The sequence below is a fragment of the Leiobunum rupestre genome, chromosome 11 (genome assembly GCF_980474605.1).
Source record: "Leiobunum rupestre chromosome 11, qqLeiRupe1.1.hap1, whole genome shotgun sequence".
NCBI lineage: Eukaryota > Metazoa > Arthropoda > Arachnida > Opiliones > Sclerosomatidae > Leiobunum > Leiobunum rupestre.
Window position 1 is genome coordinate 37,715,606 of NC_143394.1, and position 269,927 is coordinate 37,985,532.

The 269,927-nt window shown below is 36.8% G+C and overlaps 7 protein-coding genes and 32 non-coding genes across 45 annotated transcripts; 35 read left to right on the forward strand and 4 right to left on the reverse strand.

Moving 5' to 3' along the window:
* The first annotated feature begins 504 nt into the window (after positions 1–504).
* TRNAP-AGG (transfer RNA proline (anticodon AGG)) lies at positions 505–579 on the forward strand. The gene has a single exon. It is a non-coding gene; the product is annotated as a tRNA-Pro (tRNA).
* A 213-nt stretch (positions 580–792) lies between these two features.
* TRNAP-AGG (transfer RNA proline (anticodon AGG)) lies at positions 793–867 on the forward strand. The gene has a single exon. It is a non-coding gene; the product is annotated as a tRNA-Pro (tRNA).
* Positions 868–1,224: 357 nt separating this feature from the next.
* On the forward strand, positions 1,225–1,296 carry TRNAP-AGG (transfer RNA proline (anticodon AGG)). The gene has a single exon. It is a non-coding gene; the product is annotated as a tRNA-Pro (tRNA).
* A 216-nt stretch (positions 1,297–1,512) lies between these two features.
* Positions 1,513–1,584, forward strand: TRNAP-AGG (transfer RNA proline (anticodon AGG)). Its single transcript has one exon. It is a non-coding gene; the product is annotated as a tRNA-Pro (tRNA).
* Positions 1,585–1,944: 360 nt separating this feature from the next.
* Positions 1,945–2,016, forward strand: TRNAP-AGG (transfer RNA proline (anticodon AGG)). The gene has a single exon. It is a non-coding gene; the product is annotated as a tRNA-Pro (tRNA).
* A 72-nt stretch (positions 2,017–2,088) lies between these two features.
* On the forward strand, positions 2,089–2,163 carry TRNAP-AGG (transfer RNA proline (anticodon AGG)). Its single transcript has one exon. It is a non-coding gene; the product is annotated as a tRNA-Pro (tRNA).
* Positions 2,164–2,520: 357 nt separating this feature from the next.
* Positions 2,521–2,592, forward strand: TRNAP-AGG (transfer RNA proline (anticodon AGG)). Its single transcript has one exon. It is a non-coding gene; the product is annotated as a tRNA-Pro (tRNA).
* Positions 2,593–2,952: 360 nt separating this feature from the next.
* TRNAP-AGG (transfer RNA proline (anticodon AGG)) lies at positions 2,953–3,024 on the forward strand. The gene has a single exon. It is a non-coding gene; the product is annotated as a tRNA-Pro (tRNA).
* Positions 3,025–3,096: 72 nt separating this feature from the next.
* TRNAP-AGG (transfer RNA proline (anticodon AGG)) lies at positions 3,097–3,168 on the forward strand. The gene has a single exon. It is a non-coding gene; the product is annotated as a tRNA-Pro (tRNA).
* A 216-nt stretch (positions 3,169–3,384) lies between these two features.
* TRNAP-AGG (transfer RNA proline (anticodon AGG)) lies at positions 3,385–3,456 on the forward strand. The gene has a single exon. It is a non-coding gene; the product is annotated as a tRNA-Pro (tRNA).
* Positions 3,457–3,816: 360 nt separating this feature from the next.
* On the forward strand, positions 3,817–3,888 carry TRNAP-AGG (transfer RNA proline (anticodon AGG)). The gene has a single exon. It is a non-coding gene; the product is annotated as a tRNA-Pro (tRNA).
* A 216-nt stretch (positions 3,889–4,104) lies between these two features.
* TRNAP-AGG (transfer RNA proline (anticodon AGG)) lies at positions 4,105–4,176 on the forward strand. Its single transcript has one exon. It is a non-coding gene; the product is annotated as a tRNA-Pro (tRNA).
* A 72-nt stretch (positions 4,177–4,248) lies between these two features.
* On the forward strand, positions 4,249–4,320 carry TRNAP-AGG (transfer RNA proline (anticodon AGG)). The gene has a single exon. It is a non-coding gene; the product is annotated as a tRNA-Pro (tRNA).
* A 72-nt stretch (positions 4,321–4,392) lies between these two features.
* TRNAP-AGG (transfer RNA proline (anticodon AGG)) lies at positions 4,393–4,464 on the forward strand. The gene has a single exon. It is a non-coding gene; the product is annotated as a tRNA-Pro (tRNA).
* A 216-nt stretch (positions 4,465–4,680) lies between these two features.
* Positions 4,681–4,755, forward strand: TRNAP-AGG (transfer RNA proline (anticodon AGG)). The gene has a single exon. It is a non-coding gene; the product is annotated as a tRNA-Pro (tRNA).
* A 933-nt stretch (positions 4,756–5,688) lies between these two features.
* Positions 5,689–5,763, forward strand: TRNAP-AGG (transfer RNA proline (anticodon AGG)). Its single transcript has one exon. It is a non-coding gene; the product is annotated as a tRNA-Pro (tRNA).
* A 213-nt stretch (positions 5,764–5,976) lies between these two features.
* On the forward strand, positions 5,977–6,051 carry TRNAP-AGG (transfer RNA proline (anticodon AGG)). The gene has a single exon. It is a non-coding gene; the product is annotated as a tRNA-Pro (tRNA).
* A 357-nt stretch (positions 6,052–6,408) lies between these two features.
* TRNAP-AGG (transfer RNA proline (anticodon AGG)) lies at positions 6,409–6,480 on the forward strand. Its single transcript has one exon. It is a non-coding gene; the product is annotated as a tRNA-Pro (tRNA).
* A 216-nt stretch (positions 6,481–6,696) lies between these two features.
* TRNAP-AGG (transfer RNA proline (anticodon AGG)) lies at positions 6,697–6,768 on the forward strand. The gene has a single exon. It is a non-coding gene; the product is annotated as a tRNA-Pro (tRNA).
* A 72-nt stretch (positions 6,769–6,840) lies between these two features.
* On the forward strand, positions 6,841–6,912 carry TRNAP-AGG (transfer RNA proline (anticodon AGG)). Its single transcript has one exon. It is a non-coding gene; the product is annotated as a tRNA-Pro (tRNA).
* A 360-nt stretch (positions 6,913–7,272) lies between these two features.
* TRNAP-AGG (transfer RNA proline (anticodon AGG)) lies at positions 7,273–7,344 on the forward strand. Its single transcript has one exon. It is a non-coding gene; the product is annotated as a tRNA-Pro (tRNA).
* A 216-nt stretch (positions 7,345–7,560) lies between these two features.
* TRNAP-AGG (transfer RNA proline (anticodon AGG)) lies at positions 7,561–7,632 on the forward strand. Its single transcript has one exon. It is a non-coding gene; the product is annotated as a tRNA-Pro (tRNA).
* A 216-nt stretch (positions 7,633–7,848) lies between these two features.
* On the forward strand, positions 7,849–7,920 carry TRNAP-AGG (transfer RNA proline (anticodon AGG)). The gene has a single exon. It is a non-coding gene; the product is annotated as a tRNA-Pro (tRNA).
* Positions 7,921–7,992: 72 nt separating this feature from the next.
* TRNAP-AGG (transfer RNA proline (anticodon AGG)) lies at positions 7,993–8,064 on the forward strand. The gene has a single exon. It is a non-coding gene; the product is annotated as a tRNA-Pro (tRNA).
* A 1,489-nt stretch (positions 8,065–9,553) lies between these two features.
* On the forward strand, positions 9,554–9,625 carry TRNAP-AGG (transfer RNA proline (anticodon AGG)). Its single transcript has one exon. It is a non-coding gene; the product is annotated as a tRNA-Pro (tRNA).
* A 216-nt stretch (positions 9,626–9,841) lies between these two features.
* TRNAP-AGG (transfer RNA proline (anticodon AGG)) lies at positions 9,842–9,913 on the forward strand. The gene has a single exon. It is a non-coding gene; the product is annotated as a tRNA-Pro (tRNA).
* Positions 9,914–10,129: 216 nt separating this feature from the next.
* On the forward strand, positions 10,130–10,201 carry TRNAP-AGG (transfer RNA proline (anticodon AGG)). The gene has a single exon. It is a non-coding gene; the product is annotated as a tRNA-Pro (tRNA).
* Positions 10,202–10,417: 216 nt separating this feature from the next.
* On the forward strand, positions 10,418–10,489 carry TRNAP-AGG (transfer RNA proline (anticodon AGG)). The gene has a single exon. It is a non-coding gene; the product is annotated as a tRNA-Pro (tRNA).
* A 216-nt stretch (positions 10,490–10,705) lies between these two features.
* Positions 10,706–10,777, forward strand: TRNAP-AGG (transfer RNA proline (anticodon AGG)). Its single transcript has one exon. It is a non-coding gene; the product is annotated as a tRNA-Pro (tRNA).
* Positions 10,778–10,993: 216 nt separating this feature from the next.
* Positions 10,994–11,065, forward strand: TRNAP-AGG (transfer RNA proline (anticodon AGG)). Its single transcript has one exon. It is a non-coding gene; the product is annotated as a tRNA-Pro (tRNA).
* Positions 11,066–11,281: 216 nt separating this feature from the next.
* Positions 11,282–11,353, forward strand: TRNAP-AGG (transfer RNA proline (anticodon AGG)). The gene has a single exon. It is a non-coding gene; the product is annotated as a tRNA-Pro (tRNA).
* Positions 11,354–11,569: 216 nt separating this feature from the next.
* TRNAP-AGG (transfer RNA proline (anticodon AGG)) lies at positions 11,570–11,641 on the forward strand. The gene has a single exon. It is a non-coding gene; the product is annotated as a tRNA-Pro (tRNA).
* Positions 11,642–37,061: 25,420 nt separating this feature from the next.
* Positions 37,062–89,302, forward strand: LOC149922513 (alpha-1,3-mannosyl-glycoprotein 2-beta-N-acetylglucosaminyltransferase-like). Of its 3 annotated transcripts, none has more exons than XM_090162571.1 (12): positions 37,062–37,217; positions 38,644–38,769; positions 69,585–69,696; positions 72,415–72,544; positions 74,665–74,773; positions 76,932–77,070; positions 82,479–82,613; positions 83,421–83,511; positions 83,573–83,677; positions 86,348–86,438; positions 86,504–86,674; positions 88,054–89,302. In XM_090162571.1, exons 2-12 carry the CDS (start codon positions 38,674–38,676, stop codon positions 88,165–88,167), a joined length of 1,293 nt encoding a protein of 430 aa, XP_090018697.1. In that variant the 5' UTR covers positions 37,062–37,217; positions 38,644–38,673; the 3' UTR covers positions 88,168–89,302. The 3 variants fall into 3 exon arrangements, with proteins under 3 accessions (XP_090018697.1, XP_090018695.1, XP_090018696.1); XM_090162569.1 differs by having other exon boundaries at positions 72,403–72,544; positions 88,054–89,301; XM_090162570.1 differs by lacking the exon at positions 37,062–37,217 and adding an exon at positions 38,191–38,408 and having other exon boundaries at positions 72,403–72,544; positions 88,054–89,301.
* A 7,473-nt stretch (positions 89,303–96,775) lies between these two features.
* Positions 96,776–194,278, forward strand: LOC149922514 (colorectal mutant cancer protein). 2 transcript variants are annotated; one of them, XM_090162740.1, is made up of 13 exons: positions 96,776–97,197; positions 97,261–97,702; positions 182,664–182,777; positions 184,415–184,557; positions 184,630–184,739; positions 185,446–185,564; positions 186,071–186,520; positions 187,867–188,260; positions 188,985–189,177; positions 189,902–190,139; positions 190,700–191,085; positions 192,201–192,303; positions 192,631–194,278. In XM_090162740.1, exons 1-13 carry the CDS (start codon positions 97,079–97,081, stop codon positions 192,715–192,717), a joined length of 2,898 nt encoding a protein of 965 aa, XP_090018866.1. In that variant the 5' UTR covers positions 96,776–97,078; the 3' UTR covers positions 192,718–194,278. The 2 variants fall into 2 exon arrangements, with proteins under 2 accessions (XP_090018866.1, XP_090018867.1); XM_090162741.1 differs by lacking the exons at positions 96,776–97,197; positions 97,261–97,702 and adding an exon at positions 103,072–103,403.
* Positions 194,279–194,940: 662 nt separating this feature from the next.
* On the reverse strand, positions 194,941–196,436 carry LOC149922515 (uncharacterized). 2 transcript variants are annotated; one of them, XM_090163033.1, is made up of 2 exons: positions 196,239–196,436; positions 194,941–195,528 (listed from the first exon to the last, which is right to left on the reverse strand). In XM_090163033.1, exons 1-2 carry the CDS (start codon positions 196,339–196,341, stop codon positions 195,422–195,424), a joined length of 210 nt encoding a protein of 69 aa, XP_090019159.1. In that variant the 5' UTR covers positions 196,342–196,436; the 3' UTR covers positions 194,941–195,421. The 2 variants fall into 2 exon arrangements, with proteins under 2 accessions (XP_090019159.1, XP_090019160.1); XM_090163034.1 differs by lacking the exon at positions 196,239–196,436 and adding an exon at positions 195,648–196,118.
* Positions 196,437–201,390: 4,954 nt separating this feature from the next.
* LOC149922516 (membrane progestin receptor gamma-like) lies at positions 201,391–210,231 on the reverse strand. The gene is made up of 2 exons (XM_090163262.1): positions 209,741–210,231; positions 201,391–208,494 (listed from the first exon to the last, which is right to left on the reverse strand). The coding sequence occupies exons 1-2, from the start codon at positions 209,776–209,778 to the stop codon at positions 207,465–207,467; spliced, it is 1,068 nt and encodes a 355-aa protein (XP_090019388.1). The 5' UTR covers positions 209,779–210,231; the 3' UTR covers positions 201,391–207,464.
* A 9,105-nt stretch (positions 210,232–219,336) lies between these two features.
* On the forward strand, positions 219,337–230,949 carry LOC149922517 (uncharacterized). 2 transcript variants are annotated; one of them, XM_090163741.1, is made up of 11 exons: positions 219,337–219,517; positions 219,953–220,033; positions 220,171–220,243; positions 221,546–221,613; positions 221,679–221,765; positions 221,912–222,055; positions 222,137–222,273; positions 222,332–228,240; positions 228,308–228,437; positions 229,275–229,310; positions 230,363–230,949. In XM_090163741.1, exons 1-11 carry the CDS (start codon positions 219,473–219,475, stop codon positions 230,658–230,660), a joined length of 7,008 nt encoding a protein of 2,335 aa, XP_090019867.1. In that variant the 5' UTR covers positions 219,337–219,472; the 3' UTR covers positions 230,661–230,949. The 2 variants fall into 2 exon arrangements, with proteins under 2 accessions (XP_090019867.1, XP_090019868.1); XM_090163742.1 differs by lacking the exons at positions 219,337–219,517; positions 219,953–220,033; positions 220,171–220,243 and adding an exon at positions 220,682–221,213.
* On the reverse strand, positions 230,819–232,517 carry LOC149922518 (ankyrin repeat and SOCS box protein 1-like). Of its 2 annotated transcripts, XM_090163743.1 has the most exons (6): positions 232,387–232,516; positions 232,061–232,304; positions 231,769–231,989; positions 231,523–231,713; positions 231,281–231,438; positions 230,819–231,217 (listed from the first exon to the last, which is right to left on the reverse strand). In XM_090163743.1, exons 2-6 carry the CDS (start codon positions 232,290–232,292, stop codon positions 231,036–231,038), a joined length of 984 nt encoding a protein of 327 aa, XP_090019869.1. In that variant the 5' UTR covers positions 232,293–232,304; positions 232,387–232,516; the 3' UTR covers positions 230,819–231,035. The 2 variants fall into 2 exon arrangements, with proteins under 2 accessions (XP_090019869.1, XP_090019870.1); XM_090163744.1 differs by lacking the exon at positions 230,819–231,217 and having other exon boundaries at positions 231,284–231,421; positions 232,387–232,517.
* A 15,751-nt stretch (positions 232,518–248,268) lies between these two features.
* LOC149922519 (speckle-type POZ protein-like) lies at positions 248,269–249,651 on the reverse strand. Its single transcript, XM_090163564.1, has 2 exons — positions 249,579–249,651; positions 248,269–249,493 (listed from the first exon to the last, which is right to left on the reverse strand). Exon 2 carries the CDS (start codon positions 249,357–249,359, stop codon positions 248,406–248,408), a length of 954 nt encoding a protein of 317 aa, XP_090019690.1. The 5' UTR covers positions 249,360–249,493; positions 249,579–249,651; the 3' UTR covers positions 248,269–248,405.
* Positions 249,652–269,927: the final 20,276 nt, after the last annotated feature.

Consider the following 269,927-nt stretch of genomic DNA (forward strand, 5'->3'; position numbering starts at 1 on the left):
TCTTTGACGTTCGCAACATTTTCCCAAATATGTGGTGGTATAGTAAAAAGATGAGAAGAAAGGAAATGTCGTGGTCCGTTGGTCTAGGGGTATGATTCTCGCTTAGGGTGTTAGAGGTCCCGGGTTAAAATCCCGAACGGACCCTCATTGACGTTCGCAACATTTTCCCAAATATGTGGTGGTATAATAAAAAGGTGAGAAGAAAGGAACTGTCGTGGTCCGTTGGTCTAGGGGTATGGTTCTCGCTTAGGGTGCGAGAGGTCCCGGGTTCAAATCCGCGACGGACCCTCATTGACGTTCGTAACATTTTCCCAAATATGTGGTGGTATAGTAAAAAGACGAGAAGTAAGGAACTGTCGTGGTCCGTTGGTCTAGGGGTGTGATTCTCGCTTAGGGTGCGAGAGGTCCCGGGTTCAAATCCCAGACGGCTCCTTATTGACGTTCGCAACATTTTCCCAAATATGTGGTGGTATAGTAAAAAGATGAGAAGAAAGGAAATGTCGTGGTCCGTTGGTCTAGGGGTATGATTCTCGCTTAGGGTGTGAGAGGTCCCGGGTTCAAATCCCGGACGGACACTCATTGACCTTCGCAACATTTTCCAAAATATGTGGTGGTATAGTAAAAAGATGAAAAGAAAGGAACTGTCGTGGTCCGTTGGTCTAGGAAAATGATTCTCGCTTAGGGTTCGAGAGGTCCCGGGATCAAATCCCGGACGGACCCTCATTGACGTTCGCAACGTTTTCCCAAATATGTGGTGGTATAGTAAAAAGATGAGAAGAAAGGAACTGTCGTGGTCCGTTGGTCTAGGGGTATGGTTCTCGCTTAGGGTGCGAGAGGTCCCGGGTTCAAATCCCGGACGGACACTCATTGACGTTCGCAACATTTTCCAAAATATGTGGTGGTATAGTAAAAAGATGAGAAGAAAGGAACTGTCGTGGTCCGTTGGTCTAGGAAAATGATTCTCGCTTAGGGTTCGAGAGGTCCCGGGATCAAATCCCGGACGGACCCTCATTGACGTTCGCAACATTTTCCCAAATATGTGGTGGTATAATAAAAAGGTGATAAGAAAGGAACTGTCGTGGTCCGTTGGTCTAGGGGTGTGATTCTCGCTTAGGGTGCGAGAGGTACCGGGTTCAAATCCCAGGCGGACCCTCATTGACGTTCGTAACATTTTCCCAAATATGTGGTGGTATAGTAAAAAGATGAGAAGAAAGAAACTGCTGTGATCCGTTGGTCTAGGGGTATGATTCTCGCTTAGGGTGCGAGAGGTCCCGGGTTCAAATCCCGGACGGATCCTTATTGACGTTCGCAACATTTTCCCAAATATGTGGTGGTATAGTAAAAAGACGAGAAGTAAGGAACTGTCGTGGTCCGTTGCTCTATGGGTATGATTCTCGCTTAGGGTGCGAGAGGTTTCTGGTTCAAATCCCGGACGGACCCTCTTTGACGTTCGCAACATTTTCCCAAATATGTGGTGGTATAGTAAAAAGATGAGAAGAAAGGAAATGTCGTGGTCCGTTGGTCTAGGGGTATGATTCTCGCTTAGGGTGCGAGAGGTTCCGGGTTCAAATCCCGGACGGACCCTCATTGACGTTCGCAACATTTTCCAAAATATGTGGTGGTATAGTAAAAAGATGAGAAGAAAGGAACTGTCGTGGTCCGTTGGTTTAGGAAAATGATTCTCGCTTAGGGTTCGAGAGGTCCCGGGTTCAAATCCTGGACGGACCCTCATTGACGTTCGCAACATTTTCCAAAATATGTGGTGGTATAGTAAAAAGTTGAGAAGAAAGGAACTGTCGTGGTCCGTTGGTCTAGGAAAATGATTCTCGCTTAGGGTTCGAGAGGTCCCGGGATCAAATCCCGGACGGACCCTCATTGACGTTCGCAACATTTTCCAAAATATGTGGTGGTATAGTAAAAAGATGAGAAGAAAGGAACTGTCGTGTTCCGTTGGTCTAGGGGTATGATTCTCGCTTAGGGTGTGAGAGGTCCCGGGTTCAAATCCCGGACGGACCCTCATTGACGTTCGCAACGTTTTCCCAAATATGTGGTGGTATAGTAAAAAGATGAGAAGAAAGGAACTGTCGTGGTCCGTTGGTCTAGGGGTATGGTTCTCGCTTAGGGTGCGAGAGGTCCCGGGTTCAAATCCCGGACGGACACTCATTGACGTTCGCAACATTTTCCAAAATATGTGGTGGTATAGTAAAAAGATGAGAAGAAAGGAACTGTCGTGGTCCGTTGGTCTAGGAAAATGATTCTCGCTTAGGGTGCGAGAGGTCCCGGGTTCAAATCCCGGACGGACCCTCATTGACGTTCGCAACGTTTTCCCAAATATGTGGTGGTATAGTAAAAAGATGAGAAGAAAGGAACTGCCGTGATCCGTTGGTCTAGGGGTATGATTCTCGCTTAGGGTGTTAGAGGTCCCGGGTTAAAATCCCGAACAGACCCTCATTGACGTTCGTAACATTTTCCCAAATATGTAGTGGTATAATAAAAAGATGAGAAGAAAGGAAATGTCGTGGTCCGTTGGTTTAGGGGTATGATTCTCGCTTAGGGTGCGAGAGGTTCCGGGTTCAAATCCCGGACGGACCCTCATTGACGTTCGCAACATTTTCCAAAATATGTGGTGGTATAGTAAAAAGATGAGAAGAAAGGAACTGTCGTGGTCCGTTGGTCTAGGAAAATGATTCTCGCTTAGGGTTCGAGAGGTCCCGGGATCAAATCCCGGACGGACCCTCATTGACGTTCGCAACGTTTTCCCAAATATGTGGTGGTATAATAAAAAGATGAGAAGAAAGGAACTGCCGTGATCCGTTGGTCTAGGCGTATGATTCTCGCTTAGGGTGCGAGAGGTTTCTGGTTCAAATCCCGGACGGACCCTCTTTGACGTTCGCAACATTTTCCCAAATATGTGGTGGTATAGTAAAAAGATGAGAAGAAAGGAACTGTCGTGTTCCGTTGGTCTAGGGGTATGATTCTCGCTTAGGGTGTGAGAGGTCCCGGGTTCAAATCCCGGACGGACCCTCATTGACGTTCGCAACGTTTTCCCAAATATGTGGTGGTATAATAAAAAGATGAGAAGAAAGGAAATGTCGTGGTCCGTTGGTCTAGGGGTATGATTCTCGCTTAGGGTGCGAGAGGTCCCGGGTTCAAATCCCGGACGGACCCTCATTGACGTTCGCAACGTTTTCCCAAATATGTGGTGGTATAGTAAAAAGATGAGAAGAAAGGAACTGCCGTGATCCGTTGGTCTAGGGGTATGATTCTCGCTTAGGGTGTTAGAGGTCCCGGGTTAAAATCCCGAACAGACCCTCATTGACGTTCGTAACATTTTCCCAAATATGTAGTGGTATAATAAAAAGATGAGAAGAAAGGAAATGTCGTGGTCCGTTGGTTTAGGGGTATGATTCTCGCTTAGGGTGCGAGAGGTTCCGGGTTCAAATCCCGGACGGACCCTCATTGACGTTCGCAACATTTTCCAAAATATGTGGTGGTATAGTAAAAAGATGAGAAGAAAGGAACTGTCGTGGTCCGTTGGTCTAGGAAAATGATTCTCGCTTAGGGTTCGAGAGGTCCCGGGATCAAATCCCGGACGGACCCTCATTGACGTTCGCAACGTTTTCCCAAATATGTGGTGGTATAATAAAAAGATGAGAAGAAAGGAACTGCCGTGATCCGTTGGTCTAGGCGTATGATTCTCGCTTAGGGTGTGAGAGGTCCCGGGTTCAAATCTCGGACGGACCCTCATTGACGTTCGCAACGTTTTCCCAAATATGTGGTGGTATAATAAAAAGATGAGAAGAAAGGAAATGTCGTGGTCCGTTGGTCTAGGGGTATGATTCTCGCTTAGGGTGCGAGAGGTCCCGGGTTCAAATCCCGGACGGACCCTCATTGACGTTCGCAACGTTTTCCCAAATATGTGGTGGTATAGTAAAAAGATGAGAAGAAAGGAACTGCCGTGATCCGTTGGTCTAGGGGTATGATTCTCGCTTAGGGTGTTAGAGGTCCCGGGTTAAAATCCCGAACAGACCCTCATTGACGTTCGTAACATTTTCCCAAATATGTAGTGGTATAATAAAAAGGTGAGAAGAAAGGAACTGTCGTGGTCCTTTGGTCTAGGGGTATGATTCTCGCTTAGGGTGCGAGAGGTCCCGGGTTCAAATCCCGGACGGACCCTCATTGACGTTCGCAACATTTTCCCAAATATGTGGTGGTATAGTAAAAAGACGAGAACTAAGGAACTGTCGTGGTCCGTTGCTCTAGGGGTATGATACTCGCTTAGGGTGCGAGAGGTCCCGGGTTCAAATCCCGGACGGACCCTCATTGACGTTCGCAACATTTTCCCAAATATGTGGTGGTATAGTAAAAAGATGAGAAGAAAGGAAATGTCGTGGTCCGTTGATCTAGGGGTATGATTTTCGCTTAGGGTGCGAGAGGTCCCGGGATCAAATCCCGGACGGACCCTCATTGACGTTCGCAACATTTTCCCAAATATGTGGTGGTATAATAAAAAGGTGAGAAGAAAGGAACTGTCGTGGTCCGTTGCTCTATGGGTATGATTCTCGCTTAGGGTGCGAGAGGTTTCTGGTTCAAATCCCGGACGGACCCTCTTTGACGTTCGCAACATTTTCCCAAATATGTGGTGGTATAGTAAAAAGATGAGAAGAAAGGAAATGTCGTGGTCCGTTGGTCTAGGGGTATGATTCTCGCTTAGGGTGCGAGAGGTCCCGGGTTCAAATCCCGGACGGACACTCATTGACGTTCGCAACATTTTCCAAAATATGTGGTGGTATAGTAAAAAGATGAAAAGAAAGGAACTGTCGTGGTCCGTTGGTCTAGGAAAATGATCCTCGCTTAGGGTGTGAGAGGTCCCGGGTTCAAATCCCGGACGGACCCTCATTGACGTTCGCAACGTTTTCCCAAATATGTGGTGGTATAGTAAAAAGATGAGAAGAAAGGAACTGTCGTAGTCCGTTGGTCTAGGGGTGTGATTCTCGCTTAGGGTGCGAGAGGTCCCGGGTTCAAATCCCGGACGTATCCTTTTTGACGTTCGCAACATTTTCCCAAATATGTGGTGGTATAGTAAAAAGACGAGAAGTAAGGAACTGTCGTGGTCCGTTGCTCTATGGGTATGATTCTCGCTTAGGGTGCGAGAGTTTTCTGGTTCAAATCCCGGACGGACCCTCTTTGACGTTCGCAACATTTTCCCAAATATGTGGTGGTATAGTAAAAAGATGAGAAGAAAGGAAATGTCGTGGTCCGTTGGTCTAGGGGTATGATTCTCGCTTAGGGTGTTAGAGGTCCCGGGTTAAAATCCCGAACGGACCCTCATTGACGTTCGCAACATTTTCCCAAATATGTGGTGGTATAATAAAAAGGTGAGAAGAAAGGAACTGTCGTGGTCCGTTGGTCTAGGGGTATGGTTCTCGCTTAGGGTGCGAGAGGTCCCGGGTTCAAATCCGCGACGGACCCTCATTGACGTTCGTAACATTTTCCCAAATATGTGGTGGTATAGTAAAAAGACGAGAAGTAAGGAACTGTCGTGGTCCGTTGGTCTAGGGGTGTGATTCTCGCTTAGGGTGCGAGAGGTCCCGGGTTCAAATCCCAGACGGCTCCTTATTGACGTTCGCAACATTTTCCCAAATATGTGGTGGTATAGTAAAAAGATGAGAAGAAAGGAAATGTCGTGGTCCGTTGGTCTAGGGGTATGATTCTCGCTTAGGGTGTGAGAGGTCCCGGGTTCAAATCCCGGACGGACACTCATTGACCTTCGCAACATTTTCCAAAATATGTGGTGGTATAGTAAAAAGATGAAAAGAAAGGAACTGTCGTGGTCCGTTGGTCTAGGAAAATGATTCTCGCTTAGGGTTCGAGAGGTCCCGGGATCAAATCCCGGACGGACCCTCATTGACGTTCGCAACGTTTTCCCAAATATGTGGTGGTATAGTAAAAAGATGAGAAGAAAGGAACTGTCGTGGTCCGTTGGTCTAGGGGTATGGTTCTCGCTTAGGGTGCGAGAGGTCCCGGGTTCAAATCCCGGACGGACACTCATTGACGTTCGCAACATTTTCCAAAATATGTGGTGGTATAGTAAAAAGATGAGAAGAAAGGAACTGTCGTGGTCCGTTGGTCTAGGAAAATGATTCTCGCTTAGGGTTCGAGAGGTCCCGGGATCAAATCCCGGACGGACCCTCATTGACGTTCGCAACATTTTCCCAAATATGTGGTGGTATAATAAAAAGGTGATAAGAAAGGAACTGTCGTGGTCCGTTGGTCTAGGGGTGTGATTCTCGCTTAGGGTGCGAGAGGTACCGGGTTCAAATCCCAGGCGGACCCTCATTGACGTTCGTAACATTTTCCCAAATATGTGGTGGTATAGTAAAAAGATGAGAAGAAAGAAACTGCTGTGATCCGTTGGTCTAGGGGTATGATTCTCGCTTAGGGTGCGAGAGGTCCCGGGTTCAAATCCCGGACGGATCCTTATTGACGTTCGCAACATTTTCCCAAATATGTGGTGGTATAGTAAAAAGACGAGAAGTAAGGAACTGTCGTGGTCCGTTGCTCTATGGGTATGATTCTCGCTTAGGGTGCGAGAGGTTTCTGGTTCAAATCCCGGACGGACCCTCTTTGACGTTCGCAACATTTTCCCAAATATGTGGTGGTATAGTAAAAAGATGAGAAGAAAGGAAATGTCGTGGTCCGTTGGTCTAGGGGTATGATTCTCGCTTAGGGTGCGAGAGGTTCCGGGTTCAAATCCCGGACGGACCCTCTTTGACGTTCGCAACATTTTCCCAAATATGTGGTGGTATAGTAAAAAGATGAGAAGAAAGGAAATGTCGTGGTCCGTTGGTCTAGGGGTATGATTCTCGCTTAGGGTGCGAGAGGTTCCGGGTTCAAATCCCGGACGGACCCTCATTGACGTTCGCAACATTTTCCAAAATATGTGGTGGTATAGTAAAAAGATGAGAAGAAAGGAACTGTCGTGGTCCGTTGGTTTAGGAAAATGATTCTCGCTTAGGGTTCGAGAGGTCCCGGGTTCAAATCCCGGACGGACCCTCATTGACGTTCGCAACATTTTCCAAAATATGTGGTGGTATAGTAAAAAGTTGAGAAGAAAGGAACTGTCGTGGTCCGTTGGTCTAGGAAAATGATTCTCGCTTAGGGTTCGAGAGGTCCCGGGATCAAATCCCGGACGGACCCTCATTGACGTTCGCAACATTTTCCAAAATATGTGGTGGTATAGTAAAAAGATGAGAAGAAAGGAACTGTCGTGTTCCGTTGGTCTAGGGGTATGATTCTCGCTTAGGGTGTGAGAGGTCCCGGGTTCAAATCCCGGACGGACCCTCATTGACGTTCGCAACGTTTTCCCAAATATGTGGTGGTATAATAAAAAGATGAGAAGAAAGGAACTGCCGTGATCCGTTGGTCTAGGCGTATGATTCTCGCTTAGGGTGCGAGAGGTCCCGGGTTCAAATCCCAGACGGCTCCTTATTGACGTTCGCAACATTTTCCCAAATATGTGGTGGTATAGTAAAAAGATGAGAAGAAAGGAAATGTCGTGGTCCGTTGGTCTAGGGGTATGATTCTCGCTTAGGGTGCGAGAGGTCCCGGGTTCAAATCCCGGACGGACCCTCATTGACGTTCGCAACGTTTTCCCAAATATGTGGTGGTATAGTAAAAAGATGAGAAGAAAGGAACTGCCGTGATCCGTTGGTCTAGGGGTATGATTCTCGCTTAGGGTGTTAGAGGTCCCGGGTTAAAATCCCGAACAGACCCTCATTGACGTTCGTAACATTTTCCCAAATATGTAGTGGTATAATAAAAAGGTGAGAAGAAAGGAACTGTCGTGGTCCGTTGGTCTAGGGGTATGATTCTCGCTTAGGGTGCGAGAGGTCCCGGGTTCAAATCCCGGACGGACCCTCATTGACGTTCGCAACATTTTCCCAAATATGTGGTGGTATAGTAAAAAGACGAGAACTAAGGAACTGTCGTGGTCCGTTGCTCTAGGGGTATGATACTCGCTTAGGGTGCGAGAGGTCCCGGGTTCAAATCCCGGACGGACCCTCATTGACGTTCGCAACATTTTCCCAAATATGTGGTGGTATAGTAAAAAGATGAGAAGAAAGGAAATGTCGTGGTCCGTTGGTCTAGGGGTATGATACTCGCTTAGGGTGCGAGAGGTCCCTCATTGACGTTCGCAACATTTTCCAAAATATGTGGTGGTATAGTAAAAAGATGAGAAGAAAGGAACTGTCGTGGTCCGTTGGTCTAGGAAAATGATTCTCGCTTAGGGTTCGAGAGGTCCCGGGTTCAAATACCGGACGGACACTCATTGACGTTCGCAACATTTTCCAAAATATGTGGTGGTATAGTAAAAAGATGAAAAGAAAGGAACTGTCGTGGTCCGTTGGTCTAGGAAAATGATCCTCGCTTAGGGTTTGAGAGGTCCCGGGTTCAAATCCCGGACGGACCCTCATTGACGTTCGCAACGTTTTCCCAAATATGTGGTGGTATAGTAAAAAGATGAGAAGAAAGGAACTGTCGTAGTCCGTTGGTCTAGGGGTGTGATTCTCGCTTAGGGTGCGAGAGGTCCCGGGTTCAAATCCCGGACGGATCCTTTTTGACGTTCGCAACATTTTCCCAAATATGTGGTGGTATAGTAAAAAGACGAGAAGTAAGGAACTGTCGTGGTCCGTTGCTCTATGGGTATGATTCTCGCTTAGGGTGCGAGAGTTTTCTGGTTCAAATCCCGGACGGACCCTCTTTGACGTTCGCAACATTTTCCCAAATATGTGGTGGTATAGTAAAAAGATGAGAAGAAAGGAAATGTCGTGGTCCGTTGGTCTAGGGGTATGATTCTCGCTTAGGGTGTTAGAGGTCCCGGGTTAAAATCCCGAACGGACCCTCATTGACGTTCGCAACATTTTCCCAAATATGTGGTGGTATAATAAAAAGGTGAGAAGAAAGGAACTGTCGTGGTCCGTTGGTCTAGGGGTATGGTTCTCGCTTAGGGTGCGAGAGGTCCCGGGTTCAAATCCGCGACGGACCCTCATTGACGTTCGTAACATTTTCCCAAATATGTGGTGGTATAGTAAAAAGACGAGAAGTAAGGAACTGTCGTGGTCCGTTGCTCTAGGGGTATGATTCTCGCTTAGTGTGTTAGAGATCCTGGGTTAAAATCCCGAACGGACCCTCATTGACGTTCGCAACATTTTCCCAAATATGTGGTGGTATAATAATAAGGTGAGAAGAAAGGAACTGTCGTAGTCCGTTGGTCTAGGGGTATGGTTCTCGCTTAGGGTTCGAGAGGTCCCGGGTTCAAATCCCGGACGGATCCTTTTTGACGTTCGCAACATTTTCCCAAATATGTGGTGGTATAGTAAAAAGACGAGAAGTAAGGAACTGTCGTGGTCCGTTGCTCTATGGGTATGATTCTCGAATAGGGTGCGAGAGTTTTCTGGTTCAAATCCCGGACGGACCCTCTTTGACGTTCGCAACATTTTCCCAAATATGTGGTGGTATAGTAAAAAGATGAGAAGAAAGGAAATGTCGTGGTCCGTTGGTCTAGGGGTATGATTCTCGCTTAGGGTGCGAGAGGTTCCGGGTTCAAATCCCGGACGGACCCTCATTGACGTTCGCAACATTTTCCAAAATATGTGGTGGTATAGTAAAAAGATGAGAAGAAAGGAACTGTCGTGGTCCGTTGGTTTAGGAAAATGATTCTCGCTTAGGGTTCGAGAGGTCCCGGGTTCAAATCCCGGACGGACCCTCATTGACGTTCGCAACATTTTCCCAAATATGTGGTGGTATAGTAAAAAGATGAGAAGAAAGGAAATGTCGTGGTCCGTTGGTTTAGGGGTATGATTCTCGCTTAGGGTGCGAGAGGTTCCGGGTTTAAATCCCGGACGGACCCTCATTGACGTTCGCAACATTTTCCAAAATATGTGGTGGTATAGTAAAAAGATGAGAAGAAAGGAACTGTCGTGGTCCGTTGGTCTAGGAAAATGATTCTCGCTTAGGGTTCGAGAGGTCCCGGGATCAAATCCCGGACGGACCCTCATTGACGTTCGCAACATTTTCCAAAATATGTGGTGGTATAGTAAAAAGATGAGAAGAAAGGAACTGTCGTGTTCCGTTGGTCTAGGGGTATGATTCTCGCTTAGGGTGTGAGAGGTCCCGGGTTCAAATCCCGGACGGACCCTCATTGACGTTCGCAACGTTTTCCCAAATATGTGGTGGTATAATAAAAAGATGAGAAGAAAGGAACTGCCGTGATCCGTTGGTCTAGGCGTATGATTCTCGCTTAGGGTGCGAGAGGTCCCGGGTTCAAATCCCAGACGGCTCCTTATTGACGTTCGCAACATTTTCCCAAATATGTGGTGGTATAGTAAAAAGATGAGAAGAAAGGAAATGTCGTGGTCCGTTGGTCTAGGGGTATGATTCTCGCTTAGGGTGCGAGAGGTCCCGGGTTCAAATCCCGGACGGACCCTCATTGACGTTCGCAACGTTTTCCCAAATATGTGGTGGTATAGTAAAAAGATGAGAAGAAAGGAACTGCCGTGATCCGTTGGTCTAGGGGTATGATTCTCGCTTAGGGTGTTAGAGGTCCCGGGTTAAAATCCCGAACAGACCCTCATTGACGTTCGCAACATTTTCCCAAATATGTGGTGGTATAATAAAAAGGTGAGAAGAAAGGAACTGTCGTGGTCCGTTGGTTTAGGGGTATGATTCTCGCTTAGGGTGCGAGAGGTTCCGGGTTTAAATCCCGGACGGACCCTCATTGACGTTCGCAACATTTTCCAAAATATGTGGTGGTATAGTAAAAAGATGAGAAGAAAGGAACTGTCGTGGTCCGTTGGTCTAGGAAAATGATTCTCGCTTAGGGTTCGAGAGGTCCCGGGATCAAATCCCGGACGGACCCTCATTGACGTTCGCAACATTTTCCAAAATATGTGGTGGTATAGTAAAAAGATGAGAAGAAAGGAACTGTCGTGTTCCGTTGGTCTAGGGGTATGATTCTCGCTTAGGGTGTGAGAGGTCCCGGGTTCAAATCCCGGACGGACCCTCATTGACGTTCGCAACGTTTTCCCAAATATGTGGTGGTATAATAAAAAGATGAGAAGAAAGGAACTGCCGTGATCCGTTGGTCTAGGCGTATGATTCTCGCTTAGGGTGCGAGAGGTCCCGGGTTCAAATCCCAGACGGCTCCTTATTGACGTTCGCAACATTTTCCCAAATATGTGGTGGTATAGTAAAAAGATGAGAAGAAAGGAAATGTCGTGGTCCGTTGGTCTAGGGGTATGATTCTCGCTTAGGGTGCGAGAGGTCCCGGGTTCAAATCCCGGACGGACCCTCATTGACGTTCGCAACGTTTTCCCAAATATGTGGTGGTATAGTAAAAAGATGAGAAGAAAGGAACTGCCGTGATCCGTTGGTCTAGGGGTATGATTCTCGCTTAGGGTGTTAGAGGTCCCGGGTTAAAATCCCGAACAGACCCTCATTGACGTTCGCAACATTTTCCCAAATATGTGGTGGTATAATAAAAAGGTGAGAAGATAGGAACTGTCGTGGTCCGTTGGTCTAGGGGTATGATTCTCGCTTAGGGTTCGAGAGGTCCCGGGTTCAAATCCCGGACGGACCCTCATTGACGTTCGCAACATTTTCCCAAATATGGGTGGTATAGTAAAAAGACGAGAACTAAGGAACTGTCGTGGTCCGTTGCTCAAGGGGTATAATTCTCGCTTAGGGTGCGAGAGGTCCCGGGTTCAAATCCCGAACGGACCCTCATTGACGTTCGCAACATTTTCCAAAATATGTGGTGGTATAGTAAAAAGATGAAAAGAAAGGAACTGTCGTGGTCCGTTGGTCTAGGAAAATGATTCTCGCTTAGGGTTCGAGAGGTCCCGGGTTCAAATCCCGGACGGACCCTCATTGACGTTCGCAACATTTTCCCAAATATTTGGTGGTATAGTAAAAAGATGAGAAGTAAGGAACTGTTGTGGTCCGTTGCTCTAGGGGTATGATTCTCGCTTAGGGTGCGAGAGGTCCTGGGTTCAAATCCACGTTGTCAGATTTTTCAGAAACTGTAGTGGTATAGAAATAAATTGATTAAATTGATGGTTTTCGCCTAGGGTGTGAGTGGTCCCATTTTCAAATCTCGGACGAATCCACAGGATTTTAAATTAATCGATTTTACCCAATTTTATCGATTTTTATCAAATTTTAACGAATTTTCCAAATTGTTTTTTCAAAATTTAAATTTTTTGCCTTTACGATGCTATTTTACGTAGATTAAGTTTAAATTTGAGAAGTGAGAAACATTTTTGATTGCCATGGAAAAACGGAAGGCCTTTAAGGTCCAAATCGGGGAGAAACACCTGTTATGTCTCCGTTGTTAGTCTTCAGTTATATTAGTACTTGTGTAGTTCTCAATTTTCCAGTTTTAATAACATTACCGCTAACTATCGGTTTCAAAAATGTAGCACTGAATAAGGCAGCGCGTTCTTAAAAAAACTATTGAAGTTGGCTGTACTTGTGTTATTTGAAAATATCTTTATATTATTGAAATGGAAAAATTGGCCACGAGATTCTGGTACAACATTAACTATTCATTCGATACCGCGATACATTTAAATTTGTGTTTAGGAGATTTAAGCCACGTCATTGTGAACAAGATGAATTAATATTGTAGCTATTGGTACGCGTTTTCTATTCAAGCGTTGGTACCTTTTTGATTACCTATAACATTTTACCCTCTTATACACTCGCTTTTGCGCGACAAATTCAAGAGATTCGATATTCGTGCAAATCCCGTACACTCTAGAGAAAAATAATTTGAGAAATCTTGAAATCAGTTTCAAAATCCTGAAATCTTGTAGAAAGTTAGTTTCATTTTATTACTTAAAATTCTTATACATCTACTTGGCTAAAGCTATTTAATTTTCGTTAAAATAGACCTATGATGAGTGAACTCACAAATAAAATCTTTAACATTTAAAAGGAATATAACCCGAACGGAATATGCGAATAATAGTCCTTTTTTTCGCCTACGTAAAATCCCCGCGGTGTGTTCAGTACGCGAAGTATTAAAGTGAAATATTAATAATTATCTCAATTAAGTATCGCGGCGTTAGATTTACAATCACTACAACGAAAAACGTTCATTGAAACGCGTACTAAACAAACTTTTCATTATTAAACTTATAATTCTTACGTTACCAACGATAGCACAGTTTTTAAGTCACTTTTGATATACTAACATATTACTTGAAATTGTTTTAAATAATTGCAATTCATATGCCTTGTTTTATGATACTCTGAAACCGGTATAAGGGTTTTTGGTGCATATTTCCTAAAATAACTTCGTATAAAACGCATTAACATGTCGCTAGATGACTTGGGCCTAATGTGGTGCCTTGGGTATAAGCAGAGCCTAGCTGATTAATGATATCCCCCAAATAAAACAGAAAAGTATATACAGCCTATAACAATCATATTAACCTAAAGTAGTCCAAATTTTACACGAGTTTACCCCATTTTATTTATTTTAAGCTATTATTGTCTAATTGGATCTCATTTAATGCAAAATGTTTTAAATTTTGATCAAATTTGATTAAATCTTTAATTTAATTAATTACATCAAATTTGAAATATATTATCAATTTTAGAAAATTTTCAAGTCGCATCATGTTTTTTATTTTTAGCCAGTTTGGTTTATTTTCATACTTTTTGATCAAATTGAACAAAATTAGTGAAAACCTTTACTCAAATTTTACTAAATATATCAAGTTTAATCAATTTTTGTTTAATTGGATCTACTTGGATCCAAAAAATTAAGTTTTGATCAAAGTTGGTCAAATTTAAGACATTGTATCAATTTTGAAAAAAATACTTTAAAACAAAGATATTAAGACAATTTTAGATATAATTTGCCCTAAAAAGTTTAAGGGGCTGTTCACAAATTACGTAACGCAGAAAAACCACTTTTTGGACTCCCCCCCCCCCAAATGGAAAGACCCCTCTTCTTAAATTACGTAACAAATATCGAACCCCCCCCCCCTTAAATGATTATAGTACGTAACAACTAATATGCTGGTAATAAAGTACTATAAGATCAGGTACTAAAATTTGTTGTTTGTAATTTACATTTGAAATTACAACTGTATTTTTATGTAAACCAATGAAAATGCTTATGTTTTTAATAATTACGACTGTTTCTGAAAGTGATGAAAATTTTATTCTACGATATTAAAAATAAGATGTGTTACGTAACAATTCGTAACGCTTGCCAAAACCCCCCTCCCCCCTACCACGTTACGTAATTTGTGAACAGCCCCTAAATTGTTGTTCATTTTGTTTATCTTTTTGTTTATCTTTTTGTTATTTGGTCAAGTTGATATAATTGACTAAATTTAATAAAATTGAAGTTTAATAAAATATATTTTTCGATATAATGTACCAATATTTCACAATTAATAAAGACTAATTAATTTTTATAGAAATTTAATGATTTTTATCACAATCCCTGCTTTTGATCAAAAAAATTATTTTATTTTTAAAATTTTTTCAGATATTTTGAAAATTTTAGTCAACTTCGTACATTTTCTCTAAATTTTTAAATTTTTGCTCATTTTGATCATTTTTTTCTAATTTGATCAAAATTAATCAAATTTTATCGAATATTTTTTCTAGACATTACACCGATTTCACAAAGTAAACCAAGTTTAATAAATTTTATAAAAAATTTTCATTTTTAATCGAAATTAATTATTTTGATAAAAATTGGTGAAATGTATTCAAATTTGTTAGTTTTGATAAAAATTCACACATTTAGAGATATTGTGTCATTTTTTGCAATTTTATTCATTATCGTTCATTTTCACCAATATTGATTACATCGCTCAAAACTAATCAAATTTTGATCAATTTCGAACTTTTTAATTATGTTTTATTTAATTTTTTGTTTTTAGCATTTTCAAAATTTTAAATTTTTTTACCCTTAAAATCTATCAGATTCCTATGTTTTTTCCATAGAAAAAATTCCATTTTGGGTTGTCAAAAACATTTTTGGTTGCCATGGCAAAGCGGTTGTCTATGAAGACATTTCCCTTTGGGGTTTTTGAAGTTACATGAAGGTCTACCAAACACCCGAGTTTGAACAAAATAGGTGTGTTACACCTCGGGTCGTCTCCTTGTGAGTACAGGAAATGGTTCATACTGAACAGTATGATCCTAAATTTAGTTTAAGCACGCGTTTATGCTGCCAGTTATTAAAAATATCATTGCTTTGGCGAACTTGTTTAGAATAGAACTAAGTCAAAAATTACGCTGTTTTGAGAAATATTACAATTTTTAATTACTCGCTATTTCAAATCAAAATTACAGTTCAAAGTATATTGTACGTTTTTAAATATTATTCGGACAACATTAGCCACTAGCATAGAATTTTCGCGTAAAATAATTTAGAACTCTCTATTCATAGATAGTATTGTCTATCAGATTAGACAGCCTCTCTTTCGCCATTGATCCGCGGAGATGTGATTCTTGATATAGACTTGGATAGATGGCGTTACCATCCCAACGTCGGTAAAATAATTGTCGAGTAAATAACCTCACGTGTAGGCATTCGTAATCTGGAAGTGCACCAGAATGTATTAATCTTAAGCCGGTGTATAATCAATTAAATATTAAAGTCTATTATGTTCATCATATCGTGTAATAGAGATAGAGCAATTCTATTCTTTTTAACGAACTAAAACTTCTTTCCAAAGTTGTATTGGCAACGGGTATACGTACAACGAACTTGAAGTATTTTGCGAGATCAGGTATTATGTAATTACCGTTTAAATATTTGCGATTTCAGGTCTGAGGCTAGAATTCCCATGAACTAATCAATATTTTCTGAAAGTATTTATTTCATTTCACGTGTAAATTTGTCTATTAGCTCGGAGTAGTTTGACCTAATTCTTTCTACTAAAGTTTCGCTTCATTTGATCGGCTCACGATGGTGCCGCGAACAACGCCGTTCATTAACATGTGGTTAGAATTAGTTTTATTAGAGTTGTAAGTCTTTTTTCCTGGAAAAAAAAGGTTACCATTCCAAGATTAGCCTAATAATGTTCGCTAATTTAAATTTCGCAGCATTTTCGCCTCAATTGGTCGAATCCCAAAGTAAAACCATAAGTGTATAATATAGTTACATAAGTGTGACACTTCATATTCTTCACATTAAAAAGTTTTACTAAGAGTGCTTCACAAGACAGACTGCATTACGGGCTTCGTTGTCGTTTTGCGTCCGCTTGCTAACGCGTCACACGTAGCCTTTGACTAGGGCGAGATTTTCTTCTTGATTATGACGTCACTCCGTTACTAGCTCTCAGTAAAATATTCCCCAAAGTGACTAACTTATGGAATAATATTATAGACTTCTGGTAAAACTAAACCTCTAGACTAGTCTAGAATAAAAACTCTTGTTGTTTTTCTGAATTGCGGAAAATTTTCCGGATTTAATTGAAAATTTAATCAGTTATGACGCATCTTCTAATGTTATACATAACTCTTTGAAAGGGTTTTGATTTTACTCTTGAAATGGGTGTATTAACACCTTTAAAGGTGTGATTTCACGCTTACAAGGTGCAAAATGACTCTTTAAAGGTGTGTTTTTACACGGTTATTTGAAATATTTTGTGTCACAAACAAAGAATGTTTAAAAAGTGTTTAAATACTGTGGAAAAGGAGTTTCAACTCTCATTTTTTACACCATATTTTTAAGAAATATATCTCGAAGGTGTTAATACGGGGTTTGATAGCTCCAAAAAGTGGGTAATAATCAAATTTCGACTCATGAAAAAGTGTACAAATAGTGTTAAAACGGTTTGAAAAAACATCCCAATTTCTTAGAGTGTAGGTCCCAAATCGACCATCCCACCAGATATGTCTTTAACCAGCGATGACAATTAAAGAATAACAACATGGCGACGATAATATGTCCATTCGGCCCATTTGACAGAAAAATCGGGAAATGACTGGAGAAATATTTCATTAGAACCCAAGAAGAAGGCAATGCTTCCGATTGTCATTGAAGCTCAAACCTACGCAACTCTACGGAACGTCGTCGTTGAAATATTCAATTCTAGAGTTAGAAGACCGGAACAAACGATAGCGTCGTAGTGCAATAAAAATGGTGGCGACTAAGAACTGTTGTTATCGTGGCTGTCGAAATGACTCTAGAAGTTTGGATACAAGTGTTGTGAAAGGTGCACATTTTTACCCATTTCCTAAGAAAGAGACCAAATTAGAAAAATGTAAAAAATGGCATAGAGCTATTTTTAGAGTTAATTTAACTCACTTGGATCAGCATCATAATGTTTGTAATTGTATTAATTGAATCCCTTGAGGCCATTTTTAAGAATAGCACCTTTTGTTTTTTTTTTGGTTTTTGTTTATTTTTTTAGGTGTATTATTTGTCAAGGATTACAGTAATGTAAAAAGTTTTCACCACAATTTAGTATTTAGAAAGATATGATAAATATAAAATTGTTACTTGCCATCAATTTTTACCTCGTAAAATACGATATATTTCGAGAATTTTTTAAGTGTTGGGTGAGGTAGAACTGATGACGAATTAGATTTAACTTAAAAATTCCCTTTCTTCACTAGTGTTGCTATTGCAATTTTTTATAGCAGCACTTTTTGTAGTAAACCATTTTAATTAAAAACTCACTACCTATAGGCACGTGGCAGAACCACAGTTGTCTCTTCACTGTGGGAAAGTTTCAAATTCCCAAATATTATGACGTCACGCAGTCTCATTAGTGTACGAGCTTCTCTCTACCGTCGAGTTTACGTCACCCCCTTTCTAAATATCTCTCCCCTTCCTTCTTTCTTTATCACGACTTACTTCGAGACCGTCTCGTTTGCGGCTGCAAGATGCCACCTAGGAGCAACAAACACAAGGAGAACTCAGCTAGCCTTTAAACACGCTAACGAAGGGTTGTGTACGAATTTCATTGGACGAGCGTCACGAGAATTTACGATGAACGTTTTACGGGCGGGGGGAAAGACAATTTCCGAATTTCCCCCTTCCGACGGCAGCATGCGCTAAAGCGTCCAGCCAATGAAAAACGTACGCAAGAAAATCCACGACTTTTGACGGGTTGCGTTCTCCTTGTGTGGGGTGTTGTGTTTGTTGCTCCTATATGGCACCATCCAGAAGCACTTATTATTCGAAGAAAGCCTTAAGCTGGTTTCACACTCGACGGAAAATTAGCAGCGTAAAGTTGAACGTTAGCGGTATATCTAATAGGAATCAATTATCAGCTCGGCGTTTATTATCGTCTTTCCGGCATATTTTCCGTCAAGTGTGAAACCAGCTTTACTCTCAAAAAGGTCCTGATCATTTCACAGTCAAAGGATCAGCCGTCAAAGAACGTCAACAAACCCAAGGTTTCATAGAAGTCAATGTCATATCTGTTTTCTTGAAGAAAGGGCCTAAATCAAACCTGAAGAAATCTTTATCGTTTCAAAAGGGCACTCGCAATCCAATGTAAAATGGAGGAGTATCGCGTGTTGCGACTAGATATAGTGGCTATACAGAGTAGAATGCGAGAACAATGGCTTCTGTACGGAGATGAAATTTCACACTGAATTTGCTTTCTCGTTTATGTTAGCTCTTGACGACGAAGATTCTATTTTTATCTGGTAAGATCAACGCTCATGCACGGGTGGAATATGACGGATGTCTGGAAACTTATCTCTGTGATCAAGAGTGCAAAAATTTCTCTTAATCACTGTCCATGCATTCAGCTAATGGATAGAAGTCGACATAGACAAAACGACTACAAGCAAAATCGGTACAAAACGTCTTCAACCGATTCTTCTCGCTTTGTAATCAGACGTTCCTTGGTAAAAGCTAAATTGGGCTTCCAAAGGCGTGTGAAATAACAGACAAATTACTTGAGCTGACTAGTTTCGGTGGAAGTTTCCTGAGCCGCCCAAGCAGGATTTTTATTTTTTTTTTACTTTTAAGGGGTGTTAGGAAACATATAAGTAACAGCTGGCACAACGCCAGAAATTGATAGATTAGGCACTGCTTTTCAATTCACTTGAGCACCGAATTTCTAGCTTACTTTCACCATGGGCCAAATAATGATAAATCCAGGACATGACTCTGGTACCTTCGTACGTACTAAATCGGTCGTCCACCAAAAGTAACGGGCAGCCATTTTAGTAGGCGGGGAAACGGTGCAAATAAAAAAAATTGGGAGCAAAATCAAGCAGAAATTTCCGGTTTCCCGAACGCCATCTTGTATTGACTAAGTCGAAATTCGGAAATAAGTGGCGGTTGTAATTCGAAAATCCTGCCATATTGGCCCCTCATTTTTAGATTAATGTTAACGATTCTAGGAAAGTATATGTTTAATATTATATAATTATACATATTATACTAATTATGAACCTAGTACGTAAAAAAAGGACTTACATTAATAACCACACGTAGATATGATAACTGTGAATAAATATTCCAGGATATTTACTGCGACGACCACGTGTTTTATTTTTGAAAACTGCCCCTTAAAAATTTGCCCCCAAATTGCGATCGCGCATTTTTCCCAATACGGGGCAATAGTGGTCGGGTGTTAGCGCTGTTGGACGGGTTTTTCGCATAGAGTCATGTCCTGGATTTATCATTATTTGGCCCATGCTTTCACCGTTTCACGCCTTGGTCAGAAGGAAAATCGGTCGAGAAGGGGTTCAAGTTTCGTACAGCAAAGCTACATCCAAGGTGGAATGTAAACCTTCCCCTGGTCTACGCCACTGATTCAGAAATCAGCCCTTTACAAGATGTATATTTTTTCATGGGGTAATTGTAAAATTATTGTACCGAATAATCAAGTCATCGTTTGGCAAAACTGGATCTTTATTACTTTGACCATATGTAACATAATTACTCATAAGTATGCCACTAGCTCTATTTCTTCACTAACGGTTTGTTTCACAGATATTGCGTCATCCGTACCCTACGTAATATTTGACGTAATATTTGATGTCATCGAATCTCAAATGCCGATTAAGCCGTCGTATAATTAGCTCTACGTCTGATAAACCAACGGCCATTATTTTAGTAAACAAACCACTTTGAACAACCAAGGCTTAGGAGCTAAAATGAACTACAATAATTTGAAAATTAATTAAGTTCTCGGAGACTCACGTTCTAAAATAAATTTGCATTGTCAAATAAAAGAAGCAGGTTTATTTAAAAAAATAGTTGAAATTCATTTTGAGCTTTTCTGGCGCATCTACAAGGTTGGAGTCTTTGCAGATTCTTTTGAGCCTAGGCCTAACTCTTCTAGGCTTGGTATGGGTTTTAATAACGCTGGTGGAATATCCCACTTCGACGACTTGTTCCATTTTCGGAAAGCGATCACTTATTGGTCATTTTCCCCAACCTTTTATTTTTCTAAATTACTCATAATTTAACCGGTACGTAGTCTAGATTGTCTTTGATTTAACTGCATCCTCAAAAACCGACCGAGTTTATAAATTTCACTAAAGCTACATTGGACTGACTAAAATTCCGACGCAAAAAATTCCTTCTCAATTTAGAGTTTTTCCATTGGCTGAAATAAATATGTTACTAGCCAATAGCGTGACTCCCAAAATTGCTAGGATGAATAAAAAGGTTAAAATCTAACGTAGTCCACCTTTTTACTGGTTCGTGGTGAAACAAACCATCCATTAGTGAAGATTTTTGAATGGAATAAAGGTACAGTGGCATACTTATGAGTAATTATGTTACATATTTTTTGACTTTTGGAGTCGCACCGTAGTTTACGGCAAACTATACATTACAAACATTGATCAGATAAAAATTATTAAATACTTTCAGAAAATATAAACTCGCCTACTGATGGGCGCGCTCCTTCCATTTAGAAGGTTTGGAGCCAGGGGCCTAGGAACGTTCTAGAAGTTGGAGGGGGCAAAGAGCGAGCGGCAAAGAGAAACGAAAAGTTGTCTGGAGAATGTTTTTGAATTTTTATTGGAGTGTAAATTCTTCGAATGCATTTCTACTTTTTACTACTGTGTAAATTGGCGGGAAAAGACTGAAATTTAAACACAGTTGAGGTTCTACAAGCTTCATATGCTTTCAAAATGATAATTTGAGCCTTTTGAAGATTTCAACTGACCAAAACGTAGGAGGGGCAATAACATTAGTTTCCCCTCCAAGAAAAATTATAGGGAGGGGCATTGCCCCCCCCCCTGCCCCTCCCGGTTCCTACGCCCCTTTTTGGAGCGTTTGGAGACCGAATGAGCGGTAACATTAAAAAAATGAGAGCCGAAGAGAGGAGCTGCCTCTATATTTTGTTATTAATTAATTTTAGATTGATTAAATGAGTGGAAGAGAGTAGTGTCTATCTCGACCAACTATAGACCAGCGAATGGGTTGGCGGAGTGGTTAGCACTTTGGCCTCGCAGCAAGAGGAGCCGGGTTCGATCACAGCTTGTGGCACTGGGTAAAAACAACTCCTTCTGCGTTGAGTTTGCAAGTTCTCTCCCCACTGGTTTAAGGGGTTTTCCCTCGAGCTCTTCGGTTTCCCCTTCCATAAAAACTTGTTGAGGTTAACGGTAATAGTTAGTGTATGGAGCTGTTGGCTTGCGTGGCTTGCAGGGCTTGCCACCACCCTCCTACGCATTGTAACCCGGCCACCTGAATTAATGGCTTCAAAAGTCGCTTGATGACTTAGGCCTAAGGTGGTGCTTTGGGTATTAGCCTAGCTGATTAATTAGAATTCTGGGCTAATAAATCCATGCTTTTACGTTGATTTTTCAGAATATTATATTATTTTAGTAGCTCTAGAATTTATTTTGTTGATTAGATAGGTAATATGATGGAATTAGTTTAGGTTTTTAATGGTTTTTAATAAACTAATTAAGTATTCTACGTTCGTTGATCTATTTCATGAGACAAGCTAAATTTATTATATTTTCTTTGAGCTGAGCGCGAGAGAGCTTGAGCAGTATTCAATTCGAAAATGAGCGAATGAGGGAGCAGTCGATTTCGTTACAAAATTGAAATAAGGAAAGAGATGAGCTATCCGTAGCGGTTATGAGAGAGGGACAAAATCTAAACCGCTCTAGAGAAGAGCGTGAGATACAAATATGTCATGTTAGCGTGAGCTTGTGAGCTGAGATTGAATTTTCAAAAAATGCCCATCACTGCTGGGGAAAATGTATAGCTACTAAAACACAACGTACAACGCAACTGAAACCACAACGTAGAACACAACGTACCAGCCAAAAAAAGTCGAAACCGCAAAACCTAAAACAAACTTCAAATATCGGCAAACCTGCCAAAACAAAACCAACTGCAAACCTAGGAGCAACAAACACAGCACCCCACACAAGGAGAACGCAACCCGTCAAAAGTCTTTGATTTTCTTGTGTACAGTTTTCATTGGTTAGACGCTTTAGCGCCTGCTGTCGTCGGAAGGGGAAAGTTCGGAAATTGTCTTCCCCCTTTCCGTAATACGTTCAGAGTAAAGGTTCGTCCAATGAAATTTGTACACAACACTGCGTTAGCGTGTTTAAAGTCTAGCTGCCGTCTCCTTGTGTTTGTTGCTCCTAGCTGCAAACTAATTAAGGGTTTTCATCTAAACGCCCCTCACCGAACTCAGACGGCATCGCAGATTCGAACACAACCTAGTATTACTTTATGAAATTAAATAACGCGGTACTTCTTCGGAATACTTAAGACTAACCACAGACCACCTAACCCAAGAAGGACTCGCATCAACCTCGAAAAAAGGTGGGATGAAAGAGATGCGGTTTCTTTTTACAGCAAATAAAAAAAGCACCTTAAAATTCTTTATTTTATAAAATCCAGCTTTTACAATATATTTTTTAATGGCGCTCTCTTAAAAAAGTCGCACCGAGACATAAAAAAAATGGAATTTACTACCAGCGATACACGTCCCTCTTAGGGTAGGTGGTCTATGGTAAAAAAAAAGATTTTATATTAAATTTAAAATTAAATTCTTTTTTGTATTTAATAAATTTTTATTTTCCTTTTTTTTAATAATAAAATAGGATAAAAGAAAGGGGGTTTAGGAGGGGAAAGGAAGTATATAAAAACAGAATCAGGGAATCGGCTGGCGTGCTTTTGCCATTTACTACGCTGGGGCGAAATTGTTTGCGAGTTCATTTATTTGTTAGCAGCGGTTCTGCGAAGTGGCTCGCCAACTCACGGGTCACGTAGGGGGGCATATAAAAAAAGAGCCCCGGTGTAGCGCAGTTCGCTTTAAAGGGCCGCAAAAGTAGCGTTTAGGGAAAGGGGTCGAAATCGCGCCAGAATCTAATTCAAAGGGTAACTACCTGTGGCGCTGTCGTCTAACGGCGAAGGTATGGTGCGGTTGGGGCTGATTCCGTCACGTAGGGTTCCCCCGCGCCAGTTCCGCGTTCCCTTTAATTTCTGTTTCTCGGAGACCCGGAAGCCCTACTATGTATGTAAATAGATCTGGGAAAAGATATCTCTATTAAATGCGCCGGAGATCATTTTCTCTTGGTTTCTTTGTAGCACGCCGTGCACGCGATTCCCTTCGCACGAACAGTTTGATATTGTAATTTGTCGCCCTCCGTGACTAAATCACGTATTTCTACAAATTCATTTTTAAAACATTCTCTTTAATACGCGAAGCTTTCGCTACAAAACAATCTTAAATCGATTCGCATGTTTGTAAGTTTTTTATTATCTGGAATTTGAGAATTTCCATTTTAAGGACGAGTGGGGTCATCTATTTTATAGGTACGACCTAGTGTTGTTAATTTTCCGGAAAAATAAAATGCGGAAAAATTTCCAGAAAATTTTAAGCAAATCGGAAAAATAAAAGGATTTTTAATGAATTTAACTTTTTTATCGATATAAAATGTCTAATATCAGTAAACATACTACAAAACAATGAAACATTAATAGGGTTACATTGTTAATCAGTTTAAACTAGTCTAGAGGTTTAGTTTTACTTACAGATTCGAAACAATTAGGCGAAAATACCGCTTCATTTAAATATGCAAACAATGCATTAGACTAATCATGGAATGGAAACTTTTTTTTATTTTTATCGGAAAAATACGGAAAACTTCCGAGCGGGAAATTTTCCACTGAAAATTTTCCGACTTACAACACTACTACTACGACCCAAACTGAATTTTTTCACGTCCAGCTGAGTTAAGATTTTTAAATTTCGGGTTGGACCTATAAATATAGTCGACTCGGCTTTTCATTACTCCTAAGGAAAACATTCTTTCAAAATTATCGTTTTTATATATTCACAAATATTTACGCAAATCAGTGACGTTGCCAGAAATTCAAAAAACTTTTCATAAGGTGGTTGAAAAGGTGAAAACGTATGATAGCGTTTTGACACGCAAACCAACTACTGTTACACGGCTAATGGCAAAATAAACAGTCAGGTTGGCCATATTCGTGAGAACGTATTTAGGCTTGGAGGATGTCATGACGTCGTATCTAAGTTAAGCTCCGCTCAAACAGAAACAATCAATTTTCCTCATTTGAATAACGCCTTCTAGTATCGGTCGTAATGATCGGTGTTTCGAGATAATTCATAATTAGTTCTAGTTAACTCTTAATTTATTTCGTAAAGCTTTAATGAAAGAGGATTTTAACGATTTAATTAATTCACGATGAATAGCAACGCATTATTTAGCTCTGAGCAGACACCGCCGATAAAAGGGCGTCATTTTGAAGATCTATCACGTTCACGTATTTTTGTTTGAGTAGTCAAACTGCCGAAAGCCACCACCGCGGCGCTGACATCAGGCGTTGCTCTGAGCTAACCTACCTCCCTATTCAGTGTACCGTAAATTATTTATTACTCTGAAGTTTTACTTCTTTTTTATAGGGAGTATAAAGTAGGACGTTCGATAGTGGATCTGTTAATGTTATGTTTGTGCCGCTACTAACGCTCTGATTGTTTTTTTTTAAAAGGCAGGAGTTTTATATCTACTACTTTACACCTAGGAGCAACAAACACAAGGAGAACACAGCTAGCCTTTAAACACGCTAACGCAATGTTGTGTACAAATTTCATTGGACGAGCCTTTACGCTGAACGTTTTACGGAAAGGGGGAACACAAGTTCCGAATTTTAAGCTAAAGCGTCTAACCAATGAAAAATATACACAAGCAAATGCACGACTTTGGACGGGTTGCGTTCTCCTTGTGTGGGGTGCTGTGTTTGTTGCTCGTAGTTTTCACAAAATTTAAAGACGATTCCATTAAACAACGTATACTCTGTAAAATTGATAGAGTCTCCTATTGTATTGTAAATTACATTTCTGCCCCCCCCCCAAATAACTACTGCAACTCTCAATTGTCTAATTATTAGATACTCCCTAGAAGAGTAGACAAAGTGCCCAAAGTCGCCACTACGGCGCTGACATCAATCTTTGTTTTAAGCTAACCTAGCTGAGTGTACCGTCCCTTATTTCTTGGTCTAAGCCAAGGTTATATTCCTATTTTTTTAATCTCTCTTAATATACGGCGGGAATGTATAGGGTTAATTTCCTTTGTAAAACGCGGCAGAGAAATATGGTCGTCAAGTATCAAATTGCGCTCGTAAACGGAAGCCGCGTTGAACGACAGAGGGCGCCCTTGGCGGTGCTGGAGTTTTATTAAAATGTTAAAAGTGAAGCAATTTTCCATTTGGGATAAAACTAAAAGCCCCTCTCGGTTTTGAGTCTTCGCGAAGGCCGCTATCGATCGGAGAGCCACGCTAGCAGAGACTCAGAGAGAGGCAGAGCGTGGAAGCCGCTTGTCCCGCGAAACCAGAACGCCGTGTCGTTTTGTAGATGCGAGGTTTTTCACTTTATTCGACTCTAAAACACGGTTTCTCCGCGAGACTGGAGAAAGAGGGAAAAGAGGGAAAAGAGGGAAAAGAGGGAAAAGAGATCGCGTAATCAAATCAGGTCAAACAACGGGATCTCTCGTGATTTTTTCCGATATTGTCAAATATTCTTTCACCCCCGCCTCTTCTCCGATAATAAATGTCTATTCATTGATAAACCCTCTCATCCCAGAATACGCAATAATATGGAATAATGAGACTATAATTATGTTTCCCATAAGTGAGTTAGTTCACTATCTTCAGCGCGTTAAAGTTTTTAGAGTCATTTCTCTAATGACCACACAATTTTGGGTTGACTTCTGCCTATGCCATTAGTCCTAACAGTTAATTGGCGCTCTTTGTCTCAGTGGTTCCCAATATTCATTGGTTAATAATCCTCTAGCAACCCAAAGTAATTTTTCAACCAAAAGACCTTAGTAACCTAATCTTTACATAAACCTTACCTTTACTTAAACCTAACCTTAATCTAACCTAATCACACCTTTACATAAACATAAACCTAACCTACTCTTTACATCAACCTTACCTTTACTTAAACCTAACCTATTCTTTACATAAACCTTACCTTTACTTAAACCTAACCTTAATCTAACCTAACCACACCTTTACATAAACATAAACCTAACCTACTCTTTACATCAACCTTACCTTTACTTAAACCTAACCTATTCTTTACATAAACCTTACCTTTACTTAAACCTAACCTTAGTCTAACCTAAACACACCTTTACATAAATATAAACCTAACCTATTCTTTACATAAACCTTACCTTTACTTAAACCTAACCTTACCTTTACATAAACATAAACCTAACCTATTCTTTACATAAACCTAACCTATTCTTAACCTAAACCTAACCTAATCTAAGTTAAGTTAGAAGAAACCACCTACGGACTGTGCGAAGGATGATAAAATACGCGAAAAAGTAGATTAGTCCATAATTAAAAGGGATAATATAGCTAAATCCTAAACAAATTAGTACGAGTTATTAGTATTTTTTTAATTTCTTCAAATTTGTTTAGGATTTAGCTATATTATCCCTATTAATTATGGACTAATCTACTTTTTCCCGTATTTACTAACCTAACCTAAAACTAACCTCACCTTTACATAATCATAACCTAACCTAACCTTTACTTAAAACGAAACTTAACCTAAGCCTAACCTAACCTTTATACATAAACCTTACCTTTACTTAAAACTAACCTTAACCTAAGCCTAACCTAACCTTTACATAAACCTTACCTTTACTTAAAACTAAACCTAACCTAACCTAGCCTTAACTTAAACCTAACCTAACCTAATCTAACCTTAACAGCACGAAAAACAAGGCCTATTTATATTTTATTCTATAGTTTTCCTCACTGTGTCACTCCACACATACAGGAAGCTATCACGAATTATTAAAGGAAAAGTCCAGGTTGGGTAAAACTTGGGTCTATTTGAAAGATCATGTTTAAATATACTCAAAAATATCAGTCGTAAAATTGTATCTTTTTTTAATGACGAGAAATTAATTTTTAAACGAGCCAAATTTACCGCCAAGCGATCTGCCATTTTTTGTTTCGGGGTGACGTTTTAGGACTTTAATCACGCGCTGTTCGCGCTATAACAGGCTGTTCCCCGCGCGCGCTTGCTCCGCGTGCGGTCTGCGGAGGGAAGGCGAAAGAAAATGGCAGCTCGCTTGGTGGTAAATTTCGCTCGTTTAAAAATTAATTTCTCGTCATTAAAAAAACATACAATTTTACGACTGATATTTTTGAGTTTATTTAAACATGATCTTTCAAATAGACTCAAGTTTTACCCAACCTGGACTTTTCCTTTAAGTGAGCAGAAACGAAATAAATAACGCGACGCAGAAAAAGGGGCTTAAATACGCAATATAAATTCGCTTTTAAAACTAGCGTTTATTTGGACGCATATTTTAAAGGTCGGTTTACACGTGCCATAATTTTTCCTAAACGTTGTTGGTCAAGCTAACGAGGAGACTACCCGAGGTGATAATCACCGATTTGGTTGAAACTAGATGGGTATGTAGACCTTATGGTAACATGAAATTTCACCAAGGGAAAAATTGCAATGGGCATTAGTTTTGCACTGGCAACCGAAAATGTTTTTGACAACACAGTATGTATATTTTCTCATTGAAAATAACATGGGAATCTGAGCACTTCTAAGGGTACCCCCCTGTGAAAAATTTAAAAAAAATTTCAAATTTCAAAACCAAAAAAAATAGATCCAAATTGACAAATAAAATGAATTTTATGATATTTTGATGAATTTTGGTCAATTTGATCAAAATATGTAAAAATTGATCAATTGTTATTTTCAATGGGACAATATACATACTGTGTTGTCAAAAACATTTTCGGTTGCCATGGCAAAACTAATGCCCATTGCAACTTTTCCCTTGGTGAAATTTTATGTTACCATAAGGTCTACATACCCACCTAGTTTCAACCAAATCGGTGATTATCACCTAGTAAGTTTCTCCGCGCGTATGGAGAAAATATTTTTACAACGTGTTGACCACACAAATTTTTTTGTTGGTCAAGTTTTGAAGATTGGTCGGTTTTATAACCGAGAAATACTTAAATCATATACTTTTCGTACACATCCTTTTGATTACACAAAACCAGAAGTAAATGAACTGAAGTTATCGAAATAGCGCTCGGAATCGGAGTTCGTTTTCCTTATGAAAATGATGAGAAAATCGAGTCAAATAAAAGCTAATTTCCATCCCCGTCTTTTAACGCGATAAATTGCACTTGGGAATTGTGGGTATAGCTATTTCTATGTATTAAAAATAGTTAATAAAAACCAAAACGTTTTTTTTTTGCCTCTGAGCGGGCAAAATTTCAAATTCGAGGTCAAAATGCAACTTCATAAGGAAAACGCCTTCAACATGGGGAGTATAGCAGTCTTATAACTTCGGTTCATTTACTTCTGACAAACTTAAATGGTAATATTTATGTTAAATACCTTCATGAATATAAATGGACATATTTTGTAGTAGAAGAGATATTTTTTTGAATAACCACGAGTAAATTTCTTGGCAGGTTAACGCTTGAAATCTCGAAACAGGGTTGCCAGATTCCAAGCGCTGGATTATCGTACCGAGTTTCGATTTGGATCGTACTAGATTAAGAAGGATCGTACGGCTGGAAACAAGTCACTTAAGCCCAAAAAAAAACAGTTAGTTAAACCTATTATGCTATTATCATATGTAACATACTTACTCATACCTTTATTCCATTCAAAAATCTTCACTAACGGTTTGTTTCACCACGAACCAGTAAAAAGGTGGACTACGTTAGATTTTAACCTTTTTTTCATCCTAGTAAATTTGGGAGTCACACTATTGGCTACTAACATATTTATTTAAGCCAATGGAAAACCTCTAAATTGAGAAGGAATTTTTTGCGTCGGAATTTTAGTCCGCCTAATGTAGCTTTATTGAAATTTATAAACTCGCTCAGTTTGTGCGGATGAAGTTAAATTATGAGTAATTTAGAAAAATAAAAGGTTGGGGAAAATGACCAATAAGTGATCGCTTTCCGAAAATGGAACAAGTCGTCGAAGTGCGATATTCCACCAGCGTTATTAAAACCCATATCAAGCCTAGAAGAGTTAGGCCTAGGCTCAAAAGAATCTGCAAAGACTCCAACCTTGTAGATGCGCCAGAAAAGCTCAACCTAAATTTCAACTATTTTTTCCAATAAACCTGCTTCTTTTATTTGACAATGCAAATTTATTTTAGTACGTGAGTCTCCGAGAACTTCATTAATTTGCAAATTAATTACATTAATAGAACTTGACACTATATTGTAGTTCATTTTAGCTCGTAAGCTCTGGTTGTTCAAACCGGTTTGTTTACTAAAATAATGGTCGTCGGTTTATCAGACGTAGAGCTAATTGGGCGACGGCATAATCGGCATTTGAGATTCAATGACGTCAAATATGACATAAAATATTACGTAATATGACGCAATATCTATGAAACAAACCGTTAGTGAAGTAATAGAGCTAGTAGCATACTTATGAGTAATTATGTTACATATGCTATTATGACGTATAATTTAGCTCACTTTTATATACGAAAAAACAGGTGAGTATTTACGATTCGTGGCGACAATGATCACACCCCCACCAACCGCAAGAGCGTGTTTGGAAATAGGAGTCTTTAATCTGGGCGATAACCTTTGCTAAAGATGAGATATTTAAAGATATATAAATGTTTTCGCTCTAAAGAAAACCGTTCTTACAAGGGTCGTACTTTGGGTCGTATTTTCTGGTAAGATCGTATTTTTGCCGTACGATCCAGCCTTCGCCGGTTCAATTATCGTACAAATACGATCTGGATCGTACATCTGGCAGCTCTGGTGCGAAAGCAAATACAACGTGGTTTGTCTTTACCGACACACTTTTGGAACATAACTATAGACTTAGGTTTCACATCTTTTGAATGATGTAAAGATGTACCTCGATGTTAAATATTACGCGAACAACGTCTCAGACTTTACGATAAGGATACCCACTCGCCAAACAGCCCATACCAAATGTAATAGTTTTTATTGCCAACGGCCCTTGGCGCCACCAGCCGTAGAAAGGGAAGAGATGTTTTTTCCCCATACTTTATGACGAAGGTCGTAACAGTTCCGCGAATACGGTTGGCCAATAAAAATTGTATTACAATAGTAATTTATCGTGTAAAAATGCTATTTGCACTGTCCTTGTTTATGAGTTTTGTTTGGTACTCCTTGTAAGTAATCTGAAAAGTATGAAGTTGTATATATCCATTGTACAGCGAATACTTTTTCCTCCAAATATTCGATATAAACCGATCCCACACTCTCATGGCAACTAGCGCGTGGCAGTGGTAAACGTGGCGACATCCCTTGATTCATTGCTGAACAATTAAAGGGGAACGGTCAAGCTTTAACCAGTTCGATAGCCCTATAGGCCATTAAAAACTAAAATTTATGGCAAAAAACGCATAAAAAAATATTGAGTGCTAATGTACACGCAAAAATGTATTTGCTATTACAAAAATAAGCGCTTTGATAGCCTTTGTTATTATTATATTATATATTATTTATCTATTTTGTAAAAGTAACGTTATATTCGTAAACATGACATTTTCCATTCTTTCAACACTAGGTTTTTTTTTTATTTACGACACACTGGTTCTCCAATGATTATATAAATCACAACGTGGTTATGAAATGACACTTTTACTAGTATTTAGAACTGCCCGCCAACGCTTTCAAAAGTAGAAATAACAATTGCAATATTATGGTACGTTATTTTTATTTATTATTTTCGAATGTGTTTCCGTTGTTATTTATCTCCGTCAAACTTACCAAAAGGTAATTTTGGCAAACAAACAGGGTAGGGTTGAGTTTCCTCTTTCGTAACTTACGATTACGTAATCGGTTTTGCGGTAAAAGTAAAACCTTTGATTTTCGAACAGTTTAGAGGGAGCATTTTCGTTGTAAACCGATTTGTTTAAATTTCGCACTTGATTTCTTGTAAGGCGAAAAGCATTCTCTCGTAAGCGACAAGAATAATAAAACAGTGGAATAAATTAGGAGGAAAAAAGAAAAAAAAGGGTATGGGTGCAAAGCGTTTTTAGTAGAGTGGATCTAATACTATATATAGAAAAAATAACCAATTTATCCCCCCCCCCCCCTGTTTTTTCCGTAAGTATATAGGAAGGGCAATTTCCCGGCCTTTTAAAAATGTCGAACGCGTCGCGGAGTGGGCGCCCAAAAAAGGTCGACAGAAAAAGTAGAACGGGAACGCGTATATATAAAAAACGCGCGCGTAAAAGTAGAATTTGGTCGTCGATGGAGCGTCTTCCGCGCAAGATATTCGCTTCGATGATTATAAAAGGTTTTTCTTTTGTCTTCGGAGCGGCGGGCCCTTCTAGCTAGTGGCCGGAAACCGAATTATAGCCCCCCTCCCCCCCGCGGATCAATAAATCGGTAACGGGCCGTGTTACAAAAAAAATCGTCGAACCCGCGTTGGACCGCGCCAGGGTACACTACTCACCTATGGCGCTTTCATCTTCATTTGCGGGATGATAGCCCGGGGAAATCGTAAATATTAAATTAGCAATTACCGTCGTCTATTGAGGGGCCCAACGTTCAATCCGTATCGGCGTTGCGGATCCCCGGTAAAATCTCCGATAAGGCGGTAAACGTCCAAGTGACCACCTTTCGGTCACAGTTTATCGGCCTATTGGAGTTTCCCTTCACACCTTATAATTTTCCCGAGGCATTAAATCAAATTTTGAAAGTAGCTCTCATTTTTTCCGATAGGGGGAGCGGGGCTAATTTGGTTCTTCTCTCACTCAGCGCGTCCGTCGCCAGCTCTTCCGCCTCTACAAAATCGAACAATAGTCATTTTTACGGTGAGTTATTGCCGGTAGAAAATGGATGGCATTGAGGGCAGGAGTAGTGTGAAATGCATGTGGTGGTATTATAGAAAGAACTTATTTGGGTTACTGAGAACGTGCGAGTATACCTTACAGCCCCGTTGGCGTGATAAACTACCTAAACTACTATCTAAAACGGAGGCTCTCCATTTTCCCAATTATATCACGCCTTCTAGTATGAAACAGAAAATAACGCGTGAAAATTCTTTATTTTACGGAATGAATATAAAAAAGGCGTGCGTGAGCTAGCTTCTACAATACATTTTTGTTAGAGTTCTTAAATTACCGTAATTTAGGAAATCAGTAAATTACGCGGTAATTTACCGCGTAATTTACCGCAACACGATAAATTACCGTAATTTTTTTTTAAAGTTTTTTTTTAAATGCCCAAAAATGTTCAATTATCTTCATTTTGAGATGCATTATCAGTATCATCATATTCCTCAGGGTACTCACTATCGTTTTAGTCCTCGTCAGATTCATCGATAGTTAATTGAACCGGCGTAAACAGGGCTAGACATAAGTATTTTTCCTATTAAACGTATCAAACTATTCTAACACGGCCTTCGACTCCTTGGAAATTCGCAACCAAAACGAATCTAGGTGGCGCAGCGGTGCCTAGCTCTTCGAGTTCGTGCGTTACGCCTATGACCTAGTGTTTGCTGGAGTTAAATTACATTATTAAACGATGAAAAAATACACTAAAACGCGAATAACGTTAGGTTTTGAGTTTTGTAATCTTGCGCGACGTATTTTAGGTACATTTTAGCCCGAAAGATCAAAGAAAATTGAGAAACAGTGAAACACGAATACGATGGTAAATTACCCTGGTAATTACTAGGGTAATTACCATTTTCGTAATTTACCTGAGAAAATTGTAAATTACTGTTACCAGGGTAATTTACCGCGTAAATTACCAGGGTAAATTACCGATTCGTATCTCTAATTTTTGTACCTTCACGCTCTTAAAAAAGCCGTATGCCATTTGAGACATAAATTTTTTAAATTACTACCAGTGATACATGGGTAGGTGGTCTGTGATCCAATTCTTTGGAAAAAATTTTCTCAATTATTGGCGACTGTGAGTAGGTGCCCTTATTGCTGATTGGCTCTTCTTAAATGTGGTATTCATATTAAAATATATTAACGTTTGACCATATTCTTGATATGGAAAATAATCAAAATATGGTATAGGTTAAATTACACTTATTTGCAGGTACACTATAGTTTGTCTAAATATTTGACATTGAAACTGATTTCTGGAGCCTTATTATTTTTTATATTCTGTATTTTAATACGCAGTGCCAACAATAGATGGCGGAAGAAGTCCAGGGAAATCGCTTTTCGTTAAGAGATACTACAAGGTGCTTCCACCTAGAAGCACTTTTCGAAGCGTTTTGTCCGTTTTTTTCTTTAATTGATCAAGCTGAATTTTTGCTTTAAGACAAGTGTTCCACAGATGACATCACTGTTTCAATTTGAATTGTAATTTTCAATTTACCCTATACAGGAATCCATACCTCTACTTGGAATACCTATCCTGCCGTATCGCGTATGGTAAGATCACTCTGACGGCTTTGGCCCCGCCAACGAGATAAAAAAATCCCCTCTGCACGCGCACCCCTTTCACGTTGTTGTTTGTTAAGTTAACATAGTGACGTCAAAAAAACCGTCCGCCACATCGAGTCGAAAATCTGTCGCGATAAGCATTCCAAGTAGAGGTATGGATTCCTGCCCTAGGAAGTACTTCTTGTTTCCGTATACGAGTCACCTCGTACGTTCTCAGGATCCTAAATACGTTTCCGATAATAGTCTTATAGAGTAGGATCTGGAGTCGTTCTATCAATTTATCACCGGACACCTTTAGTGACGTGTAGAAACTGCGCTACACTGTCCCCATCTTATTGCGAAAATGGGGCCTCCTAACTGGGCTGAGTGTAGGAGGGGTTTATATTTGTCATTTTCGCAACGACCCCTCTATTGGGTCATACATCAAGCATTAATCAAAGACACTCGCCAAAAGAAGGGAATGTTTCATCGGTGATAGTGGCAGGGTGCTGCAGTATTACCGCTCCACGGATATAGTAGTGGCAAGAGATGACACTGATTGAGGAGCAGTGCCGTTTAACGCGTCATACGTCTACTCTTTCTACTCTGTACTACGCTACTACATTCATAATTGGCGGAATTAGATACGAGTAGGACGTTTTATAACGCCTTTCCCAAACCGTTTTTCGGCTATTAGTTCAGATTGAAACTTACATTCTGTTTCTTGACTTAGAACATTATTTCCATTGTGTTTCTCGGATTAGAACATTATTTCCATTGTGTTTCTCGGATTAGAACATTATTTCCAATGCGATTCTCTGTTTAGAACAATATTTCCATAGTGTTTTTCGGGTTAGAACATTATTTCCATTGTGTTTCTCTGTTTAGAACATTATTACCATTGTGTTTTTCGGCTTAGAACATTATTTCCAGTGAGGTTTTCCGTGTAGAACATTAGTTCCAGAGAGTTTTTCCGTGTAGAACATTAGTTCCAATGAGTTTCTAGGCTTAGAACATTATTACCATTGTGTTTCTTGGCTTAGAACATTATTACCATTGTGTTTCTTGGCTTAGAACATTATTACCATTGTGTTTCTTGGCTTAGAACATTATTACCATTGTGTTTCTTGGCTTAGAACATTATTACCATTGTGTTTCTTGGCTTAGAATGTTATTTCCGTTGTGTTTCTCGGATTAGAACGTTATTTCCAATGAGTTTCTAGGCTTAGAACATTAATTCCATGGTGCTTCTTGGCTTAGAACATTAATTCCATGGTGTTTCTTGGCTTAGAACATTATTACCATTGTGTTTCTTGGCTTAGAACATTATTACCATTGTGTTTCTTGGCTTAGAACATTATTACCATTGTGTTTCTTGGCTTAGAACATTATTACCATTGTGTTTCTTGGCTTAGAATGTTATTTCCGTTGTGTTTCTCGGATTAGAACGTTATTTCCAATGAGTTTCTAGGCTTAGAACATTAATTCCATGGTGCTTCTTGGCTTAGAACATTAATTCCATGGTGTTTCTTGGCTTAGAACATTATTACCATTGTGTTTCTTGGCTTAGAACATTATTACCATTGTGTTTCTTGGCTTAGAACATTATTACCATTGTGTTTCTCGGCTTAGAACATTATTACCATTGTGTTTCTTGGCTTAGAATGTTATTTCCGTTGTGTTTCTCGGATTAGAACGTTATTTCCAATGAGTTTCTAGGCTTAGAACATTAATTCCATGGTGCTTCTTGGCTTAGAACATTAATTCCATGGTGTTTCTTGGCTTAGAACATTATTTCCAATAATTTTATCTGTTTACACACTATTTCAAGAGACTTGTTTGAATTTCTAAAATGTTTTAAAAGTTTGAAACACGATTTCAATTCATTTCTAGTTGTAGAACATTATTTTCAATGCGTGTCTTTGTTTAAAACACTATTTCAAAGCATTTTTTAAATTTATAAAATATTTTAAAAGTTTGAAACACGATTTGAATTTGTTTTTGGTTTTATAACACAATTTCCTAAACGTTTTCAGACTTCTAAATAATTGTTAGGTTTCTCGGTTTGAAACACGATTTCAAAGTGTTTTCAGGTACAAAGCACAATTTGTTACATGATGAAAATATTATCAGATTTTAGTTTTGGTTTATGAAAAACTACTAATCGACAGATTATCTCCATATGTATTGATGTATTTCGATTTAGCACACGACAATTTCTTGAATACTGAGAACCTTTAACTAAGCTAAGGCAGAGCCGTACCTAGCCCAAATGGCGCCGTGGGCAAAAAAAAAAACAAAACAAAATGGCGCCCCCAGAACCTTAGGTAGAAATTTATAATTTTTCAATATCCAATTTAAATTAAAATCTTTGGCGCCCTGGGACACTGCCCCGCTCGCCCTGCTCAAGGGACGGTTCTGAGCTACGGCCATCTTTAAGCGAGAGTTTTAAGAATAGCGAGAGCTCTACTAATGAATAATTCAGCCACGAATCAAGCTAGTCGCCATGACAGCGTGGGATCCGCTTATTGGAGCATCGCGAATATTTTTGTAAATTGGCCAAAGAAAATTTTTAAAACTATTTTTGTTTGCGCGGGATGTCCTCCTTTGATGTGGAGTTTGGAATGCTTGGCTTCCAGCTGTTGATCTTAGAAGTCCGCTCAATTGAAAATAATATTTCAAAGAAACTCATGTTTTATTCACAAAGATCTCCAGTCTAGCAAACCAAATTTCTCCACGGAATAAATAGTCTTTATAGTTCCGTATTTCGCTGTGTTTTTCCTTATTTGTATTTTCGCCGATGACAGCGTCACAATTCAATTTGAAAATTTCGAAACTTTTATCAGAATTATTTGCCTAACAACCTATTTAAATAAACCACCGTTGGACTGAACGATAAAGCGAAGTGGAAACTATCATTTGTTCATACAAGCTTAATGGTAGCGAAAAAACGTGTAAAAGTTTATTTAGGTGATCATTTGAACCCCTTAAAGGCTACGTGCCCGTAAGGTTTATTACCTTGAACAATATTAATATTTTTTCCCTTCACTTCCTCCATTCCCTTTTATAAATATATATAACGTTTCTCGGGTGAACGACTCGTTAACTAGATGGCGCTAGTGAGACGGTTTCTAACGATTGATGAGCGATGGCGTAGCGCTGTTTGCCAAGGGAAGCTAGCGTATCTAGGCGCTCGCTGCTGTCTCGCTTCTGTCGGCGAGAGTGTGTCGTTTGCTACCGCGAGTGTTTTTCGTCGAAATTTACTCCCCTTTCACCTCGTGTTATTCATGTTTATCAGCAAACTGTTAAAGGTACGTTTATTTTGATCGTTCCTTCGTTAACTTGGTTAACCTAAGAAAGGCGAAAATGACTCCAAAATCGTCGTTGTACGTTTAATGAAGCCGTACGTCAGTCGGTTAGTTTTAGGCTAAGCCTTAGCCACTTCGTAGCATTCGCGTTCGGGCTGGGAAAAGTCGGGATTTTGAGGATGCGGGTAGTGCGTTTGTCTACCCGCGGAAATTAGTAATGCTTCAAAAACACCGACCCTTGATTCGTCGAGAAGTGAGAAATATTAAGCCGTAGCTATTTCCCTTACGCTGCCGATCTGTACCGGCTTCCAAAAACCTTGATTATTGAAGATACGCGCTCGGCTGGCTACGTGTAAGCCTATATAAACATTTCTTGCCAGATTCAATGAGGAAGTGACGGTTCTTAGCAGCGCTTTTCTGTCGATAGTAATTATAAAAAATATCATTTTGTTTTACGGATTTCTGTCGCTCGATAAAAGTATAAAACGGGCATGTGTCACTTGACATCGGTTTAAATTTTCAATTAATTTACGCGTTTCGCGCTATGAAACTGTCATTTTGGTGTCGTAGTATTTTTTGTCAACCGCATTTGCGTATAGAACTCTTTGTTTTACTACGACAGTCTCTTAAATCAAGTTATTTAAGTTGAAATTTAAGACCCCTGGTAGAAGAACAATTGTTTTTTTTAGGTAGAGAAAATTATATCTTATTTCGTGTCAAGTAGGCTTTCACTGAATTTAATCTATCGTCCTTATCTCAACGTAGCTAGAACCTTTGTATTGTACTTAACCAAACGTAGGTTTTTAATATTTGTCAGGGAGATAAAAGCAATTAGCCACGCTCATACCACAATTAAAACCAACGAACTAACAAGATCAACACCGGTTAATTTTTGTAAAAAGCCGGTTTCAGTCGCGTTATTAGTTATGACACGAGCCACTAAACATAGCAACGGTTTTAAAATTCATTGGTTATGGATTACTTCTTTTGGGTTATTGCATCTTGTCAGGATAGGTCAGGTGTAATTAGGTTACTATATTAACACGAAGCCTATATAATTTGTATTCCGCTTTAAAAAATAACTATTGAATTAGGAATCGCAGCCTCGTGTAGTGGCGTGTTATAAGGCTAGCTTTTGAAGTGCATCAGGGTACGCGAAGAAGCAAAACTTGATTGGACGATACTACAGCGCTGGTAAAAAGCCCATATTACCATTAATTCGTCGTGTACGTCGTTGTAGCGAAAAATATTATCGCGCTCGTGTGAAGTAATTTAAATAAATTAACATCAAAGTCGTTTCTCAATAGCGATTTTAAACGCTGTATCTTAGAGTTTTAGGCGCTCGTTGGACCGTAACTATTGATTGTTTCCAAAAGACGCCACTTTGTATTTGATAGCAAGCTGCTCAGTTTTATTTGTGTTTTTGCAGATATGACTTGTCCAGTGGGGTGATGTTGCAATGCGTAAAAGGACCTTCGTCCTGATAATCATTTTAGCTTTCTTCTCTTGGGTAGCGTTCACCTACCATTTGTTCCTCCAGAGACCGCAAGGAAAGGTAAAAATACGCAACTTTTTTCATTTAAAATGTATATTTCTATGAAAACGATAAATTATTTCTTGTTTGGTAAAACCGTGTTATTCGACCCGTTTTATAAATGCCTTAAACTAGGCAATTATCACGCGTATCCGTCGTACGTGCCTTCCGATGAATTATTCTGAGGAAACGAAATTTTTCCTTACCCCCGAAATGAAACGTTGGGAAGAGGCGGCACTTTCGGCGTCAAAGGGTCTAATGATCCATTCATCCCGAGTCCCGTCCTCCGTCTCTCTCATTCTGGGAGCGCCAAGACATTGTACCTGCGTAATGGATATAGATAACAGTTTTGTCTAGGGTTACCCATAAATTCCCATCTTTGACTCGACGCGGTTACGCGACAAAGACGAGCTGACTTTACCCCCGTTCCCGCCCTCGATTTCGCTGTTTAGTTACGACTGGTAACCCAAATTTCCTTCGCCTGGCCAATTGGACTGAGAAATGGAGACGAAAGGACGTAGAACTGTTGCCTGAACGCGTACTACGCATAGGGGTTGTACGCGGGCCCGACGAGAGAAGGGGGAGGCCGATACAAATTATCGGGGCCCGTCTAACGTGTAGAATTATGGTTTATCGGGGCCCGTACTAACGTGTAGAATTATGGTTTATCGGGGCCCGTACTAACGTGTAGAATTATGGTTTATCGGGGCCCGTACTAACGTGTAGAATTATGGTTTATCGGGGCCCGTACTAACGTGTAGAATTATGGTTTACCGGGGCCCGTACTAACGTGTAGAATTATGGTTTATCGGGGCCCGTACTAACGTTTACAATTATGGTTTACCGGGGCCCGTACTAACGTTTACAATTATGATTTACCTGGGCCCGTACTAACGTTTACAATTATTGTTTACCGGGGCCCGTACTAACGTTTACAATTATTGTTTACCGGGGCCCGTACTAACGTTTACAATTATTGTTTACCGGGGCCCGTACTAACGTTTACAATTATTGTTTACCGTGGCACGTACTAACGTTTAGAATTATGGTTTACCGTGGCCCGTACTAACGTGTAGAATTATGGTTAACCGGGGCCCGTACTAACGTTTAGAATTATGGTTAACCGAGGCCCGTGCTAACGTTTAGAATTATTGTTTACCGGGGTCCGGGCCCCTCAGAGGTCCTAAATTTATCAAATCCTAGTATCTAACCACCAGTACACGTTCTTCTGTAAGCGATCAATCTCTAGTAATAATTAATTAATTAATAATAATACATTATTATGTAATTAACCATTATTACAATTAACTACATGTATGTTCCAAAGAGGGACCATTGGCCAGAAATTCGCAACTGTAGACCGGTTTCGCCTTTGCATTGGACAGCTTACATAGGACAATATTAATCATTTAGTATATAGGTTTATGTAATAGGAGTTTAAGCAAAGAGCTCTGCAATTGGAACGACTACGTCGACAGTCACGATGTAGTTTCGCATTTTTAATTTGCAGTCGAATATTTATGAAGATATATTTTGTAAATTTATAACCGTACTGTTTAAATAGCTAAATGCTGTAATTTCCTCGCTGAAAAAATCTATAGTCATTAGTTTTCTAGCGTCATGCATGTTAAAAAGGTAGTAGTAGTTTAAACTTAAAAATGCTATTATGCCTTGAATAATTTAGTCGAAATCGATACCAGGAGATAAACAAGGTAAAACAACAGTTCTGAGAATGCTTGCATTTATAGAAAATGGGAATTTAAATATTGTTCAAACACGATTTTTCGTCGTGTACCCGGGTGTATTCTAAAATATGTTAAAAGTACTCGTTTTCGTTATCCTTCGAACTGGGAGTATTTTTAATACGTGTTTTTGACACTAGGATCGCTGTTGATGAACATTAAGGGTGAAAAGTCTGTAGGGGCCCCTATTCCTACCGCCTTACGCGTAATTCGGTCACGTGCGCCTTTAGTAGAAGGTGATTCGTTCAAAGAATATTCTGATAAACAACTCATTGCGTAAACTTGGGGGAATACACCTAACATAGTATGTAGGAGTGCTTAAGATTTGGCTGAGGATGAAACGGGATTTTGAAATTAATTTACTGTACCCCAACAATACTACGACCAATTTACAAAACTTATATCAGGGTTGGCCAAAAACCGGCTTTTTAAAAAACTTAAAAATCCAGTATGGCTAAAACCGGATGTAAACGTTGGCTTAAAACCAGCTTAAACCAGGGCTGGATCTTGCCAACCCTGCATTTTATACACGTTTGAACAGATTTTAATTTTTTTTCTCGACCCTAGAGGGGTTCTCACTAAGAATAAAAATAGATTTCCCATAATTATACCGATTACAGTGATTACCATTATTAAGTTATTTTTCGAATACCGATGATTACCTTTGAATTCTTCTGATTACTATTGTATAGGGACTTGGCAGCATGACGTCACGTCGTACCTTTGGTTTCTGTCCGCCATGCTGGTATTCTTTCTTTTTCAATTGGAAAAAGCATGGGTGACGTATTATATACGTCATGCTGCCAAGTCCCTATTCCGTTGAATAGCCTTGATTTTAGACTGTTATTGGAACAATTGAATACTATTTATTATTTTTTAATAAGTTTGAAAATCAAATGATGATTACCGATTACTGGTGAATATTTTTCTTTGATTTCACTAAAAATAAAGGAAAATTATTACCAATTATAGAATTGAAATAATCGCAGAGTGACCACATTTCCAAGTTTGCCTATTTTTTCCATTAATTTAACATCCTCCTTTTTTTCTATAATTTCATTAAATTTCCTATAACATCCTATATTTTAACTCAAAAGTCTGAAGAAATTACAATAGTTGATATTTTACCCTTTGATATTTAATTTTTTTTCGATAAAGTTATATTTTTAATCAATAATAAAGATGGTATTTTAATTTTTAATTTATGGTACTTACGTTTTATGAATTTTATTTTTTCGCTTATCAACTTTATTTTGAAGGTTATACACTCTTCAAACAATTTTGGCAACGGTTTTCTCTTTTTGTATAATTAATTTTCTCCTATTTTCTCCTTTTTTTATCCCAATTTTTTTTCTATATTTCCTTCTCTCCCCCCCCCCTAATTTCCTTCCTATATTTTACTGATCAATTTCCTATAATTTCTTTAGAAGATTTTCAAACATTATGTGGTCACCCTGTAATCGATTCCCAATTTTAAAAAGTGAATACCATTGATTATAATTTTATTACGTTTGAAAGCCACAAAATTATTACCGATTTCCATGGAAAAAAGCCAATTGAAGTAATCGATTACTCGGATGTTTGTACACCTGATCACTTAAGCGAGTAATTACTAATTCCCCGGTTAAGTTACCAAAACTTGCAGAACGCTTGGATACTTTTTTTTAATCCAGTTCATCCGGGATCATATGACAAATATTTGTCATCAGATATTTTTTTCCCCAAATCAATATTTACCCAGATTTATTTACATTAAACGGGGTCATGTTCGTACGTACACTCGTAAGATGTCGGTGAAAGTTGTATCACCGGTAACGAACTCGTGTTTTCCCCCGATAATTCAATACCTTTTTCAACCTTGAGGGAACCAGTTTAAATCTCCAGAGTATTGCTAAGAGAGGACCCCCCTTCGTTCCTTTCGCCCCCCCCCGACACAAATTTCCCTTAATTCCGATTTTGATGCCCCCTCCCCACTGGTCTTTTTTCCCATCCGAGGATAAGCGATTTAAGTGACTTCGAAAGTATTAAAGCCGGGGGGGGGGGGGGGAATCGATCGAGCGCCTCTCATTTTCCGCCTCCCCTTTTCCAACACACGCTCCAACTTTTGTTTTTCTCGGACTGCTAGTGGATGCTTCGTAAGCGTGCTTGGTTGGCTCGCTAAATTGCTCGAGGGAAAGAGTGTTTCGCGGGGGCAAATCTTTTTATTTAATGCGCGCCCATTTCGAAGAATTCTGATCTGATGTTGGACCGTATTGAACTTGGTCCGTTGTATTTTTCCCATCGATAAATTAAAAAACGATCATTACGTAGATAGATTAAAAGACTGCTTTTACGTGCTTTTGTGGCTGTTTTTTAATGTTACTTTTTACACGATAAATTTATTATTTTATTTGTTCTTACTTATTGAGAAGATACACGACCAGGGCCGTAGCCACGGGGAGGGGGGGGGGCACAAAAAGAAATGTTGCCCCCTCAAATGAAAATTTTATTTGCCCCCACCTGCCCCCTCAATTTAATCCATTCCCCCTCAAAGAATATTCTCTTCCCCTTCATCTTTCTTAGTTTTTTAAACTTCTATTCGTTGAAATTTTCCTTTTGGACCACTTTTCTTTGTCTAAGGTTTAGGTCTTTATTTATGGCAGGGTTCGTACACGACCTGGGAAACCTTGAAAAGTCAAGGAAATTGAAAATGATTCCAAATGGTTAGGGAATAGTCAGGGAATTTAAATATAGTCCAAAAAACTCGGGCAAATAAATTTTTTAAAGATTTATTAAAAATACATAATTATTATTTTTCAAGATCTTTACTTCAAACCATTCATTTATTCTACAAAAATGGTCAGGGAAAATTTGGCAATTTGGTCAGGGAAAACCTGGAAATGTCAGGGAATTTAATTCCGGAAATTTTTGCACGAACCCTGTATAGGTAACTATTTCTTAATAAAATAAAAGTTGTAGAATGGCCTGCTTCAGAAAGCAATTATTTTTTGTTGAAAACCAAAAACTTTCGAAATTAGGTAACGAAAAAAATGTTAAACACTCTAACGCAGTGTTGTGTACAAATTTCATTGGACGAACCTTTACCATGGCAACCAAAAATGTTTTTCCCAAAATCAAGTTTAAACTTTCTCTACGTAAAATAGAATGTTTTGGCAAAAGAATAGGGTAAAATTATAAAAATGGGTAAAATTAATAAAATTTCCGGTTTACAATCCGTGATTTTGCCATGCTAAAAAACCATAGTAATTCTCCTTTCATTGGACGAACCTTTACGCTGAACGTTTTACAATTTCCGAACTTTCCCCTTCTGACGGCAGCAGGCGCTAAAGCGTCTAACCAATGAAAATTGTACGCAAGAAAATGCACGACTTTCGACGGGTTGCGTTCTCCTTGTGTGGGCAGTGCTGTGTTTGTTGCTCCTAGATAGCGCGTTAAAAATCATTCCTAAGTGTAAATACATTATCGCTGCTGTTAACAAATAAATAAACAGGTGAGAAGACTGCTTGACGTTCGCCCCACGCGTTTTCTAGGGCAGGCTTAACCTCTCTGATATCCTGGGGATTTTATTGCGGAAGTAATTTTGTAAACGCAATACCCTTTACTAATTTAAGAGCGACATTGTTAATTCCCTCTTGTTAGGTCATGCATTATTGAAAACCATGAATATTCAATTGTATCATTGCTCTTGGACCCTCATCCCTCTTAAAAGGTGGAGCCATATTTTGATTTAAGTGTTTCTAAAACAAATGAGAGCTAATTCGGAAATTACATTTATACCGGCTAATTTTTTGAAAAAATCATTGATTTAAATCATACAATATCATAAGTTAATTAATTACTAGTAATTAATTAACTTATGACAATATTTAAGGAATAAATAATTGCAAAAATAGGTTCTTAAAAAATTAAAATACATGGAAAATCTGAGCAAACTAAAATATTTAATATTAATCAAATTCAATTAAGATTTCATTTAAATCAAGATTATCTAACTCATAAAAGTAAAGTAAGAAAAGAGATATTAATTGTAAAAAATCTAATTAAATAAAACAAAACCGACGGTATACAGGAAAGCTAGCAATGCCAGATTTAAGTACTGTCTCGATTGAAACGATCGTATACCTCCTTTAGGGGCTGTTCACAAATTACGTAACGCAGAAAAACCACTTTTTGGACTCCCCCCTCCCCCTCGTAACAAAGAGTAACAAATGGAAAGACCCCTCTTCTTAAATTACGTAACAAATATCGAACCCCCCCCCCTTAAATTATTATAGTACGTAACAACTAATATGCTGGTAATAAAGTACTATAAGATCAGGTACTAAATTTTGTTGTTTGTAATTTACATTTGAAATTACAACTGTATTTTTATGTAAACCAATGAAAATGCTTATGTTTTTAATAATTACGACTGTTTCTGAAAGTGATGAAAATTTTATTCTACGATATTAAAAATAAGATGTGTTACGTAACATTTTAGTGAACCCTCCCTCCCCCCCCCACGTAACAATTCGTAACGCTTGCCCAAACCCCCCCTCCCCCCTCTACCACGTTACGTAATTTGTGAACAGCCCCTAGGCAAGCTAAAAACTTGAATTAGGCAATTTTAAGTTGTCCAACAACTTCAGACAAAGCGTACACAGTTTTAAATAGGCGAAACTATAAAGTAAATTTGGTCTTAACCAACTTGTTAAAACGGGAAAACAAAATCACGTGACTACCATTTCACAGCCAACTTCGATTTGGTAACTCATGTTCATAGTTGGCCGTGCGACGACAAAGAAAAAAATTTCCAGATACTGCAGACAGCTAATTAACTTCCACTTTTCTATTACAAAATGTTCTAAATAATAATAATAATAATTATCTATTACAAAATGTTCTAAATAATAATAATAATAATCTATTACAAAATGTTCTAAATAATAATAATAATAATTTGATAATTTCGATGAATTGATCAAAATTTAAACTGCCATTAGCAAAATAAAATGAGTAATAGTTCGTATTTCTTAAGATAGATGGCGCTGCAGTTCTCCACAAAATCACGTGACTACCATATTTTCAGCCCACCTGGACTTTATAGTTTCGCCTATTGTCCAGTAATTTCCGGCAAAATTTGCGTCCACATATTTAAATTGTTCGACAATTTCGGTCAAAATACGTGAATTAGTACGCTAACTAAATAAGTGAAATAATGCTTAACTACACCAATTTAAATAGAGATTATTCGTCGAACTAGTATTATTCATTTTCTAAAACGCGTGAATTAATTATATAATAATATTTTTAAAGCAAGGTTACCTACGCAAAATCACTTATGTTTACGATATTCTTCCTTTTTTATTCGTTCCAAAACGTTTCCTAAAATCTAATATTATCTTGTTCAGACAGGCACACCTAAATGATAAACGACCCAAAATGTTGAGACAATTTTAGCGTTGCTAATAAAAAATAAAACTTAGTCTTCTGCCGCGAGTGAAGCCCGCGAGTGTGTCGGTTTTCCTTCCCCCCTCGTGTCGTGCCGTGGGGGGACTAGACCATAATGCTCGAAGTCACTGTTACCGTCGAACACTACCAAAGGAAGGGAATTTTCGGCGTCCGCCGGAAATATAGTCCGCTAAATAAAGTGTGCTATGTTAAATATTATTAGATAAGAGTTAGGCTAAATTTATTGGCTGTCACTAGTCGAAAACTATTCGCTAGTTTTGGAGTAATTTCAGGGCCCCCAGAGGTCCTATAATTTCTATAAAATCCTATATTTTCAAAAATGTCCTATAACATCCTATATTTTTAGAAAAATCCCCCAAAAGTCCTATAAAATCCTATAATTTTGATATTTTGCCCATTTCAAATCCAGCCACTCGGTTAAATTTCTAGATTTAGCTAAAGGATAAATTCTTATACCAAGTCAATCTAGTCTATACTTTTGTTATTGTTAACATGGTTAGCTAATAGTATATTTTTGTGATAAAATGGTTAAATAGTTTAGTTAAGTGAAAATCAAAGATTTATTTCTCTAAATATAGTTTGTTTTTAAATGCATAAAGTTAGTAAATTAAATAGCATATATAGTCCTATAAAATCCTATAATTTTGGAAAATTATCCTATTTTTCCTATAAAACAATTGAAGATTTTAGTGGGCGCTCTGTATTTTTTAGGAAATAGCGAACAACTTCAAAATACAGTTTGGCTGTTTATTGTATGGAAGAAGTTGGCAGTTTGGGGTAAAACGTGTACTCTTTTCGTTTAGTTTTGGCCTATTAATATGAAGTAAGAAATTGAAAAGACTTGTAAAAAATTAGTATTTTCATAAAAATATTTTCCCACTTCAAAATTGGATTTAAAGTAACACCGTGACCTCAACCACGGTCATTCGTAAAAACATCCGCTTCTTCATTAAAAGATTATGGAAACCCTATTGTTAAAGATTTTACAACGAACTATTGGACCGAAAACGTACAATTTGTAAATTAGCACGAAGATTTTTCTGCGCGAGTTTGAGTGCAAAGTCCGTAAGTTGTAAGATAATATTTGATCCGTGGGATTTAAAAATTGCGCCTTTAAAAAGTGGAAGACGTTTAAGATAGGGTTCGTACGAAACCTGGATATCCTAGATAACCTGTCAGTGATTTAAATAATATCGTAAAAAGTCGGGGCTTTCAATAATATCGTAAAAAGTCAGAGATAAGTCGGGGCTTTCAATAATATCGTAAAAAGTCAGGGATAAGTCGGGGCTTTCAATAATATCGTAAAAAGTCAGGGATAAGTCGGGGCTTTCAATAATATCGTAAAAAGTCAGGGATAAGTCGGGGCTTTCAATAATATCGTAAAAAGTCAGGGATAAGTCGGGACTTTCAATAATATCGTAAAAAGTCAGGGATAAGTTGGGACTTTCAATAATATCGTAAAAAGTCAGGGATAAGTCGGGACTTTCAATAATATCGTAAAAAGTCAGGGATAAGTTGGGACTTTCAATAATATCGTAAAAAGTCAGGGATAAGTCAGTTAGTGATTTAAAAAAAAATAGTTTATTTTTGTACTTTTACCTATGAAAACATGAAATGATTAAAATTAGCAGAAATATTACCAAAAGGTTTACCCCCATTTCGCCCAAAATAGTTCTCCCAATTCCCATTTCTCCCAATTCCCATTTCTCCCAATTCCCATTTCTCCCAATTCCCATTTCTCCCAATTCCCATTTCTCCCAATTCCCATTTCTCCCAATTCCCATTTCTCCCAATTCCCATTTCTCCCAATTCCCATTTCTCCCAATTCCCATTTCTCCCAATTCCCATTTCTCCCAATTCCCATTTCTCCCAATTCCCATTTCTCCCAATTCCCATTTCTCCCAATTCCCATTTCTCCCAATTCCCATTTCTCCCAATTCCCATTTCTCCCAATTCCCATTTCTCCCAATTCCCATTTCTCCCAATTCCCATTTCTCCCAATTCCCATTTCTCCCAATTCCCATTTCTCCCAATTCCCATTTCTCCCAATTCCCATTTCTCCCAATTCCCATTTCTCCCAATTCCCATTTCTCCCAATTCCCATTTCTCCCAATTCCCATTTCTCCCAATTCCCATTTCTCCCAATTCCCATTTCTCCCAATTCCCATTTCTCCCAATTCCCATTTCTCCCAATTCCCATTTCTCCCAATTCCCATTTCTCCCAATTCCCATTTCTCCCAATTCCCATTTCTCCCAATTCCCATTTCTCCCAATTCCCATTTCTCCCAATTCCCATTTCTCCCAATTCCCATTTCTCCCAATTCCCATTTCTCCCAATTCCCATTTCTCCCAATTCCCATTTCTCCCAATTCCCATTTCTCCCAATTCCCATTTCTCCCAATTCCCATTTCTCCCAATTCCCATTTCTCCCAATTCCCATTTCTCCCAATTCCCATTTCTCCCAATTCCCATTTCTCCCAATTCCCATTTCTCCCAATTCCCATTTCTCCCAATTCCCATTTCTCCCAATTCCCATTTCTCCCAATTCCCATTTCTCCCAATTCCCATTTCTCCCAATTCCCATTTCTCCCAATTCCCATTTCTCCCAATTCCCATTTCTCCCAATTCCCATTTCTCCCAATTCCCATTTCTCCCAATTCCCATTTCTCCCAATTCCCATTTCTCCCAATTCCCATTTCTCCCAATTCCCATTTCTCCCAATTCCCATTTCTCCCAATTCCCATTTCTCCCAATTCCCATTTCTCCCAATTCCCATTTCTCCCAATTCCCATTTCTCCCAATTCCCATTTCTCCCAATTCCCATTTCTCCCAATTCCCATTTCTCCCAATTCCCATTTCTCCCAATTCCCATTTCTCCCAATTCCCATTTCTCCCAATTCCCATTTCTCCCAATTCCCATTTCTCCCAATTCCCATTTGTCCCAATTCCCATTTGTCCCAATTCCCATTTGTCCCAATTCCCATTTGTCCCAATTCCCATTTGTCCCAATTCCCATTTGTCCCAATTCCCATTTGTCCCAATTCCCATTTGTCCGAAAATAGTTATCCCAAATCCCATTTGTCCCAAAATTACACTTGGTATAAACATGAATCTAAGTTTTATTTTAATATGCAAGTACATAAAATTTTGCCCATTTCATTTTACATCGAATCCCCATTTTATCGCTTCGAGGAATTCTTCTGGGGTTTTGGATCCTAACCTAATCTAATCTAACCTAACCTAACGCCAAGTCAATTCACATATTCACAAAACGGTAAACTTACTTTGTTTACCGATTCCAAATAATGATTGGGAGAAAGGGGAATCCATATTTTTGGGAATATTGATCGTTGGGAGAATGGGAATCAATTTTTTTGGGAAACTTGATCGTTGGGAAAAATGGGAATACATATTTTTGGGTTAAATGAGCTCCGGTTCGGAGAAATGGAATTGGGACAAATGGGACACCATGTTTTTGGGAGAACTGATAACTTTGGGAGAAGGTAAAATTGGGTTAAGTGGGAACGTACCTTACCAAAAAGGTCAAGGATATTGCTAGAAATTAATCGGGGATAACCTAGATAAGTCAGGGATTTGAAATCCAAAAATTTTGTACGAACCTTGTAAGGCCATCTATTAATCAGATAATGAAGCTATTCTGATATTTATTTATGTTAAATCTCGGCTAAAATTGATTTCGAGTAAAGTTAAAAATAAAATTTTCCAGGGTTGGCATAGAACCAGCCATACCGGTTATAGCCACCTGGTTAAATCCGGATATAGCCACTTGAAAAAAATCCAGATTTTTGTGGCTTTTTTAAAAAAAATTACAATATGAATATTTTAGTAAATTAATAGTTTTTATTTAGAAATTTAGTTTATTTTTTGTTTCATATTTAGAAACCGGTTTACTTTTACCAGTTTTTCGGTAGGTTTAAAGTTCCAAAATCCGCTGCCTCGCTTCTGTCATAAACAAAAACTAGGGGGAATTTCCCGAGGAAATCAAAAGAATTCAGTTATTTTATATAGTTATTTCGCTTTATTTGTTTAGTTTCTCATTTACGACAATAACTGCAGACAATTTCTACTTATATAAGTAAAAGGTACTGTTAATATTTTAGCCGGTTATAACAAAAAAAAACGCGTATAGCCAATTAAAACCACTGGTCTGGATTTTTTTTTAAAAAAGCCGGCTTTTTTCCAACCCTGAATTTTTCACGTTGCTGGTTCCCGATAAAAACTAGACGATACAGAGATATGTAACCTTCATACGACGGCACCTGTCAGGCTGACAGTGATTGTTCAGAAGGGATTTTCAAGGTCGGAGTAATGAAGTTTCAATGCAGGGCAGTATCTCATGGCCGCCCCGAAATCTGTAAAAGCGGATTTAATTTAAAATTTTGGTCTCACAAAAAAGGTCCCCCTATTTGGTTGCCCCCCCTGGGACCTCACTGATTTTAAATTTGTAGATATGAGAACAAAACCTCATGCTGACTCATTTATCAGTTACATTTTTAAACAAACCATTGTATGTAGTGAATTAAAATTTATATTTATAATATTACTATATTTAGAAATATACGCTCTTCACTTAGACTGCGTTGTATAAAAACAATGCACTATTAGGAAATACTAAACCAAAAAAATGTTTTGCTGAAGTTTTCAAAACAATGAAATTATTATTAATTTATTCCTTCAGCGGTTCTTTTTTAAATTTGATGTAATTTTGTCGCAATTTTTTTTTATAAATGGGTTTTTGATTCTAGCGTTTGGGATTCTATATTTTGTTGCCACAAGTCAGGGAAATCAGGGGAAAGTTAGGGTATTTACAAATGGGCCTAAAAATCCAGATGAAAGGTCAGGGAATTTTAAAAGACATCTAAAAAGTCCTTGTAAAAGTCAGGGAATTCAGTTTTATCTTGACCCTTTTTGAAGGTAATTTTACTCTAACTATGACCAATTATCTGATTATTATTTAGTTCCTTAAAGTTTTGCTAATGTGTTTAACATCGCAATAACTTTTATACAAGTTTATTGAAATTTATTAATTTCCTATAAATTGAAAAATAAAGTAAAAAATTGTCTTATTTGAAAAATTCCTGTTGGGGCCTAGGTCATTATTTTTAATTCAAATACTAATATGCAAGAAAATGTTCAGCTCTAAATATTTAATACTATATTTCTTTAAAAAAAAGTGTTATTTCTAATACCTCACCCGTCAATGAATTCATAGATAACAAAATTTGAGAAAAATATCTGTGTGCATGGATCAAGGCTAGATTATTAATCCTTTCTTGGCCACATGCATTACGAAGGTGATTTAGACTATCTAGATAATTGGGTGAAACAGGGTACACGACGAGGAGATTTTCTGTTTGGACGAATTTTAAGTTTCAACCGAAAAACATGGAGATTCAAAAGACAGTCTGCTATTTCTTCACATATTTAGTTCACGAATATTAAGGCAGATGGCGCTATATTTCCTAAGCTCGATGCGTATACTTTTTTACACTGCTGGGAATATCAAACTCAATTTGTGTCGTTACTAGTTCTTTATCCGCCCTGGAATTCCCAGATTCGACATTTATTCGCGCCCGTAGCTGTGGTAACTTTTCTACTATTGACAGTTTTCCCTCCTAAGCTATCAACTCGTATGTTTTCAGCAGCATAAATATGTTCTTGAGAAGACCTTTCCCTTTTTATGTGGCTGCTAAATTGAATATGAGAACTGAATAATTTAACATTTTAATATATAAGTCTAAAAGGCAAAAACATTTTCGGGTTAACGAAACCTGGTTGCAAAGTACGGTCTGTTTGCGGCCAAAAGGGAAGCCCATATTTCTTCGATCGCCCTTAATGGCTTCTGTTCAGGGCTCCCAGCCAGTGGTGGGCATTTTTGAAAATTTTGTGATAACTCTCACTCCACCTCATTCCCGTTTCTAAAATTTTTAACTCAAACTCATCTCCTCTAACCACCGTAAACTAACTTTTTATCTCATCTCCTCTCATCGAATTTCGCTAATTAATCTAACCTCGCGCACACTCCCGCTAGTTTTGTTGAAAAATCTGATCTCATCTCACGCTCTTTTCCGAGGGGTCGGACATTTACCAAAATCCCGTACACTTTGTTAAAATCGCCAAATCTTTTAACTCTCTCTATGGTAAATTAACATCGAAATCCCAAAATCACTTCAAAAAGTAAGGATAAAATCGCCAAAATCTCTACGAAATCCCGAAATCCCGTACAAAATAATGGCAAGTGTCCGACCCCTCGCTCTTTTCCGTTTATGGAAGTCATAAAATATCTCCTTTCAATCTCCTCTCTCTGAAATGCGTACTTTGTGAAACTCCTCTCACACTCCTCTCCTTTTCAATTTTTGCGCATCTCACCTCCTCTCAGATTCTCTCACTGTCTCACAGGGGAAGAACAACGACCATCACTGGCCGGTGGCCAAATTAGATTTACTTTTAACTTCTTTATAGCCTACTAACGTCAGCATATTATGTTATTGTACGTTTGGGCTTTGTTATTGACCAAAGTAACATAATTATTTCCAAGAAGGTCATGTTTTTATATTTCATTTGTTATGGTTTTCTTACATCTAAACTCACCCCCTCTCACCCCCGCAAACTAACTTTTTAGCTGATCTGCTCTCATCGCATTTCACTAAATTAACCTCGCTCACACTACAAATACATTCTTTGAAAAATCTTATTTCCACTCACTCTCCTCACTTCAATTCATAGCTTGGAAACTCATCTCACGCTCCTCTCCATTAGAAGCTTAGATCATCTCACCTCTCAATTGCTCTCGCTGATCTCACGGTGAGAGGAGAGTGCCCATCACTGCTCCCAGCAAGCCTACATTTCCTATAATCCCAAAATATGCCTGTAAAATAATCCTATTTTTATTAGCATATTGGTTACGATCCAACTGAGAAAGTTCTAAAGAGATTACCCACCAACAGTACGGTATTTTTCTCGAAGGCATGTTTGCCCTCTCGAGAATTGAGACCATGGCGGAACAGATTATTTTCGCTAGAGTAAATAAGGTTTTAAAGTTTCCTCTCTGACCGATCTTAAGACACGGTCACACCAAACCTTATAAGTTGCTATCTTGATTGTCAGTTTTGGTCAATGCAATTTAGAGGAACTTTCCTGACCCGCTTTCAAAAGATAAAGTGTGACAGTGAATTTAGTGAATTATGACTCTTTTGAAATATGTCGTCTAAAACTGTTCCATTCTATTTTAACCATATAAAACTCTAAATCGATAATTTTAGTAAATCAAATTTCGTCTAAATCTTTAATTTTAGTAAATCTAAATTCGTCTAAATCGTTAATTTTAGTAAATCTAAATCGGTAATTTTAGTAAATCTAAATTCGTCTAAATCGTTAATTTTAGTAAATCTAAATTCGTCTAAATCGATAATTTTAGTAAATCTAAATTCTTCTAAATCGTTAATTTTAGTAAATCTATATTTTTCTAAATCGTTAATTTTAGTAAATCTAAATTCGTCTAAATCGTAAATTGTTATCTAAATTCGTCTAAATAGTTAATTGTTATCTAAATTCGTCTAAATAGTTAATTGTTATCTAAATTCGTCTAAATAGTTAATTGTTAACAAAATTCGTCTTAATAGTAAACTGTTAACAAAATTCGTCTAAATAGTAAATTTTTATCTAAATTCGTCTAAATAGTAAATTTTTATCTAAATTCGTCTAAATAGTAAATTTTGTTCCTGGTGTAATAATTTATATGATTGTATCCTCTAATTGCTATTGTTGGAGAGTGTTAGCATCTGCTTTGTTGTTAGTCGCTCTCTTTCAGAGGCGTGCGCTTCCGTGGCCACCTGTATCCGTATTAGCCGTTTGGCCACCTTGCACCTAACGCTATCTGGAGAAACTATTTTCTATATTTAATTAGCGACTTCTCTGTCGTCGTTTATGGTTGTATTGACGGGGAAAAATCCACACGCGAAGAAATAACGATACACGTGTCACTATTCTTTGTGTATTGTCGCCAACGTTTGCCGATGAATTGTTGAGAAACACGTCGCCGAGTTCGGGGACCTTTTGTGTCTTTCAATAAGTGTTCTTTCCCAATTGAAGCCACGCTTTTTTCCCCGAAGACAGGTGGGAGGGGGGATTAACTTTTTTCGGGTGGGGGTCGAGATGGGGGTTCAAAGTGGGTAAATGGAACGTCCGTTTTCACTCGTCCCTCTTTCTAATCTTATTGCCGCAAAGTTTATACCGTTTTTGCACACAATCACTGGCGGATTTGTGTGTATTAGTTTCACTATAAGCCTATCATAAGGTCCCCATAAGTAAAGGTCTACATGGTAACGGCGTTGTCCCGGAGAGAAGAAAATTAACGTACGACGATAGGGCAGTAGCGATATCTTGTTTTCAAATTTCTACGTCTAAAATATTCTCTTACTTAATTTTATGACTTTAATATTTCAGTTTGAACAAATTTTATATGTATTTTTAATGAACCTATTTTTACCATTTTATATTCCTCCATTGAAATACATTGTGTGGTTTAAAACTAGTGTTGCTAATTTTCCGCAAAAATAAAATAAGGAAATTTTCCGCAAATCGTAAAAATGAAAAATTGAAACATAAATTACTTTGAAGGGTTTTTAATGTTTTTAATTTTTTATCGATATAAAATGTTTAATATCAGTCAACATACTACAAAACATGAATAGTGTTACACTGTTAATCAGTTTAAACTTGTCTAGATGTTTAGTTTTATTTTCAGATTAGAAAAAATGAGGCGAAAATGCCGCTTTATTTAAATTTGCAAACAATATTAGACTAATCATGGAATGAAAACTTTTTTTTAATTTTTTTTCGGAAAAATACGGAACATTTCCCGGAAAAAGGCCTCTGTCATTTTCCGGAAAATTTTTAAATAAAAAATAATTTAAAAAATAGTGCGAGATGAAATGCACGATATATTTATTTACTAAAACTTGCAGATATATAAATAATTAAATATCCCTTCTGTTTGTAATTATTACATTTTACTTTCTCGAGTGGAGTAAGTTTTCATCCGCGGCTTAGTTGGGAAAATAGCTCAAATTGAGAGGTCTCTGGAGCCTGCTTAGCCAGTGTTTCTTTTCCTACATTAATACTTATCTCGTAAAAGACATATGCGAGTAGTGGTTTTAGGCAATCGAGTCGGTTATCGAGTATCAAATTTTTTTCATCGACTATAAAAAAAATTTTCATCGACTATAAAAAAAATTTTCATCGACTATAAAAAATTTTTTCATCGACTATAAATTTTTTTTTCATCGACTATAAATTTTTTTTCATCGAGTAATCGAGTACTTGATTAAGGGGAAACTTTCTCTTATTAGAGTCGAGTAATTAAAAAAAAACCTCGAGTAATATTTTAACGAGTCGGGTTATTGATTAAGAGCTGGTTTTATCCAAGCAATTATGAAATTAAATGTAAAAGGAGTATAAAGTAACTTTCAATGCTAAAAAATATTCCTTTAATTTAAATGAACCACAGTTTCCACAACTTTGTAGGTTCCGTTTATTGCCCCCCAAAATGTTGTAAAAACCCCTCTTTGAACTTTGAAGCAGCGAGGATAGAAAAAACAAATACTCTACGAGTATTCTCCAATTACCTATTCGAGGTCGAGTTCGAGTACTCGACCTCAAAAAAGGCGATGTTAGAGTACTTGCGCAGCCCTACATCGCGTACTTCTGTTTTAATATACTTATAATTAGCGTCGAGATTCCTAGGAAAAGGGTTAGACCCCTGGTTTATAAAGCCCACAACGAAAGCGGGCAAATCACGTTGAAACTCATTATTCAGTAGGTGAAAGAGCCCGCTTGTTTGATCATTTTTTCTTCTATTATTACTCGCCGGGGAGGGGGGCCTTTCGCCACGCTCCCACGCCTTTCTTCGCCTACCTTTTAATGGCTTTAATATGAGTGAAAAGTAGGCTTGGCTGGCGCTCTTAACGCGGCGCGTGGCGCTCCACACCGCCCTCCACGCCGCCCGTCGCCCATTTCCAGCCCCTCCCCCCGTTTTAACGATCGGGGACCCCAAAATGCTAAATGACTGTTTCCGCCTTCAGCACCAACCACCAAAGAGAAGAGATAACCGAATTGAATGGCCGGTACCGGTAGAATCCTTCCTCTCGACCGACAGAGCCGCCAGTTTTGTAAACTCCCTGCTTTATCTAACGATAAATTAACGTAAATTAGTTTTATTATCATAAACTGTTCGAGAGCTATATATATTTATATAAATAACTCGCTGAAAATGTGTACACCAGATTACCAAAAATTACGCGTAATCACTTAAAAAATTACAGATTACCAAAAATTACGCGTAATCACTTAAAAAATTACAGATTACCAAAAATTACGCGGGGTTACTTATTTCGAGTAATCAAAATAATATTACTAGAGGTAATGAGATTACTGAAGGTTGCTAGAGATTATTATGAGATTACTGAAGGTTGCTAGAGATTATTATGAGATTACTGAAGATTGCTAGAGATTATTATGAGATTACTGAAGATTGCTAGAGATTATTATGAGATTACTGAAGATTGCTAGAGATTATTGAGATTACTGAAGATTGCTAGAGATTATTGAGATTACTGAAGATTGCTAGAGATTATTATGAAATTACTGAAGATTATTATGAGATTACTGAAGATTGCTAGAGAATATTATGAGATTACTGAAGATTGCTAGAGATTATTATGAGATTACTGAAGATTGCTAGAGATTATTATGAGATTACTGAAGATTGCTAGAGATTATTGAGATTACTGAAGATTGCTAGAGATTATTGAGATTACTGAAGATTGCTAGAGATTATTATGAAATTACTGAAGATTATTATGAGATTACTGAAGATTGCTAGAGAATATTATGAGATTACTGAAGATTGCTAGAGATTATTATGAGATTACTGAAGATTGCTAGAGATTATTATGAGATTACTGAAGATTGCTAGAGATTATTATGAGATTACTGAAGATTGCTAGAGATTATTATGAGATTACTGAAGATTGCTAGAGATTATTATGAGATTACTGAAGATTGCTAGAGATTATTATGAGATTACTGAAGATTGCTAGAGATTATTATGAGATTACTGAAGATTGCTAGAGATTATTATGAGATTACTGAAGATTGCTAGAGATTATTATGAGATTACTGAAGATTGCTAGAGATTATTATGAGATTACTGAAGATTGCTAGAGATTATTATGAGATTACTGAAGATTGCTAGAGATTATTATGAGATTACTGAAGATTGCTAGAGATTATTATGAGATTACTGAAGATTGCTAGAGATTATTATGAGATTACTGAAGATTGCTAGAGATTATTATGAGATTACTGAAGATTGCTAGAGATTATTATGAGATTACTGAAGATTGCTAGAGATTATTATGAGATTACTGAAGATTGCTAGAGATTATTATGAGATTACTGAAGATTGCTAGAGATTATTATGAGATTACTGAAGATTGCTAGAGATTATTATGAGATTACTGAAGATTGCTAGAGATTATTATGAGATTACTGAAGATTGCGAGAGATTATTATGAGATTACTGAAGATTGCGAGAGATTATTATGAGATTACTGAAGATTGCGAGAGATTATTATGAGATTACTGAAGATTGCGAGAGATTATTATGAGATTACTGAAGATTGCGAGAGATTATTATGAGATTACTGAAGATTGCTAGATATTATTATGAGATTACTGAAGATTGCTAGAGATTTGATGAGATTACTGAAGATTGCTAGAGATTATTATGAGATTACTGAAGATTGCTAGAGATTATTATGAGATTACTGAAGATTGCTAGAGATTATTATGAGATTACTGAAGATTGCTAGAGATTATTATGAGATTACTGAAGATTGCTAGAGATTATTATGAGATTACTGAAGATTGCTAGAGATTATTATGAGATTGCTGAAGATTGCTAGAGATTATTATGAGATTGCTGAAGATTAATTAATATCTAATTAATATCTGTAATTCCAAAATAATTTCAATTAATATTATTATTTGAAATTATTTTGGAATTTCGGATATTACTTGAGATTGCGCAAATTACCTGGGTTTACCCGAGGGATCCTAACGAATGGTACACCAGAATACTCAAGTTATTTCCCCCTCTTATAGATCTACTTTTCAAGATATTGAAATCCCGCATCCACGCTATATTATGACGGAGCGGAGAGCACCTTTATCTCTCTCTTCGTGACCCTTTTGAGTTTTGCATTAGCCTCCCCAAACTCTCATTTGAAAATTGATGTTACCAAAACCACTTTCCCCATCTTTTATTCTTCTTTAAAGAATGGGTCGGGGTTGAAAGGAGTCCCCGTTTCTATCTGATCAAGAACGCATTTAGGTTCTCTAAGAACGTACCTACCTAATCTACGTTCGATGGCATGCTCTTTCATAATGAGGTATGTCTAAAGGGAGAAGCTACCTGAAATTCAGCCCGTATTTTACAAACTCTTCTACGAACCTTTAAAGGGAATATAACCTGCAAAGCAATCTTTATTTAAGACCCCTTCCATTTTTCAAATTTCCCTGTACAGTGGCGCCAAGTATTTCTAAAGCCAAAGGCAAGAGCGGCCAGAGCTGCAAGCGTTGGTGTTCCACACCAAATACCTGAGGTTATATTCCCTTTAAAGTCCCCCTCAATCAATTGGAATTTTGGAAAATTCTACATATACACAATTCTATAGCGCCATCTAGTATTGATCATAAGTACGCTTTCTTTTATCTTTCAAGCTGCGTAATTACGGAAAAGTTAATATTTCATTGTTAATTTAGTTGCAACTTTAAAAGAATTTCACGATTTCATTAATTGAAGTAAACATAGCAAAATAGTAGATTATCAATTTTATTATTATTAAAACAGTTTAAAGAGGAATTGTCACCAAAACCAAAATTTACGAGGTTTTTTTTACAGAAAAATAGAAAATATATTAATAATTATGTCCCTGAAATTTTATAGTTTTTGGAAAAGTATTTAAAAAGTGACGCTACTTTTCCCGCAAACCTAGATCAAACGGCTTCAAAAATTTCAGAAATCGCGGTTGAACCTACGTGCAGCGCCAAAGGAATGAAGCGGCAAAAATTTGAGAAAGTGCGGCGTGTAAGGCATTTTAAAAACACGATAAACTACAATCTACGAGTATAACTCGGTGGAAAAGCCAAGGAGAATGTCGTAGCAGACGACATTTCCGACCGAAAAACGATAAAACCGGGGAAAAAATATTTCGTTCACGAGATGGCGCTGCAGGTAGGTTCAACCAAACGGTTCTGAGATTCTCGGGTCGGGGGGGATAAAACACGAAATTTGGTTGCTTATAATAAATCAAATACTGGAAATATTAACATTAAATTCTTTGTATAACCATTTTCGGACGTCCTCTATCCATTTAAATGGTTTTTAACCAATTTAGGTTAGTGACAATTCCCCTTTAAAACAAGTCCTCGACAAATGGTGTTTTCTGTTTAAATTTGAATTAGGATTTTCAATCCGATCTTTTAGTTCCAGAGATCTAAATATTTTAAAACGATTCCACAATATGTTACTTTGATATTGTTTCAATAAGCTTTCCTATAAAGTCATTACGCTTGTCGAACTTGTTTTAATGTATCGCTTTCGTCGCGAGACACGTAGGAGTTCATTTCAATTTCGAAGTTTAGATCTTTATAAAAAGGGTGACTCGTCTAATTTTAATTCGTATCTTGTTCAACTTGCTAAAATTTTCCACGCGCTCTTTAATACTTGAGCGTCAAAGGCTTGCGCATTTTTTTTATTTATTGGAGCACGCGCGAAATCGCTCGAGCCCGTTTACGCTAAAATATCAAGACGCGCGTGGACCTTTTTAACAAGTTGAATAAGACATAAATAGAGTTTATGCTAGCGTCTATTGGCTGCTATAGCGAAACGTCACTTCTACGTCACGAGTGACGCGCCCGATACATCTAAACAATAAGACCAAAGTTATTTTATAGAAAGGCCAATTTCAATCGAACCAAACGTCAACTCTTACGTTCTCATTAAACCTAAATAGTTTCCTGATCAAACTATAATGGCTTTCCTTTCCATTATTTCGGAACCGTCGAGGGTAATCGGGAATTCCACTAAATCAAAAAAAGCTTTCCCATCCTAGTCGCTCCGAATTTGGGGGAGTATTTCTCAAAAACCTGTTGGCGGTATTTTTAATTTCCATCGAATTCTTCTTAGCGACTTTTATAGCGTAAATTGTATAAAGACAAAAATTTAACCTCGGTAGCCCGTCGTTCTACTTTTAGTGATATAACTGGTTTACTTTTCAAAACTGAGGAGGTTTAAATCGTGCTATATAATTCCGTTGTTTTTTTTTTTTTGCAAAATTCGCGGTAGTGGATCTTTAAGACGAACGGGGGTGTATTTTACGCGATTGTCCGGTTTTGTAAAAAGTAACAGGAACTGCGTGTTCGTTTTCTCTCAAAAAGAAACAATTATGACGATTGTTGGCTGCCCCAAAAACCGTTCATCGTGAAAATATTTTCGCTAACGTCGAAGTGTTTTTCTCTCTTTTCCGAAGTCACGTTATGATATTTACCGTTTTCTCCAAAGTACGGAAAAGGGGAGATTCGCTGTTTACGGTTTATCCTCTTCGCGGGAGGGAGGGGACGCTGGTCACGGGTAACGAGAAATCGGAAGCCTACTTTCTTCGCTCGAACGGATATATGGCCCTCTGGCTGCGTTTCCTTTAAGCGAATGTGTTCACCGACGGTATTGCCACCCTCGCCTTTTATTCAATTTATGACGCTTTCGCCTTAGATTCGCCCAACGGTTTAGACACTCGCCGATAGTCGCGCGTACGGTCACTTTCACTTTATACCGGATTGTAAGCTACGCTACGAGATGTGTTTCGCGTTTCTCTCCTTTAAGATTTCGTTAAAAGTTCTTGCGTCTCGCAACGGACGTGTTTGTGTCTCCGGAGGCCACGATTTGATTTGAGGAATTTCCCTAAATTTTCTTTACAAAAGAAAATGCGTGAAATGATCACGGATTAACTCGGGAAAGAGGTCTTTAGGGAAAATATGGAAACAATGGTATCCTGACGCTGGTTTTCCTTTCGTCAGTGTGGCTAAAATTTAAAGGATTTCGAGGTCAATATGTCCAAAAATATTGTCCTAACGGTCGTGTAGTGTCGATCGCTCGCTCAGTATCTTATTCTCTTACGATGGATTCTAAATATCGCGAACATGGGTGGCACAAGTCGCGCGTGATCGGCAGGAAATTGCAGTCGAACGTTTACCTAATTTGGTTGGTGACTCTGCTAAGTTTGACTTTGGGAATCGGCGTCCTGGTTCGCAACGGCACCGTCCCGATCGAGCGGGCTCGACTGGTGTCCGGTACTGGCAGGGTCTTAAGCGTTATTGATGTCTTCTCTAGCGCCGATACAGCCACTGAGAAATTTATGGATGGATCTGCCGGTGTACGTAACGTTAGAACTCTTATTTCTGTCAACCCGTCTGCCCCGGCCGTAAAATACGTTTTACGGCACCCGACATTTTTTCCCTCCTTCAGACTTTTTCTACTATTATTATTGCTGTATGGGTCTGTCATAGGGCTTTCAGGAAATACGATACTAAAATATATAATTTACCGATGGAGCATCGATAAATGTACGGAGAATTCCCAAACCCTAACTCGTATAAAGTTAGTTGGTTTTTGTTCCGAGGAGAAATTGTTTAATTTTTAACTCGCGGTTTCTTTTGGGTTACCTTAGGGTCTATTTGCGGGAAACAACGTTGTTGCACCTAGGAACAACGAACACAAGGAGAACGCAGCTAGCCTTTAAACACGCTAACGCAGTATTGTGTACAAATTTCATTGGATGAACCTTTACGCTGAACGTTTTATGGGGGGGGGGGGGGCAATTTCCGAATTTTCCCCTTCCGACAACAATGAAAAATGTACGCAAGAAAATGCACGACTTTTGACGGGTGCGTACTCCTTGTGTGGGGTGCTGTGTTTGTTGCTCCTAGGTTGCATAAACATGGCCGAGCCACTCGGTTCGCTAGCCGAGTTACATCGTGCGAATGGAGAAAATATTTATCCAACTTGTTTGACATATAAACGCTTTTTTTGATCAAACTGTAATACGCGGACGTATTTTATTACCAAGGCTTAGCACTAATATTTAAATTGATTCATTATCATTAATGGGATAAATTATAATATTAAACTAGCCCAAATATATTAATGTTAATTAATACATTTCAAAATTAGCGGATTTAAAGGGAATATAACCTGTAATCTTTATGGAAGACCCCTTCAATTTTTAAAATTTCCCTGTAAAGTATGGCGCCAAACATTTTAAAAGCCAAGGCAAGAGCGGCTAGAGCTGCTACCGTTGGTGTTCCACACTAAAATACAGGTTATAGTCCCTTTAAATCGAAAACCATGCGAAGTACCTACATACTTATTTGACTAGGGAGAAGGTTCTTTCATAGGAGTAACGCCATTAGAGTTAGGTCTTTAAATATCAAAAATCCAACCAGATGGCGGCAACAGTCTGAAAGGTAGAAATTTTACATTATTTAAAAACCGCGCTGAACTTATGTTTATATTTTCTACATAAAATATTGCTTAATATAAGTTTTTTTATATATTCCCGTCAATGTTCAAATTGGCGCCATCTAGTTTAAATAAAGCATTAAAATCTAACCTCTAATGGCTTCGCTCTAAGTGTTTCGTTCCTGGTAAGCAATTTGTGAAAATACTTTGCTTCCTTATTTGCTTTAAATTATAAAAATCAAATGGTAAGAAATCTTCCGAGAAGCATTCCGCAAACCATAAATGCCCATAGACCAGTTAGAAAATTGTTTACAGTGAAATGTTTTTATTTATTCTAGTTTAGAAGGAATTACATACTTAGATTTATTTCTAAGTTCTAACACTATATTAGTTGATTTTATGTATAAACTATCTTTCCGAGTTAAAGTCAAATTCGAAAATAAAAGGAAATTTAAATAAAAATAATCTCCCTCTAATTGCGTTACTTCCGTGGAAGGATTGCCACGCGTAATCAAAGCAATTTCCGAATTTCTCGACTGTGACATCGCGAAACAGCCAATGTTATTAAATTAGTGATTCTGAAATATAATTGTTGGATCTTAAAATTCATTTTGCGCGTGAAAATACGCCACCATGTTAGGGTATAAAAGCAGGTAAATAAGCCTGCTATACCTCATAATGTAAAGGTACTGTTACGCGCTAAAACGTAATTTTGATATCGGGCAATATCGACAAAAAATACGTATAAAAGAGTTATTTATTTTGGAGCGTACTCTTGATATATTAGTAGATTGTGGCTCGTGCAATTTCGCGCGTGCTTTGAAAATGAAAAAAAAAAGCTTACGACAGAAAGTAACCAAATCACGTGACTACAAATCATTTTCGGAATCACCTATTCAATTTTCTGTAAATATATTTTCATTTGTAGGAAATTATACATTTATACACTTGGAATGTATTCGATCGAATATTTGGCACGCCTCTAGATATCTCATTGATGGGTTATTGATATTAGCATAAGTGGATAATAATAATAAGTGGGACAGCGTATAAGTATAATATAACATACCCATAGAAAATGCTCAATGAATGCTCGTTTCAACGATACCGACCACACAGATGGTCCCGAATTGTATTCTTAGTTGATAGTTGCTATTAATACTTGGAATTTAGATGCTCTTTCTATTGGCTCACGTGACTTTGATTTCTACCAATGATATTGTGCCTTGTGAAAGCAGTATTGACAATAATTTTTTTGTTATTGTGGCGGCGGAATTTATCGTATTGTAATTAAAAAATGATTAGTATACTAAAAAATAGTTAGAGCTAATCTAAGACGGCAAGTGAGGAATTTAAAAATTAAACTTCCAAATATGCGCGCGTAGGAATATGAAAAAGTTGCGGAGTGACGTTAGCCCGGTTCCAGAGTGACGTAGATCCGTTTCCGGTTTGGTATTGCGAAATCGCTCTTCGACAAGCTTTCCCCCCTGTCCCGGTATGTATTTTTACGGCACGGGGGTATATAAATCCATTAATCCATGTGAAACCTTTTAAAAAATGAAAAAATTTCAAAATTTCAAAAACGTTAAAAAAAATTTAAATTGATTTTAAAAATTAAATTTAATTTAAATGCAATTAGGTCAATTGGGGGGACCCTTAAAATCTTTCAGATTCCCATGTTATTTTCTATAGAAATAATTCCAAATCATGTTGTCAAAAACGTTTTCGGTTGCCATGGAAAAACGAAAGCCCGTCGCAACTTTTCCCTTGCAGGTTTTTTAAGGTACATGGAGGTGTACACTATACACGAGTTTGAACAAAATTGGTGATTATCACCTCGGGTCGTCTCCTTGTTAGAGTTGTAAGTCGGAATATTTTCCGGAAAATAACCGAGGCCTTTTTTCCGAAAAAAAGTTTTAATTCCATGATTTGTCTAAAATATCGTTTGCAAATTGAAATACAGGCGCATTTTCGTCTCATTTTTCGAATCTAAAACTAAACCTCTAGACTAGTTTAAACTGATTAACAATATAACAGTATTAATGTTTTGTAGTATGTTTACTGTTATTAGACATATTATATCGATAAAAAGTTAAAAACATTAAAAACCCTTAAAAAGATGTTTAATTTTTCTGATTTGCGGAAATTCCGCAATCCGGAAAATTTTCTTTTAATTTTTCCGGAAAATTAACAACACTAGACTATGTTTACTCTTATTAGACATTTTATATCGATAAAAAGTTAAATACCCTTAAAAATTAATTTGTTTAAATTTTTATTTTTCCGGAAAAGTAACAACTCTAGACTCGGTACTTATTGTTATTATCCACTTATGATATTAGCAAAAATATATTCAGGTTAAAAGATAATTGGAAGCACTCTGTGATTCCCGGTAGGAAACCACTCTTCATCGCCTTCCCCCTTTTCACGGGTTAGGGGGGGGGGAGACAATACGCTACGATGGCGGGCTCTCTTTCCCTGTAGGCGGAGAGTTAATTCCGGGGATCATGGAAACAGGGGCTATTCTTGCGGCTACATATTCCCCGACATTAGCTTTGACGAAAAGAAAAGAGGCGCCGAAAATTATGACATCGCGATAAATCAGATTTTAACGTCGTCGTGGGATGTGTCAATTTAGGAACGAGTCGCTGCCTTAAAATACAACTCGGAGCTAAAACTGTAACCTTATCTCGTCTTCTTGAAGCGGCAATTGTCTCCGAATCTTTCTTCCGAAAGGATTTAGCCAACACGGGGGGGGGAAACATTCCAGCCCCTCCGAGCGGAGAGAACGGGCGACTGCGCCATGAATTCTTCTAGTCCTAAGCGCCGTTCTCCGTTGGCGGGAATTATCGAGACTAATGTCCGAGATTGCCCGAGGGGGTCGTCAGTTTCTCCCCCCTTTTTTAAACCCCCGCGTGACTCCGACCATGTACTAATTATAGTATACTACCACTGGTAAATAATCGTGATTGATGTTATGTTCGTATAAACTAAATATCGGAAAATAATTTTTGACTATTGGGGAAAATAAAGTTTGGACTATTGGGGAAAATAAAGTTTGGACTATTGGGGAAAATAAAGTTTGGACTATTGGGGAAAATAAAGTTTGGACTATTGGGGAAAATAAAGTTTGGACTATTGGGGAAAATAAAGTTTGGACTATTGGGGAAAATAAAGTTTGGACTATTGGGGAAAATAAAGTTTGGACTATTGGGGAAAATAAAGTTTGGACTATTGGGGAAAATAAAGTTTGGACTATTGGGGAAAATAAAGTTTGGACTATTGGGGAAAATAAAGTTTGGACTATTGGGGAAAATAAAGTTTGGACTATTGGGGAAAATAAAGTTTGGACTATTGGGGAAAATAAAGTTTGGACTATTGGGGAAAATAAAGTTTGGACTATTGGGGAAAATAAAGTTTGGACTATTGGGGAAAATAAAGTTTGGACTATTGGGGAAAATAAAGTTTGGACTATTGGGGAAAATAAAGTTTGGACTATTGGGGAAAATAAAGTTTGGACTATTGGGGAAAATAAAGTTTGGACTATTGGGGAAAATAAAGTTTGGACTATTGGGGAAAATAAAGTTTGGACTATTGGGGAAAATAAAGTTTGGACTATTGGGGAAAATAAAGTTTGGACTATTGGGGAAAATAAAGTTTGGACTATTGGGGAAAATAAAGTTTGGACTATTGGGGAAAATAAAGTTTGGACTATTGGGGAAAATAAAGTTTGGACTATTGGGGAAAATAAAGTTTGGACTATTGGGGAAAATAAAGTTTGGACTATTGGGGAAAATAAAGTTTGGACTATTGGGGAAAATAAAGTTTGGACTATTGGGGAAAATAAAGTTTGGACTATTGGGGAAAATAAAGTTTGGACTATTGGGGAAAATAAAGTTTGGACTATTGGGGAAAATAAAGTTTGGACTATTGGGGAAAATAAAGTTTGGACTATTGGGGAAAATAAAGTTTGGACTATTGGGGAAAATAAAGTTTGGACTATTGGGGAAAATAAAGTTTGGACTATTGGGGAAAATAAAGTTTGGACTATTGGGGAAAATAAAGTTTGGACTATTGGGGAAAATAAAGTTTGGACTATTGGGGAAAATAAAGTTTGGACTATTGGGGAAAATAAAGTTTGGACTATTGGGGAAAATAAAGTTTGGACTATTGGGGAAAATAAAGTTTGGACTATTGGGGAAAATAAAGTTTGGACTATTGGGGAAAATAAAGTTTGGACTATTGGGGAAAATAAAATTTGGACTATTGGGGAAAATAAAATTTGGACTATTGGGGAAAATAAAATTTGGACTATTGGGGAAAATAAAATTTGGACTATTGGGGAAAATAAAATTTGGACTATTGGGGAAAATAAAATTTGGACTATTGGGGAAAATAAAGTTTGGACTATTGGGGAAAATAAAGTTTGGACTATTGGGGAAAATAAAGTTTGGACTATTGGGGAAAATAAAATTTGGACTATTGGGGAAAATAAAATTTGGACTATTGGGGAAAATAAAATTTGGACTATTGGGGAAAATAAAATTTGGACTATTGGGGAAAATAAAATTTGGACTATTGGGGAAAATAAAATTTGGACTATTGGGGAAAATAAAATTTGGACTATTGGGGAAAATAAAATTTGGACTATTGGGGAAAATAAAATTTGGACTATTGGGGAAAATAAAATTTGGACTATTGGGGAAAATAAAATTTGGACTATTGGGGAAAATAAAATTTGGACTATTGGGGAAAATAAAATTTGGACTATTGGGGAAAATAAAATTTGGACTATTGGGGAAAATAAAATTTGGACTATTGGGGAAAATAAAATTTGGACTATTGGGGAAAATAAAATTTGGACTATTGGGGAAAATAAAATTTGGACTATTGGGGAAAATAAAATTTGGACTATTGGGGAAAATAAAATTTGGACTATTGGGGAAAATAAAATTTGGACTATTGGGGAAAATAAAATTTGGACTATTGGGGAAAATAAAATTTGGACTATTGGGGAAAATAAAATTTGGACTATTGGGGAAAATAAAATTTGGACTATTGGGGAAAATAAAATTTGGACTATTGGGGAAAATAAAATTTGGACTATTGGGGAAAATAAAATTTGGACTATTGGGGAAAATAAAATTTGGAATAGCGGGGAAAATAAAATTTGGAATAGCGGGGAAAATAAAATTTGGAATAGCGGGGAAAATAAAATTTGGAATAGCGGGGAAAATAAAATTTGGAATAGCGGGGAAAATAAAATTTGGAATAGCGGGGAAAATAAAATTTGGACTATTGGGGAAAATAAAATTTGGACTATTGGGGAAAATAAAATTTGGACTATTGGGGAAAATAAAATTTGGACTATTGGGGAAAATAAAATTTGGACTATTGGGGAAAATAAAATTTGGACTATTGGGGAAAATAAAATTTGGACTATTGGGGAAAATAAAATTTGGAATAGCGGGGGAAAATAAAATTTGGAATAGCGGGGGAAAATAAAATTTGGAATAGCGGGGGAAAATAAAATTTGGAATAGCGGGGGAAAATAAAATTTGGAATAGCGGGGGAAAATAAAATTTGGAATAGCGGGGGAAAATAAAATTTGGAATAGCGGGGGAAAATAAAATTTGGAATAGCGGGGGAAAATAAAATTTGGAATAGCGGGGGAAAATAAAATTTGGAATAGCGGGGGAAAATAAAATTTGGAATAGCGGGGGAAAATAAAATTTGGAATAGCGGGGGAAAATAAAATTTGGAATAGCGGGGGAAAATAAAATTTGGAATAGCGGGGGAAAATAAAATTTGGAATAGCGGGGGAAAATAAAATTTGGAATAGCGGGGGAAAATTAATTTTGGAATAGCGGGGGAAAATTAATTTTGGAATAGCGGGGGAAAATTAATTTTGGAATAGCGGGGGAAAATTAATTTTGGAATAGCGGGGGAAAATTAATTTTGGAATAGCGGGGGAAAATTAATTTTGGAATAGCGGGGGAAAATTAATTTTGGAATAGCGGGGGAAAATTAATTTTGGAATAGCGGGGGAAAATTAATTTTGGAATAGCGGGGGAAAATTAATTTTGGAATAGCGGGGGAAAATTAATTTTTGGAATAGCGGGGGAAAATTAATTTTTGGAATAGCGGGGGAAAATTAATTTTTGGAATAGCGGGGGAAAATTAATTTTTGGAATAGCGGGGGAAAATTAATTTTTGGAATAGCGGGGGAAAATTAATTTTTGGAATAGCGGGGGAAAATTAATTTTTGGAATAGCGGGGGAAAATTAATTTTTGGAATAGCGGGGGAAAATTAATTTTTGGAATAGCGGGGGAAAATTAATTTTTGGAATAGCGGGGGAAAATTAATTTTTGGAATAGCGGGGGAAAATTAATTTTTGGAATAGCGGGGGAAAATTAATTTTTGGAATAGCGGGGGAAAATTAATTTTTGGAATAGCGGGGGAAAATTAATTTTTGGAATAGTGGGGAAAATTAATTTTTGGAATAGTGGGGAAAATTAATTTTTGGAATAGTGGGGAAAATTAATTTTTGGAATAGTGGGGAAAATTAATTTTTGGAATAGTGGGGAAAATTAATTTTTGGAATAGTGGGGAAAATTAATTTTTGGAATAGTGGGGAAAATTAATTTTTGGAATAGTGGGGAAAATTAATTTTTGGAATAGTGGGGAAAATTAATTTTTGGAATAGTGGGGAAAATTAATTTTTGGAATAGTGGGGAAAATTAATTTTTGGAATAGTGGGGAAAATTAATTTTTGGAATAGTGGGGAAAATTAATTTTTGGAATAGTGGGGAAAATTAATTTTTGGAATAGTGGGGAAAATTAATTTTTGGAATAGTGGGGAAAATTAATTTTTGGAATAGTGGGGAAAATTAATTATTACTGAGATTTAGTTGGGACAAGATTTGGGGACAATTTCGGCGTGGTCGGTACTCGTCTAATTGAAACTTCCACTTCTCGATCTAATTATCTTAAGTGACTACTTTGTGAAATGTGTAAAGTAAAAATAACCGTAATCTTTTAGGCCCAACGTAGCACGAAGCTGCAGCAGCAGTTGGAATATTTCGAGCACGAACTCCAACAACAGCTGAAAGCCAACCGTGAAATTTTGAAAGAATTGCAGATTTTCCAAGGAAGTGAGTTTTCGCTTGTTCTGTTTTTTCCCTAACATCCGTAATTCCCGTATTTTAATTTTGCTTAAGGGCCTACCAATTTTATATATTCACGCGTGGTTTTTTGATATTTTGGTGTTTCCCGCCCTCTAAGTTTAAATTGTAAAATCTATGTTTCCGTTTACGCTGTAACAATAACGTATTTAGGTTACTAAGAACGTACGAGTCAATCTTCCAGACCCGCTAGCGTGAGGATTGTTGGTAATCATTTAGGGGGTTTTCCTCCGAAAACTTAAACTAAAATGGGTTTTTATTTTACAAAGTAGCAATCATGTATTTATGTTACTGAGAAAGTAGGTCTACCTAAGATATCGAACGGAAACCCTAAATTTTCACAATTGAATCTCGCCATCTAGTTTCGGTCCTAAGAACGTTCTTTTTTAATCTATCGAGAAAACGTGTAAAATTAGTTACGGAAAAGTACGATTTAACTCTAAATTTAATTCTTGCAACTTAAAAGTGGAATTTATCGATTGAATTTAATCAACGTAAAATAAAAAAACAATAGATGCTCAATTATTGTATCAAAAATATTTTAATTCTTTACTGTTTCAATTTGAATTGAGATTTTCAGTCATGCTTAAAACAATCAAATCAGAACCCTCACGTTTTAACATTGCATTACTTAATTTTATAATTTGTTTTTCACCTTTTAGAATATTTCCATTATTTTATTATTATACTAGATTTAAAAACAGTTTTTTTTTTCAAATCAGGTTATTTTAGACTAGCTTGACTTTCCAGGGCTCGTACACGACCTGGAAATGTCAATTTTAAAATCATTCCAAAAGGTCAGTGAAAAGTCAGGGAATTTTAAAATGATTCCAAATGGTCAGGGAAAAGTCGGGGAATTTTAAAATGATTTCAAACGGGTAAGGGAAAAGTCGGGGAATTTTAAAATTATTTCAAAAGGGTCAGTGAAAAGTCAGGGAATTTTAAAATTATTTCAAAAGGGTCAGGGAAAAGTCGGGGAATTTTAAAATTATTTCAAAAGGGTCAGGGAAAAGTCGGGGAATTTTAAAATTATTTCAAAAGGGTCAGGGAAAAGTCAGGGAATTTTAAAATGATTCCAAATGGTCAGGGAAAAGTCGGGGAATTTTAAAATGATTCCAAAAGGTCAGTGAAAAGCCAGGGAATTTTAAAATTATTTCAAAAGGGTCAGTGAAAAGCCAGATAATTTTAAAATGATTTCAAAAGGGTAAGGGAAAAGTCGGGGAATTTTAAAATGATTTCAAAAGGTCAGTGAAAAGCCAGGGAATTTTAAAATTATTTCAAAAGGGTCAGTGAAAAGCCAGAGAATTTTAAAATGATTTCAAAAGGGTCAGGGAAAAGTCGGGGAATTTTAAAATGATTTCAAAAGGGTCAGGGAAAAGTCGGAATTTTAAAATTATTTCAAAAGGGTCAGGGAAAAGTCAGGGAATTTTAAAATTATTTCAAAAGGGTCAGGGAAAAGTCAGGGAATTTTAAAATGATTCCAAATGGTCAGGGAAAAGTCGGGGAATTTTAAAATGATTCCAAAAGGTCAGGGAATTTTAAAATTATTTCAAAAGGGTCAGTGAAAAGCCAGGGAATTTTAAAATTATTTCAAAAGGGTCAGTGAAAAGCCAGAGAATTTTAAAATGATTTCAAAAGGGTAAGGGAAAAGTCGGGGAATTTTAAAATGATTTCAAAAGGTCAGTGAAAAGCCAGGGAATTTTCAAATTATTTCAAAAGGGTCAGTGAAAAGCCAGAGAATTTTAAAATTATTTCAAAAGGGTCAGGGAAAAGTCGGGGAATTTTAAAATTATTTCAAAAGGGTCAGGGAAAAGTCGGGGAATTTTAAAATTATTTCAAAAGGGTCAGGGAAAAGTCAGGGAATTTTAAAATTATTCCAAATGGTCAGGGAAAAGTCGGGGAATTTTAAAATGATTCCAAAAGGTCAGTGAAAAGCCGGGGAATTTTAAAATGATTCCAAAAGGTCAGGGAAAAGTCAGGGAATTTGAAAATGATTCCAAAAGGTCAGGGAATTTTAAAATTATTCCAAAAGGTCAGGGAATTTTAAAATTATTCCAAAAGGTCAGGGAATTTTAAAATTATTCCAAAAGGTCAGGGAAAAATCAGGGAATTGGAAAATGGTCCCAAAAGGTCAGGGAAAAGTCAGGGAATTTGAAAATGGTCCCAAAAAGTAAGGTAATTTTAAAATAACCCCAAAAAATCTGGCAAATAAATTTTGGAAAGACCATATTTTTTCAACCTTTTTACCTCAAACCACTCATTTATTCTACAAAAATGGTCAGGGAAAATTTTAAAATTTGGTCAGGGACAATCTGGAATGGTCAGGGAATTTAATTCCCGAAATTTTGTACGAACCCTGCTTTCGTTCCTTAAACGGGTCGACTGGTACGCTCTCAGTAACCTAAATGTGTTCTTGGCGATATTTGTAATAAGTGTTTTTTGTTGTTACCTACACTAGCACTTCACCATTAAAAGGGAGGATTCAATATATGTATATTAATTTAGACGAGTGGCGTTGGCGGTGTCGGTTGTGTTTAAGAGGAAATTAATTTTTGTCGCTAAACAAGATACGTCTACTGATCACGTGTTCCCTTTTGACGTTACGTTATCATCCGACCGTATAAAAGCACGCTTTCTCTTTTTTGTTTTGTCGCTGGGATTATACTGACACGGTAGGACTTTTGCAAGGTCAGTGGAATCGCAATTTGAAAAATAACAGCGCCGAAGGTGGACCAACGGGTTCCCAGCCCATTATTGGCGTTCTGGTCTTCGCCTGCAACCGGCTGACCATCAAAAGGAATTTAGACCAACTTTTAAAGTAATACTCTACTTATTAAACTATTGTTGCGGATGCTACCCAGACGTAAGATCTCAATTCCGTCATTCGGGCGAACCATTGCAAATTGGCTTTAGACAGGGTTCATACAAACATGGAAATCAGTGAAAACCTGGAAATATTAGCAGGGCCCCCAGTGGTCGTATAATTCCTATAAAATCCTATATTTTCAAAAATGTCCTATAACATCCTATATTTTTAGCAAAATCCCCCAAAAGTCCTATAAAATCCTATAATTTTGATATTTTGCCCATTTCAAATCCAACCAGTCAGTTAAATTGCTAGATTTAGCGATAGGATAAATTCCTATACCAAGTCATTCTAGTCTATACTTTTGTTATTGTTAACATGGTTAGCTAAATGTGATAAAACGGTTTCTATTTTTAAATTGAATATCAAAGATTTATTTCACTAAATATAGATTTAGTTTTTAAATGCATAAAGTTAGAAAATTAAATAGCATATCCTATAATTTTGTAAAAATAGTCCTATAAAGTCCTATATTTTAAGAAATATAATCCTATTTTTCCTATAAAAAAATTGAACATTCTAGTGGGGCCCTGTATTAGTGAAATTTATTTAAAGCAAAGAAGCCGGGGAAATATCAGGGAAAATGTAAATTTTCCTGAAAAATCAGGGAAGTCAGGGAAAATAATTATGAGAACTCCAAATTATGTGTAATTAGTTTTAGTATTACTGAAATTATTACTTAGTATTGAATTCATACGTTCAATCTTGACTATATTATATTAGAAAGTGTAACAGTAATGCTTTTAACATTTTAGAGACCCCTATTGTTTTAAAAAGTACACCTGGAAAATATTCAAAACTACTCTGGAAAACCTGGAAATATCAGGGAAAATGGTTTTTGAAATATTGTATGAACCCTGATTAGAGCTTTGGTTAGGTAACATTTTGCTACTGGATTTTCATTCAGATATTTCAAACGTCGTTCTGATCCTTTTGAGAACTATTAAAGCTCTTTCCAGACAATGCCTATGAAACAGGGCTCGCGTGACGTCATTGAGTTCTTTTCTCGAGCGAGCATCCGTTGACGGTTAAGCAACTTACGAAAGTTTACTAACGCGAACGTCTTCGCCAAATTCATAGATTGTTAATCTATAGGCTGTTAAGTTTGTTTGGTGTAGCAGGGTACACGACGATGAATTGGTGTTGGTCCATTTGATCGAAAAATATGTGATCGACAGTCGATCATTATACGTTGCAATTGATCGAAATTCCATTTGATCGAATCCCATTTGTCATTTGTTTCATAAGATCGAACCTTCAAATGATCGAATACTATTTGATCGAATTCAAAAGTATTTATAGTACCAGTTGGTATGTTTTTATTTTACCGAATGTCAATATGAAGTGCAGAAGGAATAATGATGGAATAATTCATTGCTTAAGTGCAGAAGGAATAATGATGGAATAATTCATTGCTTAAGTGCAGAAGGGATAATGATGGAATAATTCATTACTTTAACTATATTAAGCCACAAAGATGAAGAGATTTTTACTTTATACACTATATGATGGAATTTTTTATGACATCGACGATATCGGCCCGTTGTTTTTGATATATATAAATTAGGTTAGGTTGATGTACGCGCGCCGTAGGCGCGTATGCACCGTTGCCTTTTCGATTTACTCCCAAAAACTAGTAGTTTTACCCTACAGTAGCTTTCGATCAAATTTCGTTCGATCAAATGCCATTCGATCAAATGGAAATTCGATCAAATGGGACCCGTTCGATCATTTGGGAATCGATCAAATAGACTCAAACCGATGAATTTCGTGGTTGGACAATATTAAAGAACTTCTTGGTTTTATTTTAACGATTTAGACTTCAAATAGTTAAGTGTAGGGTATTCTTACTGTGACGGCCAAGTTTCAAAGACGAAATATTAAGCTTAGAAATGTGTAATTTTCTAATGTTGTCTTGTCCAAACAATTATTTAGTCTTCACGCACCCTGATTTACCAAAATAATTTATCAACTTAATACGCTTAAGCGCGATCAAAACGTCCTCGTTTGTAAAGTTTCGTGGTTTACGAAAAGACGGTCTAATTGCCTTTTCTAATCTTTAACCGGCTCAGATATCGTCCTAACCCTGTCCAATTTCCAATTGTGGTTAGCCAGGACTGCAACCATGAACCGACCACAAAAGCTATTAAGTCATACGGGGACCAACTCATCCTTATTCAGGTAATTTTATGGGTTTATGTTACGTTTTTTTTTATTCGGGGCCCCTTTACGTAACTTATCCAAACGTATATACCTAATTTAGGGCTCCTAAAATTAGTCATCCAGATAATAATTTCGGTCGAAGGGGCTGAACTGTCTGAAAAGTTGCCGATACAGACGACTTAATCCGGCCAAATTGCTTTCGGAACGGATGGAAGACTTTTTGAGAAGGCCTATTTTTATGGAATTGGACTATAGTGTATTTCCTTGAAATGTGCATTTTAGGGAGATGCGCGTCTTATTTTCCAGCAGAGTTGATTTAAATCGAGTTACTTTTAAAATAGGAAACCATTGATTTAAATCTAAGAAAATGTAGGAAAATATTTGTAGAAATGACAATACAGAGACAACTAATTTACCAATTTTTATTAAATGTAATTAAGATGATTAATTTAAATTACAGTTAATTATTTCAAATTGTTAACCAATTTACAAAGAAAAAATCTATAAATCGAATTTTTCGATTTAAAAAAATCTACAACCATTCAAATTAAATAATTTTATTTAATTTTCGTCTTTTTCCTTAGGTTATAAGTAAAATTTAATTAACATTTAAAATAATCTTCATTGAATAAATTAATTTTTAAATTGGTTTGCTTTGAATTAGAATTTTTCTCGAATCTTTTATCTTTCATTATTATAATTACAACATTGAATTATTTAAAAAAATTATTTTAAGATATTTAGTTGATTAAAAACGTTTTAAATCAGCCAGCCAGTCATGGGTACTCTCTCAATTTGATTAGGTGCTGTTAATTTTGCACGTCCGTTTTGGGAAACGTATCTCATTATCATAATGACAATTAACTTCGCTCTCCAATTTCTTATAATGCCGAGTTAATTTTAGCCGTGATATCCTAATTTATATGTGGATTATATTAAAAAAAATTAAAATTGCACCGAGATTCTTTGGGCGAATATAGTCGTTATAGTCTATGACGAACTTGTTTTCTGTTTCCATGTTTTCTCTCTAAAATAATGGCGTACAAATGTCCGATGAAACGATAACTAATGAAATTATGTAAAATTTTACGACTCGCTGTATAATGCGCTGTCGTGACTGTTTTTTAGGTTTTACTTAAAATTTTCTAACACCTGTTTCTATCTCGCCTTCCTTTGGTCAGGGACGTATCGTAGATAGACTAGTCGTCGAAGCCACTAGAATTATGTATGCGCCGCCGATGCTATAGCCGTCGGTGGGGTTTTGAAAACGTCTACAAATTCGTTTAAAAATCTGCATTTAACCAAAAAAATAAGATTTTAAGCCGGCTGTAGCGTAGAGGAAACGTGTTGGAGTATAAGACTTAGCTTAAATGTTCGCAGACTTTTTATCCTACGCGTTCTCAACTTGTACTGCACGCGGGCGAAAATTTCAAAATTACAAATTACTGCATTGAGCTAAAATAAAATAGAAAATTTGCCCTATTTTCAAAACTTTCCACATATTTAATAAAAATTTACAGGGTTGGCTGGCTTAAACCTAGACTGGCTTAAGCCAATTAAACCATGGTTTAATTAATTTACAACATTTTACATTTATGTCGCTTCAACATTTAAGACCTTTAAAGCGATATCGTTCGAGAATGTTGCAAATTATTAATTCTTAATAATTAAAAGATAAAAAGAATCTTGACTACTATACTATGCTATAATTATAATATAAAGAATATTACGTTACCGTAATTAATATGAAGACAAGGATAGTGCATTGGATGAACTCCACACTCGCTTTAAATAATTACTAATCTTACCAACATTGCATTTAATAATGATTTGAATTGAGCCCGAATTTTACCAACATTGCACCTAATAATATTTGGAAATAAGTCTTTATTTTACCAACCTTGCACCTAATATTTTGAAATAAGGGTTTATTTTACCAACATTGCACCTAATTATATTTTCAAAAAGTTTTTATTGTACCAACATTGCATTTAATAATGATTTTAATTAAGCCCGAATTTTACCAACATTACACCTAATTATATTATGAAATAAGTCTATTTTACCAACATTGTACCTAAACATATTTTGAAATTTATTTTACCAACTTAACACTAAATAATATTTTGAAATAAGTGTTAATTTTATCAACATTACTGTCTTTTGTACGAATTAGCAACCGGACCAAAGTGACATTCCATTAGTTGGTAAGGAGAAAAAGTTCAAAGGGTACTATAAAATATCCAGGCATTATGGCTGGGCACTCAATCGTACTTTTCACGGGTTCAACTTCGATACAGTCATTATCGTCGAAGGTAATGGACCAAACCCTATCTACGACTGACCATAAGTAACATTATAAGCATAAGTATGACACTCGCGGCGTTTCGGTACATCCTTTCTTCATAAAAAAGCAAAAAAATTAGTAGAAGGAGTAGCGACTCCATAATCCGAAATTTTTTTTGGGTTTTATTCCAATTCGTCAGTCAAATTCAGCCAATATGAAATACTTGGAAAATGTAGGTTGATGTTGATCTGAAATTCGAGAACCTCTAGAACCTAAACTATTGTTTTTAATAACAAATGTTCATTTTGCGTATGTGTTGGTTTTCATTTTGGAAGCTTTTTAAATGTCGCTCAAAGATAAAAGGAATTCTTAGGCGATTACCAGTGTAGCGGTGGAGCCACAGTTTACCCTGAAATTTTAAATCCCCTCCCCCAAATCCTTCTAAAGGGGTCCAATTTTTTTTTAAATATGAGAAACCTTTTGGGAGTGAACTATTAAACTTCTTAAAAATACATAGAAAATTATTAAATTATTACAGAGTATAGAAATCGAAATTTTGAGTATGAATCCCGTTTTGTTGGCTTTAGGAAATTAAAAGACTCCCCAAAATCCTTCTTAGGGGCCCAAAAAATAAAAATTGGCATAAAAATTGGGGGACCCCCTCCTATACTGGACCTACCTAACATAAAAATTGGGGAACCCTCTCCTATACTGGACCTACCTAACCTAAAAATTGGGGGACCCCCTCCTATACTGGACCTACCTAACATAAAAATTGGGGGATCCTCTCCTATACTGGACCTACCTAACATAAAAATTGGGGGACACCCTCCTATACTGGACCTACCTAACATAAAAAGTGGGGGACCCCCTCCTATACTGGACCTACCTAACCTCAAAATTGGGGGACACCCTCCTATACTGGACCTACCTAACCTCAAAATTGGGGAACACCCTCCTATACTGGACCTTCCTAACCTCAAAATTGGGGGACACCCTCCTATACTGGACCTACCTAACATAAAAAGTGGGGGACCCCCTCCTATACTGGACCTACCTAACATAAAAATTGGGGGACTCCCTCCTATACTGGACCTACCTAACATAAAAGGTGGGGGACCCCCTCCTATACTGGACCTACCTAACATAAAAATTGGGGGACCCCCTCCTATACTGGACCTACCTAACATAAAAATTGGGGGACGCCCTCCTATACTGGACCTACCTAACATAAAAATTGGGGAACCCCCTCCTATACTGGACCTACCTAACATAAAAATTGGGGGACACCCTCCTATACTGGACCTACCTAACCTCAAAATGGGGTAACCCTCTCCTATACTGGACCTACCTAACCTACAAATTGGGGGACCCCCTCCTATACTGGACCTACCTAACATAAAAATTGGGGGACCCCCTCCTATACTGAACCTACCTAACATAAAAATTGGGGGACCCTCTCCTATACTGGACCTACCTAACATAAAAATTGGGGGACCCCCTCCTATACTGAACCTACCTAACATAAAAATTGGGGGACCCCCTCCTATACTGGACCTACCTAACATACAAATTGGGGGACCCCCTCCTATACTGGACCTACCTAACCTAAAAATTGGGGGACTCCCTCCTATACTGGACCTACCTAACATAAAAGGTGGGGGACCCCCTCCTATACTGGACCTACCTAACATAAAAATTGGGGGACCCCCTCCTATACTGGACCTACCTAACATAAAAATTGGGGGACGCCCTCCTATACTGGACCTACCTAACATAAAAATTGGGGAACCCCCTCCTATACTGGACCTACCTAACATAAAAATTGGGGAACCCTCTCCTATACTGGACCTACCTAACATAAAAATTGGGGGACCCCCTCCTATACTGGACCTACCTAACATAAAAATTGGGGAACCCTCTCCTATACTGGACCTACCTAACCTAAAAATTGGGGGACCCCCTCCTATACTGGACCTACCTAACATAAAAATTGGGGGACCCCCTCCTATACTGGACCTACCTAACATAAAAATTGGGGAACCCTCTCCTATACTGGACCTACCTAACCTAAAAATTGGGGGACCCCCTCCTATACTGGACCTACCTAACATAAAAATTGGGGAACCCTCTCCTATACTGGACCTACCTAACCTAAAAATTGGGGGACCCCCTCCTATACTGGACCTACCTAACATAAAAATTGGGGGACCCCCTCCTATACTGGACCTACCTAACATAAAAATTGGGGAACCCTCTCCTATACTGGACCTACCTAACCTAAAAATTGGGGGACCCCCTCCTATACTGGACCTACCTAACATAAAAATTGGGGGACCCCCTCCTATACTGGACCTACCTAACATAAAAATTGGGGAACCCTCTCCTATACTGGACCTACCTAACCTAAAAATTGGGGGACCCCCTCCTATACTGGACCTACCTAACATAAAAATTGGGGGACCCCCTCCTATACTGGACCTACCTAACATAAAAATTGGGGAACCCTCTCCTATACTGGACCTACCTAACCTAAAAATTGGGGGACGCCCTCCTATACTGGACCTATTTAACATAAAAATTGGGGGACCCCCTCCTATACTGGACCTACCTAACATAAAAATTGGGGGACCCCCTCCTATACTGGACCTACCTAACATAAAAATTGGGGAACCCTCTCCTATACTGGACCTACCTAACCTAAAAATTGGGGGACCCCCTCCTATACTGTACCTACCTAACATAAAAATTGGGGGACCCCCTCCTATACTGGACCTACCTAACATAAAAATTGGGGAACCCTCTCCTATACTGGACCTACCTAACCTAAAAATTGGGGGACCCCCTCCTATACTGGACCTACCTAACATAAAAATTGGGGGACCCCCTCCTATACTGGACCTACCTAACATAAAAATTGGGGAACCCTCTCCTATACTGGACCTACCTAACCTAAAAATTGGGGGACCCCCTCCTATACTGGACCTACCTAACATAAAAATTGGGGGACCCCCTCCTATACTGGACCTACCTAACATAAAAATTGGGGGACCCCCTCCTATACTGGACCTACCTAACATAAAAATTGGGGAACCCTCTCCTATACTGGACCTACCTAACCTAAAAATTGGGGGACCCCCTCCTATACTGGACCTACCTAACATAAAAATTGGGGGACCCCCTCCTATACTGGACCTACCTAACATAAAAATTGGGGAACCCTCTCCTATACTGGACCTACCTAACCTAAAAATTGGGGGACCCCCTCCTATACTGGACCTACCTAACATAAAAATTGGGGGACCCCCTCCTATACTGGACCTACCTAACATAAAAATTGGGGGACCCCCTCCTATACTGGACCTACCTAACATAAAAATTGGGGAACCCTCTCCTATACTGGACCTACCTAACCTAAAAATTGGGGGACCCCCTCCTATACTGGACCTACCTAACCTAAAAATTGGGGGACCCCCTCCTATACTGGACCTACCTAACATAAAAATTGGGGAACCCTCTCCTATACTGGACCTACCTAACCTAAAAATTGGGGGACCCCCTCCTATACTGGACCTACCTAACATAAAAATTGGGGGACCCCCTCCTATACTGGACCTACCTAACATAAAAATTGGGGAACCCTCTCCTATACTGGACCTACCTAACCTAAAAATTGGGGGACGCCCTCCTATACTGGACCTATTTAACATAAAAATTGGGGGACCCCCTCCTATACTGGACCTACCTAACATAAAAATTGGGGGACCCCCTCCTATACTGGACCTACCTAACATAAAAATTGGGGAACCCTCTCCTATACTGGACCTACCTAACCTAAAAATTGGGGGACCCCCTCCTATACTGGACCTACCTAACATAAAAATTGGGGGACCCCCTCCTATACTGGACCTACCTAACATAAAAATTGGGGAACCCTCTCCTATACTGGACCTACCTAACCTAAAAATTGGGGGACCCCCTCCTATACTGGACCTACCTAACATAAAAATTGGGGGACCCCCTCCTATACTGGACCTACCTAACATAAAAATTGGGGAACCCTCTCCTATACTGGACCTACCTAACCTAAAAATTGGGGGACGCCCTCCTATACTGGACCTATTTAACATAAAAATTGGGGGACCCCCTCCTATACTGGACCTACCTAACATAAAAATTGGGGGACCCCCTCCTATACTGGACCTACCTAACATAAAAATTGGGGAACCCTCTCCTATACTGGACCTACCTAACCTAAAAATTGGGGGACCCCCTCCTATACTGGACCTACCTAACATAAAAATTGGGGGACCCTTTCCTATACTGGACCTACCTAACCTAAAAATTGGGGGACCCCCTCCTATACTGAACCTACCTAACATAAAAATTGGGGGACCCCCTCCTATACTGGACCTACCTAACATAAAAATTGGGGACCCTATCCTATACTGGACCTACCTAACCTAAAAATTGGGGGACCCCCTCCTATACTGGACCTACCTAACATAAAAATTGGGGGACCCTCTCCTATACTGGACCTACCTAACATAAAAATTGGGGAACACCCTCCTATACTGGACCTTCCTAACCTCAAAATTGGGGGACACCCTCCTATACTGGACCTACCTAACCTCAAAATTGGGGGACACCCTCCTATACTGGACCTACCTAACCTCAAAATTGGGGAACACCCTCCTATACTGGACCTTCCTAACCTCAAAATTGGGGGACACCCTCCTATACTGGACCTACCTAACCTCAAAATTGGTGGACCCCCTCCTATACTGGACCTACCTAACATAAAAATTGGGGGACCCCCTCCTATACTGGACCTACCTAACATAAAAATTGGGGGACCCTCTCCTATACTGGAGCTACCTAACATAAAAATTGGGGAACACCCTCCTATACTGGACCTTCCTAACCTCAAAATTGGGGGACACCCTCCTATACTGGACCTACCTAACCTACAAATTGGGGGACCCCCTAATATACTGAACCTACCTAACCTAAAAATTTGGGGACCCCCTCCTATACCGGACCTACGTAACATAAAAATTGGGGGACCCTCTCCTATACTGGACCTTCCTAACCTCAAAATTGGGGGACACCCTCCTATACTGGACCTACCTAACCTACAAATTGGGGGACCCCCTCCTATACTGGACCTACCTAACATAAAAATTGGGGGACACCCTCCTATATTGGACCTACCTACATCCTCGGAATTGTAGTTCCCGAAGTCACTACCGGGTGGCGCTATTTCAGTAATTGTATGACATCACTCTAAAAAAAGTCATACTTATTGTTATAATGTTACTTATGAACTGACTGACATAATTTGTCTTTAACGCCTTTTTTCAGTCGCTTGTCAGTCTCTTTGTTTACATCCTTATCTGATAACGTTTAAATTAAATCTAAGTTCCTCTTTTGCAGATGATTTAGATATAGCACCAGATTTTTTTGAGTATTTTTTAGCAGTTCACCCAATTTTAAAATCTGATCCGACGCTGTGGTGCGTCTCGGCGTGGAATGATAATGGGAAACAAAATTTAGTTGCCGATGATTCTGGTACGTATCGACGCGATTACGATATCATAAGTCTATAATTTGTGTCATTAGTGCGCCAGTTAGTCGAAATAATTGCGTATGGAGATGCGTAATTCTCACGGAAGTTTGATATACTATTACCATAAGTCTATAATGTTGTTCCATAAGTTTGTCACTTTGAGGAAAATGTTACTGATAGCTACATGTAGTAACGAAGTGACGTCATCACAAGAAGAAAACCTCGACCTAGCGAGGCGCTGTCAAAGGCTACGTGTGACGCGTTAGCAAGCGGACGCAAAACGGCGACGAAGCCCGTAATGCAGTGTTTTGTGAATAGCTCTCAGTAAAACTTTTGCGTGTGAAGAAATGGAAGTGTCACACTTATGTAACAATATTATACACTTATGCTACTACTAATAACTTGGTGTAATTGACGTCATTGCCGCGTAGGGAGAGGCGTACTTTTCACGGAAAATATATAATATACTTCTGCTGATAACTTTGTGTTGCGTGACGTGTAATTGACTTAATAAAAATACCATTAGCAGCGTAGCGAGATGCATACTTCGCACGGAAAAAATATAATATACTTCTACTAAAAGCTTTGTGTAGAGTGACGTGGAAATGACGTCATACCCAAAAAAATAAAACTCTACTCCTGTCCACCGCAGAAATATGGTCATTCTAAAAATGGCCCTCAGTAAAAGTTTTACTCGCGGAAAACACTAGCTGACACACTTATGTGAAATTTAATTATAAACTTATGCACTATATAATAATTTCGTTGCGTTTTTCCTTTAAAATGTAATTGGTTTTTCTTTTGTTCAGAACTACTATATCGATCTGATTTTTTTCCTGGTTTGGGTTGGATGTTAACTAGAGATCTATGGCTTGAATTGCAAACAAAGTGGCCAAAGGCGTAAGTTTACGGAGAAATCTGCCAACGTTTCTTTTGTAATTTACAATTTCGATAATTACAGTTTCTGGGACGATTGGATACGACAGCCAGCTCAAAGACGAGAAAGGGCTTGCATTCGCCCCGAAATATCTCGTACAAAAACTTTCGGGAAAGTGGGAGTTAGCAAGTAAGATGCATTTTGTCGTTGAAGTGTAGTTTATCGCGTATTGCACGCGACTTCTTGTTTCATTCTGTGTTGAAAAAAAAAACGTTAGACTGCAAAACGTTAAAATAGACCCTTTTAAAAATTCTGCGCTGAGTGCTTTTTTCCTTTTAGAGTATGAATAGTGCCTGAATGTATGTGGATTTGACCAGTTCACTCGCTTATCTGCAAACTTAGTTGATGGCTAAATAAGTTTATAATATATTTTTTTTAAATATTAACTTAACGTAGGTCACTTTAGATTTATCAAGAACCCATAGAAGTAACTAAGAACAGGGTAAATATACTTCTCTAACTCTGAGAATTGACTGGTGCCCTCTAGTGAGGAAAATAAAATCTATAAATTATAATTTATTATTTATTGCTACTATCATTATTTTTCTAATTAAAAATTATTATACTTCAGTCAGAGAACTTAATTTAAAAAATTATCTTCCCATTTTGGAATTTTCAATTAGTGAGAAAAAATATCCAACTTTTGCATTGTCCAGATGGCGCCATTTTTTGAGAAGTATAACATCATGGCGGCAGGGGACAATGTTATCGTACATAGTTCTTAGTTACTTCTACGCGACGTTCTTGGTTACAAACAAAACTAATGCCTGGTAGTTGAGAAAAAAGTAACCAAAAAGGATCGAACAGAAGCCGAGTTTTTCAAATTTAAAATTAGTCGGAGCTTCAAGTCCTACTGAAGTAGCGCTACATAGTCTTTGTAAAATGTTTGACCGGCATAGCTGTTAATTTATAGAAGGGTCTTTTAAAAGACACAGGAATATGTTTCATCAGCTACTGACCCTCGAGTATATTTAAAAGTGAAACCAAGAAAAATTTAAACCATTGATGAAACTTATTCGTTAGTTAGTTTCCCAAAAATCCACCTAGCAGGCATAATCGGCCGCTATCTTTGAAAATGGCGTCCAACAATATTCGTAGCTTGTTAGTGGGTAAGGCATGTGTTCGTTGCCATGGTAACGCGTATAGGTCGGCCATGACATTAAAACGCCCATGGTGGTCACGTGATTATTTCGCAGAATCTTGTTTTGCCTCGTGATCTGTGACGTGCAATTAATGTTATGGTGGCTGTTTCAAGGCGGGGCTTAGTTATGACGTATGCGTACGTCGCTATGTGCATGGACTAATTAACAACAGGGACGGCCCAGATCTATAACATTTCCCTATAAAGACCCCAAAAAAAGTGTTAACGCGTTCAGCAGCGTTGCCAGGCAAATATTTTTTATCCTGGTGATTCAAACGTCATAAACAGGAAACAGATTGTTAACGGTTTTAGCGGTTGTGGAGAGACATCTGGTATGAACACTGGCGTTTTCTCAGAGTAGGCGGTGAATATCTTGTGGGACCTAGGAATATGAAAACTCCGTACCCCGTGGGACTTATAAAAAAAGACTACAGTTGAGACCAGGGCTGGATTAAAAATATTGGGGGCCCTGTGTAAAGTATAAATTTGGGGTTTCTAAAAATATTCACCTTGTTTTCTAACTCTATTAACGCCAATGGAAAAAACATATCGAAGGTGAGGGACCCCTGTGCCATGGAACACTTCAGAGTGGCCATACGTCAAGGAATTTAAATATGGGCCCAAAAAGTCTGGGAATTTTAAGAATTTTTAAAAATTCACTTTTTGAAGGTAATAGATCTAAGACAAATTCTTAATTCTATGATTATAATTATTCTCCTTGAACGTTTGGCTCATTTTTTCAACATTGCAATAACCTATTTACTGAAGTATAAGTCCATTAAATTTATATAAAAGTAAAATTTTATATAAAATTTTTTGCCTTAAAAAGTCAGGGAAAATCTCTTAAAATGGTCAGGGAATCAGTGTTGCCAGATAGTGGGAAATTTCCCATATTGTGGGAATTTTTGGGGTCCATTTTGGCTATGTGGGAAAAAAGTTATTTTTTTCAAAAACGTTGATTTTGTGGGAATTTTCATGTCTGCGGGTATTTATCCGATGTTTTTCTTTAATTTCACTATCAATAGAAAGCCCGAAATTATCTAGAGCAGTGTATTTTCGTGAATCTTGGTTTTTATAAATAATATAAAGGAGATGCCTCCTAAAACTACAATCAATCAATGCATAGGCCTAACAACCAAAATATTTAAACATTGTAATTTCAATAAAATTTATTTTTAAAAAGTTAATTTTTCACAAATTTAGAAAATTATGGCATGTTTTCTGTTGAATATTCGTTGCGGGCGGGGCTAAATAGGGGCGGGGGAATTTGTGGGAAATTTACTACCCGGCCATGGGAATTTAAACTTTCAAACATTGGCAACACTGCAGGGAATTTGAATCTCAATCTTGTGGCCACCCTGCACTTGTCACATGCCTTAATGACCCTGGTTATGTCCACATAGTTGAATACATTCTTGCGCGGACGCAGATTCTTTTACGCGCGTATTTCATGGGAGTCGCCATTACCGTGCTACACGGGAGAAAACCGGTTTTGGGGGAAAGAACTTTCCACGGGAGAGCTACGTGCAGTACGTCTATGGCAGCTACCTGTGGAGCAAATCGTGGGAGGGTCCTTGATGGGGGAAAGACGCGCGTAAAAGAGTGTATACAAATTTGTCAAAAAACGTAGATTTTATATATATTTTAACATTTTTCAGTGGGCTATTTTATGAGAAGCATTTAAAATTCATCAAATTAAATGACAAATTTGTGCCTTTTTTGAAGAAAGATCTAAGCTATCTTAAAAAGGTATAATATTAATTTTTTTTTAAATAAGTATTCATCGATTTAATTCTTTTTGAACTTTTTACCAGGACAATTACGACGTTGCTTTTGTAAAAGAAGTTTATGGCACACCTTTAGTAACGTTACAACAAATACTAAAAGGATCAATTGATCATTCAAAGCCCGTTCATCTTACGTATGACTCGAAGGAATCTTTCAAAAAAACTGCCAAAGCTTTAGGACTAATGGATGATCTCAAGGTAGTACTGTTTTTTCGATAATTAGTGCTAGCCCATATCACAATTGAAATCGATTCCAATTTTACCGATATGACAAATACCGATACCGATTTTTATCGATAATCAATTACAATTAACTGAAGAAAAAAACACCGTATTTATAGATAATATCATGAATATATTCATTTCCACCATGAATATCAAAATGTCATTATACCCTTTCTACCATTTGGGACTAGAATGGGCGGTGCCTTTCCGCGTTTTAGGTATTCACTTAAGCGAATCAGGAGACTCGATCTTCGAAATGTTTCCTGGATTGCTCATTTAGTATTTGAACCGTCTACTTGTAATTCTTAGAAAATTACCTCTACTACTAGAAAATCATTTTATAATCATAAAGTATGTGCTTTTAATATTATTACCTATTTTTGTTTAATCGAAAAGACTGACGTAAAAATTTACAAAACTGAAATTCGGTCTAAGCCTTGGCAATGAAACTAGCCAAGATTCAAAACTTTGCCCATAAAAAATGTTTGAATGACGGCGCGTGACCAACGTCATAATAACGAAGCCCCTCCTATCCTACCCACTGAGGCCAAACTACCTAATGCAAATTATGCAGTTATATATTCATGGTTGAAATTTATACATTTACGCTAATATCCATGTCAAAGTTCAAGAATATTTTCTAGCATAAGTTTTTACATGATCGTGGAACAGTCGAGTGAAATCGGTATCGATAATTATTACGATTAATGTAGTAAAATCATGGAATAGGTAGCCGATACCATAAGTGTAATTTATATTTTACTGAGAAGTATGCAGATTGCAGAATGACTTTACAATAAAGATAATCGCACATGGCGATGTGCGGTCAAAGGCTTAAGACGAGAAACGGCGAGTTAGCCCGCTATGTCGTCTGTGTTGTCGTCTCGGTTTAAACTTTTGCATCGAAGAAAAACCACTGTCATATCATAAGTTTATCTACGGTACGGGGGTATACAAATCCATTAGTCTATGTCATACCATAAGTGTATAATATTGTTACAGAAGTGTGACACTTCCTATTCTTCAGATGCATAAGTTTTACTGAGAGCTATTCACGAGACAGACTGCATTAAGGGCTTCGTCGCTGTTTTGGGTCCGCTTGCTCCCGCGTAACACGTAGCCTTTGACAGCTCCTCGCTAGGGGGAGATTTGCTTGTGGTGACCTCACTCCATTATTAGGTCTCAGTTAAATATTCCCCAAAGTGACAAACTTATGAACAATATTATAGACTTATGGTAATACTTATGGAAAAAAATCTTATAGACTTGTGCACATACTGATTTGTACCAATCGCTATTAAATATTGAAGTAAATTATTTAATTGAATTAAAATTTTCATTGATAATTTCAGTCTGGAGTGCCAAGAACAGGCTATAGAGGCGTGATAGCTTTCATTCATAAAGGGAGACGAGTCTATTTCGCCCCACCCGCAGATTGGAAAGGTTACGATCCAACGTGGAGTTAACCCAGTTTGGAATGAACATTTTTTATTAGGATTATATAAATGGTGCAATAGGTTTCGAAATACGCTCATCTTTATTTTGAAGATTTCGCATTTCTTTAAAATATATCATAACTTTAATATAATTTCACTAACTTAATAATTGGCAAAACAAAATCATATGTAGCACCCTCATTTCTCACCACTTACTATTATTTTATATACGTTTCCCTGACATTCTACAATGCACGAGGATAATAATATTGAGATTAAATTGTATAGCATTTTTTGATTGGTCAAATGAGTCTGGCTTTTGTACTTAAATTGCGAATTGGCTCAAAGAAAGTCTTGCTTGTTCCTCTTGTAAGGAGACCAAAATCTTGACTTTTAAAACGTTTTTGGTCAAAAATTGCGGAACCGACAGCATCCGCCTATGAAAAAAATTGAGATATATATAAATATATATAAAAAAGTATTACACATTTGTGATATAATAGAACCTATGGAGTTTTCCATGAAAAGTGCGCAAGTTGCTCGGTGGTCACAACATGAAATGTTTAAAAAGATAAAAAACATAATCTTGTTATTTGGATATTAAAAATCTTCGCAATTGATAAAAGTTACAAGATCTGCAACAAAATTTGACGTGCCATATTATACGGGAGCTCGTTAAAAGTGTGAATACGTGAGTGAAAACGTAAGTTTCAAGATACCCAAATAGTTCCGTGCTCATAAAATAATGTGCTTTTTTAAAGAAGCAATAGTCGGGGAAAAGTGTTGTTGTAAAGAAGGTACCAATAAAAAATTCAAATTTAGGTTAAGTAAAATTTAGTTCTATATATTTTTGTGAAAAAGAATTTAGAAATTTTTATTTTTCAAATTACTTCTTCAACTTGAAGAAAAAAATTGTCTTGAAACTGTTTATTTATATCACTTCTCGTAGTTTTATTTATGGTGTCTTACAATTTTTGTTAGCATTCAAACGTTCAACCTTATAAAGCTTTTTATGTAGTTCAGTGCCTTCCAAACACCAAAAGAAATTTTAAAAACACAAGCACATTTTATGGGTATTTGGATGCAAAAGGGTATTTTTGGGACTTTAATAAGAAGGAAAAAATTGTATGAATAACTAAATGGTTATTGTAAATATTGAAGTGTTATTAAATTTATTTAAAATTAAAAAGGGTTTGTTTCCAATAATTTATATCCCAAGTAAAATTATATAGTTCACATTAAAACCACATTGGAACATTTTTTTTAAATAAATTTTACATTAGTTATTTTATAAAGGGTGGCAAAGACCAACAAATAAGAGATGGTACAGTCAATAACGATAAATACTAGCTTATAGCAACACCAGCGCTGTGGTGGCGGAATTGGATACTTGTGTACTCTAACAAAACAACGAGGTAAATCTTTAACTGCTGACTGCTGATCAAACCTCTGCCGCCAGAAGACGCGCAACGCGTTGCCATTTTAAAGCGTCAAAACAGGGTTTATAGAAAATAATGGTACACCATCGTCACTCAAATTTCCCTATGTAAAATAAGGGTAAGCTTTCCCGCAAGGCCGACGGTTAGTAAGATGATCGCCATCGTGTGTTCAGAATTGTAAGTAAAGTTATAGCCTCCTGCACGCGCTTGCTTCAAACGAGTTGGGTTTCCGTTGTTACCAGTGGCGGATACATACGAAGGGCGAGCGCCAACCCCTTGGCGCGGGCGGCCCAGCTCCAAGCATGTGACTTGATGATTTGTTATTACACCCATAGCCACTGGTTGTTACGCAACGCGTTTGGAGTTTTTTAATGTTCAGGGTTAGCTTCTCTTTTCGAAAACCTATTGGTGGATCTTAAAATTAATTTTGCACGTGGAGATACACCGCCATGTTAGGGTATAAAAGTAGTTAAATAAGCCTGATATACTTCATGATGTAAAGGTACTGTCACGTACAAAAACGTAATTTTGAAATCGGTCATAAGACGCTTCAATAAATCATCCCATGAAATCGCCAAGAAGTAATATTTCCGAGAGCCAGGACCTGCAAGTCGCTGTTTATATAGTGCTTGTTAAAATAATGGAAATTTTTTATCTTTACGGCAGCAACAATCGTTCCCCATGGCATACCGTTTTAAGCAGGTAGCTTTTTTTGACATATTAAGGCTTGGTAAAACCGCGACGTTCTTTTTACAAGTGAAAAGTTTCCATTATTTCCACAAGCACAATATAAACAATACCTTGCTGGTCCTGGCTCTCGGAAATAATACTTCTTGGCGATTTCCTGGGAGGATGATTTATTTAAGCGGTGCCTCCGAAATACATAAAAATACACAAAATTTATGTATTTCTTAGGCACCGATTTAAGCGCCTATTACGTTACGTTTTCTGTCGCCTGAAATACAAAATGCCGGGTCTTAAATTGTACAACCAGGGTTGTCAAAACCACTTCAACTTCAACTAATACAAGGCTTAAAGGAGGCCAGCAACTTCAGCAAGATCGTTCCCGCTTTTTTTTTAATATTTTTGTTGTTACCGATGCCAGCGCCTTATAGTAGGTACTCTAAACTCTGCCTATTGTTCGATGATGGAGCTGGTGAATCATTCTATTCTATAAACCTTTGTCAAATTATTTCCAATTATTACACTCAATTCTCTATAGAGTAATATCGGCGTGACGTCACTAATACTTTTAAATTTAATCTTTTCATCTAGATTTAATCTTTTAATCTCGAATTAATCTTTTAATCTCGAATTAATCTTTTAATCTCGATTTAATCGTGATTTAATCTTAATTGTGATTTAACCATCTCTAACGCGATTTAATCATCTTAATCGTGATTTAATCATCTTTATCGCGATTTAATCCATTTACTCATCTTAATCACAAACTTGATTTTATCGTGATTAATCCATTTACTCATCTTAATCACAAACTTGATTTTATCGTGATTTAATCCATTTACTCATCTTAATCACTAACTTGATTTTATAGTGATTTAATCCATTTACTCATCTTAATTACTAACTCGATTTTATCGTGATTTAATCCATTTACTCATCTTAATCACTAACTCGATTTTATCGTGATTTAATCCATTTACTCATCTTAATCACTAACTCGATTTTATCGTGATTTAATCCATTTACTCATCTTAATCACTAACTCGATTTTATCGTGATTTAATCCATTTACTCATCTTAATCACAAACTTGATTTTATCGTGATTTAATCCATTTACTCATCTTAATCACAAACTTGATTTTATCGTGATTTAATCCATTTACTCATCTTAATCACTAACTCGATTTTATCGTGATTTAATCCATTTACTCATCTTAATCACTAACTCGATTTTATCGTGATTTAATCCATTTACTCATCTTAACCACTAACTCGATTTTATCGTGATTTAATCCATTTACTCATCTTAATCACTAACTCGATTTTATCGTGATTTAATCCATTTACTCATCTTAATCACAAACTCGATTTTATCGTGATTTAATCCATTTACTCATCTTAATCACAAACTTGATTTTATCGTGATTTAATCCATTTACTCATCTTAATCACTAACTCGATTTTATCGTGATTTAATCCATTTACTCATCTTAATCACTAACTCGATTTTATCGTGATTTAATCCATTTACTCATCTTAACCACTAACTCGATTTTATCGTGATTTAATCCATTTACTCATCTTAACCACTAACTCGATTTTATCGTGATTTAATCCATTTACTCATCTTAATCACTAACTCGATTTTATCGTGATTTAATCCATTTACTCATCTTAATCACTAACTCGATTTTATCGTGATTTAATCTATTTACTCATCTTAATCACTAACTCGATTTTATCGTGATTTAATCCATTTACTCATCTTAATCACTAACTCGATTTTATCGTGATTTAATCCATTTACTCATCTTAATCACTAACTCGATTTTATCGTGATTTAATCCATTTACTCATCTTAATCACTAACTCGATTTTATCGTGATTTAATCCATTTACTCATCTTAATCACTAACTCGATTTTATCGTGATTTAATCCATTTACTCATCTTAATCACTAACTCGATTTTATCGTGATTTAATCCATTTACTCATCTTAATCACTAACTCGATTTTATCGTGATTTAATCCATTTACTCATCTTAATCACTAACTCGATTTTATCGTGATTTAATCCATTTACTCATCTTAATCACTAACTCGATTTTATCGTGATTTAATCCATTTACTCATCTTAATCACAAACTTGATTTTATCGTGATTTAATCCATTTACTCATCTTAATCACAAACTTGATTTTATCGTGATTTAATCCATTTACTCATCTTAATCACTAACTCGATTTTATCGTGATTTAATCCATTTACTCATCTTAATCACTAACTCGATTTTATCGTGATTTAATCCATTTACTCATCTTAATCACTAACTCGATTTTATCGTGATTTAATCCATTTACTCATCTTAATCACTAACTCGATTTTATCGTGATTTAATCCATTTACTCATCTTAATCACTAACTCGATTTTATCGTGATTTAATCCATTTACTCATCTTAATCACTAACTCGATTTTATCGTGATTTAATCCATTTACTCATCTTAATCACTAACTCGATTTTATCGTGATTTAATCCATTTACTCATCTTAACCACTAACTCGATTTTATCGTGATTTAATCCATTTACTCATCTTAACCACTAACTCGATTTTATCGTGATTTAATCCATTTACTCATCTTAATCACTAACTCGATTTTATCGTGATTTAATCCATTTACTCATCTTAATCACTAACTCGATTTTATCGTGATTTAATCTATTTACTCATCTTAATCACTAACTCGATTTTATCGTGATTTAATCCATTTACTCATCTTAATCACTAACTCGATTTTATCGTGATTTAATCCATTTACTCATCTTAATCACTAACTCGATTTTATCGTGATTTAATCCATTTACTCATCTTAATCACTAACTCGATTTTATCGTGATTTAATCCATTTACTCATCTTAATCACTAACTCGATTTTATCGTGATTTAATCCATTTACTCATCTTAATCACTAACTCGATTTTATCGTGATTTAATCCATTTACTCATCTTAATCACTAACTCGATTTTATCGTGATTTAATCCATTTACTCATCTTAATCACTAACTCGATTTTATCGTGATTTAATCCATTTACTCATCTTAATCACTAACTCGATTTTATCGTGATTTAATCCATTTACTCATCTTAATCACTAACTCGATTTTATCGTGATTTAATCCATTTACTCATCTTAATCACTAACTCGATTTTATCGTGATTTAATCCATTTACTCATCTTAATCACTAACTCGATTTTATCGTGATTTAATCCATTTACTCATCTTAATCACTAACTCGATTTTATCGTGATTTAATCCATTTACTCATCTTAATCACTAACTCGATTTTATCGTGATTTAATCCATTTACTCATCTTAATCACTAACTCGATTTTATCGTGATTTAATCCATTTACTCATCTTAATCACAAACTTGATTTTATCGTGATTTAATCCATTTACTCATCTTAATCACAAACTTGATTTTATCGTGATTTAATCCATTTACTCATCTTAATCACAAACTTGATTTTATCGTGATTTAATCCATTTACTCATCTTAATCACTAACTCGATTTTATCGTGATTTAATCCATTTACTCATCTTAATCACTAACTCGATTTTATCGTGATTTAATCCATTTACTCATCTTAATCACTAACTCGATTTTATCGTGATTTAATCCATTTACTCATCTTAATCACAAACTTGATTTTATCGTGATTTAATCCATTTACTCATCTTAATCACAAACTTGATTTTATCGTGATTTAATCCATTTACTCATCTTAATCACAAACTTGATTTTATCGTGATTTAATCCATTTACTCATCTTAATCACTAACTCGATTTTATCGTGATTTAATCCATTTACTCATCTTAATCACTAACTCGATTTTATCGTGATTTAATCCATTTACTCATCTTAACCACTAACTCGATTTTATCGTGATTTAATCCATTTACTCATCTTAATCACTAACTCGATTTTATCGTGATTTAATCCATTTACTCATCTTAATCACAAACTCGATTTTATCGTGATTTAATCCATTTACTCATCTTAATCACAAACTTGATTTTATCGTGATTTAATCCATTTACTCATCTTAATCACTAACTCGATTTTATCGTGATTTAATCCATTTACTCATCTTAATCACTAACTCGATTTTATCGTGATTTAATCCATTTACTCATCTTAACCACTAACTCGATTTTATCGTGATTTAATCCATTTACTCATCTTAACCACTAACTCGATTTTATCGTGATTTAATCCATTTACTCATCTTAATCACTAACTCGATTTTATCGTGATTTAATCCATTTACTCATCTTAATCACTAACTCGATTTTATCGTGATTTAATCTATTTACTCATCTTAATCACTAACTCGATTTTATCGTGATTTAATCCATTTACTCATCTTAATCACTAACTCGATTTTATCGTGATTTAATCCATTTACTCATCTTAATCACTAACTCGATTTTATCGTGATTTAATCCATTTACTCATCTTAATCACTAACTCGATTTTATCGTGATTTAATCCATTTACTCATCTTAATCACTAACTCGATTTTATCGTGATTTAATCCATTTACTCATCTTAATCACTAACTCGATTTTATCGTGATTTAATCCATTTACTCATCTTAATCACTAACTCGATTTTATCGTGATTTAATCCATTTACTCATCTTAATCACTAACTCGATTTTATCGTGATTTAATCCATTTACTCATCTTAATCACTAACTCGATTTTATCGTGATTTAATCCATTTACTCATCTTAATCACTAACTCGATTTTATCGTGATTTAATCCATTTACTCATCTTAATCACTAACTCGATTTTATCGTGATTTAATCCATTTACTCATCTTAATCACTAACTCGATTTTATCGTGATTTAATCCATTTACTCATCTTAATCACTAACTCGATTTTATCGTGATTTAATCCATTTACTCATCTTAATCACTAACTCGATTTTATCGTGATTTAATCCATTTACTCATCTTAATCACTAACTCGATTTTATCGTGATTTAATCCATTTACTCATCTTAATCACAAACTTGATTTTATCGTGATTTAATCCATTTACTCATCTTAATCACAAACTTGATTTTATCGTGATTTAATCCATTTACTCATCTTAATCACAAACTTGATTTTATCGTGATTTAATCCATTTACTCATCTTAATCACTAACTCGATTTTATCGTGATTTAATCCATTTACTCATCTTAATCACTAACTCGATTTTATCGTGATTTAATCCATTTACTCATCTTAATCACTAACTCGATTTTATCGTGATTTAATCCATTTACTCATCTTAATCACTAACTCGATTTTATCGTGATTTAATCCATTTACTCATCTTAATCACTAACTCGATTTTATCGTGATTTAATCCATTTACTCATCTTAATCACTAACTCGATTTTATCGTGATTTAATCCATTTACTCATCTTAATCACTAACTCGATTTTATCGTGATTTAATCCATTTACTCATCTTAATCACTAACTCGATTTTATCGTGATTTAATCCATTTACTCATCTTAATCACTAACTCGATTTTATCGTGATTTAATCCATTTACTCATCTTAATCACTAACTCGATTTTATCGTGATTTAATCCATTTACTCATCTTAATCACTAACTCGATTTTATCGTGATTTAATCCATTTACTCATCTTAATCACAAACTTGATTTTATCGTGATTTAATCCATTTACTCATCTTAATCACAAACTTGATTTTATCGTGATTTAATCCATTTACTCATCTTAATCACAAACTTGATTTTATCGTGATTTAATCCATTTACTCATCTTAATCACTAACTTGATTTTATCGTGATTTAATCCATTTACTCATCTTAATCACTAACTCGATTTTATCGTGATTTAATCCATTTACTCATCTTAATCACTAACTCGATTTTATCGTGATTTAATCCATTTACTCATCGTAATCGATCAAGAGTACAAACTTAATAATCAAAGTAAAATGCCCCTCGCCAGACCCGGACTGGCCCGGGCGGCAGATCAGGGCCAACTCAAATTGGAAAAATTTGACATTTATGGGAAATGGGACCACTAACACGATCGTATAACCATGGTTTAACCAAGGAACCTAACCAGTGGGGCCAACTACTAGAATGCCCTGCCTCGCCATTACCCAATGGACTACATGTCATATCATCCCGGGGGGGTCAAAATAAGAAAACAGAGCATCCCAAGGTTTATAAAAACTTCCTCTTGAAACGAAAATGTTGTTAGTTTTTGTTTATTGGTAGTCTCCTGGTACAATATTTTACACCTAGATGACGATACTATTCCACTAAAGAAATGAGTTATAAGAAGACTTACCGCTAGATGGGGATAAGGTTCCCTTACAAACATTTTAGTGCCCACCGGCGTAGTGTAAATTACAATGAAAATGGCGATTTTTGTTTGTAGAGTGCTGTCGCGCGTTTACGTATTTGTACTATGTTAAATTAATTCCAGTTAGTAATTGATCTACCAAAATGTAAGGAAATTATTTAGCTTCGGTGTCATGTAAATGATATTAGTCCAGCTTTGTTATAACATGATTATTAGCTTACTTATAATATAACTATGTTTTGACAACCAGTAAGCCTTAGCAATGTAGTTGAATGCTTGTCAGTGGTCGTGAGTACTACAGTGTAAATGGAACTTTTTAAGAACCTTCCTGTAGAGTTAAGACTTTAAAAATCAACGTGTCTCAACTACTAAATGGCAATGAAGTTTTTGAAATAATTATACAATGGCCAGTGATGCAAATAGCGAATCTACGGGTAGCGATTCAGGTTCAACACCTGAAGAAGAACGTATAAGAAGGCTCTTTCAAACTTGTGATGGGAATGGTGATGGCTATATTGATAGGTAAGAGTGATAGAAACATTTAACTTTTCACGATATTTTCTATAACCCTTTCATTTTTTGTAGTCAAGACTTACTGGCTGTCTGTCGGCAACTTAACTTAGAACATTGTGTGGAAGAAATTATGGTCGAGTTGGGAGCGGACGAACAAGGCCGCATATCATATAGCGAGTTTTTGAGGCGTAGAATGCAACTTATGAATGAAATAAATGCTCTAACGCTTCAAGACCAAGACCCAGACAAGGATGACCTGGAGCAAAGAAGCCTTGACCCTGACATAACCCCTCTTCAAGTATCACCAGCACCAGGAAGTAGTAGTACTGGTGGGAACTGGCCAATGAGTAGTGATACCAGTCAAGGGGCTATATCTGGAAAGCACGAAAGCTGGGAGTTTGACTCTGGTGCAAGGGATCTGAGTCCCGAACCTAATACACTTCAAAAGCTTATTGAAGCTGCGGGAGAATCTGTTCCTGGCACAAGCAGCAACCTCCTAGATCTAGCAAATAAGGTAAGACATTGATTGCTTGATTTTTGTTGTTTTTTAAAAGGTGGGTAATGTGCGCTTAAAGGGGCCTTGCCATATTTAGTTCTAGTTTTCGCATTTGGCTTTTATTTTAATACTTACGCTCATAAAATTAAATTTTTTTAATAAAGGGAAGTTTGGGGCTCCAGCAATTTCTATTTGAGAATTACTCCATAGCTCTTATCTCTAAACGGGTTACACCGGCATTCAAAAAAATTGCACTGAGATTTACCACGTGGTAGCAGATACTACCAATCATATTCTGGAAACAAGGGCTAAATTCAAAAGCTGGTATGTCCCTTTAAAGCAAGGCTAGGTTGAAATAAAAAAGTGAAGAACAGAAAAAAACGCTTCCAGAAGCTGCTTCTAGGTGGAAGCACCTTCCTGTAATTTTTTGTGAAAGTGACTCAACTGCTATCTATTGTTGGCGATGCATACTTAAATATAGAATATCTAAAATAATGAAGAGAGCTGTTATAGAGTTAATTTTAAGATATATTATATTTCCCATAATAAAGAATATGGTGAAATTTTATTGTAATTTATGTTACTAGTACAATTCCAAAGAGCCAATCAGAAACAACGGTACTGGATTTTAGTAGCAATTTTATGGAGCCTTAATTTTCCGGAAATAATTTTTACAATTTTAATTTCAAACGTTAATGGGTTATAAGATATTAAAGCCAACTCATCGAAGCCTAAGGAGCTGGAGTCGCTTAAAATTAGCATTGATTTGTATCCGAGGTCAGGATAATGTTCCAATCTGCAGATATTTCCTAAAGACTAAAATTTTTGGTTTCCAAACAAGCATTCGCTAGGGGTTTTCCAAAATCTTGTGAAGACTCGCCTCCTTCTTCCAAGTTTAAATTATGACGACGCTATGACGTAGGGGAAGTTAGTCTTGACAAGATTGGGGGAACAAATTTTTCATCGCCTGACTTTTGAAATTGATCTATTAACAGCAGTATTTAATATATTCACTTGGGCAAGTGTCGATCTCCTTATATTGTTAGCGGTATTCGTTTAAAATATGTACCTTTGCAAGCTCACATGATGTAGGGCGGGGAAAATCCTACATTACAGTTATTTTCAACAACTGATGCAGATAATAAATAACCTAACAGATAATAATTTCTTCATATTATATATTTATGCTTATCAATTATAGCCAATTTATCAACCATACTATTTCTTCGCGAAGAAAGAATTCCTAGTTTTTAAAAAGATCTTTAATGCTACTGCCATCACGTCACCTCTTATTGTGATAATGTCATATTTGGTGCTACTAACTATTTAGGTATATCAATTTGTGATCTTTGAATAACGATTTTAAATCTGCAGTTAAAAACGCTAAGGGATAATATTGTTAAGAAAGTATTTATACATATATATATATTTTATTAAATATAATTAAATACATTCTAAGCTGAGGTATACATATAAATTATACGAAAAGCTAATCCTTTATTAGAGTTAATTCCATAAGAGTAGAAGTCGATTTGTAAATACCCGAAGTCTTACCAGATGGCGCCAACAATCTGAAAAGACAAAACCGTAGAAATATTAAATTATCTCAAAACCGCAATAAATAGTATTGGTTTCGTGTTTCTTTTTATTCCAATTTTTTTCCAGAGCTGAACTGCGGTTTATAGTTTTTTTTGTATAAAAACTATAGTGTTAGAATTCTTTTGTAATAAATAAGTTAGTTTCTATTCCCTTAATCGACAAAAAATTCGCGCCACCTAGTACAAAATAAAAGCATTAACATCGAATCTCTTAAGGACTTCGATCTTACATTCGTTATTACTTACGACGTTAGAGACAAGGTTGGCAAGAGCAAACAAGACTTGTTTAAACTACCCTGGTTTAAGCCGGATTTAACCACCGAATTAAATCCATGGTTAAAAACACCTTTTTTTTATTAAAAAAATTTGAGAAATTAATTGACGGATTTTGAAATGACGTTTTAGCGCGCGACACTACAGGTACATGTCTTGGGCACACAGCCTTCTTTGCGTGCTTTTTTGACCATAACATGTAGAGGTATTTTCACGCGCAAAATGAATTTTAAAAGCCGTCAATTAGAAATATTGAAAAAACTAAAACTTAACCTTCACTTTTTGTCGCAAGTAGTGAGAGCTAGATATAAGCAATTAGGGGATCTTAAAATTCATTTTGCGCGTGAAAATATGGCGCCATGTTAGGATATAAAAGCGGGTAAATAAGTCTGCTATACCTCACAATGTAAAGGTACTGTCAGTCTGTCACTCGCAAAAACGTAATTTTGAGCAATTTGAGCATTTTTTATTAATGGTTTTAACTGGATTAAGCCAACGGGTACAACCAGTTTTAACCATACTGGATTTTTAAATTTTTAAAAAAGCCGGTTTTTTGCCAACCCGGCGTAGAGAAGTCTCCATTTAACTTTGAACATGTAAAGATGAGTGCAGTATTTTGAGAAACATCATGATGAGTATTAAATATAATTTTTTTTTACTGATCAAATTATTACACTGCGTTAACTCTAAATGAGACCTTCCATTTTTCATTTAATATATATTTTCCTCTCTTAATTAAACTTTGAAGTTTCCAATTGTAACCTTGAACCGTTGAAACTCTCGTACTCAAAAACCAATGTGAGTGAAACCCTGTGTTTTCGTTCTTACAGTTTCATTCCAATTGAAACTAGTCCGTACGTTCCTAATTACAAACCAAACCCTGTACCTTTCCAAGTTAAAATCCACTACTTTCCTTGTTAATAAAACCCTGTACTTTACCAATCGAAAAACCTCTATTTTCCCTGATTAATATAACACTGTACTTTACTAACAAGGAGACATCCCGAAGTGGGTAACCCACCGATTTTGTTCAACCTTCATGTATCCAAAATCCGAAGGGGAATTTATTCAATGGGCAACCGTGTTGCCATGGCAACGAAAATTGTTTTTGACAACCAAGAATGGAAATTTTCCCATTGAAAATAACATGGGATTTTGATCTCAAATTGATCAAAAGTTGATCAATTTTGATGTTTTTTTGTCAATTTTTATCTATTTGTTAAAATTTTTCACAGGGGGGTCCTAGAAATCGGTCAGAATCCCATGTTATTTTCAATGGGAAAATTTAATATTTTGTGTTGTCAAAAACATTTTTCGTTGCCATGGCCAAACGGTTGCCCATTGAATAAATTCCCTTTAGGATTTTTCAAGTTACATGAAGGTCTACCAATCCCCCGAGTTTGAACAAAATCGGTGGGTTACATTTCGGGATGTCTCCTTGTAAGTGAAACCCTCTATTTTCCTTATTAATATAACCCTGTACTACTACTTTACTAACAAGGAGACTACCCTAGGTGGTTATCACCGATTTTGTTGAAACTCGGGGGTTAGGTAGACCTTATGGTAGTATGAAAATTGCCTAAGGGAAAAGTTGCAATGGGCTTTAGTTTTCCCATGGCAACCGAAAATGTTTATGATCTCTCATAACAAAAAAAAATCTCCATTTAAAAAAGCATGGGATTTTCTCGGTTTCACAGGGTACTTACTTACTTAAAAATTTTTAATTTTTTTTATTTTCAAAACGTACCCAAAAAGATTAATTTGACCTATTTTGGGTAAAATTGATCAATGTTTTTGGCTAAAATTGATAAATTTTGGTTAAATTTTAACAAAATTTGGGTAACCTAGAAAATCCCATGCTTTTTTAAATGGAGAGGTCAAAAACATTTTGGGTTGCCATAGGAAAACTAAAGCCCATTGCAACTTTTCCCTTTGCGAATTTTCATACTACCATAAGGTCTACCTAACCCCCGAGTTTCAACAAAATCGGTGATAACCACCTCGGGTAGTCTCCTTGTAAGTGAAACCCTGTATTTTCCTTCTTAGGAAATACATAGAGATTCCAAAGCTCCATTTTACAATCTGTCTCTGACGTCATAGATCTCGCCCCAAGCGACTAGAGTAAAACCGCAAAGGGAACATTCCATTGGCATATTCCCGCGCTTTGTTGTGTTTCGTCTGCTAGTAATTTGAATTCCCGTGTCTTGGTCTGCTATTTTGCCAAAAAATCTAAAAGGAACACGCAAATATTTGCTCCGATCTCGTCTCGTACTCGATCTGTTGAACTGTCGAAACTGGCATATCAGTTTTGGGGCGATCTCGGAGCACCCGAGAGCGCGAAATGGAACACGCGAAACTTGATCGGAGCAGATCCGAGCGTGCAAATGGAACATAAAATGTTGATGAGAACGATCTAGAGTGCTCGAGAACAGTCAAATGGAAAACGCTATTAATAAAACCCTGTAATTCCCGAGCTAAATCCTTTTTATCGCCTTAAAAACTCTTTATTTTCCTAAATTGAACCGCCAGTATGTTGCATCCTAATCCATTCCTTTTTCAAAACCAATCCCTTATTTTCCTTCTTAATAAATACCTATTGCAAACTGAACCGCCCCATTTTTTTTCTTAATAAAACCCCGTAATTACCTAATTGAAACCCTGTACTTCCCCAAATTGAAACCCTGTACTTCCCCAAATTGAAACCCTGTACTTCCCCAAATTGAAACCCTGTACATTCCCAAATTGAAACCCTGTACATTCCCAAATTGAAACCCTGTACATTCCCAAATTGAAACCCTGTACATTCCCAAATTGAAACCCTGTACATTCCCAAATTGAAACCCTGTACATTCCCAAATTGAAATCCTGTACTTTCCCAAATTGAAATCCTGTACTTTCCCAAATTGAAATCCTGTACTTTCCCAAATTGAAATCCTGTACTTTCCCAAATTGAAATCCTGTACTTTCCCAAATTGAAATCCTGTACTTTCCCAAATTGAAATCCTGTACTTTCCCAAATTGAAACCCTGTACTTTCCCAAATTGAAACCCTGTACTTTCCCAAATTGAAACCCTGTACTTTCCCAAATTGAAACCCTGTACTTTCCCAAATTGAAACCCTGTACTTTTCCAAATTGAAATCCAGTACTTTTCCAAATTGAAACCCTGTACTTTCCCAAATTAAAACCCTGTACTTTTCCAAATTGAAATCCAGTACTTTTCCAAATTGAAACCAATTTCCTCGTATATAAACGCTAAACTATACCACATTTTCCTTTCCTAATTCTTCCTTTTAAAAATGAAATCCTGAATTTATTCCTAAACTCTTCCCAAACTTTTAAAAGACTATCGTTGGATCCCGAAGGGAATACTCCAATGATTTGGGCGCGAGTGATATTTCCCGGACGAAACGCGATAATAATACTCCGATAGACTGCGTAGTAGCCGCCTCTAGCACGAATCGCTTTGACTCTCTGTTTAGCGAGAGAGCTCGCTCAGTTTCCCGCGATCCCAGCCAGCGGTCGGATCGGTTGGCGAGAGCTACTCTTCCCTCAAAACTTGCGTTTTTTGCCGCGGTCTTTCCCGAATTGAGATGTCGCCTTCATTCGCGATGATTCACCCAGAAAAATGCCCGTTGGGGAGTATCGAAACTATCTTAGAAACCAAGTGATAGCGCGATTAGTTTTCGCGAATTTCAAATTAAGCGAAATATTGATATAATTCCTTAAGATGGATGGAGTTAAAAATAGGCCGTTGAGAAGTATTTCGAGTAGTTCCCGGTCCAGAACTCTTTCGAATCCCTCTGATTTGGTGATGTCCAATCGAGGCGTGGACGCGCCTGGAAAAGAGGTATTTTTCTCTAGCATGTTTTGTATCCTAATTACGATTAAGTCCACTATTGGAAAATAAAATAGTTGTCAGCCTGTAGTTCGAATAATATCACGCGATATGATTTATTCGCTCTTGTTTCTCGTTCAATTTTGGGTTGATGGAGCGTGTCGTATCCAAGGAGGGCCGGGTTTTGTTTGGGGTGTTGCCAGAATTGGAATCGAAAGGGTGTTGTGTTTTCTCTCTGTCCCCTGCCTTACATCTGGCTTATTCTTAAACGGCCGCCTACTCCCCATTCCTCTTTCATCTTCAGCCTCTTTTTTGGGATGGGGATTTTTTTTTGGCTTCCAAGTAGGGGGCTAACTCAAAATAATAAGGGTAATATGCTTTTGTTTCTTCAGGGTTGCCACAGTTTTTTCTCATTCAAATTCCCTGACTTTCTCCCTAGATTTTTATTGACTTATTTTGTACCCAAAGTTTAGTATTTTTTAACCAATATGTTAGTAAAGATTTCCTATTTGAAAACAAAATTAAATTCCTTGACTTTCTCCCGAGATTTTTATTGACTTATTTTGTACCCAAAGTTTAGTATTTTTTAACCAATATGTTAGTAAAGATTTCCTATTTGAAAACAAAATTAAATTCCTTGACTTTCTCCCGAGATTTTTATTGACTTATTTTGTACCCAAAATTTTGTATTTTATAACCTATATTTTAGTAAAGATTTCCTATTTGCAACCAAAATTAAATTCCCTGACATTTCCCTGATTGTTAGACTAATTTTTAAAATTCCCTCATTTCCCTGACTTTTACCTTATTTGTAGCTTTGTAATTGAAACAATTTACAGTGATTTCAAATAAGATTTTAAATTGTATTATTAAAAAAACATCTTCTTTAAAATAACTTTTTTTTAAATAAGCTTTATTTAAGTTTAAATTTAGTGGAAGACCTAAATCGATATGCAAATTTTAAAAACCAAGTAAAAAGTTCAGGGAATTTTAGGAACACAGTAAAAAGGTCAGGGAAGAGTCACGAATTTTCTAAGATTTTTAATGGAGTAATCTGGTAGCCATGCAAAAAGTATTTATCTTGTCAATTGGTCAGGGCTCGACCAACTTTGATCTCTCGCGCTGCAGCGGCCATCTCATTCGTTGACGTTTCTGTGTTAACCTATGAGCAAAAGATGTGTATGACGTGAGCGCCCCTAGCGGATTATTATTTTTGGAATAGTTTTTACATTGAAGCCAATATAAAAACCGAGCGTGGCGCTGAACTCCTACACGTTATAGTACAGTTTATAGGGGGAAAATCCTTACTCGCGGAATTTCGACGAATGTGTTGGCCGCTGTAGCGCGAACAGCGCGTGATCAAAGTTGGCCGTGGTCAGGGATAAGATGATTTTAGACGGGCAGGGAAAACCTGGAAAAATCATGGAATTTGTGCTTTGGTCCCATTCGACCGAAATCCCATTCGTTCGAAAACGATTTAACATTGAGTCCCAATCGATCGAAAATACCCCAATTGTGCGGTTTACAGCCCAATTTTGCACGTTTATGTTATTTTTTATAGTACATCAAATTTCGTTTTTATGAGACGTTTTTTAAATAGGTTTACTTCTTATATAAATAAGTGTTGATAGTCTTATTGGAGCCAGTTAGCTAAAATGAAGTAAATAGCTCACAAAGGAGGGTTTATAAAAGCGCGCCACCCTAGGGAAGTGAGAAACTAACCTAACCTAACCTAACCTTACCTGTAGCAATTTTGTTTAGGTATAACGTTTTTTGCGTACCCTGCTATATCTCGGGGCAAAAGTAAAAAACAAAACAAAAGGTCCCAATGAACCGAATCCGCCTTTTGGGTTATATTTCGGAAACATATTGAATTCGGTCGAATGGGATTTCGATCGAATGGGAATATACCGAATTTGTAAATGGAAAACCGGCAGGGTTGGCAAGTTTTAAACAAAATGATTAAAACAAGTGTTTAAAACATGTTTAAAACAAATATTTTAAACAAACACCAATTTGTTTTAAACGTTTTAAACTATCTGTTTTAAACATGTTTTTTATAAGGTAAATGTTCATTGTTTTTTTGTAAGATTTTGGTTATTCAATATGAGGGAAAAGGTAGAAAACACCATTTCAAGGCTCTAAGAAAGGTAAATTTTATTGATAACGGGTAGTTTGATTTTAAGATTATCTGAAAAGAGCGACTGAAAGGGCTCGATATGATTTCATAAATTTCCTACCAGTGCAAAAATCCTACGAACGCATTGAATTTTGTCTTTTTGTTTAAATAGAATGTATATAGCTGCCAATATATATCTATTTGGGACACTACCTATGCACGAGATAAAAGAAGGGTTGCTGTTTAGTCGGGTTGTGCCGCGTTTTAAGTAACAAGAAACACGGCCGGTCTGGACAGATCGGGTTAAAACCGACTAGGCGGCACTCCTAGATAAAAATCAAGGGATTTCGGTCCCCTTTCTCGATTTTTTAGAAATTTTATGACGTGATGGAAGTTTTAAGATTATAGAGGTATCGAAGTTCTTATTTTTTAAAACATTGTTTATTTGTGATGATTTATGACTGCAAACGTGCACGTTTCAATAAACTTAAACTAAAAACAATGTGTGGATAACTAGCTATTTTCCCTTTTCTTAGTACTATGCGACCGAAAATTGCAGGATGATAGCTATATTAAAAACCCTACTACAGGTTAGGTAGTATTTGCATGGGGCATCGAAAAAATTAAGGCCGTCAATGGTTGGTCAACAACGCTTAGCGAAATTCTTGGCTCGTTTAAATAAGAGTGTACTCTTTGGTTCTTCTCCCTGTGAGTTTATTTATAATACCATAAATGGCATAATTACCCTAAGTGTGCCAATAGGAGCCTTTCTCACAGAAAATCTTCAATTTGAGCTTGTTCTAAGCAGACCAAAGAAACGTAGGACTCGCGAATTCCGTTCAAGTACCCTATATGGTATTTTTAATGATCGCGCCGCAGACGCCGCTTCGCATACACATTACGTAAATTTCGTCACTGGAAATAATGACGTCACTTTCGTTAAACAAGGTATCATTGAAAAATTAATCTTATTGACACACTTAGGGTAATTATGCCACTTATGATAATACGTTTAATGATATGTAGTATTTCTGTAAATGAGTTTACTCGTGAGTCTGATTCATAAGTATAATGAATAGTTTAAAACGTGTTTTAAACAGTTTTTTATTGTTTATTATGTTTTTTATTGTTTGATTTAAAAACAGTTAAAAACAATGAATCTTGTTTAAAACAATAAAAAACATTGTTTTTGTTCTTTTTGAAAAAAACAAGGATTTTGCCAACCCTGAAAACCGGTGGCAACCCTGTATCTACACATGGAAAACACTCTAGCAGACGCCTGTAGGAGTTACATGAAAGGATTTTTCCGAAACCCACGATCTACAAATATCCACTTATTTCTTTACCCCGACTATATTACCATTCGCAAATGACAGAACTAGAGTAAACTGACGTCCAAGGGCTATCCGAAGTAGTTGCTTTGAAGGCTGTTTATCACTAGGCCAAAAACCCCGCGAGCTTTTCGACACGACGCAAAAAATCTCAGTTAGGCTTAATACACTTTTTTTTGCGTCCTTAAGCCTTCTTCTTTCTTAGGTTCCGGAGCGTCGCTAGAAGGGGCTGTAAATGGTGGGGTTTTTTTTCCTATTTAATGTGTGGGTGAAATGAAATCAGACACCGGAAAAGAGCTGACGATCCGATAAGACCCCCTCCAGGCTGTCCTCCTCCGCACTTCTTTCATCCTCTGAGAAAATTAGCTTTTTCTTCGCGAATAGGATAATTTCGTTTCCAAACTTTTTACTATCTTTCGTGTACCCCGACATCTTGTGACTGGACGCTGGACTAAATATTTTACCCCTGGTCAAAGTATAGCGTACTTTGTACTGATAAATACTGATGTTTCAATGCCATTGCAAGCGAGCAAACGCTTAGTCCCATCCCTCTATCGGGGGAAATAGGCAGGGTTGCCACGGTACCTGGAAAACCTGGAAAAGTCAGAAAATTTTCATATGGGTATAAAAGTCAGAGAATTTTAAAAAATAATCTTAAAATCAGGGAATTTTAAAAAATAATCTTAAAATCAGGGAATTTTATTTCGGTTGCAACAAGGAAACTTTTACTAAAATATAGTTTAAAAATTACAAAATCTTGGCACAAAATAAGTCGGGGAAAATCTCCGAAGATGGTCAGGAAATTTGATTTTGAAAAAAATGTGGCAACCCTGATAGACGTAACCGCGACTACGCCATTGCTAAGGTTTCACCAGAAGCGGTCGTGTTTTAAAATGACGTAAGCAACGCCACCTTACAGCTGTTAACGATATTACCGTTTCGATTAAAAAAAAACGCAAAAAAGAACGGTGTTGCGTTTCAGCAGACGGCCCGTTTTTGCCCTCTTGAATCCCAGACACGTCTATAACTTGGATATAGTTGAATTTATTATGATACATTTATTGGGGCCCGCTAGTATGTATCTAGGGTTGCCACAGGGAAAAGTCAGGGAATTTAAAAATGGGCCTAAAAAGTCAGGTAATTTTAAGTCTGGGAATTATATTTTATCTTGACTTTTTTTTAAGTTAATTTTACTCTAGATCTATGACAAATTCTATGATTATCATTTATTTCCTTGAAAGTTTAGCTTATTTTTTTCAACATTGGCATAACCTTTTTACTGAAATATCAGTCCATTTAAATTTATTATAAAAGTAAAATATAAAATTAAAATTTTTGCCTTAAAAAGTCAGGGAAAATCTCTTAAAATGGTCAGGGAAAACAGGGAATAGTCAGGGAATTTGAATTACAAAATTTTATGGAAACACTGCTATTAATTAAATCAAACCAATCAATCGTAAACGTTGTATTTAAGATTTTATATTTTAAGGATGTAACAGAATTACACCTGCAAAACTATACAGCAAACAAAGGTGTATAAATAGGTGATATTCACAAGTCCTTTAGACAAGATGTCAGCCACGTTTCTAAGGCAGACCGTGAGGAGGCAATGACGTCACGAGAATACTCCCCTATTGATGCATTTAACCCTTTCTGGAGAAAATTTGAGCGTTAGCTATCGCTTCAGGACAAAAAAAAGGTTTCGAGCCTGCTAGCATTCGATAAAATTTATGGAATATTTTCACATAAAGATTGAAAGAAAAAACTAATCAATTTTCGTGCCAGGAAAAATACGCTTCACTGAGCTAATTAGAAAATATTTTTTACATCGAATATTTTCGATTTACCAATTTCCCCTCACCTTGAAATTCGAGCTATCGTCATGAAAAACTGGCGAAGAAATGCGAGCCATTTTTTTGTTCGTACGGTGAATTTTCAGTGAATTTAAATTTGAAATAATTTATACAATTATTGCGTAAAAATCTCAAAATACGAGGTAATCGAAAATTGGTTTTCTGAAAAAAATAAATACCTGAAGAGCTATTGATGATTCCCATTTTTAATTATATATTTTGGTGTTTTAAACGCTTTTCTCATCCGCGGCCTTGCCATAATAGCAGGCACTCATTATTTATGTACCCCCATTAGAAAAGGCGTCAACGATTCTTGAGGGCATGTTACGGAGGCGACCGAACCGGAGCGCTGGAATTTTTGATTTCTAACGGAGTTTCTACACGCGTTAAACCATGGGCTAAATAATACCGCGAACGTATTTAGGACACTGAGAACCTAAGAGTTCTTTCCAGGCTCAAATTGCAAACTGAAACCCTTCTATTTCGAAATTGTGCAATGACGTTTAGTACCGGATTTGTTTGTCTTAGTTCGATTTAATTCTTAATGTAGTCCGTGCAAGTTAAATTGAACGGTTTAATTAATTTAATCAGTCATAAAAAGCAATATAGTTGGTAGATTATCAATTATCATGTCAAGAAAATATTTCTAATGCAATTTAAATTGCAACAGACACTTTTCTCGCTTAAAATATTTTTTTAATTCTGCCACTAAATTAGTCACTATTTTGGAATTTTTACGTTTGAAATATTATTTGTCTTTAAAAAATCTCTTCAAAACTGTTAAAAAAAAACATACTGAAATGAACTCCGTGTGATTTAGCGAAAATAATATATTGTTTAAAAATCCCGCCAGATACGTTGGAAGGAGCTATAGCATTTAACTTCGTCTGCTTGTGTGTTTTCAAGAACCAAAGCATTTTTTAAAGTTGTAAACCTTGGTTTTTCTTTTTTAGTCACTTTTCAGTCACTATTTTTAAAATTGTTAGTCACTTGAATCTCTAAAGTTTGCTTTGTGACTCAGCAACAGGTCTATTTAAATACGTTTTGCTTCAGCAAACGGCTTGACACATTCGTTCTCAGTAACCTAAATACGTTCGTGACAATTCGGGTCCCTTTAGGGGTGTAGGGAAATGTAGGGGGCTGATTTTGTAAAAACAATCAATCAGGGTTCGTACGGAACCTGGATATCCTTGATAACCTGGATAAGTCGTGGATTCTCAAATTGGGGGGAAAAGTCGGGGATAAGTCAGGGTTTCTCCAATTGGAAGAAAAAGTCAGGGATTTAAAGAATAACGTAAAAAGTCAGGGATTTAAAGAATATCGTAAAAAGCCAGGGATTTAAAGAATATCGTAAAAAGTCAGGGATTTAAAGAATATCGTAAAAAGCCAGGGATTTAAAGAATATCGTAAAAAGTCAGGGATTTAAAGAATATCGTAAAAAGTCAGGGATTTAAAGAATATCGTAAAAAGCCAGGGATTTAAAGAATATCGTAAAACGTCAGGGATTTAAAGAATATCGTAAAACGTCAGGGATTTAAAGAATATCGTAAAAAGCCAGGGATTTAAAGAATATCGTAAAAAGCCAGGGATTTAAAGAATATCGTAAAAAGTCAGGGATTTAAAGAATATCGTAAAAAGCCAGGGATTTAAAGAATATCGTAAAAAGTCAGGGATTTAAAGAATATCGTAAAAAGTCAGGGATTTAAAGAATATCGTAAAAAGTCAGGGATTTAAAGAATATCGTAAAAAGCCAGGGATTTAAAGAATATCGTAAAAAGTCAGGGATTTAAAGAATATCGTAAAAAGTCAGGGATTTAAAGAATATCGTAAAAAGTCAGGGATTTAAAGAATATCGTAAAAAGTCAGGGATTTAAAGAATATCGTAAAAAGTCAGGGATTTAAAGAATATCGTAAAAAGTCAGGGATTTAAAGAATATCGTAAAAAGTCAGGGATTTAAAGAATATCGTAAAAAGTCAGGGATTTAAAGAATATCGTAAAAAGCCAGGGATTTAAAGAATATCGTAAAAAGCCAGGGATTTAAAGAATATCGTAAAAAGTCAGGGATTTAAAGAATATCGTAAAAAGCCAGGGATTTAAAGAATATCGTAAAAAGTCAGGGATTTAAAGAATATCGTAAAAAGTCAGGGATTTAAAGAATATCGTAAAAAGCCAGGGATTTAAAGAATATCGTAAAAAGCCAGGGATTTAAAGAATATCGTAAAAAGTCGGGGATTTAAAGAATATCGTAAAAAGTCGGGGGTTTAAAGAATATCATAAAAAGTCAGGGATTTAAAGAATATCGTAAAAAGTCAGGGATAAGTCAGCCTGTCAGGGATTTTATTAGTCAACAAACTTTGCATCGTATGTTCTCTTGGGCGCTCATGTCTGGCACCTTTTCCCGAGAGAGGAGGGATACGCTCTCAGTGTGTTTTTATAAAATATAATTAAGTTTGTGATATTTCAAAAAAAATGTTTCACTTTGTATTTTTACCTATGAAAAATTACCAGTAATATTACCAAAACGGTCAGGGATATTACCAAAACGGTCAGGGATATTACCAAAACGGTCAGGGATATTACCAAAACGGTCAGGGATATTACCAAAACGGTCAGGGATATTACCAAAACGGTCAGGGATATTACCAAAACGGTCAGGGATATTACCAAAACGGTCAGGGATATTACCAAACAATTGTCAGGAATAACCTGGATAAGTCAGGGATTTTAAACAGGATTGCCACGGTACCTGGAAAACCTGGAATTCCTGGAAAAGTCAGGGAATTTCAATATGGGTCTAAGAATCAGGGAAAAGTACGGGAATTTCCAAAATTAGTCTAAAAATCAGGGAAATGTCAGGGAATTTAATTTCGGTTGCAAATAGGAAACCTTTACTAAAATTTAGGGTAAACAAATACAAAATTTAGCCACAAAATAAGTCAGGGAAAATCTCCGGAGATAGTCTGGGAAAACCTGGAAATGTCAGGGAATTTGAATGAGAAAAAACTGTGGCAACCCTGTTAAATCCGAATATTTCGTACGAACCCTGTCAATGGAAAATGCACGGTCTTGTAGTAAGAAGTCCTTTTGGGAAACAAATTAAAAATATTGTAGAATTAATTCCGTACATTGTGGATCCGGTCACCTAATAGCGAAGTGGCTGTAATCGGCCAGGCACCAGCGAAGTGACCGTAAGTATCGGGTGATGGTAGGACCAATTACGAGGGAAAATTCCCCCGAGGTCGCCAATCTTCGTAATCAGCCAGTGTAATTTTAAAAGATTGCCATTAGCCGTAGGGCGACACGCGAGTCCTTGAGAATTATTAGAAGCGCTCGTCTACAGGCCGTTTTCTTTCTTTTTCAAGAGGGCCTCTTTCGATCTACCTTTTTGACGAATGGCGCCGTGCCAGTCCGCTTTCCAACGACCTCCACTGGCTACTCTAGTCCGGGTTAAGGCGGGGGTAAAGTTTAAGGGATCCTTCGCCGTCCATCGACCGTCGGTTGAGTCCGGCGCGGATTGGAGAGAATCTGGTCTCTCTTGGGATAAATGGGAGAGATCTAACATTTCGACAGGTTTGGCGAATATCGTTGGGGGATGCTGGGATTTCTCTACTGTTTCGTATATACTATACGCTTGTAGCGAAAGTAACGTAATAAATAAGTGCGACACCGTATTGACCATTTATACTGGTAAACTCGAAATCTTCTTTGCGTGTTTTAATGTTTTGATCTTGAAACGATAACTTCAAAAATGTTGAATTTTTTTAAATGTGTAGGTTTTGTTGTTAACAAAATAAATAACTTCGTATTAATGGTTTTTAACACAAAATATTGAAATAGCGCCACTCGGTAGCGTCTTCGTGAACTATATTTTCAGGAATTTAATCGCCTCCAATCTTTTGTTTACCATTTGAGATCAAGGCTTGGCTTAATCTAAACGCCTTAAAATAACCGCTTACGGCAGCGAAATACTGAAGAATTATTGAATCGGAATATAAAGTGATTATTACAAACATTCATGTTGAAATTTAAAACTAATTTGAATTTGTCTGACCTATAGGAAAAAAAGAAACCCAACAGAAACTAATAAACGTAATCCGGATTATAGTTTTCGTGAATTAATTATTCTGCTTATAGATCGATTCGTAAATTACTTACAGCTAGGAGCTACAAACGCAGCAACTTCCTAGCGTACAGGGAAACAAAAAATTGGACGGAAGCCTTTCAAGGTTCAGTTTTGATACTTTTAGTTATTCTAGATGGCGCTAATTTCATCTTTATAGCGGGAAATAAATAAATTATTGATCATTTCTCAGAAAAACCAACTTCTAAAAGAGATGTTTTGTGTGAAAACTACCAAAAAATTTTGGTTTTTATATAAATTAAAAATTCAAAGTTTCAAACTGGTGGCGTCATCTAGTAAGACTTCACTTATTTAAAAATCGAACATTTAATGGCGTTACCCCATTTTAATATATGTCTTTTTATAAATGGCGTAAAAATGTGGTAAAAAATACGGATAAGCATCGTACTTAGGCGGTATTATGTTACTTACGGTATCGTTTAGAAGGGTATATATAAATTCGTAGTAGTCGCTGGTAAAATAATGGGTCTGTACGCCACAGTTATGTCGTAGCTATTTGAAATTGCCACCCTCCATGTTGGAAAGCCCCTTCGAGCGCCTGTTGCCGTTGGTCTAGAATTGAGAAATCGTCCCTGTGGCCTCTCACTTTCTTAGAATTGCCAATTTTCTCCAACTCAAAATGGAATTGTTTCGCGAAATTGGAATCTCTATATTTATCTCTTCTTACCGTTGAAGAACTTCGCCTCTCCCGCTGCAGTGGACAGGGTTCTGAAAATTGGGGGGTAGTATTGGTAATCATCTTCCATTTGATTTGGGTACATTTGTTCGAATCTCATTCGTCCGAACGCTGGTACAAATGTCCGAATGATCATTTGTCCGAATGCTGGAAAACAGGATCGTATGTCCGAAAACGTATTTCATTTGCCCGAAAAATTTATCACAACTTTTGTTGGTGATTTAGCCGTTCAATTTATGTTAACTTTACTGGCGAATTTCATTTGTTCGAATAATCGTTTGTCTGTTTTTTCGAACATTAGGAATTGGTTGTTTTTTTTTAATATTGTTAATATAAGAAAATAATAACATTAACGTGAACCTAACCTAACCTAACCTAAAATATATCCACAACATTTGCAATTCCCACTTACTAACAAACAACGATATTTACAATGTAGTTTTTAATTTTTATTCTTGCACAAAAAAAAATCCGGACCAAAAAAACAGCAATAAGAAATACTAATTTAGCGACAGAATTCGGACAAGTGATGCTACCGATTCGGACGAATGAAACAAAGAAGTTGTCCAATTCGAACAATTGAAACATTTGTTATTTCGGCGGTTCCACCGTTCGGACGATTGAAATTCGAACCAATGTACCTACCCCTTCCATTTAGCTAGTAGAAACACCCAAAGTCAATTAACAGCGGTCCTAGTGTCACCTATTTTATACTCCCATCGGTTTTTTTTAAATTTACCAATTTAGGCTAACAAGTTAACATTACCAAAATCGACGTATTTCGACATTTCTAGTAAAATCAAGAACCATATATTTAAACTTTTTGAATAAATATGTGTTAAAACTACAATAAGTGTGAACTGAGTCTTTCTTATAAAAAAACAACCCACTTTTTTAAATGTGGGTTTTATAGTGGGTCGTACCCACCTCGGGTTTTTTTTGGGTACAAGTTTTTTATTTCGAACCCTAATAATAATCATAATAATAATCAGCTAGGCTAATACCCAAGGCACCACCTTAGGCCTAAGTCATCAAGCGACTTTTGAAGCCTTTAATTCATGTGGCCGGGTTACACTGCGTAGGACGGTGGTGGCAAGCCTTGCATGCCACGCTCGAGACTATATCGTAACTCTAAAACAAGTTTAAATAAAATGAATCTACCATTAAAAAACTTTTATATCTGGACCTAATATGTATTTATTCTAGTGTTGATGTTTTTAGCCAATATCGGCCGATACAGATATTAGAAAAATTGTCAGCTATATCGGTGCATCCCTACCAAGTAGAAATAATTATTGATACTACATCAAATTGAGATTCGGGCATTAACGAGCTAGCCCATGTTGTTTATGTAGCTCTACGAACTATTCTAGGACATGTGGTATTTCATTGTCCTCTGGAAACTTGATATATTTGATAGAGAAACATCTTTCAGAAGTACGCACTTCGTGACAACTGACAGTTTAGCCGTAGTATATCGAATGAGGTTGGGATGAGGCTACGATTATGGCCGTCTTCATTTTCTCTCCATTCAGTCAACGTGAATTACGAGAAAAGAAAACAGTGCCACTTCCCTCTAGATGGCGCTTGAGTTTGCCGTGTTTTCTCTTTCCCGCTGGTACTATAGTGGCCGAAAAGCGGCTTACCAGAAGTAGCGCGGATTAAAGAGAGTGAGTGACTGAGTGGGAAAACAAGACGACCGCAAGCGAAATAATACGTGTGCCGAATTGGAAAATGAAATCAAAACTCCCACTAGTTACTCTAATCATACTAGTTAATAGTCCTAAAATGATTTTATTATTCAATATACAAATTTAACTTTAAAATATTATATGACTTTTTAAACTTCAGTATAGCCAGGGTTCGTACACGACCTGGAAAACCTGGAAAGATCGGGGAATTTGAAAATGTTTCCAAAAGATCAGGGAATTTGAAAATGATTCCGAAAGGTCAGGGAGTTTTAAAATGATTCCGAAAGGTCAGGGAAAAGTCAGGGAATTTGAAAATGATTCCGAAAGATCAGGGAAAGTCAGGGAATTTGAAAATGATTCCGAAAGATCAGGGAAAGTCAAGGAATTAAAATGATTCCGAAAGATCATTGAAAGTCAGGGAATTTGAAAATGATTCCGAAAGATCAGGGAAAGTCAGGGAATTTGAAAATGATTCCGTAAGGTCAGGGAAAGTCAGGGAATTTGAAAATGATTCCGTAAGGTCAGGGAAAAGTCAGGGAATTTGAAAATGATTCCGTAAGGTCAGGGAAAAGTCAGGGAATTTGAAAATGATTCCCAAGGGTCAGGGAAAAGTCAAGGAATTTGAAAATGGTCCCAAAAAGTAGGGGAATTTTTAAAGGACCCCAAAGAAATCAGGCAAATAAATTTTTGAAATATGTATTAAAAATACATAATAAATATTTTTTTAAGATTTTACCTCAAACCATTCATTTGTTCTATAAAAATGGTCAGGGACTACCTGGAAATGTCAGGGATTTTAATTACGGAAATTTTGTACGAACCCTGAAAGCGTAATTTTGGTATTATGTTCCCAAACAATCATCAAATCGCGCGTTTTTGTACGTCAAGGTGGTGATCTCGGCATTACCTGTTCTAATAATTATCCTGGACTCACCAAACTATTTTTTTTTGGTATGCCTCATTTGAAATACTAAATATAAATTAATACAACGGTTTCTAAATCTTATCTATGTTAATTAATTATAACTTTGAAATATAACGTGATAGACGGTATTTTCCAAAATTATATAATATAACGCGCGCGGATATACTTAGAAATTCAACCGTAAACCGGCGAAATTCAAAATTCCCGCCGCCGATTTACCGGCAATTCATCCGAGTATCTTTCCGCCAAATGTACTATATATTTGGCCTTTCTTAACCTGCAACTGAGTATAGTAGAAGAATAATAAAAAATTATTTTAAGGTTTCATTGGAGAAAAATATAACCAAGTATAACTTCATTTTTTTTAATTCAGAAACGGAAAATGACCACCTCGATCCGATTAAGAGTCCCCGTACGATATTTTACATTGTAAGTTTAAACCCTAATTGTACCACGTCGTGTTTTCGCGAATTATTATGATGTAGCGCATCTCCAGATGGCTCCACGCGTAAAAAGGGAGATAAGGGTTTGGGAAGGCGAGCGCCGCGGATTAAATCAGTCTGGTAGTTTGAGAAATTCCCCATGCATTGAAAAAGGAACTCCATCTGTCGGGTACTTGATTCAAAATGTTTTAATTATATGACAATAAGGAATCTACAAACTTATTTTGCTATTATGAATTCTATTAATTAAATCGTGAAATTCAGCTTTTATTTAAAACTGTACGAACTAAATTAAGTATTAAATTGAACTTTATCGTAAATAATTACGCTATTTTCTCGAAAGAAAAGAAACGTTCTTACTACGAATACTAGATGGCGCTGTAGGATTTCCCTTTTGATCCAAAGAATCGTTCGAAAAATTCGGTCCGAATTTCGAATTTAGAATTTTAGCCAGCTCGAACTTTATGATGAATCATACCGTTAAATTTAGCTTAAAGGTGCACAAACTTAATTAAGATTTAAATCGAACTTTTCTGTAATTAATTGTACAATATTTGTCGGACATTTTGCAAAATCTCTTACAAAAAAAGTAGATAAAAATCCACAAATTGAAGAATTTCCCTCCCATAGGTTTTATAAGTCAAATCCACAATAAAATAATCCTGGATTAGCTAAAAAATTCCGCTTAGGTAATAAATCATACTACCGGACCTGGAAGGTAGACTGGTAGGTTCTCAGTAACTTAAATAGGTTTTTGGTAATTTTCCTCTCGAGAGAAACTAGCGGCAATGAGTAGTCTTGGCAATGACGTGTATTTTCTCCGCCAGTAAAGATTATAGAATGTTCGGCTTAATTTGTCCAGAATTTGTCTCCGCTAATCGGCAAGCCGACAATCGCGTTTGCCGGAAAAGCAACCTATAATTTGAATTGGCGGCTCCCCTTCACTAGCGCGTGAGTACTTACGTAGAGTGGAATTGGCTAAAAAGCGGCAATTTATATGAGAATAAGTGTGGTCATCAACCATCAGGAGTCGTCATTACAGCTACTCCGGTTCGGCAGGGTCAAAGGACGGTTCGATTCGCAGCTGACTACTTTCGAACTGGACGGTAGACTTATGCCACCAAGTCGGCAAAGAGAGTCTTTAATTCGGTGATGGGCACCGCTTAGCTCGTTTGAGAGGCTTTGGTCATTTTGAGCGGAGTTGAGCGGTAAATTATCATTTGTAAAAAGAGCGCGATGGAAATGAGGAAAGCGCCAATTTCGCCTCTCAAATGAGCGTGGTATGAGAACAGCTCCAATTTCGCCTCTCAAATGAGCGCGATATGAGAAGAGCGCCTTTGTCGCCCCTCAAATGAGCGCGATATGAGAAGAGCGCCTTTGTCGCCTCTCAAATGAGCGTGATAAGAGAAGAGCGGCTTGGTCGCCTGTCAAATGAGCGCGATATGAGAAGAGCGCCTTTGTCAAATGAGCTCGATATGAGAAGAGCGCCTTTGTCAAATGAGCTCGATATGAGAAGAGTGGCTTTTTCGCCTCTCAAATGAGCTCGATATGAGAAGAGCGCCTTTGTCAAATGAGCTCGATATGAGAAGAGCGCCTTTGTCAAATGAGCTCGATATGAGAAGAGCGCCTTTGTCAAATGAGCTCGATATGAGAAGAGTGGCTTTTTCGCCTCTCAAATGAGCTAAAAAAAGAGAAGCATATATTTTCACCGGCCAAACAAACGTTAAAAGAAATGAGTGATAAATTATCCTCTCAAACGAACGGATATCAAGCTCGCGGGCTCACGAGCGGTGCTTGAGCTGAGCAGAAATCTCAACAAAATTCCCATCGTTTCTTTAATTACGGAATCGTGAAGGTGGCGTGTGGGTGTAGGGGTAGGGGCTTACGAGGGCAATCGACGTCGCTAGGGTCGTTTTGTCAGTGCTAAAGTGGTCTCTGGCACCGCACCACCGCCAGGATCGCAGCGAGCGGATTGATGTTTATTTCTGGCATCGGCGTTCTCCAGATGCAATAAAGCTATCAAGCTTCTCCGGTACGCCTTTCTGATGTCCCAAAATACTCCTAAATGGCTTCCGTTAAGAAAGGGAAGGATCGAGGGGGGAGGCAGACTTATAGCTACGTCCATGATTGTCTTGCTCCGTAGGACTCTTCACCAAACACCCCCCCCCCTCCCTCCCTTCTTTCCAACCATCTTTTTTTTTCAGTCGAAGCTCAAATTGTTCTTCCGATAGCCGATAAACCTGCCCCCGCCTGCCATTAAAGAAATACAATTAAGAGAACTCAAGATGTTCCTCGAAAGCATTAAGACCAAAACTTATATCTAAGATAATATTTTGAATAGAAATAATAAAGTTCTCACTTCGCGGTACATTCACTTACTTCTCCTTTGCGGAAAGATATATTAACCGGAAGTACCCAGTCTAAAACCCGTATTTGACGAAGCTCAAGTTACAATTCCTTTCCTGTATTTTCTTTGTCTATATTTTCTCTAAGCTCAGCTAATTTTAATAAACGGCTGAAGTTCCTTAACGTCTTTTATAATCACGCGTAAAACTGCAATGAGCTCTCTTTTGGAAGTTTCTTGAGGGGCCAAACCATTCCTTCAAGAACGTATTAACTTCACTAAGAACGTACGAGTTGACCCGGTTACGGAAGTACTTAAAATCTCAATTCAATTTGAAACAGTAATACCATCTGGCGGGGACTTGTTTTCAAATATTTTTATTGGCACAATTGTTGATAAATTAAATCAAGTTATTGGGTTTTTTTTAAATTCATTGATTTTAATCGCCTTTTATACTTCAATATATTTATGACCACCCTGGTTTAACCACCAAAAAAATCCATGTTTAAAACCACTTCAAAACGGCTACCTTTTACTAAAGCTCTGATTTCATTGGCTTGTACGGATGGCTACTGTTTTGAAATGTAATATTACTTTAATAAATTTATCTAGTCACAAAGTCTGTGATGTTTTAATATTAAATGTAATATTACTATTCAAAAAAGTTACTTTAAAATCATTTGTTATGTCTTCATTAAATTATTCCTATACGTTCCTATAAATTATTCCTATACGTTCCTATAAATTCACTTGAACGTTCCTGTAATTTCCTATATTTATATAAAAATTACCCCTATAATTTCCTGTAAATTCACCTGATCGTTCCTAGAATTTCCAATATTTACCTAAAAATTATAACTATATTTACCTAAACATTATACCTATATTTACCTAAAAATTACTCCTGTAATTTCCTATATTTACCTAAAAATTATACCTATATTTATCTAAAAATTATACCTATATTTATCTAAAAAATATACCTATATTTATCTAAAAATATACCTATATTTATCTAAAAAATATACCTATATTTATCTAAAAAATATGCCTATATTTATCTAAAAAATATGCCTATATTTATCTAAAAAATATGCCTATATTTATCTAAAAAATATGCCTATATTTATCTAAAAAATATGCCTATATTTATCTAAAAAATATACCTATATTTATCTAAAAATTATACCTATATTTATCTAAAAAATATAGTTATATTTATCTAAAAATATACCTATATTTATCTAAAAAATATACCTATATTTATCTAAAAATATACCTATATTTATCTAAAAAATATACCTATATTTATCTAAAAAAAATACCTATATTTATCTAAAAAGTATACCTATATTTATCTAAAAAATATACCTATATTTATCTTAAAAATAATACTATATTTATCTAAAAAATATACCTATATTTATCTAAAAAATATACCTATATTTATCTAAAAAATATGCCTATATTTATCTAAAAAATATGCCTATATTTATCTAAAAAATATACCTATATTTATCTAAAAATTATACCTATATTTATCTAAAAAATATAATTATATTTATCTAAAAAATATACCTATATTTATCTAAAAAATATACCTATATTTACCTAAAAATTATACCTATATTTACCTAAAAATTATACCTATATTTATCTAAAAATTATACATATATTTATCTAAAAATTATACATATATTTACCTAAAAAATATACCTATATTTATCTAAAAATTATACATATATTTACCTAAAAATTATACCTATATTTATCTAAAAATTATACATATATTTACCTAAAAAATATACCTATATTTATCTAAAAATTATACCTATATTTATCTAAAAAATATACATATATTTATCTAAAAAATATGCCTATATTTATCTAAAAAATATGCCTATATTTATCTAAAAAATATACCTATATTTATCTAAAAAATATACCTATATTTATCTAAAAAATATACCTATATTTATCTAAAAAATATACCTATATTTATCTAAAAAATATACCTATATTTATCTAAAAATTATACCTATATTTATCTAAAAATTATACCTATATTTATCTAAAAATTATACCTATATTTACCTAAAAATTATACCTATATTTATCTAAAAAATATACCTATATTTATCTAAAAAATATACCTATATTTATCTAAAAAATATACCTATATTTATCTAAAAATTATACCTATATTTATCTAAAAAATATACCTATATTTATCTAAAAAATATACCTATATTTATCTAAAAAATATACCTATATTTATCTAAAAAATATACCTATATTTATCTAAAAAATATACCTATATTTATCTAAAAAATATACCTATATTTATCTAAAAAATATACCTATATTTATCTAAAAAATACTCCTATAATTTCCTAACAAATTGGAGGGTTTCTTGTGGTCACTCTGCAAAGAGATACCATGCTGATTTGTTTGGTTTTTTTTGGGAAAGGAGCTTATTTTTTTAACATGAGGAGGATTCGGAGCAACCGCAAAATTCGTCTCAATATATTCATTCTATATTTGTAAAAATAAATACGTTATTGAATACGCGTAACCTAAGCATCGAATATCAACCTATTTGATTGTTTCTCCAGGGAATTTCTTGATAATTTAATTTAATTGCGGTGCCTCTGTTAGTACGGTATTGAGAAACAATTTTAGGTGGATCCAATTTATTTTTACTTGCAACCGGGCTCAACTCCTATGTGTCCATCGACGAGAGAGCCGCCGGTGAGACTCTGTTGAGGATGGACGAAGAAGGCTTGTCCGTCTTCTCTCCGGTCGGCCTTTTCCGTCGGGGTTAGTCGGGCGTGAAATTCAACTTTGAACCGCCCGTAAAGAAAATCCGACCTTAAAAGTTTTTTTTTATACGCGGGTGCGGGGTTCGGAGTCGACTGGGAATTGATCCATTCAATCAAATAGATCACGAAGGTTGGGGCTCTTCTAAAATAAATTCGCAGTTTTTTTTTACAAGTGTGACCGTAAGTTTATAATTATTTTCTATAAGTATGTCAGTTAGTCGAAATGATTACAGACGAAGAATCGACGTCATACAGAAAACGATTGGCTCGTCAGTGACGTAACGCGTTGATAAGGGGGTTCCGTGTTAGCCCTCTGTGAAAAAAATATTCATACAGACCTGGAAATATTAGGAAATTAGATTGTCGACGAAAAATTAATTTTTTTTTATAATAATCGGGTAAATTTTTTAGGGTTCTGAAAGTTTGCTACAAATATTTACATCAATAAGTTATCTTAACCTTATTAATGATTTGACCAATTTAGTGTAAATGGAAGTTATGAAATGAGTAAAAATTTTCATACAGACCTGGAAATATCAGGAAATTAAGTTGTCGACGAAAATTAAAATTTTTTGTAATAATCGGGTAAATTTTTTAGGGTTATGAAAGTTTGCTACAAATATTTACATCAATAGGTTTTCTTAACCTTATTAATGATTTGACCAATTTAGTTTAAATTTCAATCATGAAATGAGTAACCCTATACCTCCTTATGAAAAGATTGGTAAGTGTAGGCGACATAATTAGATAAAATATCAGTAGGAAAAACTTAGATATCATATGGAAAATCTGGAAATATGAAAATAGTGTTGCCAATAGTTGTATGAACCCTGGAATCCTCCTCAACCGCTTTGAGCTTTAACCTAGTCTGACACCTTGACGAATTTCTAAATATGCCACTGGCGCCTCTTGCGGGAAAAATACGCAACTTAAATACCAAATTGTCAAGCAATGATCCTATTACGCTCATTATTACGTCGACACAAATAACAGGTATTAGGCCTAATAACGTGTAGTCATTTTAGAATTGGTTTTCAGTAACAATGTAACAGGTGGACAGGGTTCATACAAACCTGGAAAACCTGGAAATATCAGTGAAACAGATTCTTTCCAAAAAAATCAGGGAGATATCAGGGAAATTTTAAATATTTAACCAAAACCTGGATATATCAGGGAAATTCGTTTGAGTCTGGAAGCGCCTCAATAATTATATATAATTTTTTTCGATTAAACGAAAACATACGGTGCTTTAGCACCTGGAAATATCAGGGAAATTTCTAGAGGTCGGGGATGGTTAACTTTTATTCAAAAGATAAAGCTCTCAAAATTATTCGTAAAACGTTTTGATCAAGTAATTTATATTTCTGTATTATCCGATTAATTTTTTGATAAATTTGTAAAATTAATCGGAAAAACGACGTTTTTTTTCGATAAAAAGCTCAAATGTTACGAATAATACATGTTTTTTAATCATTTTCCGAATTATTAACCGGTAAATATCTTTGTTTAAATTTTCCCCCGAAAAAAAATCAATTTAATCATGGATAATGATTAACCGTCCCCGACCTCTAGAAATTTCCAGGAGAAAACCTGGAAATATCAGGGAAATTAATTTTCCATATGTTGTATGAACCCTGGTGGAAAATAATTAATAAGCATACTTACGTGAATCATAATTATAAACACGTGACTTTTAGTAACGTTGGTAATTCTTCGAGAATTCGGTTTTTACTATTTCGCGAAGTTGAATGCAAATTCTCTCGAGAAACTTAATTAGCGCCTTTCATTGGAAAAAATACACGGCAAGTCGTTTGCCATAATTGAAACGGTAAAAAAAGAATTCAGCTGACAAGCTGACGTTTATTTCAAAAGAAAACTGAAGGAGAAAGCGCGTTTTAATTGGAGTGCTTGGAAATTAATTAGACAGCTCGAATATTTGAAACGTGACTTTCGCGACGAAAGTTCTCGGTTTATTGGCTTCGTTAAAATACGAGTGTATTCTTTGAACACGGACGGACAATAAATTGGCAAAATTGCTGTTACGTCTTAAATATAATGTAGTTGGAGCAAAGAAAATATAGAAGAGAAGTAGAAACTGTAACTTTTATTACTCTTTAAAACTACTTCAACAGGGTTGCCACACGTCAGGGAAATCAGGGAAAAGTCGGGGAATTTAAGAATGGACCTAAAAAATCAGGGAATTTAAGAATGGACCTAAAAAGTCAGGGAATTTAAGAATGGACCTAAAAAGTCAGGGAAAAGTCAAGGAATTTAAGAATGGACTTAAAAAGTCAGGGAATTTAAGAATGGACCTAAAAAGTCAGGGAAAAGTCAAGGAATTTAAGAATGGACCTAAAAAGTCAGGGAATTTAAGAATGGACCTAAAAGGTCAGGGAAAAGTCAGGGAATTTAAGAATGGACCTAAAAAGTCGGGGAATTTAAGAATGGACCTAAAAAGTCAGGGAAATGTCAGGGATTTTTTAGAATTTGGAATAACGCGATATTATTGGGTTTTACAACAGGGTTGCCACACGTCAGGGAAATCAGGGAAATGTCAGGGAATTTTAAGAATTGGTAAAAATTCAGGGAAAAGTCAGGTAATTAAATTTTATCTTGTCACTTTTTTAAGGTTATTTTTTAGACCAGATCTATGACAAATTCTATGGTTATCATTTATTTCCTTAAAAGTTTGGCTAATTTTTTCAACATTGCAATAACCTTTTTACTGAAATATAAGTTCATTAAAATTTATTAACTTCTGATAAAAGTCAAATATAAAATAAAAATTTGGCCTTAAAAAGTCAGGGAAAATATCTTAAAATGGTCAGGGAAAACAGGGAATAGTCAGGGAATTTGAATCTCAAAATTTTGTGGCAACCCAAGCTTTTGAAGCTAATGCTAAATTTCCGGAAGTGAGTGGCTCTAACATCTCCGTAGAAGAAATTTGTATTCCTGTTCTCCAAGTGCATTCCCAGCACGATAGTGATTCCAAGTGCATTCCCAGCACGATAGTGATTCCAAGTGCATTCCCAGCACGATAGTGATTCCAAGTGCATTCCCAGCACGATAGTGATTCCAAGTGCATTCCCAGCACGATAGTGATTCCAAGTGCATTCCCAGCACGATAGTGATTCCAAGTGCATTCCCAGCACGATAGTGATTCCAAGTGCATTCCCAGCACGATAGTGATTCCAAGTGCATTCCCATCACGATAGTGATTCCAAGTGCATTCCCAGCACGATAGTGATTCCAAGTGCATTCCCAGCACGATAGTGATTCCAAGTGCATTCCCAGCACGATAGTGATTCCAAGTGCATTCCCAGCACGATAGTGATTCCAAGTGCATTCCCAGCACGATAGTGATTCCAAGTGCATTCCCAGCACGATAGTGATTCCAAGTGCATTCCCAGCACGATAGTGATTCCAAGTGCATTCCCAGCACGATAGTGATTCCAAGTGCATTCCCAGCACGATAGTGATTCCAAGTGCATTCCCAGCACGATAGTGATTCCAAGTGCATTCCCAGCACGATAGTGATTACAAGTGCATTCCCAGCACGATAGTGATTACAAGTGCCTGCGCGTACTAAGTTGCAGTGTTGTCAATGTTTTGGATTTTCTGCAATAAACTTAATTATTATCGGATTCTTTTGATTTTAATTGATTTTGTATATTTTTAAACCTTTTGTGCCTTTTTCTGCAATTCTTGACAAATGGATTAAAGATTTGCTTGCAGCGCTAATGCAATTTAAAACTTATTCTTTAAAAATTATTTTATTTAAAGGGACCCGCGGTATTGTTTGAATTTCGGTTATTTATCGCGCCAGTCTCCAGGATTTGATTGATCGGATGTGTTATCACGTCTCGTGAAATTCGGGTCAAATATTTTAAATGTTTTTGTGGTCCTTGCCGGTGGTCTTTAGCGACCCGATTGTGAATCGAAGTTAAATCGATACTTTTTATCAAATATTTGAACTTAGAATGAAATTAATAGCTATTTCAGGTATTATACATGCGTCACTTAAATAGTTCTTCTTAAAAGTCGTACTTCTTCAGGGTGTCCACTAAAAAACGTAAAATGATAAATAACTGAAAAACGTTTTGATTTGACGAAATTTGACCAATCAGAAGCTTAGAAATTGAAGTTTTGAAGAAAGAATATTAATGCCTTCCGTGACATTTCAATTGAAATGTTAAACAACACTATGAACTCCCTCGCTAAACGAGCTCAAGCATGTATCGTAGCCGACGGTGGCATTATTGAAACGTTGTAAACTATTAAGTTTTTTTGATTTAGTCACATAAAAACTAATTTGATTATTTTATTATCAAACACTGAATTTATTAACCTTCAATTTCTCGGCTTCGGATTTTTCGAATTTGGTCAAATCAAAGTTATTTGAACTAATAATATGGTGAGCAACAATGTTCTAATTGAAACCAAATACGTAAACCCAACGGTTCTCGAGATAGCTTTTGAATGACCTTGAAGACATGGTTCAAGGTCATTCAATTTTACACTAGTAAATGTCCCCTACACGAGGAATGTTCCATAGAAATTTTTTATTTAAAAAAAACACGTTTTTCAGTTATTTATCATTTTTGGTTAGTGTATGTGTGGGGCTCACTCCATTTGGCCAAATTCCTAAACAGCAAAGGAATTTTAGATTTGAAATACGTCAGTTTTAATATCGCGTATGTTAAGGTTATTACTTCGCATTTTTCTTAGCGTTTGTGTGCTTACAACTATACCTGTTACATCACTGCTTATATTGTCAAGTTACATTATTATTATTCGTTGTATTTTGTTACCTCAAACTCTTCCAGTTAATCTTAAAAATTCGGGCATCTTCAGATAGTAGCGTTGTAAGTCAGAAAATGTCCCGCTTGGAAACTTTTCAGAAAACAATAAAAAAAGGTTTAATTCCATGATTAATCTAATATATTGTTTGCAAATTTAAATAAAGCGGCATTTTCGCCTCATTATTTCTAATCTAAAAGTAAAACTAAACCTCTAGACTAGTTTAAACTGATTAACAATGTAACACTATTCATGTTTTTTAGTATGTTTACTGATATTAGACATTTTATATCGATCAAAAGTTAAAAACCTTAAAAAGTTATTTTGTTTCAATTTTCCGGCAATTTCTGGAAATATTTCCGCATTTTATTTTTCCGGAAAATTAACAAGACTAGTTGGACTGGACCCATTTTGGGACGAAGGGATCTTCGAAACATATCTAACGCGAAAAGGTCTAGATAAACTAAACAGATAAACCATTGATTTTATTATTTAGTTTTAAAAGTATGGAATATAGAGATTTGAAATAGTGGTACCAAGAATATATTTATGCACGTTGAACGCCTTTCCCCCTCTCGCGCGGGTGGAAAGACAAAACGTCACCGGCGTTAGATTACCATCGCGTTAGGTGACGTAAATTTTAAGCAGCCAATGAAATACCGGGACTATTCGTTTTATTTTAAGCGGAGGAGCGTACTGGGGGGACCAACGGGTGGATTGAGAGAAAGGCTAAAAACCGTCTCGACATAGCCATTCTCCCTAGGTATAAATAAATACATTCTTGGTGGTACAGAGTGGTTTAAATCAAGGGCCCTAAAATCAGGATCTTTTTTTTAAAATTACATTTACTAGAAATTGGCGATTTCGATCCTCAAATAGGCCCTTCAATAAATCATCCTCCAAGAAATCGCCAAGAAGTAATATTTCTGAGAGTCAGGACCTGCAAGCCACTGTTTATATAGTGCTTGTTAAAATAATGGAAATTGTTCACCTTTACGGCAGAAACAAGTGTTCCCTTTTAAGCAGGTAGCTTTTTTGACATAATAAGGCTTGGTAAAAACACGACGTTCTATTTACAGGTGAAAAGTTTCCATTATTTCCACAAGCACTATATAAACAATACCGTGCGGGTCCTGGCTCTCGGAAATATTACTTCTTGGCGATTTCATTGAAGATGTTTTATTTAAGCGCCTATTGATCTCGTTAATAGTCATTAACCATCTCTACTTCCAACACTTTAATACGGAGATAATTAATTTATTTAATTTAAATTTTAGTTTTTCAATAAACGCTCCATTAATTTTAATGAATGTGAGAAAATGCATTTGGTGATATTCCAGTTGCATCGACTGTTTTTCGAAGGGTACGTAGCCATTTATCATTCCCCCTTTTCCTGTTATTTTAGGGGTGTATTTTTAGTTCCGCTACCTCCAGTTGCGGGCGCTTGGAGTATATACCTAACCACGTATTTTAATAGTGCAGCAGCTGGGAACAGCATCTTCGTTTTAAGACTCGACAGAAATAAGTGACTGCCTCGTTATTCAGTCCGTGCGTTTTCATTGGAATAACGCGATATAATTGGGTTTTACAACAGGGTTGCCACACGTCAGGGAAAATAGGGAAAGTCAAGGAATTTAAAAATGGGCCTAAAAAGTCAGGGAAATGTCAGGGAATTCAATTTTATCTTGGCACTTTTTGAAAGTAATTTAACTCTAGATCTATGACCAATTCTATGATTATCATTTATTTCCTTGAATGTTTGGCTAATTTTTTCAACATTGCAAGAACCTTTTTTACTGAAATATAAGTTCATCTAAATTTATTAACTTCTGATAAAAGTAAAATATAAAAGAAACATTTTGGCCTTAATAAGTCAGGGAAAATCTGTTAAAATGGTCGGGGAAAACAGGGAATAGTCAGGGAATTTGAATCTGAAAATTTTGTGGCAACTCTGTACAAGTATTTACTCGGGGTTCTTATACGGACTTTGCAATATCAGAAAAGTTGGAGAAATATCATTGAAATTCTAATTTTTCGGAAATATTTGGGAAATTATGGAAATGTATGAGGGTTCAAATGATTGCCCTAAAGACTACAAATTTAAATTACCAAGTTTTTATTTTTAGATATTTGACTTTATTACTAATGGCACCAATTTAGTTCAATTATGAAATTGGTGATCTTATGAAAAGATTGGTTAGTTAGCAATGACATTTAGAGTTACATTAGATTATTGTTTGCGTCATAATAAGATAAAACTTAAGTTTTTATTTATTAAAAATATTTATTTATCTTATAAAATTAGGTGCCCTTGCATCTGGAAAATTCAGGCAAATATTAGTGGAAAAACCTTGAAATATCATGGAAGTCGGTTTTCTAATACTTGTACGAACCCTTTTATTAGACTATTTAAATGAGTACAGTTTTTATTCGCTCATAATCGCTTTGATAAATAATGAATCGAAGCAACTAAGAAGAAACATGTTTTTATTAATAACTTTTTTAATTTTGTGAGCGGAGCTTAATCAATTTGTCTAGATGCCATAATTTACTAACATTGTAAGTCATATGAGTTATATTGCAAAGTAATATAATTTTATAATTTTTAGTAATATTTAATTTTGCCGTATTTATAATTAAAAATTATTATAGTAATATTTAATTTTACCGTATTTATAATAAAAAATTATAGTAATATTTAATTTTACCGTATTTATATTTAAAAATTATAGTAGTATTTAATTTTACCGTATTTATATTTAAAAATTATAGTAGTATTTAATTTTACCGTATTTATAATTAAAAATTATAGTAGTATTTAATTTTACCATATTTATAATTAAAAATTATTATAGTAAAATTATAAATTTTTACAATTTGGCATGTATTTAATATATAAATCGTAATATTTAACATAATTATTGTTTAAATAAAGCATTTTTTATTTAAAACTTAAAAGCATTTGAAGTTCCCTGTGACCCTGTCAGTCAACAGATGTTGCCACAAAATGTTTAGTAAGTGGTGCCTGGAAATAGATCTCACCACCACACTGTTTGTTTGTAGTTTCTTCGACCTGTTTTGTATTTAATGCAGTTCAATCAAAGTAAAGACAAAACCCGTAAAAAATACTGCTAGTGTGAACTAAGCTTAAGCTTCCTATTTTTCCAGCACGATCCCCATCTGGAAGTTAATTCGTACAGGGCGTTTCTCTACAATGTGTTAAAATAAAAATGATTAATTTTCTGTTTAAAGGTAAATTGGTAACTTTGGCTATTTCTTTATTTATATTTAGGATCATATATCCTCCAACCAATTCATTACGACTCTTGTTCGTTAGACATTTTAGACTCAAATAACAACCTGGAATTTGGGACAGACGAACCCGAAACACCCTGTATATTTTTTTTAAACATCGGTGGCGTGGGTGGATGGTTTAGCCTTTCCCGGGTAAGTTTATGAAACTTAAACAGAGTATATAGATTTATAACAGTGACATGGCGTGAGATGTACGCCGTCATTACTTGCCGTCTGTTCTCGGCTGGAAATTCTCTCGACCTCCCGCCGACCAAAAAACGCGTTGTTTTCCTTCGCTCGTGCAGAGTCATTATTAATAGCAGCTCCGTGCATTGCAATAATTCCTTCTATACATTCCGAGCTGAATCGGCTAAACCCTTCACGGGTTCGTAATTTTAAAAAAAGGCAACCACAAGGTAGCTAAGATAACCTACGCGAAGATAGTGTATTTCTAAATATACCATTATTTTAAACGCAATGTTTACGTAACTAATGATATATAGCTATTGCATTATATACATGGTTTGTTTAAAAAAATAACCGAAAAATGAGTTAGTTTTCTCAATAATATATTCATATTAAATCCAGGAACTAGGTAACTATCTACCTTTTACAAGATAAATCAGGACAAGCTGGGTGGCGGAGTGGTTAGCACTTTCGCCTCGCAGCAAGAGCAGCCGGGTTCGATCCCAGCTTGTGGCACTGGGTGAATTTTGGAACCACTCTTTCCGCGTAGAGTTTGCCAGTTCTCTCCCCACTGGTTAAAGGGGTTTTCCCCCGAGTTCTTCGGTTTCCCCTTCCATAAAAACTAGTCGTGGTTAACGGTAATTGTAAGTGTAGAAAGATGTTGCCACCACCTTCCTCCACATTGTAACCCGACCACCAAAGGCATTAAATTTCGCTAATGTGGTGCCTTGGGTATTAGCCTAGCAGATAATTATTACTATTATTAAACTTATGCAGGGCCTTGCAGAGACATTTAGGGCCCAAGCCTTATTAGGTCATCGCGGGCCCTTCTTATAGATATTTTCAAAAATGGGGGGGGGGGTATCGTACCCGCACCCCTATGGGTACTTTCAACGGACCCCTGGGATTTGGTCCTCACTGCCCTGCCCCCCTCTGAACGGCCCTGAATGTAGGAAAACGAATGCCTACCCGTATCCACTTCAAAAGAGAGAAAAGTTATCGCTGGGAAATTCGTGAAGGGTTTATTCCGAACCTTGCTGGCTGTTTGATAGTCATTTATTCTCGGCCTACGAGGCCTTAACTCGACTTTCGGACTTCCCTTCGTTCCAAATTACCCTCCGGTCATTTTAAATGGGTTGTCTTATTTAAACCGGCCTCGTCCAAGGTACTATTAATAGCCTCGCTCGAGCTACTCCTAGTTGTTGATTGGCTCTTTGGAAAGGTCGCCTTAACATAAGTTACCAAATTACTTGTTGGCATATTCTTTAAATGAAAAAACGTAATATAGGTTACAGAATACTTACAAGGAGACTACCCGAGGTGTTTATCTCCAATTTTGTTCAAACTCCGGTGGTAAGTATACCTTCGTGTAACTTGAAAATCCCTAAAAGAGTTGACAAGAATGGGCTTTCGTTTTGCCATGGCAACCAAAAATGTTTTTCACAACTTAAAAACTGATTACTCGTATTTAGCCAAATGTACCAGATTTAGCCATGATCTGAATTATGTATCTAATTGATGAACCTTTCTTAATTTGTTGAAAAATATTGTTAGAGGGGACCCTTAAAATCTTCGATTTTCCCATGTTAATTTTCTTAGAGAAAATCAGTTTTTAAGTTGTGAAAAACATTTTTGGTTGCCATGGCAAAACGAAAGCCCATTCTTGTCCACCCTTTTAGGGATTTTCAAGTTACATGAAGGTCAACTTACCACCCGAGTTTGAACCAAATCGGAGATAACCACCTCGGGTAGTCTCCTTGTTAGTACAATATAGATTGCCTAATTATTCCACTATAAAACCGTTTTCTGGTGCTTTCATTATTTTGGGTAGTCGCTATTTTATTATGTATTGCCACCAATAGGTGGCAGATGGAATATTACAATAATTTATTGACCTAGCGAGCGAGACTTAATTTTTTGTGTGATATTTGCGAGTTTTGTCCTGAAAGGATAACTAACGCTAGATCTCTCCAAAACGTTTTAAATTTTAGCAAAGCATCATTTCATATAGCTTTCTTTACTGCATTGTTTTTGCGCTTAAATAAAACATCTTCAATGAAATCGCCAAGAAGTAATATTTTCGAGAGCCAGGACCTGCGAGGCACTGTTTATATAGTTTGTTGAAATAATGGAAACTTTTCACTTGTAAACCGAACGTCGTGTTTTGGTCAAAACAAAAGGAAACACTAGTTGCGTACCGTACAGGCGAAAAGTTTCCATTATTTCAACAAGCACTTTATTAACAGTGACTTATAAGTAATATAACTTCTTGGCGATTTCCGTGAAGATGTTTTATGGAAGCGCCTATTCACTGACAGGCAGGGTTGGCTGATTTAAATCAATTTTTATATAGAATATTTGAAAAAGAAAAAACAAGTCTTTAAAAAAATTAAAACATTTGTTTTAGGTAAAATTATGATACTAAATTATATTAAACTTTGAAATTTTAATTAAAATAAAAAATCCATAATCAACTTGATTTAAATCACGATTTAAATCAATTTTTATATAGAATATTTGAAAAAGAAAAAACAAGTCTTTAAAAAAATTAAAACATTTGTTTTAGGTAAAATTATGATACTAAATTATATTAAACTTTGAAATTTTAATTAAAATAAAAAATCCATAATCAACTTGATTTAAATCACGATTTAAATCAATTTTTATATAGAATATTTGAAAAAGAAAAAACAAGTCTTTAAAAAAATTAAAACATTTGTTTTAGGTAAAATTATGATACTAAATTATATTAAACTTTGAAATTTTAATTAAAATAAAAAATCCATAATCAACTTGATTTAAATCACGATTTAAATCAATTTTTATATAGAATATTTGAAAAAGAAAAAACAAGTCTTTAAAAAAATTAAAACATTTGTTTTAGGTAAAATTATGATACTAAATTATATTAAACTTTGAAATTTTAATTAAAATAAAAAATCCATAATCAACTTGATTTAAATCACGATTTAAATCAATTTTTATATAGAATATTTGAAAAAGAAAAAACAAGTCTTTAAAAAAATTAAAACATTTGTTTTAGGTAAAATTATGATACTAAATTATATTAAACTTTGAAATTTTAATTAAAATAAAAAATCCATAATCAACTTGATTTAAATCACGATTTAAATCAATTTTTATATAGAATATTTGAAAAAGAAAAAACAAGTCTTTAAAAAAATTAAAACATTTGTTTTAGGTAAAATTATGATACTAAATTATATTAAACTTTGAAATTTTAATTAAAATAAAAAATCCATAATCAACTTGATTTAAATCACGATTTAAATCAATTTTTATATAGAATATTTGAAAAAGAAAAAACAAGTCTTTAAAAAAATTAAAACATTTGTTTTAGGTAAAATTATGATACTAAATTATATTAAACTTTGAAATTTTAATTAAAATAAAAAATCCATAATCAACTTGATTTAAATCACGATTTAAATCAATTTTTATATAGAATATTTGAAAAAGAAAAAACAAGTCTTTAAAAAAATTAAAACATTTGTTTTAGGTAAAATTATGATACTAAATTATATTAAACTTTGAAATTTTAATTAAAATAAAAAATCCATAATCAACTTGATTTAAATCACGATTTAAATCAATTTTTATATAGAATATTTGAAAAAGAAAAAACAAGTCTTTAAAAAAATTAAAACATTTGTTTTAGGTAAAATTATGATACTAAATTATATTAAACTTTGAAATTTTAATTAAAATAAAAAATCCATAATCAACTTGATTTAAATCACGATTTAAATCAATTTTTATATAGAATATTTGAAAAAGAAAAAACCTTGCCAATTGCTATAATTTAGGTTTAAATATAATCTTTCGTGTACTTCCTCCCTAATGTTACTTTGGATTCCACCTGTGGGTGGGGATTACCAAGTACCAAAATAGGTTTTAAAAATTAAAAACTTCTATACGATTATTAGCTTAATTTGAGTAAATTCATTATACATACATATATAGATAAGTCTTTAAAAAATTAAAACATTTGTTTTAGGTAAAATTATTATACTAAATTATATTAAAAAATCCATAAAAATCAATAAAAAATCCGATTTAAATGAAAAAAAATTATTTATTTGATTTTTTTTTAATTCGAAAAATTGCCAACCCTTTTAACAGGCATTTTGAAAAACTTTGGTAAAACCTTTGTATAAATTGGCACCTGTAAAATATATTGTTTTGTACAAAATAGGGGGTTTTTGTTTAAAAGTCATTTAATTTTTAAAATTTAAAATAGCCTTCTTTGTAGTTTGGCTAAGATCAAAGTGTAGTAACTTTTTTGTATCAACTGTTAATCATAGCGGGGCACGTTAAAGCGAACTTTAGTTGAAAGGAAGTGAAGCGAATTCGGTCGTTTCCCAGAAATTGAAAATAACGCGAATATAAATTGAGATTCGGTCGACAGGCATCGGAATTTCGCGTTTCTCCAAATTAGTTTTTTCATCCGTTTCTCTTTCTCGATTTCGTTTCTTTCGGGAACTGTTTCATTTTGCATTTTTACCGCCTGAATGTTTTTTTTCCTGTAGAATCCGCCTTAAACTGGCGGAGCATTCGTCATATTTGATATTCTCGATTTGAGTTACGAGCGCGGCTCTTTCCCCATTTGAGGAAAAGAAAGAATGATCAAATTTTTTGTTACTTCCTCTTTCTCCATTCTTTTCCTCGCCGCGTTCTTTGTTCGTCCAAATTTCTTTCTGGAAAATCGATTGCGGAGAAACAGCTTGCTGGATATCTTTATTGAATTTCGGAATATTCACATCCCCCCCCCCTCGCGCTTATATTAGAAATGTATATTTCCCGTCTTTTGGAAAATTCAAATTATCGACGACAACTGGTGAAATATTGCCAGTTCGGAAGAGGTTTCTTAATTATCTAGTGTATCAGTAGTTACAGTGGCCTCTCATTCGGGAAGATGGAAGCTGGGAGCAACAAACACAGCACCCCCCACACAAGCAGAACGCAACCCGTCAAAAAGGCTAGCTGCGCTCTACTTGTGTTAGTTGCTCATAGATGGAAGGGAGTATACAGTTCGATGGTGGAACGATTTTCGAGGGGTCAGACACTTGCCATTATTTTGTACAGGATTTCGTAGCGATTTTATCATTACTTTTTGAAGTGATTTCGGGATTTCAATGTTAATTTACCATAGAGAGAGTTAAAAGATTTTGCGATTATAGACAAAGTGTACGGGATTTTGGTAAATGTCCGACCCATGACGATTTTACTATGTTAATACGATCCGAGGATATTATCGTCTAGTTTTTCCCTGGCACATAGTATAAATGTATTGATTCTTGCACCGTCTTATGCAAAAGCTTGGAAAAACTCATATCTTAGCAAGGTAACTTGTTAATTATCGATAATTATCCGATTGAAAAAATCATGATAATTATCAAATCGAATTTTTTTTTAATATTTTCTTCCGATTTTACTAACAAGGAGACATCCCAAGGTGTTTCTTCCCGATTTGTTTCGAAATCGGAGGCTAAGTAGACCTTCGTGTACCTTGAAAGTTCCTAGAGGGAAAAGCTTCAATGGCCATTCGTTTTGCCATGCCAACCAAAATTGTTTTTCACTACTAAAGTTTAAACTTTCTCTATGTAAAATGTTTTGGCAAAAGAATAGGGTAAAATCAATAAAATTTTGGGTGTACAATCCGTGATTTTGCCACGCTATTTTACGTAGCGAAAGTTTAAACTTGAGTTGTGAAAAGATTTGGTGTTCCCATGACAAACCTTTTCCCTTTAGAGCTTTCAAGGTACATGAAGGTCTACTTAAAGGGAATATAACCTCAGGTTTTAGGTGTGGAACACCAAACTTCGAATATTTCCGCTCCCTCCTATGACTTTAGAAATTTTTGGCGCTGTTTAGTGACTTCCCGCCAAAATTGCTTACATAAAAAGCATAAAAAACATAAAAAACGACTTGAGGTTATATTCCCCAGAGTTTAACCCCAGAGTTTAAAAACAAATCGGGGAGAAACACTTACATAAAAAAAATTTAAAAAATTAAATTTTCAAAACATACCCAAAAAGATGAATTTGACCTATTTTGGGTAAAATTGATCAATTTTTGGTTAAATTTTAACAAAATTTGGATAACCGAGAGAATCCCATGCTTTTTTAAATGGAGAGGTCAAAAACATTTTGGGTTGCCATAGGAAAACTAAAGCCCATTACAACTTTTCCCATTAGCAATTTTCATACTACCATAAGGTCTACCTATCCCCCGAGTTTCAACAAAATCGGTGATAACCACCTCGGTTAGTCTCCTTGTTAGTTATACAGAGTGCAGATTTGGCTGAGTGTGAAATGGTGATTAGAAATTAATCCCCTCGTTTTTCAAAACACTTTTCAGTCATCATTACTATGGAATTACATTTCGTGATGTATTGCGCGAAATACTTTAGGATTTATCAGCAAGGAGGGGCACTGTGCTAAGTCGCTTTATGACGGACGCGTGTGGGCAAATCAGGCTTATCGCTTCACTTAGGGAGACCTTTATGATAGGTATATCCGTAGAAAAGAAAGACATTTTCTTCGCCATAATTACCCGCCTTTGAAAGTAATATGATTCCTCTGGCAGCACGGTATCTGGTGAAATACATTTTTCCTGGCTACGATGGCGAAGTGGACTTAATACTAAACTTAGATTCGTTGAACGATCGGACGAAATGGACAAAATTTAGGCGTTGTCTCTCAATTTCGCGCGTGTAATTACGAGTATGGATCGTTCCTTTTTCATCAGCTACAGGGTGGGCGCGACCATTACCGGATCTATATCGTATCTGTTATAGCTAGACCGGTTAAATATGTCTCCGGGAAAATGGTCTTTATGGATTGACGCCGGAAACATTGAAAAAGCATTAGGAGCCGTTTTTCGTGTCGATGCAAATGATTCGAGTCCGAAGAAACAAAACCGAACGAGGCCCTGGTGGTTACTCGAATCTAAATGACGCGTACCCGCCGACACTGTTAGCCGCTTTTTTTTTGCGGATTTTCACTATTTTTTCATATTATTATTACGCTTGAAAGTTTATACCAACATCGTATTTATCAGGCTTCGTACACGACCTAAAAAACCTGGAAAAGTTGGAGAATTTGAAAATGGTTCCAAAATGTTAGGGAAAAGTAAGGGAATATAAAATGACCCGAAAAAGTCAGGAATTTTTAAAATGGTTCCAAAAAGTCAGTGATTTTAAAAATGATCCCAAAAATCAGGCAAATAAATTTTTGCAAGGTTTTACCTCAAACCATTCATTTATTCTACAAAAATGGTCAAGGAAAATTTGGCAAATTGGTCAGGGAAAACCGGGAAAAGTCAAGGAAATTCATTTTGTAAATTTTTACGAACCCGGTTTATGGTACTGAGAAGGTACGAGTCGGATCCGTTTACGCAAGCTAGAAGTATTATGACTATTATCTAGTACGAACTGAAACCCGCAATTCCAATTGAAACCCTAACGCCATCTGTTATAATATTTTTACTTAAACCAATAATTGTGATTTACCAATTATTTTACCATTTATAATAAAAACTTTAATTGAGTGGTTAAATAATTTACCTTTAATTCCATTTGCACGGACTAAATTCATACTATTAAATCAAACAATAATAATAATTATCAGCTGGGCTAATACGAAAACGTTCACAAGACCGATTGCATTAAAAAAAAATTAAGTGAGATTTCTGTCCAATTCGCGGGACCCCACAACCCGCGTACGCACAATTGTGATATTTGAATTTCGTACCAATTGATACAGGCGTCATCTAACTTCAAAAAGAATTCAGCTCGAGCTCGACGTGTTTCGCTACCTTATTTCCAAAACCAGGTAATTCTAAAAATTCGGTTTGCCTAAAAATTAATTTAAATTAAGGGGTTCGTGTTTCGCTACCTTTTTTTCTTCAAAACTAGGTAACTCGAAACATTCCTGTTAGGTTTATTACGTTAATGTACAAGATGATTAAAAAATTGGTTAAAACATTTAATATTTAAAATTATTTAATACATCGGTGGGGTTGTGTGTTCTTAAATGACCGTGACATCTTGTTTAAAATACGTTTCAAAAGAGCGAAATAGGTACCTTGTTTCATTATTATGACGGTCAGGTCGAGCTCACGATACTTATCGCCGTATTAATCGTTGTTATTTTTTAAAATAAGATAATAGTTTATTGAGAGAAATATTTTGAAAGTGATCACCCCTCGCGTAAAGAGACACTTCCCTCGTCGGTGGTATATTTTTTCACTTCTGATTATAGCGACTATTACTTACGTATGGGTGATAGCAGAGAGCAAAGCTATTCCAGATAAAAGGGGCCCGAATCGTTCGGTAGCCTCGATATCGTAGGACGATTTGACGGTAACAAACTGTACCATCTCCCAGGCCTTATTCCGAAGTGGGCAGTGACGGTGTGCTGGCTCGTCGATATGGAAATGGCGTCGTCGGCCAGAATACCAAATCGCTTCTTTCTCTTATCTTCCGGTCATATCTCTTCTCGTCTTAAAGGTTTTTATTATACATCGGCGAGGCTTAGCAGCCGATAGGAAATCCCCGCTAACACTTTTCCCTTCTTCGCTTTTGGGGATTCCCTTTTATTCGACCGGACAAGCTGACTTTACCTCTTAGCAGAAGTACATTACATCTATCTTACGAGATAAGTATCCCTTCTAGGCTAGAGGTCGGAGTTTGAATAAGAGATTACCCATTTTTTTTTATTCATAACCGCAAATTATACAAAAAATATACGAAAAAACCGATTATTTTTCATGTTAAATCGTTGTTTATTCGTATAAAATGTTCATAAAAAACAATTAACTCAACTTTTTATGGTTAATCGAACTTTTGACGGTTAATTTATTCGTTCCGCCGACCTCTATTCTAGGCCGTTAAAATCAAAATTATTACGCCACAAACCGCGGAAGCACAGACCGCATCATAGTTGAAATTTTAAATCGTGTATTTCTCCGCCAGACGATGCGAAATGTAGAAATTACATCAGTATTAAAATAATTAAATATTGATATTATCAGGAATCCATACCTCTACTTGGAACGCTTATCCTGGCGTATCGCGTATGGTAATATCACTCTGACGGCTTTGGCCCCGCCTACGAGATAAAAAAATCCCCTCTCACGTTGTTGTTAGTTAAAGGCCTAGGTTTTCTTCCGCCTGTGACTTGTCCCCCTTTAAATTAGGCCAACATGTTCAGCGGTTGGCCTACCACCAGGGTATTTGTGCCCCACTAAGTTAATTTAAAGGGGGACAGGCAGAAAAAAACCTAGTTAACATAGTGACGTCAAAAAACGTCAGCCACATCGAGACGAAAATCTGCCGCGATAAGCATTCCAAGTAGAGGTATGGATTCCTGATATTATTTATAAACCACATTTTCCCCATGTGTTAGATTGAGGAATACTGTATAGTGGCGTATTTCACTCCGAACAATTTTTACATTAGCTGTTTATTGAGACGAAAACTTATAGCTAAGTGAATATTATATACTTCTGATCTTAGCAGCTTTTTCGGATAATCTCAAATTCTAAAGAGATTAAACTTATCAATTTACTTCGTCCAAAAATGTATTTATTCATACTTAGGGAGAGTGCCTGTGTTGAGACCATTTTCCGCGTGGCTTCCAATCTCACAGTAAGCTCCTTCCCCCTATGAACAAAATCAAATCAGTCCGGTATCCCATTGGTTCTCTGAAACGTACGTCTTCTGACCTGTGTTGGTCATTTTCCTCAAACAGCCGCTCAGCTCACTCACCGCTCGCACTCGATAGCCTAATATCCGCTCAGGCTCACGAATTTTTGAGCGGTAAAATTGCCGCTCCTCTCTTTTTGCTCTTTTTCGAGCGGTGAAATAAGCTCTTCTCTTTTTTGAGCGTTAAAATAGCGCTCCTCTCTTTTGGCTCTTTTTTGAGCGGTAAAATAAGCGCTTCTCTCTTAGCTCTTTTTTGAGCGGTAAGATACGCACTCCTCTCTTTTCGGTCTTTTTTGAGCGCTGAAATTGTCGCTCCTCTCTTTTCGTTTCGCGCTCTTTTTAAAAAACATTTTTCGGCTCAATTTCGCTCATAATAACAATAGCGCTCACAATGAGAGGAGCGGTGCCCGTCACAGCTTCTAACGCGATTGAAGCACATGCCGGTGAGTTTTCCCTCCCCCCTCTGCCCTCTCGTACCGGGAGAAAATCCTACCACGCTGCCAGCGGATATTCCCGACATAATCATTATCCTGACAGTGTAAATAAATACAATCTGGCTTCAGGCCTTTTCTCGAAAGGCATGTTTTCTCTCGAGAGAATTGAGAGCGCGCCGGAACAGATTACGTCTTAAGATTTTCAAGTTTCCTTTCAGAATTTTACAGTTTCCTCTCTTACCTGTCTTACGGCGTTATAATTCCTGAAATATATGCTCTAAAACTCGTATATTTCGATATTTCAAACACTTTAATATCCTATAAATCCGTAATCAGTTCCTTTAATAATTTTGAGACATGTATTTCTTTTTAGTTTGTTCGAGTAATAAGACTGTACACTTTTTACTCTAACAATTTTAAAGGCCGACTACATAGTTATTCGGTTTACTCTGTTTCTCACTGGTAGTCGGCTGCTTGCATAGCACATGTGTCGTGCAGCGAGCCCGCTTCCAGTGAAAAACAGTAAACCGAATAACTATGTAGTCGGCCTTTAAGTGAAAATATTCGCCTGTGTTTGGTGGTGAGAATGACTCTAAACCGTAAGCTATTGGCCAAGAGCAACTATAGTCGTCTGTATAAAGATCGAGTTTGTAGCCGCTCTGTTTGATTAGTTTATTTGTATAGATTAAAATCTGTACAATTTTGCTTTCCATTTTATTTAGTGTACACTTTGTCTTTCTATTCTATTTAGTGTACACTTGTCTTTCTATTCTATTTAGTGTACACTTTTGTCTTTCTATTTTATTTAGTGTACACTTTGTCTTTCTATTCTATTTAGTGTACACTTGTCTTTCTATTCTATTTAGTGTACACTTTTGTCTTTCTATTCTATTTAGTGTACACTTTTGTCTTTCTATTCTATTTAGTGTACACTTTTGTCTTTCTATTCTATTTAGTGTACATTATTTGTCTTCCTATTCTATTTAGTGTACACTTTTTATCCTTCTATTCTATTTAGTGTAAACTTTTTGTCTTTCTATTCTATTTAGTGTACACTTTTTGTCTTTCTATTCTATTGAGTGGACACTTTTTGTCTTTCTATTCTATTTAGTGGATACTTTTTGTCTTTCTATTCTATTTAGTGGACACTTTTTGTCTTTCTATTCTATTTAGTGGACACTTTTTGTCTTTCTATTCTATTGAGTGTACACTTTTTGTCTTTCTATTCTATTTAGTGGACACTTTTTGTCTTTCTATTCTATTTAGTGGACACTTTTTGTCTTTCTATTCTATTTAGTGGATACTTTTTGTCTTTCTATTCTATTTAGTGGACACTTTTAGTCTTTCTATTCTATTTAGTGGACACTTTTTGTCCCAGAACAGGCGAAAAGTATTTTCTATCGACTTATTATTTTATGGAAATCCAACCAGATCTTCCGCAAAGACAGAAGTAGAGTAAAAAAGACGTCAAGGAAGTACATAAGATCCCAGAACAGGCAAAAAGCCTCCATCTAATGGGACTTTTTATTGGTGACAGAAATAGTCGAATATTTTTGACAAATTTAATTGGTGGGGGGGGGGGGGGGGATACGATAAATTGCTGTTAAGGCGATAATTTAGACAGCGATGGAAAACTCTCCAGTAGTAATGAAATAGTGGGAATTCTGAAAATTCAATATTATCCCCGCGCGAAGGCCTACATGGTGAAAATTCGCGGAAAAGTTCTTTTAATTTTGGTAATAGCGTTGTATATGGGAAGCGGTGATCTCCTGCGTGAGTTATGGGAACCGGGATTGATCGCGACCCCTCGCGGAGAGAGAGAGACCGATGCATGGCGGGATAGCCAACCATCCGGGCGCTTCGGGACGAGGGCGGGCAAGCTTGGCCTTTTAGCCCTCCCCGTACTCCTTTGACTTCGAGCGGCGCCGCGATGTCGCCTCCAGCCGATTTATATATCTCTCGCTTCTTCCTCCCCCCTCCCTCCCTCCTGCTATTTCTCTATTAGGTCTGCACCCACCCCCGCCTTGGCCTTATCCTACCAAGAACGTACGGGTGTGTTTTCCAGGCCCACTATCGTGATCATCTACCACCTAAACCTGAAACTACTACATGAAAGGCAAAGTCAAAAGTAGAGCTCTTATAAAAGAAATTTGAAATAACAATTCTTTGGGGGCTTTTACATTAGACTGATTCAGGACTTAATTTGTTTTTATACCTTTTGATCTTTTTAGGGCATTTCCATTATCAGATTATTATTGTTGTTGTGCCAGATTTAAAACGGTACCACTGGCTTATCTCAAATATTAGTTTTTAAACTCACTAGATGGTTTCTTTTAGCCTGTTCTCGGAGTAAAAGTGTACTCTTTTTAACCTAAATATTTTTATTCGCCTGTTAAGGGGATGAGAATTACACCGCCCCATAATCTATTCTCTTGTTCCGGAGTATTAGGGCTACTCGTTTTACTCTGAAAAGGAGGTGTAAAGGAGTAAATCGGATTTTGTCGTCTGCTAGCCGGAATGTATCTGCTGAAAAGACCACAGACAGCCATTTTGGAAAACAAATTTTACCCCAACTTACACTATTCACCACCACAAAATCGGAGTAAATTGACGTCATAGCGCTACTCTTCTTACCCCACATCGAAATCCCGGAACAACCTTCTAGTATCGATTGTATGAAATAGACAATTCGTTGGTAAATTAGTGTGCCATCCCGCCCTTTTAATTATTACTGATCCATTACTGAGCAAAGTCCTCGGGATTCTAAATACTCTCATCTGCTAAACGATGGCGATAATGTAAATTGCAAAATGTTATCTGCTATGAACAGAATAAGTCTTTTAAAACTACTCCCCGACCTATAGCGTTACAGTTTCATAAATTGTGAATAGTTAGTGGTTTTAGGCAATCGAGTCGGTTATCGAGTATCAATTTTTTCATCGCGTATTCGAGTCCGAGTAATATTGAAGTCGAGTCGAGTAATCGAGTACTTGATTAAAGGGAAACGTTCTCTTATTCGAGTCGAGTAATTAAAAAAAACCTCGTAATATTTTTAACGAGTCGGGTTATTGATTAGCAGCTGGTTTTATTCAAGTAATTATGAAATTAAATTTAAAAGGAGTATAAAGTACCTTTCAATGCTGAAAAATATTCCTTTGATTTAAATGAACCACTGTTTCCACAACTTTGTAGGTACCGTTTATTGGCCCTCAAAAAGTTGTAAAAACCCCTCTTGGAACTTTCAAGCAACGAGGATAGAAAAAACAAATACTCGACGAGTTTAGAGAGCAGCTTATTCGAGTAATCGGTTACCCGAATATACAATTTTTTGGTACTCTGTAATCGACGAGTATTCTCCAATTACTTTTTCGAGATCAAGTTCGAGTAGTCGACCTCAGAAAAGGCTGAGTAGTACTCGCACAGCCCTCTACTTCATAACGTCGTCTTGAGAAGACAATAGAACATTAGACGTTATGACATAGAAAATGGAAGGTTATACCACTTGTGGCCGCTAGGCGCAAATTATTTGGCACCCCTCGAGTATTCCAAATGTGGCTCCTAAAAAATTGATTCGAAAAATAGCCCCTGGACGTAGAGGGAGCGAATCTTGACAAGAAGAGAAGGCAATTTTCGGCCACTGGTTTTTGGGATCGATCTATCGCGGTTTAAAGGCAGGCACTTCTCGCTTGTGTAAAAACGGGCCGACTCCTACGTTCTCAGTACGCCTAAATACTTTCCGGACGCGAGAGCCCGCGCCCTATCCGCTCGATTTTTATACCCGACGTTTTACGAGCGGCCATAAACGCGTGCTATTTACATGTTGAATGTAGGCTCTCTGTCGCGGATTTGATTTTGAGAGGGCTGATTTTATAAGAGAAAACCGTCAAACGGAATTTCAATTGGTTCGCGTAGCGTAGGAGTGCTCCTAGTGTAATTATAAATTGTATCGCTCTCTGTTGATTAAATGAGGGATTTAGACAATTCGGGGTTTGCGCGTTGGGGGGGGGGGGGACGACAACGAAGCGGTATAGCCACGCGCGGATAATTTCCAACACCCCATCTGGTGGCGGGCTTTCTCCTTAATGAGCGAATGATAATCAAGACGCGAGCGACTTCTAGCGAACCGAACTAAACTCATTACTGACGTTGGCCAGTTCCTATTCACCTACGCGAAACGTCTCGCGATTTCGACTTGCTAATTTCAAACTACTCCCTCGCGTATAGACCGATTCGCGAATTTCTTACTGGGAAACAAACATTTAGAGGGAACCCTTTCCGAGGGTCGATTAGATGCCGACCATTTAAACTTTTTCCTGGAAAGGAATAAATTATTGCTCGTTTCTTAGGGGGGACTTTTAAAATAATTTTAAGCGACTTTTTGTTTAAAGATAAAATCTAATGTTCGACTCACACAAAAAAACTAAAGAATTAACATTTTTCTCTGTTTTTAGATCATTTAAAAATTCTACGTTACAAATTGGTGGCGCCTTCTACAGGGTTCGTACAGAACCTGGATAAGTCAGGGATCAGTAAAATGGGGGGAAATGTCAGGGATTTAAATAATTTCGTAGAAAGTCAGGGATAAGTCAGGGATTTTAGTTAGTCAACAAAACCACGCATTAACAAATAATTTTTGACCTAAAATAATTAAAAAAAAATGTCCAAAAACATTTTTCGTTGCCATGGCAAAACCGTTGCCCATTGAATAAATTCCCTTTAGGATTTTTCAAGTTACACGAAGGTCTACCAATCCCCCTAGTTTGAACAAAATCGGTGGGTTACACTTCGGGATGTCTCCTTGTTAGTCGGGGATGAAATTTGTAATTTGTCTAAGATATCTGATCGAGGACGCAGTGCGAACGCATCCCCAATCGTCGTGGGTCTTATTCGCTCTGTAACTCGCATCTGTGGCTATTGTAATTTGTCCCAAAACAACGGCACTAGTTTTATAATAAGGAGAGAGAGAGTTGAGGAATGATGGGAGGCTGCGACAACGCTCTTGTGGAAAGCGCCTTTGCTTATAATAGGACTTTGCGCGCAGAAAGCCTAGGTGTCCCCGCGAAGTCAATTTCGCTCGTATGCAAATTTGACTGTCGGTTTTCCTCCACCCACACCCACACACACTACCCCCACCGTCCATCTCTTTCAGCTATGCTTTCAAAATTACATGCAAATTTCGGGATCTGAACAGCTCCTAAAAGTGACTTCGATGGGCGGCCTCGACTCATTTTGGAGCTAGTTTGAGTATTTGGAGTCAAAAATGAGCCGGTAATTGCATCGATTAAGGCGAGCAAACTTTTTATTAGATATTAAATAAGGCGGTAGGAGTAGATGCTCCTACAGAATGTTCAGGCTTAAAACACTCAATAGCGCTCCAAGTGGTAAATACATGCAATTTGTTAATTCACTTACGAATGTACTACTTTCTACTTCTTTTAATCAGTTAAGTTGAGATTCTAATTCGGGTTGAAAGTGAGCCGAGCTCAGAGATGAGCGTATCTCTCGGAATAACGATGATCAAGTAAAGATATAAAATTTGAGTTTCAGAACAATTCAAGGACGACGTAATGTTATTCGCGCCTGGCCATGGGCTTCAAACTTCGGACTATTTAATTATTCCTACGAAATAGTTGTTTTTTTTTTGCTAACACTTATTTTTCAAAGATTAATTTTTTTTAATAGTATTTGGTATATAGGTCACGAAATGAAATGGGCAAAACCAATTTAGCGCAATTTGAGGCAATTTAACCGATCTAATAGGTATATTATTGAGCCGAACTATAAAGTGAGCGAAAATATGAGATGAGCCAGCATTATTCAGAAATAAAGATGCAATTTAACCGATCTAATAGGTATATTATTGAGCCGAGCTATAAAGTGAGCGAAAATATGAGATGAGCCACCATTATTCAGAAATAAAGATGCAATTTAACCGATCTAATAGGTATATTATTGAGCCAAGCTATAAAGTGAGCAAAAATATGAGATGAGCCAGCATTAATCAGAAAAAACCTATGAGCGAATATGAGAGAACGATATAATCATAAACCGGTCTGAAAATAGATGTGAGCGTTATTTTTTCGAAATTAGCAATGAGCCGCTTATGAGTTGAGAATGATTATTTAAAAATGCCCAACACTGTCTGAAAGATTTATCCCGGGATAACAGCATCCTCCAGCTCGCTCTTTTAATTGAAGAAAACACCCCGCGTCGTATAATTAGTAGGCTAACCTAGTAGGTGTGGTCCTTAATATACTCTACGTGCTGCGTGAAATATGGCTCGGTATTTTTGCACTTCTTTGATAATTACGTTCGGGTATATTAGGATGCGTCGCGAGTAACCAATCAACTGCAGTGCTTCCTGACGCGTTCCGAAAAGACTTCCTAACAATAGTAAACAGCTCGTTGCCTTGTATCGAAGTTTCACCCTGACAGAAATATCTAATAGCATAAGTATATAAAGCTGTAAAACTCGGCAGTAAACCACGCCCGTTTTTATGCGTATCATCAGGGTCACATTCCAAGTGTATATTATAATTTACTGCTACCAGAAAATAGCGCTGGTTTAAGGGGTTTCCCCCGAGCTCTTCGGTTTCCCCTTCCATAAAAATTTGTGTAGGTTAACGGTAATAGTTAGTGTAGTGAGCTGTTGGCTCGTGTGGCATGAAGGGCTTACTACCATCCTCCTACGCATTGTAACCCGGCCACCTGTTTAAAGGCATTATAAGTGCCTTGGGTATTAGCCTAGCTGATTATTAGATTATTATACCGAGGCGCAATTTATCGCGTCAAAAGACGGGGATGGAAATTAGCTTTTATTTGACTCGATTTTCTCATTATTTTCATAAGGAAAACGCCTTCCGATTCTGAGCCCTATTTCGATAACTTCGGTTCATTTACTTCTGCTGCTACTGTAAACATAGTATACATTGTGTTTCAAAAGATTATGCACAAATTTTAAGTAGTTGTAGGGGGCGAGTTGAGAAGTATGCCTGTTTATTTCCCATTATCCAACGATGAATTAAAAGAGCGCCAGAGAGCTTCAAAGTGCGGCCTTCTAGCCCCTGGAAGTAGGCTGCAACAAGCGCAAAACCAAGCGGCTATTATATAGTAACATAAAAATTGAAACTTTAATGGCTTCCTTCTAAATGTTTGCTTCCCTGTAAGCATTTCTTAATCGATCTAGGTCAAAACAAAAGTGACATATTTTGAAGGAAGTCTTTCGTTAAGTCTTAAATTATAATTAAGTTTCACACGCAAAGACCGTGGAATAGCCCGCTTAACACCTCTGTAATGGGAATTCTGTTGAATAAGCCAATCCGACCCTACCACGGTGACAAGCCGCCATCCCTAGATTAATTACGGTACTATTAATCAGCTCGTCTACTAAATAGTGGTATATAGTGTAATTACTGAAATTTGGTCTGCTATGACCGGAATTTACGGTAGTATATTTTTACCAACGCAGGCAGTGAAATAGGCTTAACTCCGTAGGCTTCTTTAATGCCTAGGATTAGCGCCAGAGCGCGCTGTAAAGGAAAGACCTACCGAATTTAAGACTCTTAAGAGGATTAGACACTTTTCATTTCCTCGGATTCCACCCCCTCCCGTGACTCGAATCGGGTTTTGTTCTTTTTTAGGAAGCCACGTTGAAAGTAGAAGCTAATTATAATCACTTTCCCGGTCGCGTGTTTTTATTCGGGGTTAGCCGAAGAGTTCAGGCCGAGGGAACCATCTCTCTCTAGCTACGTTCACACTTACCCCTAAATTCGCTTCGTTTTAGATAACTAGTTTTCAAAACTAGCGTGAGAAATCGCTTCGTGTTGGTTCGGGAAGCAAATCTTCTAAGTCGGTTCTTTTAGAATCGCTTTCAAAACGACAAACCGGGGAAGTTAAATTGCTCGTATTTTCAAAAATAATGGAAATAAAATTCTAAATAATGTCAAATAATATTACTCTATTATAGTAAACATGATTAACTAATTGTTTTGGGATACATTTTAGTATTTTCAAAATTCTAGTCATAATTTGAAATGGCGTTAAGCCTTGGCTATAAGCGAACCGGGGTGAAGCGATTTCGCACGTGTGAACTAAGAATTATCGTAGGCGGTCAAAACTGGCATACCAACCGACCTAAACTGGGTTTTAGGATCTAGTGTGAACGTGGCTTCTGTGTAGTTTCACGGTATACAATCAGCCTTGGTAAAGGATCTCGGGGCAGGATTAAGACCCTCCTTTCCCCGGAGAGGGGGTTCCGACGCGAAATTCTCTGGTATACCGCCTTATAAAGATTTGATAGAGCTAGGGAGCTGGGGTTAACCAAAGCGTGGCGAGCCTGTCTTCACGCGCGCTCTGGGACGGCGATAAAGTCTTAGCTTCGTTACATCGGATGCCCTCTCTCTCTGTTTAGGCCCTTCCCGCCTCTAAATAACCATATTAAGTTTCTCGTTAGGGTCTCGTTGGCTTTATTAAATGGACTCGCTTCGTAACCCTCATCGCAAACCCCCCACTTCCTTCCCCCCTCATCACCACCACGCCCTCTCTTTAGCACTGACAATATTGAGCTGTGGTAATTTAGAACGTATTTAGCTTACTAAGAACGTACGCCAGCAATGATCTACTACCTTAGCTCCTCCCCCAAAACGGAAATCCCTCCCAATTATATCTCGCCGTCTTCTAGCGCTCTGGAGCGTTTTCTTTTAACTTTATGGAAAATTTAAAATTTAACTCTCAATTTAGTTTGCGCAACTTTTAATAAAGCTTAATTTAACGATTTAATTCATAGTATTAGCCTAGCTTATTATTATTATTATTATTATTATTATTATTATTATTATTACAGTTCCAAGGTAGATTCTCAATTAATAATATTTTAAAAGAGGTACCCGACGGATGGCATACTGTTTCCATTTAAAGTTTTAATTTCTAGACCTATTACTCCTCGCTTCTGTAAACTTAAATACCGCCTTGTCATTACGAAGTATTATGTTTAAGCAATAAATTTTATTGTTGCTGTTTTCAATAGGCGATAGCATAAATTGCAAGGTATACTGGGTAAAATTTCATCAAACGGTAGAAACCCTTAAAAAATCACGTGATTATAAAATTGCTTTAAAGTTTACCGTTGAACAGCGACTCCCAGCTTCTTTAAATAAATCTTTAAAAGTGTAACTTTTAAAGAAAGTCATACTTAAAATTTTGTGGTAAGTTATGTTTTTAAATATTTAAACTTTTTTAGTTGAAAAGAAAAACTTTTTGGTTTAACTTAATTTAACGACGACTCGGACATTGGGATTATTATTGTGATAGTGATGTTAAGTCTCTGACTATAATTGTAAAAAATGAAAAAGTCAGGGAATTTTAAAATATTTCCAAAAGGTCAGGGAATTTTAAAATATTTCGAAAAGGTCAGGGAATTGAAATTTTTTCCAAAATTTCAGGGAATTTGAAAATGATTCCGAAATGTCTGGGAAATGTAAGGGAATTTTAATATGGTCCCAAAACGTAAGGGAATTTTAATATGGTCCCAAAACGTAAGGGAATTTTAAAATGGTCCCAAAAAGTAAGGGAATTTTAAAATGGTCCCAAAAAGTAAGGGAATTTTAAAATGGTCCCAAAAAGTAAGGGAATTTTAAAATGGATCCAAAAAGTAAGGGAATTTTAAAATGGTTCCAAAAAGTAAGGGAATTTTAAAATGGTCCCAAAAAGTAAGGGAATTTTAAAATGGTCCCAAAAAGTAAGGGAATTTTAAAATGACACCAAAAAAATCTGGCAAACACAAAATTTTTGAAAGAAAATATTTTTCAAGATTTTTACCTTAAACCATTAATTTATCCTACAAAAATGGTCAGGGAAAAACTGGAAATGTCAGGTAATTTAATTCCGAAAATTTTGAACGAACCCTGTTTATGCTCTAGCCTATTCGAGCGTTAAATCATAGAAATTGCATTGCTTATGGATATTTAAACCGTAGAAACCATAAAAAACTATAACAACGAAAATCCCCCGTATTATTTTCTTTCGCGTCGTGTTTTGGAAAATCAGGCGGATGTTATTGAAAGGAATCAGCCGCGTGGAGACACGAATCCTTGCCTCCAAGATATACGCGATTCTTTTCGCTTTGATGTATTTGTCACTCTTATCTCCGTTATTTCTTATCGGCATTCCAGCTCCCAACGTCTCGATTATATGAGTGCAAAGCTTCCCCCGCGCGCGCCTTCGGTTGCTATAGTTGCTGGAACTCCGAACAATCCGCGCCTCTCAGATCCACCCTCCGCCTATATCGGGCTGATCCATCGCGCTTAAACTCCCCGCTGTTGCTGTTGGTTTCTCGGCGAGTGACAAACAGTGTTCGGCTGATTACTTTGTAGCGAACGGCCTGTACGGACATTTAGGCTGGACCCACCGTGATTGAATCCTTATCCTTCTCTATAGAAATTGATTGAAATCTCGGGGACTGTCCGATTACTCACCGAGTCCTCGCCTTACGACGTCTCATCCTCGCCTCCCCTTTTATATTCATTTTCTCGAGCGAGTTTCGCCTCCTTCCGAGACAAGCTGCTCTAGCTACCATCGCAAAACGAAGTCGTTTTTGTTGCTGATTGGCTCCTTGTAAATATCGTTTTCGCGTAAATTACGGTAGTCTTTAGCTTATAATATATTTATCAGGGTTGGCTGGTTTAAACCATGGTTTAAATCATGGTTTAAACCAAGTGATTTTTTTTAAAAACCAATGGTTTTTTTAATATTTTGGGTTTTTTTAATTAACTAAAAATTATTCCAAAATGTTTGTAAATTTTCTTACCGAAATGATTACATTTCTAAAACATTTACAAGGTGATCAGATTTCCTATATTTTCAATACCTTCCTATTCACCCCTTAGCTTTTCTCATGTAGTATATAACACGTCGTATATAATATCGTCGTGTACCCTTCTTCATCCTATATTTCACTTAATTTTATCTACGGTTTTTCGATAAGAATCCTTATTTTTGCTTATGGTTTTTCCTATATTTTCCTTTAATTCGCTTGAAAATTTCCTATTTTTTCTATAACATTTTTCTGGTCACTCTGCATTTACACAAAATCAAAAATGAAACAAACTGAAACTTAGTTCTTGTGAGACTTGTAAAAAACGAAACTAAAACTTTGTTCTGGTTACGTGAGACTTGTAATAATACTCATATTAATATTTAGTTGATTAGTAATATGTATGCACGGTTAAACAAAAGCGAAAAATAGATTAAAAGTAAAGTAAGGAAGTGTTTAAAAAAACCTGATTTAAACCAAAAAAACCTGGTTTAATAAAAAGAAACGGGTTTTTGGGTTTTTATTAAAAAAACCGGGTTTTTTCCCAACCCTGATATATATCGTGTAATAAAAATGCGCAAAGTCGAATTAATGCAGAGTGTTTCGAAAGTTTATGCAAAAATTTTATGGAGTTGTAGAGGGTGAGTTGAGAAGTATGCCTGTTTGTTTCCCATTTTCCTATATACCGTTCCTTAGATGAGTGAAAAGAGCGCCAGAGAGCTTCAAAGTGTGGCCTATTTGCCCCGGGAAGTATGCTGCAACCAGCGCAAAACCAAGCAGCAGGGACTTTAAATATTGTTTAAGTTTACTTCTTTACGCTGGTTACCTCGATTTGTTTACAAAGTCCTTTTTAACCTATCACGTGAACCCAAACCTTAATGTTCGCGTTTCCCCGCTGCTTAATTATGCAGGGGCTAGTAGGACACACTTTGAAGCGATTTGCCAGCTTTCCTTTTTAACCTATCACGCGAACCCAAACCTTAATGTTCGCGTTTCCCCGCTGCTTAATTATGCAGGGGCTAGTAGGACACACTTTGAAGCGATTTGCCAGCTTTCCAAAAATGTTCAATATCCGAGATTGTCTTAAACCCATCTATAAGCGCTATCGTAACGGGCCGATGAAGTAATTACGCGTAGTGTCTATGGACGACATTTCATCAAATGTAACGACGCGCGCCGTTTTAATCATTTATTTCCAAATCGAAAGTGTCCAGAGCACGTGTTGTCGGATTGTATCATTGGATGTATTCGGGATAGTATGACACTCTAATGCGACGGATCATTAGCGAAATGAACCCGCTTTCATCATTAATAACCATTCGGACGGTATTGATTTTCCATAGAATATCCATGATCCCCCGCTACAACTATTTTTTTTAAACTAATAGAAATAACAGTAGGATAGTAGATACTGTATGGAAAACAGCTTTTCATCAACAGGGCTACCATAACATTTTTACGAGCTTCAATTTCAGACGGGCCCTTACATGGCAGCGTATTTTTACGCGCAAAATGAATTTGAAGATCCCCTAATTGCTTATATCTAGCTCTCATTACTTACGACAAAAAGTGAAGGTTAAGTTTTCGTTTTTTTTTTCAGTATTTCATAATTCCTTTTTCAATTCTTTTTTATAAAAAAATAGTTTTAACCATGGATTTTATTATGTGGTTAAAACGGGCTTAAACCGGAGTGGATTAAACCAGTCTGGCTGGTTCTTGCCAACCCTGACCGTAAGCCTGTTTGTTCATAATCCTTTTAAACTTCGGTTCATTATCGGATAAGCCGAATTTGAATTAGCGTTAGCAGGATAAAAGTCACGAGGACTACTAAATTTTCGGCTTAAGGATTTGCTAATCCTTCTACTTATTTGTCAGTGGTGAAAATAGGTTTTAGTAAAAATGTTCGAATAAGTTACTTACGCTAATACTCCCGCGCCTGGCTCTATTGGAAACTGTTCACGCGGCGAATGGGCCAGATAAATTGGTCTACGGAGAATGTACTTTCTTCGCTCGAAATTGATGGAGATCGAGGGAATTTGGCGCTTCTCTCGCAGCGCGGATCGGCCCCGCAGAGAACGTCTTCCCGCCTAGAATGAACCCGAGGCTTCCCTTTCCCCGCTTTTAATTTGATTTTCTTCCTCACGATGGCGCCAGTTGGCTTACTTAACGCCCCGCTATTAGCAATCTGGGTAATTGGCGTGAAAAATGCCCTATCGCTACCGTTGTGGCGGTAACGCTATAGCTTGCACGCGCTTGAAAACCAGAGGGGTCGGACCTTCAGAAATATCGCCAATGCTCACCGAAATATCCACGCCAAAATCTAAAATACACGAGAAAATCACACAAATCCTGGAGAGACATCCAAAAATCTACATAAAAACTCAAAATCCGTCAATAATCCTTTAAATCCTCGAAAGGCATCCACAAATGCACATATAAAATCCGAATTCCGTGAAAAAATCCACATAAAAATCCGAATTCCGTGAAAAAACCACCTTTTTTCCATAAAAATCCATATTCTGTGAAAAAATCCACATATTACCATAAAAGTCCATATTCTGTGAAAAAATCCACAAATTACCATAAAAATCCAAATTCTGTGAAAAAACCCACAAATTACCATAAAAATCCACAAATTACCATAAAAATCCAAATTCTGTGAAAAAACCCACAAATTACCATAAAAATCCTAATTCTGTGAAAAAATCCACAAATTACCATAAAAATCCAAATTCTGTGAAAAAATCCACAAATTACCATAAAAATCCAAATTCTGTGTAAAAACCCACAAATCCACATAAAAATCTGAATCACGTGAAAAAATTCTGCCAAAAAAATTAAAACTCCACCAAAATAAATCGAAATAAATCCACAAACCCCAGGATAAATGCACAAAAGTCGCAAAATTGTTTCCACAAATTTATAAAATATAATATAATATAAAAATACTATTTGATGTTTGAAAAAACCGGCAAATGCGTATCCAGAAAAAATTGCAAAAAATCCCATTGGATTTGCGTATACCTTTTTCCGAATGCACGACCCCCGCAGAAACCCCAGTAGATTCATTTGATTAGGAGGCAAAGTATTACAAAGGCGAATAATCCTAGATATAAACACCGCGTAAGTTTATTTCGTCCCACCCGCAATGCTTGGAAAACCCTGACGTTTTCTTTAGATTTATACTTACGAAATTTTGGAGTCTGTGTAATGGGCGGATTTTTAACGTTACTCTAAAAGAGTTTGTTCAAAGGCTTAATGCGTTGCCCTCCCCCGTTTGCCATTCTCAAATTAATTCCTTCCCCCTCCTCGAGTTTACGCGTTCATATCTTGGACCGTTAATTAATAATCCTTTCAAAAGGAGACTTTCCTCCCGACTGCTGGTGGCATTTTAGCAGAATTTCGCATTGCACATTTTACGAAACTACAGTTGTTTATCTTCTACGAAACTTTAATTATTCCGAAGTATAAACAAAAGATTTATCTTACGTGACAGACCGTTGCTTTTGTTTTACTTTGGTCCTAAAGAATATCTGTAGGAATTTCATATATTTTTACTAGGAAAAATAGTCCAGCATCTCCGTGGAAGTGTTCGAATATTAATTAATAATTAATTAATTAATTATTAATTAATATCTAATGAATATTTACTCTTTAAAAGTACAAATCCTTTTTACACCTAGAAGGGAACCAATTAAATTGATTTAAAGCTAGTGGCGACTTCAACGAAAACCCCTAGGCTGCAATAAGCCCAAAACTAGTGCTCGGCAATCGATTAATTTTTATCCATGAAAAAAATAAGGTCGGCGATATTTAAATAATATTTATTTAAATAACCAATAGTTGAATAAAAATTGTGAAATGTTTAAATAATCGAAAGTGAATAAACCTATTATTTAAATAAAACAAACAAATTTTTAAATAAATACCACTTTTATTCAAATAAATGCTTGGTTGCGTAAAAAACATAATTTAATAAGTTAAAATGATATTCTTTTTACCAACGTTTTTTAAATAAATCGGAAAATTTGTGGATAATGAATAAACAATTCCGAGCACTACCCAAAACCAAGCAGCAGGGAAATGCGATTTTAGGGATACGATGAAAGCCTACTTCCAGGGACTAGTAGGCCACACTTTAAAGCTCTCTGGCGCTCTTTTAACTCCTCGTAGGAAAATGGGGAAAAAACAGGCATAGTTCTCAACTCACCCCCTACAACTCCTTACAATTTTTCCATACACTTTTAAAAAACCCTGTATAAAATTTTTCAATTAGATAAAAATAGAAATACAATAAAAAAATGAACAATAAATTACCAAATGGTAGGTTTGAATATTTGTAAGTTAGTTTATATTTCCCATTACTGGTTATTTCTTTAATTCACCCACTTATTGATTTTTGGAGAAACCCGTTATCTCTGGAAAATTAGATGCGAATAGACCTCTAATTTTCCGCTCCTTTCTTAAAAGTTAGGACTATATAAAGAAGTTTCGGAAGAGTGGGTGTTTTTTTATCTCTCAAACCCCGCTTTAGTGATAAGGTGTATGAAGAAGGGGTTGGAGATTTCACGCCTCAGAACACGCACTGTGCCCGCTGTTGAAAAGCAATCTTCTTTTGGCGCTTGCCCTATTCAAACAAAGTTAAGAAGGGATGAATACGCGGTTTAAAAGCGGGTTGCGTTCGAGATACAATGTACTCGCGATTTAACGGACTTTGCACACATCAGTGGCGTAACTAAGGACCCGCAGACCCCGTGACCACGGGGGGGCCCCATGACATTTTCACCAAATAGGGGCCCTTTCGTTTTAAGTATTGATTTTTTAATTTAATTAAATTTTTAAATAATAAAAAAATATGCTTTAACTATTGGTAAAAATGTAGATATAATAATAATAATAATAGTAATCAGCTAGGCTAATACCCAAGGCACCACCTTAGGCCTAAGTCATCAAGCGACTTTTGGAGCCTTTGCCTATCTGACACATATCCCCAATATTTTCAGAAAACTTGTAAAAATGGGGAAAATAAAAAAAAATGTTTTTTATAAGGGCCCTTTTGATATCCTGCGAGGGAGCCCAAATTTTGTCGTTACGCCACTGGCACACATGCTCGCGAAGAAAAGTCATCGTGATAATTTACCGTACAGTAATCAAGAGTTTACCGTCCAATCGTTAGTCTTTGGTTACATATTGTCTTTAAACTTGGGGTGTTATGTTAAAGGCCGACTACATAAATCTTCGGTTTACTCTGTCTTTCACTGGAAGTAGGCTGACTGCATGGCACACGTGTATTGCAGTAAGCCTACTTCCAGTGAAAAACAGAGTAAACCGAAGATCTATGTAGTCGGCCTTTAAAGCAGAAGTGGATATTAATATTATGTTATTTGGTATGATGATGGTCAATATAATTGGCCATTTCAGTTAACTTAGAACACCTTAGTGAACAACTCGAGAATTTCACTAAAAGCCGACTACATAGTTATTCGGTTTACTCTGTATTTCACTGGAAGTTGGCTGCTTGCATAGTTAATGTAGGGAGCTGTTGGCTCGATCTCGTGGCATGCAGGGCTTGCCACCACCCTCCTACGCATTATAACCCGGCCACCTGAATTAAGGCTTCAAAAGTCGCATGATGACTTAGGCCTAAGGTGGTGCCCTGGGTATTAGCCTAGCTGATAGCACACGTGTCTTGCAGCGAGTCAGCTTCCAGTAAAAGACAGAATAAACAGAATAACTATGTAGTCGGCCTTTAACTGATGCATTTTTTGACTACTAAGCTTGGTGGTTTAAAATGACTATATAGCGCTAAACGAACTTCTCGTGTTGGCCGCTACGTGGTTTTTTGTACACTGAAAAGGGGAATTACTTCACTGGTATTTTAGTTCGAAACAATAGGCGCTTAAATAAGTCATCCTACAAGGAAATCGCCTAGAAGTAATATTTCCGAGTGCCAGGACCCATATTTCCGAGTGCCAGGACCCGCAATATAATATTTATATAGTGCTTGTTGAAATAATGAAAATTTTTCACGGTAAACAGAACCTCGTGTTTTTGCCAAGCCTTATTATGTCAAAAAAGCTACCTGGTTAAAAGGGAAAGCTTGCTGCTGACGTAAAGGTGAAAAATTTCCATTATTTTAACAAGCACTATATAAACAGATATTGCAGGTCCTGGCTCTCGGAAATATTACTTCTTGGCGATTTCATTGGAGGAGGATTTATTGAAGCGTCTATAGGCGCTAGCATAAATCGTCGCCTCAAAGCAAAATCCAAGTAACTTGAGTTATGTAAATTTGGCTTTGAATAGTGATTTAGTTTATATGATGAATTCTGATACCAACGGTGGGATCCGCTATTTTTATCATAGATATTCGCAAAGATATCAGATTTTTAAATAACTCTTTCTCAAAATAGCCGCCAAAACGTTACGTGGATTTTGCTCTCAGGTGACGCAATTGACCGATTTCAAAATTACGTTGCCTTTACATTGTGAGGTATAGCAGGCTTATTTACCTGCTTTTATACCCTAACATGGCGGCGTATTTTCACCCGCAAAATGAATTTTAAAATCCCCCAATTAATTCAACTTGTAAAACGTCTCACGCGTTCCTTGATATTTTAGCGTAAAAGGCTCGCGCAATTTTTATTTTCTATGGAGCTCGCGCGAAATCGCTCGAGCCCTTTTATACTAAAATATCAAGACGCGCGTGGAACTTCTTAGCAAGTTGAATAAAACATTAATAAAGTGCGTCTGTTATTAATATTATAATACCAATAATCAAAGTTGAATTTTGTAATTACCTTTGTGACAGTTAAAATATAGGACCTGATTCTAATCTAATATTACGTCTCTTTGGTTGTGGTAGAAAAATCAGAGTCAAGCAGACGAATTCGAAACATTTAGTTCAATTTTAAAAATGTAGATGGCGCTATATTATCTGCACTCGAAGCAATTGGTTATCGGTTCATTCGAATTCTTAAGAACAGCACCTATAATCTAAAAATAAATGTCGTCAAATCTAGACGATCACCTGAAAAAAAGACCTTTATCTTTACGCTGAGAGGAAATTTGGTCGAAATCCACGTATTAATTTACATTTAATCGATAAGAGAAAACTCACACGTATTAACTTTGGATTAGTTTTCTTCGCGATAACGCGTTCTTTTCAAATTGAGGTACACGCTTACCCAAAAACGTTTTAAGTCGCGAATGGGGTCGTGCGGAAATCTACTGCGCGCGTTTATAGGTAGATGCTTGATTAGAAACTTCGTTCAAAGTTTTCCGAGGCTTAATTACTTCCTATCACGCGGAATTTGGCGCGGCCATTTTATCGCTTTACGTGTCCGCCATTTTTTCGAGTCCCGTAGAAACGTAAGGACCTCCCCGCCGCGAAAAAAAGGAACCATATTTTATCGCTTCTATTATTTTGGTAAAATATTAAAGAGCGCTCTATAAATCATCGAAACACGCGCTTCAGCGAATCGTGACCGCTTCGGAAAACGGCGGTTACATTATTTGCCGAATTCTTTTATAGATGGCGTTAGTGTACCGCGCGCTTTGAAAAAATCGTTCGTTTCCATTTATTCGCGGTCTGGAGTTGAAATTAAAGCTCGGAAAAGACAATTTGAAGTCCACATCTACGCGAGGGGTTGTAGGCTGAGTAAAAGTTTAATAAAGGGGGTCAAATTAAATTTAACGCGCGGATTTAGCGCGTGGACGCGTCGTTCCCCAACCCACAGAGCTTAATTTTATCCGCGATAGAGGGCGCCCTGGAGAAGAACGACTAAAAATTTGACGACTTTTTTTTATTGGTTTTGAGCGCTCTAGGTTTTCCATCCCGCGAAAAGGTTAATAGTGTCTTGTTTGAGTAACGGTCCGTGACGCGGCTAAAAGGGGGGAGGGGACACTGAACCGGGGTTCAAAGAGGGCTGCTTCGGGTACTCTTCCACCCCCCGGTTCTCCCCAAAATAATCCTCCCACGCTGGGCTTCACCTGCTTGGAACATTTCACGTTTCGTTAGAGGGCCGACGAATGCGCTTTCAGGCGGGCGCATTCTGCTGAGAGAAATGTAAACATCGCCGTGTTCCTCAGTCAATAAAAGTGGACGTAGGCTGTACCCCACTTCTGTCTATAAACGCGCTATTAACTAAAACGGTACATGATTTATCCATCGCGTAAAAGTGGAACTTTCGGATTTGACGAAGCGAACTAAAATATTGAAAGGATTTCGCTTCTTTTTTTTTCATCGGGGCTTTAATTTTAACACCCTTTTTTGTTTGAAAGGATTATCTCGGATCATTGAGTCATGGCTAGAATGTATTCGCCACGTGATTTCCGGTAGAATAACCACGCCCTTCACCTTTCCTCTTGTAATCTTTCCCATTTTTCCCTGTAAAGACACAGGCTCTCTTCGCTAGTAGGCGGGTAATAGTCTTAGTCGATAATTCAAAAACGCCGCCGATCAGTTTAGTAAAATATTTCCGGCGGCGTAATCGTTGGCCATTTTCGATATGGAGATACAAGCCGGAAGGCAGGCAATGCTGCCAGATTTCGATAGATCGAAAACGGCCAACTCTCTCAAATGTTTTCGTTTTCAAAACGAAAATTTTGCGGCGTAGGTATCGACTAAGACCATGGAGGACCTCTCTTCGTCCATGCTAAGACCAAAGATAATCTAGACTACTTATCACGAAAACAGGGCTGCCAGACGTACGATAATTATCTTTGCATGTCGATAATTTCTAGGCAATTTTTGAAGCGTACGATAATTTTTTAATATAGTCAGAAACAAGATAAAATTGTAACTATTAATATTAGTTCCTCACTTTATTTAAAGGAAATTTATTTTATTTTTCATTAATAATAAAATTGACCAAGTTTAACGCCAATATAAACGCTTCAAGAAATCATCCTCCCAAGAAATCGCCAAGAAGTAATATTTCCGAGAGCCAGGACCTGCAAGTCACTGTTTATAAATGTTAAAATAATGGAACATTTTCACCTGTACGGCAGGTCGGCAGCAACAAGCTTTCCCCATGACGTTCATTTTAAACAAGGTAGCTTTTTTGACATATTAAGGCTTAGCAAAAACACGACGTTCTGTTTACAAGTGAAAAGTTTTCATTATTTCCACAAGCACTATATAAACAATACCTTGCTGGTCCTGGCTCTTGGAAATATTACTTCTTGAAGACTTCCTGGGATAAAGATTTATTTAAGCACCTATTCCGTCCAAATATAATTTACAGCAAATGTTTAACAGCACGATAATATTTCGCGGAAATCGATTATTTTGTGGCCTTTAAGGGGGTAATTTCATTTTCAGAATCTGGCAACGCTGAAGGTTGCGTATTCTCGGTTAACCCGAATAAATCCTTGTATGGAGCTTTCTCGTTACGTCATTATACACGCGGCTTCGGGGAGTGTCTGTTAAAAGTGCGTCCCTGCCTTTGAGGGAAAATAAAGAAACGAGAAGATAACGTTGTTTTGCCGGAAAGCTTCCTTAAAGGGAGCTCTTCCTGACAGAATCCGTCCGATTTAAGTGACAGGGAAGGAAGGGGGCTGGAAATGCACTTACCAAAATGTGTCCCGTTCGTCTCACGTTGTCAGTGCGTTGCCGTTCTTCTACCGCCTTCGCAGAACTCGCGCTGATTGAGTTGCCGAATAAAACGCTTTCCTTTGAGAAAATGCCTCTTTTTAACGTTAGGAAACATTCTATTTTTTTACCGAGGAAAACTTTTATCGTTCTCACGTGACACAACGTCACTCATACTTTCTCCCAGGCCGATATTTAAATTAAAATAAAATAATGGCTCTAGTCAAAGATAGGAGCCACAAACCTAGCACCCCACACAAGGAGAACGCAACCCGTCAAAAGTATTGTTTTTTCTCGCGTACAGTTTTCATTGGATAGACGATTTAGCGCCTGCTGCCGTCAGAAGGGGAAAATTCGGAAATTGTCTCCCCCCGCCCGTAAAATGTTCAGCGTAAAGGTTCGTCCAATGAAATCTACACAACACGTCGTTTCAAGGCTAGCTGCGTTCTCCTTGTGTTTGCAGTGGTGTAGTCGGGGCAGGGCGTCGCCCCGGTGCTTTTTTCAAAGGCAGGGCCCCGCCCCGCCTTGGTTTTTCCATTTTTCCTAGGCCGGGCCCTGTCTCTTTTTTTCAACTTGCTAGGGCGCGCCTTGCTTTTATTTCGTATATCATTTTTCTGGAATAAAGGGTGTGTTAATTTATGATAAATTTTGCCCGCAGGAAAATACCATAACAATTTCAAATTATTTGTGGCTCGAGGATCTATTTAGTCAGAGTTTCGCTTTTAGAAAATAGCCGACAGTTTTATACGTATATTAACCTTTACCAATATTTGTCATAACCATTTTATAGACCAGTAATAAAATAATTTGTATATTTCTATAAAGTATTGGGTTCTTTAGTCATAAAATATATATGTATAGTTTAGTTATTTTCTATAGAAATTTTTATTATTAAAATTTATTACTTATAAGATTTCATATAATTTGCCATATAAATTAAATAGAACTATAATACAGTAATCGGTATATTCTTAAAGGCCGACTACATAGTTATTCGGTTTACTCTGTCTTTCACTGGAAGCGGGCTCGCTGCACGACACCTGTGCTATGCAAGCAGCCGACTACCAGTGAGAAACAGAGAATATTGGTCATTTCGCCTTGCAATATTTATAGAATATTGAGGTCTTTTCTATGGACATATTTATGGAGCACCTTGTAAGGAAAGAAAGCTTTAGACATTCTGTAGACTTTTTTTAAGATTTAAAAGAATTTGTTATATAAATTCTATAGAACTATAATAGAATAATCTTTATATTTCTGTAGAAAGTTAGGCCTGTTAGCCTTTAAATTATTTTAAAAAAGTCGCGGTATTTTCTATAGAAATATTTATTTAGCACTTTGTAAAGTATAGAAAAATTTCTAAATTCTACAAACTTCTTTATGATTTCAAAGAATTTGAAATAGAAATTTTATGCAACTATAATGGAATAATCTTAATATATCTATCGAAATTTTAGGTCTGTTAGCCTTTAAATATTTTATAAAAATATTTTGGTCTTTTCTATAGAGATATCTAAAGAGCGCTTTGTAAAGTAATGAGAATTTCCCCCCATTCTATATATTTCTATAAGATTTAGTATAAATTGCGATAAAGGTTATATAGAACTAAACTATAGAATTTTGGGACCGTTAGCCTTTAATGGTATTTTAGAAAAGTCGGGGTCTTTTCTATAGAAATATTTTAGAGCGCTGTATTAGGCATAGAAAACCTTAAAAAGTCTATAGAACTACAGAACATTTATCAGTATGATTGGAGCGACTTTTACTTGAACAGCTGAATATTATCGTCTGCGGGTGAACTGTCGGTGGATCCCGCTATATTTCTCGGTGGCCGATTGAGCTGGATATAGCGCGTCAAAAATGATCGAATATCCGGCGGGCTCTCGGGCTGGACGGCGGCGAGAGGCTTATCCGCAAATCCCGATGGCCGCCGCGTAGAAGCCCGATGGCGTTTCCTCACCACTCGCCACCAAAACCTCTCCGCTTGCCTGTAATTGATTGTCCAGTAATTCCACCGCTGACCAAGCCGCCTCTCTACCTAGGTGCCTCTCGACATCGGACACCATTTTTCAACTCATCATCTTCTTGACCATTTATTTATTACGGCTTAGCTCACTACTAACGATAACTTGGCGCTTGACCATTGGTCATCGTGTTTCTGTTAGCGAAATTATTATTGCCATAAGTAACGTAATAGATAAGTATGATTTTGAAAAGGAGATTTAAGTTAATGGCAGATAATAATAATAATAATCAGCTAGGCTAATACCCAAGGCACCACCTTAGGCCTAAGTCATCAAGCGACTTTTGATGTAGTTTAATTTAATTTAAGTGTAGGACCTCTTTGTAAATCAGCTATGCTGAAAGAAATATCCGAATAAAAGCCTATTATTATTATTATTATTATTATTATTATTATTATTACTTCCAGATTAGTTTTAATAGGGGCGTACCGAAGGGGGTCAAATAGGGGGAAGTAAAACCAACTCTACCCTCATTGTTTTTCGAGGCACCTGGCGAAATGTTTCTTGAAAAATATTTTCCTAAAATATTGTAAAGTTTGAGTTTGTTCGTGATAAATAGGATATAAAACACGTTTTTGTCTCAAATTCGAAAATAACTACTACCTTGAGACCATGGTTGGCTGGCTTAAATCAACTTGATTTTAATCACGATTTAAATCAATTTTTATATAGTATTTTTGAAAAAGTAAAAACCTATAATTTAGGTTTAAATATAATATTTCTTGTACTTCCCCCTTAATGTTACAATGGATTCTACCTGTGGCTGGGAATTCCGCCGAAGTTAAAGTACCAAAATAGGTTTTAAAAAATAAAAACTTCTATATGATTATTAGCTTAAATTTAATACATTCATTATACATATTAGTCTTTAAAAATTAAAACATATTTGTTTTAGGTAAAATTATGATACTAAATTATATAAAACTTTAAAATTTGAATTAAGATCAAATAAATCAATAAAAATCCGATTTAAATAAAAAAATCGAATTATTTGATTTGTTTTTAAAAAATAAAAAAATTGCCAACCGTGCTTGAGACACGGGTGTTCCGATCTCTTTTTATTTTTCAGAGTATTGCATTTTTTAATAGATTGTACCCTTTTAAAACACTTACGACGTTGATTTCTTTGGTATCGTTATCTAGCAGTTCCAAAGACTAGTATCAGATCGTGGAGTGTATGTGATTGATATTGTCTGTAATTAAGAATAAGAAGTGTCATACGTGTTTTGTTATATTACTTCTTAAGATTGAAGATTTTAAACCAAGGCTTTACAGGTTATTTAGCATGATCTACTATTTTACGGTAATCCTTCATTTTCCCAATTGCATCGCGCCATCTAGTATTGGTCATAAGAATTCAGAAAAGGGGAATCATTTGTTAAGAAAAAGTTTGATTTAACTCGTAATTTAATACATGTTGAGCGTAGCTTTTTAATTAATTTAAGCAACCATAATTACAAAAATAGTTGAGCTTAGCTATTTAATTTAAGCAACCCTAATTAGAAAAATAGTTGAGCTTAGCTATTTAATTTAAGCAACCATAATTTGAAAAATAGTTGAGCTTAGCTATTTAATTTAAGCAACCATAATTAGAAAAATAGTTGAGCTTAGCTATTTAATTTAAGCAACCATAATTAGAAAAATAGTTGAGCTTAGCTATTTAATTTAAGCAACCATAATTAGAAAAATAGTTGAGCTTAGCTATTTAATTTAAGCAACCATAATTAGAAAAATAGTTCAGCTTAGCTATTTAATTTAAGCAACCATAATTAGAAAAATAATTGAGCTTAAATATTTAATTAATTTAAGCAACCATAATTAGAAAAATAGTTGAGCTTAAATATTTAATTAATTTAAGCAACCATAATTAGAAAAATAGTTGAGCTTAAATATTTAATGAATTTAAGCAACCATAATTAGAAAAATAGTTGAGCTTAAATATTTAATTAATTTAAGCAACCATAATTAGAAAAAATTAACTTAAATATTTAATTAATTTAAGCAACCATAATTATCAAAATAGTTGAGCTTAGCTATTTAATTTAAGAAACCATAATTAGAAAAATAATTGAGCTTGAATATTTAATTAATTTAAGCAACCATATTTAGACAAATAATTCAGCTTAAATATTTAATTAATTTAAGCAACCATAATTATCAAAATAGTTGAGCTTAACTATTTAATTAAATTAAAAACCATAATTATCCAAACAGTCTGATTTGAGCAGTACTTGCTTCTGTAAACGGGTCGACGCATTCGTTATCAGTACACTCAAGTAGGTTCTTGGTTAGAGTACGGAGACGTGGTTACCTGATTAAAGGCTCTCTTAGTTCGCGGGCGCCCGTCCCTAACGACTCCCTCGCCGATGTTTACTGGTTAATGGCGTCTCTTTTAAGCGGACGGGCCAAATTATTTATGGGCTCGTTTTGTTTTTCAAGTTGCATGCTTTGGTCTTTACCGTTCACTCTGATGTTTAGCGACGAATCTTATGCATTCACCGTCGCGTTTATTTTGTGCCATGTCGGATAATTTGTGAGATCTAGAAATATTTAAAACCGAAGTTTAAATGAAATATTGTATGTATTCTTCGCTCTTAATGGTTACCGCTCTCGCCTCGCAGTAATAGTAGCCGGGTTCGATCCCAGCCTGTAGCACTGGCTGAAAACTCGGAACCACTCTTTCCGCGTTGAGTTCGTCTCCCTGCTGGTTAGAAGAGATTTCCCTCGAGCTCTTCGGTTTCTCCTTTCCATAAAAACTTGTTGAGGTTGTAGTAAGTATAGGGAGGGAGCCGTGGGCTCGCGTGGCATGAAGTGTTTGCATAATAAGTCACTAGTTGACTAAGGCCTGTGTGATTCCTTGGGTATTAGAAAAAAATATTTTATTAACGATCTTAATCAATGGCTTAGCTGATTATTGTTATTATGTATCGCTAATGTTCATTTCTTAAAATTAGTACCTTCGCAAAGATATTTTTTACTTTTATTGCATAGAAGGATACTTATAGTAATCGGTATGTTATATACTTCTGGTAATATCAATTCGAACGATTTTATCACGCTTTCATTTTAAGGCTTCCGATTTGTAGGCGTGAAACTGATCTTTATAACGTGTCTATCTTGTTTGGAAATTGGATACAGTTAAAACTATGAGAGAGAGCCTGACGGGGCTCCGATTCCCTCGAGATTAGAAACTAATTGGTATTACTCAAACAAATACGTTAATAGCTCCACAACTAAGGCTTACAAAGTGAAAGAATCCCAACCCTCTGAAAATATTCCAAAATTCGCTAAAATACCCGCCGTTCATCTTCAATTTTATCCCTTTTGGCAACGAAAAATAAATTTAATTTAAATTAGTCATGGTTTTTGGTCCCGGTGTGCTCCGATAATATTCCGTGTTCTATTCCGAGAGCGGATCCCAAAGAATCGTTGCTTAACTTGCTTGTTCCTTGTTGCTCCGAGATCTGTGATGGAACAAGCATGTTTAAACAAATAGATAGTTCAGATACAAAGTAAATTTATTTGAAAATTAATGCATTTTTATGGAAAAGGAAATAGATTTTAGGATTAATCAGGGTGACCACACTAACTATGTTTTATAATTTTTACTAAATTTTGATTGTCTTCCTATAACTTCCCATAATTTTACAATTTTCCTATATTTTCCTGTTTTTCGATATGTTTTACTAAAGCACTAATTTCATTAGCTTTTACGTCTGGCTGCTGCTTTGAAATTAAAATGTAATATTACTTAAATGCATTTATCTAGTCACAAAGTCTGTGATGTTTTCATATTAAATGTAATATTAATATTCAACCAAAGTTCCCTAAAAATCTTTTGTTTTATCTTTATTAAATTATTTTTATAATTTTTAATAAACTCACCTGAACGTTCCTTTAATTTCCTATATGTACCTAAAAATTACTCCTCTAATTTCCTATATTTACCTAACAATTACTCCTCTATTTTCCTATATTTACCTAATAATTACTCCTGTAATTTCCTATATTTACCTAAATATTACTCCTCTAATTTCCTAAATTTGCCTAAAAATTACTCCTCTAATTTCCTAAATTTACGTAAAAATCTACTCCTCTAATTTCCTAAATTTACCTAAAAATTACTCTTATAATTTCCTTTAAAATGATTGAGCGGAGCGATCGAGCGAAGCGAGTGAGTGGAGCTCTCACTGTGGTGACTTCAATGGGAAAGTTGGCTGTGTGTGTGTGTGTGTGTATGTATGTGTGTGGGTATGTGTGTGTCGCACTTGGGGGAGAAGAGAAAGGGACTCTGAACGAGACGGAGAGGAGAGAGGGAAATTCGCGGTAATGTCCGGAAGAGAGGGGGGGGGACAAGAAAAGAGAGGGGAAGGACAAGGCACTGCCGTTCAGGATATAATTTAAGCGAAAAATAAAGAGTGGACTTATTATAAATTATAAAAAAAAATTCGACTAATAAACTGCTTGTTTTTAAGTTGGTTCAAAAAAATACACTTCTTATTGCTTTTATGCTAATTACGTTTTATTATCAAGACATTATTTACAAACATAGAAAGACTTAAATTACTAATGTTGTAATTGTACTATTTGTACTAATAAACTGTTTGTAGCTTAATAAAATTCGTTTAGTTTTCTTTTGGTATTAATGTTCAATTAACATAAATACGACATTACTAAAGTTATACAACTCTTCGACAACTCCGTAATTCACGATTACCGTAGCGCCCAACACTCCGCTCAAGTCTTTGTCGAGAATGCCGGCTCCGGGTTTTGAGACGTCCTAGTTATAAATTTCCTATTTTCCTATAAAAAATGGAGGGTTTCCTGCGGTCACCCCGGATTAAGTAGGATGTATCGTACAAACTTGGTGTAACGTCTTTATTTAAAATTTAGCCTCGAAATATACGAGCTACAAAAACGTTGGCGTTTCTCATTTAAAATCGCTCTCGCTTGTTCTCTAACGGAGCGAACACGTCACGCTTAAAATCTACTGGATCGCAGCGGGGGTTGAGAACCAAAGAAAAAGCGATATTATTTCCAACTAATGGTGTTTGTCTTTTCGTTGCCATAAAAACTGCTCTCAACAACCCGCTCGGACAAAGTAGCATTTACGCCTAATGGGCTACGCGAAGGCTTTCCAAGCACTTCGGCATCAGTCGAAGCAGCTCAAAGAAACACTCCTGTCAAGCTAGGTGACTAGTTTTAAAACTGTCGTGGAATGATGCGGCGCTATTATTTTAATCTAAAATTAATCTTAAACGGGAACGGCCAAGCTTTTCCAAATATGGCCTTATTTCCGTATCAAAAGATTAACAAGACGTTCAATATACTAACCCGTACCTTTTTTTGTCTTGAAAAAATAGCTTTTGGCCCAAAAAGTTGAATCGAAAAATAACGCCAGGTGTTTGGGTTTGAATTTTCGCCGCCATCTTAGGGGCTGCCGCCAGCGCCCCTAACCCCGTATGAGCGATTTGCGAACTATCCTAACTTTTAAAATCGCGCAATTTAGGCTTAGGTCTCTGATAACTGGAACAAATTTTTCGCGTCTTCAGCAGCGCGCGCTTTTACGTGGTTTTTCTGTCTCACCGACTTTTCACCAGGTGTAGCGGCGGACGCGCGCTTTTCGATTTCCCGAAATTTCTTTATTTTATTAAAAATTAACCACTCAATATTTTTTGATGGGGTTTTCGCCAAAATTTTAGATTTTAATGGGCTATAGGGCTATCTAACTGGTTAAAGCTTGACCGTTCCCCTTTAATTAAGTTTTTCGCCTTGAAGGCCTATCGGCCGAAGTACCGCATATTTTTCCCCAATAGAGACTTGGCACTCCGTAGCTTTGGCCATGGCCGCCATTGTGGTCATATTTTTCTGCCCACGATAAAAACTATTGAAAAAAAACTGTGACGTAGCAAATGCACGCGGAACGATAGTGATATATCCCGGTAGGTACTACTATTATTTATTCAAGCTTTAAGAATCACTTAAAAAAGTTACGTTGGCGCTGAGTGGCTAGTAAATTTGTGCGAACGTATCCAAGGCGTTGACCTTTGACACGTCTGGGCGACCCCCGTTAATCTTATCGTTATGACTTTCATCTTAGGCAAGATAAAGCTTTTATTTTGCCGGCCATATAATACGAACCGTTGGCGCGTGCCTTTCAATTTTTGTCAGTCGGTGTTGGGCGGCGTGGTTGGCTCTTTTACGAGCCAGTTTCCCCGGCGCCGGCCTCCCTCCTCAATTCGATTCTGTTCTTGGCGGAGTCGGTGGCTCTTACTTTACGGCATCGTTCATTTGCCGCGACCCCCGCCTCTCTCCTCCTCAACTCCTAATCCGATCTCCTCCGCGCGGGGAACCCACGCCGGAGTTACGACCCAACCAGACCTCTCTCGCTTAGAGCCTTATATGCCATTCCGGCCAAGTCTTCTCTCGATTCCGTGCCTGGTCGCGTCTATTGTTGACTGTATTTTAGAGGTCGTAAACAAATATAACGTTATCCCGTTTCTTAAAGGGGAATGGACGCGGTGACCAAGCCCCTGGCTAAGACGACAGGGTTGCCACAGCGTTGATTAATTTACAGGGTTTATACAGACCTGGAAAAACTTGGAAATATAAGGGAATTCGTAGTGCCTAGCGGAACGGCGGGGTACAAATACATAACTTTATGTCGACAGAAAAGTCAGGGAAATTCCAATTTTTTTTTAAAAAATCAGGGAAATTTATGAGGGTTCAGATAGTATGTCTTAATAAATACAAAACGACAATATTATAATATTGAACCAATGACAGTTTTTATTTGAGGCTATCTTGAACATGGAAAAATCATTGAATTATGTGTGGGGAAACCTGGATATATCAGGGAAATAGGGTTCCCAATTGATAGCTGTATGAACCCTGAATTAACTAAAGAATGTACCTCAACGCTAAAAAGAGGTTCACTTTTCGATACGAACTGTAATGCGAAATATCAAATTAATAAGAAATATACCATCCCCTTTCCCCCAAAATAATTGCTGGTCGAATATTTTGGTGATTGGGTGATTCGGTTGTTGGTGTTTTACCCCAGGTAAGGGAAGGGCCCGTCCTTTTACCGGGAGATCTTTGTTTTTGTGGGATAGCGAGGAGATCACAGCGCCCCTTTGACCCCTTATTGATATGCCGACGTGTCTAAGACCAGTTGTTTGATAGTCATTTATATTTCTTATACATTATATATATTATAAATTATTTATTGTGTTAAAATATGCTTACATGTATTATACATATTTTTACGTTTATATTTATTCTCAAAATTGAAGAGTTGGAAAATAATACGCGAGATAAATAACGCGAGTTTTTTTTAATAACGCGCGCTCGGACGCGAGCTAAAAAAAAGAAATAGTAACGGTTCGGATTTTGATTTGAAAAGGACTCCATTTTATGATCGGAGCAAAATAATTGATATTTCAACTAATTTTGGACGTTAAAGTCGTGTTTTGTTTAACCTTCGAGCTGTAAACGTGTTGACTTCAAGATAAGGACAGGAACAATCTATATTGGCCAATTCGTTATGCCCAACCATCCAGCGGCTACATTCAACATATTGTACGAGATACCATCGCCACCAACATAAATTCTGTGTTCCGCTGTTCCGAAACGTCAACAACGTCGCTCAGATTCTTCCACGGCTCCAACCGGACTCTGCCACTTCGATAAAGTTTCCGCAGTTCAACTGAACATTTCGGGATGAACTTTGTTAAGTAATGGTTGCAACCTAGATTTTACATTTCGTTAATGCCGCGAGCACTGGCCAGTTGCTTAGTTTGATAATATTTCATTTAGTTTAATTAGTGTTTAGGTAGTTTTAAGTTAGCTTAAATGTTTGGTTAGGATATTGAGTTTAAATTAAATCAATTAGTGTTTGGCAATCTAACAACTGGCTTGATACGTTTAATAACAAATTTCTCCTAGACACCAATTTAATACTGAGGACCCTCGCTAACCCCACCATAACACGTTACGCGAGTAGTCCCGGGCGTATTCAGTCATTATTATTAATTGTAGACGGGTACCTTAGGGGTTCGCTTAAGTCGATTGTCCCTAGGTTGAGATCTCCAACATTCGACACCCGCGCTACAGAACGCCACCTAGAGGAATCCATAGGTGGTTTTCTGCCTCCAACCAAATCATCACCGTGGCTACGAACAAATAGTTTGAAACATACTTTCGCTTGGTCCTGCGTTACTATAGGGATGGAAGATATATTTGTTTGATGTACATTTAGATAAGGAAATTGAAAAAATACGAATTCAGCGTAGGGATCTACAGTTTTATGTACATTTAGTTAAGGAAATTAGTTGGGAAAACCGGGAAATGTGAGGGAATTTTAAGAACTAGTCAAAACGTCCGGGAATAGTCGGGAAATTTAATTTTTGTTGTTGCCGAGGGAAAACATTTATTAAAATGTGGATTAAAAATTTCAAAATTTTACTTTAAAAAAGTCCTTGGAAATGGTCAGGGAAAACCTTTCCAAGTAAGGGAAAAAACTGTGTCAACCTTGGATTAAAAAAACTTACATTTAACAACCAAATATGTTTAAATCCTCAAAAATAAGTTTTCCCGTTGTGGTTTCAATCAGAATTCTTATAAAATCAACCCCATTTTATTTTCATTCTACCCGCAGAGCCACTCGACGGAAGACGCGAGAAACAAACTTAAGTACTAGTTCTTAATGATGAAGCGCGCGTTGCTGGCACGAGCTACTTCACGCGCAATTAAAAAGCTCACATTTATTATTTAGCGTTATTTTATTAGTAGAATAATTTTAAACGTTAGAGTTCTAAACATTGGCTAGTTCATTATCATTATCCGTCACCATTATCATTATCATCAGGCTAAAGGATGAAGGGAAAATTTTTGGGTATAAAAAGCATTGTTCCAGGTTCTAATGGGGTTAAAAGTCGTTTATCATCGACTGCACGCGGGCTGTGGCGTCTTCCATTGAATGTTTTCAAATCTTTTCTTCTTCTGCCTCGAGTTAAAAAAACTGGGGAATGTAGCCAACTATCTCTTTTTTTAACGATAAAACATTTCATTTTTTTGAGAGCCCGTATCTCTGACTCTCCCCCCGCGCCTGTTAGTTCGGCTTTTCAGAATTGCTTACGGTGCAGCCGAACTCGTGTTGAATCCGCTCGGGCGTTTTAGCCTCGGCGCAGCCTTCACCCACGTCTGAGCCTTCGACCGTACGCGCCTGCCATTCCGCTTTTCAACCAGAAATGGGTGAAATTTTCGTATAAATGTCGTTTCAGCCGTTAACTTAATAGAGACGCGAATTCTCCCCTTCAGCGCGATAAGAATGGCGGGGATGGGCACTCTCATTCTCATCTTAGAGCGTCTCTGAGCGTTTGAACTCAAAATGATCCGCGAAATTTTATAAATAAAATCCTGGGGTACGTTCAGTAACGCAAATATGGAAAAATCGGTTTTTATTTGGCAAGTGCTCATCAAGGAAACATCGTCATAGTGACGTAGGAATTTACTGAACGGTGTTATTTCTAGTCAGCGCTGTTTTAAAAGATATCGGCGATAAATGTTACGGGGCCCGAAAATCAGACGAAGCGAAAAATATTATTTTCAATAATTAATGACTTGGTAAATGACGAAATTGTCGACGACAATATTCTTTATTGTTGAAACGATCAGTCTTTTATTAAAAAAAGCGAAAACGGCTAGTGCAGTAGACGAGACATTCCAAATAAATGATAGGACTTTGACCAAACTAGTAGAATTGTTGATTAAAACTACAGTTGTATATCATTCTGGATTTTCAGTCACATATTCTGAATTTTCCTCCGCCAGCTAAACTGTATACAATGACGCGTTTGACGTCAAGACATCAAAAATACCATCTCGGAGAGCAGCCCATCGTGACGTCAAATCAGAAACTCGAAAAATCGTACAGTAACAAAATGTTGGTATCGATTACTCATCAATGTTTTTGATGAGCGTTACTGAACGTACCTCTGGCTTTTACGTTGATTTTTCGTTCTAAATTGTTTTTTGCTGAAATAGGTTCGACAGGTTTTCAATAATTAAACAAAAATTGTTTATGATACGAGCGGAATCTGTTTCTGTTTATTGAGCCGTGTGAGCCTCGATGTGAGCTGTAAACAATTTGGAAATGAATGAATGAGATAAAATGAGACGAGACGGCTTATGAGCTGAGATTGAATTGGAAGAAGATGCCCATCTCTGAAGAAAAAGAGCGGCTTCTTCCTTTATGAGGATGACTTCGTCTTCCTTCTTTTGACGTCGCAACTCTCCGTGTTGTAACGTCTCACTATAGCTTTTATTCGACATCGAACACGCTACGAAAAGGGGTTTTTTATACTTTCCTTTCGCTGTCACATATTTTCGATAAGGGCCGTTGTAACTGACATCTTTCGGGTATTTTTCTCCCTTTTTCTCCCTTTTTCAATCTTTTTCTGACAAATGAAAAGGACTTTATGGGAGGTTCTTTAAAATGTATGTTTAGTAAATATTTTTAAGCCTGACGAAAAAACCTAAAAGACTTAATAATTTTTAAACTCAAGTGGTGTCTACTACTTCTTGAAACGCTTCTACCAAGAACGTTTTTAGGTTTATAGAGAACGAATTAACCCGTTTATTGAAAAAGTAACCCCATCTGTTGGGAACGGGTCTTAAAATATTTTTTCTTCATAATTATTGAAAATTAACCATAATTTTCTTTTATGATGAATTAAAAAATGAAATCGTTTAATTTAGCTCTAATTTAAGTCCAAGTGTATAATATCTAATAAAGTTTACTACCCCATCCAATACTTTTTCAAGAAATGTAATGTTCTTCCTCGGTTACACGTAGAGCTCTGCGTGACAGATAAATTATCTGACAAAATTTCGATTAATCGTAAATATTTTGGTTAACTGTTTATTTATGGATATTATCCATGGATAAACATCGATTTAACATGCAAAAAATAATTTATATTTTCGGATAATTGTAGGTTATGGATAAAAATAAAATAAGTGGTTAATTTTTATCCAAACGCCGAGCTCTAGTTACACGAACTAAATTAATAGTTAAATTTAAACTAATTAAAGACGTTATATCGAAGGATAATAGAAAAAGTTCTTACGACCCATTCTAGATGGCGCTAGACCATTGGGAAAATTGTGGTTATGCCTTTTAGAGCATGGGCTTATTAACCATTAGGCAGAGTGCCTAGGGCGTCATTTTTCTAGGGGCGCCAAAACTCTGTTAAAGCCGCAGGTCGAATTACTTGGCTTACCCCTACTTAGCTGACCAATCCGTTAGACAATGTCAAGGGGCGCCAAATTTTTCTGTGCCTAGAGGCGCCGAAACGGTTAATCCGCCACTGTTTCAGAGAATAACTTTACTAGCAGACGCTGAAAGGTAGTCGCGTACGTTCCCGGTAGCCTAAATACGTTCTTGGCTCTATAATTTCAATGGAAATTCTGAACAGAAAATCAAAGAACATCTTCGGATTTACCTTCAACTCTGACCAGTGGGCGGGGTTCAAGGGAGTTCAAAAAGTAGAGATGTAACGAGTTTGTCCGGATGCTCTGCGGGGAAGAGCCACTTCCGGGCAACTGTATCGATATGGATTCCGAAAACAGTCTGACAATAACATCATAATCTCGGCGGAAAGGAAGTTTGTAGGGGAGGGCGAATGCAGGAAATGAAAAATGCCTTTCCGGTTTCTACCCCACCCGCCATTGATTGTCGTCTGTGACAGACACGGTGCGGCTCCCCTCTCCTTTTGTTCTTTGGCGCCATACAATAGACGAACGCGGGGTTAAACAAAAGACCGTTTTCAGTATAGTCCCCTCTTCCGATAATTTTTGCGGCCGTCAGGGTATTAGCGTTCTCCCGTTGAATTAACCGTCAAACCAGGAACGTATTTAGGCTACTGAGATCGATCCTCTTACATAAGCTGGTCTAATGAATATTTCAATTCACAATAGGCGCTTCAATAAAACACATTAGGTCTTTGTAAAATGGCCAAAACGCGGCGGTGGTTGGTCGTCGACGGCAAAAGATTATAATTTTTTCGTCGAGGAGAAAAAGTTGTCAGACGTAAACGAAATTTTTGCGTCCACTCCCGCCGTTTTTGCATTTTGAAAAAATTGCGTCTATAAAGTGAACGACGAACCTAGTTGATTGTACTTGAGTATGGATTATAGTAGGCTTCTTCAGCTAACGAAAATATTTCCCCAGCGATCGCAATGTGGCTACGGAGGGGCGAGCTGGTATTATTGAAGCGTCTGTTGAAACAGTAACGCCATCCGTCGGGGACTTGTCTTTAAAAGAAAAATTTCTTATCCAACTAATTTGTTATTATTAATTGAATTAAAACTATTTAAATAGTTTAATTAAATTTTAGTAAAGCTTCAAGAGTAAAATCGAATTTTTGCGTCAAGTTATTTCCCGAAAATATAAGATATATAGTAGATTCATGTCACTATGTCATTTTATGGTATTACGCATGACGTAGATAATACGTCACCCATGCTTTTTTCAATAAAAAAAGCATAGCGTGGCGTCATGCTGCCAAAGGCTCTATACCTGCATACGTATGTTTTTATGTAAATAACATAACATAACAGATGTAACTACGACACTTCTTGTTAAAAATATAGAAATAGCGCTACGTGGTATCGACTTCATATACAACTGTAGTTTTAATGAACAATTCTACTAGTTTGGTCAAAGGCCTATCATTTAATTGGAATGTCTCAGCTACTGCAATGGCCGTTTTCGCTGTTTTTTCATCACACGGGGGCGATTTCTGCCTAAAAAGTATTTTTTTTTAAGGTCACAAGGCCTAGCGAAATTTAGAACACTTTCAAAATGAAAATTAATGATTACTTTTGGGTTGAATCAGGGTTGAGTTTATCAACCTCAACCTATATTTTCCGAATATTACTGAATTTTGATTTGGCTGCCTAATTTGAAAAAGATATCCCCCAAGATTACGAAATTTTCTAATGATGGATTTGCTAATCCTTCTACTTGTTTGTCAATTGTGAAGAAAGTTATTTTATTATGTTACTTATGTCCCTTAGGTGTCATAAAATGTTGCAACACGATGTTTATTTAAAGGAAAAGTCCAGGTTGGGTAAAACTTGGGGTCTATTTGAAAGATCATGTTTAAATAAACTCAAAAATATCAGTCGTAAAATTGTATCTATTTTTAATGACGAGAAATTAATTTTTAAACGAGCCAAATTTACCGCCAAGCGATCTACCATTTTTTGTTTCGGGGTGACGTTTTAGGACTTTAATCACGCGCTGTTCGCGCTATAACAGGCTGTTCCCCGCGCGCGCTTGCTCCGCGTGCGGTCTGCGGAGGGAAGGCGAAAGAAAATGGCAGCTCGCTTGGCGGTAAATTTGGCTCGTTTAAAAATTAATTTATCGTCATTAAAAAAAGATACAATTTTACGACTGATATTTTTGAGTTTATTTAAACATGATCTTTCAAATAGACCCAAGTTTTACCCAACCTGGACTTTTCCTTTAAATAACGTTCCAGCATAAATCTATAATATTGTTGCAACACGATGTTTATTTAAATAACGTTCCACCATAAATCTATAATATTGTTGCAACACGATGTTTATTTAAATAACGTTCCAGCATAAATCTATAATATTGTTGCAACACGATGTTTATTTAAATAACGTTCCAGCATAAATCTATAATATTGTTGCAACACGATGTTTATTTAAATAACGTTCCAGCATAAATCTATAATATTGTTGCAACACGATGTTTATTTAAATAACGTTCCAGCATAAATCTATAATATTGTTGCAACACGATGTTTATTTAAATAACGTTCCAGCATAAATCTATAATATTGTTGCAACACGATGTTTATTTAAATAACGTTCCACCATAAATCTATAATATTGTTGCAACACGATGTTTATTTAAATAACGTTCCAGCATAAATCTATAATATTGTTGCATAAGTATGTCTATTTGGGAAATATTTTACTGAGAACTATTAACGGAGTCAAGGGCTACGGAGAAGCTATAGCGAACGGACTCGGAACCCCATCAAAGCCCCCTATATAGTCTGTGTTGGGAATACAGGGTGGAAGCCTCAGCCGTGGTCCAGCCTCGGTACTTCTCCTAGTACACCAGAGTGCTGTGGGTGGAACACTTCTACAGGCGCTGTTCGGCCATTTAATCCGTTATTTATTTATCGGTTAACTAATTTTGGTAAGAACAAAGTTACGCACTTGGTTTCCGCTAGAAATTCTAGCCGGATAATTAAATAACGGATTAAATAGCCGAGGCAGAGCCTGTAGAAGTGTTCCACACGCAGCACTCTGGTGTACTCAGAGAAGTACCGAGGCTGGACCACGGCTGAGGCTTCCACCCTGTATATCTTAGTCCCACTGTCCCTATCTAGTGGTGTGATGGGGTCACTGGAGCCTGTGGGGGGCTCCATACCCGGCTCTCAAGGTCATGTGATCGGGGCGCTGGGTCACTGGAACCTCATGGGTGTTCCACACTCGTCATTCTGTGACCTACTAAGGAGGGTAGTTTGCAGTGGAAGAGGAAGCCACTCTAGTCCTCAGCTGTGCGAGGGTGGGTCTCGGGCAGCCCATGGTGTCGCCTTTTGTTGGGCCGTGATGAGGGCGTTTGTTTGCTATATGTGAGGCGGTCAAAATGGCTGTCTCACTGGCCGAACGTTGTTTCGCAAAGCGCACTTTTGTCCAGGGCTGGTTGTTTTAGGTGGCCGCTGTAGTGCTTAAGGCGGAGCAGCGGGGTACAAATACATATACTTATGTATATCTTAGTAGAAATTGTGACGCTAGGTATTGTCATACTTATGGAAAAAAATATTATAGACTTATGGTACCAGTACGTGCGCGTAATTAGATTCATTGCAATATAGGAACCATTTTCACATCTTCATTCCTGAAATAGTTTTACTGCGAGGGAATTCCAAACTCTTTCATTTCCAAGTCGTCCTCGCGACGCGACGCGAATATTTGAATACTTTGACATTTCTTTTCTTGGTTTTCTACCGAGATATCCGAGAGCAAAATCTAAGCAAGTCGAGATACGTGGTTTTTTAAAGAAATTGGACATAAGAATCTGCACCCGCTGTTTTTTTTAGTTTAGATTAATATATAAATCAGGGAAAAGTCAGGGAATTTAATTTCGGTTGCAAATAGGAAACCTTTACTAAAGTTTAGGGTTAAAAAAAAATTTGACACCAAATAAGTCGGGGAAAATCTCCGGAGATGGTCAGGGAAAACCTAGAAAAATCAGGGAATTTGAATATTGGTCTAAAAGTCAGGGAATTTGAATATTGGTCTAAAAATCAGGGAATTTGAATATTGGTCTAAAAATCAGGGAATTTGAATATTGGTCTAAAAATCAGGGAATTTGAATATGGGTCTAAAAATCAGGAAAAAGTCAGGGAATTTGAAAATGGGTCTAAAAATCAGGAAAAAGTCAGGGAATTTGAAAATGGGTCTAAAAATCGGGGAATTTGAATATGGTTCTAAAAATCAGGGAAAATTCGGGGAATTTGAAAATGGGTCTAAAAATCAGGGAAAGCCAGGGAATTTGAATATGGTTCTAAAAATCAGGGAAAAGTCAGGGAATTTTAATATTGGTCTAAAAATCAGAAAATTCAGGGAATTTGATTAGGGGTCTAAATATCAGGGAAAAGTCAGGGAATTTCGGTTGCAAATAGGAAACCGTTATTAAAATTTATGGTTAAAAATACAAAATTTCATCACCAAAAAGTCGGGGAAAATCTCCGGAGATGGTCAGGGAAAACCTGAAAAAGTCATGGAATTTGAATATAGGATATCCTCAACATAGTAATTATCCCTAAATATAAATAAAAACGGACTTGCCTTCATCCTTTTTTAATGTATTTCCATAATTAGATTAATTTTATTAATTTATTCCACATATACAGCAATTTTTTTAATTATGAAATAAGGGATTTTAGAGTAGCTTGACTATCGCTTTCAGGCAGCGATGGCGTAGTTTTATTCATGGCGGAGTTAAAGGGGGGGGGGGAAGGGATGTCGCGCGCTGAAGAACTTTATCGATCTCGCAAAAGTCCACATAGTGCTAAGGCTATTTTCCCATAGTTTTCTTTTTCTTTGGAACTCGCGAAGAAAAGATTCCCTTCCGTTGAGTTTGTTCCGTCGAGCGAGAGAGGAATCTGATCCTCGGCTGCTCTTCTCGGAGGAGGCCCCTTTGGCGCCGAAACACGCGGGCGGGAAGAGCCGCCGTTGATGGCCACTGGCCCTCCTGCCACCGACGAAATGAGCTTTTCATCCTTCTCCGATTCTCCTGTTGGGATTCGCCGAAGCTTACACTTTTCCGACGATCTCCCTCGAGTCCGCTGTACCCCCAATAATCTTGTTGCCCAAATTGCTGGATAGAATTTTTTCTTTCCACTTCCTATCAAAGTGTATTCCACAAAATAGAGGGCATTCTTATTGGTTAATAAGGGAAGATTCGGACAACCAGGGGATTCTGAAACACATTCCTCCGTCCTTGTGTCTAACGACACCTTGTTTTCTCTTGTAAGTTGCTCGGAAGCCCGCTATTCGTTGCTTTTATTACATACCGATCTGTTCTTATTTGTTCTTGGTCTCTTGCCGGGTTATCGTCTGCTACTCGTAGATGCAATACGACACGCGGCCTACGTCAAAAGAGTAGGAGTTCTATACAAAAATCCGATCCCACTGCCTTGTTTGGCCAGAATATACTATATGAAATCCCTTTCATACCAGACGAAATTGTGCGATGTTCCACTATTTTAGTAGATGAAAGTTTCTTGAATCTAATAATCGTAATAATAATAAAAATCAGCTAGACTAATAATACCCTTAGCATTCATCTAACGACTTTTACTGCCTTTAAATCAGGTGGCCTGGTTATACCGCGTAGGAGTAGTGCTGGGAATTGTTTATCCATTATCCACAATTTTTCCGATTTATTTAAAAAACGTTGGTAAAAAGAATATCATTTTAACTTATTTAATTATGTTTTTTACGCAACCAAGCATTTATTTCAATAAAAGTGCCATTTATTTAAATAATTGTTTGTTTTATTTAAATAATAGGCTTATTCACTTTCGATTATTTAAACATTTTACAATTTTTATTCAACTATTGGTTATTTAAATAAATATTATTTAAATATCGCCGAGCTTATTTTATTCATGGATAAAAATTAATCGAAATCTGAGCACTACGTAGGAGGGTGGTGGCAAGCCCTTCATGCCACGCGAGTAGAGATCGGCGTTTGAATAAGAAATTATCCAATTATTTATTTTTTTCATAACCGCAAATTATCCAAAAAATATACGAAAAAACCGATTATTTTTGCATGTTAAATCGTTGTTTATTCGTATAAAATGTTCATAAAAAACAATTAACCCAACTTTTTATGGTTAATCGAAATTTTGACGGTTAATTTATTCATTCCGCCGACCTCTACGCGCGAGCCAACAGCTCCCTTACAATGAATATGGCCGGGTGGGATCTGTTTATTCTCAAGCTTTCTTTGCAAATAAGTTCGTTCGATTGATCAAAAAATTTATTTCTTCCTGAAATATGTTTTTATTTTGACAACTGCTCAAGCATTATATTTTCTAATGAGTATTAAATTATCATGATAAGAGGCTAACACGACTTAAGTAACGCTGACACGAGCTACCGAGAAAATATTTCGATGTTAGTTTATTCAAAATAGTTCACTCGGGCCTTCGAAAACTACTTCGTACACGACCTGGAAAACCTGGAAAAGTCAGAATTTGAAAATTGTTCGCAAAAGTCGGGAAGGTCATGGGATTTTGAAAAGAGTTCGGAAAATACATTTTTTAAAGATGTGTAAAATATTTGGCAAGATTTTCATTTACTGTTCAAAAATGGTCGGAGAAATTAATTCAGTAAATTTAGTACGGACCCCGTAGACATAGTATTCTTCGAGATAGCTTTTTGCTAGCTAGCGAGCGAGTGCTTTAACCGTCATCACCCGTGTTACCAAACGTACCAGCGATTCATAATTTTTTTTTATATCCTCTGAAACACAAGCTAATTTTAAATGAAAAACCAAACGAAATGATTGTGAACATAGCATTTATGTAGTACCATTCACCCAAATTAAATCTCCATAGTATCCTTTGAATTTCAGTCATTTTTCGTGCTAATCTCCGGAATTTGATTGGACAAGGTCACGTAATATGAAGCTAATGTTATAATTATCCATTGATTCCGTGGAACTTGGCAACATGTTTCAACCCATGAAGATAGCAATATATTTCAAACCAATTAGATAGTGGGTTTTTACTGTTATTCGTGACGGTGTTTTAGTATCATGGACATGCGTGCAATCAGAAGCGTGTAATATATATCCCAATAGGAAAATATGGCTATAAATAAGTAAAAATCTCTATAGACAGTGTCATTTTTACATTTCACATTGTTATTTTTATTATTATTCTGTTTGTATCCAATAATTTTGATCAAATCGTTAAATTACATACATTGTAAAAGGATCAAATATAACATTTCTATTTAAGACTATTTCTATTGGATTCTTTATATATAAGTCAAGGGGTAAGACACTGCGAACTCGGTGTACACTGCCGTACCTTTGACAGTGCTAAATGGAACTCGCGAACTCTTGAAAATATGTACCTTTAACAGTGCTAAATGCACGAACTCGGTGTACAGATTATCTGAGACTGTCTTACCCCTCGATATAAATTCGGATTTCCAATTTGATCAAACATTGTCGTGCGAGCTCAGCCGCTTCGGAAAGGTCGAAATGTATAATCCGTAGAGCAACCCCTTCCCCGGCTTCTTGAAGGACTGTCTGGATGGAAGACTGGCCTCCTTTGTCTTTCCTCTTCAGACACGGAGTCGCCTCGTAATTGGAAGATGGAAGGTCCCCGGCGGTTTGAACAGCCTCCGCCATCCTGTCGTCATATTTTATTGAAATCCACCCATTGTTATTCGCGTCATCCCCGGCTTTAACCATTTATAAAGATTATTTCGCCCTCATTTGATTTTCTACCAAGAACCTATTTAAGTTACTGAGAATGTACGAGTTCACAGAAGCAATTACCACTTAGTTTTGATTGGCAATCGCGATTGAAACAGTAACGCCATCTGTTTTAAAATATTTTTGACACTATAATTAAGAATTTACCAACTATTTTCCTACTTACGAAAATTAGATCGCTATATTCAGCTTTAATTAAAGTTACACGGAACTAATTTAAGGTTTAAATTTTGCTTTTATCGTAACTGATGATAGATGAAACACTTAAGACCGATACTAGAGGGCGCCATATGGCATATGATTGGGGTTCCACGTGTGTAGATTATGGCCAAGAAGATTAACTCAGGGCCCCCAGAGGTCCTATAATTCCTATAAAATCCTATATTTTCAAAAATGTAATATAACATCCTATATGTTTAGTAAAATCCCCCAAAAGTCCTATAAAATCCTATAATTTTCATATTTTGCCCATTTCAAATTCAACCACTCAGTAGTTAAATTGCTATTTTAGCTATAGGATAAATTCCTATACCAAGTCATTCTAGTCTATACTTTTGTTATTGTTAACATGGTTAGCTACTAGTATATTTTTTTGATAAAATGGTTAAATAGTTTATATTTTTAAGTGAAAATCAAAGATTTATTTCACTAAATATAGATTAAGATTTTAAATGCATAAAGTTAGTAAATGAAATATCATATATAGTCCAATAAAATCCTATAATTTTGTAAAAATAGTCCTATAAAGTCCTTTATTTTTAGAAATATAATCCTATTTTTCCTATAAAAAAATTGAAGATTCGAGTGGGGGCCCTGTTAACTGTAACGTTCTCAGTAACCTAAATGGGTTCTGGTTTCTACTTATGATTTTCAATATTAAAGCGTGTAAAATGGAATTATCGCGCGAAGGGAATGGGCGTTGAAACCACCGGCGTTAAGGTTCCATTAAAGCCTCATATTTTTCATTTATTTTATCAGCTTCATTTGGCCGCTTTATCGTCGTTGAAGGGGGAAATTATGGAGCTGACGAACAGATTGCAACACACTTTTCAAGAACGGGATCTCTTAGAAAGACAACTAAACAGATCTCAGGTCAGTCTCGTTTTATCTCCAATCATAAGTGTATAATTACGTTCCATAAGTGTGTCAGTTTGTCAATATAATTACTAGCAGCTAAGTTTGGGAGTGATGTAGAATCTAACAAGGAGACTACCCGAGGTGTTACATACCGATTTTGTTCAAAATCGGGGCATTGGTAGACCTTCATGTAACTTGAAAAATCCTAAAGGGATTTTATTCAATGGGCAACGGTTTTGCCATGGCAACGAAAAAGGTTTGACAACTTAAAATGGAAATTTTCCCATTGAAAATAGCATGGGATTTTGACCGATTCCAAGCCCCCCCCCCCCCCCCCCCACCTGTGAAACATTTTACAAAATTGAAAAAAAAAATTAAAATACCAAAATTATAAAAAAAAATTGATAAAAATTGACGAAAAAAATCAAAATTGGTCACATTTTTATCAATTTTTAAAATTTTTTTCACAGGGAAATCGGTCAAAATCCCATGTTATTTTATGTTGTCAAAAACATTTTTCGTTGCCATGGCAAAACCGTTGCCCATTGAATAAAATCCCTTTAGGATTTTTCAAGTTACATGAAGGTTTACCAATCCCCCGAGTTTGAACAAAATCGGTGGGTTACACCTCGGGTTGTCTCCTTGTAAGTAATACTTGAAGATAATCGCCTCGAGCATCGATAAAAATCCAAGAAAACAGAGATGTGGCAGGGCTTCTGATTTCCTATAATGTTATGAAGTAATAAAATTGCAATATTTTAACGCGAAAGATTTCAAATGTCGAAATAGTTTTAACACCTCCTAGAAGTTAGTTTCTATTCCTGCTCTATATTTTCTTTGGAAAAATATCCAACTTAAAAACAAGTTAACCAGAAATGTGTGGCCTTTCACGCCAAAGATAGGTAACTACTGACACACTTATGCAAATAATTATAAACCTTTGCTTCAATGCTCCAATTGACGGGGTGAAGTGGGTTCCATCGCAGCTTGTGGCACCTAGAACTATGGACACTGTATCTCTAACCGGACGGGAAAAGCTGTAGCTTCCACCATACAAAATCACCTGCCGCCGCCACGGTCTCTCTGTAAAAGGGGGGGAGGTTCAAGAATTTTGAAAGTTTCGGGCTGTCAAGGCCATGTAATTCGTCACGTGGTCGACAAAACGTTCCGTTTGAAATGGGGGTTTACATTCTTTCGAATAACCTTGACGGCCCTGTGAATCGAGTACGGCCGACTATTTCAGCTAATACGAAGTAGGACGCAAGTGGACAGTGAGGGGGTACCTCTTTTAGGCTGCTTTTCCCGTCGGTTAGAGATAGTGTCCATGAACAAACACAGCACCCCACACGAGGAGAACGCAACCCGACAAAAGTCGTGCACTTTCTTGTGTACAGTTTTCATTGTTTAGACGCTTTAGCGCCTGCTGCCGTCGGAAGGGGAATTGTGTTTGTGGCTCCTAGGTGGCACTAGGTTTAGTTTGAAAGTTATCTCTCCCCACCAGTTAAAATGGGTGTTTTCCCCAGTTCAGTAAGGAACTGGGGCATTACGCAAGGAGCTGGTGGATTACGTGTTGTGACACAGTCACATGCGTGGAATTATGGTAGAGCTTATCTAATTATTATTGAGCATGACTGATGAGAGTTATTTTCCAGTTGGATCGTTTGTTGCTGGTCCGCGAACACGAAGAGCGAATCGAGCAACAGGCTCAGCGGTACGAAGAAAGGTTAACCGAACTGCATTCCATCATCGCGGAACTTTCCAAGAAACTCGACATTCAGCGGGCCAACATTATCAAGTACTTGTCTCGCGTCTGTTTTCGCGACGAAAGAACTATCCTTGGCTAAAGCGTTTGTGGTTACTTTTTCAGGGAAGAAGATGAATTTAGTCAACAATCGGGTGAAGAATCTCGTCAGAGCGAAGTACAAAGTCATTGCACTAGCAACGACAACAACCTAGCTGACTCTTGTAGCGAAAAAGGTTCGTTAGTATGCTTTATTTATCAAATGATATCGCGTTGTTGGTCGAGCGAGAAAAGCTACATTTCTACAAAGAATAGTTAATATTTTAGTAATGTATCAATCGAGATACTTTTCTTTGCTGTGTAGTTTTTACTGTAATTAAATGTGATGGGGAACACTTTTCTAATTGGAACCAACTACGTAATTCTTACGGTTATCAAGATAATTTTCGAATGACCAAGACAGGGTTCAAGGTCATTGAAATTTTCGTAGTCGGTTGACCCCCCTGAGCGCTTTATAACACCCTAAATTTTCAAAATCGTAGCTAAAACACATTTTGAGATATTCGCCCCGGTCCATTTTTTAGTTAACATCCTGTATAATGTACTTTTTGAAAAACATAAATAAAATATTGTTTTGTACAGAATAGATGACTTCGTATAAAATATTTTTAAAATTTAATAATAAGGTTTGACGAAGATCAAAGTGTAGCATCTTTTTACATCATGATTTCGTATGAAATATTTTTACCAACTCAGGGTCTCTGTTGTAGAACAAAATATTTTGTTAAATTTAATACTAAGCTTTCTTGGCCGCTTAAAGTATAGTATGTTTTAGTATCATTAAAATTTGATCGATGTATGTGAAGCACAGTCACACGGCCCAATAGTTGTAGAAGTAGATTCAATGAAATCCAAGTTGATGTCTATTAATTTATCCATTAGGTGACTCGAACTGTGAATCAAATCCTGATGTAACTACAAAAGCCGGTGGTCCCCGAGACCACGAAGATTTAAGTAGCGGTCTCGGAGATAACGAAAGTTTCGAGGAACGAGCCATGCAGGTCTGTACTCGTTATACCATAAGATTATAATAGGTTTCACATAAGTGTGTCAGTTCCATACCTTCCACGTGTTAAATTAATACTAATAGCGTAAATTTTTTGATGGACTTGAGAGTAAATCATTAGGTTTATTTGCCTCGTCGTTGTAGCGAGCGTATGCAGGGAACCAATCCTTACATAGCTATCAATAATTATTTCTATCAACTGACACACTTATCACACGTAATTATAAATAAAGGTAGTACCAGTCATGTCTCCTGGTAGTACCAATAATTCATTATGGTACCTAAGAATATGGAACTGAGGAGCTTTCGATTTTTCGTGGCACTCGTTCACACAGACGATCGCCATGTATGTTTACATTTTGTGATTAAAAAGCAGACCAACTTTCGCTACGGAGTTTTTGAGCGTGGTAGCGCCTTATTCTTAGGTACTTGAACTCATTTTTTATAGTACTTATTATCGCGTCTCCTAAATTGAGATATCATAATGGTCGTTTCGTTTAGGTATGCCGGGACACGGAAGAGTATCCGAATTTAACGGAGAACAGGGCCACGTCGTGTCACAGTCTGCAAATTTCTCAGATGCAAGAGGAAGTGGTGTCGCTTCGAGCCGAAACTTCGACCCTTCAAGAGCAGTTGGGTCAACAGGCCACGGAACTGAATCGTCTTCGGATGGCCTTTTCGGGTTGTCGCGAAGAACGGGATCGGTTGCAAAGAAGGGTCAGAGAACTTCAAGTCAAAGTGGCCAGCCTTCAGTCTCAGAGCTCCCAAGGTTCGCAAGCGGGCAGTTCCCCGACCAGGAGCAAAAGTCCTCACATCAATCCCACAACTGGCGAGAGAACGCCGACCTCCAGAGAAGATGTTCCTATTGCCAAAATCGCCGAGAGGGTTCGCTTAAAGAAAATGGATAGCGGAGATAGGCAGATTTTGGGCTCCGAAATCGCTTGTTTAGGGGTAAGAAAATTGACCCATTCGCCAATAGCTTGCAGTGAAACAAACATTCAGTGGGAATTCTTGAGAGGTTCAATTCTATTGCTTTAAGTTATTCGAAGAATGTATTTATTCCTACTTACGTCCAATCTCCATCTTGCTCGAAGAGTAAGGGTAATATCAGTAACGCAAGTCTGGGAAAAGTCGGTTTTTACTTGGATGTTTGCTTGATGAGTGGTTGTCGTCACAGAGGCGTAGTGAGGGGGGGGCATACGCCGCGGGCGCCGACGGTCAGGGGGGCGCCAAAGAGGCGCCTAAAGTATTAAAGCGGATATTGGAAACTTGAAATTTTTTTTAATATAACAATTAAATTAATATTTATTTTATTATTGATAATGATTAGGTTTCGTTTAAAAACAAGGAATTTTATGTCGGAAATTGGGGGGGGCGCAAATTTTGGAGCTTGGCCCTGGGCGCCAAATAACCTCACTACGCCACTGTGTCGTCATAGTGACGTAGGAAGTTACTGAACAGCGTTAAAAGATGGCAGCGATAAATGTTACGGGGCCCGAAATTCAGACGAAACGAAAAATATTATTTTCAATAATTAATGAGTTGGTAAATGACGAAATTGTTGACGACAATATTCTTTATTGTTGAAACGATCAGTCTTTTATTTAAAAAAGCGGAAACGGCTAGTGCAGTAGCCGAGACATTCCAATTAAATGATAGGCCTTTGACCAAACTAATAGAATTGTTCATTAAAACTACAGTTACTGAACGTACCCCAGGAACGTCCCCTTAAAGACAAGCCAATCTGATTGGTTCAATAAAACTGACGTCTTTGGTGACGTTGTTGCTTCCCTCTTTTCGTGTCCGGGGAAGTTTGGCCATGCTGCCAGCGGTTTGCCTCAACATTGTCATTTTCCTTAAGTAGAAATAAATACATTATTGGTTATACTAGGTGGCGCCATTTTGAACATTTCGACGAATAAAATAAACTATTACTAATTTCATGGAAAAAGCCACTTCTAAACACACAACCCGTCAAAAGTCGTGCATTTTCTTGTGTACATTTTTCATTGGTTAGATGCTTTAGTGCCTGATGCCGTCAGAAGTGGAAAATTCGGAAATTGTCTTCCCCCTTTCCGTAAAACGTTCAGCTTAAAGGTTTCGTCCAATGAAATTTGTACACAACACTGCGGTAGCGTGTTTAAAGGCTAGCTGCGTTCTTGTGTTTGTTGCTCCTAAATACACCTAGTCTTCCTAGATGTCAATCTAGTAAGACTGGGCGTATTTAGAAATTGAATCTGTAATGGCGTTATAGAAAGGATCTTTTGTGCATTGTTATATGTATCGAATCTCTGTAGGTAACCAGTTCAAAGGTGGCGGAACATTTGTGCCATAATATGCACGAAGAATCTCACGCCCAAGAGATTTTTCAGACGTTGTTTTCGGCCGGTTCGGCCGTTCCAGAGTCGAAGATACAAGAATTCGAGGTGGAAATGGAGCGTTTGAATAGCAAAATTGAGAACTTGAAGTCGCAGAACGACCTGTTAAATTTGACTTTGGAAGAGAGTAAAAGTCAGTGTGATCGCCTGAGTGTCTTGATTGGCAAATACGAGTCCAACAATACCGCTCTGCAGCTAGCGCTCACCTACAGTGATCAATCTATCGAAACCTTCGAAGTCCTTTTGGCGCTCCTCGAAACTGAACAGGGGCTCATTTTAGCTAATTGCAGAGCCGCCGGTCTCGGTGGTCTTGGTAAGCCTGTCCATAAATATAAAATTATGTATTCCATAAGTATAGAATTATGTATTCCATAAGTGTGTCAGTTTGGCGAAACTTGGACTAATAAACTCTTAGACACGAATCGTAAACATAAACCCTATTTTTTAATATGCATCGCTCGTCAGTGCTCCTACCGAGAGAATCGCGAAAATTTTCCACCCAAATACAAAGGACGTGAGTAAAACGTTCAGATGTCTAGTCAAAGATGGTAATCCCTTTACAATGAGAGCGAATTTTCTGCTAAATCACGGGTGCATATACAAGCGTGTATTACTCCGCTAGACGATGTAAAATGTAAAAATTTTAAATTAAATTATCCGGTGCCTGTTCTACACTTCGGCTTAGATCGCTGAACGCACTCACTATGTTGACGAGGATAAGAGCACTTGTTAGACCTAATGACTTAGTCCGTAGTCCACCAAAAATGTGTGACTAAACGTTGCGAATGTTCCCAATTTCCCTTGGTCCCAAAATCCTCCCACAACGGAAAGTAAAGTTTTCAAGGAATCGCGACCCCGATGACGTAATCCCAAGCCAATCAAATTGGAAACCGTTGCTACGTTTAGAAATGGCTCTTTGAAAAAATGTAAGAAGCGGAAAATAGGGAACTGACACACTTTCGTGACACATAATTAAAATTAACGTTCTCCGAGAATCCATGTATGTTCTGACGATGGTGTCATTTACGTATCCTTAGTGAAAGGCTGTAACGACGAAGATGAAGAAGTGACCGTTTTGTTGAAAAGGGCCCAGGATAATCGTAAAGCCGCCGAGAATGTCGCCAGGCATTGTCTTCAGAAACTGGACAGGACCTACGGCATCGCCTTTCTAGTCCCAGGATGTAATATCAGCCCGTGGGAAGACGTTTCGTCGCATAGTCGCACCACAAGGTATTGTCAAGAATGTAGATTCGCCTTTGCTTACGTAAACTTTCCCCCTTGTAGGCTTATTTGACTGACAATATCCCCTGGAATTATTGACTATTAATGTTAACCGATTGGTCCCCGTGGGCTGTATGGCTTTTCGGCCTAGCCCTTCCCGAACTCTAGGGGAGACAAAAAAAGTTATTTTATTATGAGCGACACATTACTCGAAAGGGGTGGCGTCTATTTCGTTTCTCGAATGAGTGCGGAAAGAGGTGAGCGCCGATTTCGTGGTACTAATGAACTAAATGAGCGATACATGATCTGAGCGGCTCTTAAATGAAAATGCCCATTATATTCCATGTGTAAATTGTTAGAAAAAAAGTACATGGATTTTTCTTTCGAAACGTATTTTGATAAAATCGATGTGAGCCTTTACGTGTTATTGGGATTTAATATTGTCACCAAAACACTGTGCTCAGTGGTCGTTCAAAACCCCCAAAGAAAAAATAATTTTGAAATCTTGTTAGAAATTGACAGTATTGGTAGAGGTATAATAAAATAGGAGTTTTCCATATTTGCTCGGTAAGCTGCTTAGCAGAACTTTCTTTGAGTTAACCATGTTGCACCAAAATTGAAGGAAAGCCCGCGAAAGACTACGTGTTTGAAATGTGTATTAGACGGTGTTAGTGGCCAAAACATTTAATTCGTGGACCCACCTTTAATTTGAAACGAACTCTTTTGTTTGCAGTACAACAAGTTCAACATCCAGTAGTGAAGGTACTGAATTTACGAAAATTGATGAACAGAGGTTACGCGATTATATCGGCCAACTGAAAAGCGACCGGTCATCAGTGAAAACTACGGTAGTCGAACTGGAAAGCGTCCACGTCGATCCTTCTATGAAAGATACGTTTCCTTCCGTTCTTGAGGCCCAAAAACTCGATCTGGAGAACGCTGTTCTTATGCAAGAGTTGATGGCAATGAAGGTACTTTGTGTGATTCTTATCCTTAAAGCGAGTCCCGGCTCTATCTACACAAAACTTACTTTGGGAAGGTGCTTACTTCCAGTGACTCCGAACCCTAGACCATCTATCGGTGGCAATGCGTACTCAAGTATAGAATATCTAAACTAAAAAAGGCACCATTGTAGATTACAATAATTAGACATACTACCATATATAACATAATATATTTTTCAATATATAAATTATGGTCAAAGGTTACTCTTAATTTATTTTAGTTTTAGTAAAGGTGCACAATTTCATTGGCTGCGTATTACGTCATCTAGTTCGTTGACGAAATTACGTCACAAGTTTTATGTGAACATGACATTTCTAAAGAGCATAAGCGATTGTAACTTGAGCAATAGTTCGTTGAAAAAATTACGTCATACGATTTATGTGAACACGATATTAGCAATTAGTTTCCAAGGGTTGTTAAAGTGCCTTGGATGGAGCCGATACTTACTTAAATCATAAGTGTATAATATTTTAGACTTATGCTTAAATGTATTTCAAGTTAAATATTAAATTTGTAACGTACGCAGGAAGATAAAGCGGAACTGAAAGCTCAGGTGTATTTGTTGGAGAAAGAAAAGGCGTCTTTGGAACTTCGATTGAACAGTCGGGAAGCCCAAGAACAAGCTTATCTCGTTCACATTGAACACTTGAAAGCCGAGGTAGAAGAGCACCAACAATTGGCCGACAGACTGAGGGGAGCTCAAGGTCACGGCTCCAATTCGCACGTGTACATGTCCGAAGGAAGTGCTAGTCCCGATAGCGGACACGAATTTGCCGAAGCTGAAAGACGCGAGAAAAAACTCAAGTCGCGGATTCAAGAGCTAGTTTCTACTTTGGAAAAAGTGACCAAGAATTCAGACTTGAGAGCGCAGCAGTCGACAGAGTTTATAAATGACTTGAAAAGGGCTAATAGGTGAGATCATTATAGCAATTAAGCCGATCCCTACTTTTTTTTTATTCAAGCTGATTGAGTTTGAAAAGACTGCGAGCCCAGCGAAGATCTGATTAATCAGGGCGAGAGAAGTGTAACGGCCACGCCAACGGGGGGATACGTGGGGACAGGGGTGGGGACACCCGTGGCGGAAGTATTCGGACCATCCGTTGGGAGATTGGTGGTCGTCTTCACACGGCCATCCACAAACTCTGCCTCCCAGACGCTTGGTAATATAGGAGTACGCCACTACTCCCGGCAACGATCCCACCTTGTCATTTCGACAAGCGCGTGACAGCCGATAATATAGCGCCACCTCTACGTTCATTGCTGAACTATTAATAGGGAAGTTTCAATAGTCGCACCACAATCTAACGGCTCTAAAAATAAAAGTAGGATGTAACTTTTCATAACAAAGAGAAGCCTAATGTCATAAGTCACTGATATCTTTTTGAAGTACTACCATCCTCTCTATCTGGGGCTTATTAGCAAAGCTCTCTGAAATCTAGAAATACTTTTTTCCTTAATGTTGGTTCAGCAATGATTCTGAAAATGGCAGTACAGGGAGTCAACCCTTGGAAATGAAGTCTGCTACGAAAGAATTTACTGTTGGTTAATACCAACCTAAGCTGTAACTGTGTAACATAGACCACGGCCAACTTTGATCACGCGCTGTTCGCGCTACTACGGCCAACACATTCGTCGAAATTCCGCGAGCAAGGATTTTCCCCCTATAAACTGTACTATAATGTGTAGGAGTTCAGCGCCACGCTCGGTGGTTATATTGTCCCCAATGTAAAAACTATACTAAAAATAATAATCCGCTAGGGGCGCTGACGTCATACACATCTTTTGCTCATAGGTTAACACAGGAACGTCAACGAATGAGATGGCCGCTGTAGCGCGAGAGAAATCAAAGTTGGCCGTGCATAGACATATTTTATTTGTAAGACTAATGGATTAACTATTACGCCTTACTCGGAATAATGCAGTTAATGGAAGTTTTTAAATTAAATACACATTTTGTAAAATTAAGTAACCCTATCTTTAAATCGAAAAATAATTTTGTATTAACTAAATCTTGCCCTTTTTTCCAGTGCCTTGGTAACTGCTTTTGAGAAAGCAAAGAAGAAAAACCAAACTAAAGTGAAGAAATTAGAACAGCAAATGGCTCTTATGCTAGAAAGGCACAATGCACAAGTAAATATGACAAATTTAATAGGTCGATACTTGTATGAGAATGGAGAAGATCCTTTCACAGATAAATGCCATTATGGGTTTGATTTTTTAATACACAGTCTTTCTAGATGGCGCTGCAACTCTGAAACATGTTTCTTTCATGAGTTGAATATTTGTAAATAGTTTTACATAAAAACTACCTTAAAATTGTTTTAAAATGTGTGTCATTTAAGAAATGAATAATAATTTATGCATTTCCCACAAAATATAAAAAAAATCAAACCCTCGAAAGGTTTCAATGTAATAAATTTGTTAATCAGTCTGTTAATTTGTATTTGTTTGTTATAGGTTCGAATGTTGAAACAAAGGATTGCGATGCTGGAAGGAGAGGGTCATCAGGCTTGCGGAGGTCCTGGTGGCGAAACGTCTTTATAACAACAGACAAGAGGTTTTGTCTCTTTTCTACTTTCAGTTGGTGTTTGATTGTGGTCCTAGAAACGGTTTTTCCGTCGGATGAAAGTCCTAAACTGAAGCAGCGGGAAAAACATTTAGATGGATGTTATCTCGGTGTCTATCCTGGTAACGAAAGAATTTTTAAATATTCTCCCCATTTCCACTACACCCTTTATTACAAACTCGAAAGAAACTTTCAAAACTTAAACTTTGTTTTTTCGTAAAGAAAATACGCTTTTCATTTAATTTATCCCATTTCTTACAAGCTAAAATTTCTAATAAATTTATATTTTAATTAGAATTCTGAACTCAATAGAGACCTCTAGCAGGTACTTAAATTCGTGAAATCTCACATTTAAAAGTTTGTGAAAAAAAACCTTTAGATACAATATAATTTATATTTTATACAATTTGGATAATATTTTTGCAAACTTATTTATTATTAGATAATTTTATCACAGGGGCTAAAATTAGGATTTTTTAGAACTGCCCAAATAAAATTGAACCCCCAAAACCAAATTTCAATGAGCTAAAAAAAAGCATGGTATTTAGAATTTGTAGCAGACGAATATTTTATCAAAATTATGAAAGAATAAAGGGCTGTAAATAAGTAACTTAGTTCGGCAAAATTGGCCGCGTTTGTTGATATGCACTGGAAAGATCCATCGACCGCGACATCTCCCATATGATAATCAAGTAGCACTGCCCAAATCTGAATTTTAGAACTGCCCACTATTTTTGGCCCTGTTTTATCAGTATATAGCATTGACTGAAAACACTCCATTGAAGGTCTCAATTGAGTCCAGAAACATCAATTCCTTTAAACGAATTATTTTACTATATAATTATAAATTTATAAGATTTTTTTATTAAATAATTCATCTCGTGTTATGTTTTTGCGGTTGAATTATAAAGGCAAAAGCTGAAATTGAAAATCAAAAGGTGGCAGCAGAATCTTCATTGGAAAATACCTTTGGTAATATAAATGGCGTATGTGCTGCCATCTTTTGATTTGTTTATTGGGGGCGAAATGCCTCACTGACCACTGTACCAAAAAAAATGAAGGGCCAAGTAAGTTTTACAGACAATTTTTAATTTTATATATTTAAATTATAATCCAATACTTTTATTTATAAACTTTTTTACGCTTTAATAATGTAAACGACGACATTTTCATTCCTTAACTCGAAAAATAATGCTACAAAGTCTTCCTCCTTTAAAAAAAGTAATCAATTCTTTTGGTTAAGCGTAAGGAATCCAATTTTTGCAACGAAAAATATTTTCTGGAATTTTTCGCTGCTGCATCAGTGGCATTAATACAAATTTTTACAATAATGTCCATTGGGTAGTGGTGTAAAAACATTTCAGATATGCTATAAAATGTACATTTTTACGTTGTAAAGTTAATATCCCTGTTTCAAGGGAAAAATATGACAAAATAAAATTAATATAGCCAAAAAATATATATGTTCCTGTATGGTTTTGTACAAACTTGTTGCTTTGTATAATGAAAAAATTACTTGTAAAGCATTTTTGTCTGGTAAATAAAACACTAACCCATTTCACCCAAATTTCATTGAAGGCCTATTTCAAATAACACCAGAAGTAAATAATGCGAGGGGTCTGACATTTGGCCAAATCCCATACAAAATTTTGAAAAAAAATCCACAAATCCAAGAATTTTGCTCCCATAGACTTTGTATAACAAATCCACAATAAAAATCCAAAATCCTGTACACAAAAGAGGCAAATGTCCGACCCCTCCAAATTGTGTTTCTTGCAAGATGGGTTTTCATCTAGGATATAAAAAGTGCCCAGTGATGAAAAAATTAAGTTACCCAACTTAGGGATATAAAAATAACATTTTTCTTACGGGTTTTGTGAAATCACCATGACGTATTTTGATGGCCACTTTTTTTCCATAACATATTTTGAAAAATAAGCAGGAAATTGTGAAGGTACATGTTATAGGCAAATAATATTAGCAGTCAGGGCCTTGCAGAGACATTTGGGGCCTGGGGCAAATTATGTCATCACGGGGCTTTCTAATTGAAGTTTTCAAGCTGGGGTTCTATTGAAAGGCCCCTAAAATCTATGCTACTGGGCCATTTTTTCGCAGTGCCCCGGGGATTTTGCCCACTGTGCATGGCCCTGTTAGCAGTATAGGAAGATGAACACTTGTTAATACTAATGCAAGTAATATCCTTTTTAAATATAAAGATTTTTATTTCATACCCAGACTTAGATACAAGACTAACATGTACTCAGCCTATTTACTTTTTATAGATTGAAACAATTGAAAATATGGAAGTCTTTTTTGAATTATTGGAATAGAGATTAAATAAATAACTCTGAAAATAAATACTTTCTTTAGAATAAACTTAAGGCTTTAGAAGAATATAAATTTTTAACTTAGCTTTAAAAAAAAATGATACCAGTTGGTAATTTTATCCTCTTTTTCATGGAATGTTATTTTATGATTGCCAATTTTTGGAAGCGTAGAGGTCTTCCTGCATATGTTTAGACATTTTTTGAAGGCTTTCATAAACAGCCAGTCATTCAGGAGTACAGTTTTTGCGCCTTGATATCCATTTTTCCCTTAACCATTCTTTAACTTGGCAGTGATATTTCACAGTTCATTTAATTTCACCATAATTTTTCCCCTGGCCTAAAGCTGAGCGATATGTTATTTCTTCTTTTTCACGTCTTTTCTCTGCATTTTCAATTTCTTCTTTTCTTGTTTCTTGCTTTCCTTCTCTTTCAAAGATTTTATTAACTTCCACGTGAAAAATCCTGAAAATAGTAAAAAAAAATTAAATTAACTCCCGATTCCGCAACATTCTCGTACCATATGGTAGTAAATTTACACCCTCATGTCCCTTTAATTGTATCTTAGAATTAAAACTACTAACCCAGGATACCAATTGGGATTATGACCGCGAGGGAGTAGAGAGGTAAATATCCACCCCCAACATCTTGATTTTCACTTTCCAAAACCGTTTCTTCCATAGTTATTTAAATGCTCAAGAGTTAACTGATCTAATGCGTTAAAAGCGAAACCTTTTATGATACTTTTTTCCAGATTACACTCTTTGCAACATCAGCTATACAGCTGCTTAGGTTCTATCCAAAAAAACTGATAAATCAGCCTTTCAGGATAGCTATCAATGCAACAAAAAACGTGGCAGAAACGGTCTAGTAATAGGGGAGGGGAGAGGTTTGTAGTAGAAGCAGTATGAACTGAGATAAACTTTAACACAGATATGTCGAAAACTGGTCTTATGAGCTCAAGTGGGCCTCAGGGGCAGTGTCTTAATATGGGAATTAAAGTATAATGAATCATGGCCATTTCCGGTTTATAGCTTTAGCAATAAAATTATCGCAAAACCAACAAGTACAAATATATATATATATATATATATATACTAAGAAAAAGGAAATTTAAAAGGCATGCCAAGGCACCTGTCAAAAAGGTAAACAGACCATCTGAAAAACTGCCTTACCGATAAGGCCCACACAAAATATACCAGGAAATATGAAAACCCAGTTGCTGAATGTGTGTTCTAATAATCCCGATTTTTCTTGCCCTCCTGATAAATCGACCATGGTTTTTTTTCAGTATTAATCAGTTAATTTAAAATCTATTGAAATGAACGTAACGTAACGCATTTTCTATCAACTATTTCAATTAATATAACAGTGCCATCTGTAGTCCTACCGAAACGAAAAAATATTCCTAACAAGCTGGTTAAGACATAAATTATGAACACCGTTTGCCAGATGTAAAAATGAAAATTATGATATACGAAGTTACAAACTCCAAAATTATTGAATTCTTGGCCAAATTATTTCTCTATGTAAGCTTGTTTCGAGAATTTGGCGAGTTTTTAAATATTAAAAGTTAATTTTCAAGATCAAATCACCAGAAATTACCTTTGTCGACGTCTATATTTAATTTAAACAAAGTCGACTAAATATCTTTTTGGGCTGAACATGAGTCAAGATTGTAATGGGTTCGAAAATTATTGACAATATGTTACGGTCTGTTAAAATGATTTGAAAAAAGGCGTACTATATGGCACACTGGTGAAATTATTTTACGTTCCAAATTTCTAGCTAGAATTATGGGATTTTAACATAAATATGATACATTTGGCAACGCTGATTATGAATCATATATTCAGTGCTGCCATATCCTGATAATGAAATTATTGTGGTATGACCAGAGAAATATCGATATCAGAAAAAAGATATCTTACGCTTTCATAGTAAATTTTGAATTTTGTCAGAATATTGGTGAAAATCAAAACACGCATTGAACCATTTAATGAAAGCTTCAGCTACGTAGGACAAACTAACTAGTAGTGTAATTATCTTTATTTATCAGAATGTATGGTCTTCATAATCAGAACGATAAATCAAATAAGGCATAATGAAAAAAATTACGAACACAAAAATTATATTAAAGTTACAGGTAGTCGCGACCGAAACGAGTCTAGTCTCTAGGAGGCGCCTATGATCTAGCGTCTGCTACTGACAAATTAAAAAGACATAAAAATGTTTTTTCTTAAATAAATTATCAAAATAGAAGCAAAACGATGCAAAAATTAATATTCAATAATTAAAATGCAAGTATCCTTATTTATAAAGTCCAATTTAAGAATAACGATAACGAAAAAATTGCTTCTGCTTTAGTCGCTAACTATCTAGGTTTCAATGGCAAACCAAAGGGTGTAGCGATAGTTTTCGGTCACGATATAAGTCTGGTTTTCTGCTAAAGTCGAAATTTAACTTATATTAAAGTACTCTCAGGACGTAATTCATCGAAATACCAAAAATAACTTCCTATACAGTACGCCGATGAAATTATTGTACAGCCCAAAATTGGCTAGAAACTATCGACACTTGCTGTTATTAAAGTATGCCTGGCAACACTGAATTAATGTATCTGAAATCAAAAGTCAGGTAAGTCTAGACACCACTATTTGAAAGAAACTAATATGTTGTTTTATAGTTATCGACATTAATAATAATAATATAATAATGGAAATGTACTAAATAAATGGTTAAAAAGATTTAAAAACATAAATAATGAGACAGCCTAAAGCCGTTTTACTAAACTCAAATTTTAAGTTTACCTGGAACTAGGCATGTGCGAGCCTTGATTTTTCGGTATCGAGCCGAGCTTCGAGTATGAAAAATTTCACTTTTCGAGTATCGAGCCGAGCTTTTAAATTTTATCGAGCTTTCGAGCTTTTAGGATTGGCTTAAAAAGTGGTTTCGAGTACTCGAATAATTAGGGTTAGCTCTATCACTAGGTTCTACTATTTCTTCATTAAAAGAATATTTACCGCCAGAGCTTTTACGTTTATTTGAACTTTTGAAGCCATATTTGTAAAGTCTAAATTAATAACTGGCCATACAAGGGAATATAATAAGAAAATAGTGGACTGATGAACCGCCAACAGCTAGGGCACCCTACGTATGGTATAACTTATAGTTTTGGTTTCGTTTTCTACATTTAAAATCAGTGACCAATCAGAAACCACCAGGACTTTTACCAAATGGATTTTTTTTAGTCGCTTTTCCCGCCATTTTTAAAAGCTCTCGAGCAGTGCCTAATCTTGGATTAATAATAGTCCTATTATTAATCCAAGGCCTAATAGTTTCGAGTACTCGAAAGTTAAGCCTAGGCAGTGGCGTAGCTGGGGGGGGGGTGGTCCGCCCTGGGTGCCTGCCGTTTGGGCGTTATTTGGGGGTGACACCCAACCATGCTAGCTACGCCACTGAGCCTAGGCCTCAATTATAGGCTCGAACCTCAAGCTCGAACCCTTTTCGAGCTTTTCACCTAAGGCTTATCGAGGCATCGTAGCCTCTAGGCGATTTTCAATGGGTGCGAATTTCTTGACAATCCGCCGATGATACACCGTATCACGTCTCAAAATGTATTGTGTATTTTATCGATAGTTTTAGCTAGGAGCAACAAACACAAGGAGAACGCAGCCAGCCTTTAAACACGCTAACGAAGGGTTGTGTACGAATTTCATTGGACGAGCTCACGAGCCTTTACGCTGAACGTTTTACGGGGGGGGGGGAGACAATTTCCGAATTTTCCCCTTCCGACGGCAGCAGGCGCTAAAGCGTCTAGCCAATGAAAAATGTACACAAGAAAATCCACGATTTTTGACGGGTTGCGTTCTCCTTGTGTGGGGTGTTGTGTTTGTTGCTCCTAGGTTTTAGTCACTATTGAAAAGCAACGCGAGCCTCTCAACACCATTAATTAACAGTATAGGAATATGAATACTTCTGCTTTACTATATTCATTATACACTGCTTAATTTTGTTTTTATTGTTTATTTATCACTATTAAATTTTTCTAAATACTTTAAAGGATTAGAAGAACATATTTTAAATATTTAGGTCTTAAAAATTGACGCAACCATTTTTATACCTAGCAGTGTTATGTAGCGCCATCTTTTGCTAGTGTAAAATCCTGTCAACCACTTAACCGAGCGCCATCCCTTTGTTGAAGTATACTTAATACTTGGACTTAATTGAACCGACCGCTAATGTATCGTATAGATCGATCCAATTTAAATTGATGTGAATGTGGCCCAACTTATCTAGCGACTTTTATTGCCTTTAATTCAGGTGAACGGGATATGTTCCACAGCCAAAAGTTGATAAGACTTTTGTCCACAGCTGATGTGAAAAGAAACTACACTTTGATCTTAGCCAAAATGACGAAGAAGCTTAATATTAAAAGTTGATACAACGATTTATTCAAAGTCATCTATTTCGTACATTTCAACAGCAGATTCAGAAACTTTGATCTTAACCAAACGATGAAGAAGTTAATTAAATTTACAGAAAATTATCTATTTTGTATAAAACCTAGACATAATGACAGTTTTGTTAGTGATTTTCACGACAATAGAGCCATGTTTAGCAAACAGCGAGTCTAAATCAGTTTATAATTAAATCACTTTCTTAATTTATATAATTATATGAATATATTATTATATTATGAATAATGCAATTATTATTACCCGGGTTTTTCTAAAGTTATAGACTAAAATTTAAATTATGGAACTTTGGAAGGCTTACACTGTATCCTTTTTACTTATCGCGCCATGACAAAACCCGCCAGTTCTCTTAATCTTCTAATAGTCCTCGCTCGTCTAATAATGTAACTGTAAAGCAGGTCCGTATATGGAAGGGGGGGGGGGTGCCAGGTGATGCTCAGCGCCCCCAAATGAATACTCGAGCATCCCAACCCGACCCACCAAAACAAAACCGATTGTCCAACTACCAAAAGACATGATCTAAAATATTTGTATATTAATCAAAAAGGAGAGCTACATCAAAATTTAATTTCAGTAAATATTTAAAACGTTTTTATTAAAGTTTTGAAAAAAATTGTTTTCGCGCTTTTCACTGTACCAAAAGTTGAAATATTTCAATTGTTGAAATACCGAACTAGCCAATCAAAAGTGTTTCGACGGATATTTAGAGGAAAGTGATTGGACAATGGTAAAACGTTCATAGGACTGCAGTTCATGCTTACTATTTCATTGAGGTGTATCCTACTATATCAAAGAAAACTATTAGCTAATCGTCTTAAAGATAAGTGTTTAAAATTCAATGAAAAAAGCGAATCCTTAAATTATATTAAAAAGTAATACCAACTAATATCATATATATCGGTTACCTGTATTTTTAATAAAATATTCTGTTTTATTCTTAATTTAAAAAATAAAAAATAAATTTACTAATTTTAGGAGTGGGAGTTAAAAATGACGATTTTTAGTATAAAAAAAATATGAGCATCCCCGAGTTTTGGCGGCTGGTTACGGGCCTGCTGTAAAGGTACCATAGTTTTGGTATAATTACGTGTTTGGCTTGGCCAAGTTACTTTGTCTTTTGAATTAGTACGCTCTGGTATTTCGTATTTCTTCGCCAAACGAATTTTGGGAATATTTGGGCTTGAGACCAGAAAATCAAGTTTTTTCTACGAAGGATTTCGAAGGTCGCGTCGCACCTGTGGACTTTATATTTTCTAAAATCAAAATAGAACTCGCATAATTTTTGTTCTGTATAACAAATTACAAAATTATATGACGGGAAGTGACGACACCTATATTTATTTCACTACGGTTTCAAGCTTATCAGTCAGACAGTTGATTTCAGGAGATAAATTAATCCTTTTATCGTGACTAATTATCCTCGCTGTTTACATTGTAAAAACGACGGCTAACGAACTCAACCCTAAAACAAATTCTCGCGTAAATGGTGACATCACGATGTATTTTTATATTTGACGTCCTATGACTATTCTACCAAACAATGTACGCGTTAATGGGGAATGACGTGATATACATATAGGACTATCAGACCTTCGTTTCGTTGGGGGTCTGGCGTATATAGACTTGCCAACTCTTTAATGTGACCGCCAGAACATTTCACCCTCTCAACACGGTCGTAAACGCTAGACGGCGTAATATTTTATATATAACACTTACATATAAGCCTAATGATTCGATTCGTTCTACGAATGCTGAGTCAGTTAATATAAGATAATATCAGTTAATAAAAAGTCGCCAAATAAACATTTAATATCTTTTTATTGAACTATTTTCAATCATTTTTCCCTTAACTTTAAACAAATTACGGTTGTATTTCGAACTCGTATACAAAATTTAATTCCATAGATTAATATACATTTATTTCGATAGCGTATACACTTGATTACGAAAATCGTGCGTTATTTAAATTTTTATTTTATCAACATTTTGTTCAAAAATACACAGAAATCGTTTACAGTTCAATATATTTTATAAAACGTTTCGATAAAAAATATCGCGCAAAATATTTCAGTATAGTTTGTTCGGTTTCTGTTTTTATTTAAATTTAAATTTTGTCAGTTTCTATTATAAAAAGCTCGTTTCATATTTGTTTTAAAACGCTGCAAAATATGTCAGACGACAGTCACGACAATTATAAAATAATCAGGTCGATAGTTTATCTTTTTTTTGGAAGTTTATAGAAGTAACATAATACGGTTTTTGCCCAATAAAAATAGAGATTGCAATCGTCTATGTTTGATAATGTATTTTTAGTTTTGTTTTATCGATTGTACCTTTAAATCTAACCGTCTAAAAATATGACATTTTTGGCACAAATATTAATTATAGTTTGAATTATGCGTTATCACATTGAATATAACCACGATCAACAAGCCATTACGATGGAATTTTTTGAGATTAAAGATTTTCTATACATCCAGGGTCATAATTACGATAGGGCGGAAGTGAGCATCATTTTCCTTTCAGAGAATTACGTCACTTTAAACCAAAGGCGGGAAAAGGTAAAGTATTTCCCGCCTTTAAAGTAGTAACGGAACTTCCGCTAGTCAGAATGACGCCAATTTAGCCACGCCCAATCGCCCTATCAACATCTATAACCTAAGCTATACGAACATTTTTAGACATCAAATTTGCACTATTGGGTAAAAATCGAGCATTTATAAAAGGGGTCGTTTTAAACTAAATTGTATGTACTCTTTTTTCTTTGTCACACATTTATATCGGTAATTTTTATACAATTATAAAAGCAATGTTTATCATAGAAATAGCTTTAAATGAAACCTTTTTTTATTGGAAAGCTTAACTTGCCAATATATATATATATATTTTTTGGACGACAAAGGTTCAGTTTCTTGAACCACTGTTTAGCAGCTGCGGTCTAGAGATTATTTTTGAAAATGAGCTATTTATAAACTGCGCGGATAAACTTTCTACCCTCTGATATACAAATAACCGAAGACGCTAGAGATTTTCTGCTACCGATGCATTTACGTGGGGTCAGAAGTAAACAATATAAAGGAAGTATCCACCTTCCTATGCTGCTAATGTTATTCGCTTGAAACGTGTACCATCGCAGGTTGCCACTGCTTTTTCAATATACGTTTCGGAAGAAGAAAAAAAATACATCAAATGTTCACTTTCTCAATATAGTTTTATATAAATAACTTATGGCCGAGAGGTCCGATATTTGCCTACCAAATTTAATAATAATAATAATAATAATAATCAGCTAGGCTAATACCCAAGGCACCACCTTTGACTCTCAAAGTGGTTTTAGAAGTCAGAAACTGATTTTGATATATCAGAGCACAATTTTTAGGTTTATTTCTGGTTATTAAGGCTGATTTCCAAGTTTTGTAACTGATTTCCGCCCAGATTTCGGCCATTTCTAAAATATTTTTTGTCTAGAGTGTACAGAATTTGTTCAAATGTCAGACCCCTCGCTTATTATAATTGTCGTAAATTTTGAACCGTGGATACTTCTCTAAAAAGATCTGTATTATAAACGTCTGGTTTAGTTTAAGTGAATGTGCAAAAGTAGTGTAGACGTTAGCTTGTTGTAACAAACGTCAGCAAAGTACCGTGGAAACCTATTCTTTCCCTACGAAAACGTCGGCTGCTTAACCTCTCTAAATGTAATCATAAAAAAATAAAGACATATTTAATTTTTGGGCTTGCACAACCTCGGTTAGATCTTGAATGCGCGATAGATCCTTCTATAAATTCTTCCGCCAGAATTTTCTGGAACCAGGGATACTCGTAAAGAGAGATAGAGTAGCACTTATCTGGCAAACCTTCAAACTTGTTTCTTGGTTTAATATGGAGATTTTACCTCGTAACCTTAATTTATCGGATAAATCTTTAAACAAACAATTGTGTATAGTGAAATAACGGTATTTCATTGATTTCGTTAATATTCCTTTCATAGTATTGCTATATTTTGAAATATACTCTCTTCGCGTAGGTTACCTTAGCTATATCCAAAAAACTAAACCTAGTGACTGGTCATTGTCAACCAAAATGATCCGATTTATTATGAAATTTTAAAAGTGTAAAACAGTTTTCAAGCACTATTGACTGAAATAGTAGTGTATAGTCTATGTTTAAGGTTTGCCCAGACAACTAGGAATTTATAGAATGGTTTATATAAAGAAATACGTTTACTAATAAATTATTTTACCATGTTTTACAGGTACATAGACATTTTGATCAGATTAGAAATTCTCAGGTTATAAACTTTAATAATTAATGGAATATATTGGTATACGATATAGCGGTATGTAAATTTGGTTTAACATTATTACTGCAAACACGTAAATTTTTCCCCGAACAATAACAAGTGTAAATAATAAAATATTACAATCAACACACTAAATATAAAAACACGTTTTAACATTAAAAAAACACTCGGAAAATCCACATCATTTCGAAAATTCATCACAATTTGTGTTTTTTTTTTACATTAGACTGGAGGTCTATTGAACAGCAAAATTTACAGGCCCAAAAAAAATAATTCGCGCACTGTATAAATATTATATGCCAGGACGAAAAGAAAATTGAGCTGAAACGTCGATAAACTAGGCGTTATGCTTCCTTATGAAATAGGAATTTAATGAATTTAAACATTGTTTCCTTAAAGGGTCACTTAACGCTAAACTGGCCCTGGGAAATATAATAGCGTTAATTGTCACGTTAGATTGTCTAAGCCCGTAGATATTCTAGGCTCTTCGACAGTCGAACGAGTCAGACTGGGTCTTATGGTCGACGAAAAACCTAAAATACGCGTTATCTAATCGTAAGCTGTAATTTTTAACGGACAGAACTCCCTTTATAGAAAAATAAAACCATTTTATCTCTGGTTGCTTCTTTAAGGGGCCCTATATTAATTTTAGTACGTTTTAGTAATAGAGAATATTACCATACGTAACATAGTCCCTCATAAGTGTACCATAAATGTATTTTACATAATGAAACTTTGTTCAAAGGTGTGTAGGTTGTCTGTGTAGGCTATGGAAATTTCAAGGGCCCCGAACCAAAAGGGGCCCATTATTTTTTGGAAAAGCTAGACTTCCGAAAGGCAAAAATGCAATATTTGTAAATTTTGTTTAATTTTCTTTTTCAATATTACTATTTAGTTTTTTTTAAATATTAAAGTTTTTTAAATGAAATATTATTTGAAAATATTTTTATTTTATTAAATATATTTCAATAGTTATTTTTATAAATTAACGTAGCATTTTTGATTTAATGTGGCTCTTACTTTTACCAGCGAGTAGACCTCCCGGTTTTTACACGTCTACGAGCACGTGCTACAGTCTCCAGAGGAATACAGGTTTTTCTAGCGCGCGTGCAAATCGATCGTGCGAAGAATATACTAATAAAGCTGTGCCTTGTGACGTAAGAGCAGCATTTTAACAAGTTAGGCCAGACCACTTTTTATTTTATAAAACCAACTATTGTTCCCAAAATATTTTATTAAACTAAGAATCATCTGTATTGAAAAGTTGGCTTTGACAAGCCAAATTTAATTCGCACCTTTTTTTAACCTTTTTAAATTTATTTTTGATTGGTCCAATAGTCAGATATACGTTTTTTTTTTTATAAATTTAAGCATTTTAAATTGCGAATAGCCTTCTTATTTGTTGTCATTGATGAAGATATTACGCAAAGACGAGCTTTAGGAGTGATTGATTACATTACGTATGATACAACAAAATATTTGTAAGTGCCTACGAAGAAAGTTTTTAATTATCCACGCGTGATAAGCTATTTTCGGCATATAAAATTAACAAAAATATGTATTTACCACTGCGCATTCTTTTTGGTTTAGGTGTACGAGCTTTTGTATTATAAACTAATGATTAGGTGAAGGTATACCCGTAAACAATATTTTTGCCACCATAACGTATTTCGTGTAGATCAAAAATTATTAAATATAAAGTTCCCAGCAGGTTTTTCGTTATTTTACAGATAATTGCTCGGTTCGTGTTGACGTAGAAGTGGTTGATGAAAATAATAATAAGCTTTAACGAAAAGCCTACGTAGCACCGTGCAAACCTAAACGTTGCCTTTCGTAACTACGACTGCTTGATATTGGTGGAATCAGAAGTAAATAAAAATCTTGGTTATCGAGAATTATCCATCTCCCTTAAACTTTGTTTCGCCCAAAAACTGCAAAAGTCAAGTAAGCCGAGATACGTGACTATTGAAAGAAATTCAAAATAAAATTCCTTGAGTGTTTTTAAATATTTTCACTCTATTTTTATCAATTTTCATTATTAGATTATCATTTTTATCATTATTATTATGCTAGATTTCGAACTTAAAACTGGTTTTTTTCAAATAGGGGTTTTTAGACTTGCTTTTGCTTGACTCTTGCTCTAAGGTAGCGAATTGCGAGAGAAGTTTGTGACTATAGGTAGTTATTTTGGGAACATTATCGTGCCATGATAAATAAATAGTATACAATATTCAATATTTAATTATTATAATTGGGTTTACTTAATTCCGATAAATTAAAAAATTACCGAGATTATAAGAGATTAATTAAACATACTGGCTACCAACATAACTAACACGATACAGGGTTAGTTTCTTTACTGCTAATGTCATTCGCTTAAAACAACCACTTTGGCCTAAATGATGAGAGTAATCACCTGTAACCACTCCGTAACCGAGGTAATCGGTTCGTTATCATTCCCTAATCACTCTATAGTCGATCACTGATTAGGTAATCGGTGTACCCAAAAAAATATGAAGTGTTTAGCTCACTCGGTAATGCGAAGTTACTCGTTTAACGTTTATGGTCTAAATGGATTCTTCTCAGGTTTTATATACTTCTGGTTTCACAAAATTATAATTATTTTAAAACCTGTACTTTTTATTAATAAGGGATTCGTTTAATTGCAGATAAGTTGGATTTAGTTTTAGCCAGCAGTGTTACCAAGGGCAGAATCTAGTACCATCTGTGCCACTTCTCAAGGTTTCAAAAAACACGACGCTTTTCAGGAACGTAGTTTTTCGAAATAATTTTGGAATCGCGCTTATCTTGAAAACCCACTTCGAAATATTGCGAACTTTATAGCTTTTCTCTGGAGGGGGGAGGAACTATCGACCCCTTTTCTCCTCTTACGTTCATAATGCCGCAACGAAAAAATCCAAGGGGGAGGAGGGGGGTGCGAAAGACTGGGTCATTCGATTTGGGGAACGCGAACATTATGGAATAAATGGTTATACGTTCTGTTTTGAATATTTCTTGTTACCCGCAGCGCTGCCAGACGTACGATAAATTATCGAACGCGATAATTACCAGCCACATCTTCGCCCATTTATTACGATTGAGCGTAAGATAATGTACGATAATTTTCGAATTTATAGAAAATCTTTTAAAATTGTAACTTTTTTGTTTAGTTAAATATTTTTCATTAAGCCCAACTTGATTATTAAAAGATTTATCATAAATATAACAAATTATTAAGACCATATTTCTACAAAATTTAATTTTATCATCAATTTTTGCTTAATATTTTTTTCGTTAATTTTCAAGCCCCGCGAAATTATAATTCGAATTTTCGGAGCTGGCAACGCTGTTTAGGCGGGCTTTCATATCCCGCGACGAAAGTTCTTACTATTCCAAATATTTGCCTTCTCACTGTTTGGTCTGTTTCAACATCACTTTCTTCTTCATATTCCGTGGGAGGAATGTTTAGAATGTATATATAGTTATACACTTTGATTTCTTTCAAAGATTATAAATATATATATGTTTATGAGACGACAATTACGAAGCTTAATTTGGGCGTGATTCCACGTTAAATGACAAAGCTGCCTTTCTAACTCAGTACGTTAATAAATCGGGTGTTTTCAGTTCGTTTTCTTGGAAGGGTTCGTTCCGCGGTTCAATATCTTCCAGGAGTGCAAACTAAACAGCCCGATTACCAGCATATTGATAAGAAAGACGGCTAACATGGCGTAGACGCACCAAAAACAATGGTCCATGACGGCTCCGGTTTCCATCGACGAGCGGCGAGATTGCATATCGCGCAGCGCCCCGTTCATTTGTTGCTGGGTGGCTAGAATGCCGCTGATGTGCAACAGTTGGTGGCTGTTGCCGACAATGTCGAATTTCCCCGGAGCCAGCCTCTCGGGAAGATGGCTGGCGTAGAAGAGTCCGATGGAAAGGGAAAACGCGAACTGCCTCAGGTAGAACGGCATCGCGGAACCGCTGTCCACCTCGGCCATACAGTAGTAGCGATAAAAGATGGGTACGCTGTCCCAGATCCAGGGTATGACGAAGGCCCCCAAACGAAAGACTTTGATCCACAGCAGGGACTCCATGAAGCGCGACCAGCACGCCAAAAAGGTGCAGATGATGGTGTTTAAGGCGCACACGTACAGGAAAATGTCCCCGTAAGCGGTGTTGATCAGGTCTTCGGGAAAAGCGTAGGCCCGGTAGATGAGGCCCACTCCGAAACTGTAGTAACTGAGCGCGCCGTAGTCGAGAAAGAACCAAACGTCGCGAGCGAAGCAGGACAGGCTGAAGAAAAGGTGCGCCAGGGAACTGACCAACGGGTAGATGCAAATGGTCAACATGTAAGCCGCGTAGGCCCAAGTGTAAGGGTTTGTTAGGACATTGAGCGTCTCGAAGGAATCGTTCAACAACCACACGAAGTAGAAGGTCGGGAGGAAATGTGTCCAAAAATTGAGCGTTTCGTTGGTGGGCACGAAGGCGCTTTGTAGGCACTCTCTCATGGAACTGGCGGGCGAACGGTAGCCGCTGACGATGGCCACTTCCCGCAAGTGCGCCGGCAGCTCGTGGTCGCTCAGCAAAGGCATGTTGTTCATTTCCGCGACAAACCGGTTGCCCGTTACGCTGACTCTTCGCTGAAATTGGCTGCCGGGAAATATCGATAAAACAAAGTTAATTAGTCGGTGAATAAGACTCGTTTTCGGTTCGCCAGTCCCCGAAAAAGCTCCGAAATGTCTTGTTTTCCCCGCGAGTTATTTTTCTGGATATCTAATAGTTTTGTTACTTCTAGGGTAAACTCGCTCCTAACAACTACGAAACGAAACGTTTAAAATACAAACAATACTTTTCTGTAATTGGGAAAACCGTGGGAGACCAAATATCAATTTATCTCCTAATTTTTAAATAAATATTAAAAAGACAATTCGATAGGTATTCAAATTAGGCAAACCGTCTCCCCGTTGCTTAACGCGACGATTCAATCGAGAAACTGCCACTACAGAGTCTTAAAACTAACAAGGAGACTACACGAGGTGGTTACCTCCGATTTGGTTCAAACTCGGGTGGTAAGTAGACCTTTGTGTAACTTGAAAATCCCTAAAAGGGTGGACAAGAATGGGCTTTCGTTTTGCCATGGCAACCAATAATGTTTTTCACAACTTAAAAACTGATTACTCGTATTTACCCAATATATGTATATTTTCTCATATTTACCAAAATTGACGTATATTGGTCCAAATGTACCAGATTTAGCCATGATCTGAATTATGTATCTAATTGATGAACCTTTTTTATTTTTTTGAAAAATATTCAAATGTTAATTTTCATAGAGAAAAACAGTTTTAAGTTGTGAAAAACATTTTTGGTTGCCATGACAAAACGAAAGCCCATTCTTGTCCACCCTTATAGATATTTTCAAGTTACATGAAGGTCTACTTACCACCCGAGTTTGAACCAAATCGGAGATAACCACCTCGGGTAGTCTCCTTCTAAGTTTATATCGGTTTATATAAGAGTTTATAGCGTCAAAATTGTTATAAACTTGCCGTGAAAAACCCTTTTCAAGCGACAATGTGTCTGTGCGACCGTGGCTTCGTATACGAGTTATTTTTTCAACCATTCAACATCGCGCTACTCGGGTATAAACACGTCGAAAGCCAGGCGTGAAAAAGCAACATCCTATCGACAGGTGTTGCTTGCTATAGAAGCGCCGTCGAATGGCGTTGGACAGTAACATTAACCCTTAGTTTCGCGGGCATCTATTTACTGAAATCGTATCCGGATGAGAAAGACGCGTCCTTTTCCCTCGGAACCAAGAAACCGTTCTTCAATTATTGATCGAAATTTAGTAAGGAAAGACGCGATGGGAGCTATTTGGCGAATGGAGACTTACCTGATCGCCGAATGCATATCCCCGACGCTGACGAGCATCCTTGACACTTTCGCTGATCGTACTCCGTGGGAAGCGGAGTTCACTATGGAGAGACGCAAACTGAGAGAGAGAAGTATCTGGAGGAGGGAGAAGCCAGGCCGTGTAGAGGCGCGATCGACCCCTACGCGCTCGTGAATGGAAACTGAGAGAGCTCTTTCTATCTGAACGCGAAAAAAATGGATTGGAGACAACTTTCGGGGAGATAATTTTTTGTTCCACTCGCGGCTACAATTGTCTCCCTATCGAGATGGGGATCGTTCGACGGATGCGGCGGATCACGAGCGGCGCCATTTTAGCGTCTCTTTTCGCAATTCGACCTCTTTTTTTCTCTCACTCAAGCGCGCCGCCAAAGTTTCGGACGCGTCCGCGAGGCGAAGACGCCAGGCTCTCGCGATGTCTGTCAACTAATTCGTCGAACGAGATGACGACGAACAAGCTTCCACGCGACGACTTGTTGATCTTTCGTTACTCGAGTCTAAAAACATCGTATCGTCACAAATTAAGTTTTCCGAATAATTTAAGTATTTATGCCTTTGTATGAATTAGAAATATTCAACAAATTTGTGGCAATCGTTTTAAATATTTAAAAGGGATCATACGGGATTTTCAATCACTTAATAAAGACCCTGAAAATTAAATTATAATAGAAAAAGATCGAGTTACTACATTTTCACCTTGAACTATTCATTTAAAAATATCCAAAGTTGAAGTTATCATAAAAAATAAATTTACCTTTTCTTTCCAAACAAATTATATCCTAACTTCAATAAAATTAATCAAAATTTTCCAAACAAAAATATCGTAACTTTAAAACTAATACGATATTTTTAAACGAAAATATGTTTTAAACAAGTTATGAGAAAATATAATTAATTCTGGGAAAGATTATTTTATATTGGAGAATGTTCGAAACAAAGTTACTATAAATTTAGAGTTACGATGTTTTTAACCTCAGGTAACGATTTTTTGTTTTGTTTTTATACTCCGCAGCAAACGAAGCAGCATCGAGACCTTGGGGCACAGTTAGGGGATATGTATGTTTCCCCTTCTGATTTTTTGAAACCCACCCTACGCTGAATAAATCTTGTTTGATGTATTTCCACCCCTTCGCGCTTGATAATTCCATTATGTTTTAATTTATACGATTTTTTTCCCGTATATATTGTTCCATAATCCAATATTTTAGCCAAATAAACGCAATTTAAATAATTTATATTATATTTATTGTTAACGTTTAGGAATTATCTTTCCCAGAAAATTGCTAAAATTCCTTTTTGAAATTAATTTGAATTTTTCCATAAAGACTGTATTCTTTGTTTAGTACTTTTTAGTAAATTTGGGGGTTCGTGGACCGTGGCGCATTATCGGAGTTTGAAAACCATCTTACTGTAACTTTATTGTAACTGTTTTGAAAAATATTTAATGTAAGACGGGGCGATTAAATTCATAAAAAGCTTATAGGGAAACAAGCATTTAGAAGTTGTCAGAAGTTAATCTTTAATACTTTTGTTTATACTGGATGGCGCCAATTTAGACCTTTGGTGTAAATAGATTTATTTTAAAGAAATCAATTTTTTATGTATAAACAAAAGCGCTTTCGGTACAAATTACCAACAAAAGTTTAATAGGTAAAAATTTGGCTGGCATAAAGCAAATTGCGAAATACTTTTTCTTGATTTTTAAATAATTTAATATTTCTACGTTTCAGAATGCTGACGCCATCTGGTTAGAATTTCGGTATTTTAAAAGTCGACTAATAACAACGTTACCCCTGTGAAACGATCTCTTCACTTCACAAATACCAGGGTGACCACAGCATATTTTAAAACCATTTAAAGGAATTATAGGAAATGTATCAGTGAAATATAGGAAGGAAATTGGGAGGAAAGAATAGGAAAAATTTAATTATACAATTCAGTGATTTCAGTCTCACGTGACACGACGTCATCAATGCTTTTTCGCATAGAGAAAAAATCCCGCATAAAATGGCGGCCATAGCACGGTTTATAGAATCTAGATTCTATAAACCGTGGTCATAGCCAAAGCTACGAGGTGAAATTACTCTATAAGAGAAAACGGTTGTCAAAATTGTTTAAAGGGGGTATAACCTTCAAAATATTGTTGATAACCGATAGAAATAGCCTAGTGCTCGGAATTGTTTATTCATTATCCACAAATTTTCCGATTTATTTAAAAAACGTTGGTAAAAAGAATATCATTTTAACTTATTTAATTATGTTTTTTACGCAACCAAGCATTTATTTGAATAAAAGTGGTATTTATTTAAATAATTGTTTGTTTTATTTAAATAATAGGATTATTCACTTTCGATTATTTAAACATTTTACAATTTTTATTCAACTATTGGTTATTTAACTGACTGCCTCGGCGGATTGGGTAGCCTGCTGTGGGGCGGCGGGCCTCCGTATGAGGGCACGGTGGTCCTATTTCCCGGCCTTTTGGAGCACACCGGGATCTCTGGTGCCAGCTGTGCCGGGTTATGTGGGCCGCTGTGTGCTCGTCGTTCCCCTTCAGGAGCTCTCTCCAAAGGGTTTGACTCTTTACCTACGTAGGGAGGGTGTCGGCTGGAGTTGCTACAGCATCCAATTTTAATCCCACTGCGGTGTGTGAAGTGGGGATTGGTCGTATCATTGCTGCTCCTTCTGCTGGGTTGAGTGGTTTGCGTCAAAGGTGCGACCATCAGTAGTAGGGTACTACTACCCATGCTGTATTTGTCACCTGTCCGGGCTAGGTGGACGCTAGCGTAGGGCACTATGATGATAGGCCTCCGGTGGACGTGGTATGGTCTCTGTTACTAGGTACACCGGGCTATAAATTCTGACACACTGATGATATCTTCGTAGCCGCGGATAATTTGGTTGATCTTCAGAGACTCTTGGATATTTGGGGAGATTTTGCCTAATACATGTAGGTATGGACTCTTGATTAGCAGTGAAAAGTGTAAGGCTGGTCTATTGGCCTGGACGGTCAAATTCCCTCTCTCGAGGGTACACCGATCCAATTTACTACCTCGGAGTTTCGTTTAGCACAAGAAGCGACTATCTGGAGCCTCAACAGTCTTAACTGTGTCCAAAGTCGGGGCGTCTACAAGGTGCGATTAACACAACCCGTATACTATGGAAGTCCGTCGCGGTACCGAGTTTGAGCTAAGCCAATGAAGTAATGTGTCTAACAGAACCTACTATTCGTCAACTGGAGCCATCTCAGTTCTCTGTGGGGAAAGTGGCAGTTGGTGGAATTATTATGACGGCGAAATCAGCCATTAAAGGGGAACCTGCTTGGTCCACCTTTGAAAAGCGGGAAGCTCGAAGTAAGCTGTTATACCTGGGTCGTCTCATTTTTACGCAACCAATGCGACTTGACTCATTCGTTTACCGGTATGTAAGTGCCATGGGACATATGACTTATCGGGCGAAGAGGTTAGAAATATTGGATCGGGCGTAATTTTACGGTCACCCTCGCGGGGAATTAACATCTTTTCGTGAATGAACTAACGTTACGGACAATGCGGTGTGGAAAACGTGTTAACAAAGTGGCGCCGGGAAATGGCCAAACACCATAACCTCTCCAGGCCCATCTCTACCATTGTGCTAGGTAGGGCTAAGCCCTAGAGCGTCGAGCTCCGATAGGGCGCCGTCTGGTTCTTAATATTTATTTTATAATTTATTTGTAATCGGGTTTTTCCGTTTCAAAATACGCGGTAGATTAAACCGAGGCTTAAGACTGGGCAAGATTCACCGCGTTAAAATTTTCACCTACTTTAAACATAGATTGTGAACGAATCAATGGAGGAAACCAGCTTTTAAATAAACCTTGAAACTTATTTCAAGTCATATTTAAAATTCACTGATGACAAAATTCGCGAAAAGTATTAATATCGTTCCGAATTACAACCTACTTTCTAAAATCTCATTTTGATTTTTAGTACGCGGGCTGACAACGCAAACTTTACCTAGACGAGCAGCTGTTCGATTATCTACATGACGCGTTAAAAATATTATTTTTGAATGTTATAAATCGATAAACGATTTTTCAAGACGATTTTATATTACATTTAAGTTTATATAAACGGGAAAAATTGTCATTGGAATATTTCTTATATCATTTGGTAGGTTAATTAACGTTTAATTATCGAAAACTTTACTTTAATTTCAATGGGGCGGGGAAAAAACTTTTAACCAAGTTACGCGCGAGCTCGCCACGAGAGGCGCTGCGTGTCATTTTCTTTTGAAACCGACCAACTTCGATCGCGCTTTAGCGGCCCCGTCAATCGCCTGAATTTAACGTGTATATATTTTCCCACCAGGGTTTCGCTACGACTAAAATTTAACATTAGTCAGATAGGAAAAATCCACAAAAAAAATTAGTTTTAAATAAATTTTAAAAAACATTGAATTTAACCGAATGTATGTTAATATTTAACTAATAGTATAATATTTTTTTAATGATTCTAATTTTTTAACGGTGTTTATAAATTATAAAAGAGTTAAACAGAAACCAAGAACATCCTCTAGATGCTGCAAGCAACATAGTATTATTGTTTAATACTTGAAACACATGTAAATAAATAAATAAAACCAAAAGTGAAAAGAAGATTCACTGTAACTTCAATGTAAATATATTATTTTAACATTTTTTATTAAATAATATTAAGTTAAAATATATTATAAGCGCAATAAATTATAATTTTAGGTTTCAACTAGTTTTAAGCTTTCGTCTTTTTAAACCTAGAATAATATTGTACATTTAGTAAGGGCCGGTTTGTAATTTTATCTGACTGAAATATTTTTCCATAATAAAGGTACAAATCTGAACAGAAATCATCCTCCTTGAAATGCAGGCTGCAGACCATCTATCTTTGACCTATTTAGTTCCAAAGATGTACCTAAGCATCTTTTATCTTCAATTATATTAGTTTTAAAATTCTTACTCTTAAAACTAATTAGATTTACAGAAAATACTACCTAAGAACGGTTATAAACTCGTGAATTTGCTATATATATATATATATATATATATATATATATACTATTAATAAAGATTTGTTATTATTAAAGATTTATAAATTTTAAGAGATTCATTATTTACGCGTCAAAACGCTCTAAACACCTCTACAGCCTTCAAAACTATGTATTCTAATATGGCGCCCTCGCGTAAAAAACGCGTCTCTTTATTTTCATTTAATATTTATAAGGTACTATTTTTTTTAAATTATGAATTATACATAAATATATTGCGAATAGATAGTTTAACTTACTATACCTTGTTTTTTCAAAATAGGAAAGTGGAAAACCGAAGAAAAAACATTTTTCCGCGATTTCGCTTGTATTCCCCGCATTTGGTGATAGTAGGTTTTTGGTCGTACGTAGCGCCCCTATCGGGATTATTCATACACGCAAATTAACATTAGATGCGAGGTGATTGACAGGGCCGCTAAAGCGCGGCACGCGTGATCGAAGTTGGCCGTGAACCGACAAAGCCGTTTTTATTTGTGAGCTAGGCAGGACCATAGAAATCTCATAGGTAACTAGAATGCTGCCGCCTACGGCCGAGCTTGACGCCAGTTCGCCTTGAACCTTCAGCCAATGAGAGGCCGTAGAGTGGTTCCGCCAAGGAGGATAATAATCCTCCTTGGTTCCGTTACTATAGCGGGAGATAGGTGACGTCATTCTCTCCGGTGACATTAAATTCTTGGCAGAACAACTCTTTGAGCTCTGATTGGCTGTTATTTGGCTTCGTCTGCCACGGCGTTTGGGCCATTTGCCAGTTACACGGCAGCATTCTAGTTACCTATGAGATTTCTATGGGCAGGACGTTCCTGCCGCCTGCGTAGATACAAGCTCACAAAAAATATAAGCCTCCATGAACAATAAGAGAATAAAATTGTAAATTTTAGGAGAGGTTCAGGAATAAAAATAATGATTTAGGCCTATAGACCCTTTTCGGTTAATAATATGGCCATAGACATCGGTCCTAGAAATAGGGTATTTGTCATTTGGAAGACTGAATGTATGGTTCAAAGTAATATTTGCACCTTTAAGGCTTTAACTGCTAAGAGCTCTAAACAGTCTTTTCAGTTCGGAGAACTGTTTTTGTCCACCGTCGTCCCACTCGCGGAAGTTTTTGCAGAGAGCCCGGAATGCCCGTCTTTTGGTTATCCGGTGGAGGATATCCCTCATATTTTAGTGGAATTTTCGAAGTTCGCACCGGTTCGAGAAGAATGTTTTTTTTTTGCGCTGAACTGATCAAGTCCAGTGGCGACAAATTGAAACAAGGCGCCTCTCTCCACAGCCCCGAAATATATTTCAGAATAGGTGCGACGCCAGGAGATTTTTAGGTGTAAATTAATAATTTTTCTCAATTTAAGGGCCCCTTGTTTTTCGATTGTGGGCCCCTATATATTGACTTATAGCGATTTCCACTGGGAAGCTCCGAGAGCGACCCGAAATCGATTTCGACGTCACAGCTCGTGTCGAGATTTCCAAGGATAGCGGTCGAGCGAGTTTCCCAGTGAAATAAAACCTCGTTTTAAGAGCAACTCTCGGGGCGAGCATTTTCCAGTGAAATACGCGGTTAAAAATAAAAGGTTTGCAAATATTACGTATAAACCGAAAATAGTCTTTAATTTATTTTAAAATATTTTAATTTAGGACCATAAAATGGACTTGAGGGGACCCTTAAAGTTGATTTGTGGGCCCCTCAGTGATAGACTATAGCCTATTTCGCCTACCCCTAACGCCGCCACTGTTTCAGAAAAAAACATTTGAAAAATTACAACGAAATGGCACCCCTTCAGTGGGCGCCCTTTTGGGACAACGTGACCCAATTGTCCTCGCAATTGTCCCACGTAGTTACGCTACTGATCAAGTCTGATGACTGTGTAGCTTTTCTTCTCGGGTTAGGGCCTGTCACGCCTGTGTACATTGCAGTGACGAACTCTTGGGCGTTGGGGAGGTCTCAGGTTAAAAAGACTGTAGATTTAATTTAATTTGAATGTTTTGGTTGTGGCATGCCGGAGGGGGGTGGAATGTTTAAAGACCTTGTATTATATTTGTGATTAGCTTTTTCTAACTTTTATTATCGTTTCTCTATTGTGTTTTTCTATAATGCGTCTACCTCTGTATGTAAATGCAGGAATCCATAACGCTACTTGGAATGAGTATCTCCCCATATCCCCTGTGGTATTTTGTGGCGGAACATTGTGGGAGGGGCTAAAACGCTTATACCGCCTTAAATGACGTCAAATTCAGTGACAAACAAAGGCTTATAAGCTCCGCCTACTATGTTCCGCCACAACGGCGGGGAATCGAAGCCGTTATTCATTCCAAGTAGCGTTATGGATTCCTGGTAAATGTTATTGACTTTTAATTTTATAGAAGTTTTCTCCTGCGAAATCATCTTGAAATGCTTTCCCTCCTGTTTCAGAAGGGGGTTTCACTCTTATTTTATCACATGAACAATAGGTTAAGATAACAATATTGTAACTTGATTTTTATTGAAAAGAAGACTGGATTAAAAATATCCTAACTTCGATTTTTTTAAAGTTATGCTATTATTTGTTTGCAAGAAGTAGATTAACTTTAAAGTAACGAAGTTATTATATTATTTATTTCTAGAAATAAATTTATTTGAATAGTAACGATATTATATTATTCTAAGCGTAGAAAATCATAAGCACAGCATTTGACGTTCAAAAAAACGAATGTATTATGCTTTCGGACTCAAATTAAGTTTGTTATATTTTGCTTTAAAACCTTATTTAAAAAAAAGTTCAAAATATTAATGATTTCTTAAAAAGCTTCAATATTTCAAGTTTACTTTTCTCAAAATCTTAATTTTTCAAGTTACTATGTTTTTAAACTCAAGTAACGGATGATTATAGTGTATTTTATTTTAATAAAGCTCACATTTTGGTTTTGATTATTGAAAAAAAGTATAATTTTTTAAGCTTTAATAATGCCAAAAGTAAATGTGTCGAGAAAGTCTGAGATGATCGAATATTCCAGTTTCAACTTAGGTTGACACGTTTTTCAATGGCCACAGAATCATTTAAAAACTCGGTCCGTATTTAATGTAGCTCACGATAGCAGAATGACAATTTAGCGTTTTCAAGCCCTATTTTCAAAATTCTGTGGCCCACTTCCCGCCGGAACTCAGAAAAAATTCGCTCCATGGTTTGCGCCTTACCGCAACCACGGCCAACTTCGATCACGCGCTGCCACGCTATATAGCGCGGCAGCGCGTGATCGAAGTTGGCCGTGCCACAAACGATGGAGCCCGATTTTTCTGAGGTCACGTGCCGGAAAAGGGTAAACGCTTCGTAACAAAACCGTCAATGGGAAAGCTCTCAGTATTCGAATCTAGGGTACGAGTTTAAATTATCTTTGGAAGAATCGACTCAAAACTCGCGTCTTTAAAAAATGTTGTTCTTTTGAAGAGGCTTCTGGATGGGTAAGAATTTGTGGCCTATTTAATAGTGACACATTAGCAATTATTATTGTTCTTTGATTACGTTTATTTTGGCAATTCATGTTCTTTCCATAAAATCATTCAGGACCGTCTTTCCTCTCTCCCTGCCAAACATTTCTAACGGAACTTGGATTCAAAAATGAAAATAAATAGGTCTTAATTTCCCGGTATTTACTATTTAGGCATGTTTTTTGGAACCAGAGCCGTGTTCTCTTAGATTCTTCAATTCGTGACCGAAAACTACGCCCCTTTTGTTCACCATTGACACCTAGGTAGCGGCTAAGAGTTTTTCCTCATCGTTGTTCGTAAATTTGACTTTAAAAAAATTATATTTGCATCGTTTGCTTATATTTTGATAAGTTTATTTCCCCCACAAGGAAGGCTTGTAGAAGCTAGTCGGTGTAGTCTAAGCGCAATCTACCAAACAAGAGGGGTTATACTCCCTTTAATGACCGCCACTTCGAGGGGCTGATCACTCCGCGTAATCGAAGTACAGAGCCGTACCTTTGACTGTACTAATGGGATAACGCGTAATCTTTGAATTCGTTGCCTTTGGCAGTGCTAATCTAAGCGTAATCCGGTGTACAGACTTTCTAAGAGTGGTTAGCCCCTCGCACCACTTGCTGCTTGATCATTCCCACGTTCCTCGCAGCAGTTAATGAAGTCCAAAAAAAAACCAGAACGGCGAAAACTAAAATAGAAATTTTAATAGAAACATCATTCTATTCTTGAACCATATGTACGTCGAGGAAATCCCGAAATTAACATTAACTCAATGTTGGAAAAGGTTTATTTTCCAAAGGCAACCTGGCTACCTATGTTTGATAATATCCTGGATGTAAGATAAGGAGAGCCAACTTAGCCTATTTCCAAAACGTTATTGTAAGCACAGCCAAGTTGTTTTATGACTTTTATCCGTAAGATAACAAGATGATGCTTTGAATTTTTCTAATGTTCTATCAATAACTCCGATTTTAACTTATAAAAGTCGTCAGTAAATAAATTAAAAAGAACAAAGAGTACTTTTAAAAACTATTTTCAAAGACCAAATTGGCTCTCCTTACTTTTCCTTCATAATCATTATGATCGTTCTCGGTCCTTGCTCGGATAGCAATACGTGCGGACAGGCTGCCATTTTGTAATTTTTTGGTTAGCATTTCGAAAAAGAAAAACGCCTAAGAGAACTGTTAGTGTTAATGTAAAATGTCGGAAAGATTTTCAAGATTTCACGAATCAAGAGATTACTCGGTTGGTCTTCACTTATTTTTAAATACCGTTTCGAGTTATTGTTTAATAATTAGTTTAGTATTACACTTCAAAATGTATTATATTAAGAGTTATGTCATTGAGGCACACTTCTTACCGTAAGCCTTTGTTCAAAAAAGCCGTAATAGTTAAGCCTTGGGTGGTTCTATTTTTAACTAATTAATTTTTACCAACTAACAATTTCATGGACGGTTCTAAGTGCTAAATTGTGAATTTTGCTTCTAACAAGCAGCAATATTTTTCTAGAATTAAGTTTCAATACATTCATTTCTTATACTATGATTTTACCATTAGCTCAGCCTCCCAGACTTGATTGCAGCATTTTTTGTGGACCAGGGAAGAGGGGGGGTCAATGTTGTTATCAATTTTCACATTCAATATGTTAGACAATTTCAAACGTATGTTTTCCTGTTGTAGGGCAAAAATTTGGATGTTGACAGCTATGACGATGGCTTACTTGAGCTGGAGCAATCCTCCTTGACTCAACCAATTTCTGAGGTAATATACTAGGGACCAGTTAGGCTTAGATTAAGGGTTTAAATGCATACTTTGTGACTTTAGATAACTAAGTTCCCGAGGATTTTGGTTGTTTCTACTCTTTGGGTTCGTTTTGTGTTTTTCATTAAACTAAACAGGATAATCTGGGATATAAGCTGTTACGAAAGCATGGATGGAAGAGTGGACAGGGACTGGGACGTAAAGAACAAGGTAATGTTCATTTTGCAAAATCTATCTGGGTTGAGCTCACGGCTGCTGGACATTCAGACACCATTCCAAATTGTAAATCCGTAGTCTATTCGTTTGTAAGTAAAAAAATCAAGGTACGTATCAAATGTGCCATCATAATTAGTTTGAAACACTAAAAGCGCAATATACACAATAATTTTGCAACTCTAGAAATATTTTTAAACAAAGCCTAGTTGCTTAAATATAAAACTGTCAATATTGGCAAAGACGTGCTAAAGATTTTACAAGTAATGCTAAAGAGTATCTGTAGTTTCAACAATAGAACAGGTAATTTAGACGAGTATTACCAGTTGATTATTTTGAAGCGTAGGCAATAAGTGTGCTAACTAGCACATTCCAGGCTGATCAAAGAAAAATAATCTTTTGTCATGTTGTGAATTATCCAAATTCTATTTCTTGATTAAAGTTTTAAGTACCTGGAATAGAAATTTGTACACTTGTTGGTTACTTGTTGATTTAAAAAAATAATTATATGATTGAAACAAAACAGTAATCAAATACAGGCGAAATACACTACATGGAAACAAATATGCCTTGTTAAAGTCAATACCTGTTTAGGGCTTTCATTTTACCAAACATTTGGTAGACTATTGTATTATTATGCCAAAGCCACAGTCATTTGTGACTTTAACAAGGAATTGATAGTTTAAATGTAAAATTATGAAATTAAAAACACTACATCCGTGGGGTTTTTAAACCAAAAGTATGGTATTGACTTCGTACTCTCTCTGCGCTTTCTTTGATTTCCCTGAAAACCTTGTTGACTGCGAAGTTGGTGCTTACACGCGACAGTTGGTTGATTCGACTTTGACTGACTTGAAGGATGCCGGAAAAGTGGCTGCTTTGGGATTTGTAGAGGGATAATAGATCAATTTCTTTACTCCCTATCTCTACACTTCATCAAGATCTCTCAGTTTTTCGAGTGTACAGTGTAAGCGCTTCTCGATTGACTATAGTTCTAATATCACGCTTTATCGGACAAAACCTGGTTTTTGTAAAATAATACTTAATACTAATTTGGCCTTTTGTTTAAAAAAATGGCCTCACTTGATTGGATACTATTGCGAGGTTTTTTTGCAAATCAGAAATAACTCAATTTAACAGCTAAAGATCTAGACTACTATGTCAAAATACGCGTCATAGTGGGTTAGATTTTTACACGTATAAAATAAAAATCGAGAAACGGATGATAAAATGTTAGCGTTGGTTTTTGTTGTTGGGTTGTTTGTAAGTGTTGGGCTATTTTTTGTTTCTCTTGCATAGGACGCCTGGAGCCGTTAAATTTTTTTGTTAAGGATGATATTATGGGCGTTGGACGGTGGGAAATGGAAGTATGTTTTTTAATTTTAAGTTAGAGGTTGTAGTATATCTTTTTAACCCATATTTGCGACTAAAGATGGATTATGCTGAAGAGACTACTGAAAAGAGAAAAGTTTTGGAAATTGAAAAGGAAGAAACTGAGGAACTGAAGCAAAAATATAAAGTATTTTAAATTTCATAGTTTTTGTTCTTTTTTCATATTATGTACGTAAGTATGGTAGCACCTTGAAATTTTGGAACTTAGAATTTATGTTTACTGGCCCCTTCCATGATTTTTGCGCTTGCATACTTAAAATTTGAAATTTTCAGGCTGTTCAGGAAAAAGAGAAAGCGGTTGAAGATGCTTTGGCTTCTTTGAAAGCAAATTTTTTCTGTGAATTGTGTGATAAACAATATTACAAACATCAGGAATTTGATAATCATATGAACTCTTATGATCATGCCCATAAACAGGTAAAAAATAATGCTGTAACTTATCTACGTTCAAAACCCTCTCCATTTTATTAATTAATGTTTTTTTTTTCATGAGCTTAGCGGCTAAAAGATTTAAAGCAAAGAGAATATGGGCGAAGTGTTGGACATAAGTTGAGGAAAGAAGACAAACGTAGAGAAAAAGAACAAAAAAGATTGAGCGAGCTTGCAGAGTTAAGGGCTCAAATTGCAGAGAGAAGGTAAATCACTTTTTCACGATGTAGGTTTGTTAAGCGTTAAAATATTATCTTTCGCAAGGGGACCATTGGAGATGGGAACAGGTGAAAAGTTCATAAGGGGAGGTGGTTTTCAAGAAATAAACTCTCAGAGCCCCAAGTCGGACCGGAGTTTGGCGTGCAGCGATTCCAATGAAGATATGGATCTGTCAGATTCAGATGAGTCTCTGCCAAAGAATTCTGATTTCTTACTTATGCGTGATATTCCGTTGCCACCCAAGCAGAATATACCTCAGAAATCTGATAGCCAACACAAAGAACCTAACAAACCACCACTACCACCCATAGAAAAACGAGGCGAATCGCTTCTGCCTGGGGAAATTCCTTTACCACCAAGTTTCGTGACACAGTCTCCACCTTCGAAAGCTCCAACACAGAGTGTGCAAGATAGAGATTTATCAAAAGTTAACTTAAACTATGGTCTTGGGCTTTTTCAAGCACCACCTCCTCTACCACCCAATCCTTTTTCAGCACCTCTGCCTCCACCACCACCCCCCTTGCCTCCTCTTCCTCCTGGTGAAGAACAAATATTGGACAAGATGATGACGGAAGTTCCACCACTTCCTCCAAGTGCTTTGATGAGTTTCAGCCATATTTCTCACTTTCAGCCACCACCTCCACCAATTGAACATTTGGACCTTATTTTGAAACCACCACCTCCGCCGCCTGGTGAAAATTTAGGGAAGATTTTAAGAGATCCTCCGCCACCTCCTCCCAGTCGGGAAGATTTTAAACTTTTATTAAAAGCACCGCCTCCACCTCCAAATGAAGAAGCAGTGACAATAAGGGAAAAACCAGAACCTAGCTTAGAGACTATTTCAAAAGGAGCCCCACCGCCTCCTCCCTTGAGTGAGATTGAAAATACTCAAGTCCCGCCCCTTCCAAGTGAAAACTTGGAACTAATCCTAAAGGCGCCTCCTCCTCCACCCCCTATATCAGAGTCCAACACGTTAACTTCTACAATACCACTGTTAAATTTGGAACGACCTCCTCTCCCCTTATTTGAAATGGAACAAGTACCAGAGCAGGAAGACAACATGAATACGATCCTTTTAGAGCAAGCTGTTTTACCAGAACAGAGTAGGCCTCCTGAAACTGTGGTAATTCCAGAACCGAGAGGTTTACCTGAACATACTGTGCTTTTCCGCTTTGATGAAGGACATCCCTCACTCTTTCCCATTGAAGAAATTCCTGAGCAGCAGTCATACCCTATGCCTGAAATGGTAGATCCTTTTTTCTATCAACCTGAACTCATGCCTGATGGTTTTCCTGAGATGCTACCAGACCCTAATTTTGGCTTATTGGGTCCTGAAATGATGATGATGGAACCACACATTTATCCTCACCAATACATGATACCGGGACCTGTAAACCCTTTAACTGGATGTTACGGGTATGGTCCCAGTCAGTTTCAGTATCCAATGTTCTACCCTTTTACGGGGAAAAAGGACAATGAAGAAAACTTACCTTTAAAAGTTCCTTTGAAACCAGCCAAGGATAAAACTGTACTTAGCAAAGATTTAGCTAAAAAAAGACTCAGTGCTTTCAAGAAAACTTTGGCCATGCAGAAAGAAGCTAAGGCTGCGAAAGATAATCCAGAAGCTAAAGCTACAGTGCCAAAAAAACCTACTAAGAGTTCTAAGGAAGTAGCTTCCAAGAGTTCTAAAGAATCTTCGAAAAATTCTAAAGATTATTCAAGGAACTACAAAGATTCTTTATCCAAGGACAAGAAGAAAGATCCATTCTCAAAGTCTCTTCAAAGTCATCACCATCGAAGAGAAAAGGAGAGAAAGACAGAATCTAATAGGCCCTCCAAGTTAGAAGATAAATATAAAGTAGATTTGAAGCACAAAGATGATGTAAAACGTAAGGAAGAACCAAAGCCTCTGGAAGACCATAAAAACCAGGTCGAAGTGAAACGTCTCAATGATTTTGATAGTTTGGAACAATTTTTAAAGTTTGAAGAGGTGAGGAAAAAATTGGAGGCTACTTTACCAGTGGAAGATGTTCCTCTACCAAAATCCAGCGAAAACACCTCATCCTCAAATTTAGAGGAAGAAAGAAACTACCATCTAAAGCCTCCCACGAAGTGTCCTTTGAAACCAAAGTTTGACTTTGTTCGATTTGTCAAATGTGACGTTCTTGACCAAACCCTTGTTGAAAAACAGCGTATTATATCTTCTTTAACCGAAGTATCTAGTGGTATCTCAGACCCAATTAAAAAACACGAAGAGTCGGAAAGCTACAATAGTTTTGTGAAGGTGTCTCTCAGAGCCACTGAAAATGAATTTGGTTCTGTTTCCCAGAGAGCAAAAGAGACAGAATTGTTAAATTTTGAGAAGATAAAACAAAATATGTCTTTGAAAAAACCAGATAGTCCATTACTCAATGATGCTTTACCACTATCTAAATTATATCCAGATCAATCTCCACCTGTAGCTTCAAGAACTGAAAAATTGGATCGAATTGGTGTCCGAGACCATTCTCCGTTCTCAAATGTAATGAGAGACAAATCACCTACAACTACAAGCAGCTGTAATAGTAAAAGGAGGAACTCTAGAAGGGGCAGCCCTCCAGATTCAGAATATTCACTTTACTCGAAACCAGCTGATGTATCAAGGTACGACCGATCTTCAAGGAAAAGGAGCCCACCAAATACAAAGAGAAATGATTATGAAAGTGATCGTAGAAATAAAAGAAATAGGGATTGGGATGAAGATGACAGATATAGGAGAAGCTCTTCAAGAGAAAGATATTCTAATAGATACAAAAGGCAGAGAAGCGCAGAGAAAAGTATTGAAGACTTAAAACTCAAGCCTAAATCTACTTCAAGGAGTGACGAATCAAAGAGGAGCTATAACTCTGATAGGTCGGACAACAGCTTATATTCTGATGAAAAAAGGAAGAAAGTAGACGATGTCAAAACACCCAGCGAGCCAGACAATGACACTATACCATTAGGATTGAAAAACATTTTTAAAAGTGTAGCGTATGCTAAAACTAGCAGAATAGATGAGGACCCTTTGGATGATTCGAAACTGGTTTGTAACCCTGAGAAGGTGATTGACATGGATACGTTTGATGATTCGCGGTTGCATTGTAATCCAGTAAAAAGTAACACTGAATTATCTCTAGAAGAACTTGCATTTTTGGAAGATGGAAAGTTTGAAAGTTCAGCAACTGGTTTAGGTGGTGCTTTTGAAATTTCTTTTGAAAAAGAATCCAACTTTTTACTGAATGAACCTAGTATTTACGAAGAAGCAGTGGAGGAGATAGTGTTACCGCTACCAGTGGTAGAAGAGGAAGAAAATGCAATACCACCAGTGGAAGAGGAAAATCCTGAACCGGAAGTGGAATATCCAAAAAATCAAAGATTAGGAACTTGGGTAGAAATAGCCAATCCTTTAGCTATTAAAGATGAACTTAATTTATCAAAAGAAATGGATGTCACAGAAGATAGTGAAGCTTCTGGTAGTTGTAAGGAAAACAGAAAAGGTGAAAGTAGAGATAAAAGTAGAAAGGTTGAAGGAGAAACAAAACACATGGAACATGTCAATGTTATTAGCAAAGATGGCAAGAAAACAATGAAGTGGCCCACTAATTTATTAAAGAATACAGAAACAAAGCCTTCCTTGGCTTACAGCGAAAGACTGGAGAGATCTAAGTCAAAGAAACATGGGAAACACTCCTCAAGGAAAAGTGATAGATCATCTAAATCACGGCACAAGTCATCTAAGGACAAGAAGTATAAGAGGCCTGGTTCAGCATTGCATTCTGATGACCAAGATCCTCTGGATAGCAAAAAGGTTTTAGAGAAACTGTTACCATCAACTGACACCATTGTGACCAAAGAATTAATATCAAGCACTCTACCTTCATCTGACAGTGCAACCAAAGAATTGACATCAAGCGCGACAGAAGAACCTCTTGAACCAAATTTAACCTTGGGTAAAGAGAAAGAAAGAAAAAGCAGTAAAAAATGGAGTAGACCTGATCTTCTGAAGGATGAATTTGACAATCTACCTCCTGGTATCATCGAGAAGAAAGTTGAAATACACTCTGACAAGCTTTGGGATACTAAAGATAAAGAAAATTCACCTGGACCATCCACAAATATTATACTTGTAGATTCTACACACAAAGAGAAATCCAATCCTATTTCCAGAGAGAAAGATAAAGAATCTGAAAGTGGAGAAGCTAATAAAGGTATTATCACTTCAACTGAATGTGTTATTCCAGTTGCAAAAATTCTAAAAGAAAAAATACAAAAAGAAAAAGCTTCAAGACTGAATGAAGAAAAACATTCAAAACTATCATTGCTGGAAGAAAGTAAACCCATTCAAGAATCTGAAATTGAATCCCAGAAAGAAGATAAAAGGACAACCAAGTTCGTAAATGAAGCTAAACCAAGTGAAAATAATGTACCTCTGAGTGTAACTTCCAGTGAAGTTCAAAAGACTACGAAGAATGTATTAAATTTGGCAATGAATCCAGACATATATTCTACAGCACAAATAGACACAAGAACTGAAACTACGTCGTCCGTTCCAGTTTCAACGGAATATCCCACTTGTAATATATTTTACGGAAATTACATGGTTCCGAATCCAGACATGCAGAAACAGTATTTAATATCTTATCCCGTTTCAACTTACAAATCTCCTGTGGAATTAAGTTACATACCTCAGATGCCATTAGGAACTGTGCATCCTCAATACTCCTCAGTCATCCCTTTACCACCTTTTGAAGAACAGAAAGTAGAATATCACCCTCAAATTCCCAATACTGTCTCTGCACCTGTAATTTCTTGGGATCCAAGCTGCAATGCCAATGCCACCATGCAATATGGAATTCAGCCACAAGTATCTGCTGATATTCACACTGATGCTGTTCCTCCTGCTAGTTCTGACATTTCACTTGTTAAAAAAGAAGATACTGATAGGCTTAAAGAAGATGGGGTTAAAACAAATGCGAAGGCTTTATTGGAAAGAGTTAAGAAGAAAAAATCATCCTCTGGAAGTTCTGGTAGTGGCAGTGAGACTGATACACCGGCATTGCCTATAGTACATCTCCCTACTGCAGGAATTAAACTAAAGAATCCTCCTGAAGGCTATTTTGGGCCCAAGCTGCCACCTGAGCTTGAAAATAAAGCGGTTATTCCCATCATTGGAAAGAGCCCCGCAATCAGCAAGAAATCTAAGAGGGACCAAGAAGAAAAGAAGGAAGAAAAAAGTGGTAAAGTTTACGAAGACCAACCAGAACCATCTGAAATTAGTGAGAATATTTTATCACTTTCGCTCGAAGATTGGAAGGAGATTATATCGAATCAACTTGAAAGAGAAGATCCACCAGTTCCGGGTGAAGAAACGTTAGCTTCCGTGGCTAATTTAGTTAGAGAAACTCTTGGAAAAAAATCCAACACTAGTAACGAAGTTGGTAAAGCTTTGATTCCAGTTTTGTTACAAACTCTTAATTCAGCATTAACGTTAGCATCCACATCTAACAAAAACCAAACAATTAAAGAAAAGCTGTCCGCGGAAAAACAATTGGTTTCATCATCCACCCAAAAAAGAGAAGATTCTGCCAGGAAACAGTTGGATGTATACGATGATAGAGTATCGACATCAGGAATTCCTCAAGATCAGATGGTGCACAGTGCGCGGTACCGTCTACTTAAAGGCACACCAGAGGACCCAACTCAGTCAGAGGAAACTTGTCAAAATAGTGGGGAGGAGAGAACTTTGTGTACGTACCAAGCTGCACCAGAAATTTTATCACCATCAACCAGCGACGAAGCACCCCCTGGTACAAAACCAGTTTTTCTTCCTCTTCCACCACCAAAGGTCGGAATTCTTTTGCCTGGAAATAGAAACTCTGATACAAGTCGGGAGATTTCTTCAAGGCCTAAAAAATCAGTCATGTTTGCCGATGGTATAATAGCTTTTTATCCAAAAAAATACGTCGTTGCCTTGTTCATAATTTGTTTTTGTTTTCACAGGCATCGCTCCTGGTAAAGATATAGTTTTGGCAGACTCACCTCCGCCTCCTCCTCCACCACCGCCTAAAGAACGTCGGAGAGTCAAAGTGAAGCATATTACCAGACCTGTAGTTGAGACTCAACCTCCTTTGTATGTCAATTTGATATTTTTTCTGCCCTTATTGTAGTGGTGACATATCAGAAAAGGTGTTTCTATAAACTAACAGGGGCTTAAGCCACTAGACGGAGCTACATTCACTTTTCATTAGCCTTTCAGTTTTTAAAAGAACCATATCGCGGCCAACGTGATAAATTAACAAATTTCTATTAGCTTAGTAGACTAAAATCCAGCGGTTTTTAAGCTTAATGTATTGGCCGCTATGTAAACTGAAAATGCTAAATTAAAGTGCGCATTTGCATGTCAGGAAAGAAAATAGAACTTGTGTTCAGAGCAAAGACCAAAAATGTATGCGAACCTTATAAATTTTTATCTCTCAGAGGGTACTATATAACCTAGGAGGGGTTTTACTATCACCGTATGTGTGTGTGTGTCTGTCCTGCCAACGCGTTCGCGTTTTCAGGGCAAAGCGTAATCACTGCGTACCCAGTTTCTTAGAATCAGGGAAAAGGTTTTTCCAAAAGTGCCCTCTTTTTGTCATTGGGTGTAGTATAATTTTTTGATCGGCCGGGATTCGAACCCGAGCCCTCCTGCACGACAGGTGAGCGTTCTACCACAGAACCACGGATACAGTTATGCTTCACTGAAAATTAGAGGTATATTTTGGCTTGCCAACTTGTTATTATTTCATTTTATGGAAACACCTAATTAACTGATACTGAAATTTTAGGCTTATCCTGTACAAAATTATTAATAGAGCAAATAATTATTATTTTCATATAATTTTAATAATAGCTCAGTGGATCTACATATTTATTAGATTATTTATCTGTAATGTTAATAATTAAATCAATGTTATATTTTTTGTAGGTCATCATCACCACCTCCACCACCACCGCCACCAAGGTAATAACAATTTTTGTTTATTTTTAGGGCCGTGCGAGTACTTGATCATAATAAGAGTACATGATTTTTTTTGTTCAGGTACCCGAACTCATAACTCAATTAAGAAAATTTACGTACACGGTTACTCAAATAATCTAATAAGCCACCTCGCGGAATCTGTTGGGTTATTATTTTTCCCATCATGTTTGGGTACTCGACTATTCAACGAGTATTTTTGAATTTTGTGTACCCGCCGCAAAAATTTCAACGCAGCACTCCCTGATATTAGGATAGGTTTGTAACTGAAAGATAGGAAAAAGAGAAGGGAGTGAAACAATAATTGAATGGTATGACCTTGAGATTAATTACAGACAAATATTGTTCTGTAGTGGCTGCGCGATTTTGAAATTCCTCGTTCGACTAGTGTTAAGTTTTAGTTTTGGATTAGTGCGTCACTTTAACGCTTAGGCCCGGGGGGGTCTCGACCAAGAAGATGTTTGAAAAAATTTCTGTAAGAGTTAAAATTGATGACGTCACCCAGATGAGCGTCCGTTGATTTTCAATATGATCTCATCTGGCTGACGTCGTCAATTTTACCTATCAACGCAAAAGGTGGAATATTTTGATAAAAAAACCATGTGATCGAGGCAACCTTATAGTTCCCTTTTTTACGAACTTTGGGCTTAGGCTACTTAGGTATCAATTTAGTAGTTTAATGCAGTTAAACAGTCAATTTATCTATGAATTATTAAGTTTTAAATCGTTAATTCGTTAAGAATTATCGTATATCAAGTTTAATACAGTTATGAATATTCAAGTATAATGTTATAAATAATTAAAGAAAACTACCAGAAAAAAACAATCTAGTACCTGAATGTTTTTCTTAACTACTCGATAAGGAATCTTTTGGCTTAATTGAGTACTTGTTTACCAGACTTGATAAAAATACTCACCAACTCGATACTCAAAAAAAATTTGATACTCTGTACCCAACTCGATTGCTTAAAAACCTCTACTCGCATTGCCTTATTTATTTTTCTCCCTTTATTGTAACAAAGTTTTTAAATTTCAAGATCACCACCCCCACCACCACCTCCGCCAAAGAAAGTAGTTGCACCTAGTGGAGCTATTTACACAACGGAACAAAGCGATCAGTTCCCGTTTCAGTTATCTCAACATCAATTGGTACCTCAGTATGGTGCCACTGGATATTATTACCCAGGATATCCAGTGTCTTACACTTCTGCTCCGCTATCGAGTGGTTACGTTTATGCAACTACATCTCAGATGTATGTTGGTGCAGTACCAGCTTACCAATTTCAAGCAGAACCCCCTTCGTCACCTACTTCTACCCCAACAACTAAAACATAAGATAGATGTAGCTTGTTCATTTCTGTATTATAATTTAGCACATTGAACATTGTCACAAATCATCAATGTATTTAGGCTTGATAGTGATGAGCTGTTTTTCAATTGAACTATCAAAATTGTAGCATTATAATGTAATCAATTTAATAACACGGAAAACGTTGGTTTTATAACAATCTTTTAATTCCCTAAATTGTAATTGTAATAATTTTTCCGCCTAAATTGATTGTTTGCTAAAAAAAAACTCTGCTTTTTTTTCACATTTAAGCAAATTAGTCGCAAATTTGGCTTAAGTTATACAACAGACCCGCTTTGTCTACAATTAAAAATAAAAATATTTATACAATAATAATTATAATTTCAAACTTTTTTCTTTTATTATCTATTTGTATAAGAATAGTGAAGTAGTTTTTCAGGATCAGTTATTAGATCGGAATAATGCATGAAATTAATTAAATTTTTGGGTAATCCAAGGAATGGGATGAGCTTCAGTCTTTTTTGTTTACCCAAATGCCATCGAATTTTCAATCTGCATAATGAACTTAAAGATAGCGGATGGCCTAAGAAAATGATGGAAAACGTAAATGAAGTTTCTTTTTAAAAATAAGTCAAAGTTAACCAACCTAATTTTTGCTTAAAAAATACTTTAATTGCACAATCTTGAGGCAGTTCAGTGGCTAGTAATTTATTTTTGTCCTGTTGCCATAGGTTTCCCCCAAATTCCAAAAAGAGTTTGCCAAAATGGATGGAACACCTATGTTTCACTAAGGTATGCGAAAGGCTTAGTGAAAAATCACTACTGGGTTAGTTTGATGCAATAAAAACGAACCAAAACATATTTAGGTCTCAAATAGCAAATAACTACCTTAGCAAGCAGATTACATTGCTTGGAAGTGGTGTTTGGCTTTTTCTGAGATTGCTTAAGGCTCCTCCGAGAAGTAGGCTAGCGTAACATTCAAAATGATGATAAATTGCTGCAGTATGGAGGGGTAGTCCAGGAACAATTCCAAGAAGGCGGTCTTCTAGTTCAGGATCTGCATCGTAACTGAGGAGCAACTGCAAGGAAAAGGGGTTAGTGAAGATGGCTTATGATATTGGTAAAAATTTACACCTTTATTCCTTCGAGAAATCCATCACGGGCTGCAACGTAAAGGGTTGAACACCTATTTCCTATATCACCATTTGCATTTGCTCCTGCTTCCAGTAGTAATTTGGCACAAGCCAAATTTTTCTTTTGAATGGCAATAAATAATGGCGTTTGAGCTTTGAAGTCCACCAAATCAACTAGAGCTCCGTTGTTTAGTAAAAATTCTATGCATTCAGGGAAATTATCTAAAAATGTATGCAAAATCATAAACCTAACCTTGTTAAACACCAAATTTGATGGGTATAAAATATATTACTAGTTGCCGCTAAGCGTAGTGGTGTTGACCCAAAAGGTCTAACACGACGATTGACTTCACGTCGGTAACGTGAAATTAACGTTTGTAATAGCGGTAAATCACCATTATATGCGGCAATATGCAATTTGACATCGCCGTCATTCTCGTCAATAATAAACTGTTCAAGATCAGATATAGGAATTGGTGTAGAATTTGGTCTTCTTCGGGGTCTAATTTGACAAGCCCCGTCCATTTAATTAAAAATCTCGAAATAAAATAATAATGAAATTTAATTGATGACAGAGTTGAGGAACACAACAAGTACCCTTTATAAATTTTGATTATACCTAAATATTTCCTTCCATGAACAATCTTTTCAACTAAACTGATTTAGATATTTTCGACACTCAGCCCTGTCAGTTCATCCATGATCCACCATCGCTTTAAAAAGACTTTAATTCAGGCACGGCCAACTTTGATGACGCGCTGTTCACGTTATAGCGGCTAGCCCATTTGCCGAAATTCCGCGAGCAAGGATTTTCCCGCTTGGTGGTGGTGGTGAACTCCATAGATAGAAAAGAAATAGAGGCACTATAATCAAGGATTGCTATAATTGTATCTGGCGAAGTTGACCGCGAGCAAGGTTAGTAGAAATTCGCTATGGACCGCGAGTGCCGACCCCCTTATCGCCAATGTATTAAGCCATGAGATGGGCAGATGACGTGGCGCCATCGACGCGCGGTGAATTGAAATACATTATGCCTTTTGGAAAATCAATTGTCATTTGATGTAAACAAAGGAAGGATAGATGGCGATGCAAATTCTGCCCATCTCCGCTTTCATACAAGCGTGGGGGGGGGCTTAATTTTCCCGCTCAAAAACAGGGGTGCCTTAACGCGGTAATCTTCCCTCTATTTCTTTTCTATCTCTATGGCGAACTCATAACACTTTTTACCTCTCCGAGGGGACTTTGTACCCTAGGAGGGGTTATACAACCACCGTGTCTGTCTGTGGGTCTGTCTGTCAGGCCTGCGAACGCATTTTCGAAGCAAAGGGTAATCACTGCGTACGCAGTTTCTTAGAATCAGGGAAAAGGTTTTTCCAAAAGCGCCCTCTTTTTGTCATTGGGTGTAGTATAATTTTTTAATCGGCCGGGATTCGAAACCGAGCCCTCTTGAACGACAGCTGAGCGTTCTACCGCAGAACCACGGATACAATTACGCTTCACGGAAAATTAAAAACTCTTCCGAGGAGAGGTATATTTTGGCTTGCCAACTTGTTTTATATTGGCTTCAATGCAAAATGGGTGTTCAAATTGGGAAAAAAGTCGTCTGCTGAATAAATTTTCGTAATTTTTTTATTAAACCAAAGTAAAAAATTTTTTTTGTTACTTAATTAGTTATTATATTTGATATAATTTTTTATGATATTTATATTTACAACTAGCCAAACTAAAATTCATAAACGCTATACGATTGCACAATATTTTAAATAATAATAAACCCCGTAAATGTATGTCAGTGGATGATAGTTAAAAATGAAAATGAGTGTATGAACTCTTAATTTAATTTGTGTACTTTCCGAAAAACTGGTTTGTATGTTAGTTCTTTAAATTTTTTCAAACCTTGCTGAATACACGTAAGTACGAGAGATGTTATCTAGAACAGGCGGAATTATTTAAGTGTTTGCTATTATTGGCATTTGATGTAAATTGTGGTAACACCACAGGAAGGCATTATTACTCATTATTACGCCAAAAAAAAAACACACGCCAAATTAACAATAATTATTAAATCTTTAAAATTTTAAGCTATCCTTACCTGAACGTGGTCATAAATATCTTTCTTTTTTTGTAAACTATCTTATTCTAGATACTTTAAAAACACGTCTTCCAACTATGACGTTTGAAAATTGCACCACCGAATACGAAATCCCTTCCTCTAAAAACTGCTTCTCACTTATTAACACATCTTATACGCTTAATTTAAAATATCACATATATATCGGCAATTTTTGCAATTAAATTGTAATAATACATGTTACTTTATACAATTTTAATACGAACAAGTTTGAATTATCCGCCTTTAGACTGTATAAAAAACTTCTGTATGAGTACGCATTGTAACCCGGCCACCTGATCTAAAGGCTTCAAAAGTCGCTTGATGACTTGGGTATTAGACTAACTGAGTATTATTTATTATTACTATATTAACTTAACACTAATTACCACAAATTATATAAATGACACTTAAGACTGAAATAAATTAAATTCAGATTAACTCAGTTTACTTTCTTACGGCAATCGAGTCAGTGACGTAGTCATGGGGGGGGGGGAGACCGGGGCACGTGCCACTACGAAACGTATGGCCGTACCTTTAAAGTTAACAGGTATTGTAGCGCGTCTCAAAGATTTACGTTTAGCTATAGGCCATAGCCAGGGACGTAATTTGAGTGGGACAAGGGAGATCCCACTGAATTTGTATGAGCTAAAACAAGTTCATACTACCAACTCAGAATCGGATGAAGTACAAGGAATATCTTAGGAAAATGTTTTGTTCGGTCTATTATCCTGAAAATCACTAGCAATTATGTAATAGCTATTTCAATAAAAAATCAAAATAAATTATGAATTTGACGCGTTATTGCCTTTTAAAAAACTGTTTTCCGGAGCTCAAGTTCTGCCCCTCCTGAAATGACGTCCCTGGTCATAGCCGTTCGAGTAGAATCAGTGGCGGCTGCTAATTTATGGATAATGAGAGGATAATCAAGAATAGTCCACGGCAGTTGAAGAATCACTCTTTTTGGAACGGTTGCTCCCCATTTATTGTACGTTCATATTCGAGAGTTCGCGACTATTTTCACGCAGAAATTATAGTTTTAATTCGGAACTTAGTAGATGCGGACTATTTACAATCGACCGTATGATTTTTTAAACAGATCTACTTTATTTATTTACGATTTCTATTCCGAACCTCTTTTTAAAAACTTTCTCTTTTCAAACGGCGTAATTCTCGAAATCCATCCTTGATCATTGACCGTCCCACAAGTCAAATAGATAACGGCTCTATCATAATAGTTTACAAAAATGCTTCCAAAAGCACTTCCAGGTGGCAGCACCTTCCGGGGAGATGTCGGCCATCTATCGGCTTCCCGAAACCACGTGTTTCATAAGTTAATAATCACGTGATTCCAAAAAGCTAATCAACGCGAGAAGCTTCCAATTTGACACTCCTTTTAGGCTAGATTTTGATGCTCACTCAACTTGTTTTGATAAATACGCTAACGACATCTAGTGCGAGCGAAAGCCGCCACTTGCTTTAAATAAAAAAAGGCTTTGGCAACCTTCAGTGTGGCTCATTCTAAAACAAATAATGGGACAACCAAGAAATTAGAGAAAGCGAGTGAAACGCGCCGAGCACGACTTAACCCAGTCACTTTGGAAATTATAGACTTATGCGGAAAGAATTTTAGGGCGAGAGGGGGGGGGGGGAGACATCAATTTACGCCGGGAATTGTTAATAGAGTTTCAGCAATGTATTTTTAGGCGTAAACGCGAACGTGTCTACGACAGATCCGATAAATGTATCTGTCGGGAACACGGGAATTCGGCATTTGAAAAAGCAGACGCAGAGTTAAACTAACAACAAAGCCCGTTTATTTTAAAGGAAAAGTCCAGGTTGGGTAAAACTTGGATCTATTTGAAAGATCATGTTTAAATATACTCAAAAATATCAGTCGTAAAATTGTATCTTTTTTTAATGACGATGAATTAATTTTTAAACGAGCCAAATTTCCCCGCCAAGCAATCTGCCATTTTCTTTCGCGGCGACGTTTTAGGACACGCGCTGTTCGCGCTACAGCCCACTGTTCCATGCGCGCGCTTGCTAAGCGTGCGGTCTGCGGAGGGAAGGCGAAAGAAAATGGCAGCTCGCTTGGCGCATGGATTAAACATTAATCCATGCTTGGCGGGTAGATTTCAGTCGTTTAAAAACCAATTTCTCGTCATTAAAAAAGATTCAATTTTAGGATTGATATTTTTTGAGTATATTTCGACATGATCTTTCAAATAGACCCAAGTTTTACCCAACCTGGACTTTTCCTTTACCTAATTAGGTCGCACAGCAAACAAAATGTTATATGTAACTTTTTATTCTAAATTAAGCTTTATTGGGTGCATATATGGCATCGTGGCCTTCACACCATATTTTAAGTTAGAAAGATGTTGTTTTTGCATATGCCAACATAGTCTTATCAGTATCATATTTGAAACTTAGATGGCGCCGTATTTCACTTCCCTAGACGTAATAATTAAAAAAGATTTGGTGACCGAAAGTTTGACCCACACGTCGGGGGGGCACTAGCTCCGAAGACAAAAGAAAAACCTTTTATAATCATCGAAGCGAATATCTTGCGCGGAAGACGCTCCATCGACGTCCAAATTCTACTTTTACGCGCGTGGTTTTTTTATATAAACGCGTTCCCGTTCTACTTCTTCTGTCGACCTTTTTGGGCGCCCACTCCGCGACGCGTTCGACATTTTTAAAAGGCCGGGAAATTGCCCTTCCTATATACTTACCCAAAGAACGGGGAAAATTTTTTTATTTTACCAAATACACAACTTTATGTCCTCGATTCCACTGTTTTATTATTCCTGTCACCTAAGAGTAACAAACACAAGGAGAACGCAGCTACCCTTTAAACACGCTAACGCGGTGTTGTTTACAAATTTCATTGGACGAGCCTTACGATGAACGTTTTACCGAAGGAGTTTCATAACGACTGCTCCAAAGGCCGTTGTACTGGCATCTCAGAGCATATGAATCTCTTGTCTTGCTTCTCGTAGTAAAATCTACTGGACCAGTTAAGTCTTGACACCACTAGTCCCATTCTGTAATTTTGCGTCCCAATCGACTCCAAGCAGCCAGAACTTTTGAAAAAGACACCTCACCTTGATAAGAAACGTAGATAAAAACCCAATGCGGTCAAAGACTCTTGCCGCTAGGAGCAACAAACACAAGGAGAACGCGGCTAGCCTTTAAACACACTCTTGTACAAATTTCATTGTAAGAACCCTTAAGCTGAACGTTTTTACGAGCGGGGGAGGGGGGAAGATAATTTCCGAATTTTCCCCTTCCGACGGCAGCCGGCGCTAAAGTGTCTAACCAATGAAAATTGTACCCAAGATAATCCACGACTTTTGACGGGTTGCGTTCTCCTTGTGTGGGCAGTGCTGTGTTTGTTGCTCCTAGCTGTCACTTAGGAGATAACGCTTTTTGCCTTACAAAACGGTATGTTCCCATTTATTCCAATTTTACCTTCTCCCAAAGTTATCAGTTCTCCCAAAAACATGGTGTCCCATTTGTCCCAATTCCATTTCTCCGAACCGGAGTTCATTTAACCCAAAAATATGTATTCCCATTTTTCCCAACGATCAAGTTTCCCAAAAAAATTGAGTCCCATTTCTCCCAACGATCAATATTCCCAAAAATATGGATTCCCCTTTCTCCCAATCATTATTTTCCAAATATATGGTAATTGCGCGGCTTTAGATCTCATCGGTACGAGTCGATATGCCGGAAAAAATACAGCGTAACATTTTGACGGCATTATATTTTTTGACGACATTGTCTAATAAAATAGGAAGGGGCCCAAAACGAGAAATTTACGCCATAGATCATTTACGAGTAATCAAAAAACGTGCAGTGATTGAGATGAAGACGGCAGTTGAGTCCAGCCCTTTGGAATCGGTAAACAAAGTAAGTTTACCGTTTTGTGAATATGTGAATTGACTTGGCGTTAGGTTAGGTTAGGTTAGGTTAGATTAGGTTAAATGGGCAAAATTTGATGTACTTGCATATTAAAATAAAACTTAGATTCATGTTTATACCAAGTGTAATTTTGGGACAAATGGGATTTGGGATAACTATTTTGGGACAAATGGAATTTGGGATAACTATTTTGGGACAAATGGGATTGGGACAAATAGGATTGGGAGAAATGGGATTGGGAGAAATGGGAATTGGGAGAAATGGGGTTGGGAGAAATTGGAATTGGGATAACTATTTTGGGAGAAATGGGGGTAAACCTACAAAACATCATATGGTAAATTTAAACAAATCGGTTTACAACGAAGATGCTCATTTCAATTCCCTAGAAACTGTTCGAAAATAACATCCTTTTTCTTTTACCTTATGTATAGGTTAGGTTATCAAAAATCAAAATTTCAGCCAGAGATTCCAACAGCAGACCGGTTTCGTACTTTTGGTGCTTATCAGTACTGTATAGGAACTCTGGCTTTTCAGCCGATATCAGTATATCCAATATGTGATCCGTCCAGGTTAGTTTGAGCTAGGAGCAACAAACACAAGGAGAACGCAGCTAGACTTTAAACACACTAACGAAGGGTTGTGTACAAATTTCATTGGACGAGCGTCACGAGCCTTTACGCTGAACGTTTTATGGGCGGGGGGGGGGGAAGACAATTTCCGAATTTTCCCCTTCCGACGGCAGCAGGCGCTAAAGCGTCTAGCCAATGAAAAACGTACGCAAGAAAATCCACGACTTTTGACGGGTTGCGTTGAGGGTAATAAATACGAGATAATAGCGTTTTCCATTGGAAACCTCCGATTGTGATCCGGATTTGTTGAATGACGTCACTGCTCTCTGTAGGAGGCGCTCAGAGGATTCGCCCTGGTAGCTCCAATGAAATACGAAACGTTTTCGGAGCACTTTTTTGGTTCCCTCCGACTCTTGAGTTGGGGCAGCTGGGAGCACTCTGGGAGCACTCCCCTTTTTTCCCAATGGAATACGATTTTGATTTTGGAGCACTCCGGGAGTGCTCGGAGGTTCCCAATGGAAAACGCTATAAGACGCGGTTCGATTTCACAATCGAGGACTTACAACTGGCAGTACCAAAAGACGAGTAACAACTAGAGGTGAGTTATCAGTAATTAGCTAGGTAATGATTTAATTGGCTATTGGCGAAATAGATTATACTTTGAAAACTGGGAGAATGGAATGAGTCAACACTTTTTTAATTACGCGTTTACCAAAAACAATAGTTTGAATGATATCTGGCATATGCGCAGTTAGACGAAAAAACAGACAAGGGATGGCAGTGGCACTTTTACGTCAGACCTCAGCGTGACGTCGATGACCTTTGATGTCAGCTTAGGCTTCCCTTTTGTTGTGACAAGTGCCATGCTAATTGTTTTTTTAAATCCGATAGATGGCGGTGCGGTTATCGAAACTAGAAAGCTGCAGAGACCAAATTTACTCATACTGTTCCTATCCGTTTCCGAAACGCCGAGTTAAATATTAGGGCTGTGCGATTAGTGGTTTTATACAATCGAGTCGGTTATCGAGTATCAAATTTTTGTTCATAGAGTATTCGAGTCGATTAATATTGAAGTCGAGTCGAGTAATCGAGTACTTGATTAACGTGAAACTTACTCTTATTCGAGTCGAGTATCTAAAAAAAAATCGAGTAACATTTTTAAGGAGTCGGGTCATCGACTACTTGATTAAGAGCTGGTTTTATTCGAGTAAATACGAAATTAAATTTAAAGGAGTATAAAATAACTTTCAATGCTGAAAAATATTCCTTTAAATTAAATGAACCACAGTTTCCACAACTTTGTAGGTACCGTTTATTGCCCCCAAAATGTAGTAAAAACCCCTCTTTGAACTTTGAAGCAACGAGGATAAAAAAAAAATACTCGACGAGTTTAGAGAGCAGCTTATTCGAGTAATCGTGTACCCGAATATGCAATTTTTTGGTACTCGGTAATCGACGAGTATTCTCCAATTACTTCTTCGAGGTCCAGTTCGAGTATTCGACCTCAAAAATGGCCGAGTAATCGATGATGATTTAAACATATAATATATATTCACATTTGTTATAAAATCCCTCCTAAAAACAAGCATCGTGCTTAGTTAGTTATTTTTCTGTATTTAATGAATAATTTTGTGTGAGATATATGAAAAAAAATACACCGATTCCGCTCCAAAATTTATCCCTCTTTATACACCCTTCAGATTCCGCTCGGAAATGTTATTGTGCTCTGTAAAATGCTTATTCAGTTTGTAAAAAAAACTACATTTTCGCTTTCCGATTTGCTTCCATTTTTCAAACCTATTAAACATGAATTACTAAGTTATTGCTAGACCTTTATATAGTAGAGAATTTTACTGAGAAATTAAAGCCAGCACAACTATTTTAATATTTATACTTAATTTCGCAAATCAACTACAGTTTTAAATATTATATTTGACGAAAATAATTTAATAAATTTAAATTTGTCCTTCACCCTCCCTGCTGCATTGAATAAAGAAATCATCTTACTTTTACGCAAAAGATAGGGAACTTATTAGAACTTATGTCTACAATATTACTCCGATTTTCAGTAAATGGCGATCTCGACCTTGACAAGGCTGATTTCGACCATCTATATCTTTACCTCGATGATATACTAAAATCTTATAATAAAAAAAGTACCCTAATTAAGGGCGATCTCGACCTTAAGAATTGTGATCTCGACCTTCAGGGTGGCGATCTCTTGAATGGAAAACTTTGGTACCCCTAGGTCAGAGAGTTTATCAATGAAAGAGTATTTGACAATATAGGAAAAGGTTGCGAGCGATAACGTTGTTTGTCCTGATTTGATTACAGGTTCTCTTTCTCTCTTTTCCTCCACTCTCGCGGAAAAACCGTGTTTTACAATTGAATAAACTGAAAAACGACACGACGTTCTGGTTACAAAGGACAACCGGATTTCCACGACTCTCCAATCGATAGCGGCCTTTACGAAGACTAAAACTGAGAGGCGCTTTTAGTTTCATCCCAAATGGAACATTGCTTCACTTTTAACATTTTAATGAAATTCCAGCAGCGTCAAGGGCGCCCTCTGTCGTTCAAAACGGCTTCCGTTTACGAGCGCAATTTGATACTGGACGACCATATCTCTCTGCCGCGTTTTACAAAGGAAATTAACCAGGTTACAGCGTAGATTAAGATAAACAAAAATTGATCAAGAAATAAGAGACGGCACGCTCAGTAGGGACCTAGGTAAGCTTAGAGCAAAGCCTGATGCCAGCGCTGTGACGGCGAATATCGGCAACTTGTCTACTCGATAATACATGATAAATCTTAAAAGTTATCAGTGGTCGATGCTCACAATAATACACTGAATATTTGTAAAAGCAAATGCTGCTTAAAGTTTTCCCAAATTGGGATAAAAATAACGAGTTGAAATACTATGGTTTGGAACTAAGACAGCAAAATGTGTGCGTAATAAGAAAATAATGTTTTAAAAATGAATTTGTGGAAATACGTGATTTAGTCACCGAGGGCGACAAATTAAAATAGCAAACTGTCCGTGCGAAGGGAATCGCGTGCACGGCGTGCTACAAAGAAACCAAGAGAAAATGATCTCCGGCGCATTTAATAGAGATATCTTTTCCCAGATCTATTTACTTTCATAGTAGGGCTTCCGGCCGCGGCTGTCCCATGGCAAAACCTATTAACCAACACGATCGTAATTTTGAGATATTTGACTTTTTCAAAACCTAAGTTATAAGATTTTAACGTGGTTTTTAATGCGAAAATTATAAAATCCAAAACCATTTTTTAAGTCATAAATAGTAAAATATTTATGACTTTTACCTGAAACTTTTACAGTACTTTTGTACATGCCTTAGTAATACTGATGCGTAAAAATCTAATTTTTCAAAAATTTGTTGGTTACAAGGTTTTGACATGGGGCAGCCGTCCGGGGTCTCCGAGAAACAGAAATTAAAGGGAACGCGGAACTGGCGCGGGGGAACACTACGTGACGGAATCAGCTCAAACCGCACCACGACGCTGAGGGTCATACCTTCGCCGTTAGACGACCGCGCCACAGGTAGATTCCCTTTCAATTGTGGCGCAATTTCAACCCCTTTCCGTAAACGCAACTTTTGCGGCCCTTTAAACTCGCTTGACCTTCCGGGGCCGTTTTCATTCCTTCCCTTACGTGACCCGCAAGTATCTTGTTTTTGAGTTCATTTATTTGGTAGCAGCAGTTCCATGAAGGACAATTTCGTTCCTTTCAGAGAAAAAGGTTCAGGCCTGCAAGCCGAATCCTGATTTCATTTTCCCTACTTCCTCCCCACTCCCCAATTCGCGTTTCCTTACACTATTTTCTTACAAAAAGAAATAAAATACAAATTTTGGAAACAGGAAGAGTTTAATTTTCGTTCAGTAATAACGGCATTAAGAACTAAGTCGTTTCCGAATTGAATCACCAAATTTCTAGCCGGGGGAAAGAACCGGGTGTAACTTGTCAACGAAAGTTTTTACGGCTGCAAACTGTCCCTATCGTTGATTAGTTCCATGGTTAGACGCTTTAGCGCCTGCTGCCGTCGGAATGGGAAAATTTGGAACGTTAAAACGTTCAGCGAAAAGGCTCGTCCAATGAAATTTGTACACAACACTGCGTTAGCGTGTTTAAAGGCTAGCTGCGTTCTCCTTGTGTTTGTTGCTCTTAGATGCTTCGGACATTTAAGCACACACAATCCCCTTGATGTATTAACTATATTTTAAATATTAAATTAAAATTTTATTTTGTATATTTTTTATATTGTATATATTTTAAATATTAAATTAAAATTTTATTTTGTATATTTTTTATATTGTATATATTTTAAATATTAAATTAAAATTTTATTTTGTATATTTTTTATATTGTATATATTTTAAATATTAAATTAAAATTTTATTTTGTATATTTTTTATATTGTATATATTTTAAATATTAAATTAAAATTTTATTTTGTATATTTTTTATATTGTATATATTTTAAATATTAAATTTAAATTTTATATTGTACATTAACTTAATAAAACCAAGATGAATTTTATCGGAAAAGCATTTTTAGAGATACCTGGTTTTGGAAGAACCTAAACGCGAACAAGTTAATTTAAATTAATTTTTAGACAAACCGAATTTTTCGAGTTACCTGGTTTTGGAAATTAAGTAGCGGAACGTGAACAGAGTAATTTAAATTATTTTTTAGACAAACTGAATTTTTCGAGTTACCTGGCTTTGGAAATAAAGTAGCGAACTAGATGGCTCCTGTATCAATTGGCACGAAATTCAAATATGACGATAGTGCGTACGCGGGTTATGTGGTCCCGCGAATTGGACAGAAATCTCACTTAAAATTAAAGTTTCTTAATACAACCGAAAATATAGTTCAGAATTGATCAGAACCATCTAAAAATATAATTTTCAACCATTATGTACATTTAAATTCGAAAATTGCCAAAAATCACTAAAATGGGCAAATTCACCACTTCTGGGGGCCCCAATGTTAACAATGCATAACTTGGGCCTTGGTGTAATGGATTTTTACATAGAGAGAGAACCGTCGACTGCTTAGACTGCTTCTGAAAGTGTAACAACAAGGCAGCATAGGCGAATGTTAAAGTTCCAAGTACTTACATTGTTAGTCTCTATGCGTTCTTGGTGAAACCATAAATAAATAGGCATTGCACGAGGTACATGCGAAAACTGGTTTTAAAAACGTCGCTCTCCGCGAAATAGCTAGCTTTTAGTTGTGTTATAATAATGGAAAATTCTAGGAGAGTTTATGATTAAAAATTATGCTGAAGAGAATTTTTTCTTAATGAACTTATTGAGATATGGTTTCTCAATTTACATTGTTGAAAGAAAAATATGAGATAACAACAAATTCAGCCACTAAGCCTAGGTCTAACTTCTCTAAATCTTCTAACGCTTTGTTTGTTTTTTTAAATGTCTTCAACGAGTTCAGTTTGAACTCCAGTCGTAAACAACTCTTTTACGTAAAAATTACATTGACTTTCCTGGTTTTTAGACATGCCAATTGAGCTGGGGTTTTTTCTCGAGCCATCTAGAACTGAAAACGAACGATCTTGTAGGAAATCCCGCTGCGGTGTTTAGCATCGCGAAACACTACTTTTACAAATTTCTGACCCAAATTTTCCAATGCTTTAGAGGCGATCTGATTGGGTGGCACCAAAAGTAAATAGGGGGAGAAAGTCTATCACTGCCTTCCGATTTTACCTTCCACCATGCTTTCTAACCAATAAGGATAGCACATTACGCGAGAAGTAGTGCATTTGTGGTATTCCGGTCCGCGGTCAAGATAAAAATTTTGAATTTTATTCCCTGGCAACCATATCACCGCCTCGCGATTTCAAATAGTCTCTCTGTCAAATTCTAACCATTATTTCCTTCGATAACTGTTGATTTTAATTAATAATTACTATATCAATTGTAAAATAAACAAAAAAAGCTCGTAGCTATAGCTATTATTTCAGTTAAACTTGCAAATTGTTAGGCCTTAACATCGTAAATTTACCAATTACTCCCGATCTCTACTCTTAGATGGCGCCACGCTCTCCACGATTTAAGTGAGCGTTATTCTAGTTACGGTTTATTTCTTTTCAAAAGTCGTGTTATTATTTTTAAAATGTCGCATTTTAGTTTCTATCATACATCTACTTTATTTAGGAACTAAATTAACCAAATTATCGAAACCAAAAGTTTCATATTCACGTATTTTATAGAGAACTATTTTTCATCGTGGCGGAGTACAACCGATACCTTTGTGTCCCTGTAAAGAGGCGAGGGGGAAGTCATTTCCGAAGCCCAAACATTTTACCCCTCAAATAAGACGTCGTGCGGTTGGACCCAAGTGAGAGACTTTCTCCCCCTATTTACTTTTGGTGGCACTCTAAGGGTGGGAATTATTGGTGGTTTGCACCTTAGATTTCATGGTAACCAAAGGGAATGGTACAGAATACAGCTAATGCTAGACCTTTCTGTTAATATCTATTTATTTTTGGTGAAACACAAATCCTGTGAGAATGCGATGCGACACGGATCTCTGGGCAGTGGGCAGAAGCTGGCATAATTATAGCGACAGTTGTTGTTTGGGCGCGTGGGCGAAAACTATGAGAGGTAGAACCTCAATACCTCGTTATAACCTGGCGTAGGGCACTACGGAATCACAAACTAAATTTTGTTGAGCTCGGCCAGAAACTGTAAGGACGAATAAAGAGTATCCAAACAAACGCAAACAAAGTATTTTCACTAAACATTTAGAGCATTAATGCAAACAACAAGCCATTAATATAAATGTTAAATAAGTTAAATTTAACACTAAGGGCTTAGGTTCAGGAACGTCATCACAGGCTGCGAATAGCGCAATATCTTAGTCATCAAATATCACATTATCACAGCCAACAATATCAGAGCTAACATCTGCCATATTAAAATATAGTTACAGTCCGAATATTAGTCAAATTGATTATCTTGCCGGATTAATATTATTTATTACAGTTGCAACACTTCTAAACACGTAAAAACTCTTATTTTTTAGATTTGCTTATTATATTCGAGGGACCTAAGGTGGTGTCTTGGGTATTAGCCTAGCTGATTATTATTATTATTATTATTATTAGTCAACCTTCTGATTCGCTTTCGTCAGCATCGTATTGTTTTGATTGCTAACCGTAACATATGGAAATCATTGACGCAACCTCCCAAGCAGGGTTTGAGATTAGAAAGTGGGCGTCCAATGATGAATCATTATTGAACGTATTAGCTGACAGCATGAAGGAAATTCAAAAGCCTTTAAGTGTCGAAAATGACAAATCAATTAAAACCCTTGGTCTTTATTGGAATGCATCAGCTGATCACCTTTCGTTCATCGTTACGTCACCAAGAAGTTTCATCACGAAACGAACAATCCTATCTGACACAGCGAAGATTTTCGATCCTTTAGGACTTCTGGCTCCGGTAACGATTCGAGCTAAACTAAGGCTACAAGAAATGTGGAAAATAAATTTAAATTGAAACAAACCACTTCCCCGATCACTCGAGGCAAAATGGAAATCGTTTCGAACCGATCTACCGGAAATCCTTCAAATAAATAAAGTTTTAGTTGTTCCTTCCCCTAACTCTTCGTTATTACTTCTGTACACGACAATGCTCTTTAAAATTTAATTCAGGTGTAACCACTCTAATCACGGGTGGTTCTTCCGAAGATCTACACATCTTTTTAAATATCTCAAAATGCAAAATAAGAGTCTGCTTCATCCTCGAAACTTAGAAATTTTTCATCGCCACGTTCGACAATCCCTTTAATAATACCCTTTATTCCCTGCCTTTTAACAATAAAATTTTTCCCGCTCGATAAGAGGCCGTCACAAGTACAGCATGTTGTGGTATCCATATTGCGTTCCTTTCGCGAGAGACAACGGAACGCCAAGTAGTTGTCATGGCCGGTGCTTTATCAACGAGTCGATATACATGTACGAAAACGGAAGAGCCGATGACATCATTTTCGTCACTCACACTCTAAATATAACAAACTAAAACGATATTCTAATCCACCAATTTGCTGGTCGTGAAAAGTTAGCTTCCATAAAAATACAAAAACCGTAAAATCCCTATGCACATAAAACTACATAGGGGCTTTGGCGAAATACGATGAAGGAAATGCACGTAACCTTTGAACGGTGCAGCGCACAGAGATGATTCAAACACCATTAGATAGATAATTGTACGGCAGGGAAGTCAATACTATACAAATCACGACAGTAAATATTAATAATGAAACTGTAAATTTGACTGTTTCTGTAAAAATTACAGGACTATTTTTGTATATATTAAACTTATTATTTACCATGGTGAATATTAGTAGAAATTATGTTTAATTCAGAGAAAACGGCATGGTATTAGAAGATAAAACTTTATTTTAAACAAGACATTTCTTCTGTCGTTTGTTAGTTTTAATTTTCAATTAAAACGCTAAGGGTTACGTCAAACGTATTAGCATCCAAAGGGCAGGGTTTCCACCAAATGTTCACGGTATACGTCTTATTGTCCATATGCGAAAGCGTCGGTTGGGAACAGGCGAGTGTTCTACCATAGGACCACCGACGCTTATTTGATTTTTGATTTTTTTTTAAATATCTTAGGACAAGTGTTCTTTGCATTTAACATGTAAAAGGAACAAATTTAAAAATTTACCATAAACGAAATATTTTCCAGTTGAAAGATTGTCTTACAAAACACGATAACTTTGGATTCCTTGCATTTCTCCTATCTGAAATTTATTTGTGACGGTTTAATAATAATAATAGCAGACGTTTATATTATATTACCCGCCAAAAACGCGGTTGTGGACACCGCATCACGGCTTAATATTTACGCATTTATTACTCCACTTGCCAATGTAAAATGAGAAAATTAAAATTCATAGGGATATTTAACGATTTACAAACCATATTTTCCGTATCTATTAGACTAACTAACACAAACTATTTTTCACCTGAAACGTGTTTTGAAAAACCAGTGGGTACATGTATCAAGCGAATAACAGTTTTGGGAGATTATAATATATCTCTACGGGAGAAGTGTTCAATTTCTAATAAAAGTGACAATTTTATTTGTTATATTCACATTTCTTTTGACGTATGCATTCATTAGGCCAAGTCAAGAACTGATTTTCTTCTTGGCCCGCGGAGTGCGCAAGTACATTAGCATGGAATGGAACAATGGCTCCAGCTTCCACCCATTTGTCCTCACTGATGTCCACCAGACCCTCCTCGTTCTCCTTTGGGTGCCCAAACATGGCCTTGAAGTAGGGAGATGATACGGAAATAATGCACTGTCCTAGACCTTCAACCTAAAGTCGATGCATCTATTCTTCCGGCAGAAGAATTTGACGTGATCAGTCCGTCAGATTCCGTCTGAATTCTGACTAAAGAAATGGTCTTGTTAAATTCGAGGAGTGCGTCCCCAAGTCGGGCACAGGGAGGGGCCAAACGTGTTACTTGGGATAAATTTACTGTGAATGGAATGATTATCCTTCCGTGGCGTGGGGAAAGACAAGAACAGAGAAAAAATAAACTTTTTGGGGCAGTTGTTGGAGGTGAAATTATCAAATCAAAAACTATGGAAGCCACTTGTCACTGAATTAGCTCCGGCGAACATTTTCCCCGCCATGTTGCCCTTTCATTTACCTTTTTTGCTGAGTTGACAAGTATTTTACAAAATTGGCAATATGCTACCAAACAAAATAGTTTCGCGGTTTAAATTTGGAAAGAAATGTAATCTCCACTCTGAAATTCTAAATGTGAGGTTTCAATTTCTTGAAATTCTTAAATGTATTGTGTGCCAATTTAAAACGCTTCATTCATGAAAATGAAATTCAACTTTACTAGCATCAAAACAAAAACACAATCCAAACTACATAAAGTACATATAGAATAATGAAAATAAAGTGGTGATTCATTTTTCGAAATCGACAACTCGCAAAGCGGCGGACGTTCTTAAGTCTTTGCGTTGTGTTGGTTGGCGAATATCAGCAAGTCCAGAGCGTTTTCGTCGGTGAGTTGACCAATCAAGGTTCGCTCGCTGAGCCGCTTCAGGCCTGGGATGCCTTGCATTTCTCCGATCTGAATCATTTTGCGAGCGGTGTCGCCGAGATTGGCCGGTGGGTTGTTCAAATAGATGTAATTGAGCAACGCCTCCAATTCCTGTCCATTCATGTCTTCACTAAGATCCACCAGGCCCTCTTCGTTCTCCTTCATTGGGTGTCCAAACATGGCCTTGAAATAGGGGGATCTGACGGACAGGATACACTTGTGGGCGTCAAACAAGCCGCCATCCGAGGCCTTCAACTTGACGTCGGGGCAGATCTTCTCTTCGTAGACCATCTTCACAATCTCCAATGCCGTTTCTGATGGGGTCATTCCGCTAGCTTCCGGCTGAATCGTTACTTTAGAAATCGGGCTTTTTAATTCGAAGTGAGCAGTGACCTTGCATTCCAAAGTGAGATGTCCGTCCAACAACCATTCTTTTATATTATTACGAAGATCGTCACGACTGGTAAACTTTTCCCATCCTTTACCATTTATCATGTCGGCGAAAAGTAAATGTTGGGAAGCCTCTGTGCCCTCGGTGAGCACTTTCTCGTTACGAGCATCAAGCAGTGATAAATCAAAACTAACCTTTCCATCCTTCACAACTTCGGTTAAATTATCAATATACAGAAATGCGCAGACAAATTCTTTGCTTAATGCAGTCTCACCCCGCGGATAGATTTTCAAATGAAATTCGACCCCGTAATCTGTTCCCTTGGTGCAAATGAAATTTGGACTGCGAATGTAACTCCCGATCTTCGCGGGATAATCGAGAAAATTATCGATCGTCCAAACCGCTCTGAAGTGAGTCGGTTCATTCTTAGTGCGAAGGAAGCAACCATCTTCGCTATTCGAAGCCATTTGCTCTCGATTCTCAGTTTAAAAAGCGTGATTTAATTTGAAGGCCGAGAAAGTCAGAAAAACAGGAACACAATTTTAAGCGCAAAAACCTCTTCTTTTCGATTAGATCAGTGTTCAATGGTGGATACAATTATCTATACGAGTAGAAAAGATAAAAATAAAAAGGGTGAGTGAAACTACCTTGAATGACGACCTATTTCCTCTGACAACGATTATTACACAATTCCTAAGGGAAGACGACCATTTCCATTGAAATCGGCTTTACTAAACCTAACGAAATTATCAAATCTAATGTCATGGTAACAAAAAAGCGCGAGCGCGTGACAATTAAACCTGAAATTATTAGGCGGCGCGTGAATTTGGATTCCATTTTTTCTGAAACAAACATTTCACGCCATAGCAACAATAAAACGGAGTTCGCTCGTCTTTAAATAAAAGCACGTGCTTTTTTCATTTATAAAAATTAATGAACTCTTCATCGCGAAAGATTTCTATTTTTTCCGCGTGCTGTTTCTTATGAATGAAATTGCTTAGTTTTATTAAAAGTTCCGATAAATGAAGGGTTCGTCCATACATCAATCGTTTCGTAACTTCGAAACGGTGGCCTAAATTGAAAAATTGCCATATAACATTTTCGTCTTAAAATTACGCGTAGATCCCATAGACGCTCAATTTTGCAACACCCTGTATTAAAACGGTATAATTAATAAATGTGTACTCACATTTTTCTCAATTTCTGGAAATTTAGAGATGCTAAAAAAGTAAACTACATCCAAAATTTGTCACTTTGAAAACTTAAAGCCTGGCCGTCATAGGTCAACGGGCTCGGCCTCACCTTCTGACTCCGGGTGGGCTGATAAAGGGGTAAAATTAAGGCGGACCCATTACTTAACAAGTACGATTTAAGTGCCATCTACACAACAAGATTTTAAATGGCTGAATGCTGAGAGCAGGCTGAGCAGGGAGCTCATTCTCCTATATTACATTGTAGGGTAGTTATAATCGATTTTAGTTATTCTGCGGTAAACCGGGATACAGACACAGTTAATTTTTGGACAATATTATTTATTTTAGTTATTTTAACATAAATGGTTAGAGCAGAAGTGGGCAATTAATATCAGGGGCGGCTATATAGGGCACGTAGGGGCGCAAGAGATTTTGGGGGTGCAAATTTTCGAGTACTATAGGGTGATAAATAGGGCTGTGCGAGTACTCGAAAATCATCGATTACTCGGAATTTTTTGAGGTCGAGTACTCGTCGATTATCGATTACCAAAAAATTGCATAGTCGAGTACTCGATTACTCGAACGAGGTGCTCTCTAAACTCGTCGAGTATTTTTTTTTCTATCCTCGTTGCTTCAAAGTTCAAAGAGGGGTTTTTAAAACATTTTGGGGGGAAATAAACGGTACCTACAAAGTTGTGAAATCTGTTGTTCATTTAAATTAAAGGAATATTTTTCAGCATTGAAAGTTATTAATTACTCGAATAAAACCAGCTCCTAATCAAGTACTCGATAACCCGACTCGGTAAATATATTACTCGAGGTTTTTTTTTAGTTACTCGACTCGAATAAGATAAAGTTTCCCCTTAATCAAGTACTCGATTACTCGACCCGACTTCAATATTACTCGAATCGAATACTCAATGAAATCTATTTGATACTCGATAACCGACTCGATTGCCTAAAACCACTAATCGCACAGCCCTAGTGATAAAGTTTATTAGCTGGCGCTAATGGTAGGTAGTGAAATGTTTAACTTCACATGGAGTTCAGTCTTTATACACGATTAGGTTATCTTACCGAGTTTCGAGTTCTACTCTACACACGACGTTACCATACACCAATTTTAGTGAAAACAACATTTCGATGTGTTATTCTTAACTGATTTCTGCCTTCGATAATTTGTTTTTTTTTATCAAAAACCATTTTCCAAACGCAGCATATTTTTTGGGTGAATAGGTGTAGAGCATTGAATTGGGAATAGGCGTGTTCGCCTTCGGGAGTCGTGGTTTCGCGAAACAAATTCTGAAATTTCGAGTCGGCGCACCCAGCCGTCAACTATATGTATCATTATACCGGTGGCGCTATCTATAACTTTCAAAGTACATTAATACTATTAATTCAATTGTATAGTATATAGTTCCCACCACAAACAGCGGATGGCGCCACCGACAAATGATAAGGTTCTTAATTTTGAAAAATTTGTTTCGTGGAAGGTATATTGAAATTGTCATTCTAGTAGGGCTGTGCAAAGTATTCGTCATTATTCGATTTGACCAATTTACTTGGTCATTTTTAGGCTAAAATATTCGCACCGACAAATCGAATTCTAGTTTTTAAAATTCTAGAATACCAAATAGTGAACTTTGAAAAACCGGCTATTCTATTTAAAAAAATTAATTTGATTTCGTCGATTTAATCAAAATTTATCAAATTATTTCGTATTTGCATAACATTTCTACCGCCAGAGGGCACTAAGTTAGTATTGTAATCGTTTTACTCATTAACGATAGGCAGAAGCGACGAATTTTCTAAGCGTGGTAAAACCTACTAAATCATACGCGACGGTAATACTACTTACTCCCTTTAAATCCTTTAATACGCTAAAAACTTTTTTCGAACTAAAATGTAGTATTTGATAGAATAATTTGAGAAAAAAATGAATTTTGTCCAAATTTTTAAACGTCGCGCTATTTGGTCAAATTATTTGGTCATTTTCCAAATTCAGTCCGACAGAATGATTGTTCCCAAAAACCGACGTATTTGGTATTCGCCAATACCTAAGAAAAAAAAAACTATTCGTACAGCCCTACATTCTAGCGGTACTATTTCCAATAGAGTGCCAGCAGCTTAAAACCCTGCGTCGTCACCAATGTTAAACGTCCAATTTTAATTTATTCAGAATATCATTAGTTAAGTAGTTACAACAGTGAGTTAGACGTACTATAACAATGCACAATTGAATTAAACCCTTTTTACAGTACAAGTTTGTCAGTTGAATATAATACAAAGCAAATTTTAATGAAAGAAATATCTACAGAGGGTATTATAACGACCGTTCGCTTTTTGGTTTATAATTTTAACGGAATCGGGCCGATTTTAATTAAACTATAGTTTATCGAAATTTTGTTAAAAGAATATTCCCTAAGGCCACGCGATAAATTTACGGTAATAATTTCCCGTCGCCGTTATATCGAAAATTTAGTTGATTCGGGATTGCCAGAACTTTAATGTTGTGGGCGAGTGATTAGAAAATAAAATGGCAACCAGAATTATGCAAAATTATAAATGTTTATTTTTATTCAGAACAGTCTATTTAACGTTCTAGATTTAACTTTCATCAATAACCCAACAATATATATCCCTCCTACGTAATTGTACAGAACTGGTACTCAAGTGTCCAAGACTAGATTTGTCTTAGTTCATCGTGATTGAAAAATAAACCAAAACACACTTACACTTACAGTTAAGTAAATATCATAAATTATACTGAGTAATTTTAACTAAATTCAAACTACCTTACTATAAACTCTTGTCTTAGTTAACAACTGAGAGCTGTTCTCTACTAATTACTTCCAATCTACTTAATTAGCCTCACAGGTTGAGTTGATAATTTCAAGGGTATAATTAGGTTTTTCCAATTAAAAAAATAAGAACAATCAATTTTATCTTACAGCTGACTTGAGTTAGTTCACAATTACTTTAACACTTTCAGTCTTAAACACGCACTGTTCATACACTTAAGCCCATTCACTCACGTTCCAAACGCGAAACACAATTTAACTCTTTTCTTGACCGAAGACCGAACATACTAATTAAAACCGCAGAGTTACCTCATAACTTTTGACCGACACCAGGACCCCGTCCTGTAGTAGTTCGTCTGTCAGCCAAGAACTAAGAAAGACTAAAGCTGGTTTCACACTCGACGGAAAATATGCCGGAAAGACGATAATAAACGCCGAGCTGAAAATTGATTCCCATTCGATATACCGCTAACGTTCAACTTTACGCTGCTAATTTTCCGTCGAGTGTGAAACCAGCTTTAATCTTCTTTATTGACGGCAACGGCTTTATATACGTTTATTTGGCGTTTTTACCTCTCCGAGGGGACAAAGTCCCCTAGGAGGGGTTATACAACGACCGTGTCTGTCTGTGGGTGGGTCTGTGGGTGGGTCTGTGGGTGTGTCTGTCTGTCAGGACTGCGAACGCGTTCGCATTTTCGGTGCAAAGTGTAATCACTGCGTACGCAGTTTCTCAAAGGGTTGGCAAAACCACCGTGTGACGGTGAGCGTTAACGGATGCATTTGCGGTTTGGTTTGGATGGTGTTTTTTCGCTCACCGTCGTGACGGTTTGGTGTATTACGGTTTTTGTAATGTTTATGCGTAGGTTGTGAGTGTTGAGTTTGTTGTGTTTGTGTTCTGATGGATGTGCATGTTGAGTCTGTTGTGTTTATATGGGCGTTTTCTCTCCAACTTCTTCTTAATGACTTTGGGACGGACCGAGTGCTGAGTGTAATGCTACCTCTCAACGTCCAATGGCAGGGTTTCCACCAGTTGTACACGGTATTCGTCTTAGTATCAATTTGCGATCGCATCGGGCGGGATTTGAACCCGAGACCTCCTGATTGACAGGCGGACGTTCTACCACAGAACCACCGACACTTGTTACGCCTTATTGAAAATTAGACCTTCAGCTTTATCGGAAGCGTATTTAATAGAGTACGAAATTTTGGTTTAATTGAAATAGAATTGAAATTATTGCATCGAAGAAATTCTAATTTAGCGTTTCTCTATTGATTAAAAACAAATGCGCCACCCCGGTTTCGAACCCAGACCATTCGGCTTGGCAGTCGAGCGCTCTACCACAGAACCACCGATAGCTGCTTAGATTCACTGAAATTAAGACAGGCATCGTAAGCATAATAGGTAATAAAGTCTTTTTTTATTAATGAATTTATGAAGGCCTAATCTGGTATTTTTTAAAGGTTAAATCTTGTTTTAGCGCAGTCAGCCGAGATTAGAGGGTTAAAGGGTAGACCCTGTGGGTGGTCCACTTTCTTAACGACCTATATATAGTTCTGTTAATTCAAAGGAGATAATTTAACGTTAATTGCTTTAAAAGCTGGCGGTTAGTCAAGTGGCTCTCTGTGCTTTGTTGATGGTAAGGTTTTTGCTTCTTGTAAATACATTTGGTGTGGATATTTGGATATCTACGATTTCTAACGCAGTCAATGATTTCTTGGGTGTGCGAGTCATTATATGATATTGGAAATTGGACGGCATTGGTCTTTTTCATGTGGTATGCGTCACAACGTCAACAGGAAGTGAACGAGTCGTCCACTACCAGATATCTACGGTATCTTCATCAAGGGCGAGTGTTGAAATAAAATGAGCGTTAAAGATGCGGCAAGTATTTCGTAAGCGAGTAATTCCAAAAAGCCTCTGTAGATATTTATTTCATTAAAATTTGCTTCGTATTATATTTAACTGATAAACTTGTTCTGTAAAAGGGTTTAATTCAATTGTGCATTGTTATAGTACGTCTAACTTACTGTTGTAACTACTTAACTTATGATATTCTGAATAAATTAAAATTGGTCGTTTCGTGTCAATTATTTTAATTATAATAAAAATTTTATACCGGGCGGGATAGAAATGGGTTAATATGTTTAACAAATAACTCTAAATTGCGGAGATATATCTTTAAGGGTTATCTCGAGAAATTAATACCACTAGGGACAATTCTTCCGAGGAGAGGTATATTTTGGCTTGCCAACTTGTTAGATTATATTTTTTACCCGGTTTCATTGATAGTTCTCTACACGGTGGCGCTATATTATTACTTTGATATAGTTTCCGCGGGAATTTTGAATAATTATCATTCAATAAACAATATATACAGATATTGTATTAATCCGTTTAGTTCATAATCATAATTGTTCCTTTACTTGAATATTTTCCCTAAGGAAGTCAATGGCTCGGCGGTGAACTATCCGCATTATAACAATGCGACCCGAGTTCAATTCCTGATCACGATCAAATTTTACATTAAAATACTAAAATATTTAATTAAATATAAGATTAATATAATCTATAAATATTTAATTAAATATAAGATTAATTTAATTTATAAATATTTAATTAAAAATAAGATTAATTTAATTTATAAATATTTAATTAAAAATAAGATTAATTTAATTTATAAATATTTAAAATGATGTAGAATAAATTATAGTACCTAACGTTATAACTTTGTAAAGGACATTCGCCAAAGCTGTTAGAGTACATCTCTTGCACGAGGCAGACCCGGGTTCGATTCCCGGCCGGCGCCAAGAAATCGCAAATTGATACTAAGACGAATACCGTGTACAACTGGTGGAAACCCTGCCATTGGACGTTGAGAGGTAGCAGTACACTCAGCACTCGGTCCGTCCCAAATTCATTAAGAAGAAGTTGGAGAGAAAACGCCCATACAATCTCACAGACTCAACATCCACCACCATCATAACACAACACCGCACCTACAACATTCACAACACGAACTCAACATTCACGACAAACTCCACACCCACAACATTCACAACACGAACTCAACATTCACAACAAGCTCCACACCCACAAGTTTCACAATACGAACTCAACATTCACAACCTACACATAAACATTACAATAACGAAATATCCAATCAAACTGAATTAAAACTGTCGCGACGGTGAGCGTTGACGAAAAGACCATCCAAACCAAACCCATCCGCATATCAATCCGTTAATGCTTACCGTCACACGGTGGTTTTGCCAACCTTTAAACTGCTAAAACGGTTGTTCGACTGCGTACGCAGTGATTACCATTTGCCCCGAAAATGCGTACGCGTTCGCAGGACACACACCCACACACCCACCCACCCACAGACACGGTGATTGTGTAACCCCTCCAGGATACAAAGTACCCTCGGAGCGGTAAAAACGCATCAACTGCTAGCACTCTACAGTGCCCCCGCCCAAGGGGGGATTATTCGTAGTAACGGTTTTTCTCTCTGTTGGATATTGACGAAAGCCTCTAAGCTCGGTCGCCAATGACGTAGATGGATGCCAAATCTTAGAGGTACCTCGCGTTCGCACAAAATTCTAGCCGTCTTACTTAGCTCCAAACTATATCTGTCTTTATAAAACTAAATATGCGAGTATAACTTTAATCGGAAGTAACATGCTTTTAATGTTAAAAGCATGTTATTTGTTTTGATTTATTACTATTTTAATGAAGTATTAAATGTTGGAAAATTTATTCAAAATTCTTTTAATTTTAACGGTCTTAATCAAAGTCATACATTTTTAAAAATATTTTAACATTAATTTTAAAATATCACAAATACTTTTTAACTATGTTATTTTTCACTAGATTATTTTTGGCAACTAATTAAATGAAAAAAAAGGAAAAGGTCATATAAGACAACCTTGTTAAAATGTTTTTGGTTAAATACATTTAAGAGAAAAAAATTCATGTATTTTACAAGTCTTAATCTTTCATTTTTAACATTAGATTATTACTTGGTGAGCTTTTTCATTTTTTTATCACGTTTCCTTTCTTGTGATTCTATATTGCTTGCAATATTTATAAACTATATCCTGATGAGTGTTCTCATTTTAATGTACGTGAAAATTATTTATCTTGGATATTGAGTAAATAATTGGCAAATTTTATCGGTAAAATTTTTTACAACACCCTTTTCTTTACTTATACTAATTAACTTAGAATTTGTAGCCTCTTTGTGATAGGAGATAAACATTTTTTCAAAATTATTGACATCGTTTAAGAATGTATTGGACGGAATTACCAAACCACCATAACTTAATTGAGTAACCCATGAAGGAATGGTATACGAGTGGTCGTTTAGAGTGTTTGAAGAACATTTCAGATCAATATTGGGGTATTTCTCCACAAATTTTTTTGCCACCCAACCAGCTAAATATTCCAAGCCACCTTCCTCTTGTGGGGACAAATTTTTTTCGCCATTCTCTTTAGTTTTATTGTTTGTTTTGGGCGAATAGTTATCATTTTGTACATGTTTACTATTTTTTGGGGGTGAGGTAAATATTTCTTTAGACATTTGACTTGGTCTTAATATTACACAATTTGTGAGGTTCGTTAACTTTGGGGTTTTTTTTAATAGGAGAATGAGTGGGAGAAACTACATTATTAATACTACATATTGAATGTACATTAATGTCATTTGAAAGTAAGGACGTAATGTCATCAATATTTTCCATTATGTCTTCGTCATCTACTATTATATCAGATTGCTTGAGAACATTTGTAACAAAGTATTCATCGCAGGATTGAGACCCAGAGTTAACATTTGATTTCACTATTCCTGGATTTTTACCAAGAACGATCATCCTAATCCTGTAAAAGGCATTTATAGGAGTAGGATGATCGTCCAACCCTCCTCTCGTTCTCAATTGAGAAAAAAAGTTTTCTAAGCAATCCTGATTTAACCGATGGGTCAATATGTATTTAATTCCATACTTATTTTTTAAATCATAATAAAGACCTTTAAGTGATTTGTTCGATATTATAATACTTTTCTGGAAAATTTGCAGAATCCCGTTTTTTTCCCATCACAGACCATAGCATTCATTGTGTATGACATTTTATCTAAAATTTCATTTTGAGCTGAAAAATTAATACCATAACCACATTTGGATTCTGGGGTGTCATATTTAACAAAGCTGTTCATAACATCGAACCAACTATTTACTGTTTCTATAAACTCTGCTGTTTCATTACAGAGCCCCATTCTCTTAACAGCTGTTGCCACGTTGTGCGATAGAAGTTCAGCGGCTAGCCTAACGTTCTGTCTTTGCGTTTTAACACAGTTGAAATGCAGATTGGTTAGCTTTGGGCACATTTTTATTTCACCGACATCACTTTTAAACATTGTAAGCACTGGTTCTTTAGATATCTTTTGGTCGTCGAGTATAAAACCAGTATCGTATTAATTTCAAGCGTCAGCAAAACAGTAAATTTTTTCATTAAAATCTGCCGGATTTGAAAACCAAGTTCTGTTAACAGAGATCCCCAATTCCCTCCACAATCCCTGATTCCCGCCACCCATATCGTTGACACAAGCAACCATCTCAAATCCAGCTTTTTTCAAATCAATAATGGCAGCTGAGAGAATAGATTTGGTCATTTTTTGATCCAGCCCTAAATATATTGGCTGTTTCCAGCTGTAGAACAAACCACGCGCCATTATGACTTGAAGCTGGGAATGAGGTCCAATTACTTGGTCATCTTTAACGTTATATTCTAAAACAGATTTGACCTTCACCTCGTCAAAAGTCAGAACCACTAGCTTCTCTTTAACATTCATTGTTTGCCCATTTGCTCTCATAATGTTTATTACATCATGCAGTAATCCCTGACTAAAATCTAGTTTGGCTGCATAGCGTTTTAAGGTCGAAATGTGAGGCAATGGATAATGTAGCTTTTCTCGGAGATATATATAGCTTGGTTTGCCCAAATACCTTAATGCAAATGCATTAGCTAAATCATCATCACCCCATTTGACTTTTCTCTTTCCCATTATCATTCTCATTTGACATGGAGTAAAAACTTTTCCAAGTAAAGCTTGAAAATGGCTATTCTGCTTTTCTTAGGCCTAGGGTGGTGCCTTGGGTATTAGCCTAGCTGATTATTATTATTATTATTATTATTCTAGCAAAATATTCCTTCTATTAAGCCCTTTGATTTGATTTTTAAGCCGGCGGTTTGAATATGTTAAATAAAAAAGTTTATATTTCATGTCACCAATTGTTTTATCTTTTCTACGCAGTCTTTTACGGAGGTTACTTTCCCTTTTTTCTGACCTTTTCCTCCAATTTTTAAGTTTTCCTATTATTTCTATTGCATTACAGTTACAATTAGTTCTACGATGGGGTGGATCCTTTAAGCAATTTATGGGAGAAAGTAGATAATTTAAGCTTTTGTTTATAGAAACAGTTTTAGACAACACTTGAGAACTACTGGGGTTAGTTAAAGAACAAAGGTTAGTTGGCGATGACACAGTTGGTGATATAGAGAGAAAGCTAGTGGTTGTTGACAAGTTATTAGAGTTGATGTCTAACGAGCAAACTTGGTAATCAGTTGGTACATTCAATAATGAGCTAGTTTCATTTAAGTTTGGTGTAGAAAATAACTTTGTACTATATGGGTTTGATGCTAATTCCTTAGAATTCAAAGTTGGTAACAAATCATTAAAATCTAAATTTTGAAAATAATTTTTAAATGTATTATTTCTAATAGGGGTGGACTGACAACCATTAAAATCTTTGAAAATTGAGCTATTGCAATTATAGGCACGAGTTGAGATATGAGGTGAATCACTCTCTTTAAAATAGGAACTTTTGGAAGTATCACAAATAGAATTTGAATTTCCATTTTCTTTTGAAAGTTCATGTAGTTTATCCATAGACAAGGAACTTTTGGTATTATTATCACAAGTAAAGGTTATGTTCGCTTTTTCACTAGAGTTTTCTTTTGGATCTTGTTGGTTTATTGAAGACTTAATGTTCAAGGAACTTTGGTTGTTATCACAAGTGGAATTTAAGATCTTTTCACTACAGGTGTCTTTCAGAATTTCTTGGTTTTCAGTAGGCTGTATATCACAAGATACATTTGATATTGGGTTTTCATTAGAGCATTCTACAGTAGTTAGATTATATTCTGGGGGTAGAAGTTCATCTGGGGTTGATTTTTCACTGGAAATGGTCTCGACCTAAAAATTGATTAATGTTATGTTTAATATTTTAATGAAAAAAGGATTAATTTTTTAAAACCTCTTGATCACTTGATTTTCGCCTGTCTCTTGATTTTCTTCCCATGGTTTGGCATGCGGCTTCATTGATTGGTAAGTTGATTGAGGGGATAGCCGATGGTATTAATAACTTCTTTGATTTATAATTCATTAAGTCTGCCATCAAATTTCTTTGAAAGTCTTGTTCGATGAAATGCTCTGAACATATCCTGGCACATTTTAAATTTAGGTTGTCTCGTAAAGATCCACATGCCTTTATCCATTTCTGTCGAATATTTATTTCGGATGGAAATCGATGGTATGACACATTCTTACCCCTACTTCCAGTAAAAAAATTACTACACCCAGAAACTGAGCAGCGTTGACCTGGCATTATCCTAAATCAATGGCGAAACGTGGTCTCTAAATTCAAAATAATCAAGTCAAATTAAGGCTTCAAAGTTAAGACTCGGCAATAAATAATACTAATTTACAACAGATTATTCAATAAAATCACTAAGCTTGCAAATTACCACTATAACCTATATAATACTCGAAGCTATTTACTACATTGAAATTTAAAAAAATTATTTTTACCTGCGTTTGAATTATAAATTGGTTAGCCATGATGACAAGCCATCGTCCGACGGTCCGAATGGGTAAAATCCCAACTTCTGCTACACGCCACTCGCCGATTTTGTTGTGGTACCCCAAAATATAACGCGACTACGCGAAGGCTCGTTTATTCGGCAGTGGCATCCACTGACGTCATGAAAGGGGAAACACCGGTTGTTTGCCTCCCTTTTTTTGCGCGCCGATCTCTCGTTCCCCAGAACCGGCTCTATAAGCCAACCTTATTATACGCAGTATTTTACGAACCTTGGCCCCCGCCAGCAGTAGGCACGTGCCTATGTTCAAAAATTTTAGGCCTATTTTAGGGGCCTCTAAAAGTTTAAAAAAATTGCCTCTGGGGCCTCCAAATGTGATTTTTAAATTTTATTTATTTTTAAAAATTGGTCATCTAGCCCCCTAAAAAAAGAACTCTCATTCAATTCCAATTTCCAAGAGTCCTAAATGGCCCTAACAAAACGTTCCCTTTTGAACCACCTATACTCGAAATCAATATTACTTGAGTACACAAACTCTGCTTTTGGTAGTGTACTCTGTTAACATTGATATAGAGTATATGACAAAAGACTGGCCCGGGACGGGGAAGTCCGTCGTGCAAAGAAAGCAGCAAAAAAAAACCCCTGTTCGCCTCAGTGATAACTTAGCTCCAACCAACACAATAAATATAAGCTTAGTTTCTAGGAATTCTACAAAAGGGGGCATAAAGTGAGAAACTGGATTTCTTTAATACGACTTAAACCGTTGTAACGCTTAAACGAAGGGAAATCCCAGCGGAGCTGAAGTCGAAGCGTAAAGCATCGTACCAGTCACTACTTTGAATAGAGAGCGTCCTGGGGATTAGGGTTTTTTCTTTTTTACTCCTTGTCCCTTTTGCGAAATCACGTGATATCAGTGACCACTGATCGTAGAGAAAGGACCTAGACCTTCGGTGGTCGGACTTGTCCCAGATAACGCGCGTTTCTTCATTACGTTTTCTGCTCCTGAACAAACAGGTAGTTCTCAATTTCGATTATCTCCCAGTCAAATTTTTTCTAAGTCCAATACAGCTTTTTTAAAGGCTATTTAGCTGTTTTAAGCTAATTTTAAACAGCCTTTTTCAAGGCTAATTAGCTATTTTAGCTAAATTATTCAAAAAGCCCTTTTCAAGGCTAATTAGCTATTCTAGCTAAATTATTCAAAAAGCCCTTTTCAAGGCTAATTAGCTATTCTAGCTAAATTATTCAAAAATCCTTTTTCAAGACTAATTAGCTATTCTAGCTAAATTATTCAAAAAGACTTTTTCAAGGCTAATTAGCTATTCTAGAAAAAATATTCAAACCGCTTTTTTCAGGGCTTTGATATAGCTGGTATTATTAAAAAGTCTGTTTGAAGACTACATAGCTTTAACTAAGCTTTATTTTCTTAAACCTTTTTAAGGTTATTTCGCTATTAGTATATAATAGTAGCATTTTCAAATATGAGTACCAAAAATTTTTTATCTGGGTCCCAAAAATGAGAAAAATGGAAAAGGGAAGATAGTTTCGTTAGTAATCAGAAAGGTGCAATGGCACGTTTTTTGAAATCGTCGGCGCAAAGCCATAACTATAGTTCTGAGAAAAACCTAGCCAAAAAATTGGGAAAGGGTTTAGAATCCTTGGAGACTGATAACAGTCACTGTTCTAGTAATACTGCTGAAGTTCTTCCAAACGTCAGTACTGATATGGAAATGGAACTGACTCATGAAGGAGAAATTGCAGAAGTAATTGCAAACCCCAACTCTAACCATGCACAAAATACATCAAACAACGTGTCCAATTCAAAATAAATGGGCTTACACGCGTTGAATAACTTGGATATTAGTCTAAACTAAATCCTTTTCCTAAAAGATTAATTGGCGGTAAAAATCGAGGTTTCAATTCTTCTTGGTATGAAAAATATCAAATGACTGAATATTCAGTTGCAAAGGATGCAGTGTATTGTTTTTGTTGCCGTCATTTTTTAGGCAGTAGAAACACTGCATTTCTAAAGGGATTTTCGGATTGGAAAAACATGGGGACACAATTCGAAGAACACTTCACTTCCAACAAATCTTCTCACCAACTAGCCTACAAAATGTACTTAGACTACATGGAATCCAAATCCCGTGGATCAATAGTTTTCCAGGTTAACGATCACCATAGACTAGACGTTATTAGAAACAGAGAGGTCCTATCTACACACGTGGAAGTGATTATTTTATGTGCCCAACAAGATTAAGCACTTCAGGGGAACACTTACACATCCGCCGACAATATTGGGAATAGGGGAAACTTTATTGCAATATTAGATATTTAAAAAAAAATGTCATGATTTAAAAGCAAGTTTAGTGAGAAAAATTATTGTTCAAGAGGTATAGGGTAGTTTGGGCGCTTGGCCAACGTGTTTAGATCCGGGGGTCCGAATTAAAACGTAATAATTAGATTACTTTGAAATTTAAAATTGTCAAAATTATTTTAAGCACTAAACAAGAGGCTGTTTTACACATCAATATTAATTTAATAAGTTAAAACACAACAATAAAACAGTTCAGCTTGAAATTGCGCGAAACTAGACAATGGCCACTGTAGTCTTCCCCCTTAACAATGGGGAGACAAGCCTAAATAAGAAGTTGATGAATTTGGGTAAAGAGGTAATCGAAGGGTGGAATTCTTCGATTAAAAGTAAAGTTGGTAATATTTATTTGTAAATAATATACTTAATAATAAAAAATTTATTAATTTAATAATAATAAAACTTTTATTAATTTAATAATAATAACATTTTTATTAATTTAATAATGATAAAATTTTTATTAATTTAATAATAATAACATTTTTATTAATTTAATAATGATAACATTTTTATTAATTTAATAATAATAAAATTTTTATTAATTTAATAATAATAAAAATTTTATTGATTTAAAAATAATAAAATTTTTAAATAATTATATACAATTTGGCTAGTTAAAGAACAACAAAAATTACAAAGGAGGTTTTTATGGGGGCCTCTTAATCACGCAGGGCCTACTCGCGAAAAAATCCTGGCGGGGCTACTGGCACTCTATTCAATGGTGTAGAGTGTGAAGTCGAGTAGTCGACGATCATCGAGCTTGAATAGTTCCCGCCGGGTAATTTGATGGGAAATGCATTTTTTTTGCTATTTTCGTGATAAACCAGGATACGTGAAGGAAGGAAACGTGATTGGACTATTCAAATGCTATGGTAAAAGCTAATTTTGAGGCTTGAGGAAAAATTAACGCAAAATTTGTTCATTGCGCAGCTCATAATCTTAATCTCGTTGTAAATGAAGCTGTAGAAGAAGTTAAAAGATGCCACTGATTTTTTGACACACTTTGGTGTCTCTACAACTTTTTTCATGCCAGTGTTAAACGATGGGAATTAATTAAAGAAAGTGAAATTCCTTCTCATAGTCTCAAACGACTGTGCCCAACCAGTGGCGGAAACATGAGACTATAGTATTTATATTCCCGTGCACAGGCTAAGCATTACAGGTGTTTATCATCATTTGTCCCGCCAAGCCGCCGACCTGTATACGTTGTTAGGAATCGCTTCCTAAAAAACATGCTCTATGTAGTATACACTCGTATACGTACAACACCTACTCACGACTCACTCGTGAGTTAGTCAAAGTTTACAACGACGTAACGCATTTCACGTCCGAACTCGTTGATCGTTTCGTTATCCAGATTTAGAAGACCATCCGCATGGAGTGGTCTTCTTATCAATATCAAGTGGTTGGTTTTAGGACAGTTACGAAAATAGTGCTCTGAATCAGCTTCCAGAGCACCGCATATATATTTGGGTTATGCCATATGTCGTAAGTTGTACAAGTAAAGTGGGAATTTACCATGTCCACTTAGGATTTGCGTCAAATAGAAGTTCGAGATGAAACTACTTTTAACCTTAGGAAACTTTTTTTTAGTAACTTTAACTTTCTCACTTACCTCCCACGACTCCTGCCACCTTTGAGTCGTCACCTCATTTAATCACCTTTCAATCACCACCTCATTTAACCACCGTTTAATCACCAACTTAGTTGGTTTCATCTACTTCTTCTCTGGAAGATCAGTTGCTGACTTTGCGAGAAAGTCAGCCCTTTCATTCCCTACACACCCACTGTGTAACTTTATCCAAAGTAAACGTGACCTGTGTCACCATACATTTCAAAACCTTAAGGATATTATGGCATAAGCCAGATGATTGTTTTTATGATTGACTATTGCGTTTATAGCAAAAAACAATCAGTAAAAACCGTTGCACCATCACATGGACGTTGCCCTTGCGTCCTTAACCAGCAAATCCTCTCCTATATTGCTAAGAGCTCCAGATGAAACGCATCCATCTTTTCATTAATGCCACTCCGGCACCCCTACTGGACAACGAACCGTGAGTAAGCACTGGTGAACACAGCTGCTTCCTGACTCACCATCAGGTCTAGCGGTTTTATACCAGCAAGGACCCTTGGTTCATCGCTTGATATAGTCCGTTAAGCACATGTTATACGTAACGCAGCTATTCTCTGTATCTTCCTCACCACTAGACTGTTCTACGTACTCTTCCACAAGCGTAATTAACCACTTTTACAATGACGAGGGTCTTAGTACTATAGTAGCCCCTATCACAGCTAATTATAATTAATTAAAATTTTAAGATCAATTTATTCTAAACATGTACTTAGTTTCTTATTTTCTTTAAAATTAATCATATTTATAAATACGTTTATAACGACTCACTGTCTTACCAATATGGTGAACCGTATCAGGGATAACAAGGCGAATAATTGTCACACCAGTCTTATATCTGTAGATATAGAGGGTGCTTTTGACAATGTGTGGATTCCGGGAATCTTACACGGTTTGAGGAACTTTAAGTGTCCAAAAAGCATATACGAAACGTATGTTAACTATCTGAAGGATAGAGTGGCAGTTGTGAGGGTAGGCAGTATCTGCATACGGAGATTACAGACCAGCTGCTGCCCTCAGGGTTCATACAGTGGACCTCTGCTATTCAATGTGGTCACGGATAGCGCACTGAGGATTAATTATCCAGAGGATCATCAAATCCAGGTTTTCGCAGATGACTTGCAATCGATTTTTTGGGGCACGTCCAGGCGTGCTCCAGAAACCACGTGTTAGGTGATCGTGGATAAGTTGATTGAGTGAAGCCTTGTCTATAAGCTGAGATTTTCCATAAAGAAGTCGGCAGCAGTCACCTTCGCCGCAAAGAGCGTTATGAAAAGACTCCGAATCTATAAGTTGGGAGTGGTCAACATTGCTACCGTTAACATTTTGAACGTTGTTGGTGTCACCATCGACAACAAGCTTACCTTTTCTTCTTCACCTCGAGGATGTCAGTGTCCGGGTGACAAAGTGTATGCAAAACATTGAATGTTCTGCAAAGGTTGAGTGGAGCCTTGACCATAGGCTGCATTGTAAAAGTGGTTTCTTACGCTTGTGGAAGAGTACGCAGAACAGTCTAGTGGTGAGGAAGTTGAGCCCGATACAGAGAATTGCTGCACTACGTATAACATGTGCTTAACGGACTATCTCAAGCGATGAACTAAGGGTCATTGCTGGTATACAACCGCTAGACGTGATGGTGAGTCAAGAAGCTGCTGTGTTCAGAGCTGCTTACTCACGGTTCGTTGTCCAGTACGGGTGCCGGAGTGGCATTTGTTGTGTATAGGTACGGCACGGAAGTCTATAACATGGTCAGTCACATTAATGAAAAGATGGATGCGTTTCATCTGGAGCTCTTAGCAATATAGGAGAGTATTTGCTGGTTAAGGACGCAAGGGCAACTTCCATGTGATGGTGCAACGGTTGTTACTGATTGTTTTTTGCTATAAGCGCAATAGGCAATCATAAAAACAATCAAGTAAGGTTTTGTAATGTATGGTGACGCAGGTCACGTTTATATGGATAAAGTTACACAGTGGGTGTGTAGGGAATGAAAGGGCTGACTTTCTCGCAAAGTCAGCAACTGATCTTCCAGAGAAGAAGGAGATGAAACCAACTAAGTTGGTGATTAAAAGGTACTTGTACAATTTAGGACATATAGCATCACCCAAATGCATATGCGGTACTCTGGAAGCTGATTCATAGCACTATTTTCGTAACTGTCCTAAAACGAACCACTTGATAAGAAGACCACTCCATGCAGATGGTCTTCTAAATCTGGATAACGAAACGATCAACGAGTTGGAACGTGTAATGCGTTACGTTGTTGTAAACTTTGACTAACTCACGGGTGAGTCGTGAGTAGGTTTTTAACGTATACGAGTGTATACTACAAAGTGTATGTTTTTTACGAAGTGATTCCTAACAACGTATACAGGTCGGCGGCTCGGCGCGACAAATGATGATAAGCACCTGTAATGCTTAGGCTGTGCAAGGGGTATATAAATACTATAGTCTCATGTATCCGCCACTGGTTGGGCACAGTCGTTTGAGACTATGAGAAGGAATTTAACTTTCCTTAATTAATTTCCATCTTTTAACACTGGCATGAAAAAAGTTGTAGACACCAAAGTGTGTCAAAAAATCAGTGGCTTCTTTTACTTCTTCTACATTAAAGGATTTAAATTCGCGACCGAAACAGCTCTAGGTGGCGATGCGGTGACTTAGTTTTCCCGCCACTTCTTGTGTGTGTAGCGTCTGCTAGAGCCGAAAATAAATACATCTGGGGTCTATGACGTTCTGTGTTGTATTCTAATAATAAAACTAGTAACTTCTGAGGAAAATATTATATATTTTTATATATTTCAGCGCGATTTAAAACTTTGATTGTTAGTACCGTCTGCTAATGCGCGACCTGTTACTGCTTCCGTCTGCTGCCGAATGAGGGCGTATCCATAGTTTTCGGTCGCGAATTGAGTAAGCAGTATTACCGTCGCTGTTTATGGGTATCTTTATGTTTGCTGGGATCACCACAGAGGGCGCCACCAAAAGAGCAAAGGGGGGCGTCTGACACAACGGAGAAGGCAGTCAGACGATTGACGAATGCTATGCATGTAAGACACGCTTTTAGATCATTAAAGTATTTAGTTAGTTATAATACGACTCTTTATTATAAACGACAAACATGATGTCAGAAGTGGCTAGTTTTGAAGATAAAATTCGTCAGTGATGTGTGCAATATATTGAGTACAATTCTTTTTCCGCCACGATAAGCCTTGCCATCGGCGCCAAGAATCATGGAAGCTCATGGGCCTATGCCCTCACCCATGTGCATGACCGGGAATTTAGCTCAGAATTTCGCGGACTTTAAGGAGGCGTACGAAGATTATTTAATATTCACGGAATTGAATCGAAAACCAGCGACGTATAAAGTGGCCTTGCTTCGATCGTTAATGGGAGCCGAATGTAAGAAGATAATGCAAAGCCTACCACTCTCTGCGGAAGATTTACAGGATGACACCAGAATCTTAATAGCGTTGAATAGCCATTTTAAACCGAAGACAAATGTTCTATACGAACGGTCCATATTTTTACACGCTCACCAATTAGTGAATGAAACTGTAGATCAGTATTATATCAGGACTGTAATTACAGCGCAGCTGTGGTCGAAGAGTGTATCCGTGACAAATTAGTGATGGGGTCTAAAGACACTAAGTCCAAGGAATCTTTATTTCGAGAGGAGGATATTGTCACAATAGACAAAGCATTGAATGCACTACGCATAAGTGAAAGAGCCAAAGCACAGTTAAGCGAACTAAATAAACTTGATCCCGCCACACACCAAGCGTCCAATACAGAAGGAGAAACAGACACCATTCACCAAATACAGCGGTATCAACGCAGAGGCGCAGCAGCGGTAAGAAGAGGCGGTTCCACAGTCCAGCAGCGGGGCAACTCACGGGGCAATTTTCGGCGGAACAGTTATGCAGATAAAGGCAGTGGATGTGGGTACTGTGGTAGCAGTACAGCCCACATTAATGGTCCAAGGGAATGTCCAGCTTGGGGAAAGCAATGCGATTACTGTAAATCCTACAATCACAAAGTGTGCGGAAAACAGAAGAAGCAAAAGACGTTAGATGACGCTCGTCAGGTGGAAGGTGAAGAATATAGACCAAGTTATCTCGTAGCCTCAGGAATGGGGCAATACACCCAGGAATACAGCAACTATTCGGAAGATCTTTTCGTAGTTGAAGAAATCGCGTCCATCGGACAAGATGAAACTCAGATAGAGGCACTAGAGTCCATCGGACACAGTCACAGGGCAGCAAAATATTTCGTAACATTAACAGTCTCTTCTCAGCCAAGACAACCACCAGCTTCACTAACTTTGTCAAATTGATACAGGGGCCACCTGCAACATTATTTCCTACAGGGATTACTGCACCATCACACATCAGGACAGTCCACCGTTAAATGTATCGTACTCACAGTTACGTCTTTATGATGGTCATATAATTACGCCAGAAGGAACGTGTGTTCTGCAGTGCTCCTTGGGAGAAAATAAATACAACGTTCAATTTCAAATACTGCAACAAGATGTCACACCCGTACTGTCAGCCCGAACCTCAGTAGAGTTAGGTCTTGTAACATTTGATAAACGTTATCTCACCGTTCATCAAGTCTCAAGCATGGAATACATCCTGTCCTCAAATCAAACAAGATGACCAAGAAACCAGAGTTTTGGCACGAGCGCAATCAGAAGCAGTAAAGATAATTCAAGAATTTCCCGACGTTTTCGAAGGATTGGGCTGTTTTCCGGGGAAGTACCAGATAGACATGGATCCGCAGGTAGTACCGGTACAACACGCACCTAGGAGAGTTCCGGTAGCACTCCTGCAGCCTCTGAAAGAGAAACTGGATGATTTACAACGGCGAAAGGTCATAGAGAGAGTCACACGTCCAACAGCATGGATCAGTAGCCTAATGATTGTACGACGAAAGGAAAAAATTCGCATCTGTCTGGATCCGAAGGATCTGAATAAAGCCATTCGGCGCCCGAAATATCAAATGCCCACTTTGGATAGTATTTTACCTCGACTACAAGGAGCCAAGATTTTTTCAGTCGTGGACGCCAAAGACGGGTTCCACCAAATTGAGTTAGCAGAGGAGAGTACCGATCTGACAGCATTCTGGACCCCGTTTGGTCGCTTCAAATACCGTCGAC

Coding starts and splice junctions, on each gene's coding strand:
- LOC149922518 (XM_090163743.1), bottom strand. CDS start 232,292: ATGGACGGGGCTTGTCAAATTAGACCCCGAAGAAGACCAAATTCTACA. Junction 231,990..232,060: donor ACTACGCTTAGCGGCAACTA/GTAATATATTTT, acceptor ATACATTTTTAG/ATAATTTCCCTGAATGCATA. Junction 231,714..231,768: donor GATTTCTCGAAGGAATAAAG/GTGTAAATTTTT, acceptor TTTTCCTTGCAG/TTGCTCCTCAGTTACGATGC.
- LOC149922515 (XM_090163033.1), bottom strand. CDS start 196,341: ATGGTCGATTTATCAGGAGGGCAAGAAAAATCGGGATTATTAGAACAC. Junction 195,529..196,238: donor ATTTTGTGTGGGCCTTATCG/GTAAGGCAGTTT, acceptor TACTATTTTCAG/GATTTTTCACGTGGAAGTTA.
- LOC149922516 (XM_090163262.1), bottom strand. CDS start 209,778: ATGCTCGTCAGCGTCGGGGATATGCATTCGGCGATCAG. Junction 208,495..209,740: donor GATATGCATTCGGCGATCAG/GTAAGTCTCCAT, acceptor ATTTCCCGGCAG/CCAATTTCAGCGAAGAGTCA.
- LOC149922517 (XM_090163741.1), top strand. CDS start 219,473: ATGTCGGAAAGATTTTCAAGATTTCACGAATCAAGAGATTACTCG. Junction 220,034..220,170: donor TGACTCAACCAATTTCTGAG/GTAATATACTAG, acceptor TAAACTAAACAG/GATAATCTGGGATATAAGCT. Junction 228,241..228,307: donor ATCAGTCATGTTTGCCGATG/GTATAATAGCTT, acceptor TTGTTTTCACAG/GCATCGCTCCTGGTAAAGAT.
- LOC149922519 (XM_090163564.1), bottom strand. CDS start 249,359: ATGGCTTCGAATAGCGAAGATGGTTGCTTCCTTCGCACTAAGAATGAA.
- LOC149922514 (XM_090162740.1), top strand. CDS start 97,079: ATGGCCAGTGATGCAAATAGCGAATCTACGGGTAGCGATTCAGGTTCA. Junction 182,778..184,414: donor GACAACTAAACAGATCTCAG/GTCAGTCTCGTT, acceptor GTTATTTTCCAG/TTGGATCGTTTGTTGCTGGT. Junction 190,140..190,699: donor AAGAGTTGATGGCAATGAAG/GTACTTTGTGTG, acceptor TAACGTACGCAG/GAAGATAAAGCGGAACTGAA.
- LOC149922513 (XM_090162569.1), top strand. CDS start 38,674: ATGCGTAAAAGGACCTTCGTCCTGATAATCATTTTAGCTTTCTTCTCT. Junction 74,774..76,931: donor ACCAACTCATCCTTATTCAG/GTAATTTTATGG, acceptor TGTACGAATTAG/CAACCGGACCAAAGTGACAT. Junction 86,439..86,503: donor ATCTAAGCTATCTTAAAAAG/GTATAATATTAA, acceptor ACTTTTTACCAG/GACAATTACGACGTTGCTTT.